Below are 282,937 nucleotides of genomic sequence, written 5' to 3' on the forward strand. Positions count from 1 at the left end.
GAAATGTTAACTCAGGTTTCCTTTCCACATCTGCTGCCTGACCTGTTGAGTGTTTCCAACATTTTCTGTTTTATTTTAAACTCCAGCATCTGCAGTTTTTTGATTTTCATTTAATGAGTATGCTGTTCACCTGCCAAATGAGATACTTGAAAGTACAGAGGCATTAACAGGGACCTATTCAAAATTGTTTTAAATAAGTAATTAATTTATTAAAAAAGGACCATTTACAATGAATAGTTGTATACTGTATCTTTCAAAAATCCCCGTTGTAAAATAAAATTTCTTATAGATGGTGTATAGTCAGTGATTAATTCATTTTCTTCTGTATTAACACTTTGATGAATACATTTTAAGGCAAGGCATTTTAAAGTAAAAACAATCAATGTTCTATTAATATTCCCAATTGTACTGGTTCATGGAAGATCATGCATTGGTGACTATGCAAGTCAATTTAATCAGAAGCTCAATTCAACACTTCAGTTTGAAAACCAGTGTATTTTATGTCCTGATTTTTGATTGCTTCAGTTTTCATCTTGAATGTAATGTATTTGCACTGAATAATTAGCTCTTTGTGATGTGTAAATTAAATGTTTTGAACACAATATATCATATTCTATTGAGCAAATAATTTTAAAGAATGGGCCATACTTGAAATAGAATGATAGGAAAAATATAAGATTCATCTAGGGGTTGATTACAAGTCAGTACTCATATTTGGAAGTATACATTGTACCACAACATTTTTTTTAAAAAATACATCGCTGAAATCCACTTTATTTCTCATGGCACCAGCATACAAAAAGAGTGGAATGGAGTGTTTGCATGAGCCATCACACCAGGGACATCCATATCACTGTGTTAAGTAACTTCACCACAAGCAGCAACATACAGGGATGCAGGCATGTAATTACTGCAAAAAAAATGAAAAGGGAATCTTGATCTGCAGTACCCACTAATCAATTGAGATCAGTGAATGCTGAATCAGACATGATGACTGGTATACGATTCACAACTCTGCTTGCTAATCGTTCAGGATTGTGAAATGTATATTGAAAAATTGAATCTCTAGTGTTTTGGAAAAATTTGCTCAGGTTTATAGGCACTGGAACCATGTGGAATGACACGTATTTAAAGCAGTATAAATGTTAGTGCTAATCATTTAATTATGAAGCACTAATACTAGTTAAAGAAATTGTTCATTCTTTAATTGCAATTGGTACACATAGTGCCTACACCCACTCCCACACACAATTTTCTTTCTCTATTAATTGAGGAAAACTGACATTCTTACAAGCCCAGCATTTATTGTCCATCAAAATTGTCCTTGAAGTCCCAAAGATACAATCTTCTTGATCCACAGCAGTCTGTGTGGTGTTGGTTTTCTCAGTGTTGTTACTTTCAGAAGTTTATGGGTTTTGATCTAGCAATGATAAGGTACAGCTAAATAATTTTGACAATGTTGAAGACTTGCAGGAGAACTTAGAGGTGGCAGTGTACCCTTGTGCCTTCTGATTTTTTTTTAACCCTCTAATTGTGAGAGGTAAAGGGGATGGGAGATGCTATCAAAGAAACCTTGTCAAGCTATAGAATCCATCAAATAGATGATATGCAAGTTAGTGAAGGTTTAAGAGAATGGGTGGGATGCCACTTAGAAGGATGCTTTGAACAGGACAACATTGAGCTTCCTGAATGATGGAGCTGCACTCATCTGAACAAGAGGGCTAAGTAGGCAGATAGCACAAAGGCAATCAGCTGCTTTATATGGTGTAGGATACTCAGCCTCATGTTTGTTCCTATAGCCATAGTGATGTGGTGGTCCAATTAAGTTCCGAGCCACAGATGACCCCGCTCCCCCCACCAATGATCTTGATAGCAAGGGCAAGTTTAAATGTAAAATGAGGGTGATTAGACTTTGAAGTTAGAGATTGTTATTGCTTGAAGTTTACATGACACATATTATTTGCCAGCTAATGGCCCAAGTCTTAATGTAGTTCAGGTCTTGATACATGTAGGCATGGACTGCTTCTTTGAGAAGTTGTGAATGGAAATGAACATTGTGCAATCATTAGCTAACACCCCACTTCTGACATCATTAAGGAGGGAAGGTAAACAGGGTTTAACCTTGACATTCAACTACGTTATGATAGGAACCTTTCTTTCCCCCATTCCCCACTTCCTCCATTTTAAATAGCCTTGGGTAGGATCACCAATAACCAGAAAGGTAAGTGGACCAGTCACAAATATTATACCTGCAAAAGCAAGTCAGAGGCTATTTATTTGGGCACGCGACTCACCTCCTCATTCTTCAGCTTTTCCATCAAATCAGGAGTGTGGTAGAATACTTGCCTGGATGAATGCAGCTCAACGACACTGTTCTACTCTACTTGCCTGGTTTGGAGGAAGTTAATGGTTAATGGGTGACTTTTGGGAGCTAAAACATCATAATTTTCAAGCTGATGTGGAAAGATCCAGATGCACATATTGCTGCCACTGACCAGTGACCTTGTTTGCACCACGTGGTACTTTTGCCAAAGTTAGGGAATGCACTCCAACTCCATTTCAAAGACTTGAACGGATAATCAAAGCTGTGATAGCAGTGATGAAGTAGAGCATTATTAGGCAAAGTGCCAGAGGAGTTCTCATGTTTTGATCAATATCTGACAATCAATAGCACTAAATTAAACATCTGATCAACTGTAATTTGTGGGACAGTGCTATGCAAATATTGATTAACATGTTTCCCAATATCATAAACTGAATTCAAGTGTAGTTTAATCACCGCAAGGTCCTTTCAAATGCTCTGGCGCTGTAGAAATCGCTATTCAAAAGAAAATCCTTATTTTTATTTTTGCTTAGTCCTGAGGAATGAAGGCGGATATCAACACTATTTAAACAGGCGCATACCTTGCTATATTCCCTTAAATATCATTAGGAGCACCTTGAATACCTGTATCTTGAATATTTGTGCATCTTCTCCTGAGTGTACTGGATAATGCATCATTCTTCATTCCAAAGAATGCTCTTTTTCTTTTCAATTCAGTTTATCCATGATCACTGATCTGGTTTAATGGAAGTGAATACTAGGTTGCGTGGAAAATACTTTGTCCTTGATTGGAAGATAAATGTCTGTCTTCTCAGTACATTTGAAAGCAGAGTGGAGATTTTAGCAAGGAAATGCCATTTCAGTGATGTTCAACAGGACAATACCTGAGAACAATAGATGAATTCCTTGGGGAAACAATTTAATTTGCTGGAGTATTCAGGAGTTCTCAGCTAAAGATCTTGCATTTTTGTAGTGTTTGCAAGTTACATAACCTAAGAGAAACTAGCAGGAGTACAAATATTAGAAGACTTCAGAAAAGTCAAGAGAACAAGTCTCATGGGCAATATTAGCAACATTTATCAAGTACTGATTTGGGACATTTTCTCTTCAACCACTGCTACTCTTCCCAACCTCAGTAAAACCAAAACAGAAATTTATGGGACAACAGGGGCCCATTCAGCCTCCCACATCCAATGGTTATACAAGAACTATACAAGCAAATCCCAATTCCTAGCTCTTGGTCCATTGCTCATTATAGCCTTCTGCTATGACTAGTAAATCATTCATCTACCGAATATATTTACAATCTGCACCTCCTAAGCCAACTTTACACACACTGTCATGGCACGCAGTTGCTTTCCAAAGAACTGAATATTTGTATGTGCCTCTTGTGTTTGTTACTGGTACAATTTCCCATTAAGGACACTTCTATTAGCAATTTAATCAGCTCCAGCCTTTTCAATGTGCTTCACAGCCCATTCTGAAATGTAGATACAGTTAAGATGCAAGGAAACTTGACAGCAAAATAAAAATCACCAAAGCAAGATCCCAGAAACAAGAATGAAATTCATGGTCAGATAATCTGTTTTACTGATACTAATTGACAGATAAGTAGCATCAGAGAGAATACTGCTATTCTTCAAATATTGCCATAGGAGATTGAAAAGGAACATTGGTTCAACATCTGATTCAAGTGGCAGTAATGCACTGATTGTCAGCCTAGACACCATAGACAAGTTTCTGCAGTGGGTCTTGTGCAATACACTCATGGACAAGATCATTGACACTAAGTCAAAGTTGATATCTTAATTATTCAGTTCTTCTGAGTGAATTCTCTATCAGCAGAGATTCGAATCCAGCTATCACTCAAAAAGTTTCGTGAAAATTAGGATCTTTCTGCATATCACACCTCCCTAAGCCCCAGCTATGACATTTCCAACTATGGGGTTTAAACTGTACTCTGTTGTTAGCCTCGCTCTTCCTGCTTTTGAGGAAGTAAAGGGTTAAGAAATTGTGACCGTACATATAACTAATGAAAAAATACCATGCACGCAAGCCCCTGACTCAAGACCAGATGGTAATTACTGTGTCCGGAATTTGATTGTAAGACAATTATACTAAACAATGAGTGTGAGGTTTGTCTTTGTATCTTAGGCTCCCCGATTGAAATTGGTGTAGCCGCATTGCTTAAGTGTGTGACAAGGACTGTATAAATTAATGTCTGCCCCTTTGTATTGTGGAGACCTCTGATAAAGACTCTGCATGAGAGTCAGAAGAGAATTCTCCCTGGCAGCATACTGCTAATAAACGCATTTTAACAGAATTAATCCATGGCACTGTGTGATTTTGCAGCAGGCAGGAGTGGGAACTTAAAATTGGGATAACACTTTCTGGTTCTCGTTCATCGTGGGAGATGGAATCAATGGGATCTGTGTGGTAGTGATGCTGTTCTGAAACACATTAGCATTAATTTTTGTTTGATGATGTTTCTATGAAGCACTTAGGGCATATTACTATAATAACTTGCATATTTATAGGATCTTTAACATGAAACATAGTAAGGTGCTTCAGAGGACTGAGTGCTGCCAAAAAAAGTTGACACCAAGCCAGATGAGTTCTTACATTAGATGATAAAAATCTTGGACAGAGATGGGTTTCATGAACATCTTAAATAGAGAGGTAGTGAGGAAACTGGTTAAGGGAAGGGATTCTAGAGCTCACACAGGAGCTTAAAACAGGGCTACCAGTGATGGTGGAATTAAAATTTGGAATGCCAGAATTGGAGTAGCAGAAATCCTGAAGGACTGTACAGTTGGATGATGTTAAAGAAATGAGGAAGCCCAAGGTCAAGGAGAGATCTGCAAATAAAGATAAGAATCTTAAAACTGAGGTTTTGCCTCTGTAGGTCAGTGAGCACAGTTATGGTGGTTGAATGACACTCAACACAAATTATGAGACAGGCATCAGCTACTTAGATTACATTAAGGTTATAAAACATGGAAGATCAATGTTCAGCCAGGAGAACACTGGAATAGTAAGGTCTCAAGATGACTCAAGCATGGACAAAGGTTTGACGAACTTTTGAGTAGAGATGAATCAGTTATATCAAACTATGGAAGTAGGCATTGGCAGTCTTGGCGATGGCAAGGTTGTACGGCAGAAGTTAATCTCGGATCAAATATAATGTCAAGATTGTCAATAGTTTACTTCAGCCTTATTTTAAAGGGAGTGGGATGCAGGTTAGCAGCTAAGGAACAGAGTTGGTGGTAGACACCAAAAGCAATAACATGTCTTCCCACTATTTAAATGACATTTCTGCTCATCCAGCACTGGATTTTGGGTCAGCATTGTCAACTTAATGTCTGTATAGGCTTAAGAGATGTGATAGAAAGATGGAACTGCATGTTGCCAGCATGCAGTTGGAATCTGACCTGTTTTTGATGTTGCTGAGGGCAGCATGCAGGTGAAAAATAGGAGGATGAGGAGATAACTGTTTAGGAGTGGGAGAACATAAAGCAGATACATTACTTACCCCTCAATCACATAACCATTTTAAAATAAAATGGTGAAGATATCCCCATGTCAGTCCTGATTCCATGGTAGCGCACTTTTTTCTGAATTAGAATGACGGGGGTTCAAATATCTCTTACTATCAGCTGCTTGTTCGCCATTTGACAACATAATCTGGCTGATCCAACAGTGGAATGCTGAGGGCATGTTACAGTTTCAGAGGAAGCATTTTAGATTAAAAATCAACAAGGCTATGAGCACTCACAAATGGATATAAACAATCCCAAGACACTATGTATTTTCATAGATACATAGACAGTATAAACAAATACCTAAAACAGAAATTCACCCTGCCTAATTTGTTGTTAACATAAACTTAGACATAAATCATAACTCAATGGCGAATCACTCAAGTCTGAATCTTCTGCAGAACTGGCAGCAGTGTCAGCCTTTACCTTGATTGATGATGTCCCCGATTGTGCTCCAAAACTGGACTCCTCGTGGAGTCCCATGCTAGATCGTGAACTTTTGCATATTTCACAGCACTTCAGCTGAGAAATATGCCCATGTTTTTGTGCCAGGTTAGATCCTTCATTTGAATGAAGTATGGCTGTAAAGGAAAAGTACAGGGTAATTAAATCTTTTAATTTAAATGTAGTCAATTTAACCTTTTTTTTTAATGTTGTAATTTTCATAAAAGTTTTTAAACTAATATATACAATTACTTGCATAGGTTGTCCAATACAGGCCATTCAGCCCAACCTGTTGATGCTGGCATTAGTGCTTCACTAAAGCCTCCTCCTGTCTTTCCTCATTTAACTCTACCGGTATAACTCTCAATGTTCTTCTTCATTAAACGTGTCCAGCTATATTTACATCAAACATTTCCTCTGATAGCAAGTTCCACATTCACACCATTCATGTGTAAAGAAGATACTTTATTCCTAATTGAATATAATGGTCACCAAGAAATCCAAGACTTCCAGTTACACTCTTTTGTACAAGTGGAAACATTCTGTGTTCCCTCTATCAAATGCTTTCATCATTACAGATACCTTTATTAGGTCATCGCTCAACCTTTTCTCAAGAAAAACAGAGACCCAGTCTGTTCATTCTTCTCTCATGTGTACTCTCCCTTTTCTGAATCACCCTTGTAATCTTTACATCCTTTGCAGAGTTTCTGTATCCCTTTGTTAAATGGTGACCAGAACTGTATGTGCAGTCAAACCAACATTCAATATAAATTTCATATAATCTCCTGAATTTTCAACTTTGACCCTCTCCTAATTAGTTTGAGTCCTGTTTGCTATTTTTCATGGCCTTGTAACATGCAGTACAACTTGTAATGGTTAGTGTAAATGCCTGTTTCTCTATCGCATCAAGACTTGCAAGTAATTATTTCCATATTCACCCATTTATGTCGTCCTGTAGTTTGTTGCAGTCCTCTTCAGTGTTGGCTATCCAAGCCACCTGCACTCAGTTTGATATCATCCACAAATTCATAATTTTTTTTGATTACAAAATCTTACTCACTAATGTAAACCCACCTTCTTCCAATACAAACTGCTATCCTTAAATCTCACTCTCTTTTGATCTTGAAGCCAGCCAGCAATCCATTCTCCTACTATCTCTTCACTACATTTTCTGATTTTATTCATTGGTCTATTATGAAGTATATTATCATTTTTGAAAATCTACTTCCATTAGTATTGTTTACTCTGTTACCTTCTCAAAAAATTCAACAAAGTAGGTATAAGCAAGATTTCCCTCCTTTTTGCAATCCATGCCAATTATTCATTATTATACCTTTTGATCCTAGTAGTATTTAAGTTATTAATAGTTTTTGAATATTTTTGAATGTTAATGTCAGAAATTCATAGATATTTGACACCTGATAAGGTTTGGGGCCATTGCTTAACTGGCTGTCAAAGCAGTTTTGTGGATGGATAGCCATTTACAATTGAAGAGGCCGTGTGCTGCACAAGATCTTAATCAACCTGGAGTCAGCATAAAAGAATAAGTATGTATGGGCATCTTTTCACCTGCACAAACATGTCATGGGATGTTTAATTTCTTGGCCCAGCCTTCATCTGTTGAAGTCCAACTGAGGATGAATGAGGGGGAAATATTTAAAATAATAATCTGATGGTATAAAATGGAAAAATAAAATAATAAGCAGTAATGTAAAACAAAATATAAAAAAATTAGAGGTTGGAACCTCCATGGCTAAGGTAATCAATCTACTTCAAGCAGGATAGTAATATGTCCCTCATAAAGTTAACTATGATAAACAAGTTGTTACTTAGAGTAGGTTCCAAAAAGCATTTGTATTTGGAATGTCTCCTATGTATGCCATCAAATTCATTCTAAGTAACATAAACATTTAATTAGCAGTGCTCTTCATTTAATGCATCAATCTATTTGCTAAGAGATGGTGGGCATAGGCTTACTTGGAGTTAAATTTCACACCAAATTCTCCATTTCAACCTCAACGAAGATTCATTTTACATCATTGAAAAAAGTTCTCAATTCTTCAGGTAAGTCAATAATCTGAAAAGAGCATTTGCCTTTTAGCCAATTAGAGTTGAGTGTTGCTGGACTAAAAAAATGTATAATGTAAATATAATTTTGGTACTGAAATGAATTCATATTAATAATTTCACCCTGGTGTCGTGACTAGTTTACTATTACCATAATTCATTACAGCGATATTACTCACATAAAATGAGTTATATATACAATTTTGAACACTTCGCAGAAAGAATTCAATTACTTCCCAAAGTGGCAGTGGTTTGGAATTTATTTTTTGTGGCAAGTATACAATCATATTTTAACCAGTATTGGTGAGGTTCTTCAGGATGATTGTTTAGTATCTCAAAATTCTTAATAAGTGCCAAGAAATGCTGAATTCCAAGAATTCTTTGGCAACATCAACCTAAAATGACCAGAGTTCATTCTCCCCAAACATTTACCATATTTTCTCTCTCCACAGATGCTACGTGAACTGCTGAGTACTTCAAGTATTTACTCTTTTATTCCAAATATTTAATTTGTACAAAGATCATAATTTGCCAGGTGCTGCATATCTGTCATTAATGTCAAAAAAAATTTCCAGTGGGTATTGCATTGATAATAAGGGTAAGGGAAGATTGATTAAAATCACATGAATTCCTAATCTTATGATCTCATGACCAGATTACGACACACAAGATGCTGGAGAAACTCAGCAGGTCAGGCAGCATCAATGGATCAGGCAGCATCTCGTGTGTTGCTCCATATTCTAGCATCTACAGTCTCCTTTGTCTCAACAAGATTATGACATTTGCCGGTGTGTATTTTGTTGTGGTTGTCAGGTGTCAGATCCCAGATATTTCGTTTTTAGTGATTTAGATTACATGATGGGACACCATCTCCTGAGTTTTCAGCGTTGGTTGAAAGACCCAGGACTTAAGAAATATGAAGGCGGCCTAAAAATAGCTTCAAGAAAAAGTTAGAAAATATTTACAAAAAATATTTATGTACTTATTTTTGTTATTTCATGTTAAAACACATGTCAAAATTGCTGCTTTCAACAGTATAAAAACCATACAAATATAAAAAGTAAAATATATTATAAAAAGGTCAAAATCCCCATGAAACAAATCTAGATAACATATAGAACAGCTCTATGATCCTACTTTCAGGTCATTTCTGAAGGGAAGCTCAATTCCATTAAGTATTACTTTGATAAACACAGCACTGGAGCATCTTGTACTTTCAGCCCCATAACCTGGCAGCTCATAACTCTGGTGAGCAGCAAAGTGGTTATTTCTAAATCAATTCCAGCTATATCTGCATGCAAGTAAAACAGTCATTTGAGACACAAGATAGTGTCTAGAATCTGCCTTCACAAAGAAGTTGAAAATGCTGGAAACACTTAGCAGGCTGTGTACCTCAATTTTAATTTGTTGCTTTTTTTCTTCGCCATCTCCAAATGCTTTTTTTTAAAAAAATTGTCACCTTGACAACTTCGGTCTGCACCCTTTCACAGATATTTCCTTTGTTTTCTCTCCACTCTACAACCTGTTTAATTAGTTTTCCAGTTCTGGTGAAGAGTCGACCCTAAATGTCAACTCTTTTTCTCCCCAAAGGTGACCTGAGTGCTTTCAATATTACCCGTTTTTGATTTCCATCTGTAGACATTTGCTTCAATTACTATTGTCTGTACAAATTGTTTAACAGAACATGTGGCACAAGACTTTAATCTAATATTTTTGTTATGCCTCAAAACCATGATGGTGTAGTACTTCCGTAATAACATATATGTCATTGTCATACAACAGCACTTGGGTTGATCAGAATTTTGGGCCAGATCTTGATGACCCATTCCTTCTGCGCTGGTTTTCACCATCTCTCTAATTGCCTGGCTTGAGGTGGAGGGCAAATCTCGCTGGCCATCTGCATTGAGGTCCATTGGCATGGCCCAAACAGCAGAAGGGCCACAAGTGGAAGTGAGAAAACCCTGACACTACGCCCAAATGATCTCTTAAACATCTGACTAAAGTCCCATTCCCCAGCTTTGCTAACTGTAAAAGCTGTGAATATTTTTTTACATACACCTGACATATAAAGACATTAAAAAAAACTTAAAAGTTGAAGCTAAGAATTAACACAATTAGAACACCCATATATACTTATTATTAACATTAAAGCAAAAAATTTTTTTTTAAAAAGCAAATTAATTTTTAAACAAGTAAACTGTATTTTTGTTTAACCTGCTCACGATCCAATAGGTAAGACTGGCCTTCCAAAACTAAGTGCTGGACTTCCACAACTCAACCTTCTGCAGTTTAAAAGGCTAAATGCTGGCATTCCAATTTCACTGGCATCTCCTCAGCAAGAAAAACCCCTTAGTAGGTAGCCCTTACAACTAACATTGCCTCCAAGAATGAGGTACTTCAATGTGTTTTCTTCTTCAATGAAATAGGAGTAGGACCCTTGACACTCAAATCTGTTCCCATTTAATAAGGCCATGGCAGATCCAATTGTAACCTCAACTTTTCATTCTTGTCTTCCTATGATAACCTTTCAGCCCCTTTCTTGTTAAGAATCTACCTATCTCCACCTTAAACAATGCTTAAATAAGATGACTTAGTTTAAAATAAACTATAATTCCCTACATCTTTTATCTATATAGATAAATGGAAATACTTGGATCTAATAAATCTGGAACATTGGAGGCATCTCATTGTTTTCAAATTGATACAATTAAATCTATTTTTGAATGTATTTTTACCTGTCAGAAAAACTGATTTCTGAATGTAGCATGAAATAAAGTAACACAAATATAAGAAAGTATTGGAGTGGCAGATTCCACGGAACTTGGTTGATCTAAGAAAATGGAGGTGGAATTCTTTTGAAAATTAAATATGCAACATTTGTGTCATTCTAGGTTTCATTTCTCAATGACTTTAAGCACTCATGTGAATTCCTTGATTATTAATGTTAAACAAGCTTTCTCACTTCATTTGATGTAAATTAGTTGTAAATTAGCATAGTTACAAGATTAGGGGCAGTCATTTAAAACTGAGGTGCAACAGAATAACTTCATCCAGAGGTGGTAAATTTCTGGAATTCTCTCTCCAGACTATTGTGGAGGCTAGATCACGGGGGTATTTAAAGATGAAGATACAGGGAATTGAGGGCTATGGGTAACTGGCATCGAAGAGGAGACAAGGACTAAAGCAAATTAGCCAAGATCACATTGAATGGCAAGTAGATCTGAGGGGCGAAGTGACTTCTTACCCCTCCTATTTTCTTATGTTCCAATGATCTTTTCATTAGTATTGGACTCTCAAGACATATAAAACCAGGAGTACTATGTATAAAAGATGCAAGAAATACCAGTGCAAGAAATCTACAACTCAAAAGATCTGAAGATAAAGACAGAAAGTCACACCCAAATGTCTTGATATGTTACTTTTCATATATATCATGCTTTTTTTAAAAAAAGAAACATTTGTTGTTTCTAAATTTTGTTAGTCTTTGTGGAATAAACGTTGCTTTTTGGAACAAGTACACAATCTTTGAAAAGCATTCTCAGCAAAGTAACATTTTAATTCTCACTGCATTAAGATGTGAGGTTATATACACAAATGTAAGATCATCAGATGCTGAAATCTGAAATGAAAACAAAATATGCTCAAGTCCAGGCAGCATCTACAGAGAAGGAAACAGAATTATCAATTTAATAACCTTCCATCAGAATGTTAAAATTATAGATGTAATAGGTTTTAAGAGGTGAGAAGGATGCAAGAACAAGAGGAAGTGATAGGCTAGAATGATTAAATGACCAAATCAACAATGATGCAAAGCAAAAGATGGTAATGGGACAAGTAAACAGAAGGGTTCAAACGAACTGTAAATGGCAACAGCAGAATCATTATCAGTGCCTTCTATTCAATTAAAAGAGACATTGAGTTCAATGATTTCAGATCATAATGTCATGTAAAAAAGACAATAAAGTGCTCAGAGCAATAAGGTGATGCTTCCCAAACTTCTTTTGAGTTGCATTAAAAATGCCAAAGTGGCTTAGGATGGAAAGGTCAGAGTGGGAGTGGAAAATTGTTATTACATCAAAACAAAAGCATTAGAAATACAAAACTGGGAGGACATGATAGTGCCCTATTTAATCAAGAGGGGGAGAAGTGTAAGCAAGTGAGCTGTGGAGTCAGCAGGTGTACAATATATATTGATTAGTAGCCTATCACCAGAAACAGATGGTGGCAGTGTTGATTTACAAATGCAGATCCACCTTGCTGAGGTTGAATGAGAAAATGAGCTAAGTGCCCCGGACCATGACCAAGCACCATCATTTGCCAGACTGTCACAATCCTCATTTCCTCTGGAGATCTTTCCTACGCTTCCTACTTCCAGCCTTCAACCTCACAGATCCCCACACACAGAGCCCACTTTTTCCTGTTTCCCAAATCTACAAGACTGCTCAGAGACCCATCATTTCAGCCTTTTCCCCCCCCACTGATAGGAGGTTTTTTTAATTCCCTTTTCATTCACTTCACATCAATATTCAGAACTCTTAAATCACCTTCCACAAAATTAATACATTGCCCTGTACATATGCTTTTCATCTTGGATAGCCAGTCCCTCTCTGCCTCCATCAGCATGTCTGACAGCCCTCAGCAGCTTCCTTAAACAGAGATCCAACCAGTACCACAACACTGTCTTCAACCCGAATATACTTTTCCTTCAACTCCATTCACCCCCTTCACATAAAAGATGCTGTGCAGGTCCGATATTTCCCCAGTTTGTGTGGATCTATGGATAATTATTTGCTCCAGTCCCATGCAATTCTCCTCCAATACTTATCGTCAGTATATTCATATTTTTTTGGTACCTCCAACTCTCACACCAAACTAAAAAAAAGTCAGCAATATTGCCTCCAATCTTCAATCGTCCTTTCCTGTCACATGACACATTGACAACAGATTGGAAAGGGAGAATTGGTAATTTCTGGAAATAGATTGTAAAGCGATTTAGCCCACTTGTTGTTTTGTTAGACACCATCTTCTATCCCCCTTTCTGTAAGGAATCGATTCCGCTTCCCAGTTTTATCACACTCCTGAAGTGGCCTTCAAATCACTTTCTGCACCAGCGCAATTAATAAGTCTTCTATTCCAGGTCCCCTTGCACCACGATCGAGAGCCATCATTGGTGTTTGCTCCACTTCATGCACTTTTGCCCTCAAACCTCATCATTTCCAAAACTTATGAAATGGCACTTAAGAGAAATTCTATCCACCCCAACATTTAGTGGATTATCCTACACCAATTTTAGAACAATTCAATCACCAAATACATCTTTCCCTTTCAGTGTTCTGCATACAGCATCCCTTCATGCTAATCTAGTGCACACTTCAATCACACCAGTACCAACCTCTTTTCACAGTGGCTTCCAGTGCAAGGATAAAGTATCTACTCTCATATCTTCCTTCCTGCTGATCTAGACCCCAAACATTCCTTCCAAGTGAAACAGCAGTTTACTTGTACTTTATTAACTGAAATAATGCTTACTGAAGCAGAAGGAACTAAGCTGCTAATGAAGCTGTCTCTTCTATACTTTTAAGACCAATGCAGATTTTGTGATTGCTTTACTGAAACTATTTCAAGTTAAACAATGTATCAATCAGCTGGCATATTTATTAAGGAGAGTATCATGCATGCCAAAGAAATGAGGGTCTTGAATCACATGCTTATTATGATGGAGGTATTTGCAGCCTTTAAGCACATTAAGGTGGGCAAATCCTCAGGACCTAACTAAGTGCACCCCTGGACCTTATGGGAGGCCAGGGAAGAAATCACGGAGGCCCTTGTAGAGATATTTGCCCCATTATTAGCCACTGGTGAAGTTCCAGAAGACTGGAGGTTGGCTAATGTTGTTCCTTTGTTCAAGGAGGGTAGCAAGGACAGGCCAGGGAACTACAGATCGGTAAGCCTGAGTTCAGTTGTAGGGAAGTTACTGGAGGGAATTCTGAGGGACAAGATCGACCATCATTTGGACAGTCAAGACCTGATCAAGAATAGTCAGCATGGTTTTGTGCGTGGGAGGTCATGTCTGATAAATCTTATGGAGTTTCTCGAAGAGGTAGCCAAGGGGATAGATGAAGGTAGGGCAGTGGATGTTGTCCATATGGACTTTAGTAAGGCCTTTGACAGGGTCCCACATGGCAGGCTGATCTGGAAGGTTAGGTTGCATGGGATTCAGGGGGAGCTAGCAAGGTGGACTCCGAATTGGCTCAATGATAGGAAGCTGAGGGTGATATTCTAAGGTCGATTCTCTGGCTGGAGGCCTTTGACTAGTGGGGTGCCCCAGGTGTCAGTGTTGGGACCTCTGTTATTCATTATGTATGTAAATGATTTGGATGCAAATATACTTAACACAATTAGCAATTTGCTGATACTAAATAAGGGGGTCTTATTGATAGTGCAGCAGGTTACAATGAATTGCAGAGATCTTGATCAGTTAGGGAGATGAGCTGAGGAATGGCAAATGGATTTCAATTTAGGCAAGTGTGACATGATGCATTCAAACCAGGGCAGAACTTATACAGTGAATGGCAGGGCACTGAGAGGGACCTGGGAGTACAAGAGCACAGTTCGCTGAAAGTGGCTGCACAAGTAGACAGGGTGGTGAAAGTGGCGTTTAGCATGCGGGCCTTCATCAGTGAGGGCATCGAGTTTAGGAGCAGGGACATTATGTTGCAGTTATACAAGTTGTTGGTGAGGTCACACTTGGAGTATTGTGTACAGTTTTGGTCACCCTGTTACAGGAAAGACATTGTCAAGCTGGAGAGGGTGCAGAAGAGATTTACGAGAATGCTACCTCGACTAGAAGGCCTGAGTTATAGGGGGAGGTTGGCCATACTGGATCTTTATTCCTTGGAGCTTAGGAGAATGAGGGGTGACCTCTTGGAAGGGGTATGGATAAGGTGGGTGGTCATAGTCTTTTCCCCAGAGTTGGGGAGTCCAAAACTAGAGGGCATAGATACAAGAGGGGAGAGATTTAAAAGGGACCGAAGAGATAACTTCTTTACACAGAAGGTAATGAGTACCTGGAATGAGTTGCCAGAGGAAGTGGTCAAGACGGGTACAATTGCAACATTTAATAGGCATTTGGCTACATGTAGGGGAGGGGCTTAGACGGTTATGGGCCAAACATGGGCAACTGGAACTAGCAGGGAGGATGCTGTGGTTGGCGTGGGCCACTTGGGCTAAAGGGCCTGTTTCTGTGCTGTATTACTCTATGAGACTCCGGTATTAATGACCACCTCAAGACAATGCATCTTGCTGGGAAGTGTCCCACTAATTTCATCAGTGCACATACACCAACTATTCAAGAGTTTTACAATGACCAAGAGCACACTTAGTCCAATTTGTCAAACCCACCAATGTAGTTGTCTTTTAATTGCCCTCGAGTTTAACGAGCCATTCAAGCAGTATTTTAAAAGATGGACAGGAAGTGCTGGCTTTATCATCACCAGTCACACCTCAACCATATACATTAAAAACACCAGCATTCAGATCCTGAGGATAGATAGAACGGTCCTCATTGTGATTTCAAAGCAGACTCTGACAGGCTTAATTAACCTACAGGGCACTAGTAAATATAACAGTAACAATCTAATTCTAAGAAATTACACAATCTTACTATTATCAACACAGCATTGTTTGCAGAATAAAAAACAGACTTCATGGAATCTTGCTCATTCTGAACACTAGCATCTGATTAACTATATCATTGTCAGGAGATCTAACATCCACTGAGCTGATTACAGCACAGATTCTAGTCAAATTCTTTCAAAATTCAATTTCCATGTCAAGCCAACCTGAAATTGAGAGGAAAAAAAATCAAATAGGCTGTCACAAAATACTTCTTGACAAGAATATTACTTTTTGCCAGTTGTCAAATCCCACTGGCTGGAGGCTAGCTCAACATTTGATGACATTGTGGGCACAATACCATGATGGTTAAATAACTCAGCTGGCATTGAGAAGCCTGACCTGTCCTGTCGATCCACAGACACAAGTTTGAGTTCCATCCTGGCAGATGGAGAATTTGCCTAATTAAATAAACCTGGAATAAAAATCTAGTGTCAGTCATGGATATCAGGAAACTACCATAAAAATCCATTCAAAAATATCCTTCAGGGAAAGGCCGTGACTCCAGACACATCAATGTGGTTGACTCAAGTGCCCTCTGGAATGGAATAGTAAACCAAGTCAATTGAAGGGCAAATTAAAGATGGGTAATAAATGCCAGCCACATGCATAATCACATGAATGAGTATAAGGTAAGTGAAGCAATGTAACAATTACATAGCATATCAATGAAGTACTCACTGTGATTATGAAAGCACTGGACTTGGTCAAAGGGCAAAACACAGTTTTAATGCAATCTCAACAGCAGTATACAAGATTGGTGGTACATGATGCTTGACAAACCAGTGCTAATTTGTGGACTGAAGGAAAAAGGTCCTTCAAGAACCCATCACTACAAGAGGGAAAGAAACTGGTCCATCCATAACAGTTTTGATGATAAGTCTTTGTTGATAATTGCTGGAAAGATGCTTGTCAAAATACACATTCTGCACAATACAAAGTAGAATAGTTCTAATCAAAGTCAAGGTAGCTTCACATTGAGCAGGAGGAACAAGACCTCCAAATGGTCCAAGGGAGATAGAAGAACATGTGGCAAGTACAAAAGCACTAAGGTAGCAACAGCAGAGGATTTTAATTATCTTTATCATTAATTGGTATGGTCAGTTTAAAAAGGTACAGAATTCTCAAATTGCATTGAGAACTTCTTTAGCCAGTATGTAGCAATCTCCAAATGAGGGAGTGCAATTCTTGATTTAATTTGAGGCAACTGAGTTGGGCAGATAAAATGAGTTATCAGCTGGAAAGCATTGTATTTGTGATCTTAGTTTCATTTAGCATAGTGATGGAGAAGAAAATGAATAAATGCTCTAAAATGTGGCAGGTTGATTTTAAGAACAAGCAGTGATTTAGTTATGGCTACTTAAAGGTAAGTCAATCTCAAAGCAATGCAAGGCATGTATTATTCAATGGGCTCAGGGTAAACAGTCCCACAAAAATGGGTGGGACTGCCAAATCTAGAGCCCTTGAATGCCAAGGCACATAAAGGTTAGGATAAGGCACCAAAAAAAGGGAAGTTTATACCTGACAGAGAACTTATGACAATGTATTGCCAATCAGTAACTAGTTGGATTCTAAGAGATCAATGCAGGGGCTTCAACTATTTATAGAGATGACCTGGTTGACTAACTGTGCTGTAGCCAGTTTTGCTAGTGCTAGAAAAGTAGGTGGATTAGCAGAGTGTGCAGAGGACACAAAAAGCTTGCAAAAGGATATAAGGTGATTGGACAAAAGGTTGGCAGATTTAGAGTGATGTGCGAAGTTATTCACTTTGGAAATTATAATGAAAAATTATGTAAATTGAGTGAGACTACAAAATATTGCAATACAGAGATCTAGGTGTCTCAGCTCACTAAACACCAAGTTAGCATGCAAGGACAGCAAGTAAACATGAAGGCTAATTAAATGTTGGCCTTTGTTGCTAGAGGTATTTAGTATAAAAGTAGGTTTTGATGCAACTTTACACAGCACTGTTGAGGCTGTACCTGGAGGGCTATGTACCATTTTGGTCTCTGTGTTTAAGGAAGAATGTGTTTGCATTGGAAGTAGTACAGAGAAGTTTCATGAGGTTGATTCCTTGGATAAAGGGATTGACACACAAAGAAAGGATGAGCAAGCTGGGCCTGAATTCATTGGATTATAGAAGAAATGAAACGCCCAAGATTCTGATAGTGTTCGACAGGGTGGGATGCCAAGAGGTTTCTCTTCTTGGAAACATCTAAAACTTGAGAGCATAGTTTCAGAATAAGGCACCACCCAGTTAATTTTTAGATCTTTAAAATCTTCCACTCGACTGAAGGCAGAATTAATTTTGTTTCTCTTCACATAGATGCGGCCTGATCTGCTGAGATTTCCAGCACTTTGTTTTTATTATAAAAAGGTAATTGTTGACTGGTGCTTTTGTAACTGAAAGGTTGTTACCAGCGAGGTTCCACAGGGCTGAGTCTTGCTTTTTGTGATATATATCAAGTAAACCTAAAATGCAGGGAGCACATCCAGAGGTTTGCATGTAATACAAAAATTTACAATAAAGAAAGCTTTTGTTGGTACAAAGATATATATAGTCTAAGATGGGCAAAAAAGTGGCAAGTTGAGTTTGAGTGCAAGGTAATGCATTTGAGGAGGTGTGACAAGGCAAGGGATTTTACAAGAAATAGAAGGATAGTAAGTGATGCAGAGCAATAACGGGGCCTTGGAGTCAATGTTCATAGATGCTTAAAAAAATTTTGGGATTCTCTCCTCTATTAGCTGAAGCATAGAATGTAAGAACAAGGATATTAAGTGAGAATTCTAACAACTCATTAGGCCATAGCTTAAGCACGTGTATGGTCAATGACCAAGCACGTGAAAGCCATGATTGCACTGCTGAGAAAACTTACAACCACGTTGCCCGGACTGGAAAATAGCAGTCAAGGTAAGAATGGATATGCTAGGGCAGTTTTAATTTGAAAGAGCAGACCGAGGGAGATTTAATTGAGAATAAAATTGTAAAGGGGCTACACAGAATAAATAGGAAAAAAAAATTCCTTTAGTACATGGGTTTAAAAACCAGGGGCATAGATTTAAAGTAATTGATAGGATTAGAGGAGAGGCAAGGGAAGATTTTTTTTCCACCGAGGAGCAAAGGGGTCTGGATCCCACTACTTAAGAATGTGGTAGAGGCAGAAACCATCTTCATATAGAAAGGTATGAGTCACTTCACATGGGATTAGGTTGAGTAGCTCCTTTTTGAATGGCACATACACAATGGGCTAAGTAGTTTCCTTGCGTCACCTCCTTGTCCAGTGATTCAGTGATAAAGAGACATGATCTTTGCAGCCAGACAACTGCAGATCCTGAGCAAAGGACGAAACAATGACATCCTTGTGTCTTTGGAGTCCTTACCCAAGGGTTGGATACAGTTAATAGGAATGACTTCAAGATGATTCTGGCAAAATTTTATCAAAATCTCCATCCAGAGCAAATGGAAGATGATGACCCTTTCAATTGCTTTCCCCGAGTCGAATACAGTTAAAAAGCTGCGTTCTCGATATCTACTTTGCATATATCACAATGCCTTCAAATATTAAACAGTAGTGAGTTTTAAAAGTCAGAGAAAACTACACAATCTTAAAAGTTTGGATGAATTGGTCCATGTTTGCAGATGATTGTGCCCAATTAGGTCACTCCCAAGAAGACATGCAACTGAACATAAATTATATTTCATGAGCTTGACTTACACTTATTATGGGGAGAGGGCTGGAGAAAGGGTGGGGGGGGGGGTGAAAACAAAAATCAGCCATGATTAATGGCGGAGCAGACTTGATGGGCCAAATGGCCTAATTCTGCTCCTATATCTTATGGTCTTATTAGTTCAAAAACAGAAGTTGTGTACCAACCAAATCACAAACAAATTTTATGTACCACCTGAACTATCCATTGATGCCCGTCCTCTATAAGCAGTGGAGTAAACTATTTATGTGGGATGCAGTGTTGAAAATGCAACCACTAACAAATTTTAACTCAGATAGCCAAAGCGAGTACAGTCTTTGTAAGATTCAGGGAATATCTGTAGTACTAAAGAGTTATCAGCTTAAAGACCATGCTAAATGTGTACCTACCTGCTCCCCTCACATCACTCTATGCACACTAGGCTTGCATACCATGTAATTACCCGAAGAAACTAGATTATTTGCAATCAACCTGTCTCAAACTAGTAAGCATAAGGTGCTTTTCCATACTTTAGAATGAAGTTCATCTCTCATTTTACTAATTAAAAGGTCATCAATATGAATTATTCACCCTCTCTCTCCACGGATTCTGCTTATTCTTCTGAGTATTTCCAGCATTGTTTTTATTGGCAATTATAAACTGCAGAACTATTTTTGAAGTATCATGCACAAACAGTATCAAATTTCATTTTACTTAAATATACCAAAAGTCACCCAACCCATGAATTTCACACCCATACCTGTAATTCCTTTCTTTTCAAGAATTTTTCCAAATAAACTATTTCAGTGAAAAGTGTCTTAATACATCTTATGTTTCCATTAGGAACTGTACTAGTATATGGTAGTGGCTTTTTAAAAGGAACACCCATTGCAAGGAAAATAGTCCCAGGTATTTCCTTGCACTAGATGCTCAACTTAATGCAAAATAAAACGTTCTCTCAAATTGTTAAAAGTTATTGAAATAGCTGTATCAACCAAAAGTTATTTGTTGTGACACTGAAATTTTAAAATGGTTTCCTGGTTATTGAAAATACCCTTGTCCACAAGAGACCAAGCAATTTGTAACCATTTACTATTCATTCAATATGCAGAAGCAAAGCCCTGGTGCTTAATAGCTTGAAGTTACAATTTAAAAATGTACAAATTCCATTCATACAGCTTTATTAATAATTTATGAATCTTTGGGTATCATTAGGCCTATACTTCAAAACATTCAACATTTTGTTACAAGTAGAATTACAAGTCCATCTGAAACATGGACTAAAAATGTTAACATATTTTGATATATGTGAAGGTAACGCATCACTCCTGCACAGAATCAATTAAGTTTTTTTTGTATTTAATTGACACAAAGTACCTTTACACACATTACACCCCTCCAAACTTTCACAGAAAATCTGGTAGTGGTCACGCATTAATTAAATGGACCCTATCTCACTATCAGTAGTGAACCAGTTTAAATCTACATACATTTTCAGTAAGAAACTTATATCAGGAAGGAAACAGAAAAACTGAAGCACCGACACAAATTAAAAGAAATAAAAGACAGTCATATAGTTGAAACAGAAAATATTGTGTATTTCACACAATATTTAAAACATTGGAAGGATTACTGAAATGTGAAAACCCAAGAAATAAAATGCAACGGATCTGCAAATACAGTACATGGCAAGGGGTTGTTAGCTCCATAGGCCTGCATAATTTCCATGAAGACCTGAAGGCAGGGGACCCCCTGCAACAAAAAGCTTTGTTCCAGAGGAGTCGTAACAATGTGTATAGACCGCATTCGGGAAGTGGTCGATGTCTGAAAAGTAATTCCTCCATGTTTCATCGTGATTCTGTAATAATATAAAATAAATCCATCAGAAGAGCCAAATTAAAAGGACAATGAAAATTTATCTATCATTTGATCAAAAGGTCATTTACTGAAAACTAATAGCAATATCCTAGTTAAATAAGAAACAAAGAGCAAATTGAAAAGGAAATGTTATTTTGATCCCTCCGTGGTTCTGAGAACCATCTCTGAACAAGGAAGGACCCAAGTTCAGATCTGATCCCAAATGAATTTTGTGACTACACCTAGCGAAACAGCAAGGCAAAAATGGACACAATATTCTTCATTTACAAGAGAAAACTATATTCAGCCAGGGTTCCCCCTGCTGTTCATTGTTCAAAATGTCTATGGACTGTATCTGACTCAGCAGTGATTCCCTTCACATTGAGGATCAGATTTATTATCATTAATTTATATGATGTGAAATTTGTTGTTTTGCAGCAGCTGAAGCTCACAAATGTACTATGTACTCTGATTTGACATCTGGTGACCACGAAACACCAATAAGAGGTAACCCTTACTAACAAAAGAACAACAGGGAGAAACGTTTAAACCAGAATGTATTGAGTGAAATTATCTTTGATAAAATGCATTTACTGCATGTCCAGATGTCCCTTTTACTGTGAAGTACAGCGTTCATTATATCAGACTAATATACTAAGGAACATTGGTATTACTAAGTCAGAATCAGTTAGGAAATTTGAACACGTTTAGAATGTTAAAATATTTTGCAGCACAAAACAAACATTAATACTTAAGAAAAAAATTATATATTGGGCAACATAATTTAACTACATCCAATTAGTCAACGCAAAACATTTAACTTTCGTCTTCAATACAAGGATTAGTCATTAAAAGGCAAATACTGACTGTATAGTTCAGAAGATTTATTTTTACCAGATGGAAGAATGAATTAACAACTGTCCATGAACGAAAAAACATTTTCCATCCATTAGTAACTATATACTCAATATCAGCAAGTTATTTTACATAAAACAGTTCACTATGATTTCACTAAATACTGAAAGAACCTAAAACCCTGAACAAATTCCAAAAGCAGTAGTCAACGGAAAGATTTGCTATCATCTAAAAACCAAGCTGTTCCAACATACTTATGATATCACCACTACTTGGGAGTACATTAAGGAAACATTGTACAGCCATTAATTTGTTTTTGAGTGCAATTAGACTTATTAGAAAAGTACATAGATGCATACATGCTTCAATGATGGGTTTGGACATAGTCACTGCAAGTAGACTTAACAGTATTACTAGTAACTTGTCCTGTTACAACTGCAGCAGCATTACTTCGGTACAACACCTCCCTTCTGCAAACCAACAAAGCGCCTTCAAACTCTGAACTGAGTAGGATATGCAGAATCCTTTACCCTGCTGGCTGTCCTCAGAAATTCATTATCATTGTACCTCTGCTATATGATGACTTGCAAGTGATCCTAACTAATGGGTCCACCATAGACAGACCCAATCTGAGTTCAGAGTGTATGCAAGGCTATATCATTGCGCCAAACCTCTTCTTAATCCTTCTCACTGCAATAGTACATCTTAGCACAAGCTTCCCACTAAAGTTCAGTTAACAGGAAACTTCAATCTTCATTACCTCTACCCCATAACCAAGGTAATCTCAATCAGCAAATAGTATTCAGATAACACTTGTGTAAAACCACATTCAGAAACCAAGCTTAAGGTCCTTGGTGATTCTTTCAATGACACTTATAAAAGGGTGGGACTTGCAAGAAGCACAAGATGATAAAGGTCCTTGACAATCTGCCCCACAGCACAATACCCCCAAGAATCAAGATCCAGAGCAAGACCCTGGAAATGTGTACTGCTACCTGCATCATGGGAGCCACCTCTCAAAGGCAGATACTGATGACAAAATTTACCACCACCTCCAGTGTTCCAGCACAGCCTTTGGCAAATGAGGAACAATATTTCAAACATGGTACCAAGTTCGTGGTCTACTAAGCAGTAGGTATCTCCATCTCTCTTTGTTTTAGAGATATGGACAACTTGCAGTAAGCACCTCAAAGCACTACACAAGAGCCACCAATGATGTCACCACAATATCTTCTAGAACTATTGACAGGATAGGTGAACCAACATCAGTGGCTTCTACAAGGCCAACATTCCCAGCAACAATGCTTTGATCATGCTTGACCAGCTCCTGTGGGCATTGACACCAGACTCCTTCAAGACACACTCTAACCTCCATCAAAGCAAGAGATTTCAAAGAGGGCAAAGAAGACACTTTAATGACATTCCTAAAACTTCCTTGGAAAAAGTGCAACATCCTAAATGTTCAAAATGGAGGAGAAGCATCCAAGAAGTCACTGCGCACCTTGAATCTCTACAATGAGCATGTGGAGGCCAAATGCAAACAAAAGGAGAGCACAATATTCCTAACTATCCAGCTCCACTCCACAAATACCACCTGCTCCACCTGTGGATGTCTCAAAGAACTCTTGAGCCTCCCAAGAGCCCAAAAAATTGAAGTCATCTTTGATCCCAAGGATTCTAAAAGCAGAGAAAGTTGCTAGAGAGAAAGTATATCAATGGGATTAGTTCTAGATTGCTCTAATAAAAAACTGGCATCCTGTTGACATGAAGAGCTTGTGCTTTTTATCCCCATAATGCCAAGCTCTTTGCCCCTTAACAATGTTTTGAACCTATTTATCTGTGTATCAATTATCTTTGACAAATACTTGTCATTACGTCTTTTGTGCTAAATTGTTAAAACTAGATTTCAAGATTCCGGTACTTTTCTCCATTCCCTCCTTGCCCGGGGGCAGGAAACTTTATAATCCTGTTGCAAGCTGGCACCGGAGCTTAGCGATTCTTTGTGAGCTATCCCCAGCTGGTTTACATTTACTATAATAGTTCTACTCTTTTAAATCTCAATTCTAACATTGTCAGAATTACTTACCTACATTGGATTTTCTCTGTAATTGCAACACCATATTTTGCATTCTGTTTACTTTTTACTACCTTGATGTACTTAATAATGGCATGATCTGCCTTGATGGCACGCAAACAAATTTTTTCATTGCATCTTGGTACACATGACAATAATAAACCATTACCAACCAATAATGGTAGTTTCAAGCATTATGAATTGCTTTCTAACTCCTCAACAATGCTCAGTTGGCATATGATTTCAGGACTTAAAGCTAGCTACTCCACTGTAAATCAACCTGATCTCACCCAACACACAACCCTGGTGAGCTTCACTGAAGAGCAATTACAATCATTTTTCCTCCTTACTCCAACAATTGTAATATCTCTAATAGCATCCCCCGCTGATTGAATAACTTAGCACTACATACCTGCAACTGAATGCAAGGCATTCCCATCTCAAAATGGTTACACAGATTGCTACTAGCAAATCAGCAAGAGTGAAAAGCTTAATTATGATTTAAAACAATGTTTCTCAACCTTTTGTTGCCGGAGACTGACTGACTACCTTCCTAAACCAACATGGACCTCAGTTAAACGTCCCAGCCTTTAACTATTTTTTTTCCCCCCAGCTAGGTTCATGTACAAGTATGAAATTAAATGAAGGTGCACACAGTGGAGTGTAAATACTTTGAATCATCAGAAACTCACCTTGCTTAGTACAGATAAGTAAAATGTTTTTCCTTCTATTGAACTGTAATATTTTAGAAGAAACCTCCTATGAAATAAGAATTTCCTTTTAAAATATAGGCCACATCACTGAAACAAATGTATTAAAAATAAAACAAAGTTTTATTCTGAAAGTAAACATATGATTTTTACATTCCATATCATGTATTTGCAATGGAACTGGGTGCAAAAATCCTTGCCCAATGCCATCCTCCGCACTTTCAGCTTCTCACCCACTCATGCTCCCAGCTATGCTTTACTCTCAGCTCCACACCAACCTTTCCTGTTAATTTGAAAATCTCTTCGCCAGACTTGAATTTCTCACTGTTATGATTTTCTGTACAAAACCTTTCAATAAACTTCTGAGCTCTGATGTCACGGAAAACTAGAGGTCATTATCCAGTTCCTACTATTACGATGTGTTCATCAAAGCCATAAGACCATAAGACATAGGAGCAGAATTAGGCCATTAGACCCATTGAGTCTGCTCTGCCATTCAATTATGACTGATTTATTTTTCCCTCTTAACCCCATTCTCCTGCGTTCTCCCTGTAACCTTTGATGCCCTTACTAATCAAGGACCTATCAACGTCTGCTTTAAATATACCCAATGACTTGGCCTCCAAAGCCGTCCGTGGCAATGAATTCCATAGATTCACCACCATCTGGCTAAAGAAATTCCTCCTCATCTCTGTTCCAAAGGGACATCCTTCTATTCTGAGGCTGTGAATTCCATTCTATTCTGAGGTCTTAGACTCTCCCACTACTGGAAACATCCTGTCCACATCCCTCCAGGCCTTTCAATATTCAGTAGGTTTCAATGAGATCCCCCCTCATCCCTTGAGACTCCAGTGAGTACAGGCCCAGAGTTATCAATGCTCTTCACATTAACCCATTCATACCCGGGATCATTCTCGTAAACCTTCTCTGGACCCTCTCCTACGCCAGCATATCCTTCTTAGATATGGGGCCCAAAACTGCTCACAACACTCCAAATGTGGTGTGACCAATGCCTTATAAAGCCTCAGCATTACATCTATGGAGGGAAATAAACAGTTGATGTTTTGGGTCGAGACCCTTCAAAAATTGCATCCGGTGCAGCCTTCTCTACATCAGTGAGATCCGACGCAGATTGGGTGACCACTTCATCGAGCACCTTCACTCTGTCCAGTTCAACAGCCAGGATCTCCCAGTAGCCAGCCACTTCAATTCCACTTCCCATTCCCATACTGACATATCTATCCAAGGCCTCCTCTACTGCCACTTTGAGGCCAGATGCAGTTTGGAGGAGCAACACCTCATATTCTGCCTTGGTTGTCTCCAACCTGACAGCATCAACATCGGTTTTTTAAACTTCCGGTAACCCCTTCCCTGTGTTTTCCCCTTCGCCCCCCCCCCCCCCCCCGTTTTTCCTCATTCCTGTGGCCCCTCACCCCTTCTCTTTCCCCTCCCCTGCCCTTACAACATGCCGATCACCTCATTCCCCAGGTCCTTCCCTTTATTCCATGATCTACTGTCCTCTCTTACCAGATTCCTCCTTCTTCAGCCCTTTGCCTCTTTCACTTATCAACTCTCAGCTTCTCACATCATTCCCTTTCAACCCCCCTCCCCCACCCGCCTACCTTCCCCCTCTCACCTGGACTCACCCATCACCTGCCAATTTATGCTCCTCCCCCTCCCTCTACCTTTTTATTCTGGCTTCTGCCCTCTTTCCAGTCCTGATGAAGGGTTCGACTCAAAACGCTGACTGTTTATTTTCCCTCTATGGAGGCTGCCTGACCTGCTGAATTCCTCCAGCATTTTGTGTTTTGCTTGTCCATGCCAACCATGGTACCCACCAAGCTAGTCCCATTTGCTGAAGTAGTTTGCACCTCAGTCATGATCCTAGTACTGCATTTGGTCTCAGCACTCTAAAAGCTTACCTTTTGGTTCCATTACCCTTGTTGTAGTCCCCCAATTAAAATACCTTACAGTTATACAATGTCTGCAACACATTATACATTTCACATTGGTATAATTCAACAAAATCTACTGGTTCAATCCACCATAAATCATACTTCCTTATGTTTAAGCATTTTCATGAGATAAACAGGTGTTGTTCAAACAAACAAAAAAGGCCCAATTTTAAAACACAGCATATTTCCTCACATCATGCAGCATTCAGTGGACGTGTGGTATTAAGAGAGACCAGACAGTCTGGGTTTACATTCCTTGGAGTTTAAAAGATCAAGGGGTAACCTTATTCAAACATACAAGATACTATGGCTGCTTGACAGGGGAGATGTTGAGATGTTTTCATTAGTGGGAGAGTCACCCACAAGGGGACATAACTACAAAGTAAAGAGGTGGTTATTTTAAACTGAGGTAGACAAACTTCTTCTCTCCAAGGGAGTGAATCTCTGGAATTCTCTGCCCCAGAGGATGATGGAGGCTCGATCATTGGATATATTTAAGCGGAGAGAGATAAATATTTGAAAGATAGAGGGATTGAGGGCTATGGGGAACTGGCATAGAAGAGGAGTTGAGGCCAGCATAGATCAGCCTTGTCCATATGGAATGGCAGGGCAGTTTTGAGGGGCCTGATGGCCAACTCCCGCTCTTATTTTCTTGAGTTCTCATGTTGCCTTAGAACCCAACAGTGTAAATGCAATAATAAAGTTCTTTTCAAAATTTTAAATAGGTATTTTATCTTTCTTGGCTTTTACATCCTCACCTGGGATTCAGCTTTTAATCTTCTATAAAACCTACTTTTTTGAGCTACATTCAGCCTACTTCCAATCACAGAATAAATGTTGTACATCTTACTTTCTTTTTGTTTTAAACAAATTAACAGAATCAATTATATCATCAGTTGCTGACAATGAGTTTAATCTGCCACTTTTGAACGATTTCCCCAACATCAATTCCCTTAGACTTAGGGAGAAACTAATCACAGTTCCCTTTTTTGCTAATCAATTTCAAGACTACTACTTCTAGGTTAATGTAATGATAATCATCATTAATATACACAAGCAGAAATGACCCCCAGAACTGAATCTGCCTGCACATCCCACCAACTCCCAGTTAAAATGAAAAGCTGCCTTATTTTCTCCCTTACAGTCATACAACTTCACAGCACAGAAAGTGGATATTTGAATCACTGTACCTGTGCCAGTTCCTCAAAACTACTATTCAATTAGTACAGCATGACCTGGGCTTTACAGTTGTATTAACAATACCTTTGCAATTTCGGTGCTTGTGCAGTTTAAAACTGACATTCTGTCAATGATTCAGCTCACTTTCACAGCCTGTGGTTTGCAGTCCTCTCCACTGAAATCAAGGTAACACAGCTGATTTGATGAGGACTCCAGATATGAACAGACATTTTGCCAAATACCTCAAGTGTTACTGCAGCACGAAGGATATGGAGATCCAGGGTAATGGGATTGCAGTTTGCATCAAGTACCACCAAGTGAAAAATATTTCTTTGAAATTCAGTTTTTCAAAAACAGTTTCTTCAATATATTTTCAAGTCTAACTAAAGCACCATTAAAGTTTTAAAAGAAATCAACAAGCTTTATTACTATGTCCTAATAAACAGCAGGCATGCTCATTCCATACTGTTTTACAAACAAATGCCAACTTACCCCAACTATTCTCGCACACGACTATACACTGCATAGAAAATATATCACTAGATCAAAGGTTTAACAAAAAAAAATTCAAGACTATTTTCAAGTTTTAACTTTTTGTTTATGGTTATGCAAATGCATAACATGGGAATTTGCCTAATAAGATGTTTTTTTTTACCAATTGTGAAGATAATGTACAAATCATACCATTGTTTATTTATGGATGATGTTGTTACTTTACACATGAAATAAACAAGTGTATGTAAAAATGAAAAAAAAATTCAGGATCTTAACTTCAGAACTAAAACCTACACGAATGAAAGTTAATTGGCCCTATTGAAAGATGACCACAATTATTGTAACATCAGTGGACTCAGTCAATACTTTGCACTTAACAAGCATAAAGGATTTTAAAAATATAGCGTTATAGTCTACTTCTGAAGATTCTAAACTACTTTGTGTTAAAGCAATCTGCATTAACAGATCATTTGAATAAAGTAACTATAAATTAAGAGAAATCTGTAAATTAGCTAAGACTGGATTCTATATTTAAATTCAACCATCTTTTCAATTGGATTCTAAAAGCTATCATTTCCCTCAAGCTTTACAAGCAATGCTAGCAAACAATAAATTCTCATCAAGAACTGCTCCAGTTTAACTGTTAAGTCCGAATAACTGATTACACACCAAATCCAAAACGTTCAATTTTTAATGAAAACACTAGAAAGCCATGTTATTTGGCCTTCCAAAACTTAATTCTGTTTAGGAATATTTGTCATCTAACTGTAATTTGAATAATCACAATCACCTTTGCCTTAACTAACTGGGTTGGCAAATTAAGAAAGTACTTATGATAAAGACTTAACTTATTTATGCCTTCAAGTCTAATTTCTTTGATGCAGCTTTAAGTAATAATCTGCATCTGATATCTTAGATTAATTCATAAATCAATTTCCTTAATTTCCACAATTTTCAGTGAGATGGCACTGCCAAAAACACCTTCCTGTCCCCTTTCAGCATTCCAAAGGAACTGCTTCCCTCTAAAATTCCCTAGTTCACATCAATCTGTATCTTTGGCCTCATACACTGTCCAAGAAATAGCATTATCTTCCAACCAAGCTCTTAGGACTCAACTTTTCAATCTATAATTTCAGAAGAGTCTTTTCAGTTTGTCTCAGTACTCACCAATTCTGATCAAAGTTTAATCACCTGTGAGGTCAAATCAGTTTTTTTCTCCCCACAGATGATGCCCAGCCTGCTAGGTATTTCCACCATTTTCTTTTACTTCAGATTTCCAAGAGCTGCAGTATCCTCTTACCTTTACTGTCCCAGCACTCTTGTATTTCTCATTCTCTCCATCCTCATTTATCTCTTTCTATTTACATCACCAGATAGACAGCTCCAATTAACTTGTCTTTTTTTTAAACTTATCCTTTTTCAGCCAGCATGGCTATAATTTATATCATTCAGTCTCGGTATCCATTCTAATTTGTCCTAGATCTGCTAGAAGGTCATCTACCTGAAATGTTAGCCTTGCAACTGTCTGCAAATACTGTCTGATCTGCTGAGTATTTCCAGCATTTTCTGCTTTCACATTTTCAACATCTGCACTTTCCTGCTTCTTGCTAGCTATTTCTTATTAAATTACTGCCATGTCTATTTCCCATTCTACCCATAGATTTAATTGCATCTGGAACCACGCTGACTATAAAATTTTCTGGGACAGTAGTTGTAGGAACGTGCACATTTTGCACTTTTTTTTTTAGGTGAAGACATAGAATTTCTCCCCAACTTACCAACCAACCCTTCCCTGTTGTTAATTTTAAAATCTCTTCAACAGACTTGGATTTCAGCTTCTCACTGTTGTAGTTTGCTGTAGAAAGCCCTTCCATAAACTTCTGAGCTCTGATGTCATAGAAAAGTAGAGAGCCTTGTCCCGTTCCTACTGTTATGATGTGTTCATAAAAGCTCACAGATCGAATACCTGTTTAAAAAAAAATTACTATTAAAAATCTCCCTTCAATGCAAAGTCCCAAAATTTCTTCATTCATATTCCATGGCAAATAGGAAGCAATAATTTTATTATTCTATACACAAAACTTATACCTTCCCTCACGCCATCAAAACTTCAATAGTAATTGCTCATGCAATAAGTGGATTGCGTATGCCACTCAGTTCTATCAAGTGGCATTGAACTCTGATAGGTAATACTGCAATTTAAAATTTTAAAATAAAGCCATTGACAAGATTCCAACATAGAAACTTCAACATTAATTGTCTGAAGTATAATATATAGAAACTACCATATTAAAGTGGTGTTGCACTTTAAATTCTACTTGTGTGATCTTCATACAATGAAAACAAGAAGGCTGAGATAAATCAATGATTGATTAAAAACCCCATAAGGCTTTGCGATGTGGTGCATCTGTAAGGAGAGTCCCAACAGCAAGGCAGCACATGGCATTTATAATTTCAGTCTCTGTTCAGGGCAAAAACTGAGTAATATAACTCTCACACTATGAAATACTCAAATCATAACAGCTCAGATATTGTAATACTGTATTTCTTGTGCCATCTAATGCATATTCAATAACCCAATGAATGCTACAGCGTTGGCATTGAGGGAGTATTGAGAAGCTGAAAAACCTTCATGAACAAGTCCAAAGACACCTGAAGGTGGCCAAACAGCTTGATAGCAAGGCTTATGGGATACTAGCCTTCATCAGCCAGGGGACAGAATATCAGGGAGGCTATGGTATAGTTTTATAAAACATTGGCAAGGCCACATCTGGAATGCTGTGTGCAGTTTTTGTCACCTCAGTATTGGAAGGACAATTCCTATGGAGAGAGTGCAGAGGAGATTCACCAAGATGCTGCCTGGGATGGAGTGTTTCAGTTATGAGGAAAGACTGGATAGGCTGAGTTTGTTTTCCTTGGAGCAAAGGTGGCTGAGGGGGGAGCTGATAGAGGTGTATAAAATTCTAAGAGACAGAAGAGACAATAGTAAACTATCCCACCCCCCAGCATAGGGCGTAAGAGATTTAGAGGGGATACAAGGAAGACAAAGTTGGCAGTAGGGCCCATTTCTGTGCTAAGACTAATACAGGTTAACATTGGATCAATAAAGCCTGAAGCAACCTACATATGATAGAAGGGTTTTGAAATACAATATCACCAACAAATCAGGACTTTGTACTGTACTTCCACGCTTAACTACATGAAGGGAGCTTGCACACATAACCTTCTAAATAAGTCATAGGATAAATGCATGCATTATTTCATTGTATGAATGCATTATTTTATTTAACAGGAAATATCTTCTCATATAGGTATGTAACCTCATACTTGGGTGGGCTAAATTTTGCTCTCCCTATTCTCACAACACAATAAAGAATTTTTTTAAAAAATTCTTTCATCTTGAGGCAGCACAGTGGCACAGCTGGTAGAACAGCTGGCACACAGCTCCAGCAACCCAGGTTCAATCCTAACCTCTGATACTCTGTGGAGTGTGCACATTCTTCCCGTAGCCCCGTGGGTTTCCTCTGGATGTTCCTGTTTCTTCCCACATCTGAAAGATGAGGGTTGATAGGTTAACTGGCCACTGTAAACTGTGTGGGTGAGTGGTAGGATTGGGGAAAAGTTGATGGGATTGTCGGGAGAAACTAGATTTCTGTAACTTGGGGCTCGATGGTCAGCATGGACTTAGTAGGTTGAAGGGCTTGTTTCTATCCTACGTGACTAAAACTATTAGTTGCCAAGGCCAGCAATTATTGCCAATAACCATTTGCTTGCAAAAAGGTGGTCATGAGTTAACTTTTCAAACCACTGTAGTCTATGCATTGAGGGAATGCTCACAAAGATGTATGATGCAGAGAACCTGGATATTGATCCAGCAAAAAAGGAGCAGTGAAAATATTTCCAAGAGTGCCTCGTAGCTAACTTGAAGAGGAACTTGCAGGTGCTGGTGCTTTAACGTGCCCTTCTACTAGTACAGATCATGTATTGGGAGAGCCTTGGTAATTTGCTATAACATATCTTGGAGATGGTATACAGTGCAATCACAGTGATGGATGAGTTTAATGATTTAGGCTGGTGGATTGGGTGATAAGCAACTACTGTGTTTCAAATATAGTTGAAACACAGCAACAGCAGCCTCATCCAGGCAGAAGAAAACTATCATACTTCCAATTTGCATCATAGATTTGATGGAAAGTCACCAGGGAGTCAGGAGAAGAGTCACTCAATGATGAATATCAAGCATCTGCCCACTCTTGCAGCCTCAGTATTTATTGGCTGATCTGGTCTCATTCAGCCTTATTGTAAAATGTAATACATGAGATGCAGGGATATTTCAAGTGGAGATTAAGGATGGTAAATTTATACCACAAGATATTTGGGACCCACAAGTGGTTTTTAATCATGTTTTTATCTATAAAGTTAAGAACTGTTTATACCAAAATCTTAACATCAGCCTTTTAGTTTCAATTTTCTTGGTTTAAACCCATCGCCTCTTGAAAAAATTGCATGTATGGGGAAAGAAATAGCACGATGCATTTATCAAACTAAGCCACTAGGATTTGACAAAACAGTTTCAATTTCTTGCAAAGGAAGCACCAACTTACCACTGCCCCGTTCCCTCGAACTGACTGATTTTACATAGCTTTGTGGTTGCCTTGGATCAAGGAAAGAAACATGTGCTTGGGACCCCACAGCATATACAGACCATTCTTGTCCATATGCTAAACAAACATTTTCTCGACAATGAGGTAACTTGGTAGACAGCAACTAGAACAGAAAACAATTTAATTTTATTTGGACTGAATTGTATACAAAATTTGGCATGTCCCCTTTGACCCTCACCAATTTTTATCGATACACCATAGAAATCATCCCATCCGGATGCATCACGGCTTGGTATGGCAACTGCTCTGCCCAAGACCACGAGAAACTGCAGAGAGCTGTTGACACAGCGCAGCACATCGCGGAAACCCAGCCTCCCCTCCATGGACTCTGTCTACGCTGTCTCAGTAAAATAGCCAACAAAATCAAAGACCCCACCCACCTCTCTCTTCTTCTCCCTCCCATTGGGCAGAAGATACAAAAGCCTGAAAGCACATACTGCCAGGCTCAAGGACAGCTGCTATCCCACTGTTATAAGACTAATGAACAGTCCCCAAGTACAATAAGATAGACTTTTGACCTCAGTCTATCTCATTATGACCTTGCACCTTATTGTCTGCCCTCACTACATTTTCTCTGTAACTATAACATTTTATTCTGCATTGTTATTGTTTTCCCTTGTACTACCTCGATGTACTTGATGTGCTGAAATGATCTGTATGGACGGCATGAAAAACAAAGTTTTTCACTGTACCTTAGTCCATATAACAATAAACCAATTTAGAATGTAAAATGCTGTGGGCAACAGGTAATTTCTAACCCAAACATCCTACATCAATTTCTTCCATGTTTTAATACATATTCAAATGTGTGTTCAACAGGTTTGAAGTTTACTTATGGAACAGTCCCAAGTAGTAGATGGTTGATGGCTTGTTTTGGACAAAAATCAATGCTTCTATAACTGGTTGCTATCTCACACTCTGCAGACTCCTCCCAATGCTTAATTGTTTGCATGGCAAATTTCTTATAACTACATATCTAGTTATTTTAATTTTCTACACTGCCTCTCTCTCCAGCCCATTGGCATCAACTTAAGTTTTATGCCCATGGAAAATTAATACCAAAAAAACAAAAAGGCTTTACCATGCCTGTAATCGGCTTATTTTTCCCCTCTTACCTACACACAACATCCAGATGAGAACTCCTAGTGTTTTTCAACAACATATATACAAACTGAACATGGTTTTATGATGATACCCAGCATTTTGAAAAATAACCATTTTATTGGAGATTTAAACAAGCCAACATTTTCAAGTGATACAATTTGGAAAAAGGAGGATCTAATTAATATTTTCTTTATACAAAATAAAATGGAGCCAGGTCAGCCGACTAGATTCAAGGATAAAATAATGCAATTGGCCTATCCTTCAAATTAAATTAATCTTCCTTATCTCTTCATCAGCTTTTATTGATGCAATGTCCTCTTGAATATACAAACCCTGCAAAATCAACCCACTTATAATCAATTCCTGACTAAGCTCAAATACATATCACGAAAACTTTCTCTCTCAGCTATTGATTTTTTGTTAATCCCACTCCACTTGCAACAGCATCCAAAATTCAATCTCAAAAGCAAACTGTAAACTTTAGTGCGTGTACTGCACATTTCAATATACAAAGAAAAACCTTTTGTTCTGCAATTAATTTATGCAAAAAAACTGAGAATAACGAATAACAATTAAGCAGTGAATCATGATGCACTGTTGTAGTACAGCAGTTGTTCATAGAAAGTTCATGTAACATTAAAACATGAATGCTTCATTCATTATTTTAGTTTTATTTCAGCTTTAATAGGAAATGTTACCTTTGTCAAGTTATCTTCTGCTTTCCATAAATGAAAGTAACCATCAAGAGACACTGCACCAAGCTCCTGAAAGTCAGTTAATAGAAGAGTTATTTAGTTAAGCTCACATTAAATTGCACAGAATAAGAGCTGAATTTTATATACAATTGATTGATATTTTTGAAAAATTGTTTAAACAAAGAAAATATGTCCTTGCTACTGTTATTGAATTGGAAGGGTATCCCAAATCTGCATGTGGAAGCCAAAAGATACACCACAGATATATTAAAAAAAAGAACATCTTTTTTCATTAAGTCCAGGCTGATCAAGGGACAAGATTTTTGTTTAGGTCTCTGAAGACCTCACCTACTCTGACAATAAGCAACGTATCCAAGTCAAAAACATTTTCTGGCAATCATCAAAATTCCCCATTCCATTAGATTTACCTTCCTGAGGCTTGTTGTTCTTTTGGACAACTCATTTCAAGAGTGTAATAAAAAGTCACAAAAAGAGAATGCAGTAACTTGAAATGTCAACAACCAGAACAGTAGGAAGTACGTTGGTTCTTTAATTTCATTTTTTTTCTATCATCCCTAAATAGTAGTAGGGAAAAGGGGGTAGTTTGGCGGAAAATTGAGGTACTACTGATTCTGAAACGAATTGCTGAAAAAAAGCAGTTCCTTCACATGCTCAGGAATTGCTTAAAAGAGGCAAAGGAAAATAATTACCATCTACAACCCAAAACAAGATTAAGGATATTGTTGAAAATTACCTTGCTGTTATCGTTAAAGGCCAAAGCTCTCACTTTGCAATTATAAGGATTTGTATATTCCTTGGGAATATCCTTCAAAGCTTTGTGTGTTATGTGAGTGTAACTTGGGACTCGTGTGGGATCCATACTCGTGTCAGTCTGGTTTAGTACTTCTTCAGTTACTTCCCAAAGGCCCATAGAACCATCCCTGGAACCTGCAGCACAACAATAAAGACTCATACTTATCACATTTTGGGACAAATGGTCATTTTTGAAAAGAGTAACTCAAGCAGAAGTTGTGCTTTAAAGCAGAATGAAGTTTAAAAAAAGACAGATTAAAAGAAAAATTAAGAAGATAAAACTGCTAATTTTTCCTGTTAAGGGCTGTTAAACAACTGATCAGCTTGTTTTAATATTAGTGGACGGATCACATGCAATGTGTCAGGAACCCTCTGCTGTCTGGTGGTTGGCAAGAGCTGTCTGACAAAAACTGCCCTCCGACTGTCAATAGAGAAATTGATGAAAACACAGGCTTTCAAATTTGTTTTTAAACATAGATGAAAAGTATTCTTTCTCCCTCCAAAGGATCAGGAGAAAGGTAGCAAGGAATCAGGAGCTATTTTGTTATATTGCTCAACTGTGCAGTTGTACTTCTTGGAGAAAGAACACTGAAGGAAGAATGTACTTTTTTCCAAGATAATGAAATAATGTAGTTTGAAAACAGCAGGAATATTTTTTTTTAAAAGTACACAGGTGCACCCAATATAAAAAGGAAGTAATACTAAATTTGTAAATGGCATTGGTTAAGTCACAATGCTGCAAAGAGTCCTGGCATTCCATGAAAGGATATTAGATGACAGGAAGGTTGACAGCAAAGATTTATAACTTTTTAGTCCAAGTGATTCAGTTAAGGATATTGAGTGTAAGGTTAAGCCACAAAATGGAAGGCATGATGGGAAAATATGCCAGAACTATACTAAAAGTTACATTCAAGGGTGAAAAAAGTATAACTGCACCAATAGACAGACAGATAGGAAACTTAGTGGAACAGAGATAAGGCAGACACAACAAATGAGCACATTTTATGAATGGAAACAAATGGACTATCAAAGAACATGGAGATGTAATGAAGATCAAGCTGTCAGGAATAAGGCTTTATTTCTCAGTAATTTGAAACAAAAAGCAGCCTTAAAAGGGAGATAGCTGCAAGCTAAAGCCTAGCCCCTTTGTTGGAGGCAAGAGAGGGATTGATGCTCAGTGCAGCATAATCTCTTCTTTTGGTCTCAAGGGAAATAAGTACCTACGAGGGTCAGCTGAAGTGCATTCACCTTGTACTCCACCTTGACAAACACTGATCGTGCTCCACCTAATACCGAGAGAGTTATTTAACTTATATACTTTCATGTTTTTACTTCATGTTGACAGATAAAACTAACTGCTCTTGGCGCAAGGTCAAATCATTAACTCCCAATTAAAACTTCATCAGAAATCTTAAAGTAAAAAAAATCTTTAAAATAGTATTTTTCTTACATTGGAGCAGAGAAAGTTAAATGCGGAAACTGAAGATCTCCGATTATTTTCAGATGATTTCCACTGGGTCATAAATCAATAACAAGACTCAATACTTATTTAAAAAAAACAAAACTGAGCAACTGCCATAAGTAAATCTAGGCAGACAACTAACTTGTGGCCATAAATTAGTTTCCTTCAACTCCCCAAAATTAAAACATCAAGCTTGAGTGAACACATTAGTCAGTTACTAAACAAAACAAGACTAAACAGAAATTCTGGAAGACTTCAGTCTCAAACTGTTCTCAAGTTCAACAATCACCTGGCCACCATCACATCATCTCACAAATAGGCTTCTCTAGATGGGCCCTGTACTATCAACTTTCCAGAAAACTGACTGTCAACCAATTGGAAATCATGCACTATCAACAAGGGTCTTATTCCATTACAACACAGGACATAATCTTCTATATACCCAAGGACCAGTCACTGCTCTTTCAAGCAATATCATAACTTATGAAGTAGTACAATGTCACAAAGGAACCCTATAGGCAAGCATTAACAAGACATCAAGGTCACACATTTCAAGTCAAATTCAAATGTTTTTGGTAAATGACACATTGGTCAAAGCAATGACGTTCTCAAACTCAAGCAGAATGCAGAATTCAAAACTGCTTGCTAATAAAATCACTTTTAAAAAATCATTTTGCAAGGATAAAATTCACATTTTGATCCACAGGCATTGAACTAGATTACAATATATGCGTCTGAGTAGTCCACTAGTTCCCCTTTTAGAAAATAAAGAAACAGGAGCAGGAGTAGGCCAACTGGCCTGTTGAGCCTGCTCTGCCATTCAATAAGATCATGGCTGATCTGGCCGTGGACTCAGATCCATCTACCTGCCTTTTTCCCCATAACCCTCAATTCCCCTATTGTGCAAAAATCTATCTACCCGTGTCTTAAATATATTTAATGAGGTAACCTCCACTGCTTCCCTGGGCAGAGAATTCCACAGATTCACTACTCTCTGGGAAAAGCAGTTCCTCCTCATCTCCATCCCAAATCTACTCCCCCAAATCTTGAGGCTTTGTCCCTCCCCCCAGTTCTAGCCTCACCTACCAGTGGAAACAACCTTCCTGCCTCTATCTTATCTGTCCCTTTCATAATTTTAAGTGTTTCTATAAGATCCCCTCTCATTCTTCTGAATTCCAGCTAGTACAGTCCCAGGTGACTCAATCTCTCCTCACAGGCTACCCCCTCATCTCTGGAATCAACCTGGTGAACCTCCTCAACACCACCTCCAAAGCCAGTATATCTTTCCTCAAGTAAGGAGACCAGAACTGCACGCAGCACCATGCGGCCTCACCAGTACCCTGTACAGTTGCAGCACAATCTCCCTGCTCTTAAGTTCAATCCCTCTAACAATGAAGGCCAGCACTCCATTGCCTTCTTGATAACCTGTTGCACCTGCAAACCAACCTTTTGAGAATCATGCACAAGCACTCCCAAGTCCCCCTGCACAACAGCATGCTGCAATCGTTCACCATTTCAATAATAATCTGATCTTCTATTTTTCCTTCCAAAGTGCATGACCTTGCATTTACCAGCATTGTCCTCCATCTGCCAGACCCTTGCCCACTCACTTAACCTATCTATATTTCTCTTCAGACTCTCTGTATCCTCTGCACAATTTGCTTTTCCACTCAATTTAGTATCATCAGCAAACTTAAATACACTACACTCAGTCCCCTTTTCCAAATTGTTAATGTATATTGTGAACAGTTGCAGGCCCAGCACCGACTGCTACAGCACTCCGCTCACCACTGATTGCCAGCCAGAGAAATACCCATTTAACCCAATTCTCTGCCTTCTATTGGTTAACCATGCCAATACATTCCCCCTAACTCCATCCTACCTTATCTTATAGATAAGTCTTTTATGTGGCACCTTTTCAAACACCTTCTGGAAATCCAGGTATACAACATCCATCGGTTCCTCTCTATCTATTGTGTTTGTTATATCCTCAAAGAACTCCAATTAGTTTGTCAAACAGCACGTGCCCTTCCTGAATCCATGCTGTGTCTGCCTGATGGAAGCACTTCTATCCAGATGTCTCGCTATTTCTTCCTTAATGATAGCTTCAGGCGTTTTCCTGACTACAGGCATTAAGCTAACCAGCCTATAGTTACCTGCCTTTTGCCTACATCCTTTTTATTTTCAAAACAGTGGCGTGACATTTGCTGTCTTCCAGTCTGCCAGGACCTGCCAAGGAATTTTGGTAAATTATCACAAACGCCTCTACCGTAACTTCCGCCATTTCCTTCAGTACCGTAGGATGCATCCCATCAGGACCAGGAGACATATCTACCTTTAGGGCCACTAGTTTGCTCGACACTACCTCTTTAGTGATAGTGATTGTATCAAGGTCCTCACCTCCCATCGCACCCATAACATCTCTCTTTGGCACATTAGACGTGTCCTCCACCATGAAGACCGACGCAAAAAAAAATTCAAAGCCTCAGCCATTTCCACATAACCCATTATTAAATCCCCCTTCTCATCTTCCAAGGGACCATTACCCACCCTTTCCAGCTTTATATAATTATAAAAATTTTTACTATCCATTTTTATATTTTGTGCTGGTTTACTTTCATAATCTATCTTCTCTCTATTGCTTGCTCAGTGGTTCTTTGTTGCCTTTTAAAGTTTTCCCAATCTTCCAGTGTCCCACTACTCTTGGCAACTTTGTATGCAGTTTCCAGAAAAAAAGTAAAATATTGACTAGAAAAACCCAAGAATGCATGGATAACTCATTTCCCCTCAAATATTGCCTACACAGAAGCACTTAGCTGATACCATAGAACCATACAGCACAAAACAGGCCCTTCGGCCCACCATGTTGTGCCGTCCATCAAACCACCCTCACAATACCTAACCCCTTCCTCCCACATATCCCTCCATCTCACATTCCTCCATATGCCTATCCAACAAGCTCTTGAACCTGTCCAATGTATCTGCCTCCACCACCACCCCAGGCAGTGCATTCCATGCACCAACCACTCTCTGGGTGAAAAACCTCCCCCTGACATCTCCCCTGAACCTCCCACCCATAACCTTAAAGCCATGCCCTCTCGTCTTGAGCATTGGTGCCCTGGGAAGGAGGTGCTGACTGTCTACTCTATCTATTCCTCTCAATATTTTATATACCTCTATCATGTCTCCTCTCATCCTCCTCCTTTCCAGTGAATAAAGACCTAACACCTTAAGCCTCTCCTCATATTCAATACTCTCTAATCCAGGTAGCATCCTGGTAAATCTCCTCTGCACCCTCTCCAACGCCTCCACATCCTTCCTATAATGAGGCAACCAGAACTGAACACAGTACTCTAAGTGTGGCCTAACTAGAGTTTTGTAAAGCTGCATCATCACCTCGCGGCTCTTAAACTCAATCCCGCGACTTATGAAAGCCAACATCCCGTTGGCCTTCTTAACTGCTCTTTCCACCTGTGAGGCAACTTTCAATGAACTGTGAATATGAACCCCCAGATCCCTCTGCTCCTCCACACTGCCAAGTACCTTGCCATTTACCCAGTACTCTGCCCTGGAGTTTGTCCTTCCAAAGTGTACCACCTCACACTTCTCAGGATTGAACTCCATCTGCCACTTGTCAGCCCAGCTCTGCATCCTATCAATATCCCTCTGTAAGCTCCGACAGCCCTCCACACTATCCACAACACCGCCGATCTTAGTGTCGTCTGCAAACTTACTAACCCAGCCCTCCACCCCCTCATCTAAGTCATCTATAAATATGACAAAAAGTAGAGGTCCCAGAACCGATCCCTGCTGGACACCACTAGTCACTGCCCTCCAATCCGAGGGCACTCCTTCCACCACAACCCTCTGCTTTCCACATGCAAGCCAATTCCTAATGCACACAGCCAAGCTTCCCTGGATCCCTTGGCCTCTGACCTTCTGAAGAAGCTTACCATGAGGAACCTTATCAAACGCCTTACTAAAATCCATGTAAACCACATCCACCGCACTGCCCTCATCAATCTTCCTGGTCACCTCCTCAAAGAACTCTATCAGGCTTGTGAGGCAAGATCTTCCCTTCACAAAGCCATGCTGGCTGTCTCTAATCAGTCCATGATTCTCTAGATGTTCATAAATCCTATCCATTACATCTGATGCACCATTACATTTGAGATCAAGAACTTGGCAGAGACCAAGTTGAAATCATCACCCACCACTGAACTCATATGATTTTTTTTGGAAGACAGAACTACAACAGATCTGTCAATTCATTGTAAAAGACACGAATGCCCTATATGCCACAGTAGTCTTCAGTAATTCAATGAGTGTATGAACATAACCCAATAATAATAAAGAGCAGAATAAACTGTTTGAATGCATAATTGCTACAGGACAATAGCTGGAATTTAGGCAATGACAATCACTTAAGACCAGTTCATTCAACAGTTCAGGCTGCATGCTGCTTTTCATGAATTATGTTGGACTCATTCAGTTTTAAAATGCTTAGTTTACAAAACCATCTTTTAAAATACTGCATTGAATCTCTTACCTCCTAACACTCCAAAACCCTTGCACCAACTACAAGGCACAAGCCAGGAGTGTGAAGGAATACCCTTGCCTGGATGACTACAGCACCAATTACATTTAAGTACTACCCAGGACAAAGCAGCCCACTTGACTGGCACTCCAATCGCCACATTAAACATTCATTCCCTCCACCAGCAGACACTGGTTACACCTACAAAATCCACTGCAGTTACTCATTGAGGATACTTCTAAATCTGCAACTTCAACCATTAAGGGTGGAGGCTTCAGGCACAAGAAAACATCATGTCCCCTATGTCGCTGTCAAGTTGCACACAATTCTGATTTGAAATGTACTGCTGTTCCTTCAATGTCACAGGGTATAATTCCTGGAACTCCTTCCCCAAAAGCACAGTGGAAACACTTTCACCAGAAGGACAGCAGTGGTTCAACAAGGCAACTCACCACAATCGTCAAGGGAAATAAATGCTGGTCGTCAGTGAAGTCCAGATCCCGATAAATGAATAAATAAAACAATAAGTTAGGAAGTATCCATGGCAAGGGAAATAAGAGTTAACATACCAGACTGATGAGCTATTATCAGAACTCTCACCAAAATCCGATGCAAGGCCATCAATTCACAATGTTAACTCTGATTCTCACTCTGAAGACATGGCTTGTTCTAGTGAGTATTCCCAGCATTATCTGCCATACTTTGTTTTGGGATGCCAAAGGCTATAGGCAGATAAATAGAAAATATATGGTATGACAAGGGATGGGGCCAATTAGGGGATGAAAATGGAATCTACTCATGAATAGAATGTATGGCTGAGGTACTAAATGAGCACTTTGTATCTGCCTGCCAAGGAAGATCCTACTGCCTTAATTGTGGTTAAAAGAGGGTAAAGAGATGCTGTGTAAAAACAGATGAAGGGAGTGACGACAAAAGCTGGTTTTACTTAAAGTAAATAAGCTGTCAGGTCTAAATTAAATGCATCGTAGGTGCCCAAGGGAAGCAAAGGTGGAAAGTGCAGAGGTACTGGTCACAATCTTCAATTATCCATAGGTATGAAATCACAGAAAGCCACATGGATAAAGGATAGGCAGTAATTTCAAGCCAATGAATTAAGTCCTAATTTATCAGTTTCTTTTAAAAATTGGATGAAGGGGCTGAGACTGCAGTGCCAAGTAGACAGGGGAAAAAAAAACATAATTAAGTTAACCACAATCTGTTCAGAGTTCTGGTACGAAGGATATGAAATCAGTGGGAAATATGAAGCGCAAATTTCTTCAGCCCTTATGAGAACAAGTTGGGAAAAAAAAGATGGACTTTTGTTTATCTACCTTTTAAAACTTTAGGAAGCACAAAGCACTTTACAGCCAGAGGAGGACAACCAATGTATGCACAGCAAAATTCCACAAACATAATAACTACATGATGTTTTGATGATATCAATTGAGAGATGAACAATGGCTAGCCCTCCAGGGAGAACTTCTCTGCTCCTCTTCCAAATAATGCTATGGGAACTTTCGCAAACATGAGCGCACATACAATGCCTCAGATTAACATCTTATCCCAAAAAAATGGTACCTCTGGCAGTGCACCTCTCCATCGGTTCTGCACAGGAGTATCCACCTATATTTTTGTGTTCTAGCCTTTAGTGAGATTTGAACGCACAGACAAGGATATTGCCATTTGAAACATCAAAATTACGATTAGGAAATAAACATTTCCTCAAACATATTGCATTTAAAATGTGAAACTGTAAGACTAAAATTTGCAGCTGGATACACTAATTCTCTTGAAACAGAATTAGTTATTTGAAAAAGTGAAATCACAAAATGATAGAAAGTACAGAGGAACAAGCGGACTAGGTAGCTCAAACAGGGAACAAATAAGCAATACTTGATATGCATGTGCTATATGAAGGCCTGAATAACCAGTAACATAGAATTAAACCCATTATTCATTTCAACTGTGTACAGGAAACAAATTACAGCACAATCCACAAGACAAGAAAAGACAAATCATGCTCCAACACTGATGCACAAATGAAGTTAAGTATGCTCAGTTAATTTCACTTGTGTGGAATTTTGGTTTATCAAAAAATCATGTGATGTCTTTTCTTTAAAAAAGAGTCAAACTTTTGAGTCTCAGATGAATATTCTTTACTTGGCAGGAATCAGGTGCAGAAATATGCACTTGTAGAGCAACATATAGTTCTTCATATCAACCTACTTTTAAAATAAAAAGACAAATGCACACAGTACATGGTAATCAGTGCATAGTTCTTGAAAGTTTAACATTTCATTACAACTATTTTAACTAAATTAATACTCTGTACAGTAAAACTCACCAGAAACAGCCATTGTGTCACTAACCCATGCAATTGAAAAAATCCAGTCTTTATGTCCATCCTAGAAAAAAAATCACAAATCAGTTCTGTAGCTAAGGAAACAATTTAGTTTCAAGTTTTAGACAATGATCAAAGTAAAATCAAATATATTTGTGTCCCTGTTGCATATTTATCCTTTTGAAATCAGGAGTTTTCAATTTAATCCATAATTCAAGCCTGGTAAAAAGATTAGTTGCACAGTTAATTAGGTGGCTACCTGAAGTTAATTACCTGGTATTTACTGCCAGCAAGGCCTGACTCAGGTTTTTGGAATTTTAGTAAAGTACAGAAGGCTCTACCAAAGCGCAGAACCTCATGCTATAAAGCACTGGTTGTATAGGGTACAAAACTCAAAATTTTGGTGAATGAGGGGCAGAGTTGCTAAGCTTGCATTTTAAAGAGAAAAAAAAATCAGTTTAATTAAGAATCAGCAGCCACCATCTAAAAGTGTTGAAACAGGGGTTATGAATCAAAGCTCAACATTATAGGAAGGTGGGAAAATAATTGGCTGGTGGTCACTGCCAATTCTATTTCTCTCACCTTAAGGGAGCTCACATTAAATTATACCCCAGTACAGAAAGTGGAAGTAAGATTGGTACCTTGAAATTAGTTTACCTAGATGAAACTATTATTAAAAATTGTAAGTTAACAGTTGGAAAAATTTGCAAGTTAATAGTTGCTAAGTAAATAAATAGTGGCAGTCATGGCAGGTACATGTATTGTGGGTATAGCATATGAATACTGAAGACCAGTGTGATTGATAGTAGTGACAACAGCAGGCAACAATCTACAACTCAAGCACAAGCAAATTGACTACAGGACCATGGTACAGGAGACTGAAAAGAATATAATTGGAATAAGGGACAGTACAGTTGGGAAGGGAGATAACATTCCCTACAGCTAAAAGTGAGGGTCCTAAAAGCTGTATGCCTGTTCAGTACCAGGGTTAAAGAATCTCCTCAGGGCTAAGAACTGGGAGGGAAGAGGGAGTGGAAAGTTCCACTGTCATGGTCTATATAGATATCAACAACATAGCTAGAGCTAAGAAAGAGATTCCGTTGGATGGTTGGGAAGGGGGTGCGAGGGGATAATGCACAGCTGGAGTCTAAATTAGAAAGCAGAATCACTACCCATCTTACACAAGTGCAAGCGTTAGGCGTGGTTTAAAGATCGGCAGAACATTGTGGGCCGAAAAGCCTGTATTGTACTGTACTGTTCTATGATTCTAAGTGCAAATTAGCATGTGATCAATAAGATGAAAGTTGAATTTGTGGTTCAGAGTTTCAATTCACGGGACACTGGCACTAGTTCTGGGGAATGAAGCGGATGTTCTGATGGGACTGGGTTTAATTGGATTGGGCTTGCACCATTTCCCCTATTGAAACAAAACTTGGGATACAAATTGGGTTTCAGACTAAATAATGTCAGTTGGAGGGGGGAGGGAATATTCTGGCAAGGGATAACTTACAAAGTTAAAGAGAAATGATAAAAGCAGTAGTTCAGGGTAGTGAAAAGGTATAAAGGGACAGGGTATACATACATAATAGTGCATCTGCAAATGGAGTCAGAAGTCTAAAATGGTAAAAGATAGAATTAAAAGCTCCTGATCTGAATGCATGCAGCTTTCATGGACAGATAGAAGAACTGATGCCATAAATAGATAATAATGGGAATGATTTGAAAGCCATTCCAGAGACATGTTTGCAAGATAGAGACTATATATCCTAGGGCACGATATTCCAAATGGATATGCTGAAAAGAAAAGGAGCCGAGGCAGTTCTGTAGTATGGAATGACTCTAATTCAAAAGATCAAGATATAAAATCAGTTTAGATGGAGCTATGACAAAGCAAAGGAAATAAGTTAGAAGTGAGAAAAGTCTATAGAAGCCCTAACAGTAGCTAGAAAGTAATAGAATACAAATCACTAAACAATAGGGTCTCACAAGAAAGGTAATGTAATAATCATAGATGGATTTAACCTTCATAAAGACTGGACAAATTAAATTAGCAAAGGTCGTCTTCAGGACAAGCTTAGAGTACATTTAGGACAATATATTGTGGAAACCATGAATCATACTATTTTAGGTTAAAAAAAAACATAAGAAATGGGAAGAGGCAATTTGGCCCCTCCAGCCTGCTCCACCATTCAAACAAAATCACAGCTGATATACTTCAGTGCCACTTTCCTGCACTAACTTCATTTTCATTGATCCTAATGTTTAAAAATCAATCTGTCTTGAAATGTGCTCAGCAATTGAGCATCTACAGCTCTCTTGGGTCAAAGATTCCAAAGATGAATTGCCTTCTTCCCTTCTGTCTTGAATGGCTGCACCTTTATTTTCAGATTGTGACCCAAGTTCTAGACATCCTAGCCATCCCCACATCCACCTTGTCCTTGAATTTTTGATGCCTTTATGAGATCACTTCTCATTCTTCTACACCCTGCAGAGTACAGGCCAATCTGTTTAATTTCGCTTCATATGACAAACCCTCCATCCCATGGATTGTTGTACACAATATTCCATGTGTGATCTCACCAAAGCCCTGTATAATTGGAGCAAAGCATCATTACTCTTGAACTGAAATGCTCTTGCAAGAAACAATGACATACAGTTTGTCTTGCCAATCATTTGCTGTACCTGCATGTGAACTTTCAATTACTTGTGCCAAGGGCTGCCCAAGTCCCTCTTAACATTAACACCTTTCAAAACTCTCACCATTTTTTTTTAGAAACAGGGTTAGTGGGTTTTTTTTTGAGGTTGTAACTGGCAGAACAACTAATGGGGAACCAGCTGATGTTGAATGTATGGACTTATAGAAAACCTTTTAGAAGATGCTACATGAGATTATTTAACAAAAATAGGGGGGATATTCATTGGAGGTAATTCATGAAAAGTTCATTAGGTTGAATGAAGAGGTTGCCTCATGAGAAATGGAGGTGGGGCTATGCTCATTGGATCTTATTGAAATACATAATTCTGAGGGGACCCAAGAAGGCAGAATGTGAGGGGATGTTTCCCCTTGTAAGGAAATCCAGAACAACGGGGTCATGGTTTCAAAGCAAGGGGTTGCCCATTTAAGATAGTGTGGAGGAAGAATTTCTTTTCCCATGGGGTGGTGAATCTTTGAAGTTTTGAGGTTGAGACCTGAGAGGGTTGAATCATTGAATATGTTCAAATCTAAGACAGACAAATATATACTATACAGAGAGTAAAGGGTTATGGGGAACAGGCAGGGAGCTGAGTTCAACGTCAGATCAGATAGGATCTTACTGCATGGCAGAGTAGGCTTGAGGGACAATACTGGTTAACTTTGCTCCTAATTGCTATGCTCATCTATCTCATTCAGTATAACCAACAAGTCCCTGGTGATACAGAACTTACATCTCCCACACAAACAGGATCCAGAGTTGGCAGTCGATAAACTGCAATGCTGTTTGGGTTGTCCCCTCCAGTTGCTAATAAGGTACGAGAAGGGTTCAGTTCGATGGCATGAATACCACAACCTTGTTGGTCCATGATGGCACTGGGCTGTTCTCGGTCCTTCAGCATGGGAATTTTTGTTATCTGCCCAGTCATAACATCCACCACCAACAGCTGAAATAATAACAGCAGAAATTATGACTCCCTACATTTTAACTTAGGTTCCGTTCTTTCAAAAAAAAATCAGCAGTTGAATAAAGTTCTATATAAAATCAGGTCTACTTATCTGTTTTATAGTATGTTTGGGAAAAATCTCAATTTCACACACACAGGTATATGATAAGCACAGCAGTTTAAGTTACTCAAATAGCAGCCAGAGTTCTGGACCACTGATCCAGAAACATGAGGTTGAATCCCATCATGACAGCTGGAGAATTTAAATTCAAGTAATTAAATAAACCTGGATTGTTTTTTTCCAAAAAAGGTACATCTCAGATGCATGACCATGAAATGATAAGATCGTCATTTAAAAAAAATCATCCAATTCATTTGCATCTTTCTGGGAAGGTATAGACCAGAATATTTGATTTCTCACCCATCAATCTGGTTGACTCTTAACTGCCCCATCAGTTTCATGAAAATGAGGGAAGGGATACTAACTGCCTGTATCATCAATGATATCTACAGCTGATTCGCAAAGAAAGCAAGCATTATGGAACTTGAGAAAAAACAGACTACATACTCAAGACAGATAAATTACATTTAAAGATTTATCTTTCACAATGACATCTTCTTGGAGTTGCAAAACAAAGTAGTAACTTAAACTATTTACAAAATATGATAGAGTAGGCACTCAGGATTAAATCTACAGCAAAAGGTTTCATTTCGGATACACTGCCAATTTACTTAACCAAACCTGGGAAGCAATATAGATGCCAATCTTAAAAAGCATTCTCAGTGCACAAATAAGATGCCAATGTTCCTCATAAACTTCCTCCACCCTTCATTATCTAATCCTATCACAATACCCTATTCCTTTCTCCCTCAGAATTGTTCTAGCTTCTCCCTGAATACACTAACACTAGCCACCATCTCTCCTCCAAATGATGGTGAATTCCACATTCTAATCACTCTAAAGAAGTTTCCCCTGAATTCACTATTAAAAACTCCAAAATAACTACTTTCAAGTCCAGGTATCTACTAATCCACATACAGTGGTCTCTCCCAAGTGGAATAATTTTTGTGTACCACATTAAACCCTTCCATAATCTTAAAGATCTCTATGATGAGGTCATCCATCATCACTGGGAAACAAGTAAATTTTTTTTAAATAATATAACCACTACAACTACTTTAAGTTTAACACAAATACTCTACTTTCCAATTCTTTGCTAAAAGCTATTTTTTCAAATGATGTCATTGGGCGTTTGTTAACTGAATCAAGGTTTCAACGAAACTTTTGGCCATCCTCCAAACTGCAATAGCTGCCTTACAATACTGTAGGATTCATGTTATTTGACTGTTCTTGAAATACTTATGTGGGAACAATATAATCTACAAGATCCTTTTCCTTTGAATTACTCCATGCAAATAAAAAAAATGCATTCTTCAAATCCATATAAGAATATCTAGCTGGTATTTAGTTGATGCAAACAAGTGCATATGAACAGAAAGGTGGCAATCAGAAAAGCAAACATGTAGCTTTCACAAATGCTTAAAGAAATGTTTATAGATCTGCTCTAAATGGAATTTTAGACACCGATGAGGATGAATCGGAAGGCTCGGATAGCTAATTTCCTGCAATAGATGCCTGCGTGAATCCTTCAAAGGAATGGAAGGAAACTTGCATCTCTGCTAGTTTTGGAGCCAATACCCAGTTGTGTATGCATTAACTAGCATTATAACGTGGTTTGTTCTTAGAACTCCTAGAGAAGTGACAGAATGAAGTTATGGCAATCATGACCTACAACAATCTTGCTACTCAACAAAAGCTGTGGGCTTCCACTATAGGAAGCCACCTTCTATTTGGTCCTTGGTGAGGGACAACTAACTGAGAAAAATACAATGGTATATCTAAGCAAATAGTTAGTTTTCTGCTGTACAAACTCAGCATAGAGGGTGCAGTGACAAATGTGGTCTGGTTACACTGGAGCTTTGATGATAATTTTGATAACTCTAGGAGGTACAATTAAATTTGTAATTGAGGGACACAAAAGGTTTGCCAAATCTCAATGGCTACTACCTTTTGAGAGTTGATATTTATGCTTATATTCACTGCCCAGTCTTGTGCAACATGGCAGAAAATAAACATTTTTGACTAATACGTATCCTGATATTAGCTTTCCTTGTGTGAAGAAACACTTGCTGTTAAGACTGTTTAGCATGACACAATGGTTACCACAATTGATTTTATATTGCACCACGATCAAGGAATGCCAAATACAAACATGATTTGAATAAATTTTTGATTGGCAGATTTTCCAAGTTTGACACTGATCCATGTCCCAGTTAGTAAGCATATCTCATCACATCATGTTCAAATTAATAGCCTGCTGGAAGTCCAAAGAAAAATACAGTCATGCATGGAGAGTGGGGGAAAAAAGAAATCCTACTCCAAAATATATACATAAAATCAGGGCTGTTTGTTCAATTTTCAATCAATTTCTATTCCCAAATTTGGTAATTGTGCTGTTGGACAGGATAAAAGGTACTTATTTAAGGATGGAAGATGGGTAACCACAAGCCTAAAATTTAATGTCAGTTGTTGGGAACATATCACTTTTTTTTTTATGAAATAAAGTGATTGAATGCTTCAATAAATTAAAGTGAACCAAACAGTTGCATTCTTTCAAGGATATAATATTAAGATAAGCAAGAGCATGTCTGTGAATGTTAAGCATCTGAACTTTCATAACGGGCAAAAATGAGATCATTTAAAAAAAAATCAGAATTTATTTTAAACTGTGAGAAATGGGGTTCAGTAGAGCACAACAACATTTAATAGTCTATGTACTCAAATCATTTAAATCCAAAGAGGTAGCAAAATCAATGAGACTCATGGAACATCATCATTTATCTCAAGGGGTGTGAGCATGGTGGGGCAGGAGCACTGCTGTAGCTACATAATGCCAAATCACATCCCATCTAGAATTCGGCATACAATTTTAGGTGCCACATCTCAGTAAGAATATGAAAAGATTCAACTGTAATAATGATACATAAATTTAGCAAGTATTCTCTTTTGTAAAGATTATGGTTTCAGCTTCTTATAAGAGATGTGAAATTCTAAGTGGCAGGAGAAGTCAACAGTGAAAGACACAAGTTAATCAACAAGAGTCAGCATGAATTTGTTAAGGGATGGTCATGTCTGGTTAACACATGAATTTTGAGGAGGCAACAAAGAATGTCATTGAGGGTAGGACATTTGATACAGTGTACATGGATTTTAATAAAGCATTTAATAAAGTCCTATGTGGTAAACTGATCAAGTAAAAGCCTGTGAGGTCCAAGGGAAAGTGGAAAATTGGATTAAAGATTGGCAGAAAGCAAAAACAATGATTTGTTGAGAATTTTATTAGCTGAGGGGCTATAAGCAGTGGGGTACAGAATGCTTAGTACTAGATCCTTATTGTTCGCGGCATACATAAATGATTTGGACAAATCTAAGGGCTACATCATGCTGGCAACTGGCAGTGTGGTTTAATAGGGAGGAAGAAAATTTGACAGGAAGATATTAATGGACAAATTGAATTTAATCCAGAGAAGTGTGAGATAATTCATTTGGAGAAGATAAACAAGGCAAGGAAATGCATGATAAATGGTAGAACATCAAGTAGTACGGAGGAACAGAAAGATATTGCAGCTGGATGAGCATTTGAAGACTCTTGTACTGCAGGCAATAGCCTTGAAGATGTCAGAAATGGTAAATACAGTGGGTAAGGCAGCATTTGGGATACTAGCCTTAATTGCCCCAGTAATAGAATAGACAAATAGGGAGGTCACGTTAGAACTGTAGAGAACATTAGTTAGGCTACAACTGTACTCCATTCTGGTTACTGCACGACAGGAAGGACATAACACCAGAGTAGATTTATGAAGATGTTGGTAGGACTGCATGATTACAGTTAGGAGAGAATGTCTCTCTGGAGTTACTTTCTTTGGAACCAAGGTGCTTTAGCAAAGATTTAACTAAAGTATCTACAACTATTCGAGATCTAGATAGTGTAAACAGAAAAAAACTATTTTCCTTAGCAAAGGGTGCATAGATTTAACTTAAATTGTCATAGGGGATTTGAGAGAAAATTATTTCACTCAATGGTTGGTGACATCTGGAACTCACTGCCTGGAAGGGCAGGTGAGGCAGAAACACTTACGATATTTAACATGTACGTGGGCTGAGGACGGGCAAGTGGCTTTCAATCCAAATAAATGTGAGGTATTGCATTTTGGGAGATCAAGCCAGGGTAGGACTTGTACAGTGAATGGTAGGGCCCTGGGGAGTGTTATGGAACAGAGGTATCTAGGAGTGCAAGTGCATAGTTCGCTGAAAGCAGCATCACAGGTAGATAGGATGGCGAAGGCGGAATTTGGCACACTGCCTTTCATCAGCCAGGGCATTGAGTATAGGAGTTGGGAAGTTAGGTTGCAGTTATACAAGATGTTGGTGAAGCCGCACTTGGATTATTGTGTGTGTTTTTGGTCACCCTGTTATAGGAAAGATGTTATGAAACTAGAAAGCGTGCATTAAAAATTTACTTGGGGGCCTGAGTTACAAGGAGAAGTTGCGTAGACTAGGACTTTATTCCCTGGAACATAGGAGATTGAGGAGTGACCTGATAGGTATAGAAGGTCATGAGGGTCATAGGCAAGGTGAAAGCAGAGTCTTTTTTTTCCCAGGGAGGGGGTGCTAAAAAGAAGACAGCATGGTTTAAGATCAGATCAACTCCTATACTCAATGCCCTGGCTGATGAGATTTAAAAGGGACATCAGGGGTAGCTTATTCACGCATAGGGTGGTGCATATTTGGAATGAGCTGCCAGAAATAGTGGTTGAGGCAGGCACATGAGCAACATTTAAAAGCCAGCTTATAGGAAATGGATAGGAAAGGTTTAGAGGGCTATGGGCCAAAGGCAGGCAAATGGAACTAGCTTGCTGGGCAACATAATCGGCATGGACAAGTTGGGACAAAGGGCCTGTTCCAACTCCAAACAAGCACTTGGAAGATCCATAAGCTGCAGGCTGTGGACCGAAGCTGGGAAGTGTGATTAACCCAAAATCTATTTTTGGCCTGCATCGGTGCAATAGGTCAAATGGCCTTCTTTTCATTTAAAAATGTTCTACTCACTGTGTTGCATTTTGTTCCACACACCACTTGCCGATGGTTCAGCCACTGGGATGCAAACACCTTGTTCAGGGTTCCTAAGTGGAATTCTTCCTCCTTCAAAAGGGCAGGTAGTCTGTGAGCCGCATAGCCACGCAGTGCTTGTTGGTAGCTCTGCTCATTCCGAAGCTTAATCTGTTGACCTGCGAGGTAACAGACAAAGGACTTCTTCACAAGCGGTAGCTTCTTCTTCTTACGGAGTGTTTGATCCTGGCTGCACTGTTGAAGGAACGTAATAATAAATTAGTTGACTTATTTATATAGTGAACTGTTTGGATGAAATCAGCAATTTTTTTGTTTTAAAAAGGTAACTTTTTCCCCTGATCACTAAAGACAGAAACCAAAGCTATCACTATTCTTTTAAAAGCCATTGTGACTACAAGACTGCACGGGGACAACCAAGTAGAGTGGTGCATGTTAACTTTCTAAAGACATACTGTCCCCTTAAGTCTTGGAAATAATTTGAACCACCTGTCCTTACATTTAAAAAAAAGCAAAGACCATTAAGCTTCACTTGAAAAGGCATTGTAGCATTTATGGAGGTGTCGACTCCACCTGCATATGACAAGAGATAACACTTCAAAAAGAATAGCGCACTAAGATACATCTCTCCTTACTCCTATTCTTCCATCAAAATACTGTTCATCTCAATTCATATTCAGGCAAACAACTACAAAAAATTAATGTCTATGATTTTCATCAGCATAAATATAGGGAGAATTATTCATAGTACTTTTAAGGAAAGTAACAATCTAAGTGGCAGTAATTTTTTTTAAAACCCTATTTTGGAGCAATGTTTACTTTAAAGTTACAGGATGCCTATGTAATCGCAGTAATGTTGAACCAAAATTTTCATCTGTTTAAATGGCATCATCACATCTGCAGGCATTTTATAGATCCTGCTTGCCTTTCTTCATTTATTCAAAGACTCCAAATCACAATTTCTTCTAAATCTATTCCACTTCATATCCTTGTCAGTGTAAGGTATCCAAGATTACAAATAATATTTTTAAAAAATCAAAACGTTAATTAAAAATGTTTCAGTTTATAAAAAACATTACAAGAGACCACTGAATTAAAAAAAAGAGCACAAGAATGTGCCATTTGGTCTTAAGTTAGAGATGCAATTGGTAGAATTATCTTTTATAAAAGTTATGCATTAATATCCATTTGCAGTCAGTAAGTGTAACTTTTGCTACAGGTTGCAGTTCATTCAAAAATTATCTTGACTTTTAAATTAGACACATGAAATGAAAGTACAGGAAATCATTGAGATTTGCGTGGTGTGATAACCATGGCTCCTCAACCACCAAAATGAGTAGTAGAAGAGAGACCTTATAACTGAAAGTAATTCTAAGCTTACTAGAATGTGCCAGTAATGAACAGATGAAAGATGGACAGTGAAAATGACTTGGTGGATGGTGGTATGGGGTTAAAATGCAGCACCTTTAAAACAAACCACTCAACATATCAATAACCAAGCAAACCTATGACAGCATCACAACACTAGTTAGAGATTCTGTACTCAGTTGTGTTCAGTAATCCTACAAGGTAAATATTGCTTCCAGAACACAAAGGGTGAAGGGCATTACGGAATGGGTGAAAATAACCAAAAGTCATGCTCCATAATATAACCAATAACACAAGGATTAGACAGAAAAACAACACCCAAAAGAATATTATCTCTGGATTGATTACCATGTCATATGCTGAACATGAGGGGATTTAGGACGTGTAACTAGTGCTACTTCACAGGGAAGAATTCAGAATAAAGGTTAATGGAGCAAGTTTTTCACAAGGGGAAAAAAATTAACTGAACAAAGTGGCACCTATGCCTATTTGAAGAAGTCAAAAGAAGCACTGAGGATTTAAACCATTACTATCACAGAGTGGACAAAATCTAATTTGATACCAGAGATTGAAACCAGGAAAACTAAAAGTCTTCAAATAGATGTATGAAGTAAAATTGACAGATGAGAAAATGAAAATAAGAAAAACAAAGTGCTGGAGACACTCAGCAAGTTGGGCAGCATCTGTGGACAGACAAAAAGTTAATGTTCCAAGTCCATAGCTTTCCCTCACAACAGAAAAAGGAAATCACAAGTGTTTTTTTTAAATAAAGCACCTTTGATAGAAAGAGCTCCAAAACACAACATGACAAAATTCAGCAAAAGTTCAAATTTACACAATAATTGAAGTCAGAGTTGAATTGATGAATTGAATGCTGAGTATTCAAACCAACACTGGAGTTCAAAGATCAGTCACGCAACACAGAACAGGCCCTTTGGCCCACCATGTCCATGCACACCAGCAAGTATCAATACTAATCCCAGTTAGTAGGACTTTGTCCGTAGTCTACCATGTCTTGGCAATTCAGATGCTCATCCAAATGCTTCTTAAATTTTGTGAGAGCACCAGCCCCCTCCACCTTCTCAGGCAATGTGTTCCAGACTTCAATCACCTTCTGGGTGAAAAAAATTCTTCCTCAGATCCTGTCTAAACTTCTTACACCACATCTTAAACCTATGCCCTCTAGCCTTAAGACACTTCTATGGGGAAGTCTGTCTTACTATCTACCATATCTATGCATCTCAAATTTGTGTACCTCTATCTGGTTCCCCCTCAACCTCCTCTGCTCCAAGAAAAATAAGCCCAGCCTATCCAGTCTCTCCTCACAGCAGAAACATTCCATCCCAAGCAATACTCCTCTACACCCACTCCAGTGCAATCACACCCTTCCTGTTGTATGGCAACTAGAATTGCACACAATATTCCAACTTTAGCTTAAACAAAGTCTTACAGAATTGTAGCAAGACCTCCCTGCTCTTATATTCTATGGCCTGGCTAATAAAGACAAGAATCCCGTATGGCTTCTTCAGCGCCCTATCAACCTGTGCTGATGCCTTCAGGAATCTTTGGACGTATACCAAGGTCCCTTTATTTCGTCTTCAATACTCCCTGAAACCTGCCATTCATGGTGCATTTTCTAACATTTAACCCCCTGAAAATGCATCACCTCAAATCTGTCAGAATTAAATTCCATTTGCCATTGCCCTGCCCACCTTATCCAAGACTATCCTCCTCAACATCAAAACAACCAATTTTTGTGTCATTTTCAAACAATCATAATTGCAACATTTATATCCAAGTTATTAATGTATATAACAAACAGCTAGGTTCCCAGCATTGATCCCTCCAAACACAAAAGCAGCCCTCCACCATCACCCTTGTCTCCTATTACTAAGCCAGTAGGATTGTATGGGTCTGCCTTGATCCAATGGGGTCTAACCTTTTCAACCTTGTCAAAGGTCTAACTGAATTTCATGAAAACCACATCAAATGCACTGCCCTCATCAATATATTTCATTACCTCTTTCAAAAACTCAATTCACTAAGTTGGACAGGATCTCCCACCAACAAACTCGTGCTGGATATCCCTGATCAAACTCTGCCATTTCAAGTGTAGATTAACCCATCCCTCAGAACCTTTTCCAATAACTTCCCTACCACTGACTTTAGATTTAGTGGCCTGTGAATACCTTTTTGAATAAAGCTATTACGTTTGCTGTCTTCCAGTCATCTGGCAGCACATTGTGGCCAATGAAGATTTAAATATCTATAAGCCGTGCTCCAACAATCTCCTCCCTTGCATTCCATTGCAGTCTGGGATACATCTCACCAGGCCCTGGGGAGTTATTATGCCTGTTAAGACATCTAATAACTTTTTTTTTTAATGTTAACATGCTCCAGAATTTCACAATTCCAACTAGAATCTCCAACTACAATGTCTTTCTCCTTGATGTATACAGATGAAAAATATTCATTTAAGGCCTTGACCATGTCCTCTGGCTTTCTGCAGGTTGCCCCTTTGCTCCCTAATGGGCCCCCTTACTCTTAATAAACTTCTAAGGTGCCTTGATATGTTCCTTAATCTTATCTGCTCATGATATGTCTTAGCCTCCCTTTGCCCTCTTAATTTTTTTTTAAAAAGCAGCCCCCTCCCACATAGGAGTAAGACACAGTCTTCACTCCTGAAGAGCCTCCCAAGTTTTCAGTGCTATGTACCAATCAAATGTTTTTTTTAAATCAATCCCTTGATATCCATTGAAATTCAGGTTTCCTTGACTTGCTATCTTTACCCTTCGTCAGAATGGGAACACATTGGTCGCGGTTAGCACAACGTTATTACAGCGCCAGCGATCGGGGTTCGATTCCCGTCGCTGTCTGTAAGGAGTTTGTGCGTTCTCCCGTGTCTGCGTGGGTTTCCTCCGGGTGCTCCGGTTTCCTCCCACATTCTAAAGATGTACGGGTAGGTTAATTTGGAGGTTTAAAATGGGCGGCGCAGACTCGTTGGGCTGGAAGGGCCTGTTACCACGCTGTAAATAAAAAAAAAAAATTTTCTTAAATTTAAACTCTCACTATTTCACTTTTAAAGACTCTCACTTCTCAAATATAGATGTACTACAGCTGTTCCCAGGCTTCATTTATCAGATTCTGTCTAATGATTTTGGAAGAAGCCTTCCCCCAATTCAGAGACTTGATTTCCAGACTTCCTATTCTCTTCCATAGCTACTTTGAGTTATGATCAATATTCCCAAAGTGCTTGCCCACTGACACTCCATTCACTTCTCCTGCTTCATTTTCTAGGATTAGGTCTAACACTGTGCCATTCCTAGTAGATCCACTTATAGCACAGAAAGTTCTCCAACATGCATTTTGAAAATTCCACCTCATCTAATCCTTTCACATTAAGGCACTCCTGGTTAATATTGGGGAAGCTGAAATCCCCTACTATAATCCTATTCCTTTTATATCTTTGTGATTTGTCTATGTTATCTGCTCCTTTAGCTCTGTTGAGAGATATCACTGTTTTCACTGTTGGCAGGTCTGTAGTATAATCCAAGCAAAGTGACTGCCCCTTAATTATTCCTAAACTCGATCCATATAAATTCATTTGAAAAGCCTTCCAAGATAAACTAGGTTGGCATGGAGGAGTTGGGCCAAAGGGGCTGTTTCTGCGCTGTACAACTTCCATGACATCCTCCCTCATTATTGCAGTGATGGTATCCTTGATCAATAATGCAATGCCCCCTCCTTCTGTTTACAACCGCACACCCCACCCCCAAATCACACAGCGATTGCAACAAGATCATATTCCCACGAGCAGATCAATACACTAAGTTCATTTGCCTTACCAGTCAGGCTTCTTGCATTAAAATAGATGTAATTAGCCTTCCAATTCTCCCATGTCCCTTATGTCCATGTCTACTCTGCCCACTGGACTGGCCTAGTTTATCTTCTATATCTGACTAAACAAAACCCCAATTGTACATTTATTAAGCCAGTATTAAGGCAGATTTTCTTGTCAGTGACAAGCTGCTTCTCACTAACCTAACATACTGATCTTCAGCAAATACTCCCGATGTTAACTTTCTGAAAAATGCTGTCCCCCATCCTCAGTGTCAAGGGCACTGGTCAATCCTTACACAAGTAACTGCTGTCATGAGGTGGGGAGGAGTTAGGGCACAGCAAGGTTATGAAAAAAAGCTTCAGCTGACTTAGCCATGCCACCTTTCTTAGTTGCCTATCAAAATCATCAGAAACAAAATATATCTGATAATAGTTTTTAAATGTTTCTGACAAAATACATTTAATGAGCTCAAAAATGCCAATTTGAAAATCTTGCAATGTTGTTGGATGAAACCCCCTACTGAAATCCTGAAGAAATGCCACAATTTTACATTCTTGTCATTAGATTCATGATGTCCAATGGAGTGCAGCTGGGTAAAAACTGGCAAAGAGTACCAACGTGTTTGGGGCTTCCATCTTAATGAACGTTCAGAGATCCAGAATTTGTTGACACTTAGGCAGAGAAATGGGAAATAGATAAAATGAAAGGTAGCTTTTAGTTGCAGTGAAGGTGGCAAGAGAGCTGTATAGGGCAAAGAAAATATCTGTGATAGGGCAAGGCATAGCTTGTCATGGGGTTGAGCCGAAGGGGTCCTCTGGTCAAATGGGTTAATAGGAGCAGTTAGAGGAAGATAATGCAGACAAAGAAGTGTAATGTGATGCTAATAGCAGGACATTGGAACATGCTCAGATCAGGCTGTACTAATAAAGAAAAGAACTGAACCAATATCACAGATGGATGAACAGAAAATCCTAGGAACACTAAGGTCAGGCAAAATCTGTCCAACAAGAAACAATTAACATTACGGGCTAAAGACCCTTTGTCAGAACTGGTTGGGGGGGGATGAAAAAAAGTAGAGAAGGTAATGTAAGGGATGGAGAGGGCTGAGGGAATACCTGTGATAGGGTGATGCCAGGGTTGTTCTAGGGATAAGTTGCAAAGATCTTCCAGTCAAATAGGGGTAGTTAGAGGGTGACTGCCCTCCAACTCCCCCAGGGAAGTTAATAGCAAGTCTGTGGGCCACATCCAGCAGGTCAATATCACTGAGTCAAATAACAAGTGGAATAACACAGAGGTTTTCAACCTGTGGTCGGCGGACCCCTGGGGGTCCACAGCGGGTTGCCAGGGGGTCCGCGAGCAAGCCAAGACAAAAATGGAAAAGCGACCTGTTACAAAGATGTAGTTTACTTGCTTTCTCCAGTTTTCCACTGTTCAGAAAAATCTGTTATAAGCAACAGTCTTAGAGACTTAGATGGTGTTCCCTTCTGGTAAACTGCTGCTTAATATTCAATTTGTGTAGTCAGTAGTGTTCACTACTCACTACTATTCTGTTGTGCACTGTAGTGTTAGCAAGACTGAGTGACGTTGTTGGTGTGCCTTAATAATATTGCTTACTTACCGTGCATTTACGCCACAGTGACGTCACTGTTAAACGAAAAGTGTGCAAGCGTGTAAATTTTAGATTAGTTTTGATAATTTTGTTTATCAGTAATAGTAATTAATCTGTCCAGTGTGTATTGCTGAGTATGGAGAAATTTCTGAAGAGAAAAGCTGACCAGAAACCAGAAGATTCTGATGACAAAGGGGATAAGGGTGACCGTAAGAGAAAATAACGCAAGTACGATCCAGAATACATTTCATATGGCTTCATCGCAGTGGGGACAAATGCGGACCAACCTCTGTGTTGTGTGTTTGCAAACACTGTCCAATGATGCAATGAAACCAGCGAAATTGAAGCGCCATCTAACAACAGTGCATCCAGATATTGCCAGTAAGCCAAAGGAGTATTTTGAGTGGCAAAAGGAGCTGTACCTCAAGCAGAAAGGCAAAATGACAGCCTGTGCCACTGTAAATGAGAAGGGTCTTCGTGCGTCATATTTAGTAGCATTACAAATAGCACGTTCCAGAAAGCCTCACACAATTGGAGAAGATCTTATACTGCCTACAGCAGTAGATATATGCCAAGTTGTACTGGGAAAAGAATCCAGTCAAAAACTGAAAGCCATTCCACTGTCTGATAACACAGTAAGCAGAAGAATTGGCGATATGGCGGAAGATATACAGAGCCAGCTGACAGCACGTCTTCAGCAAGTCAGATTTGCGATTCAGCTCGATGAAAGTACTGATGTTGCCAGTGCTGCACAGTTGTTGGTTTATGTTCGATATTGCTGGGAAGGAGAGGCTTTGGAAGACTTTTTGTTTTGCAAGGCACTCCCAGGGCATACAACCAGTGAAGAACTTTTCCGTGTGCTTGACACTTTTTTTGTACAATCGGCATTGGTGTGGACACTGTATTGGGAGTATGCACGGATGGTGCTGCCGCAATGATGGGATGGAAGTCGGATCTAGTCGCAGAGTGAAAGTAGCAGCTCCACATGTAGCAGCAACCCACTGCATGACTCACCGTGAGGCTTTGGCTGCAAAGGATATGGATGAAAATCTTGCAGATGTGTTTTCCACATGCATTAAAATCGTTAAATTTATCAAAGCCAGGCCACTCAATCATCGTTTGTTTGAAAACATATGCCGTGAAATGGAAGCCGAGCGTAAGCATTCGTTGCTACGTACAGAAGTCAGATGGCTGTCACAAGGTCACGTTGTGCAGCGTGTATATGAATTGCGAGACGAACTGCTCATTTTTCTAAATGAGCATAATGGATCATTGGCACAGTTCTTGACAGATGAGACGTGGGTTGCCAGATTAGCTTATCTTGCAGATATTTTCAACATTTTGCACAGCTTAAATCTATCATTGCAAGGACCTGGCTCAAATGTTCTGAAAACGCATGACAAAAATCAATGCCTTCCAGAAAAAACTCCGTATCTGGAAGGGAAGATGCGAGCAAGGCGTCTATGATACGTTTCCGTTGCTGGCTGACTTTCTGACAGTGAACGAGACTAAGACAGAGGCCATTGCGAGCACCGTTTTGAACCATATTCAATAGCTGTCACATTATTTCCATGAGTATTTCAGCGACGATGACACGAGCATGTTTGATTGGATTCGAAATCCATTTGAATGCATGCTTTCTGATTTAACTGGACGTGAACAAGAAGAATTGGCTGAACTGTCATCTGACAGGACTTTGCACTTGCAGTTCAACTGAATGTCACTGTTGTCGTTCTGGATAGCATGTTCCCAGGAGTATCCACTGCTGTCCGGCAAAGCCGTCAATGTTCTGTTACCATTTGCAACACTTACCTGTGCGAAATAGCATTTTCTGCAGTCATTGCCATGAAAACCAAATACAGATCAAGACTGAATATTGAGGATGACATACACGTATGTTTGTCGCACATACCACCACGTTTGGACAAACTCTGCAGTACAAAACAGGCACAACCTTCACATTGAACTGAACAATGAAAGACACCACTGGTAATTATCGGTGATTTCAATAGGGCTTATGTGCAGTAATTTAAGTGTTATATGCATGAATTATCGATTGTTTGATTTTGTGGGCTTTGGGAGTCCGCCATCTAACAAGGACATGCTCTGGGGGGCCGCAGCATGAAAAAGGTTGAAAACCACTGGATTAACATATGGTATAGAAGCTTAAATTTGGGCAGGATTACAAACTTAAAAGGCAGGCCACCTGTAACTTCTCTGCACATAGTGTTCGCAATAAATCCTACCACTTCTTGTGATGCCATGATCCTGAGAATTAATAGTTTTTCCAAGTCTTGCTTATAATTTCTTCAGGCTAGATGAGGCGAGTGAAAAAGATGAGTAGGGCAATAGTACTAGTCAAGAATTAAGACATTTGATATGGTTACAATCAAGGAATAGATACAAAAAGAAAAGCAGTACGTTTCAAATATGGCTGAATTTTGAAAATCAGAAGGAACTACAGATGCTAGAAGTCTGAAATCAAAACACAAAATTTTGGAAATAGATCACGCAGCATCTGTGGAAATAAAAATAGAGTTTACATTTCAGGTCAAAGATCTGATGTCAACCCAAACGTCATGTTTCTCTTTCCACGGGAGTTAAACTTTTCCTGTTTAAACCAAATTGAAGAATAACGCCCCTGAAGGCCTGCTTAGAAAACGTATTTCCCTTGCTGATAAAGTTCTTTTCTGGCACTAAGTCTTAACCATGCCAAATCACATTCCACATTTGGAATGCTGCATATGGCTTTCAAACATGCATATAAGGCTAGTGATGAATTATATTTCTTTGTGTAATGCATGGGACAGTGACCTGACAGAATGCAAGAGTAAAATCACATACAAATGGAACAGGACAGGAGACACTAATAGAAATCAAAATAACAAAGTATGAGGAAGGAAGTTACTGAAGGAAGTTAATTATTACGAATTTGTTTGCATATCATGTTGAATCAAACTAATGAAGCATGAACTCTGCAACACACAGGACCAGGTTTCTAATGAAGTGTTTGCTGGAGGTATTTTTTTGCAAAATAATTTATAATGCATTGCAAGGATGGTGAGCAACAACAACAAAAAAAATTTACCCTTGATTAAAGCCCTGAAATGCTCTTCAATTGAGGCATAAATATTCTCGTTCTCATTGCAGAATATAACAACTGGAAGAACATTGCAAAGGCCAATAGAGACCATGCATGCATGCCATTCCCTCTCTCTGGCAACATTATTTGGCAAAGTTCACAACAAACTGCACTTTGAGACTGAAAGTTGATGCATCTGTTTTTTTTTAAGAAAAGCCCAGTTATTTATTAAAAACAATGAGCACAAAACTACAAGACTGTCCTTTAGGAGAGGAATTCTGACATCCTTAACCAATTTGAAGTATATGCAACACTGGACCCGCTGATAAGGTCGATTCTTAAAGATCCAGCAAGCCACTCAGTTAAACATAACCGACTGGCATCAATCTAGGCACTGAAATTGTTCATGGTAAAGTCACTCTCTGCCAATTCAACCTCAAAAAGGTCCTCCTGCAAATATCTGGGAACTAGTATCCAAGTTGGGAAGGCTATCCAACAGACTGGCTGAGCATCATCCCTGTACAGTCATCCTTAAGTTCTATAATGATAACACGTCAGACTCCTGCATCTTAATCTCCAGGTATGTCCTGTCCTGTCCTACCAGCAGGACAGAATGACGTCTCCCACCCAGAGGACAGTGTCCATTGCTGAGTGGCTTCACAGCACCACCACTGACCAAGCTGGACACGTATTCCAGATTGGGTCTGCAACAGGTAGAGAGTGAACCAACACAAGGGATATATCTGGAAAACAAACAAGAATTGCAGGTGCTGGAATCCAAAACAAAAACAGAAATGCTGGAATAACTCTGCCAGTCAAGCAGCATCCATAGAAAGAGAAACCAGTTAATATTGCCAATGATCCTTCCTCAGAAATAGGGAAAGATGAGAGGTTTGGTTTTCAAAGCAGAGGTGGGGAGAGGAGTGAGATATCAGACAAAGATATATGGAGATAGGTTAAGACAGACCAGGTGATAAGGAGCACAAGCACTGACTTTTAGCAAGATATTTTAAAGAAAATAGATGAGAAAGAGACACAATAAATCGGTAACGATGAAAGCAGTTGACCTGAAGTTGGAAAACTACGGTCATTTGAGAAGGTTGCAAAGGGACCAGATGTTGTTCTTCTAGCTTACATTGCTCCTCACTATGGCAGTGGAGGCAGCTGCCCACAGACAGGACAGAATGGGATTCTTCTTCTGCCGCCTTCCAGCCCATTTCTTTGGCCAGGAATCCTCACCCCAGACCGATAATCATTTCTACTGTCTCCAATATTCCCAATCCACTGGGACCCCACCACACTCTGGCCTCTTACTCTCCCTTGATCTATTCATTGCAAAATGCTAACATGACATTGACCACCTTGATTTTTCTTCCCCCTCCCCCCCACACCTACTCCAACCTGTCCCCTTCTGTATGGGCAAACCAATTCAAATTTTATTAAACTCACGGACAAGAGTGGTGCTGCTGTAGTCAGGCAAATCAACCTCTTCATTGCAGAGGCCAAATGTCAACTTCAAGGCAAAACCTCACACCTCTCTCTGGACCACGATTCCATCAATCATCAGGCCACTCTTTCCCAGACTGTCACAGATCTCATTTTTTCAGATCTTCTCTTCACAGCCTCCAACCTGACAGTGCACCAACCCCATGCAGCCGCCTTCTGCTTCCTACACAAGATCCCTTGCCCTACCAAATTTATTTCTTCCCATCTTGACTCAATCCTGTCTCCTTACTATGACTATTTTAAAGGCCTCCACCATTTTGACACTTTCCAATTCCTGGTCCCAACCAGCTTATCTTCACCTTGGACGTTCAATCCATTTGCACATGCATCCCACAAAAGGTCTGAGAGCCTAATGTTTCTTCCTCAAATGAAGGTCACCCAGTTCCCCTGAACTTGTCCCTATGCTCAACACAGGGACACTCTGGTTGCACCCTCTAAACTCCCTTCACCCCTGAACAGGGTATCCTAGACATCTCCCCTCGGTTCCCACGAACCATTGGGCACAGCGGGGATTGAAAGAGTCATGAACCTTTGATTCCACTCACGTTCTCCAGATTAAAGGTGTAGTTATGGGAATTTGCATGGGCCTAAACTCCTTGTTCCAGGCTTATTTAGGGCTACTCGCCCAACTCTTCACTAATACATTGGTGACTGCATTGGTGTGTACCCACATAGAACTCAAAGTTCATCACTTTTGCTGCTCTCATATTTATGTAATCCACTTCTGTCACTTCCCTTCCTTTTCTGGATCTCCCTATTGCCATCTTAGGAGATAAGATATCTGTATTTATAAGATATCTTTATTAGTCACATGTACATCGTAACACACAGTGAAATGCATCTTTTTTTTTGCATAGAGTGTTTTGGGGGCAAGTGTCACCATGCTTCCAGCGCCAACATAGCACGCCCACAACTTCCTAACCCGTACATCTTTGGAATGAGAGAGGAAACCGGAGGAAACCCACGTAGACACACAGGGAGAACGTACAAACTCCTTACAGACAGCAGCAGGAATTAAACCCGGGTCGCTGGCACCGTAATAGTGTTATGCTAACCGCTACACTACTGTGCCTGCCCAAACATAGAGCAGCAACATTCTTTTTAAATAAGCCTACAGACTCCCACAGCTACTTAGAGTATGCATCTTCTCATCCTACCTCCTATACGAATGCCATTCTTTTTCCTCAGTATATTTCGTTCCCGTCACATTTGGTCCAATAATGAGGCTTTCCACTCTGTTGCTTTCAAAATGCCCACTTTATTCCCAAAATGCGGCTTCCCCATCATAGGGAATGAAGGTCTCAACTGCATTTCCTTTATTTCTCACATTTCTGCTCTCATCCCCTCTCCCCTGGGACAGAACAGAGTTCCCCTGATACTCATCTGTCATCCCACCAGCTTCTGCATTCAATGTATTATCCTTCACAATTTCAACCAGATCCAACATAACCCCACCACCAATCATACTGTCCCCTCTCTTCCCCTTTTTGCATTTCACAAGGACCGCTCAATTTGTACTTTCCTGATCCTCTCCTCCAACCCCACCCACCAGTTCCCATCCCATGACACCTTCCCATGCAACCTCTCTCTCCATTCACTCATGCACTTCCCACCATCCAGGAACCCAAATAATCATTCCAAGTGAAGCAGTAATTCACTTGCACTTCTTCCAATCTAGCCTACTGCATTTGATCTTCTCAGTGTAGACTCTATAAACCAAACACAGATTGGGCGATTGCTTTGCAGAGCAGCTGCGCTCAGTCCACAGGGTCGATCCTGAGCTTCCCGTTATATGCCACTAATTCTCAATCCCACTCTCATTCCAATCTGCCTGCCCCAGCCTCTTCCACTGCCACAGAGAGGCCCAATGTAAACTATAACAACATCTTCCATCAAGGCACTTTGCAACCTTTTGAGTGAACATCAAATTTTCCAACTGCACTCAGATCAGGCAGTCTCTGTTCAGAGAGAAATAGTTAATATTTACTAGACTCAGATTTTGTTTTTATTTCAGATTTCTAACATCTGGTATTTTTTCCTTTATGATTTTGCACAATGTTTCTCTATGTTAAAACTATGGGAGTGTTATTAAAGAGTAAAAGACATTTGTCTCTTTTGATACTAGAAAATGTTGGGGAAAAAACATATATAGAAATTGTCCTAAGTTATTACAGTAATAATTAGAATCTGACACGTGCATCAATGTCTTTGGATTGCAATGTTTAATATATATATATATATATATGAAACATTCATTCAGAGATGCAGGTAATATGTGGAAAGACTTCATGTGATAATTTCTTAAAATGATACAAAGTTTCTGAATTTGATATTAAATCTTGAGATGCAACTTAAATATCACTTCTCTTCACATGATAAAAGGTAGCAAAACATAGAAGCTCATAATATACTCTATTTTGCTTCAGATATAATGACCAGATCATTGTTAATTCCAGGTTCTGAAATGGAGCTCACCATCTTCCTCCAGTTGACTGACAGGCTACAATATTGTGGGAAAATTTAAGTTTTTGTAGCTTCTTGTCAATGTTGACAAGGAAAAACTTAGAACTTTTTCCACTTGGAAAATCTGCAGTTATTAATTGGTCAACAATGTTCTTCTGTAAAACCATTTAAGTATCAGCATCATCTTAATTAAATTTCAAACTTCTATTAAGTATGCATTATTTTTCAGTACATTTCTTATTATTTTAGATTTCTGAAAATAATTCAATTAAAAATTCTTTAATTGAAAAAAATAATCTAACAGTGCCGCCATGAGATGGGGATTTGGAGGGGGGTGGAGAAAGGGGGGAGGGAGGCTGGAGGATTTGCTGTCAAATTGTCTCCCCATTTATGCATCAGTTTGTATTCAATATTCAAGACAAAGAACAAATGGAAAACCTCAACAATTTTTTTTGGCTATTCAACATATCAAATTTTGTGGCCTCATTAATTGATGCAAATCAGAGTCACAAGTTACAGTTAAGAACCTGTTGCCATTTCCTTAACTACCCATATTGCTACCCAAGTATCCTGAAATCATCTGAAGCAATACAAAAGTTGGGTCACAGTTATTCTCAATAGCATTTATAAAGATTCTTATCTAGCTGCAACAAAAGCATCACTAAACTTTGAGAAATATTCTGCTTGAATTAAATTGTATTTCTATTGTGTAATCCACCTATTCTATTGTGCAATCCAGAAAGGGAAAGGAAATGACAGAGGTGGATTACATAATACAAATAGCAAGGCCCTGAATGCAGGGAATTTCTGGCAATATATATGTTACAAGTCACTCTGGCAAAAGCAGGAAATGAAGTAGGAAATAGAGGTGTAACTGACACTGGTTTGGGACATTCCAAACCAAATGTTGCAACACCAAAAGAAGCTAGTCATTTGGAGTCTGAGAAGGCTGTCAAAATCAAGTCTTCAACAATACAAATTACAGATAAAAACACTGTTGCCTTGAATTCATTCCAGCTGCCAAAAGACTCATGTCAAGTAGTCTGTAATTCACATTTGCCATAAATAGGTTGATTTTCTTCATTTCCTGGAATACAAACTTTCTAGTCTAACTGGCATAGAACAGGCTCTGGCGTACAAAGTCCTGGTATAACCATACTTAGAATTTTTTGAGCCATTCTGAACACCACATCATAGAATCGCAGAACGATCACAGCATGTAATGAAGCCATTTAGCCCAAGTCCAGTCAGCAATCCAGTTAGTCCCATGTCCCTGTCCAATCCCCACCACCTTAAAAATTCTTCCTTTTCACTTATCCAGCTACCAATCCAAGGTTCAATTGAATGTGCTTCTTTCCACTCCTTCCCAGGTATTCAATGCCAGACCCTAACCTCTTGCTGTGCAAAGAAGTTTTTCATTATATTAATTATGGTTCTTTGTCCAATCAACTTCATTCTATGCCCCAATTTCTTGGGAACAGTTTCTTTCTATTCAACCTATCTGTACCTTTCATGACTTTAATTATGTCTATCAAGATCTCCTCTCAACCTCCTCTGATCCAAGGAGAACAACCTCTGCTTCTCTTGGAAATGAAAATCAAAATATCTGCATATGTTGGAATTGAAATAAAGGGAGAATGCTGGACAGATCGGGTAGCAACGGTGGAGAGAGAAACAGTTAATAATTCAAGTCCGCGATCCTTCATCAGAATCTTCAGCATGATCTCAGACCCAAAAGTTTAACTCTGTTTCTCCTCCCACAGATGCAGCCTGACCCGCTTGAGTGTGTCCAGCATTTTCTATTTATATTTCAGATTTCCAACATAAGTAGATTTTTTTATCTTCAAGTTGAGGAATATAGGCCTTAGGAATTTGATCTAAATACCAAAGCCAGATTGTTTAGATGCGAAGTTAGGACACAGTTAAACAGGAATTTGGAACTCTCTCCCGTGTAAAATTGTGTACGTTTTCATGAGATCTCATTCTTCGACACTCATTATAGCATAGGCCTAGTCTGCTTAATCTCTCTAAATATGAAAAACCCATCACCCCGAGAATCAATCTTATGAACTTTTAATGCATTCACTCACTCATTCACAAGTACATCCTTCCTTAGGTTGAGAGACCAGACCCAAATACAACATTCCAGAAAGGCTCTATAAAATTAGTGTAAGATATCTCTCCTCTTGTATTAAATTTCTCTTGCAATAAAGGCCATTGTACTGTTTGCCTTTCCTTTGCTTGTTGTACTTGCATGTTAACTTTCAGTGATGTGTACGAGGAACACCAAACACCTTTCAACCTCTTACCATTTAAGACATACTCTGCCTTTATTTTGTCTACTAAAGTGGACAACTTCACATTTCTCCATACTGTATTCCAATCTTCTCACAGGCCACAGTACCATCTAACTTTGTGTCATCTGCATACTTGGACATATCATACTTGGATCTCCCGATTTAAATCAGAGACACTGAACAGCAGGGCCATGGCACTAATCCTTGCTGCACCACATAGGTCACGGCCTCCCAAGCTGGAAATAATCCATTTATTCTTGTTCTGTTTCCTGTCCATTAATCAATCCAGAGTCAACACCAGTATATTACCTGCAATGCTGTGCATGCCAATTTTGTTTAATAACACGTGGCACCTTATCCAAAGACTTCTGCAAGTCCAAATGTATGACAATAATTGGTTTGCTCTGTCTATTCTGCTAGTTACCACCTCAAAAAACAGATTTGTCAAACAGGATTTCCCCTTTGTTTTTAAAAAGACAGACAATGGGAAGATAATAAATCCATGTTAGCTCTGCCAAGTGCCCTGCTTCCTAATATATTCCAACCTTTCCCCTACTGCTGACATCAAGTTAACTGGATTTTTTCCTGTTTTCTCTGTCTTGCCTTTCTTAAAGGACAGGGTGAATTTCACTACTTTCTGGTCTGCAGGAAATATACTAGAATCTATGGAATTTTGAAAGCTGACAACTTGTACACTGACCATCCCTGCTGCCACTTCCTTCAAAACTTCCTTCAGATCATCAGGTCATGGGAATTTATTACCTTTCAGCCTGATTAATTTTCCACAATTTATTTGAGATCCTCATTCACTCTATATATGTAGTTCTCCACTATATCAGGAGGTTTTCTGTGCCTCCTCCCCGCCACCCCCCTCCCCCCAACACTTAGGCACAAAAAATTTGATTTTTCTGCAATTTCCTTATACTTCAATATAACTTTACCTGTCTTGGTCTGCAGGGAACCCACATTAACTTTTGTTAATCTTATCCTTTTTACACATCTAGAGAAGCTCTTACAATATGTTTTTATTTTTCTAGCCAGCCTACTCTCACATTGTACTTTCACTTTCCTTATCAGCACCTTGGCGCTCTTTTCCCAATATGTTCCCAGTTCTCAGGCTGACTGTATTTTTGGCAAAGTTATCAGACTTCTTCTTTGATCTAATACCATCTCCAACTTCTCTTGAGTGCCATGGTTAGACTAGATTTCCTGTTGGGTATTTCTTGTCTTATAATACTTGTAAATGATGTATGGAAATCTTTAAATGTTAGCCATTGCCGTTTTACTGTCATATATTTTAATGTCCTCTTATCTCCTATGAAGGAGCCATGCCTTACTCAGATTCAATACCCTGGTTTCAGATTTGATTAAAAACTTTCAGTCTCCAGGGGACCAGAAATGTCTGATGCAATTCTTTTTAAAAGAGATAAGAATTAATAATTGCAGAAATTAGCAACAGCAGATGAATGCAGTATAACACTCAACCAACTTCTAAAGAAAAATAGAAGATGCTCAACTAACCATGTTTGACATTCAGCATGCACAATTCCAAAGCTATGCGCACTATTTCTCCCATGGATGTTAATGGCCATCTCACCTATTGTACCTGGTTATCGTGTACTCTACGTTCCACTTTTAGTCAGCTTCCTCTTCAAAAAGTCCTAAATGAATAACTATTTGCCGAAAGGGTACTGAAGATCTGAGTGGCTGAGCACTGCGCACGTTGAGGGGAATAATACAAATGTGGCCAAGATGGAAAGCTGCTATGAATGGCAGTGACAGATATAGGTGCAATGAAATTTCTTGTTGCAATTGAGGAAGAAACATTGGAACAGATGAAGGAAGAATTATCGTGCTGGAAGTAAAGTAAATTGACAGATATAGGTGCAATGAAATATCTTGTTGCAATTGAGGAAGAAACATTGGAACAGATGAAGGAAGAATTATCGTGCTGGAAGTAAAGTAAATTGGCTCAGGGCTATGCTGCAAAAGATGTGAAAGGGAGTATTATTTTGGCAATCCTAGTGAGCTCACAATTCCTTCCTGCACTGTCACTAGATCTTGGGAAGTGTGCTGGTGACACTGATTTGCTTTATTACCTCAGTTGTTGCCAATGCATTTCACTAGGCAACCACTGGAGGGAAAGGGATCCTTTGTTCTACAAGTTCCCTTACAGTAACATCTAAATAAAGTAGGGAGGGGTCCTCTACAAACTCACATAACCTATTCCTTCAGAGACTCACTTTCAACTCACCTCATGAAAACTGCACCTCCCTTAAAAAGGGGCTGTAGGCTTTCAATAAGTAGCTATCACCTGGCTGCATTTCCTGCTCTTTCAATCACCAAAGGAAGACAGCTGCCCACCAATTCTAAATTAAACAAGATTTTCACAAACCACATCAGGATATCAAATTGTTCCATCCTACATGTGCCTCAAAATGCCCGTAGAGATTTTCTCGGATTTTTTTCTTTTCTAACTTGTGGAAAAAATCTTATTGAATGACCATCATTGATGAGATTGGAAACATGAAAATTTACAGCTGATAATTCATGGCCCATTCCTCCACAATAGCACCATGTCATCCACTAGAAAAAAACTGACTTGTATGTTGAATTCTCACATAGTAGGATAATTTCAACCATATATAGAAACTCCATACAGTTCTCAGTTCCAACAAGAGAAATTGCCTTAGGGAGACACAAGAGACTGCAGATGCTGGAATCTGGAGCAAAGAAAACAAACTGCTGGAGGAACTCAGTGTGTCGAGCAGCGCCTGTGGGAGGAAAGGAAATGTCAATGTTTCAGGTCGAGACCTTTCATCAGGACAGAGCAGAGGGGGAAGATAGCCAGTAAAAAGAGGAAAGGGGTGGGGAGGAGAGAGAAAATTGGTTTATTATTGTCACAAGTACCGAGGTACACTGAAAAACTTGTCTTGCTCACTATCCATACACATCAATTCATTACAATAGTGCATTGAGGTAGTGCAAGGTAAAAACAATAACAGAGTGCAGAATAAAGTGTTAATATACAGAGAAAGTGCAGTGCAGGTAGACAATAAGGTGCAAGGTCGCAATGAGGTAGATTGTGAGGTCAAGAGTACATTTTATCGAACTAGGGAACCTTTCAATAGTCTTATAACAGCAGGATAGAAGCTGTCCTTGAGCCTGGTGGCACAAGCTTTCAGGCTTTGTACCTTCTGCCCGATGGTGGTGTGGGAGGGTGGGAGAAGAGAGAATGAAATTGCTTCAGACTTGTCTGAATACTACAGTTTATCAGTAACAACTTAAATCCATGTGGAAACTATACTCATCACAACGTGAAGGTGGTGGTTGAACTGATACATCACAAAGATGATTGACATCACAAAGCTGAAAATTCTGAGGTTGTAAAACTACTTCCCCTATTCAGATAAAATCATTAAAGCTAAAAATGGGGCAATCACGTCTGTCTGTATACTATGTAAACTAGATCAACTAATGTGATGTCATCATTATTGCAGACAAATACCATTTTTGAATTATGGTTTTAACTGCTCTCTGCAAGAAGTCAATAAACAGGCATAGATTACACTATTGGTTTCTTCAATCTTTCCTTTACTGCTTCACGTTCTTCTTCAATTGCTTATCAACCATCAGGCAGTTGCCACTGTCACACAGCCTTCATTAACTCATACTTTCCCAATTCCAAAGCCAAATCAAGGTGACAAACTTGTTCCTCCAAAGAGTAATAGCGCACAGCATTATCCATCAATTTCATAGCATGTAACCAATCAGCTTATCGCCAAACTATAACAGGTGAACATCACTCACTTCCACTGCACATTTACTGATGCACGATCTTTCGGTTTTAAATCTTTGTCGCAGCAATCCAATACCTTTGCTCCACATTTACATTTGTGCAGGATTAACAATGTACATTTCTAATGAAGGCTGCAGCACAAAATTTGTTGGAAAATTGTTCTGCTTTCTATCACAGTAATCAATTCAACAAACATTCCAATGCTGATAATTTTATAACTCTTCTCAAACCAAACTGTTCAAGCAACTGAAATATTCCCATATGTAACCAGTATTACAACCATGTGAATGGACTATTCCTTATTGTTTGACTAAAACAAGTTGTGCAATTTACTAGCAAAATTTAAGCATAAATATTCAATTATGATGTTTATTACATTAAACAAGACCATCAAGTAATGAAACAAAATTGGTGATTGCTTAGTACAATTTTTCATGACTAGACATTCTGAGGATCATTTTATGAATTAAAAACTAGGAAAATAATACTCATTATCATTCTGATCCAACAGGACTCCTTAATGTTAATTTTTTTTATTAATTAAAACTTAGTCTCTCTTAAAACTTAAAGCTCCAGCTTTAATAGTTTATAGCATTTACTTTTCTCCCCAAATCAGATTCCTGACAAACTATTAGCAATCCCCATAAGAAATTTCAAACATCACAAAGTACATGGGTCTAGTGTGCTTAAATTTGTTAATGAGATATAATAAAATGGTCAATACACCACCAATTTTTCCAATATTTAACATTTTATTTTACAGTGTATAATTAATGGAGTGTTTCAATGTTTAAAATACTTTTCCTTTGGAAGTTTTTCATTAGGTTTTTTGCTAAGAGAACATCTTTAGTATCTAATATCTTATATCATTCACATTCTCTTCCCCCACAGCGCCCACCACCCCCCCCCCCCAAAATAACAAGTCCTGATAAATTACGCTGAAGTTTCTATACAAAATATTGTGATTGTTTGGTTTTCAGTTTTCTTTCATTTTGTAGCTATTAACTTCAACACTAAAAAAAACACTGGAGATACTTAGCAGTTAGGCAGCATCGGTGAAGAGAGAGAATTAACATTTCAGCTAGGTGACTTTCATTGGCAATTAACTTCTATGCAATAGCTGCTCTCCATCTTTCTAATTAATCAGACAAGATCAATGAACTGAAAATACAAATAAATGCAGAGACAAAGTTCCACTCACAATATCATATGCTAGCAAAACACTAAAGATGTCTTGCAAATGCAATGCCTTACACTGGAATATTCATAGAACATTGTTGTATAAAGACAAGCCGCTAAATCTAAGCACATGCCAGTTTTCCTTTTCCCCCCAAAAGAGTAGCATACTTAGAAAACAGTAAAGCATAGTGCCTCTATCATGCAATCCATCAGCACCTACTGCAACTTATACCAAAATAGTCTCCCTTGCACTTTACAGAAAGTACAATGAGAGTTGGATGGAATAACCAGAGGAATAAATCAGAAAATCAAAGGCAGAGAAGGATTTTGATAAACAATGGAATAAAAAAAGCCACCAATAATAGACAGGAGGCAATGGTGAAGAAGTTGACTCACATTTAACAGTGAATGCATGAACATATCACTAACAGACTGCAAATAGATGAATAAATGCTCATCTTACCGTTGAGATGCAAGAACACAGGACTCAAGTGCGGCCTGGTGCGAAAGGAAGGAATTCCTTTATGCAGGAGTTGTTACTGGTTGCGGAGTTCTTTATAGGTCGCAGTTGAATGATAAAGTGAAAGATCCAAAGATGAAATTGCATTTATTTGACACCTTTCTCAGTCTTAGAACCCAAAGCCTTCCACAGTCAATAAATTTTGAAGTGTAGTTACTATTGTAACATACAGAACCACAAAATTCCAAGACCTATACTAGTAATTGAGAACATGTTCAAATCCCACTGTGGGTTCAGAATGAGTTGTTTCAGAATACAAGTTCAATTTAAATTAAAAACTGATATTATATTCAAAAGCAGCATTAAAAAAAAACCCATCAACATCCTTTAAGGAAGGAAATCTGCTATTCTTACCCAATATGGCTTGATGCAACTCCAGTCCCATACAAATGGGACTGCCTCTGAACAGTCTTCTTAAGTGATCCACCAATCTGCAACTTTCAAGACAGGTTGGGGATAGGAAATAAAATTCCAGATTGGCTCACATCCAAAAAATGAATTAAAAACACATCAGCCAAATTGATAACTGCCAAGTGCCAACAAAAAGCAATGAGATAAATGACTAGACAATCTGTTTTAGTGAAGTTGGCAGAGGGGTAAATGTTGACTAAATCAAAGGGGAGCACTGGAGAAATTGAGCTTTTAGATGCACATCAACTTCATTGTAGCAAAAGAAAGAGGGGAATAAGGTTGTATTTCAGAGATGAAAAACATCCATCTTAGCCTCACATTCAATGCATAGAGAACTGAAGTTAAGTAGAACATCTGGCCCAGCCTCAAAATTGTACCCTCCAAGGATTCCATGGCAGAACCATGAAAGTGATGCCAGAAGTCAATAAAAATGAATTTCACAGATATTAAACTGCAGCAAAGTATAATTCATGAGCTGAATTCCAGAATCGATATTAAAATGACAGACTTCAAACTGATTTTTCCTTTCCTAAGCTAAAAGGTATCGCTGCCAGTTATAGACTTCCTACCACTGATCCCACTTAGAAATCTATAAATTCAGCATTCCTAATAAAATGCTTTTTTATTTTCCTGAAAGCCTTCCTGTTTGACATGAGTTAGACTTAACATCAGAACCATCTGTGAAGTTAGGAAATATTACAATTCATATATTGTTCTTCTATGATATACAAGAAGACAATTCTTCTGGAAAACCATGATAATATTACAAATTTTAATTTCAGTTTAGCATTAATTTTGTTGGGAAAGTTGCAGTTCACTGGCCAAATCCATCTCTGTAGGATATGATGATGATGCAGTGGTTAAATTATTTGATTTAATTAGAGACCAAAGTTCAAATCCCACCACGTCAGGTGTGGAATTTAAATTGCAGTTAATGATCTGGAAGTTTAAAAAACTAGTCATTACAGAATTCTGGATATCCTTCAGGGGAGGAAATCTACCATAATTACCCAGTCTGGCCTTTATGCAAACCCAGACCAAAGTGTCTGACTCTTAAGTGTCCTCTGAAATGGCTCAGCAAGCCACTCAGTTCAAGATGGAAATAAATGTTGCCCCCTTGCAGGAATGCTTTGATCGCACCCCCCCCCACCAAAATTAATAAATATCCAATTAGTTTGTGTTTTTAAAAAGGTAGGAAATCAAACTAAACCATACTGTGATTTTACATCCAATTAAAATAACTCATGAATTAGCAGGGACAAAGAAAAGCTGTCATGTGATATCTGAAATCAGACTGATACAGCCCTCCAATGACTATATCCCCACACCCCCCCCCCACCCGAAAATTTCACTTTTTCGTCTCCACTGAAATTCAATACCATTCCCACAGCATCTTCCCAGGCAACTGCAGGAGAAGAAACATCCTTGTACCTCATCTCTCCATAGCACAAAGGCCCAAGCACTCTTCCCACATGAAGCAGCATTTTACTTGTACTACTTTCAATTGACAATGATATGGTCTCCTTTTCACCAGGGAAACAAAATACAGATTGGAAGGTCACTTTGCATACCGTCTATGTTTAATCTACATGTGTGGTATCAATCTTCCAGACACCTGTCAATTTGATTCTCCATCTCACTCCCATGCTGACATCTACCTCCTACTTGGTTTCAAATAAAACTATTTGTTCAAGGACAGCATCACACTTGGCACACTTCAACTTCCTGGGCTTATTACGTAGTATTTCCATTTTCATTCATCCAAAAATTTTAAATAATTATTCTGCAGTAGCATCCTCTCCATAATGTGTTTATGTCCCATTGACGCCATCTTTCACCTTGGTCTATCATTTCTTTCCTACCTTCTACACGTCAGACTTTCTCGTGTTCCCCCCACCTTTTTTCCTGCCTCTTAAAACTTATCTTCAGCCATTCCAAGTTCCAATGAAATACGATTGACCCAAAACATTAAATTTTTTCCTGCCTGACCTGCTGAGTGCATCCAAAGTACTTTTTTAAAAATTCCAACAGCATATATAAACTTTTTTCTTAAGTCCGACATATTAGTTAAATTTAAGTCACTTCGCTACATGGTGGCAAGGGTGGAGAATTTGCTCTGGGAACTGAAGATGACAGCTTAAATCTTCCAAATAGTCACTTATATGTGACATATAAGGCTGGTAAGGACAACATGGAGGCAGCAGAGAGACTGAGTCAGTGAAATCGTGCTGGGTATTGGCAGCACACGTGTGGAAATGTCGGTGGCTAATGTTCCAAATATGTAGGGGAAGGGGTTATGGGAGCTGTGAGTGGTGGGCTCAGATAAATCCAAGAGGAAGGGAGAAGAATCAGTAAACAGTTCAGGATTGGAAGAGAAAATTTAATTTTTAAGTTGACTCAAAAGTACAGTATAGTCAGAGAAGCAGCCGATTTTATATCCACGAAAGCATGAACAAGATCACAGTTTAATATACAATTCATGCCAAAGATGGCACTTCCAACAATGTTGTACTCTTTCAGTACAGCACTGGACTTGTGAAGCCTCTAGAGTGGGACTTAAAACTACAGCTTTCTGACTCAGTGCCTCCAATTATTGGGAGAGAATGGTTGTCAGCTGTCAAAAGCTAAGGACAACTCAACATAGAGGGGTAGACATGGTGCCTCTTAAAAACCAGTAGTTGGAATAAAAACACAAAATGCAGAAACACTCAGCAGGTCAGGCAGCATCTGTGGCAGCAATGCATTTCAGCTTAGAAAAAGGGATAAAAAAGATCGAAGACCTATAACATAAACTCTGTTTTCTGCTTTTAATATCAGATTGCCAGCATCTGTCCTTTTCTGATTTTTAACCAGAGGTTGCAGTCTATAGAAGCAGTCCCTAGGTTACACATGGGTTCTGTTCCTGAGAATTATTCATAGGCCAATTTCTCCACAAGTCAGAAACATGTGTTATCGAGAGTGACCCATATTGTATCATTCTACATACATGCTATAATTCTTTCATTTCATCCCAACAATGGAATATATATTGTATCCAGTCACCATGAAACATTTTATTATGACAAGCTGAAAAATGCTTTAAAAATATGGAAGAATTTACATAAAATCGGATTTCCACAAGTCAGGTCACCCAGGAAGCTGTAATTTAGGGCAATTTCAAAGACATGAGCCAGATTAGAGATTCAAACAGTCGCAGGAAAGATGCCTGCAAATTTGACTGAAGACACGGGAGCAAAAAGGAGTGACAAAGACAGATCAGAGGTTTGCAAAGAGTTGAGGATATTTCCTGTAGAAGCTGGGCTATAATATGTTTTGAAAGGAAGGGTAGAACAGGAAACCATTTAGTGGTTGGTTACATGGGGCCAGGAACAAAGTATGGATGAGCAGCAGTTGAATAGAAATAAGATGAAGGGAGTAGAAGGTTGGCCTCTTGGACAAAAGCAGCTTAAAAAGATTACAAACTGCTGTTGTAAATGTGCAGGTTAAGGAGACCACTGCACAAAATAAGATATCACAATATCTGCAGTAGCTAAAAACATTAAGCACAATTTGAACTTCTGGACCAATAACTTCATATCCTTCCACATGCAAATACAAACTTTGCTATACAACTGTTGGCATTAACAGCTGGTTAATTCTGGTCTTGCACCCTTCAAAGATAGTAGCCTTCCAGATGTTCAAATCTAAAATGCATAGAAAAACTGGAGGGCTGGTTAACTTCTGTTGGATGGACAGCAGTACAAAACTTCCTGGTAAAAACAACTCAATCAGCATGGAGAAAAGAATTGCATTTGGACTTTCTCCCAAAATACCCATACCATTTCCACATTTCAACAGCTTGATCATAGGTTCCATGAGCCACATTACTACCGACAATGTATTAGGAAAAATATCACTAACATCATTTCCACAAAATCCTCAAAATTCATTCAGGCAAACCAACATCAACATCTGCTCGCAGGCCAACATCCCAATATTGAGGCTCTAGTTACACTTAGTGGGCCACGCTGGGCAGGCCACTTCTCTTGTATGTCTGATACAGACACTCTAAGATATGTCATGGGAAAAGATTATCAGGTGAATTGAGAAGATTCAAGGACATGCTCAAAGCCTCCTTGATGTAATGCAATATATCCACCAATTCCTGAAAACCTCTGGCCAGTGACCAAAGTGGAGAAGGAGCATTTGGGATAGCAAAGAACCTCAAGGACATGCATTGAGAGCAAAAAGAGACCCTCTGCAAGTGGTAGGAAGAGTGCACAACTTCATAAACTGCCCATCTACCCCTTCTGTCAGCCACCACCTGTAGAAGAGTGTGGTTCCCACGATGACCTCAGGAGCCACGTTAGAACCTACAAAACCAGGATGAAAGAAAGTCATTCTCTTTCCCAAGAGACTGCTTAGTAGATTAATGTGTCCAAAATTCCCTGCCAACAATTAATCCTGATCAAAGTACATTGTTTATTAAAGAAAGGGTTACCTACCACAATCTCTTAACAATTTGGGTCAATGGAGAAGATTTATGCCATTCAAGAACACAAGCAAAATTTTTTTCTCCATTTATTTATTGGTACAAAAATATACAGAAGTCACTGGATAAATTCTACACAGTTCAAAGATTAGATTTATAATGCATACAACTGGTTATCTTGGCAAATTCAGAAATGCATAGTTCCCTGGTGATGTTTGTTACACAAAAATTATAGCACATTTCCAAATACAAAAGTGTAGAGCATGTCTATTTCACAGCCAATCTATAAACTCTCCTTTTAACTATCACAATAAACAGGATGATATCCAAAGAATTTTGCACCCCTTCAGCTTCCTCATATGTGTTTTAAAATCAAGAGCCTTAAATATTCACCAGTAAGAACTGAAGTACCTTGACTAAGATCAAATGAATCCATACAAAACAGCCCAGTTGTGGAAAACTACATGAAAACATGTACAAAATACCATGGATGTGGAAATTTGAAAGAGGGTTGACAATTCTGTAAATAATCAGAGTCAGACAGCATCTGTGTAGAAAGAAAGTTAACTTCTGAACACAATGAGAAGTCATTAACTGAAACATTAATTCCTCTCTACAAACAACTAACCCATTTCAGGCAACCTTCTCCTCTTCAGAGTCTTTGAGTATGCTACAGCTTCCATAATACAAGCCAATCTAAACTGAAACTACTTATTCTTCCAAGCTTCCTGCCACTGTACCAAACCTATTCTTAACAACAATTCTATTATTATATCATGTAACTGATAAAGCCAATCATTCCCTCTTCTTCCTTGCAGAGTCGGGAGTTGGAGCGGGACCTTTGAAAAAAGCCAAGTCTCTGTGCGTGCGCTTGAGAGTTTCACCTTGCAAGAGTCTAAACGAGGCACATTTGTAAATTGTTACCAGTTGATTGCCTGATTAACAGCAGCAAATACAAGAAAGGTAGGTAGGTACAAGTGGAGTGGCCATTGTTGCAGTGGACGGGACTGAGGTTTTGGCGAGAGGAGGCAGAAGCCAGTCTCAAGTAAGTTTCCTTCTTTCTTGCTTTGGCTAGAGTAGTTTGAATGGCTCCAGGGTCAGTGATGTGTTCATCTTGTGAGATGTGAGTACTGGGAGACATCCAGTCTCCCTGATAACCACATCGGCACAAGGTGGATCCAGCTGCAGCTCCTTACAGACTATGTTAGGGAACTGGAGCTGCAGCTCGATGACCTTCAGCTCCAATGGGATAATTAGCAGTTCATAGATACAATGGCATGCAAAAGTTTGTGTACCCCTGGTCAAAATTTCTGTTACTGTGAATAGCTAAGCGAGTAAAAGATGACCTGATTTCCAAAATGCATAAAGTTAAAGATGACACGTTTCTTTAATATTTTAAGCAAGATTACTTTTTCATTTCCATCTTTTACAGTTTCAAAGTAACAAAAAAGGAAAAGGGCCCCAAGCAAAAGTTTGGGCACCCTGCATGGTCAGTACTTAGTAACACCCCCTATGGCAAGTATCGCAGCTCATAAACACTCTCTGTAGCCGGCTAAGAGTCTTTCAATTCTTGTTTGGGGGATTTTCGCCCATTCTTCCTTGCAAAAGGCTTCCAGTTCTGTGAGATTCTTGGGCCATCTTGCACGCACTGCTCTTCTGAGGTCTATCCACAGATTTTCGATGATGTTTAGGTCAGGGGACTGTGAGGGCCATGGCAAAACCTTCAGCTTGTGCCTCTTGAGGTAGTCCATTGTGGATTTTGAAGTGTGTTTAGGATCGCTACCCTGTTGTAGAAGCCATCCTCTTTTCATCTTCAGCTCTTTTGCAGACTGTATGACGTTTGCTTCCAGAATTTGCTGGTATTTACTTGAATTCATTCTTCCCTCTCCTAGTGAAATGTTCCCCGTGCCACTGGCTGCAACACAAGCCCAAAGCATAATCGATCCACCCCCGTGCTTAACAGTTGGAGAGGTGTTCTTTTCATGAAATTCTGCACCCTTTTTCCTCCAAACATACCTTTGCTCATTGCGGCCAAAAAGTTCTATTTTAACTTCATCAGTCCACAGGACTTGTTTCCAAAATGCATCAGGCTTGTTTAGATGTTCCTTTGCAAACTTCTGACGCTGAGTTTTGCAGTGAGGATGCAGGAAAGGTTTTCTTCTGATGACTCTTCCATGAAGGTCATATTTGTGCAGGTGTGGCTGCACAGTAGAACAGTACACCACCACTCCAGAGTCTGCTAAATCTTCCTGAAGGTCTTTTGCAGTCAAATGGGGGTTTTGATTTGCCTTTCTAGCAATCCTATGAGCAGTTCTCCCAAAGTTTTCTTGGTCTTCCAGACCTCAACTTGACTTCCACCGTTCCTGTTAACTGCCATTTCTTAATTACATTACGAACTGAGGAAATGGCTACCTGAAAACACTTTGCTATCTTCTTATAGCCTTCTGCTTTGTAGGCATCATTTATTTTAATTTTCAGAGTGCTAGGCAGCTGCTTAGAGGAGCCCATGGCTGCTGATTGTTGGGACAAGGTTTGAGGAGTCAGGGTATTTATAAAGCTTTGAAATTTGCACCACCTGGCCTTTCCTAACGATTACTGTGAACAAGCCATAGCCCTAACAAGCCTGACTTAACTTTTACCAAGTTATGAGAGCTCAAATCTCTTGGGGTGCCCAAACTTTTGCATCGTGTTCCTTTCCTTTTTTCAGTCTAAAATTGAACAAAACAAAAATAATACACTAATCTTGCATAAAATGTTGAAAAGAATGTTTCATCTTTAATTTTATGACTTTTGGAGATCAGTTCATCTTCTACTCACTTAACTATTCACAGTAACAGAAATTTTGACCAGGGGTGCCCAAACTTTTACATGCCACTGTAAGAGCTACAGGGAGGCAGTCACTCCTGAGCTGCAGGAGGTAGGTAGCTGGATGACTGTCAGGAGAAGGTCTGAGAATAGACAGATAGTGTAGAGTACCCCTGTGGCCACTCCCTTCAATAACTGGTATACTGCTTTGGATACTGTTTGGGGGGGGCGGAGGGGGAGGGACCTACCAGGGGAAGCCACAGTGACCAGGTCTCTGGCACTGAGCCTGGTCATGTGGTGCAGAAGGGAAGTGGGGAGAAGGGAGAGCAGTAGTGATAGGGGATTCTATAGACAGGAGATTCTGTGGACGTGAAAGAGACTCCTGGGTGGTATGTTGCCTCCCGGGTGCTAGAGTCAGGGACGTCTCGGATCGGGTCCGCAGCATTCTGAAGGGGGAGGGTGAACAACCAGAGGTCATAATACATATTGGTACCATCGACATAGGTAGGAAAAGAGATGAGGTCCTGAAGAGGGAATATAGGGAGCTAGGTAGGAAGCTGAAAAGCAGGACATCAAGGGTAGTAATCTCTGGATTGCTGCCTGTGCCACGCGCCAGTGAGGGTAAGAATAGGATGATTTGGCAGATGAATGTGTGGCTGAGGAGTTGGTGCAGGAGGCAGGGTTTCAGATTTGTTGATCATTGGGATCTCTTCTGGGGAAGGTACAACCTGTACAAAAGGGACGGGTTACACCTGAACTGGAGGGAAACCAATATTCTTGCGGGTAGGTTTGCTAGAACTGTTGGGGAGGGTTTAAACTAGTAACGGGGATAGGAACCAGAGTGATAGGTCAGAGGTTGGTGCATTTAGTGTACAAGTAGATGCAGACTGTAGAAAGACTGAGGAAGGATAAGCATTTGAAAGGGCAAAATTGCAGTCAGTTGGATGAGCTGACCTGTGTCTACTTTAATAAGAGAAGTATCAGGAACAAGGGTGATGAACTTGGAGCATAGGTAAGTAGATGGAACTATGACGTGGTGGCTAATACAGAGACTTGGCTGTCGCAAGGACAGGAATGGCTACTAGATGTTTCAAAAAGGACAGGAGTGGAGGTAAAAGAAGTGGGGGAGTGGCTTTGCTGATCTGGGACAGTGTCACAGCTGTAGAAAGGGAGGATGTCCTGGAGGAATCATCTACTGAGTTAGTGTGGGTGGAAGTCAGAAAGAGGATGGGATCGATCACTCTATTGGGAGTATTCTACAGACCCTCCCCCCCCCCCTCCCCCCACCAATAGCAGCAGAAACATTGAGCAGCAGATCGGGAGGCAGATTTTGGAGAGGTGCAAAAATAACAGGGTTATTCTAAGAGATAGGATCTATGAGCATTTAGAGAATCATGGACTGATTAGGGACAGCCAGCAAGGATTTGTGAAGGGAAGATCTTGCCTCACTAGCCTGATAGGGTTCTTTGAAGTGACCAGGAAGATTGATGAGGGTAGTGCAGTGGATGTGGTCTACATGGATTTTAGTAAGGAGTTTGACAAGGTTCCGCATGGTAGGCTTCTTCAGAAGGTCAGAGGCCAAGGGATCCAGGGAGGCTTGGCAGTGTGGATTCAGAACTGGCTTGCCTGTAGAAAGCAGAGGGTCATGGTAGAGGGAGTGCATTCGGATTGGAGGGCTGTGACTAGTGGTGTCCCACAAGGATCGGGTCTGGGACCTCTACTTTTTGTGATATTTATTAATGACTTAGATGAGGGGGTGGAAGGGTGGGTTAGCAAGTTTGCAGATGACACAAAGATTGGTGGTGTTGTGGATAGTGTAGAGGGCTGTCGAAGCTTACAGAAGGATATTGATAGGATGCAGAGCTGGGCTGAGAAGTGGCAGATGGAGTTCAATCCAGAGAAGTGTGAGGTAGTATACTTTGGAAGGACAAACTCCAAGGTAAATGGCAGGATTCTGGACAGTGTGGAGGAGCAGAGGGATCTGGGGGTTCATATCCACAGATCACTGAAAGTCACCTCACAGGTAGATAGGGTAGTTAAGAAAGCTTATGGGATGTTAGCTTTCATAAATCGTGGGATCGAGTTTAAGAGCCGCAAAGTAATGATGCAGCTTTACAAAACACTGGTTAGGCCACATTTAGCGAGTACTGTGTCCAGTTCTGGTTGCCTCATTATAGGAAGGATGTGGAGGTGGTGGAGAGGGTGCAGAGGAGATTTACCAGGATGCTGCCTGGATTAGAGAGTATGGATTATGAGGAGAGACTAAGGGAGCCAGGGCTTTACTCATTGGAGAGGAGGAGGAGGAGGAGGGAAGACATGATAGAGGTATACAAAATATTAGAGGAATAGATAGTGGACAACCAGCACCTCTTTCCCAGGGCACCAACAGTCAATACAAGAGGGCATGGCTTTAAGGTAATGGGAGGGGGGGGGCAGTGGAGTTCAAGGGAGACGTCAGAGGGAGGTTTTTCACCCAGAGAGTAGTTGGTGCATGGAATGCACTGCCTGGGGTGGTGGTGGAGGCTGATACATTGGTCAAGTTCAAGAGAGTGTTAGATAAGCATATGAAGGAATTTAAGATAGAGGGATATGTGGGAGGAAGGGTTAGATAGTCTTAGGAGTGGTTTGAAGGTCAGCACAACATGCAGGGCCAAAGGGCCTGTATTGTTCTATGGTTGTCATGGGTGATATCAACTTCCCTAGTGGAGTTTGTTAGGATTCCTGACATAGTATGTGGACAGGCCAACTGGAGGAGAAGCAATTCTGGACCTGGCACTAGGCAATGAGCCTGATTACGTTTCAGATCTCTCAGTGGGAGAGCATTTTGGAGATGGTGACCATAACTCCTTGAGCTTTACCATAGCCTTGGAGAAGGATAGGAGCAGACAATATGGGAAACTATTTAACTGGGGGGAGGGGGAATTATGATGTTATTAGGCAGGAACTTGGGAGCACAAATTGGGAACAGATGTTCTTGGAAGTGCACAGCAGAAATGTGGAGGCTGTTTAGGGAGTACTTGCATGGGGTTCTGGATAGGTTTGTCCTATTGAGGCAGGGTAAGGATGGTAGAGTGAAGGAACCGTGGTTGACAAGAGACGTAGAATTGTCAAGAGGGAAAAAGCTTACCCAAGGTTTAGAAAGCATGGATCAGACAGGGCTCTGGAGAGTTACAACGTAGCCAGGAGGGAGCTTGAGTGGACATCTGAGAGCTAGAAGGGGGCATGAGAAGGCCTTGAGTTGGATTAAGGAAAATCCCAAGGCATTCTGCACGTGAAGAATAGGAGGATGACTAGAGTGAGGGTAGGACCGATCAGGGATAAGAGGAAACGTGCCTACAGTTGAAAGAGGTAGGGAAGGTCCTTAATGAATACTTTGCTTCAGTATTCACCAGAGAGAGAGACGCTGACGATTGTGAGGATGTCTTATGACAGGCTGATACGCTAGGGCTTGTCGACGTGAGGAAAGAGTATGTGCTGGAACTTTTGAAAACTTTAGGATAGATAAGTCACCAGGGCCAGACAGGACATAAGCAAGCTTATTACGGGAAGTGAGGGAAGAGACTGCTGCGCCTTTGGCAATGATCTTTGCGTCCTCACTGCCACAGGAGTAGTGCCAGATGACTGGAGGGTGGCAAATGTTGCTCCTTTAAGAAAGGGAGTAGGGATAACCCTGGGAATTACAGACCAGTGAGTCTTTCTTCAGTGATGGGAAAATTACTGAAGGTTCTTGGAGATGGGATTTATGGGCATTTGGAGAAGCATAGGCTGATTAGGGACAGTCAGCATAGCTTTGTGAGGGGCAGGTCATGTCTCACCAGACTGATTGAGTTCTTTGAGGACATGACAAAGCACATTAATGAAGGTAGAGCAGTGGATGTAGTGCACATGGATTTTAGTAAGGCGTTTGGTAAGGTCCTTCATGGAAGGCTCATTCAGAAAGTCAGGAGGCATGGGATCAAGGGAAATTTAGATGTGTGGATTCAGAATTGGCTCACCCATAGAAGGCATAGGGTAGTGGTCGATGGAGCGTTTTCTGCCTGGAGGTCTATGACCAGTGGTGTTCCGCAGGGATCTGTTCTGGGACCCCTGCTCTGTGATTTTTATAAATGACTTGGATGAGGATGTGGAAGGGTGATTAAGTAAGTTTGCTGATGATAAAAGTTGGTGGTGTTGTGGATAGTGTAGAAGATTGCTGTAGATTACAACAGGATATTGATAGAATGCAGAGCTGGGCTGAGAAGTGGCAGATGGAGTTCAACCTGGAGAAGTGTGAAGTGATACACTTCAGGAGATTGAATTCGAAGGCAGAATACGAGGTTAATGGCAGGACTCTTAGCAGTATGGAAGAACAGTGGGATCTTGGGGTACACATCCATAGATCCCTCAAGGTTGCCTCGCAGGTCGATAGAGTTGTTAAGGCTCATGGTGTGTTGGCCTTCATTAGTCAGGGTATTGAGTTCAAGAGCCGCAAGGTAATGTTGCAGCTGTATAGAACTCTGGTTAGTCCACACTTGGAGTATTGTGTTCAGTTCTGGTTGCCTCATTATAGGAAGGATGTGGAAGCTTTAGTGAGGGTGCAGAGGAGATTTACCAGGATGCTGCCTGGATTGGAGAGCATGTCTTATGAGGATAGGTTGAGTGAGCTACGGCTTTTCCCTTTGGAGTGGAGGATGAGAGGTGACTTGATAGAGGTGTACAAGGTAATAAGAGGCATAGATTCAGTGGACAGTCAGACTTTTTCCCCAGGGTGAAAATGGCTAACATGAGGGGGCATAATTTTTAAGGTGATTGGGAGGAAGATAAGGGGGATGTCAGAGGTAAGTGTTTTTTTTTTTACACACAAAGTAGTGGGTGCGTGGAACACACTGCCAGCAGAGGTTGTGGGGACATTAAGGACATTTGAGACTCTTAGATAGCCACATGAATGATAAAGAAATGGAGGGGTACGTGGGAGGGAAGGCTTAGATCTTAGAGCAGGATGAAATGTCAGCACAACATTATGGGCTGAAGGGCCTGTACTGTGCTATAATGTTCTTTGTTCCTTCTCCACATCTACAGCCTTTGACATGCATAACATACCATTTTTTTGCAAAGAGCTTTCCACCACCATCCAAGTAAGTCAAATCGTACTTGTCAATGTCCATTCATACCTATCCAAGTGTGAGCCAGGGAATTGCCCACAATGCCTTCTTTTTCCCCCCCACAAATCTGCATCATCACCTGATCTCCCCCAGTCCTCATTTACACATTTGCTTCTGGTAGCATCATCCAAAAATGCAAGTTTCCTTGTGTACTTTGACAATGCCCAGCCTCTTCACTGTGTCTCTATCAAAACGCCTGGGCATAGACACACTTGGTGAAAACAACTGCCCAACTAAACGTCAGGAAGATTGAAGCCACAGTCTTTGATCCACATGACAAACTTGGTTCTCTAGAAACCAACTCCAATCTTCTTGCAAAATCCATCTCAAGCTAAACCAGACTGTTCACAAATTAGGGTATCACACTTGATCAGAACTCATGCACCAACCCAAGTGGCCTACTTTCACCTCTGTAATTGTCTGACCTTCGTTCACCTGCTGCCAAAGCTCATTGCACTCTTCTACCAGTGATACTAACCTTACTACTCTAATTCCCTGTTCTCTCTTGGTCTTTTAAGGCAGTGGAATTACATTTTCCACTTTCCAATCTGTATGAACTGCTACAGAATCCAAAGAATTTTGAAAGATGACCACTACTGCATCCACCATTTCCAGGGCCACTTCCTTTGGTACTCTAGGATGTGGATGTCAGCTTTAAGCCCCATTTCCATCGCGTTATTTCTTTGCTACTTATTTCTTCTAGCTTGCACCATTTTGTTTCATTAATTCTGTACTCTCTGACCCACAATGACCTGCCCATAACAGTAGTATGACTGAAAATAAGCAAGTCCCAAATTTTGCCTTCACTAAGATAACACCTTCCATCGTATTGTGTGACAGTAACACAGTGCTAAACAGGATTGATTCACAAAACTGTAAATACAAGCTATTATGAGCCATCAGCCACGGAACAGTATTTCAGCACAATCTGTAACATCATGGCCCCACACTATAACTACTATCAAGCCAGGAGACCAAGCCACATTCAGTAGAGTTGGCAATTTAAACCTGTAACACACTGCAGCATGTTAAACAGTAGAAGCACTCTGGTATGGGTAAAGTTCAGCTATCACACAATGGTTGTTAAAGCACTATCACATCCAGTCTTGAACAGTGGTGGAGAACAGGCAGGAAAAAAAAAGCACATACATCCTCAGCCATGGCAAGCTCAGCAGCAATTAAGTTCAACAAGTTAAAGAATCTGCAAACATTGGAAAAGTCATGTGGAAGGTCTTCCTCAGCTTCCCCCTTAAGAATCATCTTACAAGTAGCCAATCTTCATCCAAAATTATTCACTCTACACTGTTAAAAAAAATGTTCAAGTCCACTGAACAACACAAAAGCTATAAGCCCACACACACAGTGAGAAAACCAGCTCTGAAACTTAAGGCTTAAACTTAAATGAAGGCAATAACAGAAGTATGAAGGCAGCAGCAACTAAAGAGCACTGCAAAAATAGATTATAAGGTAAGCAGTGGCAGACATTTAGATATTTTACAATTGGCAACAGGTAGATTCAATGAGAAATAAAGGCTGAATGAGAAGATGATCAACAATGCGTAACTAAGGAAGCAAAGAATGGTATCAAATTAAAAGACATACTAGGTTCTGAAAATTAACAACAGACCAGAAGGAAGAGACTTAAAAAAAAAACAGCACAAGGGCAAAAATGGAAAAAATAGAAATGAAAGTCAGCAAGAGTGCATAAGAGGAAAGACAAACATTTCTCCCTTAGAGGATGAGATGGGAATTTGTAAGATTTAGTGTTGGTGCTTAGCTCCCTGGGGCCACACCAGGTATCCTACGACGTTGTGGGAAGCAAGAGAAGAAATTGCTGTGGACCTAGCAGATATTTTCGTAACTTTCTTAGCCATGGATGAGGTATCATAAACTGAAGGATGGCTAATGTTGTGCCTTCATTTAAGAAGGGCTGCAAGGACAGGCCAGGGAACTGCAGGTAGGTGAGCCCTGTAGCAGTGGTGGGAAAGGGATTCTGAGAGAGAGAATTTGTTTGCATTTGGAAAAGCAAAGACTCATTTGGGATAGTCAGCATAGCTTTGTGAGAGAAATCGTGTCTCAAGAATTTGATAGAGCTTTGAGTAAATGTCTACGTGGACTTTAGCAAGGCCTCTGACAAGGTCCTACATGGTAGGCTAATCTGGAAGGTTAGATCACATGGGATCAAGGCTGAGCTAGCCAACTGGATATAAAATTGGATTGGTGGTAAAAGGGTTGTAGTGGAGGGTTGTTTCTCAGATTGGAGGCCTGTGACCAGTGGTATGCTGCAGGAATTAGCACTGGGATCCCTATTGCTGGTTAATGATTTGGATGATAATGTAGCCAGCATGAATAGTAAGTTTGCAGATGATACCAAAATTGGTGGTAGAGTGGACAATGAAGAAAGTTGTCTCTGTTTACAACACAACATTGATCAACTGGGAAAGTAGGCAAAGGAATAGCGGATGGAATTTAACTCTGAAAAGTGCAAAGTGGTGCATTTTGGGAAGTTAAACAAGGCCAAGGTAGAGAAAAGCAGGACCTGGAGTGTTGTTAAGCAGAGACGTCAGGGTATAAGTACATCATTCCTTAAAAGTGGCAACAAAGGTAGACAGGTTGGTGAAGGTGGCATATGGCGTGCTTTCCTTTATTGGCCATGATTCCGAGTACAGGAATCGGGACAGTTGTACAAAACATTGAAACCACACTTGGAGTACTGTGTGCTATAGGATAGATGCGATTAAGTTAGAGAGGGCGCAGAAAAGATTCACAAGGATGTTGCCTAGACTGGAGGGCTTGAGTTATATGGAGCAGATAAGCTGTTAGTTTTCTCTGGAGCAAAGGAGGCAGAGGGTGACCTTCCAAAAGTTTATAAAATCATGAGGGATATAGATAAGGTGGATGGTCAGTCTTTTTCCCAGGATAGGGGAGCACAAAACTAAAGGGTGCAGGTTAATGGAGAGAAAGGAAAAATTTCAAGGAGATCTGAGGGGTAAGTTTTTCCAGAGAGAGGGAGGAATGAGCTGCTAGAGGAGGTAGTAGAGGCAGGTACAATTACATTTAAAAGACAGGTACATGCATAGGAAAGATTTAAAGGGATATGGGCCAAATGCAGGCAACTAAGAGCAACTTAGATAGAGATGAGATAAGATACAAGATAGGCAGTGTGGTTGGCATGAACAAGTTGGGCTGAAGGGCCCATTTCCCTGTTGTGCAACTCTGAATAAGTGGAAAATAAGGAAATAGTAGACAATTTGAACAATGATTCAGGCAGCACAAAAGCATTCCAATAATAGAAGAAAATCTGGGGTCAGAAGGGAGGGAAGAACAATACACATTTATAATTTTTTTTAAAAAGGCAAACTAGTGGAAAATAAGGCTGACAAGTTGGCCTGACCCATTTGCCTGCATCCAGGCATCTTGAAAGAAGTGACGACAAAGACTGAATACACTGGTTTTGATCTTCCAAAATTCCCTGGATTCTGAGAAGATACCAGTGTATTGGAAAACAGCAAATCTAAAGCCAATATTCCAAGAAAGGATTGAGAAGGAAAGTAGGAAACTATAACTCAGTTAAGCTAACATTTATCATTGAAAGAGTGCTGGCATCCACTACTAAGAAACTGGTCACAGAATATTTAGAAAAATCAAAACACAAACAAGTAGAGTCATGTTTTCATAAAAGGGAAATGTTTGACAAATTACTACTGGTCTTTGAAAATGTAACCAGCACAGTGGATAAAGGGAAACAATACACTCCTATAATCCTCTAATTGTTCAGAAATCCCAATATTTCAACATCTGGCTCACCCGGTTCTTTTAACTGTGTTCTCTTTAAACTCAGCAGAGCCCATTCTCCACAGTCATTTTAAACTCAGCAGGGCCCCACTTCCAACATCCCCTTTAAACACACTGGGACCCTACTAGGCCCAATTATCAGGAGTTTTACTGTAAATATAACATTTGGATTTCCAAAAGACATTGGATAAGGTGCCACATGAAAGGTGGTAGAGGCAGGTATGATCATAAAACGTAGAAAGACATTTAGACAAGTACATAGATAGGAAAGGTTAAGGGATATAAACCAAATGCAGGCAAATGAGATTAGCTTAGTTAGGCATCATGGTTGCCATGAATGAGTTGGGCTGAAGGGCCTGTTTCCCTATTGTACAACTCTATGAATAAGTGGAAGGAAATGGTAGAAAATTTAGACAAACATTTTATATCTGACTTCACAATGTGAATTAGACAGCAACACTAAATGCATTCTAATAATAGTATAAAATCTGAGGTCAGAAGGGAGGGAAGAATACATATTTATAATGAAGAAAAAAGCAAACTGGTGGGAAATGTGCCTGACAAATTGGCCTTGCCCAAATGCCTGCATCAAAACACCTTAGAAGTGACCACAAAGACTGAATGCATTGGCTGTGATCTTTCAAAATTCCCCAGATGTATTGCTCATTATGAGCAATACAGTAGGAAATGTACAAGATAAATGAGTCACTTTCAGACTGGCAGGTTGTAACTAGAAGGGTGGCGCAGGGATCAGCACTGGGACCTCTTATTTATAAATATACATTAACTTGGATGAAACAGCCAAGGGCACATTAGACAAATTCACTGAGCACACAAAGGTACATGGTGAAGTTATGAGGAGGATGCAATGAGTCTGCAAAGGGACATACAGTAAGACTCCTCAATGCAACTATTTAGAAATCCTGGTTTGGCAGCTGGCTCATCAGGGGCCTGTTCCCATTCTCCCTTTCCACTTGCCACAGCCCTGTTTGCCGCACTCCCTTTAAACGTAACGAGTTCAATTGAAAATTATAATACTGTGTAATATCTTTAAAAGACGAATTACAAGTGTTGTGGTATTAGTAATATCCAATAGTCCATAAAATCTGGCAGTCTCGTACCAAAATCCAAAACTTACTGGATTATCAGAGTTTTACTGTAAATAGGATAAGCAAGTGAGCAAACATTTAGCAGATTGAGAATACTAGGAAAAATATGGTTATTCATTTTGGAAGGGAGCATAGGAAATATTGGTAAAGTGGAGGGAGATCACAAAATGCTGTGGTACAGAGAGGGTCCTCAAATCTTCTCAAAATGTCCTCAGAAATTACTTTTGGATGTTGTCAGTATCATCTGGCTCAAGACCTCATTATTATCGTGATTGAAAAATGGACAAAAGAATACTGAAAGAGGAAAGGGACAGAAAAGAGATAGATGCAAGGGCAGAGGCCATGGCCGTGGATTGTCAGAAATGCATAAAGCAAGATGCAAATAGCAAGCCTCCATACAAGAAATATGATAATGACCAGATAATGTTTTTGTGATGTTAATTAAAAAATATTTATTGGCCTGGACTCCGAAACCACAAATTTCTCTCTCAACAATACCTCTAAAATTCTACCTTTGCACTAATCATGAGCCATCCTTGCGGTCCAGAGACAGTCTTTCCTAATGGAAACCAAGTGCTTCTCAGCATGCCATTTCCGTGTTTTTCCGGTATTTTTTTTATAGTTTAAATGCAACTATGAATGGGTACATAACCTTGCTCTATCCTGGAGATCTTTGATAGCTTTTGTCCCTGTGCCAATATGGACCCATATGGCACTATAAACTCCACAAACTGTTGTTTTCCTAAATGGGAGTTTGACAGACTATCTTCAGTAAGCTCCCCAATCTTCTGTTATTGTATCCCTAAAGTATATTCACTTCCTCAATTTAAAAATTCATTGAAAGCTCCCCAAGCCTTAATTAATATCCTACTTTAGTCATACTGGTCGACTAAACTTTGTCGCACAATGCAATTTAACTCTCTTGCATGAGTATTTAAGAACCAGCTGTTCATAGGTTTTTTTTTCACAAAAGTTCTTTGCCTTACTGCCTTAGGGAAAACAAGGATAAGGTCTACTAAGATTAAAAACTTATTGTGAGCTTTTCTGATGTTAAAACAGAAGATTTACAAAATTAAATACCTACACCCTTAGAATTACCACTCAAATCTCAATGGCCACATGCTTTTGGCTTCAGAAGACCAAGTTAATTCCTTATTGACTTATCTTTTTTCCCCGCTTTGGATTGTCTCTTTTCAAATTAAAGTTTATAAGAGCACTTGGTTCCTCACATAACATCAATTAACGTTGATTTACTCAATCTCTCACGGTTCGTAGGAGACCTGTTTGTGTCTTTGCTCTTTGTCCATTAGAGTACACCAAACCTTGCCTGGCTTTGCAGTTTTAATAAAACTTCAGGGATACATATTACAAATAGAAAACAAAACATCATGCACCCTTGTACACAAATCGTAATAGTTGAAGTTGATTATTTTTAATTTCACAAGTGCAAAGTCCTTCAAAGTTGATGGCTACATGTAGTTTTAAAGCAGTCTATTACAAAAAGGATGTTAAAACCAATGATAGCATGTAGCACAAATTAAACATAATGCTGCCAGAAACAAGAAACTGATGTTAAAGGAGAGATCCAAAGTAAAAGGACAAAGGGTTAAGATCAGATTTAATAGAGTTTTTAAAAAGTGTTTTTCTCCATCTATCATTTCCTTTGGCTTCGCAGTCATTTTGAGAGGCCATCAATTTAAAAGGATCACTCTGAAAATACAGAGACCAGAAAATAAAATATTTACTTTTCAGAATTAGTGGAGCAAGTTGCCAAAATAATTAAAAGAAAGTTGAAAAAAATACTTGGAACAGTTAATTATAGATTTTATGATTGCTTCAATTCCTTGTGCCTCCAAGTAGCATCCACAGGCATGATGGCTTCCTTCTATACTGTAAACTTTCAAGGATAGGACATAAATGAGCAAGTCTAGAGAAGCCTATATAAAAAATAATCCCGCTGTTCTCAGCTGAACCAAAAGGCTAAAGAAGAAATACTCTAATAAGAATAGGAAGGAAATGAGAATTGTAGTAGCAAGTCACATTGTAAAATTAACCAATCCCTGTGGGTATGCAGAAATATTTGACATGCAGTCAATCCATCTACTAGTTTAAGGAGATAGTAATTATCACTAACACTGGACCAGTAATTAAGAATACTGCAATTGTTCTGACAGTGGCAACTTGGTTCACATGTTGGCACTCAAGGATGGGTCAGAGGTTTGTGAGCATGATGTCAAGTACATGGGAATTGCCTGGTGGGGTTCAGCAGCCGCACTCCCTATCCAGCCCCCTTCCTCCCTTCTTCCCCCCAAAATATCCATCTTCCCCAGATATACAAAGTCAATCTTGCTCAGAATATTATTTCATTATATTATACTTACAAAGTAAAGTTTTCACTCAAGTAACATCACCAAACACAGACATTATTAGTCTTGTACATTAGTGTAACTTTGGAGAGGACAAAATGAGTGCTGCACTTAGAGGCATTACAATGATTGCAGTTCAAACAATCTTATGAAAAATATATTTGATGGACACGACATGTATAATATAAATGGGAGTTCTTATTTCCTTTCCCAATGTAGTAGAAATAATCTTCACAACTTTTATCAATTAAAAGATTCTTGAAGAACACTTGTTTCTACTGTAATGTCATTTTTCTCAATTGATCAACTGCAAGTTTTTCACCCAACAAGTACTTAGATAAATGTCAAAAAACTGCAGATGCTGAAAATCTGAATAAATACAAAAAAACTGGAAACACTCAACAGATCAGGCAGCATCTGTGGAATGAGAAACACTTACTATTTCAGGTTGGAAACTCATCATCACAACTGGAGGACAGAAAATGTGTTAATTTTAAGTTTGAGAGAGGGCAGTGGGGAGATGGATCGGACAAAGTTAAACTCTCTGATAGGGTGAGGCCAGGGCTGTCATGGGGATAAGTCGTAGATATCAAACAGTCAATGGGTTGGGGGGGGGGGGGGGGGGGGGTGGAGAGAGACAGTTGGAAAGATGGAAAATAACCAAGTTGTGAAATGAGGGTAGATGGAGATTGTGAATACCAAGGAATGTAAAAAGTTGTGAAATGCAGGGCTGCAGGTTATGCCCATCAAATCAAGCTACGTTAGAGAGAAAAACTGAATCAGTATTACAGGTGGCTTATAACCGAAATGGCCATTTTTGATACAGAGAAAGCAAGTTACCTGAAGTTGTACAATTCGATATGGAGTCTGGAAAGTTGCAACACATCCATACAGAAGACGTGGTGCTGTTCCTCAAGCTTATGTTGGGCCTCAGTGTAATAGTGCAGGAGGCCACAGACATGTCAGAGTGGGAGTAGGATGGAGAATTAAACTGGCAGTTAAGAGGGAACTCTGAGTCACTGCTGCAGACTGGTTCTCCAAAGTCCACTGCATTCCGTGTTTCCAATGCAGTCTCCTCTACACCGAAGAAACCAAACACAGATTTGGTAAACACTTTGTGGAATACCTGCATTCAGCTCGCAGGGGTGACTCAGAGTTCCCCGTTGCCTGCCAACAACTTTCATTCTCCATCCCACTCTGTCGGTGGCCTCCTGCACCATTATTATAACAAGGCCCAACAGTAAGCTCAAGAAGCAGCACCCATCTTCTGTATGGGTACATTGCAGCCTTCTGGGCTCAACTGAATTCCATAACTTCATGTAACTCACTTTCTCTCTCTGTAATAGAACTGACCATTTTTGCTGTAGGTCATCCATTTGTAATATGAGCTTTGCCTTTCCTCTCTTTTTTGTTCCTTAGTTTGAGTTCTAATTGCCTTCATCTCATAATTTATGTTCATTTTCTCTCTCACTGCTGCTAATTACCCATCAGCCAGGCAACCATGGAAACTTATCCCACAGCAACTCTCATCTCACATGATTCAAGATACTCCCTTTCTCCTATCCACTGCTTGCCACTTTTTCTGCAATTTCACACCAGTTTGTTTTCTCTCTTTTCCAGTTCTGATGAAACCTGGAATGCAAACACTGGCACTCTTCCCACAAATGCTGCCAGACCTGCTGGCTGTTTCAGCATTTTCTATTTTGTTACAATGCTAAGTATGATTAGAGGCTAGGGACAATATTCCAGGGTGCAGAATTAATAGTCCCCATTTTAAAGCTGCAGATTCTGTCCAAATTATATTATTATAAATTCCTACCAAAGTATTTATAATAGGAACTGCTGTATAAACTTGTCAAATTGCAATTAAACCTTCCTTCCAGCTATGATGCTACTCAAATGGGAAAAGGTAGACCTTCAACAAGTTTACATTAATGAGAGTTCCATAATCAATGACAATGCATCAGGGATAAACTTGATATGAAGCAACCCAGATGAAATATTTTAAAGATATCGTTAAGTTGCAAAATACAGGTTAATCTGGAAACTGAGAAGTCATTTTTATTAGGGTTAATCTCATTATTTCTGCTGCAGATGAAAAACCAAAATGCTAACATGCCACCATAATACTGCAAGCTTACATTTTTACAAAGGTACTTCCTTCTTAAAATAAAGATACCATTTTTGATGAAGTCAACCCAACAGAGGAACTAAACCACAGATGTTTACAGACAGGAAAGATTGGAGATTTTTTAAAAATCTACTGCACCTGATAAAGAACCTAAATAAATACCACATTCCCAGCAGTGTGACATCACAGTGACAAAATGACTTCACAAAGCTCTCAACTGATTTTCAAATTACAAACGTGATTGTCTTGTTAACAAATATTTTAAATAGTTTAAGTTATAACCAGTAATGCCAAACTTTGTGTACAGTGCAGTACAGATCCATTCAAGATAAAGCTTTACTTAAAACCAAGATTATTAATAGCAAAATGTACCTGTAATATAACTTAAAAAATGCTCCTATATTAATATTCATTGAGCATCAATTGAGCATCAAACACGTTTCCAGACTGTCAAATAACTGGATCTTTAAAATTCACAGCTCCAACAATGATCATTAGTTGTTTTTTTGGCTTCATAATGATATAAAAGATGGGAAGTTATAACAAGTTAGAACAAAGTTGTGTACGTTTAAAAGGGTTTAAATATTTCACATGCTTGCATTAGTAAACTAATTTTCACTATCGCCCGTACACCCTTTGCGCAAATGGAATTGAAACTGGGAAATTTTATTAAAAGAGAACGTCAGTACAATATTAAAATTCAATCTCCATTCTTTGATTTCCAACGTTAACGTACGCTAGGTTAACGTATATTAAAAAGCTGTAAGACATACACCAACCCTTATGCTCATCTCAAACATTCATTGTATAGAAAGTGTTTTGTTTTAGTCCATCTCGGTCAGACAAATAAGTAGAGCTGGCCTGAGCGGGAGGAGCTAAGTTCCGAGGTAATGACCGTATAACAACACAGTCCAACCCAGTCCGGCCACACCAACACATCACTTAAGATTAAAAAAAAGAGAATGAGTGGCCTTGCCATGTCCTACCTGCTCCGGCTCTAGTTCCGCAGCCTTTCTCTTTCTGCTAACTATTTTTCTCGCCATGATATGGGAGGGAAAGTCTTTGAATCCACATGGAGGTAGAGTTAATAAGCAGTTAAGTGGGCTAGGCCTCTGGGAGGGAGCGCGGTTGGAAATTATTTAACTGTTTTCTACATATAAAGCCCACCCCTTGCAGGCAGTTGCTGCTGTGATGATTTCAGAGCGGTAATTATCAAGCACCGTGTGCTGAAACAGTCAGCGCACCGACCGGGAAGCTGGGGTCAGACAGTCAGCGCACCGACCGACGCTCCCGGCACCGTGCGCACTCCTTAGTCTTCCGGCCGCCCAGCGGTCCCGTCACTGTGCGCGGTCGATAGTCTTCCGGCCGCCCAGCGGTCCCGTCACTGTGCGCGGTCGATAGTCTTCCGGCCGCCCAGCGGTCCCGTCACTGAGCGCGGTCGATTGCGTTCCGGCCGCCCAGCCGTCCCATCACTGTGCGCGGTCGGTAGTGTTCCGGCCGCCCTTCGCCGTCAGTTCCGCCGAGATTGTGCGAACTGGATGCCGCTCTGCTGTGCGTGTTGTGTTCCCCGCTGGGATTTGTTCCACTAGTTTGATGGGTTAGATACATGGCAGTGTTCTCTCTGCACTCATCCATCATACAACATCATAAGTCTTAAATTTGTCCCTCAAAATGAGAAGCAAAAAGATTATAAATGCTGGAAATCTGAAATAAAACAAAAAAAATCATTGGAAACATTCAACAACTCAGGCGACGTCTGTGACTAGAGAACTCGAGTTAGTGTAATCGGTTGATGGCTTGTGATCACAGCAAATATACAAATTAGGAAAGCTGGTTACTTCTCATTTTTCTTTTTTCACTTTTCCTTGGAGCAGACTCGATGGGCCGAATGGCCTACTTCTGCTCCCTTGTCTTGTGATCCTGTGAAATTGTTTAATGTTGGGCCCTGACGGCTGTAATGTGCTTGGTTCTAAGAAGACGTGTTGTTTCTGAAGCTTACGTATTGGAACATTTAAGTAGTCAAAGATATTTTATCACAGTTATGATGTAGATATAAAATGGAGATGAATTTCTGAATTGAAGGGGAATGCTCCACAGTCCCTCCCAGATTATACAGTTATTGGTATATTATTGTCACTTGTAGCCAAATAAGGCCAAGTTGGTGCTGCTTCCTGCATTTCTCTTTGAGTTGTTGTATGTGAAGATCTTGTCCACTATGTCTTAAGAGAGACCTGCTGAATATTTCCACCATTTTCTGTTTCTTTTTCAGATTTCCAGCATTTGCCATTTTTTGATTTTTCCTCTCTCTACTGATGCTGCCTGATTTGCTGAATTACAGCATTCACCGTCTAATTTCATATTTTCTCCATCTGCATTATTTTAGATCCCCCAGTTCACTGTTTTTTCGACACTCATCTTCTCTGTTCTCACTCACTTCCTTCTGTTTATATTTCCTTCAGACAAATCAGCTGTGACCAACAAACATTTGTTATCCTCTTTCAGTGAGCTCCACCATCATTTGTGTCATTGGTCTCCACCTTATCACAGATACTACTTTTTTTTTCTCAGTCCCTCCCTGTCCTCTGCAACATAAAATCTATTTGATTTCTAACTTTCCTACTGTGTCTTTCTTAAGAAATGTTGCATGACCTGCTGAGTATTTCTGATATTTTCTGTTTTAATCCCTCAATGAATCAAGGACATCTCCTCCTAACTGAGCCAGGATGTGAAACTCCTCCTCTGATCTGAAACAAATACAATGATGACAAATGGCCTTCGATTAGTTTGGGAAAGTTCTGATCCACAGAGATCAACTTTCAGCCCCTAGCTGAGTGAAAACGAGAGACACTTCCTTCTACCTGCTTCACATCTCATCCCAGCGTGCACAGAATCAATTAGCAACTTCCTCCAAATTTCAACTCTCAAGAAGCTTTGGACTTCATCTAGGCTGACCTGTCCACTTCAGTGAGCTGACCCACTTCCAGCTTCACTTAGAGCCAGTAAGCAATCATACTGTCCAGCTGAAAAGGACTATGATGCTGGAGGAACTCAGCAGGCCAGGTAACATCCATGGAGAAAAGCAGGCAGTCAACATTACAGCTAAGGACCCTTCTTCAGGACTGAAGATAGGAAAAGGGGAAGCCCAGTATATAGGAGGGAAAAGCAGAGTAGTGATAGGTGGACAAAGGAGGGGAGGGGAGGTGGGGTGGGCATAGGGTGGTGATAGGTAGATGCAGGTAAGAGATAGTGATAGGCAGGAGGAGGGGAGAGCAGATCCACCAAAGCAAGGAAGGTCACATGGCTGTGGAACTGAGTCTGAGTGAGCACATGGTTGAGGAGCCAGAGAGCAGAAGAGATCACAGAGGTGGAGCAGTGAGAGAGGGACTCACAAAGCTCCCGTCGAAGAGAGGAAGAAAACTTCTTCAAAGTGGGCAACTGTCCAGCTGGGCTGACTGATCGAAAAGCATTCTTAGGCAGTCTCTCATGATCAAGAAGAACTAACCAACTCCAGCTTGTGGGATCTGAAATGACTGTGCCAGAAATCGTCAGATTCTAGTGCTTGATGGAATGGGCAGGTGGATTGTTTGGGAAGTTGTGCACACCTTCTGCTGTTTGCACTTGGCCTTTCCATGCTCCATTTGTAGAGACAATGTGTTCATAACCTTCATGGATGCTTGTCCTCCATTTTTGCCTGTCAGGGACTTTGGATTCGTCCCTGAGGATGTAATGCTATACCGAGGATGTTCTTGAAGCCTTCTCTCTCTCTTGTGGAAACCTCTAGCCATCGTGGGATAGAGTGCCTGTTTCGGGAGTCTGACATCAGACGTGTAGACAATATGCCTACTGGAACTGGTTCAGCATGATCAGACTGTCAAATCTGGGGAGGTTGGCCTGTGAGTGGACAAAGGTATCCTGCCAATGAATATGAAGGATTTTGCAAAGATAATGAGTGTGGTACTTTTTTTTCAGTGTTTTGAGGTATCCACTGTAACTTGTCCATGAGTCAGAAGGGTATAGATCACTTCTGCTCCTTTGTGTTGGATTTAAGGTCATGGTTTTTGAACAATCTGGAGGCATGAGTCAATTTTGCCATTGAAATCTGTCCTTGCTGAGGGGCATCTCCAGAGATAATGGAAATTCATCCTTGTTTTCCAGGATTGTGTCATGGAATTTGATTGTTGGAGGTAATGCAGTGCAGTGCAGAGGTGAAGTGTCTCTAAGTTCACCTGCCATGATCTCTTCTTCCTAAATGAGGGACACCAGGCCGTGAATTTGAGATATTTTCCCACTATCTTTTAATGCATTGGTTGAGATTTTATCTGTTCATCATAATTCACATCTGTTCTGGTTTCTCCACCAGCAAATGCAGAGACTGGATTAATGAGATTGGTCAGGTGATACTAATTAATCAAGAACTCAAGGTGTGGATGCCGTGGCAAGGCAAAGGTTAAGACAAGGTACAAGCAGAGATGGTTTGCAGACAGAGAGTAGTCACCCCTGGTGAGCAAGATCCTTTAGAGCATAGCTCCTCTTTGCACAGCTTGGGACCCAAGGCCATCTGGCATACCAGGACAAGATAAGGATGCAAACGAAGGATGCAAGGCACACAATAACTATTGGGCAATTACTTTACTAACTCTAAGGTATTATCGGCCATTAACTTGTAGCTTGTATTGGTTACTAACACCTTTATTAGTGGAAGGTGATTGTTTTTTTAAGTATGCAAATGAAGGATTCTAAGGTGACTAAATATTTTAATTGGTCGACATCTTGGAAGGACACAATTGGAAGGATATGAGAAGGACATATAGGTAATATCCATTGGAAGCATTTACCAGTTAAATAGTCTGAAAAATGGTAGTCATAATGAAACACAGTTTCCACTTTTTCGGTTTATCAATGTAGGCATCTTATCATGAATCTAAATTTCCTCAAAGTTGGCAGCTCACATTACTTGGCATTAATTGTTACTCCTTCCTATATTAAAGATGGATGAGCTCAAGTCTGCACGCCTCAACAGTGCGCACGCCTGGAGCGGCGCCGGGTGACGTAACTGAGCGGGGCGGCGATTGGAGCTGGGCGCCGCTCACGTGACGTGCGCGATGACGTCAATCGCCAGCGGGTAAGATGGCGTCCTGCAATGAAGCAGGAAATAATGTCAAATTTGTCTAGTTTCAAAACAAAAAGTGGTTTGTGTTTGGGACATCGCAGCGAACGTTCCTGGGGATAGAAAACCCGCGGGTAAGCATCGGTCCATTTCGAGTGAGCTTTAGTCATTGGGTTCTGGGGGAGACCAGCCTTTAACCCTGTCGGTTAAAGGGACCCAGTCACTAGTGGAAGGGGAGAAGTAAACTTCAACCTGCAGACTGTAAACACTCGGACCAGGTCCTGAAACCCAGCGGCAGCCCGTTGCTCGGGCTTCTGACACCCTCTCAGCACGGCAGCGTCCCAGCACTGAGGCTGCTGCTGTTGTTGATTGGGATATGAGGCCCTTCGAATCGCCCCGTTGACACTTCGCGCATCATTTTATCAGTTAACACCAAAGAGATTAATGGGTTTAGGTTTAAATCTCGATCACTTTGGGTTATCATGTCCTAAATGTCACGTTTTATTTGTACACCCTGACCGTCTGGATTGCCTGAAATACGTAAGTTTTCTATTTTTTTTCATCTGGTTTTTAAATCAAGTATATTATTGTGGTCATTGGGAATGAAACAAATGATGAATCATAGTAGAATGAACGTTTCCAACAAAATAACACTTTTAGTTGCTAGAAAAAGTATTTCGATTGTCTTTTTAATGGTTTTCCATTCAAAGTTTTGTTTTGTAGATTACTGCAGTAGGAAAAGTTTTCTTTACTTTAATTATATCATGGTTATTCCATATACAACTGAATTTTAATTTTTTTTCCTGAGTCTTCCAGTTTCTTTGTAAATATTCTTTGAGTGGGAAATAAATGTTAATCTCACTGTAGGTCATAAATCTTTATCAGGTCTCTGCCAGGAAATACTGACAATTTGGATCTCTAACAGTTTGCCAGCTATTTGTGCCTGGATTTAAAAATCTCATATTAAGGTACTGTGAGCCACAGTTCCCTTTGCAACAGGATTTCACCATTAGTTTGTATCTTCAGAGGAAGGTGTTGAAAAGGGAGAGGAGGCTGTCTCTCTGCATGTGTTTCTTTGCCTTTTTCATCACATTTTAACCTCTTATTTACTTTTGTTTCCTCTTGGTTTTCAATTTTACTTGGATTTTTATTTATTCTTTACCTTTCTGTTTTTTCTTGGTTCTTTGGTACCAGCACAAAACATTTTCTTGTACTTTCATTGTGGTTCGGTCCCCATGCTGAAAGCTTAAAAATACCAGTGACGTTACATGAATTATAGGAGAGGACCACACAACAAGGCAGTGAAATCACCAGGTTCAGGAATTGGATGACTATTGACATTTTCAACATACCATGTTCATGCTGTTGTTGGCCTGTTATGATCTGTATAATGGAAAGTAGTTGAGGTGTAACATTGTCAATGAAACAGTTGTAACCATACACCAGTTTGAGTTTGCAGTTAGTTTGACGTCGCTGATTATTGAACTTATTACCTCAATAGGAAACACTTTAGAATTGAGGCAATTCATAGTGTAATTAATATTCTTTCCATTGTCAAGAATGTGAAGTAAGGAAATAAAGTTTTGATGGTGTGTGTTATCTAGGAACTCCATGCAAAAAAATGATATATGCATTGCAGATCTATGGTTTAAAACAATGACCGAAGTGAACAAAAGGGTTTGTAAGATGCCATAAAGTTTACAAACTCATAAGATGCATCTCAGTACTTTATGGAAGTGTCAATCAAAACTTTTTTCCTCCAAATAACTCGTTTGTTTCTTTTGTACCATACCACAAATGGAAAAAAGAATAATGATGTAAAATGCAAATTGTATAGTTTGTGAATTAATAGAGCATTTAAGGCAGAATGATCAAAGACAGAACAGATACAGAATTCATACTGTGAAATCAAAAGTGAAAGATAATTCACTTATGCTTGTTGGGGATATTAACCTTTTATGTAAATACTATTTCTCAAATATAAAAGTTGCATGAATCCAGAGGCTCAGTAATTTTATCAATGTGCAACAGAAATTGCCAGAACAATGCAAACACTTCAAAAGCATTAGCTGTAAAGCACTTGGGGATGTACATTGGTTTATTACTGTTACATGTACCACAGTACAGTGAAAAAACTTTGTTTTGCATGCTATCCATACAAATCATTTCATCACATCAGTGCATTGAGGTAGCACAAGGGGAAAAACAATAACAGAATGCAGAATAAAGTGTAACAGCTACAGAGAAAGTGTAGTACAGGCAGACATTAAGGTGCAAGGCCATGACGAAGTAGATTGTGAGATTAAGAGTTCATCTTATCATTACAAGGGGACTGTTCAGTAGTCTTAAAACAGTGGGATAGAAGCTATCCTTGAGCCTGGTGGTACATGCTTTCAGGCTTTTGTATCTTCTGCCCGATGGGAAAGGGGCAAAGAGAGAGTGTCTGTGGTGGGTGGGGTCTTTGATTATGTTGGCTGCTTTACTGAGGCAGCAAGAAGTGTAGAAAGGGATGCAAAATGTACTACACAGGCTAATCTATGTTTGAGTTAGAACTTTTCTTGGCATTGCTTTGCCCTTTTGAGAGGACTGATAGAGCATAGTTGTTTCTAAATTTATTTGTCTGGTTTTCTTGGAATGCAGTTAATTTAAGCACCTTCTGAATAGTTTCTGGAAAAAAAACAACTGCTTTAGATGAGATCTGAAAGCACCAAAATATGTCCATCTTGAAAAGTTGGCAGCTGAGTTGATGATTTGTATTTCAACATTTGGTTATTGGGGCCTTGGAAAGGCAATATAAACTTACAAGAATGGGTTTAGGAAAGAAAGAAAATGGAGAAGTTGGAATTATTCTCCCTGAAGCAGAAAAGATAGAGAAAATTTGATAAATTGTTCACAATTCTGACAGGTTTTCATGGACAAAATAGGGTGAAATTGTTTCCATTGCAAGAAGAACTGTAGCCAGAGGATGTACATTTAAGATATTCAACAAAACGTACTGTTAAGATTGGGAGAACTTTATGCAGTGATTATGATCTGCAGTGAACTGTCCAGAAGGGCAGTGGAAGTTAATTTGACAGGAACAAAGTTGGAAGTGGGAAACAAGCAGGGCTTGGGCATTGACTTGATGGGCCAAATTGTATCTTTAAGTGTTACAAGAGTCATTGATTTTTATGTAAGTGGAGTTTAGAAGAAATAACTTGAATTTCAGATGATAAATAGTTTTCGCCTGAGGGAGACTACTGGTCAGAATGCTGTTGGTATGTTTTGTATTTTAAAAATCTAATGACCTGAAAATGGGTGGGAAGGCAAGCTGTAGTGAAGATATTTGCACTCTATGTTAGGATATATAGATAGGATGGTTGAGGAGGCAAATACTCTGCAAACAGAGCTTAATGTAGGAAAGTGTGAGGTCATGCAGAAGTAGAATTCAAAAGGCAAACTATTACCTAAATGCTGCAAATGAATGGAGTACAGAGGGATCTAGATGTTCTTGTGAAAAGTGACCTTGCAGGTACAACATGTAATTAAGAAGACCAATGACATATTTCCCTTTATTGCTAAGGGGTGTAGTTTAAAATGGAGAAGTATTATTACAAATGTACAGCATGCAGCCTCACCTGGAGTACTATGTACATTTCTGGTCTGCTTATTTAAATTTGAATATAGTAGCATTGGAGGAAGTCCAGAAGAGATTCACTAGGCTAATCACTGGAATGAGAGGGTTGCCCTGTTAACTGATGGCTAAAATAGTGAGACCAGCACTCTGGAGTTTAGTGAAATGAGAAATTACTTTATCAAAACCTATAAGATCCAAAGGGGGAATGGTAAAGTTGAGGTTGGGATGTTTCCACTAGTGGAAAGTGTCAAACAAGATATGAGGGCAGTCATTTAAAACTGAGGTGCATTGGAATTTCTTCTCACAGATGATAGTGAGACTCTGGAATTCTGATTCCAGGGTTGTGGAGGCTAGGTCATTGAAGCATTTAAGGAGGAGGTAGGGGCCTTGGTGGCTTAATCCCATTCCTGCTCCTATTTTTTTTGGTGTGCAGTTTGTTTAGGTCTCCATTTTGCATTTGAAGTGTATTTTTGGAAAATCTGTTCAAACAATTGTCTTTGGAATATCAAGAAATCAGTATTACAACAAAGGTTACATTTGGGGAAAAAACTTTTTTTTTGTAGCTCTGTGCATCATTCTATTTAGTCAATATATCTATGTAAGGATAATTTTAGTTATAGGATTTGCATTCTGGATAGTTCTGACCAGAAGTGATGGTCTTCGTATGTTGTATGATCACCCCTCATTCTGCTAAGAATAACAAAATAGGGCTATTGTATGGAAGATGGGAAATACTTTGAAGGATATGAATCCTGCTGCAGCTGCCTTATTCCAATTTTTTTCCTGCAAAAAAAGTCTCTCAACAAAGATTTAGTATTTCAGTTTTTTTTATTGCTAGTAAAATTCCTTTGCAATATTTCTTCCAAAATATATTCTTCAAAAAATATGTTGAAGATGTCTCCAAAACTTTTGACCCTTTTAAGCCTTTTGGAAAAAAAGCAATTAGAACATAGAACAGTACAGGAACAGACTTTTCAGCCAATGATGTCTGTGGTGACTATGATGCCAAATTAAATTAATCCCTCTTGCCTGCACATGATCTATATCTCTGCATTCCCTGCTTGTTTATGTGCCTGCCTAAACACTTCTTGGTTGCTATTGTAACTGCTTCCACCACCTCCCCTGGCAGTATGTTCCAGGTACTTCAGTGTAAAAGAAACTTGCCTCCTAAATCTCCTCCTTTTAAACTTGCCACCATCTTTTCTTCCCCCCCCCCCCCCCCCCCCAACCCCACCTTAAAAAAAATGCCCTGTTGTATTTGACATTTCCACTGTAGGAAAAAGACTGACTATCTACCCTATCTTTGCTTCTCAATTATTTGGCTTTGTTTTAGTCATCCCTCAGATGTCATCTTTGCATGTTTCTTTGATTATGCTCCTTTGAAGTGGCCATTACTAAAAGTGAAGATACCTGAAATGTTGAAATATTCCTTTTTTTTCAAAGAAAGAGAGAAATTGCAGTTATATAAAACCATTCACAACATCAGGTCATTCAAAAGCACTATCCACCCAATGAAATACTTTTCAATTGCAGATAATGTTGTAATATACAAAGCATGGATACTATCTTGCTGTCTGTTTACAGAACTCTATTTGTTTTGGACTTCCAGCTGTAATTTGATTTTTGTCTACGTTAAAGAAACAGTAGAAAATCTAGCAACTTAATGTACGATAGCTAGACCAATAAATTTGTTTTGGTTATTTTGTTTACCTGCAATTTTTACACAAAATTTTAAGGGAAATCTGAACAGAGTGATGTGGGCCCTACGCATTACTTTTTGTTTCACTTTGTATTCATTCATTGCCAATATCAAGTTACACTTAGGGGGAAACATCAATACCATGTTTACTCCCAAACTTTGAAGAATCTCTTAAACATCCTCTACAAGCCATGATGATGGATTTTCCAATGGAGTGACAAATTATGGATTCTTTTGTATTGTGGAATCTACTTGGGAACTGGATTAAAATTGTTCAAACCCATTTCATGTGATCCTGTCAGTTCTGATGACAAATCATGGCCTGAAGCAAAAATAAATAGTATTGCATCACTGATCTTTTCTTTTAAAAAGAAGTGTCATATTAAGAATAAATTGTTTTTAAAATACTTATAATATGAAATCACCTTGAATGTTAATCAATGCACAGCATTGTTGCGATTCTGATTTTCCTACCAGCTCTTGTAGAAACGTGTAAGCAGGCAGTGTCTTTTATACCCTGATTTTTTTTATTCTTAACAATTTGGATTTGGTTAATAGAGGTGCGGAACTAATTAGATAATCCTCTCAAACAGTCGGTATAAGCAATTTGGGCTGAATGATCTTTGTGCCATATGATTCTATCATGTCTTCTCGGGAAGTCCCTCAGGATTGAAGACTATTTAATTCCATTCCAGTTTTGTGGAGACTAACGAGGCCAATGTGGGAACTGTAGACTCACTAAAGATGGGGCAGGTGGTGGCTGGATGGGTTGTCAGTTCCTTCGGCCACTTGCGCAATGCTTCTGCGCGCTCCTAATGCATGGCCTTGAGGTTCTCGATTCCATCTGATAGCTCCTCTGCTTTGAGCAGTTGTGGGCTAGAGGTTCCCAGGAGTCAGTTTTTCAAGGAGGCTCAGTGTAGGTCCTTTAATCTTTCATCTGTCTGCTTGGTGATCTCTTCCCTTGACAGTACTTGGAATAGAGAGTCTGGTAGCAGACATCTGAGCTACGTGGCCTACCCAATGTGGCCAACAGTGTTACTGTGGTTGCTATATTGGGTTGTTGGAAAAGGAGAGGACACTAATGTTGGTGCACTTATTTATCCAGTGAATTTGTAGCATTATGTGGAGCCTGTTAGACCATGAGTTTTGTGCCAGTTCTGAGGTCTTCATCCTCAAATTATCTTTCTCAACCAAAGATTGGCACACTGAAGTTGGTGGCCATCATTGATGTCTGTCTTTGCCAAGAGATGGTTCCTGAGCTATGAGAAGTGGTCCATGTTTTCCAGGGCATTGCATGAGTCTTAATTTTTGGAAGACTGTAGTGTAGCAGGGGCAGGTTGGTAGAGCACCTTCGTCTTGCAAACGTTGATTGTAAGTCTTATCCTCCCACATGTTTCAGTGAAAGCGTCAAAGATGGCCTGGAGCTCTGCCTCCAAGCATGCACAAACCCAAGTGTCACCTGCACACTGCAATTCATCTAGTGTGATTTAGGTCACCTTTGTTCTGGCGTGTAGTTGCTGTAGACTGAACAGCTTCCTGTTAGTTCTGAAGAGTACCTTCATTCGTGCAGGAAGTTTGTTGAAGGCGAGGTGCAACATTGAGGGAAAAACAGTCAAGGAAAGCGTTGGAGAAATTACGCTGCCTTATTCAACACCAGTTTACACTAAAAATGCTTCCACTGTTGTTGACCCATTGGTTAATATCATGGCTTGCATGCCATCAAAGAGCAAGTGTAAGATGGAGATAAATTTCTGTGGTAACCAAATTCGAGAAGGGTGTTCCACAGACCCTCCCAATTGATAGAGACAAAGGCTTTCGTGGGGTTGAAAGAGGCCATGTATAGAAGTTGGTATGTAGTGATATTCTGTAAATTACTTTTCTTGCATGATAAAATAACTAGAACATGACAAAAATAAACCGTCCTATTGTGAAAGATGATGAGAAATGTAGTTGAAATAATTGGATTCACTTCAGAAAAAATATTTTGACTGAGTTCTTTGTTAACTTTGCTGCTTACCTTTGGAGAGAACACCAGTTAAGGATTAATGTATAATAGTCTGAATAAAACTATTTACAAAATATTGCTAATATTTGTGAACATAGAATTCTGAAAAATAGTTTTGGAAGGCCAGTTTAGCCAGTTGCTTTAAAAATGATATAAAATAGTACAAGGAGAAACTTAGCAATGGCAGGGGGTGAGGGGGGTGCTGGGAGTGGTTTGGGGGTTCAGTGTTGTTTGACTCTCTCTGTTAATTGCCCAAGTCAATCAGCAGTGTGATCAACATTGTGGCTATGGCTGTAGGAAGAGTAGTGTGCATCCATTTTGTCTTGTTGCAAGATGGTTGGATTGTAGCTTCTGCTTTTACTTTTGAACTTGTGTAATATATATATTAGTATCAAACTATTTACTTGGATCTGCCTTGGAAGTGAAGTAATGAATTGAAGCACAAATCTGCTTTAACCGTCTTGCCAAATATGTGTCATTAGAGATAAAAATTTAACTTTGTCATAATGATCCCATTATGGTACAGACATAAGCATTAAAATCTTGCATTTGACACACTATATAACGTAGTGTGTTGGCTATGCCTCACTGTTGTTTCTAATGAACAGTACTTTGCTTTTTCTTTTCAGATTCTAAATGGCCTCTAGGAAATCAGGATCAGATTTTCAGAACTCTGGTATGTCTATAATTGCATTGTCTTTTAACAGGCAACTAGTTTTTTTTCCCCCAGCATTTAAGTAAACTAATAACTAACTGACAAAATGCTAATCATTTTTTCAACAAAATATTTTGCCAAATAGTTCCACAATTTAATGATCCCCTCTCTCTTTAATTTTGAATTCCTCAAGTATTTCTCAGTGTAACTTTTTTATTTATAATGTGCCATGTATGTCACTTACAGCACTGGAATCATCACATCTCCAAAGGATAAACAAATGCATGTAGTCTCAGGTCAACTACTTTGTAATCGAGGAGCAATCCAGTTATTCTCACTACTTTGCTGTTTCCTCTGAAATATTTCCTCTTTAAAATATTGATTCAATTCTCTTTAAGAGGCTACATTTCATTCAGTATCTACCATCTTATTTTGTTGAGCATTCCAAATCATAACCACACATTGTTTGAAAGTTTTTTTTTCTTTGTTGTCATGACTGACTAACTGAGCCACACGGAAGCTGTAGCTGGGAAATACAAGTCTTTAGTAACACGGCTGATCTAGCTCTCCTCACACTTTTTAAACACAAAGCCAACAATAAATGATCAACCACAGTTTCAGTGGCTATAATCACCTACTTAACTTTAACATTTTGAATATAGATAGGTAACTGTGCAGAATTGCATATTTACAGTGGGAGCACATCCTAACGAGCAGAACTTATTTGAATATTCAAATACTGGTCGATTCAAGTAGCTGATCCAAGAGCTTCTAAGCACAAACTCCAGACACCCAAGATATGGCTCTTTTGTTAGTGTTGAGGGATGGCTTCCTGAATATGTAACAAGCTCAAATATTAAGTGACAAAACAGACCTGTCCTGAACTGTGCATTAACTTGCAGTGATATGCCTTTAACGAAATGTTAATACAGGAGATGGCCACTTAGTCCCTTCCCCAATCTCATCCTGAAGTTTTCAATGAGCACCAGTTAACGTGAATGTTCATCTATTGTCTTCCCCTGCATAGTTTCAATGCTACAGAATCTATGTCCTAAACCTAATGATTGGTTTCAAAAGCCTTAATGTATCAGTTGAAGTTAAATTGTGAACGGGTTTTATTTCCTGAAGACTGGTTGTGCAGTCTCTTGTGTCTTCATTTTAATTAGTATCTGCTATCCATAATTTCACAACTCCAGATTAATCAGTAACAGTGTTGCCTCTGGATCTTCTGTGAATCTCAATTTAAATCTGTGGCCTTTGGTTATGGACCTTTGAGCCACAATTTGAAAAGCCAATGATTCCATATTCATTTCTAAATGCATTTGTTAATCTGTCCTGCTACCTTCAAAGATTTGTGCATAAACATCCCACATCTCTGCCTCTACCTTTGAAACTGCAATTTTTATTTTAGGAGAACTGTTGCTGTAGCATCTTTTATACCATGGGCTTTAATTTTACTGACAACATTAAAATGTAGTACTTCACCAAATTCCTTTCTGAAAATTCAAAACTACATCTTGTGTATCTGTTACCTCATGAAAAAAGCATCATTTTTTTCCTTAATAAATTTATGCTGGCTCTTCTGTATTGGTCCATGCTTGTGCAAATGGCTGCTAATTTTCTCCCTAATTATTGCCCTAGACTTTGCTCTTTACCTTGTGTGTAGCTGTCTACAGATTTTGGTGACCTGACCAGCAAAAAAAAATTTCAATCATCCAGCTTCTATTTGAATTAATCAGCCCTTTCAAAGGATCTATAGCATCCATAAACATTCTCAACCAATCATCTTGAAGACCTCTCACAGAAATGCAGAATACAAAGTGGAAAGTTTTTTTTTGACTAATTGACTAGCTGATCTTAGCTTCATTTCTTAAAGCACTTTTAGATGAATTTAAGTACTGGCAATCACATCTATTTTTGGTCTTATTGTATACAAGACTACCTGTGCATACACTTTGCTGCTTTCTACTTATGAATCAACTCAGAATTGTCCTTAATGGGCTGATGTGAATTGGTCTGCTTACATTACCTCAGTGGTATATTTCAAAATTACTGCATTAAAGCTACCATAATACATTTTGGTTCTTTTATATCTCAACATCTGCTGGCTTGAATCCTTTAAAGTGAAAGAGATTGAAGATTATGGCCATTCTTGCAGTCACCTTTTCAAAACTCATCAAGATATTTTCTTAAGTAACTCTACTGATAAAAGTTAGCTTTGTTCCTGGAAGTGCAATCTCTCAATGGTGGTCTAAATTTGGCATTTCTAATGGTTGTAATTGTTCTGTCAAAACCCCTAGCTCCTCCTATGTCTTGCTAAACGAATGGAACAGTCTGTGTCTTCATTATACTTGTATTATGAAATAAAATAGCCACTGGTAGCAGCATGGTGACATATGGGACAAGCTTATTAATTCCCAGGTCCAGAAATAATATATTTGAAATGAAATTCCTGAGGGCAGTTCAGTGAATTAGAACAATGGGCCAGATTGTTTAGTGGCTAGCCAGCAAGTATATAGAAAACTGCTGGCTACCTACTTGTGTGCACCAGCACTTTCTGGGTTTCTGCTCCTGTACAGTGCAGTGTGGAAGTATGAAATGCTGGAGATCAGCACGTCTAATTACTCACTCTGAATCCAGGAGCACACTAATGACCTGAGCTAAGTGCTGAATACACTTAAAATCTGAAAGCAAAAAACTGCAGATGAGATATAAACAAGAAACAGCATTTGTGGAGAGAAAAATAGGGGTACTGCTTCAGGTCAAAGACCTTTCATGAAAACAGTCATTTCCTATCTGGTGCATGTAGCATAGCTCCATTCATGTGAATCATGTCACTGACCTTCATTAAGAAGGAAGTAGTTTGCTTTTAATTTAGTTAATTTACATCAGTTAATTTTAATTACTTTTCAATTGTTTCTAAATGTCTATGATTGTCATCAACATTTGGATTAGATTAATTTATTGTCATAAACACCAGGGTGCAGTGAAATTCTGTATTCATGTGAAGCTCAGAGTAAACAGTTATACATGGTAATAATAAATACAACGGTAAGTGCAAAAACAGCAGAATGGTACAAAGATTGTAGTTCTATCCAAAGTAGTGCAACAAAAAATTACTGAAATGACAATAGTGGAATAACTGAGAGAAGTAGAGTTAAGAGTATGAGAACATGGTAGCACTACTGGGGTGGGGTGTGAAGGAGATGGTTGGTTCAAAGAGTGTTAAAGAGGTGGTTTGGAAACAGCAAATGAGCCTTACGATAGTTGTCAAAACACCATAAGAGCTGCCTGTGGGTGTGTCTCTATTTCCACAGACTGAGGTCCAGTTGTTGCTCACGACCCACTCTACCTCATGGACTGAGTGCACCAGTTAGGTTTTGAGACTTGCACATCTCCTAAAGATTCATTCAGCTGCTGGGCTAGACCAGGGAGTAACTGTGAGGTGCAGGCTGGGTACATTGCATTCTATCACAATATTTTGTGTTTCTATTGAACATGAAGCTCAAGACTGTATCTTAACAATTTCCTTCCAAGTACAAAGACAAATGGCAATACAGGTGACACACACACACACACACACACACACACACACACACACACACACACACACACACGCACTTATGGAAATTTGTCCTTGCAGATCACTACCCAAAAAGTTGAGATGCAGAATAAAATCACTCATGGAATTTGTGTCGGGGGGAAGGTAAACAAATCAACAATTTTTTTTTCAACTCTACTTTCTTGATGCATTGTAGAAGGTGTGCCTTTGTATACAGAAAATCGTGACACAACCTGTTTTCTAGGAATGCAGCCCTCCCTCCCGCCCCCTCTCCCATATTGTGGGGGGTCGCCTGTACAATGCTATGAATTGAAACTCATTTTAACTTAACTACCCACTATCCAATATACAAAGTGAAGAGGTCTAAAAGGGAACTAGTGGAATTGTTAAGTATTTGAATAGCTTAAGGCCAATGGATATGCTGGAGGGAATAAAGAATACAATTAAATTAGTGATGTGTGACAAAATGGTCAGATTGATGTGTATTTTAAGACATTCTTCCATTTTAAAACTTAAATTTATGACCTCCTGTCAATGATGAGATAAAAAATACCAGGACAAAATATTCCAGTCAGGTTTGAGAAAGAATAAATCTTATCAGTTTGGAAGCTTTATAAACACACGTTTACTTACAGGAGCAGGCTTTAGTTATTTGGATGATGTCGCATTTAAGATTGGTGATAAATTCAAGATTCCAACCAAAGTGGGATTTCCTGTTGGACTTTGTGTATCAGACTACTCTACACGACTTAGAGAGTTGCATGTGAGTATGAATAACAAATCTTAAATTGTTTTAAATATGTGTGATTTTTTTTGAACCTAAGTGCAATATTTATATTCTAAAGAAGTCATTCTTTAGAAATGGCATTGTTTATCACTTTTGAAACTCGTATGGATTTGAATGTTCTACACAGTTTTCTATTTTAAAAGACCCTGCACTAATGCTGCTTCTTAAGGATGGAAACATTTTTCTTTTATTGCCTGTTTTTGTACGGTTTTATTCTGGTATTAAATGTCAGTTTTTTTTTCCTGTTCTCAAGTTTTAATGTCTTGTGTGTCACTGTAGCCAAAATGCGACTTCAAGCACGGTTTACTTGTAATGTAAGATTGTCATATGAATCTGTAAGTCCCTGTCCTAACTGCATTGTTCAGCATTCTATTTGGTTATGTCACAGTTGACCTTTAAATCTATTAAAATCTGTTATTCTACATCACTTAGCTGTTTGACCCTAAATGCAGTATTTATTTAAAAATTTAATGCTTTGAACAGGCTACTTACATATTTTGTTTAATGTTTCTGTATTTCACCACTACCACTGCAGATTTAATTATCCTTTCCCATTTGTCATTGTCTCTATATTTGACCAGTTTACATCGAACTGCTGAAACTAAACTATTTAAATCAGAAATCTTAGGGCATGACAAACTATTTCTGGGGCACCTTATTGAACAATTGCCTCAGCATAATTCTTCTAATTTGTACAATGTTTCATTCATTGATCAATTTCTTATCCATTCTCATATCTTTGAACCCCTTTCATATTAAGTGGGGATTAAGTAGAGGAAGTCCAATTCTTAAACGTTTTTGACAGGTTACACAATAACTTGTATATCCCCTATTATTCCCCTATACTTAGGGGAACAACTTGCATATGTATTTGAAAATTAAAAATTTGCAAGGTACTTGGTAAACGTAGGAACAGGATTAACCAGTCAAGGCCATAATGGTCAATATTTTCCTTCCTGTACTGGAAAATGTTAAGACCAGTTTATAATGCAAATGTTATTATTCATCTGAAGAAAATTATTCTAACTTTTGTTTTGTCTTGAAGACACCAGAAACAAAATGATCTTGGTGAGATTTTTGTCCATAAGCTTCCCCTACACCAGAACAAATGGGATGAAGTCTATTAAGTCGAAATGGAGTAATTAAAGTGACTGATCAAACATTTTAAGGAAACAAAACATCAGTAGTAAATGAGTGCATGAAATAATGAAGGTGTGCTTTTTCAAAAGGAGTGAGGGGAAAATCTAAAGGTCAGGCACCATCTGCAGAAGGAGAAACAGTTAACATTTCAGGTTGAAGATAATTGTTCTTCAGATACTGCCTGACCTACTGAGTGATTCTAACATAGTCTGTTTTAATTTCAACTTTCTAGCAGTTTTTCTTTATTTTGAGTGGGGGGCAGATCTAGTAGGTACACTTCATATTAAGAAGTTATAAATGCTGTCAGCTCCATGTCTAGAAAGTGGAGAAGATAGGATAGAAAATACTGGATGTTCCTCAGAAAATCTTGCTCTGGCATATTTCTCAAACCTAATTAAATAAATCAAATATCCGCAAACCTCTTCAAAAGGGTTTTGTCCTTCCTCTGCAGGAGCAATAGAGTGAATGGTGTTCAGGGGAGATGAAAAAGGTTGAGATTCTTACCAAAGGAAATGTTTTTTAACTTAATTTCCATTTGCGTGGTTGTAAGTATGGGGAATTTTGCTACCTCTACTGCAGCTTGTGAAACTAGTTTGAACCTGTATGTGTTGAAGAAGTGATTTCAAATAAACTCATCCTGAAACTTGAAAATATCATATTACATAAATCCCCAAAAGTAGCAGAACAATAAAACATCGTTTGCCTTCAATGTAATACAAGAGGTTGGGGTCATCTGCGAGGAAACTTCGGCTGCCTCACTTGATACTTGGTACAGTACATTTGATACAGTGAAATATGTGATTATTCTTACTATGACAACTAACTTTGAAAACAAAAATTTGTACTAATATTTTCGGGGGGCACATTCCAGTCAGTAACTGATGACCTCTAAAATGATAGATTAAAATGCAATTGGAATATGTTGCATGAGCCATGTCTACCTTGTCTAAGCTACTTTATCACTAACAAATATCTTGGTTTCCCTGTCTGTTCCTACAACAGCACCTCTTGTTCAATCACTTGCATCTTCAATATCACTGTTCTATACTCCAACCTACCCTGAATTTCTTGGTGAAATCTTCCTTCACTGAGCAGTCTTTCATCCTTGATGAGTTGAGATTGCAATTGAAGTCACCTTTCCCCACTTCCACACCCACTCCCCCACCTAATTTTTATTATAATGTTCTTCCTACAGCATCATGTTAAGGTTAAGCTTTCAACCCTTAGTCATAGCTGCCTGCTCAGTTTTGTTCTCTCTCACATACTTCCATCACTTGGCCACAGGTAAGTTCATTTCCAATCATTATTTTATCTCTTACCCACAACTCTCTACTCTTCCATCAGTTCTGGTTGTTTCACATTAAGCATTATTGAGCTTTGTTCTTCAAGCATTCTGAAGAATGGCACCCTCAGGTTTAATTTCAAGGGCAGCTTCTCCCTTAACTCCCTTTCAAGCTCCAAGTTCAAGGAACTCTTAGACCTGAAAGATTGGAACCATTCAATCAACTGACTCTGCTGCATTCCAACACCCCTTCATCCCTACCCCTCCCTTTTTGTCCACCAAACTAAATCTCTCCCCTAGTCTTGCTATGTGCTGATCATGCAAATGAGATATGCCTTCTATCCTCTTGACCTAAATGCCACCAAACAATTACAATGAAAGAGAAAATATTGGAAATATCATAGATCAAGCAACATCTATGCAGAAAAAAACATCATCATTTCTTGTAAGAACCAAGAAAGATGAAAAATCAAACATCCAAGTTGTAGAGAAGCAGTGTGGTGGACAGAATGAAAAGAATATCTGTGATAGGATGGAGACGAAAAGAAAATGGATGTCACAGATCAGTGTTGCTTGAGAGACGGTGGTGAAGGAGGGGATGTGAATGAAATAGAGAAAATAAACAATGGAAAAATGAGGTATAGAACATAGTAGTTGCTGGAAATCTGAAATAAAAGAGTGCTAGTGAAATCTAGCAGGTAAGGTAGCATCTACCTCTGGACAAAAGCTGAACTAATGTTACAGGATGATGATCTTGCATCAGAATTGGCCAGTTCTGACACACAGTGGAATGGATGATTAACTGAAATTGTTGAATTAGTTACTGAGGGCTGCAGCATTCCCAGATGAGATGTGCCTTAGAGTCATCGAGTCATACAGCACAGAAACTGGCCTAAGTGGTCCAAGCTGACCAAGATGTCCATCTGAGTCAGTCCACTTGCCCATGTTTGGCAGCCCACCTTCTGTCCTCTTAACATCATTCCCACTAAACAGCGGTATAAAATCATTGGACTTCATTGTAACAGTGTAAGAAGCCAAAGACTGAAGTCAAGAGCAAAACTAGGATGGAGAATTAAATCAACAAGCAACTGGAAATTTGGGAACATCCTTGCAGACTGAACAGAGATGTTTTGCAATTTGATTGCTCTCGTATGAGGACTGAATGCAGTGCACATAATTGGAAGAAGTGCAAGTGAATCTTTGCTTTACCTGGAGGGATTGCTTAGGTCTGTAAATGGTGGGTCTTATTTGTTTTTCATCTGTGAAATAGTCGATCAAATTTTCTACCTTTTCTTTCATGTTAACTGATAGTATTGGTTTATTATTGTCACATGTACCGAGATACAGTGGACTTGCTGAGAACTTCCAGCATTTTTTGTTTTAATTTCTGATTTGACCATGCTGGTAGTATAGGCCAGCTTGGTCAGACTGCTTTACAGGGAGTTGAAAAGTGAAAGTGAAATTTAATAACGAAACAGCAAACAGAGTGCTATGCCCTCAATAAGGCTATCATAAGGGAAATTCCATTCCTTGTAAAGTAACTTTTGAAAAAAACATACTTTATTCTTGGATGTGTGATTACTTTTTTGAAAATAACTTTTATTTTTAAATTCAGTGATTCATTTACTTTTCCAGTGTAATGCTTTTATTTTACTTGGGGAATTTTCTTGGCTGTTTTAGTGACAAGTTTGTTGGCTGTGTTTCCTTTTAAATCATTTATGGATTTTTTAATAGTGCTGTTTCTCTTTTTTTTGTAGTACGATTTCTCTTTAGAGAAGCGAACAATAAAATGGGCTGAAGAGATAAAACAAATTAAAGCTGCACAAAAAGCAGCAAGTTTAAGTAGGGAAGCTACTTCAATGACTGCTGAAACTGAGGTATTCATGGGGAGAAAAAGTGGAATCCAATCCACTGATGGACCACATTCTTCAACATTTCCACTGGATTTTAATCCCTTATTTGCTGGTTTAAGGCACAGCAAGATTCTAACTCCATTGCCAGCTAACAGCAATACAGTGAAGCAAAAAGATCCCAGTCCCCCCTACACAACTAAATTCAATCTTGCAGACTTTGAAAGTGAAGAAGATCCTTTTGATAAACTGGAATTGAAAACACTCAATGATAAAGAAGAACTCAAAAATATTCTTGCAGTTCAGGCAAGTTCACGACCGATGATCATTCCACAATTGAATAATGGCCTGAACGTGCAGATTGTGAGATCCACAGATGCATTACCAAGCCCAGAAGTGCAGGCCTCAACAGAGGAGGCTACCTCAGATTTCAAATCTCTTCATAAGCCAAATGGCCTCATAAATTTGCCACAGTTGGAGAGCTGTGAAAAAGTGCCCTTTTCTGCCAAAGTATCTCTCCCACCTGCTTCATCTGTCAGCAATATCAAATCTCTGTCCTTTCCTAAACTGGATTCTGATGAGAGTGAGCAGAAGACTGCTAAGCTTGCTGGCACTTTCCACAGCACAAGTCTACCCAATGGCACTTTGTTTAGTTCAGTAAAGAACTGTGAGCAGTACAAAGGTAGTGGTTTGAATGGACATAACCTCCCTGTTGTATCCATGCGTTCCTCATCAAGTTTTGACCTCGGGATCGATAACAACATAGCAGCGTCGTCTTCCAAGTGCGAGATTCCGCCAGTTATCTCAACAACTGGAACAGAGCAATCCTCTCAAAATGTAGCAAAAATGGTAAGATACTGTTTTGAAGTTGACCTTTAATTCTGCTTGTTGGTTCCTCAAACTATTCCTTAGTTATTAAAATCTTTGATTCAAATTAAAGAACAGTTTAAAAAATATCTTCATTGTTTCCTGTTGTACAATTCATTGCAATGAAGTTGGTTGAATCAACTTAATTTTTGAATCTAACTTAGTTAGCTCTTTCAGAACAGTTGCACTATATTGTCCATTTACTGTTGCTGCCTTTTGCTTGTCAGAAGATACTATTCATACAATCAGCATTGCACCAGAAAGTTGATATTTTGTACCACTTTCTTCCTTGCATCATAATCCAGAAGTTTATTTTAATTTGGTAGTGTATGTTGAAACAACTTATGTTGTCAATGATTGCTTTGTTTCAGTGTTGCAATCCTACTGTTGTTCATGTACTTGTTTACATTAATTCACTTCAGTGCAGTAAATTATTTTTCAGCCTGGTTCATCTGTGTTAATTTTATGGATATATTTCATATTCATTTGTGAGGTGTAGCATCACTGCAAAGGCCAGCTGTTATTGCCCATTCCCAATTGCCCTTTAAGGTGGTTCCAGGCCACCACCTTGAACTATGTTGGACCTTGTAGTGAGGGTCCTCTCACAGTTCCTTTTGGATAAGGAGTTCCAATGTTTTCATAGAGCCACAGTGAAGGATTGACAATGCATTTCCAAATCAGTTGATGGGGAGTGTCTTCAGTATGAAAATGCCCTCATGTTGTGTGCCCATACTCTTTCTTAAGTGAATAAAACGTAGCTGTCAGCTAGAAACTGCACTTATGAGGCATTGTGGCAGCAGAAGAAACTAACATGATCACAAATGGCAGCCATGTGGCCTGGCATGTACTTCATTCTACCTGTTACAGTCAGCACTGGTTCAATGAAGAGTGCAGAAGGGAATGCTAGGAATAGCACTGCCATACCTACAAATGAGGTGCCAGCTGTCTTCTGACAAGGAGGGCTTGATAGCACCACCAGCAACTGAGCTGGCTGAATGACACAGCAGGCAGTGAGCACACCAACACAAGGGATAATTTGTCTTTGTCCTTAACAATTCACCTGTCCCAGTTGCATCTGTCCATGATAATATTTGTAGAAGTGACAGTTCATTGGGTGACAAAATACCATCTTCATACTGAAAACACACTCCAGAATGTTGTGTGGGTCTACTATCTTGCTTAAATGAGTAAAGCAGAACTCAGCTTTTAAAAACTGGGTTCTCGTGAAGCACTGTGGCAGCAGAAGAAATGAACATGACAGCAATTGGCAACCATGTGGCCTGGCTTATCTTTCATTCTACCATTACTGTCAACACTGGTTCAATGAAGAGTGCAGAAGGGAATGCTGGGAGCAGCATCTGGCATACCTGCAAAATGAAATGCCAACCTGATGAAGCTGCAACACAAGACCACATGTACTCTAAACAGCATTGCAATGAACAGAACTAAATCCTGCAACTAGGCTTTTGGATCAAAGCTCAATGTTTTTCCCATATCTAGTTGTGAATGATCATAAACAATTAACAGGAGGAGGAGGTGCCAAGAGTTTCCCTATTCTTTATGATGGCTGGGTCCAGCATGTGAATGCTCGAGGGATGAAGCTTTCACAGCCATGAATAGCCAGAAGTGTGATGAGCCATCTTAGTTTCTTCCTGAAACCCCACTATCACACTGCCCCAAACAGTCGACTCTCAATCATCACAAAGCAATGGAAGATGTTGTTGATAGTGCTATTTTATCAAGTAGCACTAACTCACCAATAACCTGTTCATTGATACAGTTTGTGTTTTGTCAGGACTGCATGGCTATAGACCTTATCACAATATTGGTCCAAAATAGGCCAAAGAGCTGAATTCTAGAAGTGAGATGAGAGTGAATGCCTCTGATATCAAGGTAGCATTTGACTGAGTGTGGCAGCAAGGACCCTGATAAAGCTGGTCTTTGGGCATCAAGGGAAAAGTATTCCAATGTTGGGATCACACTTGCATAAAAAAGATGGTGGTAGTGGTTGTTAGATGTCAGTCATCCCTGTCCCAGAACATCACACCTTCAGCTGCTTTGTCAATAATCTTTCTTCCCATGTCAGATTTGGGAATGTTTACTGTTGGTTATACAGTGTTTGATTCCACTCAGTTTCTCAGCAAATGCAGCAGTCCAATCATTCATTGACCAAGACCTAGACAATACTTAGGCATAGGCTGGTAGGTGACAAGTAACATTCCCTATAACAAAAGTACCTGTCCATGACCATCTCCAATGAGAAAGTAGAATGTAGAAACTCGAATAACGTTACTGTCGCTGGGCTCCCCACCAAGAACATCCTGGGAGTGAGTAGTCATTAACTATAGACCCGGTTAGTACCAGCCACATAAAAAACTGAGTATACTGCAGTAAGTAACTTGCCTCCTGAAACCCCAAACCCTATCCTACATCCACAAGGCAGAAATCAGGACCATGATAGAATATTCTTCATTTTCCTGGATGACTGCAACTTTAACAACAATTGACATCATCCAGGACTAAGCAGCCAACTTGATTGGTACTCCATCTACCATTCTAAACATTCATTCCCACCATTCTCATAATTCCATCACTAGCTCACAGTGGTTGCAGTGTGTACCATCTATAAATGCACTTGCCTTGACTGCTTCACCATTGCTTCACCATCACTTCCCAAACCTGTGACCTCAGCTATCAAAACAAAAATGAGAACACAACCACTTGCATTTTCCCTTTCCGGTTGTACAGCATTTTGACTAGGAATTGCAACACTGTTCCTTCATCTTGGAACTCCCTACCCAACATTGTTTTGGGAGTACTTCATAAGGACTGCAGCAGTTCAAAAAAGATTGCTTACTACCACCTACTCAAGGGCATTTGGGGATGGGGAAGACCTAGACAGCATTAGGGTGTGGGCTGATAAGTAATAAGTAACATTCACCCCAAAAAAGTGCCATGCAATAATCTCCTACAATAAAAGAGGGTCCAACCACCTATTCTTGACATTCAGCACCAGTGGCACCCACATACTAAAAATACAAGTGTCCCTGTCCTTCTCGGTGATAGTGAGATGCTGTTAAAGAAGCCTTGGTGAATCGCTGCACACCCCTTGAAGCATACACATTGAAGCAATGGTCTGACAGTATTGGAGGGATGAAGACTTAAGTTGCTGGATGGATCCTAATCAAACTGGCTGCTGTGTTCTGGATAGCAATGGGCTTCTTGGTGTTTTTTGGAACTTCAGTCATCCAGGCAAATGGAGAAAATTCCGTCACATTCCTTACTTGTGCCTTGCAGTCAGGTGGAATGGCAGAGAGAAGTCAAGAGGCAAGTCACTTACAATAGGACATAAGGTCTTTGACAGGTTCTTGGAGCCACTATGTCTATGCGACTGGTCCGGTTAAGGGCTTTGGTGAGGAACTTGGCAATGGTTAGACTCTTACTCAAGTTATTGCCCCATAATTGCTTGCTGCTCTGCAGCCCAGCCTAATCCTTGTTTAGTTCTTGCTGCATGTAGGTGTTCATTGCTTCATTTGCTGAGGAGTTGTGAATAAAACAGAACGGTGATTATCATTGAACTTGCCCGCCTCTGATCTTTTGGACAGGGAAGGCTTTGATCGTAAAATCATTTTGTGGCACAGAAGTAGGCCATTCCATCCATTGTGTCTGTGTGGTCTCAAAAGGGCTACCCTAATCTCACCTGCCAGCACTTGATCTGTAGCCCTGCAGGTCACAGGTCTTCAAGTACACATGTGACAAGAGTTTCTGTTTCTACCACTCCCTGTCAATGAGTTCCAGACCTCCACCACTCCCTATATGAAAAGGTTTTCTTAATCAAGACTTCCTCACCCCCAAATCCTCCTATCAATTACTAACCTCCTTGCTTTTGCTGCATCTACTAATGGAAACAAGTCATTCCTGTTTACTCTGTCTGGGTCTCTTGTAATTTTCTATGCCTTATTTGAGTCTCCCCCAACCCAGCCTCCTCTGTTTCAAAGATGACAACCCCAGCCTGTACAATCTTTCCTCATAGATACAGCTTTAAAGCCCTGGCACCATCTTTGTAAATCTGTGCACCTTCTCCAGTGTAATCACATCTTTTGTATAATGTACTAAAGGAACGGCACGGTAGCGTAGTGGTTAGCATAACGCTATTACAGCACCAGCAATCAGTGTTCAATTCCCACCACTGTCTGTAAGGAATTTGTATGTTCTCCCCGTGTCTGCGTGGGTTTCCTCCCAGTGCTCCGGTTTCTTCCCATGTTCCAAAGACGTATGGGTTAGTAGGTTAACATGGGTACAATTGGGAGGTGTGGGCTCATTGGGTTGGAAGGGCCTGTTACCATGCTGTATAAATAAATTTGTTTTTAAATATTGACCAGAAATGTATGCAGTACTCCAACTGTAGTTAGTATAACCTCCCTTCTCCCTATTCTATGACTTGGCCGATAACAAAAGCTTGTATGCCTTTTTAACAACTATATCGGCCTCTCCTGCTACCTTTTAAGTAGTTGTGGAAGTAGACCAGAAGATTCCTTTGTCCTGCCATCTATTGTACATACCCTTGTCTGTTGCACCTCCCCAAATGTATTATCTCACACTTCTTTGGGCCAATGTCATTTGCCACATTCTCCAGATCTTCCTCAGTCAAAAGCTTCTTTCCTCACTGGTAAGCACATGGCCAAGTTTTGTAACATCAGCAAACTTCTTTATCCTGCCTCCTACATCCGCATATAGGTCCAATTCATTAATATGCATTATAGAAAGCAATGGATCAATTACTGAGCTCAGTTTTTACTCTTCCTTGGATCTAATGGATAGTTAGGTCAAGCACACTGCCCTATGCCACTCCTGCAGTGATTTCCTGAAGCTGGGATAATTCGCCTCCACTAACCACAATCATCATGTAACCCAAGTCATGGATTCTGGATGTGTCTCGACAAATTTCGGTGTAAAGCTGAAACCAAGCTACAGTGTATTTTGGCAGTCTTTTCAGTATCTTTTAATGCTGCTAATTGCTTTCCAAAATTGAGCTCTCCATAAATGGTAATGTGTTTGCCTTATTGATGTCCAAAAATTCTGATTGCAGAAATCTGAGACTTGCTGTTCACTGATGACTGTTTTCTGATGCAGTCATAGATATAAAAGGTCCACAGGATTTTTACGCTGGAGCTAAACTAAGTTTGGGTTGACAATCAGTTAGGGGGGAAAAACATCAAAATAATGTTTTAATCTGAAATAAAGACAGTAAATGCTGGCAATACTCAGCAAGTCAGGCTGCATCTGTGGGAAGAGAAGCAGAATTAACATAGAAACATAGAAAATCTACAGCACAATACAGGCCCTTCGTCCCACAAAGTTGTGCTGAACATGTCCCTACCTTAGAAATTGCTAGGCTTGCCCATAGCCCTCTATTTTTCTAAGCTCCATGTACCTATCCAAAAGTCTCTCAAAAGACCCTATCGTATCCACCTCCACCACCGTTGCCAGCAGCCCATTCCAAGCACTCCCTACTCTGAGTAAAAAAAAAACTTACCCCTGACATCTCCTCTGTACCTACTCCCCAGCACCTTATACCTGTGTCCTCTTGTGGCAACCATTTCAGCCCTGGGGAAAAAGCCTCTGACTATCCACACAATCAGTGCCTCTTATCTTGTACACTTCTATCAGGTCATCTCTCATCTTCTGTCGCTCCAAGGAGAATAGGCCGAGTTCACTCAACCTGTTTTCACAAGGCATGCTTCCCAATCCAGGCAACATCCTTGTAAATCTCTTCTGCACCCTTTCCATGGCTTCCACATTCTTCCTGTAGTGAGGTAACCAGAACTGAGCACAGTACTCCAAGTGGGGTTGAATGTTGAAGATCCTTTGTCAGAATTGAGAAGGAAAGAAGCTCGTTAAGCTGCAGGGTTGGTGGGGGAGGAGGGTGTCGCTGATGGGGTAAAACTGGGTGCCCACAGGGATGAGCTGTAAGCAGGTTATCTGGCCAATGAGTGAATGGGAGCAGTTAAAGAGTACACACGTTGACAAAAAGATTGTAGGAATGTGCGAAATGCAGAGCAGAAAGGCATGCCCGGCAGGTCAGAATGGACATGTCCTCCACTCAGAGGGGAACAAAGGGAGGGGGAGTGGGGGAATACAAAAAAGCTGAGCCAACGTCACAGATGAGCAATTATGCAGACAGAGGAATCGAGTTACCTGAAGTTGTGGAATTCTGTATTGAATCGAGAAGGCTGTAATATGTCCAGATGGAAGATGAGGTGCTGTTCCTCAAGTTTATGTTGGGCCTCGTTGTAACATTACAGGAGGCCACAGACCAATAAGCCAGAGTGGGATGGTGAATTAAAGTGGCAGACAACGGGAAGCTCGGGATCACCTCTGTGGACTTAATGCAGGTGCTTCGCAAGGTGATCACGCAATATGCATTTGGTGAATACCAAATGTAGTACATCAGATTGGAAGAAGTGCAAGTGAATCACTGCTTCCCCTCGAAACACTGTTTGGGTCTCTGGATGGTGGGGAGGGAAGAAGTGAAAGGGTAAGTGTTGCATTGACTGCTGCTGCAAGGGAACGTGCTGAAAGAATGGTGGTGGTTGGTGGGAATGATAGAGGGGACCAGGGAGTCATGAAGGGAACAGTCCCTGCAAAACGCTGAAAGGGGAGGAGAGGGGGAAAGCCTATGGTGGAATCTCTTTGAGGGTCATGGGAATTGTGGAGAATGATCTGTTGAATGCAGAGGTTGGTAGGGTAGAAGGTTAGGATCAGGGGAATTCTATCCTCATTCTGTCTCAGAGGAGATGGGGGTGGAGAGCAGAGGCACAGGAAATGGATGATCTGATCCACCTTAAGTTTAGATACAACCAACTTTCAGAGTTAATGACCATTGTACTTTTAATAGTTGACAAGATTTCAATATGACCAACACTATGCAGCTGTGCTGAAATATTTGCAGTTTTGTCATTAATATTAATGCTTGCTTTTCCAAAGCCATGTTCTTTTTAGGCTTTTAACCAAATGTCTATAGATTGACCATGGCATGCTTCTAAAGGCCAAGGTAGATCTATGCAAGGTTTTTGCAATGTCTAGGCTGTTTATGACAGCAAAATTTAGACTATCATCAGGACATTTCACAGATGCCACTTTTCATCTGTGCGAGCTTCAAAAATAGCACCTCTAGCAAATACTGCCCTTGATTTGTGTAGCAGTACACGTATTAAAGTAATGCTTATTTCAGCACAGCTACACAGGGCTGGTCATATTGAATGTATGCAGGATTCATCCATTTTGTATCGATGACAGGACACAGCGAACAGCTGCAGCGAACAAAGTTACAGTCTGCAAGATCATAGTTCATAGTAAAGTGAGAGTCATCAAAATGAAGCGTTGGTATACGACGTGTATTTTCGACACAAACCTCTAATGTGCTAGATCACAGATCATCTGTCAGTGGATTGATCTTGCTTGCATTGCACAAAATTATCAATGCAGAATGAGATCCATTGTGTCAGTGGTTCATTCGTGAGCTAGACTGGAAGAGTTTGTCTGGAACTGCAAACAAATCTTTTAAGCATGTCTTTAAAAGTATTGCCATAATGTTGGGACTCACAGGAAGCCAATGTGGCTCATCCACTTGGCACCTCTGGATAATGTTATAAAAACCCTGTTTTTTTCCATTTGTGTGCTAGACTCTGCAAACGTTAAGGATGAATATGCACAAGAGTCCACCTACTCATCTTAGCTGTTTAATTATCCACTTGCAATTACGACTGGATATTTCAGGGCTGACTGTTGATATGATTCAATGGCTGTGGCATTGCTTAAGCTCTGCTTATAGTTAGCTCCTAATGCTGTTGAGCATGCATGTAGTTATGTTGTAGCTTCACTAGATTAGTACCTCTTTTTATATCTGATTCTGTACCTTTTAAAGCAGGATGGGCCTGCTGGCTTGAGGGAGACTAAGTGAATGGACAAGATAGAACAAAATTCAGGAGAACAAGGAAGGGTGGAGGGAGTTTAGCAGAGGTTAACTGGGTTGATTCCTGGGATGGAGGCAATTAAGCAGAAAAGACCTATATTCTTTGGAAGAATGAGAGATGATCTCATTGCAACATTCAGCAGAGATTTAACACGGTGAATGTGATGTTTTCCTACTGGGCTGTCAAGATGTGGGTCCAGCCAATCAAGAGAAATTGAAGAAATTTCTTCACCTAACAGATGGTGAATTTTTGGAATTTTCTATTCAAGAGGATAATGAATATTCAAGATGGATGGATAAGTTATTAGATGTCAAGGATTATGAAGTTAATGCTGAAAAGTGTGCTTAGATAAAAAATCAACCATGATCTTATTGCATGGTGGTGTAGCCACAAGGCCCAAATGGTCTGTGCTTGCTTCTATTTCTTATGTTCTTTATAATATTTAACTCTGTTTTATATAAAGCTTAGACAATCTTGAATTTGACAGAAATAACAGCTGTAATGATCTTGTATTAAATTAGTTTGGGTTCAGAGTATGCTTATGGCACAAAATTGCTGATAATTTGAAAAGCAAACTGACAATTTCATTTATAATGGTGAAAAAGAAATGTACAATTAATTTAATTGGACTGTTCTTTTCAGGCTGCAGTAAGGCATAGTATTTAAGTAACTTTATCCTGTGTCTCATATGAACAAAATGAATATTTTATTAGGTTTACAGGTCTTGAATTTAATTTGGTAATAATTTCTCTTCAGATTGTTATATAAAGTAAAAATGCTTTATTCTGTGCTATCTGTCAATATTTTTTCTTAAGTTTCAATTTTGGAGATGTCTTTAGAAAGTTATCCAAATAATTTATAATTCAACTGTATCAAACTGTATTTAGGGTTATCTTTCTGTTTGTTGTCTTCTAAATAGGTTAATTCTCAAAACCATCCTGCTACAGAATTTTTCACCACAATTATTGGAGATGCATCAAAGAGATTGGAGTGTCTTGATCCACTTCAAGCATTAACTCCAAGTGAGAGGCAGTGTGCAGAAACTATAGTTAGCATGGGATACTCCTGTGAGAATGTAATAAAAGCCATGCAGAAAAGAGGAGAAAACCTAGAACAAGTAAGAATGTGCATTTTTCTTAAGGTTCTTTGCAGGACAACTTTGTTCTCTTTTCAACTAATAGCTGGATCATTTTGTTGAATTAACTAATATCAGACGTTTGTAGTTTCAAATGAACTAGCTTATCACTCTACAGAGTGAATTTGTTCTGAAGGAAGTGGGTAGAGAGGATCTACTGTCCTGACAAAGGTACAAGTGGGTTTTCAGAGACATGAAAAACAATAACTCATGGGTCTTTAGATTCTGTTTATAACATGTGTTTAAAAAAATTTGTTAACATACTATGTAAAGAAGAAAATAGCTCGTTTATGACTACTGTATCCCATTTGTAGTGATTGCAACACAAATTCTAATTGACCTTTTGTGTGAGATGCAGGTGTATTCATGACTTGAATTTCCATAAGAAATTTATTCAAATAACTAGAGCATGTTATTACATTATTGCTCAATTAATTGAAACTGATCACCTCCTTAGTACTGAAGAATTCCCTTTTACCTCATCAAATTGATAAAATTTCTCAAATAAGCCAGCCTGTGTTTGTCCTGTAACACATCACTTGTGATAAAATAGAAATGTTCAAAGGTTCTGATGGAAGGTCATTTGCCTGCCTGAAATGTTAACAATGTTTCTCTCTTTGCAAATGCTGCTTGTCCTTTGAGTATTTCATATTTCCAGCATCTGCAGCAGTAACTTGCTGTACTTTAACTTCATGTGAGCTTCAACTGAAAGTCTAATTGATTGCCGTTTAGCACAAAGGGTGCTGTTTAACAGCCCCATATTGAAGTTAGTCTCTTTAGAGAGAGGCCGAATTGGTAGAGACTACAAATTTCGTCTGAATAATGATTATTTAAATATTGAAGAGCCAAAAGCATTTTAGTTATTTGCCAGAATTGATGGTCATAGAGTCATACAGTGCAGAAACAGGCCCTTTGGGCAACTGCACACATGCCAACCATCGTACTCATCCATAATAATTCTCTTCTAGTATTTGCCTAGATATTTACATGGAACGTAGAACAGTACAGCACAGGAATAGGCCCTTCAGCCCACGGTGACTTTGCCAAAACACACTAATCCTATCTGCCTGCACATGATCCATATCCCTCCATTTCCTGCATGTCCATATCCCTGTCTTAAATGCCCTTTAAATGGCCCTATCATATTTATTCCCCCCACCCCACCCCCTGCAACACATTCCAGGCACCTACCACTCTCTGTGTAAAAACACAACTTGCCTTGCATATCTCATTTGGACTTTCCCCCTCTCACCTTTAAAGCTATGCCCTCTGGTATTCAACATTTTCATCCTGGGGACGCCGACTACCTATCCTTTCCATGCCTCTCATAATTTTGTATACTTTTGTCAGGTCAGCCCTTAGCCTCTGTTAGTTCAGAGAAAACAATTCAAGTTTGTCCAACCTCTCCTTGTAGCTGATGCTCTCTAATCCAGGCAACATCCTGGTGAACCTCTTCTGCACCCTCTCCAAAGCCTCCACATCCTTTCCATAACGTGGTGACCAGAACTGCACACAATACTCCAACTGTGGCCTATCCAAGGTTTACACCACTGTAACATGACTTCCCGACTGTTATACCCAGTGGGCCGACTGATGAAGGCAAGCATACTGTATGCCTTCTCTACCACCCTATCTGCTTGAGTTGTCACTTTCAGGAAGCTATGGATTTGCACCCCAAGGTCCAATGCTCCTAAGGGTCATGCCACTTTATACTTTCACCTTACGTTTGACCTCCCAAAGTGCAACACCTCACATCCTTGGACTTTACACCAAGTTCACTCTGTTGCTCAATACTCACTAGGACTCTGCCATTCATTGTGTATGCCCTGCCCTTATTATTCCTCCCAAAGTGCATCACCTACCACATATCAGGATTAAGCTCCATCTGCCATTGCTCCTGATGCAGGGTCTCGACCCAAAATGTTGACAATTCCTTCCCCCACCCCACCCCCCCAAACATGTACCCGCACAGATGCTACTAGACCCACTGAGTTTCTCCAACAGTTAGTTTCTTGCTCCAGATTCCAGCATCTGCAGTCTCTTGTGTCACCATCGTCCTCTGCTTTGTATTACCAAGCCAATTTGGAATTCAATTTGCCAACTTGCCTTGAATCTCATGGCTTTAACCTTTTTTGACCTGTTTCCTAGGTGGAACCTTGTCAAAGGCCTTACTGAATTCCACGTAAACTACATGAACTGTACTGCGCTCGTCAATAAATTTTGTTACCTAGTTAAGTGTTTTAATTTGGTTTAATTGTGAGAATTTTTGAAATCTACTTTGATAACTCAAAAACTTTTTTCATTAAAGTGGTCTTCCACTGTTTGTTTGGCCTGGCTCACTTAACTACAGAATTTTATCATTCTCTTTGTGTCAAACTCCCATGTATAAAGCCAAATGTAAGTGACGGTGCAAGAAGTTAATTTGATGCAAGGGTTCAGAGAGAATAATACTGTGGGGACACGAGACTGCAGATGCTGGAATTTGAAGCGCAAAAGCAAACTGTTCAAGGAACTTAGTAGGTCAGGCAGTATCCTTGGAGGGAAATGGACAGCCAACGTTTCAGGTTGAGACCCCCTCATCTAGGCTGGACACAATAATACTGTATTTGAAACTGTTATTCTACTGCTGCAAAATTGTGATCACTATTTCACCAATATCACAACCTGCCTGCTACATTCATTTTCATATCTTCCTTGGCAGACCCATTCCTGTCTGTTGCAGCTTTTAAGTCTCTACATCATCTTTCTTCAGAAGACAAACTGTTGGAGAACAGCAGGAATGATTACAGCCTAACTTGCTTGACATGTTCCACAGCCCTGCAATTAGTGACACAAAACACAGAGGTGTAATCACCCCTCTAAATGCCTCCATTAATCAATTTGACCTGGCCTCTCCCTAACACAGATATAGCCTTTGTCCTATCCATCCTTCCTGCCACCTTCTTTGCCATTTGAAACTATCATTTCCCAGTTCTGTCAAGGGCTGCTGACTTGAAATATTAACTCTGTTTCTCTTTCCACAATTGCTGTCTGGCCTACTGAGTTTTTCCAGCAGTTTCGGTTTTTATTTCAGATTGCCAGCATCTGTAGATTTTTGATATTTCAATTAATAAAAATACTTTGGGTAAGATAATATTGTTGAAGAGTATTTCATGAAAAGTCAAAAATCGCATACCTACAACATTATAGGCAACATCTATGGTATGGAAAAATCATTGGTTCTATTTACCTAATGGAGCTGACTTTCTGTGGGGGCCATACCTTCAAACTGAAAGAATTAAACTTAGTAGATAAATGTTCTTCCAATGTGGGGCAAAGATTGACAAAGCTGATATTATGTTGAAATGTTTTCTAATTTTTAGACTTTTTATGTCAGGAAATTCTGATTAGACATCTTAAAATTTGTATCATTTTCTAGAAAATCTTTAACTGTGTCATCTTTATCATTTAACATAAGAATTTGTATATGTTGCCCTTTTTATCACTTCAAAAATCACTGTTGAAAAGAAGTTCAGCTCTGAGTTTTTAACCAGTTGCCTCTTAAAATTATGTCATTTTTAGAGGATGTGATAGCCAGTGAAGATTTTTTAAAAATAATTTAAGATATTAACAGAGTCAATAAAATTCCTTTTATTGGTTTTAATGTAAAACTCATTGTGCTTACAAAACTTTCTGCGATAATGGATTTTGATTAGTGTTTTTGAAAACTTCATTTTAACCTTTCCAGGTGCTTGATTACTTGTTCATTCATGGACGACTCTGTGAGCGAGGCTTTGAACCGACACTCGTAGAGGAAGGCCTAGAAATCAATCAGTGTTCAGAGCCAAAGGTCAGTTGAGCCTCAGTGTGTGGTCTTAAAACTTAACTCTCTGACTATGGTCATAATCATCTGCTTTAACTTGACCTAGGCAGTAGTGGGTTCAAATCCCACTGCAGGGTCTTGAGTACAAAAATCTAGGATAATATTTCAGTACAGTACTGAAGGAGTATTACACTGTTGAATGTGTCAACCTATGGCTGAAACATTAAACCAAGACCCTCCCTGTTTACTGTGTTCAGTGGATGTAAAAGATCCCAGAAACTGTTTTGAATAGCAGTAGAGGTTTCCATGGAGATTTAAACAAAACTTATCCCTAAATCAACTTCACTGAAGCAAATTACTTGGCTATGTCTCACATTGTTGTTTAAGAGAGCATGCTGAGTAGAGATTGGTTGATGAGTTTCCTGCATCACAACAACTGTACTTTAAGAAATACTTCACCGCTTGCAAATGCTGGATAGGTGAGGATAGTTATTGAAGCTCAGCATGAAGATTTTGGAATCCATGTGTTGAAGGAGAGAAGTATTAGGTGTGCACTGTTTTATATGAGCAGTGTAAATTTGGCTGAGTTGAGATAAAATAGAATTTGGGATCTGGGTTAAGTCTAGAAAGATGTGGATTAGATTTTCAGCAGCATTTGGAGTGATGCTTTGAGATAAACCACAAGAGCAGCTGGAAGCTTAATTTAACATTGAACAGACTGTAAGGTACATATTTACAAGACTGAACTGGAAAAAGCACCCAACTGGGTATGGGGGTGGGGGGAGAATGCAGAGGTGGTGTAAAGGCTGAACTGGATAAATTTCAACTTGGCAGTGTTGAGCTGCAATTAGTTGTGGTACTAATAGAGTAGAAGTGATGAAAGAGGCTGGTATCTTTGCCTAGGATGGCCTTGATGCTCTGAGCAGAACAAAAATCAGACTGAAGGGATATAGTTGCAACAATGAAAACTGTAGGCATGGAGTTGGGTACTGTTGACAATCCAGAAGTGAGAGATGGCACAAGAGTTAAAGGGATTGGAACGGTTTTATATAGAAGTTAGAGCATGGTGGTAATTTTAAGTAGGATAACAACAGGTGAGGGAGAGGAAAAATTAACCGTCCAAGTTGCTTCACCAGCAACCCAGTGGGATCTCCTGTTGAGTAGTGGTGGTCTCTAGGAGCTGAAGAGTTTAAGTACAGCAGAAGTAGAGATAAGAAAGTTTGAGCTGGGAATGGTCACTGACATACCAGAAGATAGTGAAGTCATTGAATGAGTGGCTTGTGCTTTGGAGATAATAAAATCCATGAGTGCCTTGCAGAAAGTTCCATTAGTTGTGAGGTGGAAATGGGTTTAGGGAAATTGTTTGCAATGGAAATAATCATGATCAACGACTTAAAATAATGTAAGACTTCCATTTATTTAGTGCCTTTATTGGGAACAATGTTAAAAGTGTAAAAATGTGTTAGCTGATTAAATGGCAAAAGAGATGAGAGTTCAAGATGAAAGACAACCTCACTATTATTAAATTCCCAACTAATGAAATCTTTTTCCTTCTACTCTTATTCCCCCTGCCTCCCGGTTCTCTGCATTTCAATACCTGTTTATCTTTAACTTTTCCTCGTTTTGATGAAAGGTCATTGACCTGAAACATTAACTTGTCTCCCTATGCACAGATGCTGCTTGACCTGCTAAGCATTTCAAGCATTTTATTTCAGATTTCTGCAGTATTTTGCTTCCATACAACTACAAGTTGTTTGAAATTAAGAATTCATTCAACAATTTATAAATTACCCGAGTAATGAAAATTTACTTAGTCTTTCAAGCTCTGGTCTTGGCAATGCACTTTTCATAGCCTTAAATAATGAGTTTCATTAAGGCTGCTTGTCAGTTTCAGAGTAACTTTGATTAAGCAGGAGTGGACTACCAGCACTGAGTTATTCACAGCAGTGCAGAGATAGTTGACTTAGTTACTTTTTGTGAGTGTAACCAAAAAAGTCAGGGGAAAATAATACAAGATGAGACTGAGCTGTTAAAAATAAAACATGAAACTCACCAGTGTTGAAAGCACACTTTACATCCAGCCTTTATCTAATAAATATGTGTAGCAGAGAAGCAAAGGACCACAGATTCTGGAAATTGAAGTAAAATCAGAAATTACCAGATGCTTTGACATTACTTTCAATTTTATGCTCAATTAATTGTCTAGAGTGAAACTCATTCCATCACTTTTCACTTGCCTTGCATCTTCTCTTTCAGACCCTGGAGTTTCTTCACCTCATGTCTAAATTCAGAGAAATGGGCTTTGAGCAGGGCGTTATTAAAGAAGTTCTTGTTGTTCACAAAAATGACCAGGAGAAAGCTCTGGAAGACTTAATGACCCGTGCAGGAGCCAGCTGAAAACATCTCTTCTATCTCAACTTGATTGAGGGTGTAGAGAGGGAAGAAATTCATCCCGCATATGATTCATTTTCCAGCTCTGTTTATACACATGGCTGTGTATTTCTTTATTTTTATTTGGAAGGGGTGGGTTGGGGATGGGGAGTAAACTCTGCTTTATAAGGAAGTCTAAGTTGAAGGCATAAGTCCATGATGTCTGTGGTAGCACTCTTAATATTTTTACAGTTTACCCAGATCAAAGGAACCTGAAATAATATGGCTGAAGTATTTTCACTCATCTTTCTCAACATAAGAGATCAATATATTCAATGTTAAGTTTTTCTGAGCTCTCCACCCCATCCCTGTTCCCCTTCCAACAACAATACTAAAAAAAAATGTGCATCTGCCATTCTTGCAGTGGACTTTGGTTTGGTTTGTGGAAAAGCTGGATAATAATTTTCCAAGGTTAAAGCTGCTTTTTTTGTCCTCTATCAAAGGATACATTTACTGGACTGTAGGCTATTTTAAAGTTGTTTATGATTAAGTACCCTATAGTGCAATAGGAATTATTAGACTGGGACTAGTCTGTCATCTGTCACTGGCTGGGTGTAATGTTACCACCTATGCATTATGTTTGAAAAACAATAAATGGGCAGAGAGAGCAAAACTCTAATTCTCAACAGACAAACAAAAAGAAATAAGCAAACCCAGCACTGATTTGCGCTCCATCCCTGTGTGGGTCGATTTCATATAGATTCCCTTATAGGAAATCTATTCATAGACTCTTAAAAGAATTGCAGTGTGAGGTAAAATTTACATCTACTTAAGCACTTTCTTTAAATTGTCTTGTTGCCGCTGCACTTGTTTCATTTACACTGTTGTCAAATGTTACATTATGTCTTCCTCACTGCTGTAGTTCTGGAGTGTTTCTTTACTATTAATCTTCATTATTAACAGCAACAGATTATTTTTCTTTTCATATTAGAACAGAAATTGCATTGTTCTGTATTGTAACATTTCACAAAACTTCAAACATCGAAGCATTTCTGAATCTTAAATGCTAAAAAGTTTGATTCTGCAAAAACAGGTACTAATAAAACTTCAAAAATGTGTTTCACTTTTTCGATTAAAATTTTAAATATGATTATTCTAACTTCAAATGATTGAAGCAACTGGTATAAGAAATTAAGTTTTGGGCATTCTTCAAACTGAACTTTAGGGAAGGATTTTGTCTCACAGGTTGGTTGAGTATTTTTCTGCTGTTGGTCCAATCCACTTGTGGAATATAATTCCAAATTCAAGTTCTTATCGTATGTTTGTAAATAGCCTGTCAGGATCCACAAATGGAAGCAATGATATCTTTCGAGTAAAATGGGATAGGACATTAAGGGATATTTGGAGTAGACTGTGTAAATGAATTTTGGTCCTCCTTTTAATCTATCCTTATTTTTATATTTCCAGACAAAACTCTTTAATGACTTGTATAAACTGGTCATGCTGTAATTAAATTCTTCTGTCAGTAGTTCTGCTGCTCTCTTTCAACTAGCAGAGATATGTAATGTCAATTTAACCTACTTAATTTTAATTATTTCTGATGGAAATAGTTGCTAGAGTAAATGCATATGAGTAGAATATATAGGAAAAAGCTGTTATTATTTTAGGCTCTTGGTAGATTGCAGTTTTATGGAAATTGCAATTCTACAATATTAGATTTCTGCTGCAATTTTTTTGACCAAGGTCGTGGTTGCCAAGTTCTGCTCCACTCATCCCCTCCACACGGAATATAACCCACTCTCTATCTCCATTTCTCTTCCCTCCCACTGCATCCCACATCCCCCCACCCCATCCCACATCTGTCGGCTATCTCGCCTCACAGCTGTGGGCGCACGCACACTCTCTGGATGCCCTGTAAGGAAAGGGGGGGAAAGGTGGAAGAAAGTGGTTCTATGGTCACATGAGGAGAGATCACTGATTGGCACATCCAGGCCGGGGACAGTGACCTTCAGGGAGCGTGAAACAAGGTGGAACTGTTGAGGGTGTATGAGCAAGTCACCCGCCTCCATTATTGAGTAATAGTCGGCAGATTGTTTGAACCTGCACACAGGGCTCGATTGGGCCAGGTCTTGGGGCCTTGGTATGAAATGGAATGAAGTAGTCCCATCCTCTGGGCCATCGGTACCAAGTGCCACTCACTCCCTAGTCCCTGCTAAAGAATGATAGCAATCAGCAGAGGAAGCATAGCAGCAGGTTCTCAACAAAAGCCACAAGATACCAATGTTATCAGGTGTTAGATGTTTGTAACAAAGTTTTACATGGTTTCTCACTCCAAGTGATATGCCTAATGATGTTTGCAAATTACTACAATGAACAGAAAATCAATTTTAGATTTTTTGAAATTTCCTCAGTCTCGTCCACAACCCAGCTACAGTTTTTTTTAATATACAAGTTCATCTGCTTTATTTATACTCCGTTAACAATTAGTATTCGTGGTAAGAGTTCAAATTAAGTTAAAATGTTAATATTAGGTAAGTTGGGTTCTATTGCAGGAGAAGGTGTATGTTTGTACTTTTGAAATGATCTTCAAAGGACAATCATTTTTATAATTAGATCTGCTCAGTTCTTCATTTTTTTAATGGTCTCTGATCCCAGATTCCTTCTGAATCAAACCACGGCTTATCCAAAAGTCTGTTGTTTCTTTCCTGCCCTACATTACATTTTATTGACCCATAGCCTTTGCCTTGCTAGCCTCTTAACTCAAATGCAGAGAAAACCTAGTCCTAATTTACAAATTATTCCATTCACTACAACTAATTTCCCTTCTAGTAACAATAATGTATTTACATGGCACCTTGCTCATAAAGTATTGTAAGACATTCCACAGCCCTATCAAAAACATTGAGACCCATAGGAAGTATTTCCAGCATTTTCTGTTTTAATTCTACAAAATTGGTAGGACCATGCCATCTAAAGCCATTGGTACCAATGAGGAAAAATTAAACTTTGGGGTGCTCAAAAAGCTCATTGAATCATAAATTTACTTTACTGGATGCCACTTTGTGCACTTGACACTTAAACGAGAATAGCCATGACTAATCCCATCTTCCAGCACTAGCTCTATAACCTGTAGCTTACAGCTCTTCAAGTACATGTGCAAATACTTAAATATTTTGAAGCTTTCTGCCTTGACCACATTTTCAGTGTATTTCAGGTCTCTAACACTCACCTTAAGTACTTGTGAATAATGCATTTAATGGCGTCAAAAGCTGCTAACCTTTTCAAATAATATCATTGTGACTTTGAAAGAAGTTATTTTGGTTTTAAGGTCTGAAAGTTTTCTGACTGAGCTCCTTTGTGACCTTGGAATTCCTCTTTGGTGGATTAGCCTTATGACACTGGTCCATCTATGGAAAAAACCAAAAGCTTCTTGCCTTGCTACTTCCCTCTGTTCTAAAAGAACTCTTCAAACTCCATCTTTTCTCAGTTCTGCTGTCTTGCACCTTGCCTATATCATTTGCTGCATGATCCATAACTCTCTATCATCCTTGGAACGTTTAATATTGTCAGCAAACAAACATGAATTATTAGTAAAATGGAATTTCATATGCATGAAACATGACTTTTGGAAGCAAATTGTGGATGAAGCAACATTAATAACTTATTTTTTCCCTCCAAAATTAATCATTGAATTTTGCAAATCAGCTTGTGGTAAACTGGATATTTCAATCTAATATCAAAAGGCTGATTTTAAAATAACTTTTTAATTGAATTTACTAATTCTTTAGGAAAATCTGCTTGACAATTCAGTTGGGTAAAATATTCTAATGTTGCTACATATATGTAGTATACTGGCACTGGTGGTGGATATCAATCAAAGGTTCTGGGTTTGAATCTCATCCTCCATTGTTAAAGTTACTGATATATTTTGTTGACTTTCTGCATGAATAAATGAATTAACTCAACCATGACCACTCAACTGGAGAGTTCTCCCAGAGTTGGATCATTAACATTTTTTTTCAATGTTTTCTAAGTTGACAGTCAAAGTTGACAGTAAAATCTCTCCACTGATGTCATCATAATTTTTGGTTGTTGGTACAGTTTTGGTTGTATTTTTCAATTCTGTTCTTTAACTTTGGTTGAAATAAAACAAGACATTCTTACCCACCCAATACATCTTCTGCTTCTGAAAAGTGGGGAAATATTTGGCAAATAGCCTCATATTTTCCCTCATTGTACTCTATTGCTTTGATAGTAAGTTATTAGTACTGTGTTATTTAGATAGAGACTACAGACGTCTCACTTCATGAGGCTTTGTAAGGCTAGGGGTAGGGTAGAAGAAGAGGGTATAGTTTTGAATTAAGGGCTTCTCATTTTAAGGTGAGGAGAATTTCTTCTCAAAGAATAGTGAATTTTTGGAATTCTGTACCTCTGAGAGCCACAGAGAGTGAAACATGGAATGTATTTGAGGCGGAAATGAACAGACTATTGAACTACAGAGGAATTGAGGGTTATGTGTAATAGGTGGCAAAGAAGCTAAGGCCAAGTTCACAGAAGCCACAACCTGAATGAAAGTTGGAGCAGGCCTGAGAGGTCATCTGGCCTATTCCTGCACCTATGTGTTCAGAATCAGTTATTTGGCCCATATCCCACAAAACCTTTCCCATCCATATACCCGTTCAAATGTCTTTTAAACATTGTACCTGCCTCCACCATCCTCTGTGTGGAAAAGCTTGCCCCTCAACTCCCCTTTAAATCTTTCCCTCACCTTAAACATATACCCTAAACATAGACTCCCCTACCCTGGTAAAAAGACAGTGACCATCCACCTTACCTATGCCCCTCATGATTTTATAAACCTCAATAAGGTCATCCCTCAGCCTTCACTCCAGCGAAAGCAGTCCCAGCAACTCTCCTTGTAACTCCAGTCCTGGCAATATGCTTATGAATCTTTTCTGCACCCTCTCTAGCTTAATCACATTAGTATGGTGACCAGAACTACACACACTATTCCAGGTGGCCTTGCTAATGGTCTTGTAGAGGTATAATATCATGTCCCAACTGTTGTGTTCTGTGCCCTATCTGATGAAGATGAGCATGCTATACACCTTCTTCACCACCTTGCCTATCTGTGTCACTACTTTCAGGGAACTCTGTTTTTACGTCACTCCCCAGGGCCCTGTTATGCTCTGCGTACATTCTACCCTGGTTTAATTTCCCAAAATGCATCACTTCACACTTGTCCAAGTTAACTTCCAGCTGCCATTCCTTTGCCAACTTTTCCAGTAGATCTAGATCCTGTTGTAACCTTAGATAACCTTTTTCACCAATTCTGCTGTCATCTGCAAACTTACCATGCCAACTACATTCTCATCTGAATCATTAATATAGATGATGAACAACAGTGGACCCAGCACCAATCTCTGCAACACTACTGGGCACAGATCTCCAATCTGAAAAAATAGTCCTCCATTTCCACCCAGTAACTTTCCACCAAGCTGATTTTGTACCCCTTTGGCTGACTCATACTGGATCACATGTGATCTAACCTCCCAGATCAGTCTACTATGTCGGACCTTGCTAAAGACAACATAGACAATGGGACTGATGAAGGGTCTCAGCCCGAAACGTCAACTGTCCATTTCCCTCCATAGATGCTGCTTGACCTGCTGAATTTCTCCAGCTTTTTGTGTGATGCGACAGGGTTAATGTTTCAGGTTAGTGACTTTTCATCTGAGTTAGAAAAAGCTAAAAATCAAATATGCTTGATGTTGCAGATGAAGGGGAGGGGTGGAACGAACAAAGGGAATTCTGTAATAGAGTGGAGACTGTGACAAAATGGATAATATGGACTGGCGTTGATTGAGAAAGGGTGGTGGAGGCCTGTTAAGGGCAGACAATCTGGAGGATATGTGACTAGAGTGAAGAGGAAACAATACTGAGAATGTATGGGAATTTATGGATATCCATCCTGGGTGCTTCATTTATTCTTGAATATACAGCCTCTGCTGGGAGAAAAGTACAACATTCTACTGCCCTCTTAATGGGTATCCTCTTAACTGGCCTCGATAAAACTTTAATACTATATCCTCTAGAACTTGAATTCCCCTCCTCTCCCAGAGGAAATAATTTCTCCATCTAATTCTTCTAATATTTTAAACAATTTGATCAGATTGTTACTTATTTATTAATACTTGTGGCAAAGCAGAGCAGCCTGTGAGCTATAATAATATATACTAAAATATAATAAATACCTCAACCTATACTTGTGGAATATTTGCCAACTTCATGCAACTTTTTTCTTGATTCGTAAAAAAACATGAATACAACACAGTAAAATTGGGAAGGTGAGAGACCTGCCGGGGTATTTATTTATATGTATTTTTTATTCAAAGTCGTCATTGTAAATACCAGAAACTAGATGAGCCACACATTCCTGGATTATCTGCATTCCCTGGAGTGTTCTTTCATTCTCCAACCTGGGATAGTGCCTAATTCTGGTGCATATTTCTTGTGATTTCAGTTGATTATCAGTTTGTTGTGCTTCCAAGGTTATTAGTACTTCAAGTCTTGTCCCATTAAGGGAGGGATCTTTGAAAATGCAAACTTGCACAAAGCAGGATTGCTGCTCTAAAATCAGAATCTTGACTAATCCCAATGACCCAAACTATCCTTGCCCTTTGCTGGCAGTTTGGGTCAATGAGTTGCTCTTTGCTAGTCTGTGTTTTTCTTTATTTTACTTAACCTTAATGTTTTTAATTAACTTTTATCACTTAATTGTGCTTTCAAGTAATGTCTTACTTTTTAAAATTTTATTAGCTTTTAATTTTTAGTTACGTAAATCCCTTCTTATGATTTAAGTATCTCCATTCATCAGAAATATTCAGGTGCTGCTCAGAGGCATTTGACAGCAGAGAGCTGCTTTGGAATGATTCCTTCCAAGTATCCAATCGGATGCACACCGCCAGATTCCCTTCTGATATTTGGGCTAGGTAGAGCTCTCCATTAGTTAAAACTTGCATTTTTTAATTACTGGTACCACATATTCAAGCCAAGAAGCTAGACCCATTGGCACTATTTTTCATGCACAAGTTGTGTGTGTTTTTTTGTACATTCAGCATTTAATTGCCTATACCTAGCTGCCCTTGAGAAGGTGAGCTGCCTTTTTGAACTGCTGCAGAACTTGAGGTGTAACAATGTCGGTAGGGAAAGAGTTCCAGGATTTCGACCCAGCAATGGTGCAAGAACAGTGATATACAGTATGTCTTGGAGGGCAACTTGCAGGTGGTGCTGTTCTAGCTGGCATAAGTTGTGGGTTTGGAAAGTACTGTCGAAGGACTTTCCAAAATAAACACAATTTAATAAGACTCATGATCGTTTCTTGGTGAAAATACGGTTCGCAGGAGAATGACTCACATTGTTCTTGAAAAGAATCATACAAGTTCCATTCAGTGTACAATTATGCATGCAAATGCTATAAAAGCTTTGTCTAATGTATTTTTGGCCAATTTAACAATCATTTGCAAGAGATCAAATTGGGTATTAGTACTGTACACAGTATGTGTTTAACATATCAAAAGGGTGAACCCCACTTTCTAGGCACTAGTGTTTTCAATCATAAATGAATTTCTGGTACATAAGCATGGAAACAGGCTATTCGGCCCACTACATCCATGCCAACCAGTGGGCACTTATCTGTATTAAGCCCATCTTCCAGGCCTTGGTCCGTAACCTTCAATGCCTAGACGATTTGAGTGCTGGTCTAATATGTAGATGTCTATTTTCCTGCAAGGTATTTGAGACTGTTGGCAAATAGACATTTTTGGAAGTGTTCTTTGTGCAGGTTTTACCAGTTTTTTTTAAAACTGATATTTGCTCAAAACTGAAATGTGCTCCAGGTAGAGGTTGATCAAGGTGCTGTATTACTGAAGCATAACTTTCCTTTCTAATCCATCTCCCTTGCAAAAGTGGAATTTTGACCTATAACCTATTAGTTTTTCATGATTTATGCACTGAAGACTCCCAAATATTTTTGTTCCTCTACAGTTTTTACTCCCATCTTTTAGAATAGACCTTCATGCTAGGCTCTAAAGTATATAATCCCAAAGGTGTCCACATTAAACACCATTTGCTCACTTACACAATTCAACTTCCTACTCCCATCTATAATTATTTACTGACACTCGTAATTATTTTAAATTGAACTACCGAATTTAGTTTCTTGGTCCAACAAATTTTATAACATTTGGTAACTATTCCTATATAACTAGTCCTCATTTCATGATTGATACTGGCAAATGTTGAATTAGAATTTTGATAATTTGGCATTTATTCAGATATGACCAGTCTACTTTTAATGGAAGAAGCAAACTTTAGACAGATACATAACAAAGTTAAGTTTATCAAAAGTTGTGCCTTCCAAAATGAGTAACATCATCAGGAAAAAAACTCCTCTCTTCCGATCCAGTCGCCTGTCATTTTAAATTGAATGTCAAAGAATTATTGTTTGCCATGTTTCTGGTGGAGTTTAAACAAATTTAAAAGAAATATGTTTGAGATGGGTGCAAATTGAGGAATTTTGTTGATTTTGATGGTCTTTGTAACACAAAATACTGCAGTTATGCATGGTAGTTCAGATTCTTCACATTGATAAATTTATCAATGCTCCAAGTTAAAATGCCCTCAAGTTATTTAGTACTCAAGACATTTTTAAAAAGCTAAACCTTGATATTTTTAAAGTTTTGAAACTGATACTGAATCTCATTTATCTGCAATCAATTTTAAATAAGGCAAACTTACAAAAAGTGTACACTTTAATAGATTTTATTTAAAATACAAATGATTAAAATAATCAACATTTTTGTTAAAATGTCCATTACAAATTTCAAACTGCAAAATATATACAACAAATACAGAGAAATTGCAAATGGAGGTGGAAAAAAAATTTTAAATGGAATTGCCTGGTTTCGAATGTGCAATAAAATATAGTAAAATAAATGGTACTTCCTTCACCGCTCAGTGTATGCCCATATACAACGTGATAAAGTAGTGCATTCTTGAAATAGCAAGACTTGGTCTAATCTATTATTGCCTACTAACGATTCTTGCTTATGGGAGAGTGATTCCTAAATGTAGGAGATGAAAATTTTGCAATTCTCAAATGGAACAAATCTGAACTGCACTGAGGAAAATCAGATTGCAGTGATTTATGCCAACGTTTTGTCCAAGCCTTCTTTTAACATCTGTCTGTACTGGTGTGTTTCCCTACAGAGCCGGACAAAGCTTTAAATTTGTTTTGACATTTAGGATCTTAATATTAGCAGTGTTTCAACAGTATATTAACTTAGATTTATTAATAAAAATAAAGTGCAAAAATAAAGTTGAAAAGAGTGAAATAACTCCTCTAAAAAGTTCAAAGGTTATTCACTGACTAGATCGGAGGACAGGCTTTATTTGTTTGACATTCTTTTTTCCAGACAAGGTATGATGAGGACTTTGAACTAGTGACATTTATTGCTAAGGTTCCATTGTTGGTAAGGTTTCTGAAATGAGTAGAATCACTTCCTTGTGTTCAGTAGTCCTCAATACACTGCAAAATAAATCCAAGCAAAGCTTATGTTTCCCTAATGTGGAGCGTGCATACACACAGTCCATTATAGTGATGTACTTAAACATGTCTCTGCACAATCTAGCTACTGATTGATTAGCAACAACCAGGCAGGTACAGAAACATTTATTTATTCCAAAGATATTATTGTATTTGCAGCTAATTGAAACATTTCTATTTCCAGGAGAAAATATTAGTTTGTCTTGTAATGTGTAGTCTGTCTGCTGGGTACCAACTCGGAGCATTCACTACAGTGAAAAGGAAGGATCCTTGACCGAATTACAAAGCTGTCCACCTCCCAACCAGTGCAGAGTCCTCTATAAATGGCATGGAATACAATTAACCTACCCAAATCAAAGATCAACAACTGATTCAATTCCAATTTTCTTCAGATAGATAATGAGCATGGCTATTCAACCTCTCCACAATTGCAGGACCTAAAAACCACTTCAGCTGGGTTTATTTCACATGTTTAATCTGAAGCAAAATTTTAAGAAGTCAATTCTAAATTTGTCCTATTCTCAGTTCACGTTTAACCAAAATTTTCTTATTTAATTTTGCATACTGTTAATTATCTTGTCTACCACTATAATATAATCTCAATGTTTTGTTTCTTTCCATATGTGTAAGCTATAACTTGTTTACCTACTCTAATACTGGGACTCAACCTCTTTTCAGTACTTGAATTATCCCCTCTGTCTCCAACCAGAATTGGACAGGATACACAAGTTTGGTCTGATTCTGTTAACTTCTGACAAAGTATACTCTTTGTACGTTCTCCCCGTGACTGCGTGGCTTTCCTCCGGGTGCTCCTGTTTCCTCCCACATTCCAAAGACATACAGGTTAGAAGGTTGTTGGCACCAGAAGCGTGGCGACACTTGTGGGCTGCCCCCAGAACACACGCAAAAGATGCATTTCACTGTGTGTTTCAATGTACACGTGACTAATAAAGATATCATCTGGTTTTCATCCTCAGTCTCAATGGCAGAACAGCCTCTCAAGGTTGATTTGCCTCCACTTGTGCTTAATCCACCGGTTTGTTTACGACTGTGGAGTAACGGTTGGAAATATGAGTCGAATCTGTTATATGCTATGACCCTGAAGTGTGTCGTGTACTTCTCCCGCCACAAAAACGATCCACTTTGGTTGGTGAATGCATGAATAACGAGCACTTGAGTAGGATCCACGGGGAAGCAAAGATGGGAGGGGAAATTGTAATCTTCAATTTATATTGGACCATACCCACATAAAAAGTTAAAAATTAGATCGCAGAATAAAGATATGTAGATTTATTTTTGTATCTTGTATTTAAATAAGAATAAATCGCTCTGAAAATTGTAGAAAGGTCAAATGCATACACCGCTCTTGCTTTGCCACTATAATTTACACTAAAGCTAAGATTCAGGATCATTAGATTGTCACTTTGTCTCAGGATAAATTTGATACTTATGGATCTCGCCTTGCAAGCGCTGGATGCTTTTAGCTTTTAGCATCAGGATATCTTCTAGCTGTGTTACATAATCATCGAAGTCCTGCCAAGAAAGACAATTCTTTGTTCAGGCAATTTTAACCATGCTGAAAATAGTTATTCGTAATATTCAAACGTTTAATATATACTAATGCATTTAAGCATTTCAGTGTGGTAAGCAGTGTTAATAAATTATCTATAGACATCACTTAAAAGATCCTTATAAAAAACAGTTAATCTACCTGACATTATCGATTTTCCCAAGGAACTATAAAGGAATCAATGCTATTCATCTACTCATTACTGATTTTCTGTAGGCTTCTCCAATATCCAATATAAGAAATTAAGGCCATTGTCTGTGACTTAAGTTCACATGTGGTGTACTCCAAATTGATTCAGAGTTACACAGCACAGAAACAGGCTCTTCAGCCCACTGAGGTTTGCACTAACAGGCACCCATTTACACTAATGCTACACAAATCCCATTTTATTCTCCCTAATCTGCCATCAAATCCCCCCCAGATTTTACCATTCACTCACACTAGGGGCAATTTACAATAAGAAGAATAATAGAAATTAATGCTAAACTTTTAAATCTGCTTACATCTGCTGAAATAAAAGATCCTCAAAAGAAAACTTTTAAATTGCTTGTGTAAACTAAAATGCAGATGTGCTGAAAGGATTTAGAGGTAAACGAGCACAGGACTGTTAACAGGATGATAAAACAATGGTGAATGCAGAAACCAGTGGTGAGCATCTGAACACAATTAGTGCAGTCCACTAAGTTTATTATCAACCTACCAATGATTGATCAAATGAAAGACATGGACATGTGATGATGTGCACAAGTCTGACAGTGACTCAACTTTCCCAAACATTGGTTGGATAAGAGCCAAAATAAAAGAGACCCTTCTTCTGGGATCTGGTTCAGTGAAGAACCAGGAACAGGAGCTCATGAGACTTAGGAGGGAAAGAATCTGGTCCAGAGTTTATAAGAGGTGCTCTTTCCTTCCAGGACTAATACAGGAAATATATATCCCATGTTAGACTGTAAATCACTAAGCAAGTTTAATGCCTAGATTAAGTAAATAATAAACCTTTTCTAACTTTGTTTCAATAAAGGAGCTTTATAACTGAATTTTCCAAACCCCACCCTCCCCAATCAGAGTGACCCGATATCTCTCTTCACGTCCCACACTCTCCAAAATGACAATGTATGTTCCTCAGTATGCCTCCTCCTCTCCCCCAGTCAGCTTTCTGACAGCAGGGGCTCCATATCTCTCTCCCAAATTCATCCCCCACCCCATTTTAGTGATATGAACAATGTCTCGCCACCCCTATGTTCCCAACCCTCTCCACACCGACAGCACAGGCTCGCCATACCTCCATCCCCAACCCTCCCCACACCATGCTGAAAGTGCAAGCTCCCAACATCTCACCCCCATTGGCGAAAACTAGGTTCTCCCCATCACAAAGAGGACAGCCACCCACGTTTCTTCTACAACAGTTCTTTTAAAGATCCACTTTGTTCCCAGCTGAACTTTTTGCTTGCATAATGAAAAATCCTGTAAATTTCACGATTTAAGATTGCTGCTCACATGAGATTAAACAGATTTGCCTTTTTAAGAAAATCTTAGCTCTCCCTCAATTTATAAATGTTCATTAACGTAATTGATTCTTCAGGGTACTTCTACTCACAAAGCTGTTTTGCAATGATGAACAATACTCGATGTTAACAATAAACTACAATTTAGTGGAAAGTGATCTCATTTGACACAGCTGACTCGCAACTGTGCAAGAGTGGGGGGGGGGCAGGAGGGACAGAAAGAGTGGCTGGTGTGCAGGATCAGCAGGGAAAAAGAGATAGTGAGAGGTGGCGGAGAGAAATTATCATGGATAGAGAGGGATGGTTAGAGAGTTACATTCTGCCTCTTTTTATCATCTCATTTTGAGATCTAATTGTTTATCAAGTGATATTTTGTTATGTCAGGTACTTGCAAGTGTTTATGTGTTTTTGATCAAAATTCTTGAGCTCTAGAATACAACATGTGTTTCCATATTCAAAGTAAAGGAAATGCTTTTTCACTTAACCCAATATTTTTCTGGAAGGTGACCCTTTTGTAAATCAATGTTATCCATAATTAAAGAATATATTTGTATAAACAACAAAAACTTCCTCCACACTACCTTGTTTTTGGATTATTAGGAAAACTCTTACCAATATCGTTAGTTTGTTGAGCAAACATTCTTCCTTTTCAAAGAGAGCTAACATTTCTTCTAGCTGCTCACAGTGGGCTTGGACAACAAGTTTCCTGAGTACAAAGAACAAAATAGTTTGAAATTTACTACAAACCTCCATAAAAGCTTGAGAAATAGGAACTCATCTTTTAAAGATGCACATTACAGCCTTCAGAACTCAATGAATTCAACAACTTTAGATAACGATCTTTAAGTTTGTGTGGGAACTGGCCAGTTCTGAAGAAAGGTTTTTAGGCAGAGTGTTCCAGACTCCCACAACCTCAACAGGCTTCTTCATCTCCCTTCTAATCCTTCTGCCAATTACTTTAAATCTGTATCTCCTGATTTTTGAACACTCCATCAAGAGAAGTAGTCCTTGCTCTTTATACCACCTTGACCCTGATAAATTTTATATACCTCAATTAAATTTCCCTTCAGCCCCCTCTGTTCCATAGCTACAAGTTTCCAGTTGTGGCATATCTTCATTAAACACTTGTGTACCCTCACTGACACAATCACGTATTCCCTTTCACGTCATGACTAGAACAGTACACAATGCTCACGATATTGCCCAACATATGTTACAGCATAACCTTCTTACTCCAATAAAGGCAGACTCCTTCTGTGCCTGATCTACCTGTCCTGCTACAGTTAAGGACCTGCTGAAGTACACTCTAAGATACCTTTGTTCATATTTTTCATACCTTCTCCTTTGATCCTCCACACCTCTCAATATCCTGCCATTTACTGTACTTACCTTGCCTTGTTGCACCTCCTCAAATGCATTACCTCAAACCTCTCTGGATTAAATTCCATTTTCCACCCAAATGACCATGCCATCCAAATCTTCCTGCAGTCGTATGCTTTTGTCTTGTCAACCACACAGCCAATGTTTGTATTGGCTATGAACTTATTGATCATGATCCCAATATCTAGATCTAGATCATTAATTTATATTACAAGAACTGTATTAAGCCCTGTGGAACTCCACTGGTAACAGCCTTTTGGTCACAAAATCACCCATTACTCTCTGCTTCCTGCCACTGAGCCAATTTTGGGTGTAATGTTCCATTTTTTTCTTTGATCCCATAGGCTTTCCAAGTGGGACCTTGCCAAAGGACTTGCTAAGCTAATATCCATCCAGACTACATCAATGCACTATCCCCACCAATACTCTTTCCCTGTCCACCTGGTAACCTCTTCCCGCGCTGGAACTCCACAACATCAGCATCATCCTCTGTGAAGACCACTGCAAAATATTCAAGAACTATACCCAAATGCTCCACATCCATGCACAGGTTATCTTTTTGGTCTCTGAAAAACTGTACATTTACCTCTTATCTTCTTGCTCATTATATACTAATATAAAACACCTTTGGACTTTCTTTGATTTTACTTGCCATCTTTTTCATATCTTTACCTGGTCATCAAGGGGGCTCCAGGTTTGGCAGTCTTTATGGGAATGTTTAATCTGAAGCCCTCATCAAAAGCCTTCCATTGCTCCGAGACTGCTTAATTCTCAGGCAGCTGTTTCCAGTCCATCCATGCCCTCAACTCATTGCCTTTTCACTACTCCTTGGATTTAGTTATATCCCATTAGGCACAGCTGGACTCCATTTTTGTCTATTTTGTTATCCTTTTTCTCCACCTTCAATACTCCCTCATCAATTTTCTGGCTCAGGTTCTGCATTTCTCCTTTCCAAATCTTCATTCAATGTGCCATACCCTTCAATGGTCTTCGTTCTACCATATAGTCAGAAGCGCTGATATTTGCTGATGATTGCACAATGTTCAATTCCATTCCCAACTTCTCGGCAAATGAAGCAACCCACGCCTGCATGCAACAAAACCTAGAGAACATTCACAAGTGGGCTGCTAAGTAGCAAGTAACATTTGTACCACGAAAGTGGCAGTCTATGACCATCACCAACAAGAGAAGCTAACCCAACCACCAATGAGATCCAATGTAATTACCACCGCTGAGACCCCACCATCCTGGGGTCGCTATTGACCAGACACTCAGCCCCACCAGCCATATAAATAGTGTGGACACAAGTCAGAGTCTGGGGATCCTGTGGTGAGTAACTCACCACCTGACACTCCATGGCCTTTCCACAATCTACAAGGGTCAAGTCAAGAAAGTGACAGAATACTCTCTCCATCTGCTTTTGAGTGAGTGCAGTGCCAACAACTTTCAACAAGCTTAATACCATCCAGGACAAAGCAGCCCACTTGAATGGCACCCATCCTCCATGCTAAACATTCATGCCCCCTACCTGTGGCTCACAGTGGCTACAGTATGGACTATCTACAAAATGCACTGCAGGTACCTGGGCTAATTAGACACACCCCCAATCCCACAACCTCTACCACAAGGAGGACATAGGCAGAAGGCTCATGGGACCACCACCACCTGCAGTTTCCCCTCCAAGTCATACAACATTGCGATATAGAAATACATCACCACCCTTCATTGCTGCTGGGTCTGAAGCTTGGAACTCCAACAGCACTGTCAGTACCCAACCAGGAGAAACAGTGTGGTTCAAGGCTCACCACCACCTTCACAAGGGAAATTAGGAATGAGCAAATAAAATGCTGGCCTTGTCAGCAATACTCAAGATTCTAAAAACAAATAAGAAGAAACCCTGCCAAGCACCTGAATGAATAGCAAAATCGCTCCAAGGATAGGATTCCTCACCATGCTAAGGAACAGCAATTCTGGCCTGTGCAGGTTCCACCCTCCCCAGAATTAGCCCCAATGTCCCAGGAAAAAGGAGCATGAGTTTGAGAGAGTGGAGACACAGGGTTGGTTAAGAAAGAGAAAGAGTCTGGGAAAAGAGAGAGACACCGGCTCAGTGAGGAAAGAGGGGAGTCTGGGAGGACACAGAGACAGCCTTAGTGAGGGAGAGTGAGACTCTGGAAGAATAGTGAGATAGGCTTGGTGAGGAAAGATCTGGGGATAATGGGCATCAGGATAGACAGGAGCACAGGAAAGGGAGAGGAAAGACCACTGGTTTAAATTGCATTTATTTCAATGCAAAAGGCTTGACAGGTAAGGTGGATGAACTCGGGCATAGACTGACTCTGGGGACTGGGATATCATTGCCATAACAGAAACATGGCTGCGGGAAGGGCAGGACTGGCAGCTCAATGTTCCAGGATTCAGGTGCTACAGGCATGACAGAGGTGCCGGTAAGAGAGGAGGGGGAGTTGCCTTCTTGATGAAAGAGGACATAAAAACAGTGGATATTCTTGGGGGATCATCCAGTGATACCATAAGGGTAGAACTCAGAAACAAGAAGGGGATGGTCACTCTGATGTGATTGTATTATAGGCCCCCCAAAAGTCAACAGGAATTGGAGAAGCAGATATATAGAGAGATTGCAGCAGGTTGTAAACATAAAAGGGTAGTACTAATGGGAGATTTTAACTTCCCTAATATTGACTGGGTCACCCATAGTGTAAAAGGCTTGGAGAGTGGAATTTGTGAAATGTGCCCAAGAAAACTTCGCTCATCAATATATAGAGGGACCTACTAAAGAGGGTGCGACCCTGGACTCTTGGGAATGAGGTAGGGCAAGTGGCAGAAGTGTGTCGGTGAGCACTTTGGGTCTAGTGACCATAATTCTATTAGTTTTTAAATAGTTATAGAGAAGGATACTACCGGTTCCCAGGTTAAGGTTCTGAACTGGGGCAGGGCAAAGTTTGGTTAGGTGGGATCTTGCAGTGATCAATTGGGCAAGATTTTTTCCACAGGGAAAGGAGTGTCTACCAAGTGGGAGGCCTTTAAAAGTGTGGTGTCAAGAGTTCAGGGCCTGTATGTTCCTGTTAGGGCGAAGGGCCAGGCTGGTAGGTTTAGGGAACCCTGGTTGATGAGAGATATTGAGGCTCTGGTTAAGAAAAAGAGGGAGGCATACACTGTTTGGTATTGGTATATTATTGTCACTTGTACTGAGGTATAGTGAAAAACTTGTCTTGCATACCGATTGTACAGGTCAATTTATTACACAGTGCAGTTACATTGGGTTAGCTCAGAGTGCATTGATGTAAAAGTGTAGAACAATTATAGTAAGGGTAATGAGTAGATATGTGGAGAGCAGCTTGCAACGAGTCGCCACGCAAAAAGAGGACACGAGAAGGATCTAGCAGGCAAGGTGAAGCAAAATCCCAAGAGATTTTACATGTACAGTATATTAAAAGAGTGGCTAGAGAGAGAATAGATCCCCTTAAAAATCAGCAAGGCCATCTGTGTCTGGAACCAAAAGAAGTGGGAGAGATTTTTAATGAATATTTCTCTTCAGTTTTTACTGTTGAGAAAATGATGGAGGCTAAGGAAATGGGGGAAATGATGTTGATGTTTTGGACCACATATGAATTCACAGGGAGGAGGTATTGGAGGCCTTGAGTGCATTAAAGTGGATAAATCCCCAGGGCCTGACCTAGTGCATTCTCAGACCTTGTGGGAAGCTAGAGAAGAAATTGCAGAGACCCTTGTAGAGATTTATGCTCCATTTCTGGCCACAGGTGAGGTTCCAATGGACTGGAGAATTGCTAATGTGGTACCATTGTTTAAAAAGGATAGCAAAAACAAGCCAGGAAACTACAAGCTGGTGAGTTTGACATCAGTGGTGGGTAATTCTGGAGGGGATTCCGAGGGACAGGATCTACCAACATTTGGAGAGACAGGCTCTGATTCGGGACAGTCAGCACGGCTTTGTGCACGGCAAGTCATGTCTGACAAATTTCTTGGAGTTCTTTGAGGAGGTAACCAAGAGGGTAGGGCAGTGGATGTTGTCTATATGGACTTTAGCAAAGCCTTTGACAAGGTCCCTCATAGCAGGCTAGTCTGGAAGGTTAGATTGTGTGGGATCCACAGGAAGCTAGCGGATTGGATTCATAATTGGCTCAGTGGTAGGAAGCAAAGGGCTGTTAAGGGACTGGTTGGTTGAGGGTTATTTCTCAGACTGGAAGCCTGTGTCTAGTGGTGTGCCACAGGGGTCGGTGCTGGGACCTTTATTGTTTGTAATTTATATAAACAATTTGGATGTAAACGTACAAGGCATGGTTAGTAAGCTTGCAGATAGTGCTGTAGATAGTTTAGAAGGTTATGAAAAATTACAGGGGGATTTTGATCAGCTGGGTATGTGGGCTGAGGATTGGCAAATGGCTTTCGATCAGATAAGTGCGAGGTATTACATTTTGGGAGATCAAATCAGGGTAAGACATGTACAGTGAATGGTAGGTCCCTGGGGAATGTTATGGAACAGAGGGACCTGGGAGTGCAAGTGCATAGTTCGCTGAAAGTGGCATCACAAGTAGATAGGGCTGTGAAGAAGGCATTTGGCACGCTGCCCTTCATCAGTCAGGGCATTGAGCATAGGAGTTGGGAAGCTATGTTGCAGTTATATGAGACAGTGGTGAGGCTGCACTTGGACTATTGTGCACAGTTTTGGTCACCCTGTTAAAGGAAATACATTATTAAACTAGAAAAAGGGTGCAGAAAAGATCTACCAGGGTGTTGCCTGGACTTGGGGGTCTGAGTTACAAAGAGAGGTTGCGTAGACTAGAACTTTATTTCCTAGAACATAGGAGATTGAGGGGTGACCGGAGGTATACAAGATCATGAGGGCATAAGTTTAAGATCAGAGGCGAGAGATTTAAAAAGTGACATGAGGGGCAGCTTCTTCACACAAAGGGTGGTGCATATTTGGAATGAGCTGCCAGAAATAGTGGTAGATGTGGGCACATTTAGAAGTCATCTAGATGAGTACATAGTAGGAGAAGCTTAGAGGGCCAAACACGGGCAAATGGGACTAGTACAGCATGGACGAGTTAGGCCGAAGGGCCTGTTTCCATGCTGTATGACTCTAATATACAACAAAGACATTTCACATTGATAGTTTATTACCTCTCCTTCTCTCCACCCCACCCCTCCACCCCCCACAGACTAGACACCTTAACTTTCTAAAAAAAATTAGGTTAGGACTTTATTTCTTAGAGCGCAGGAGAATGAAGGGAGTATTTGTATAGAGGTATACAAAATTATGAGGGGTATAGATCGGGTGAATGCATGCAGGCTTGTTCCCCTCAGGTTGGGTGAGACTAGAACTAGAGGTCATAGGTTTAAGGTGAAAGGTGGAATATTTAAAGGGAATCTGAAGGGGAACTATTTCACTCAGAGGGTGGTGCAAGTGTGGAACGAGCTCCCAGCAGAAGTGGTGGATGCAGGTTCGATTATAACATTTGAGAAGTTTGGATGGATGCATGGATGAGAGAGGTATGGAGGGCTATGGTCCGGGTGCAGGTTGATGGGACTAGGTAGAAAACCAGGCCGGCATGGACTAGATGGGCCAAAGGGCCTGTTTCCATGCTATAATGCTGTATGATTCTAAATATCAAGGATTGTCATGAAGAATGTTACAAGAATGTGGGATAAAACTTGGTGTCTTCAAACAGTTTTAAATACCGTATTTTGCAGTGATAAATTCTACCCACTTTTGTCTCACAAACAGCAAAAAAAATACTTTGGACTCAATTCGAAGCGAAGGAATTATTTCAGTTATAAATATTGATGAGATTAAAGATTTTTACAGGGTAGTACAATTTTTACATGAGAAAAGTCTTTAGAATTTGCTGCTTTCATACTTACTTTGCTTTTTCCATTGCCTCCAGCTGCTGGGCAATTAAATGTTTAGATTGGCTACCATCTGCCTGAAGTCCACATGCTTCATTATTGTTTTTATTTTGGTTGACAAACACTTCAATAGGAATTGAATTGTCCTCTGTATTAAAATGGTTAAATGGAACTGAAGTATTTTGTAGTAACTTTTCTTTAATCATGTCAATTAAACCCTTATCAATGGACTTGACACAAGGCTGAAAACCATCTTTATTATGGTGGTTATCAAGCATCTCTTCAGTACAGCTTCCAGCCACCAAAACTTCTGTTTCTTCTTGTGATTCTTTAATTTCAGAGCTATTAATTGGTTCTGTTGTCTTGCTGGATGCAATTACAGGAGTAGAAATGCCTTCCTGTCTACTCACTTGGTTAAGATGTAGATCTGTAAAGGTCTGGTTTCCAGCATCTGAAAAATATTTATTTGTCACAGCTTCAATAGTGGAAGCTACACCATGATGCAAGTGTAAAATTGAAGAATTAATTACACTTTCTTCAGCATCAGCATCATAAAGTTCACTTCTAAAACATTTAATTGCTTGTTTGTAATTGTGACATTTACTTGTCTGGCTGATGTCTTTAGAGGATAGACTTCCACACAGTAAGGCACCAAGTGATTCTTCCTGCCCCAAGTCATGCTTTGGCGGAATTAGAAAACCTGTACAATCATTAGTTGACATATCAGGTAAACTGGTTGCTAAAATGTTTATATCCTTATCAGTAGTCTCTACATGGTTAATATTTGAACAATGGTCATTTTCATCTTTTGCAACTATCTGCATTTCAATTCCATCATTCAAAATAAGGTGCTGATCGTGACTAGCATTTTTCAAATTGAGAATTGGATCTGAAAAGATATTCTGATTTTTATCAAGACAGTTATGTGTTGGAGTCATCCAGTTTTCAAAATGATTGGTCTGTGCTGATAAAATATCAGAATTGGTTGGCAATTCCTCCATTTCAGCAAAGCGCTGGTTACACGAGATTGTCATTCCTTGATCTGCAGGATCTGTATTCTGAGACAGTGGCCTCTCCACGGAATGATGATCAAAAACATTCATTAAATCTTCAGAAATACAGTCAGTGGATGGAATTATACTACTGGTACTGTTACACGCCTGTTCGTCCTTTGCTACTTCTATTACTGAATTCAAATGGAAATCGATATTTCTGCTAGACTGAAACGAAGCAGTGGCTCCAGTGTTCATACTTTTCAAATCTGCGGCAACAAGGAAACTACTGTCCATTTGTGAAATCTTTGAAATAGGAAAGTTATCACCTTGATGATCAGTTGAAAAATTCTGCAAACTGTTTTTTGAATCAAATGATAAGTATCTTGGCTTCATTTGACCAACATCAATATTATTTTGATTGCACAACATTTCTGTGGCATTATCTCCCGATGAGCACTGGACTGCACACTCTTCTTCTGTACTCCACTGCGAGCCACATACACTGTTGTCTTCTATCCTTGGGTTACAGCTTTGATCTTGAAAACGGCAGAAAACTTGTACATTGTTTCCTCCACTCTCTTTCGCTCCTTCTATTTCATAGAAGGAATTTTGATTACAGGTGTGATTCTGTCTGTCATTCATGCTTTGGCAGTCAGAATACGTATCACAACTACTACTGCATTCAATCTGAACATCTGACTTTTGGACAGTAGATTCCACTGAGGAAGTGTATTCATTTTCCTCATTGCTCATTTCTATTTTATGTTGATAAAACTGGCTGAGAAGCTCCTTCAAAGGTTGATAAGTCAGCTTCTTTTGCAGTAATGGTGGCTGCTGAAGTTGTTGAAGCTGCTGATGATAAAGACGCAAGTGCTTTTCCCGTTCCTTTTGCAGAAAAAGTTCATTCTCTGGTGACTTAGGCCTCTTTTGATATTCACTTTCAAAATTTTTAGTATTATTTTCTTTATTGGGAGAGTAATTTTTTACCTGTCCTGTAAAGTGAAGTCCATTTCTTGGAATTACTTCTTTTTGAATGGGATGAACTGCTTGAACCTTCACATTTCTATTTGTACCAAGATAATTCCGTTGTCCACATTGCATTCTTCTGGATGTTCCAGATTTGGGGTTATTCAGAAAAGCCTCTTTTGAAACAATGCCCTTCTCAGCTAGCCTTTCATCCTTTGTGTTGTTGCTGACATCCGAGGAATTTTTCTTAAACATACCCTTAAGGGGAGTAGAATGACTTTGCCACATGAGCTTTGAGGTAGCTGGGGAACAGACATTTTTATCTGATATTCTTGGTGTGGAACAGAGAAGGGCATTAGGTGGATGCAAAACAGCTGATGATAATTTAGGCTGCATTGCATTTTTATCTGAATAATGGGATTGTTCAATTCTTGGTTTCACTTTCTTTGGTACAGATTTGTCCCCACATGTTTTGGCTTGTTTTGGAGATGGACTTCTACCTCCTTGACATCTTGAAAAGATTGTGCTTGATGCTTTGGATCCTCTCTTTATTTCTTTTACCCTGAGGATAATAACAGTCAGATTAGCTGAAAAGATACGACCCTAATTTTAAAAATCATTTGATTCAATACATTTATCCAATTTTAATAGCTGTCAAAGTGGAAATATAATAACATAGAAGAAAACGATTTTATTTATTCATGGGTTGTGGGGATCATTGGCAAGGCCAGCATTTATTGCTAAACCCTGTCCAGCTGCAAGAAAATGGTTCAGGGCTACCTTCTTAAACTGCTGCATTTGTACAGACAGATAGCTGCTATAGTGCTTACAGACAGGGATTCCATAACTTTGACCCAGGAATGATGAAAGAACAACAGTGCATTTGCAGATCTTGATAGTGTATAAATGGTAGAATAGTAACAACACAAAAGATGGTCACTTAACTCCTCTACTTCAATTCTATGTAGGAGGAGTGCAGTTAGTCCCACTGTGACTTGGAGGGAAATTGCAAGTAGTGAAGATTTAGTTTATTGCTCAATTAGAATGTTTCCTTTCTTTACTGAACTGACGGACTTCCACACCCTAACCCAAAACCAGCCAATTCAGTCAGCTGTCAGCAGGGATCAACTGGTAGGACCGTCACATTCAAGACAGAAGGCAGTAGAATTATAATCTATTTCAGAGATTGGAGGAAAAAACCTTGGGACCCTCTTCAGGCGAGTACTGAGGGAATGCTGCACTGTTAGAGTTGCATCCCAATCAACTGCAGCTCAGTCAGTCAGGATCTGAAATATTAACAACCGTCACTGGATAGAGATGAGAAATATCTCTAAATATTCTTTCTTTCTCCTCTAATGCCTCAAGGACAATTGTAGTGTCCCACTTGGTCCAAAGCAACTGACTCAAAGACTGGGGAACTATCAGTTAATGCAACTGATAGTTCTAGATGCAAGAAATTAAGTTCAAGAACTATAAGGTGATGTGCTACAAAGAATATGGCTTCATTGGCTATGGTCATGTACTGTTACTGTGGAGTGTTACTAATTTCACTAGCAGGAGAGTACTAATTACAAAGGTTTGATTACAACAGAGTAAGGTTTTGCATTAACTTAACATTCAAGGGGATCTCTGGATTGTGGCTAAGTATAACAGCAGAAAGATTTTGTGGTTAGGACTGATATTTACTTTTTCTTCACAGGAAGGGATGAGATATTGAACCAGGGCCCTATCAGATCTCTTTGATAATCATAACAGATCTATGACACCCTTTCAACAACAAAAAACAGGAGCGTTGTTGTCAGTATCCTGGACAACACCCCTTTATTTCTTGAAAGGCATTGTATAAATCCAGCACTTAATTTCTTTCAGCATTGCTCTGCAAGGCCTGCAAATGCACTGGAGTTTGCACTTAACTTTTCAGCTCTCCAACTTAAATTGAAAACCTGCCCATATTTTTTTTTAAACAAAGTCCTATAATTGGATGTTATAATTAGAAACATAGAAAACCTACAGCACAGTTCAGGCCCTTCGGCCCACAAAGCTGTGCCGAACATGTCCCTACCTTAGAAATTACTAGGCTTACCCATAGCCCTCTATCTTTCTCAGCTCCATGTACCTATCCAGAAGTCTCTTAAAAGACCCTATCGTATCCGCTTCCACCACCGTTGCCGGCAGACCATTCCATGCACTCACCACTCTGAGTAAAAAACTTACCCTTGACATCTCCTCTATACCTACTCCCCAGCACTTTAAACCTATGTCCTCTTGTGGCAACCATTTCAGCCCTGGGGACAAGCCTCTATCTACCTGATCAATGCCTCTCATCATCTTATAAACCTCTATCAGCTCCCCCCTCATCCTCCGTCGCTCCAAGGAGAAAAGGCAGTGTTCCCTCAACCTGCTTTCATAAGGCATGCTCCACAATCCAGGCAGCATCCTTGTAAATCTCCTTTGCACCCTTTCTATGGCTTCCACATCCTTCCTGTAGTGAGGCGACCAGAACTGAGCACAGTACTCCAAGTGGGGTCTCACCAGGGTCCTATATAGCTGCAACAATACCTCTCGGCTCCTAAATTCAATTCCCCGATTGATGAAGGACAATACACCATATGTCTTCTTAACCACAGAGTCAAACTGTGCAGCCGCTTTGAGCGTCCTATGGACTCGGACCCCAAGATCCCTCTGATCCTCCACACTGCCAAGAGCCCTACCATTAATACCGTACTCTGCCATCATATTTGACCTACCAAAATGAACCACTCCACACTTAACTGGGTTGAACTGCATCTGCCACTTCTCAGCCCAACTTTGCATCCTATCTATGTCCCACTGTAACCTCTGACAGCCCTCTATACTATCCACAGCACATTCAACCTTTGTGTCATCTGCAAACTTACTAACTCATCCCTCCACTTCCTCATCCAGGTTGTTTATAAAAATCACAAAGAGTAAGGGTCACAGAACAGATCCCCGAGGTACACCACTGGTCACCGACCTCCATGCAGAATACGACCCTTCAACAACCACTCTTTGCCTTCTGTGAGCCAGCCAGTTCTGGATCCACATTGCAATGTCCTCTTGGATCCCATGTCTCCTTACTTTCTCAATAAGCCTTGCATGGGGTACCTTATCAAATGCCTTGCTGAAATCCATATACACTGCATCCACTGCTCTCCCTTCATCGATGTGTTTAGTCAATAATAATTAGGAAATTATTTCACAAACTATTCCAAGATCGTTACTTCTACTACGAAACCTGGAAGTCAATTACAATCCCTGTAAGAAGAAAAAGTAAACATCAATTCTAACCTCAGAAAAATCTTTTTCATAGAAGCAGAGAAACGTACAGCACAGAAACAGGCCATTAAAGCCCACCTCATCCATGCCGGCTGTGATACCTATCTACGCTAATCCCATTTACCCACATTAGGCCCATATCATTCTACTCCTTTCCTATCCCAAGTACCTGTCCAAATGCCTTTTAAACACTGTAAAAGTATCTGCCTCCACTACCTCCTCTGGCAGCTCTTTGCAAATATTCACCACCCTCTGAAATATTTACTCCTTAGATCTGCTTTAAATTTCTCCTTTTTCACATGAAACCCATGTCCTCTAGTTCTGCCCTGGGAGAAAGATTCTGACTATGCCCTTGATAACTTTGTCAACCTCTAAACGTCACCCCTCAGCTTCCTATGATCCAGTGAGAACAAACCCAGTCTATCCAATCTCTCCTTATAACTACAGCCCTCCATTCCAGGCAACATCCTGGCTTCTGCACTCTCTCTGTTGCTACCACATCCTTCCTGTAGTATGCCGACCAGAACTGTACCCAATATTCCAAGTGTGGTCTAACCAATGTTTAGTGCAAATCCAACATGACGTCCCAACTCTTATACTCAACCCCTCGGCTATGAAAGCAAATGCCTTTTTCACTACCCTATCCACCTATGTTACCACTTTCAGAGAGCTATGAACTTGAACCCAAGGGCCTCTCTTTACATCAGTACTCCTAAGGTCTCTGCCATTTATTCTATATGTCCTAGTAGAGCCTTCCAATGTACTTTACCTTGCACTTGTCTAGATTAAATTCTATCTGCTTAACTTTCCAGTCGATCCATGTCCTGCTGGCTAGAACTGCTGTACAGCAGAGGAACAGGACTTTTGGCCCACAATGTCTGTGCCAACCATGATGCCAAATTAAACTAATCCATCTACTTGCACATGATCAATATCTCTCCATTTGCTGCATGTTCACATGCCTGTCGAACATTGCTATCGTATCTGCTTCCACCACTTCCCCTGGCAGAGCATTCCAGGCACCTACCACTAACTTGCCTTGTAAATCTCCATTAAACTTTCTCCCTCTCACCTTAAAGCTATGCTCTCTAGTATTTTGACTTTGGGAAAAAAAGGACTCTGACCATCTACCCTATCTATGCCTCTCATAATTTTAAATATTTCCATTAGGTCACCCCTCAGCCTCCAACGATCCAGAGAAAACAATCCAAGTTTGTCTATCTTCTACTTATAGCTAATACTCTAATTCAGACAACATCCTGGTGTACCTCTTCTGCACCCTCTCCAAAGCCACCACATCCTTCTTGTAACATGGTGACCAGAACCGCACACAATCTTTCAAATGTGGCCTAACCAAAGTTTTATACAGCTGCAATATGACTTCTCTACTTTTATGCTCAACACCCTGACTGATGAAGGCAAGCGTACCAAACACCTTCTTTATCACTCTATCCACTTGCATCGCTGCTTTCAGGAAGCTATAGACTTGCACCCCAAGATCCTTCTGTACATTAATGTTCCTAAGAGTCCTGCCATTTATTGAATACTTTTCTCTTACATTTGACCTCCCAAAATACAACACCTCACACTTGTCCAGATTAAACTCCATCTGCCATTTCTCCACCCACATTTCCAATTGATCTGTCCTTTGACAACCTTCCTCACAATCCACAACTCTGCCAATTTCTGTACCGTCTGCAAAATTACTAACCAACTGACCTACGTTTTCATCCAAATAGTTTCTAATACATACCACAAACAAAGGTCCCAGCATTGATCCCTGCGGAACAACACTGTCACAGACCTCCAGTCAGAATAACACCTCTCCACCACTACCCTCTTTTCTTTCTTGAATCCAATCTACCAAGTCACCTTGGACTCCATGCTCCTGGATCAGCCTACCACGAGGGACCTTGTCAAATGCTTTGCTAAAGTCCTTATAGACAACATCCACTGCCCTACCCTCAACAATCATCTATAAACAACCTTTGTTGTTATACTTGGCTACAATTCCATAGATCCTGTGGTTCAAATTTCCCCATCATCTTAATATAACAATTACAAAAAAAGAAGCAATTTGTTGCTCACCGGTCTGCATAGCGCAAGGTGTTCAGTGTGTGCTCTGTGGCCATGTGGCTAGGTGAAATATTAGCAATCATACAGGTCTTAGAATTCCCAATAAAAGAGTCTTTCAATACCTCAAAAAAAAATATAAATTTTACACATATATACAAAAAAAATACATTTAAGGACAATAAAAAGTGTGCACTTATTATTAGAAAATAAACATTCTGCCACTAACAATGAAAAGGAGAGAATGCACACGAGTCCAGAGTCAGAAAATTGAAGGCTATGGTAGTCTGTAGAAGTAGGATGAAGCAATGCTTTGCAGGTATTTAGAGATAAAAATCCAAGGATTTTTTTTTAAAAAAGGGGACAGGCAGCCAATGTAGGTCAATTAAGATGGGGCACGGAGTAACAGTACAAGACATGATGTTAGCAACAGTGTTCTGGACTTTATAGAGGGCTGATATCATAAAATTTTCAAAATATTACAGAATTCTTGAGGTTATGTAATAAAGGTTTTACTAAGGTAGACTTGGTAGCAGACAATGTTGGAAAGAAGAAATCTCAGTGATACATTGTCAATGGAGTTTGCAGCAGAGCTCTGAGTTAAAGACAATGCTGAAATTGACAAGTAGACAGATGAAAAAATTGTCAAGTAGCCAGAGGAAGGAATTGTCCGCAGTAAATGTAGAGATGTTGCCTGTGGCTGAAAACTACAGTTTTGGTTTTCACAATGTTTAATCAAAGGAAATTTTGGATCATCTACAATCTCATGTCAAACATGATAGCAAAATGCCAGCTGTGGTGTTTAGGTGATGGGGACAGGTGGTCGTAGGTGTGATCATGCTTTAGAGAGCTGATCTTATGCTATGAAAGAAGTGAGAGAAAACATAGATGAAGAGTAGGAAGGAGGTGTAGATTAATCCCTATTGAACTACAGAAGTGATCATGCAAGAGTGGAAGAAAAATACAATGTTAAAAATGTATTGCGTGCATTAGGACAAGGACCATCAGAAAGGCAAGGGCTGTCCCCACAGAGATGGGTCACTGAGGCTGCTAGAGAGGAGGACAGTACAGTCAAAGACTAAGAACGGAAATCATGGCAAATTCTCTTATTGTGATTGACATTTTGAAAAGCGGAAATTTTGTGGTGCAAACACAATTATTTTTCAAAAAGACTTGCTTGGTTGATATGTTCTCTGGAAGTCATAATACAATCTGTATTTCTCATTGTTATGGTAACAAATCAGCATTCTTTACATCCAACAAGGGCAAAATATTTATATACTTTGTTGCCATTACAAGTGGTTATAGCCTACCAAAGCTAACATCACAACATTCAGACAAGAAACAGTAAATGAAATGAAAAAAATCAGAAGGGGTTAAATACTTTCTATATAAAGCACGTTATAATTGTATAGATTGTAATATACAATGAAAAAAGTGATCCTTGCTGTTTTATTCCCAAGGTAGTCCTGAACAGGAAATTTATACTTTTATTCATTACTAAATACAGAGTAGATACATAAATTCATTGTAGAATTCAGGAGAAACAGCTTTACCCAAACTGTTGACATCATTTGGAACCTGCTACCACAAGTCACAGTTGAGAAGAATAATAGAAACATGTTTAACAGAAAACTAGCTATACGAGAGAAAAAGCTATAGGAAACTATGCTGATAAAAATGAAGGATAGATAGGAAGAGATATCTTTTAACGTAAACATTGACAAAGACCAAATGGGTCAAATGCCAACAGTAAACAACATGGCTGTTATCACATTTCATTCCAAAGGGAAAAAAATAATTTTCACTGCACTACACTTAAAAAAATGGTATTGTACAATTAACTTTCCCACAAACACATTATCTAGAGACACTAAGATTGTATTTGTCACCTTTCTTGAGCTTGTCTGATTATGCATATTGAAGAAACTAAATTAATTACTTTTCTTTGATCACATGGCTAGGCAGAAAGAAATTGTATGTTGACACTTGATAAGTCACATTACAACATGTGGACAGGCTAAGTGTATTCCTTCAGTTCTTCTTTGATAAAACAGGAGGGGTTCATTTTCCATCTCACGCTGCTCATGCAGTTTTGTAAGTACATGAAGTCCTACTTATTCTATAAATAAGCACACTTTCCATGTCAATTACAAATACCATTCAATATTTACATTACAAGTAAAAAAACATGGTGGCACAATAGTGCAGTTGGTAGGGCTGCTGCCACACAGCTCCAGTGCCACGGGTTCAATCCTGACCTCAGGTGCTCTTTGTATGGAGTTTGCACATCTGCCCCGTGACTATATGGGGTTCTTCTGGGTGCTTTGGTTTCCTCCCACATCTGAAAAAATGTGCAAACGGCCAGGTTAATTGGCCACTATAGATTGCCTCTAGTGTGCAGGTAGATTCTGGGGGTGTGAGGGAGTGGGGAGAGTAGCTGATGGGATTAGCTAAGAGTAGCTGATGGGGGTAAAAGGGTAGGTTGGCAACTTTGCAGATGACACAAAGGTTGGTGGTGTTGTGGATAGTGTGCAGATTAAAGATTGCAGAGGGACATTGATAGGATGCAGAGCTGGGCTGAGAAGTGGCAGATGGAGTTCAATCTGAAGAAGTGTGAGGTGGTACACTTTGGAAGGACAAACTCCAAGGCAGAGTACAAATTTAATGGCAGGATTCTGGATAGTGTGGAGGAGCAGAGGGATCTGGGGGTCCATATCCATAGATCCCTGAAAGTTGCCTCACAGGTGGATAGGGTAGTTAAGAAAGCTTATGGGATGTTAACTTTCATAAGTCGAGGGATCGAATTTAAGAGCAGCGAGGTAAAGATGCAGCTCTATAAAACTCTGGTTAGGCCACAGTTAGAGTACTGTGTCCAGTTCTGGTCGCCTCATTATAGGAAGGATGTGGAAGCATTGGAAAGGGTGCAGAGGAGATTTACCAGGATGCTGCCTGGTTTAGAGAGTATGCATTAGAAGGAGAGACTAAGGGAGCTAGGGCTTTACTCTTTGGAGAGAAGGAGGATGAGAGGAGACATGATAGAGGTGTACAAAATATTAAGAGGAAATAGATAGAATGGACAGCCAGCATCTCTTTCCCAGGGCACCAATGCTCAATACAAGAGGGCATGGCTTTAAAGTAATGGGTGGGAAGTTCAAGGGAGATATCAGAGGAAGGTTTTTTACCCAGAAAGTGGTTGGGGCACGGAATGCACGGAATGTACATTGGTCAAATTCAAGAGATTACTAGATAGGCATATAGAGGAATTTAAAATAGAGGGACAAGTGGGAGGAAGGGGTTAGATAGTCTTAGGCAGGGTTTAAAGGTCGGCACAACATTGTGGGCTGAAGGGCCTGTATTGTGCTGTACTGTTCTGTGTCCCATGATTGTGGGGAAGACAGAATGGGTTAGGATATGAATAATGTAAATGTGGGTGCTTGACGGTCAATGCAGACTCAGTGGACCAAAGCACCCATTTCCATGCTCCATGACCTCAATATTCAAACAAACTTTTTGTTGGGCATCAATATTCTACATCATTGGCTCTCAGCAAACAGACTGACAAAAGATGGAGCACATGTAAACAGAAATCTTTCCTCGACTTCAGGTGACTTCTTGGAGCATGGATGATAATTTCAAGTTAAACTAATTCAGTATAGACTACTTGATACCCAAATTAAATGACACTTTTCTACATGTTTAAAAGGTACATATATTGAGAGATGTCACTGTTACAAATAGTTACCTTCCAGGTTACTTATGAAGTCTGTTTTGTTCTACTGCACAATTTGATTGGGTAAATCACATGAACATTAAAGGAGCATGTTTTAGGCTTGCACTGAAGTTTTATGTAATAAGATAATCATCATGCAAGATTCTACCCCTAGAACTGTTTTTACCCTCCTACAATAGAATTTATAAATTCAAACTAGTTTTCAGACTTTTTTTTATATACACACACATCAAGTTCTCAAATGAGGACTGCTGTCTCTACATGGAATCATGCAAGAACTGTACATGTGAGGAAGTTGTGAAAGTTTCTGAAAACACAAGGTTGGTCTAGTACAAGTTTTGGGTCTTCTTAAAAAATCTCACTGTGTGCATGGCTAAGTTTTACAAAGAAAAAAAAAGTATAAAATCTTGTAAGAAAATAAAAAAAAACTTACCAGCGTAAGCTTGCTTTGTCTGAAGGGTGTATGAGCATGTTCCTGGTCCAAAGCACGAATACATTCTTTAAGCTAAAATGGAAAGAAAATAAGAATAATTTTATTGAAGAATATCAAATATACATTTGATATGCGAAGTATCATGGTTATTGTAACAGAAACCACTTCTTCATAGGCAAATTAATGGTGCCAGCTTAACAATTCTTCACCGTAAATTCTATTTATAAACAGCTACAAAAATTACATTCCTTTCTGCCAATTTTGTCTTAATAATGGCAATTACTCTACAGGTAGTTATGTCAGGAGGGGAGGGGGAAAAAAATCACAATTTCCATCACAATATCACTAAATGTTGATATTTAATAACCTTATTGGCTCTAAATCTTCCAAGATCCACAAATAAACTCCATTGTCCAGTTCATTTACCTTGCTCACATTCAGTTTCTATTCACAATATGGCTCCATTTCTTTTCAAACCTATGATTATCTTGGTGCAGATGGACAGCCTACAGGCTTTGCAATTTTGGCTGGCCCAAAGAAAGATAGCTGGCTGAAGAAGTGCAAATGAACCACTAGTTAAAACCAGCACAGTTCCTAGAGATTTTCAGGCACAAAGCCAGTCATCATTCTTTGGCTTCCTTTCTGCGAATATCATCCCCTTCATTACACCATTCAATAGTGTAGAAGCTTTAGAGTGTTTCTTCTGCCCAAATATATATCATATGTTTAAAAACAAAACTTATTTTGTATTCATTAGAAAAGACCTCTGTAAAAAAAAAACTTACAGCCAAAAGACTCTGATTTATTTCTGCTCCTTCTAATTTAGCTTGCTTGTCGGAATCCCTGGCATCAGCAGCCCTCTCACTCCCAGCGAGGTCAATAAAAGAAATCCTGGGCAGAGAATCATAATCAAACATTGGAGTAACATTTGTAAACACGATTTTGATTTCTGATTTACAAGACCAAAATACCTTGAAAACTTTTCATGTTTGTTCTTGGGATATGGACAGCAATTTTTCTCTCCTCCTGTCTTCCTGCCCCCAGACTCAAAAAAGCAACTGTCCATTTCCCTCCACAGATGCTGCCTGACCTGCTCAGTTCCTTCAGCATTTTGTTTTTGCTCCAGATTCCAGCATCTGCAGTCTCTTGTGTCTCAATCAAGAATAAACATTTGTGTGTGTGAATGAAGCTTTGGTGCCCAAAGTCCACTTACCTCAAGGAAAAGTTTTCAAACAAATGAAATGTAAATTTTCATGTTTCTTTAAAATAAATGATGCCAAGTCATAAACTGCAGGATTTGTTGAATTTGATTGTACAATTGAGGGATTTGGTCTAATCCTCTGGATACTAGTCCAAACTAACTGCATTATCATACCAGTAGCAAATCTTCATAGCTTTATAATATTCCCAATTTTCAACTCTATTAAATTTGCTCAGTTCACAATACAGTACTCTCATTATTCTAATAGCATTCACATAATGCCAAATATTGCAATATTGTTAATGTTCACAACAATATGATTCAAAGAAACATTTGTCCACTAGAATTAAAATACAAAATCAATGTGCTTACTGTAGCTTATTAGTTAAACTCAGTTTTGTTTTTTTTAAGTATTATGAATGCAATAAGAAATATTTTACCTTCCAACAATTGTTTCAGCTGGATCCTTAAGCTGGATTTGAATAACAGCATGTGAACGTGAGGAATCTGTATTTATCCCTGAAGCACCTGTACTCCTTGCTTTACTGCCCCAAGAAATCACCTGGAAGGAAATCAGAAAGGTTGAAGTCATCAAGAAATTTGCTTTTTGTTAATATTCAAGCCAAAAATATGCAGGAATAAGCTTCATATAGATATTACCTTATGGCTAATGTGAGTATTAAGTTAGTGTGAATATTTAGCATTGGTTAAAGTCTTAGCTGAACGGTTTAATAGTCTTATAAATCAAAAGCTATTTTGAATAAATGTTAGTGAATAACATGTTATATATAGAAATGACCTGGACTTTGGTATAAGGTAAACAATTGATGCCTACAGAGGAGAGAATACTTGGAAAATAAAATGCGATTAGGAATTATGGATTGAGATTGAGGAAAAAAAAATGAGAATTTAGGAAAGGAGGATGAAGACTTTAATAATGAAAGGGAAAGTAGAATACAAGAGTAGATTAGCAAGTAACATAAAAATGGACATTAAGAATTTCTATAACTATATAAAAAGTTAATATGGGTCCCTAGAATGAAATAAGATAAATATTGGAATGTATTAAAGATGCAGAGAAATTAACCAAATATTTTGTGTCCGTCTTAAAGGACTTAAAAAAATGTTTGAAATAGTCAAGAACTGCAGGTCTAAAGTAAATAAGCTCAAAGAAACTAACAGTTTAAGTAACAAAGAAAAAACTGAGTTTAACTAATAATTAGAAAATTAATGGGACCAAATAGATTATAGGATCTTGAAGATGGTAGCCATGGAGATAGTGGATGGATTTGTTATCATCTTCCAAAGATCCTCCTTTCCAGAACAGTTCCCACAGTCTGGGAGGCGGCAAACATAACCATATATTTAAGAAGCAAGCAAGGAAACAGGGAATTATAGATCAGTTAACTTAACATCAATGGCAGGGAATCCAAGGACTGCAGATGCTGGAATCTAGATGAAAAACACTATGATGCTGGAGGAACTCAGCAGGCCAGGCACCATCCTTCCTCGTCCAGCCCCAATTCTAACCCCTGCTGGGTTTTTATCATCCCCCTGACCTCAGCAAAGGCCTCACCTTCATAACTCTATGCCCCCACCTCAACGAATCATCCCCTGGTGGATCTGCTCTCCGCTCTTTCCCCGCACTGCCTATCAATATCTCTTAGCTGCATTTACCCATCACCAGCGTGTGCCCACTCCGTTTCCCCTCTTTGATCCACATCACTATCTGCTTTTCCCTCCAATATATTGGCCTTCCCCTTTTCCTATCTTCAGTCCTGAAGAATGGTCCTGACCCAAAATGTTGACCACCTGCTTTTCTCCACAGATGCTGCCTGGCCTGCTGAGTTCCTCCAGCATCATAGTGTTTTTCATCGATAGTAGGGAAAATGCTGGAATTTATTTTTTAAAAAAGTGGTTACAGGGCACATAAAATAATAGTAAGATGGAAGAGTTAAAATGGACTTATGGAAGGGAAATCATGTATGATTAATTCCATTGGAATTTTAAGATCAGGACTTCAGAGCAGTTAAGCTTTTTTTTTAAGTAGGGTTTTTATTATAAGGTTTTGTTTTTATAAGGTTCTTTTTTTAATAAGTTGTTATACAAGTTTTAATCGGGAATAGTGGGGGCGGGACTGTGCAGGCGCATGATGTCAGCAGGTAAGGCGTGGGCAGTTTAAAAAGCAAACCGCCATATCCAGCGGGCAGCGCGGAGTGGGCAGCTGAGTGAGAGGGAGCAGAGTGGTTGGGCTTTGGTTTAAGGGGCTTAGGTGTAAAGGGGCAAGGCAGGTGAGTTGCTGGTAAGTAGGTAAAGGTAAGGTTTTACCTGTTATCTGTTTATAAATTTTTAAATAGGAAAAACTAGGGGGAAAAAAAAAGAATTAGTTTAGATGGAGGACATGGTGGTGTGCTGCAGCTGCTTGATGTGGGACCCCGTGGACCTTGCTGTGGTCCACGATGGCCAAGTCTGTAGTAAGTGCTTGAGGCTGGAGGAATTTTGGCTCAGAATTGATGAGCTGCAGTTGCAGCTACAAACACCATCCACAGGATTCTAGAGCAGGAGGGAGAACAGCCAGAAGTCGTGGTTCATGTTGGTACCAACGACATAGGTAGGAAGAGGGATGAGGTCCTGAAAAGTGAGTTTAGCAAGCTAGGCAGAAGGCTGAAGAACAGGACCTCAAGGGTAGCAATCTCGGGATTGCTGCCAGTGCCACGCGATAGTGAAGGTAGGAATAGGAGGAGATGGCAAATAAATGTGTGGCTGAGAAGTTGGTGAAGGAGGGAGGGTTTTAAATTTTTGGATCATTGGGATCTCTTCAGGGGAAGGTGGGACCTGTGCAGAGAGGACAGGTTACACCCAAACCTGACCCAATGATCCAAATAGCCAGGTTTGCTAGGGTGGTTCAGGAGGGTTTAAACTAGATTGCGAGGGGGAAGGGAACTGGAGGAGTAGGTCAGAGGAAGACGGGGATGGGGAAAAGTCAGATCTGACAGTTAGAGAGGCTTTGAGGAAGGAGAAGCAGAGTACAGGCTATAAAAGTAGTAAGGTGGATGGGCTAAAGTGCATTTACTTAAATGCAAGAAGCATCAGGAATAAGGGAGATGAACTGAGAGCTTGGATAAGTACATGGGACTATGATATTGTGGCTATTACAGAGACATGGCTGACATCAGGGCAGTAATAGATATTGAATATTCCTGGTTTTGTGTTTTAAAAGGGATGGTGGGGGGTGGGGGGAGGGTAGAAGAGGAGGACGGGTGGCGATACTGGTCAGGGACACTGTTACTGCTGCAGAAAGGGTAAATAATGTAGAAGGATCCCCTCCAGAGTCAATATGGGTGGAAGTTAGGAACAAGAAAGGAGCAGTTACCCTCCTGGGAGTATTCTAATAGGCCCCCCTGGTAGCAGTAGAGATACTGAGGAGCAAATTGGGAGGCAGTTTTTGGAAAGATGTGAAAATAACAGGGTTATTATAATGGGAGACTTCAACTTTCCAAATATTGATTGGCACCTACTTAGCGCCAAAGGTTTAGACAGGGCGCAGTTTGTTGAGTGTGTCCAGGACAGATTCCTGTCACAGTATGTTGACAGGCCGACTAGACGGAAGGCATATTAGATCTAGTTTTAGGTAATGAACCAGGACAGGTGACAGATCTATCAGTGGGTGAACATTTGGGGGACAGTGACCATTGCTCCATAACCTTTAGAATTGTCATGAACAGGGATAGGAGCAAAGAGGACAGGAAGATATTTAATTGGGGAAAGGCGAATTATGAGGCTATAAGGCGAGAACTTGGGAGTGTAAATTGGGATGACATTTTCAAAGGGAAATGTACTATGGAGATGTGGTTGATGTTCAGGGATCTTTTGCAGGATGTTAGGGATAAATTTGTCCCGGCGAGGCAGAGAAGGAATGGCAGGGTGAAGGAACTGTGGGTGACGAGAGAGGTGGAACAACTAGTTAGGAAGAAGAAAGCAGCATACATAAGGTGTAAGCAGCAAGGATCAGACAGGGCTCGTGAGGAATATAGAGTAGCAAGGAAGGAACTTAAGAAAGGGCTGAGGAGAGCAAGAAGGGGACATGAAAAGGCTTTGGCGAGTAGGGTTAAAGAGAATCCCAAGGCTTTTTTCTCGTACGTGAAGAGCAGAAGGATGGCCAGAGTAAAGGTGGGTCTGATTAAGGACAAAGGTGGGAGGATGTACCTGGAAGCTGTGGAAGTGGGTGAGGTTCTCAATGAATACTTCTCTTCAGTATTCACCAAGGAGAGGGGTCTTGATGATGCTGAGGACAGTGTTGGTAAGAGTAATGTTCTAGAGTGTGTAGATATCAAGAGAGAGGATGTGTTGGAGTTGTTAGAAAATATTAGGACAGATAAGTCCCTGGGGACTGATGGAATATTCCCCAGGCTGCTTCCTGAGGCAAGGGAGGAGATTGCTGAACCATTGGTTAGGATCTGTGAGTCCTCGTTGTCCCTGGGGGTGGTACCGGAGGATTGGAGGGTGGCAAATGTTGTCCTCTTATTCAAAAAAGGTAGTAGGGATAGTCCAGGGAATTACAGACCAGTGAGGCTTACGTCTGTAGTGGGTAAGCTGTTAGAAAGGATTCTAAGAGATAGGATCTATGAGCATTTAGAGAATCATGGACTGATTAGGGACAGCCAGCATGGCTTTGTGAAGGGAAGATACTGCCCCACAAGCCTGATAGGGTTCTTTGAGGAGGTGATCAGGAAGATTGATGAGGGTAGTGCAGTGGATGTGGTCTACGTGGATTTTAGTAAGGCGTTTGATAAGGTTCCGCATGGTAGGCTTCTTCAGAAGGTCAGAGGCCAAGGGATCCAGGGAGGCTTGGCAGTGTGGAGTCAGAATTGGCTTGCCTGTAGAAAGCAGAGGGTTGTGGTGGAGGGGGTGTAGTCGGATTGGAGGGCTGTGACTAGTGATGTCCCACAAGGATCAGTTCTGGGACCTCTACTTTTTGTGATATTTATTAATGACTTAGATGAGGGGGTGGGTTAGCAAGTTTGCAGAGGACACAAAGATCGGTGGTGTTGTGGATAGTGTGGAGGGCTGTCAAAGCTTACAGAGGGATATTGATAGGATGCAGAGCTGGGCTGACAAGTGGCAGATGGAGTTCAACCCAGAGAAGTGTGAGGTAGTACACTTTGGAAGGACAAACTCCAAGGCAGAGTACAAATTTAATGGCAGGATTCTGGGCAGTGTGGAGGAGCAGAAGGATCTGGGGGTTCATATCCACAGATCACTGAAAGTCACCTCACAGGTAGATAGGGTAGTTAAGAAAGCTTGTGGGATGTTAACTTTCATAAGTCGTGGGGTCAACTTTAAGAGCCGCGGAGTAACGATGCAGCTTTACAAAACTCTGGTTAGGCCACAGTTAGAGTACTGTGTCCAGTTCTGGTCGCCTCATTATAGGAAGGATGTGGAGGCGTTGGAAAGGGTGCAGAGGAGATTTACCAGGGTGCTGCCTGGATTAGAGAGTATGCATTATGAGGAGAGACTAAAGGAGCTAGGGCTTTACTCATTGGAGAGAAGGAGGATGAGGGGAGACATGATAGAGGTATACAAGATATTGAGAGGAATAGATAGAGTGGACAGCCAGCGCCTCTTTCCCAGGGCACCAATGCTCAAAACAAGAGGACACGGCTTTAAGGTAATGGGTGGCAAGTTCAAGGGGGACACCAGAGGGAGGTTTTTCACCCAGAGAGTGGTTGGTGCATGGAATGCGCTGCCTGGGATGGTGGTGGAGGCTGATACATTGGTCAAGTTCAAGAGATTGTTAGATAAGCATATGGAGGAATTTAAGATAGAGGGATATGTGGGAGGAAGGGGTTAGATAGTTTTAGGTGTGGTTTGAAGGGCGGCAAAACATGGTGGGCCGAAGGGCCTGTATTGTTCTATGGTTCTAAGATTGTATCTTGCAGAACAGACAAGGGCAAAGGGGATCACGTGGGGCGTTTGAACTTTCAAAAGGCCTTCGATCAGGTGCCACGAGACATTATTAAACAAAATTAGAGTGCATGATGTTAAGGATAAGATACTGACTTGGATCAAGGACCGATTAGCAGATAGAAAACAGCAGGAATAAACTGGTTGTTTTCATGTTAGGAGGCTGTGACCAGTGAGGTGGCTCAAGAATTGTTGCTGGTGCCCCAGCAATTCACAATCTATATTAAAGATTTTGGTGAAGAGAATCAAATGTGATATATCCGAGGTTGCTATCGATTCAAAACTAAAAGCTGTGAGGGAGATGCAAAGAGACTTTTAAAGGGTTATACACAGGTTATATGAATGGACAAGGACATGGCAGATGGAATATAGTAATGGAAAACGTGAGGCTGTTTACTTTGATAGAAAATAGACAGGCAACATTTTTTTATGAAATACTTGAAATTCAAAGCATTTTTGTTCACAGGGATCGGTGTATCCTTGTACACTAATAACAACATGGAGACTCGGCAAGCAGTTAGAAAGGCAAATGTATGTTGGCCTTTGCTGCCAAAGAATTTGAGTAGAACAGTGACATCTTCTTCCAATTACACAGGAGGCTATGGTGAAACCACATTTGTATAATTCTGTACATGCAGGGACTCCCTGCTCTAGAAGAATGTACTTGCAATAGAGGGGATGCAGTGAAGATTCAACAGATTGACGCCTGGGATGACAGGTTTGTCAGATAAATGCTCTTCTGGAGCTATACTCTCATGAGTTTAGAAAAATGAGAGGCAATCTCACTGAAACGTACAAAATTCTTATGAGATTTAACACGGTACATGCCAGAATGTTGTTTCCTCTGACAGAGCTATCTAGAACCAAGAGATACAGAATCAAAATAGGGGTCACCACTCAGCACAGGTTAAGAAGAAACTTCTTCACCCAGAGGGCAGTGAACCTTCAGAATTCTCTAGCCAGTCGGAATGTGGAGACTCACTTTGTGAATATATTCAAGACAAGAACTTTTGACAAGGTCCAACATGGGAGACAGGTCCAAAGATTTGAGCGCATGAGATCCAGGGCAAGATGACAAATTGGATCCAAAATTAGCTTAGTGACAGGAGGCAGACAGTGATGTTGAATGGTTTTCGTTGATTGGAAGCCTGTATCCAGGGATCAGTGCTTGAACACTTAGTTTTATTTTAATATATACATTAAGATTTGGATATGAAAATGTAGGAAGCATGATTAGAAAGTTTGCAGACTAGACAAAAATTGGTGGTAGTATTGATAGTAGGTTGCTTAGTCCCAAATGGTGTCAAGCTTTCTCACAATTGTTGAAACTGCCCACATCCAAGCAAGTGCATGGTCTTCTATTATGTTCCTAACATATGCACAGCAGATAGTGGAAAGGCTTTAGAGTGTTGAGAGTGTTAAGTGCAACTCCAGCTATTGGAGTGTTTTCCTCTTTGTGCTTAATGACCAGTTTTACAAGGGCTCCTTGCATTTGGTCAAATACCTTCTTGATGTAAAGGGCAGTCACCCTCAGTCTCACCTCAGGTATACATTTCTTCTGTAGATGTTTGGACTGAGGTTGTGATGAGGAATGGAATCGAGTGGTCCAAGCAAAAACCAATCCATAAAGCAAATTATTGGTGAACAGATGTCACTTGGTTGCACTGTTAATGTTACCTTCTTTCACCACGACCTCTACTACTCAAGGGTAGCAGGCATATGAGAACATTATTAGTTACAGGCTCCCTCCTAATCGTACTTTGAAATATATCACTGTTCATCACTGAAATTCCCTATCGACCAAAGTATCTTTGCAAGAAAGTCAACAGTGGTTCAAAGTGGCTTATCACCACATCCTCACGGTCAATTTGGGATATAATTGTTCCTTGCCAAAACAATTAAATCCCAAAATAAAACAAATGAATACATAAAAATGACTGGGTTGCAATTGGCTAGATTGGATTTGTCCATTCTATGGTTAGGACATACCCAGGTGACTTTTCACATTGTTGTCTAGATTCCAATGTTGTTACTGTGCTGGAATTGCTGGGCTTAAGGTGCAGCTAATTCTTGAGCTCACGTCTTCAGTGCCACAGCTGAGGTGTTGTCTGGTCCCATAATCTTTACTGTATCCCAGTGCTCTCGGCCATTTCTTGATATCACTTGGAATGAGTCAATTTGGCAGAAGATTGGCTTTTTTTTTGATGTGGGTATATCAGGAGGAAGCAGAGATAGATCATTCACTTAGCAATCGTGGTTGAAAGTGGTTGCAAATGCTTTAGTCTTGTCATTGGCAATTACCTGTTGGGCTCTCTCGCTGTGAAACCAGTTTGGCTTAATGGTGGTACCACACAACATGATGGCAACGATCATGAAACTGCCTACTCTTATTAGCTGTCCACCATCATTCACGAGTACATGTAGCAGGACTGCAGAGCTTTGATCTGATCCATTTATCAAACGAGCACTTAGCACCGACTCTTGCATGCTGATTTTTGCTGTTTAGGATGCAGGTAACCCTGCAATGCAACTTCCCCAGGTTGACTACTGCTAGCACACGATTTTACATTCTTTATTGAATCAGGGTTGATCCCTGGCTTGACCGTCATGGTATGGTGAGGGATACGTCAAGCCATGGTGTTAAAACTGTGAGGGTATACATTTCTGCTGTTGCTGATAATTCTGCCCTATGAGTGCCCAGTTTTGCACTGGCAAATATGTTCCAGATTTTCAGTAGTACTTCTGGCTTACTTTCCTACATTACAACAGTGTCTACACTTCAAAAGTACTTTATTATATGAAAGCCCTTCAAAGTTGTGAAAGCTGCTACATAAAATGGAAGGCTTTATTTTTGCACGTCGTAATTTTGTTTCACTACCATTACTGCCGCATGGTAGCATAGCAATTAGCACAATGCTATTACAGCGCCAGCAATCGGGGTTCAATTCCCACCGCTGTTTGTATGTTCTCCCCGTGGTTGCGTGATACCTCCGGGTGATCCGGTTTCCTCCCACATTCCAAAGACGTACGGGTTAGTAGGTTAACGTGGGTGTAATTGGGCAGTGCAGGCTCATTGGTCTGGACTGTGCTGTATAAATACAGCTGTGTAACACATGATATTAAATAAAGCTTGGGAGGCAAGAGTAAAACATTGTAAAGATGGTGCCAAACCACAGTTTGTAATATCCAAAAGAAAATGATGTCTTAAAATGGCATAAAATACAGTTAAATTAAATATGCTTAATACTTTATTACTTTTAAATTACCTCCAATAAAGACTGAACTCCTTCTACCCGAATTTCACGCAGCCCCACAATTTGCACTACGTGATTGCCATCTTCTCTGGCAAACAGTCTGGAAATGAAAATATGAAAAGGCATGAACACACTTAAAGAAAAACAGTCTCTGAAGCAAAACAGAAGCTGAAGGTAAGGAAAATGAGTGTACTGCTCAGATTAAAAGACCCAAGGCCAAGAATAGGAATTGAGAACTATTCAAACACTGAAGACATGAAAAGAATCAAAGGATGAACAGATCCAAGGTAAAGATTTAAATATCATGTGCAGTAAACAACACTCACATATAGATCCTGAAGGACACCAGATCTCTCGTCAGCCTCAAAAGTGTCTCTTCACCTAAACCAGTTTTGTACCCATTTTTCAACCAAATTCACTTGGTGCACCTTAGCTTTGTGGTACCTTATCGAAAGACCTACAACACATCCACTACTTTGGTCTTGGCTTTCACATTAAGGAAGTGTTTTTAAGCAGCAGGTGATGATGATCTAGAATGCACTGATCAGAGATGCAGTGGACGCAGATTCAACTGTGGCTTTAAAATAGGAATTTAATACATTTTTGAAGCACCTTTATCTCCAAAACAACACAGTTATCCATAATGATTGTGCACTTCTCTGGAAATCCATTGGAAAAATGTTAGCCAAAAAAAATGTTATTTTTAATGTTCATGTGAGAAAACACCATAAAAAAAACACTAAATTGAATCAGAAATACTGAAAACACCAAATACCTTTCTCTAAAATTGTAAGTTTTTTCACAATTGTATCTTCACTAAATATTGCAGATTACAAATATTTTCATTGTCTTCCAAATCTAACTTTGTATTTTTGCAACTTTACCTTTTTCGACCATTGAGCAGATCATACAGTTGGCCACAATATATCTCATAGAAGCTTATCCAGGTGAAAAGTGCTCTGCCTGGTTCTGATGTTTCAAGATGTATGAAGATGTCCTCAGCAGCAAGTGCATATAACCCTGGATTTCGATAAGTTCCAATCATGGTATGAGTTTTTCCAGCTCCAGTCTGCCCATATGCAAAACAAGTTGCCTTTCCACTTAGGAGTTAAAATTAGCATAAATAAAAAAAGAAAAAAATATATAAATTCACACAAATAGTTTATCTCCCCCTCACCCCCACTGTGGACCATACACTCTCCCCATATGGCCACCCAACTTACCTGCATCCATATCACTCTTAATCCAACTCAATCTTAAAGATGTTGATGTTCTTTTCCATTTCTTCCACAAGGAAGACAATAAATTTACAGAGGAATTGAAATGCGACTTGCACTGATGATTGGAACCAAAAACTGGTGTTATCACTTGGTGTGATAATACAGATAAACTTCGCTCTCAAAAAAACATGGCTATACATTTCAACAACGAGGATTTCTGTGGCCACAATACTTTCAGTAAAATCTTTCCAATGGTGAAAATCATCAACAATTTTGAAAAATTTACTTTTAGAGGCACATTTAACTATTGTATATTTTGTACTAGTTTAAAAATTATATCAAGTATATGATTGAAGTTCTCATCTGTTCAGCTGTTAGCTAAACCTTCAATATCCGACTGCTCCTCAATGCATATCACATCTGTCTATTCTTTGATGGTACGGTTTCCTTCCATTCTGTAACCGCTACATCAAAATTTGCATCAGTACCAATACTGACTCTCAAGGTCACCACTGGTGTTTGGGAGTATGAGGGAACATGCATATGCAGAATCAGGTTAGATGTCAAGAAGTTGTTTCTCTCGCAGAGAATCATAACACAAGAAATAGGAATAAGAACAGCTACAAGGATATTTGAGGCTGCTCCACCATTCAAAAAGATCATGGTGATCCAATCTTTTCCTCAAAACCATTTTCTTGCCTATTCCCATAACTCTCAACCCCTATATTGACCAAACTTGTGTATATTTTGATCTTGAATGCACTCTATGATTAAGTTTCCATAGCTCTCGCGCAGAGAATTCCAAAGATTCACAACGCTCAAAAGAAATTCCTTCTCATGTATTTCTGAAGTGGACAACTCCTGATTCTGAAACTATACCACCACCACCCTCCCCCATTCTGAGTTCTGTATTCTCCCACAAGGAGAAACATCCCCTTACCATCTACCCTGTAAAGTTCCCACAGGATCTTATGTTACAATAAAATTATCTTTCATTCTTCTAAACTCAAAGCTTCCAAATGATAGTCACAACATTAAGGATCCTGTGGTTAATAGATTCCTAGAATATATACCGACTGCATTCAAAGGATGGTGAGGAATTTTCCACATTACTTTCTTTTTCTTTCTTCAGTTTGCTGCCTCTCCCAGATCCTCTAGTCACTAGTCAAGCAGGGATTCAATGGTAGTCATGGGTTTTTGGTGCACCATGCAAAAAAAAGAGTCAGGCCATAAAGGCCAGCTCCTCATTACCTCATGCCCAAAGTTTTGCGGTTGCCAATTGCTTATTAATTGACGCAATTCAGTCTATTTCCATAAAATCACTTTTCCCCATACCACCAGCAAGGATCAAAGCTCCCACTGCTGCCTTCCCCTTTGCCATTTGTTAGTTTCTCCCCAGCCTAGATAGAAAACAGTTTTTAATATGCAAATACTGTATTCTCTTCAATTATACCCCTTGAACCCCTCAACACTTTCTATTGGGTATTGCTCCATCTTCCTGTTCTCAGTATGAAAAACATTCTTCCGTTCACTGCCATTTTTACCTTAACTCTGCTATGATCAACATTCGTATTGTTCTTTAAACTACAGTTTGAACATTTACTATGATGCACTACTCCCACGAACTACAGTCCTGGTGCTCAATGTTCATAAATTTCAATTTGTCCATTCAAATGCTTCCACAACCCTCCCAGAACCACCTCATTTCAGCAGTGAGGTAGTATCCCAACTATTTTCTATAGCTCTAATACCTGGTATCTCATTTCCCCATACTCTAAGGTCCGAGTTAGTCTTCATGTTCTTCTCTCCCTGCACAAGTTTCCCACTTCGTCAAACCCTTACATCCACAACCTTTGTACAAACACTGCCATTCCAGTTATTCCCAATGTTACCCATCTACATACAACATGAACCATCTTCCCTCTGTTTCCTGTTCTTAAAAAATGGAAAACATGGGATTTAATATACAGCTTGACTGATACATAACAATAAAAACCTTAAATATAACATTTCAATGAAAATGTATTCATAATTTCATAAATGAATCAAAAATAGTACTTACAACTTCATATTAGTATAATAATAATAATCAAATTCAGAAAAAAAACATTTAGCCTGGTACTTCAGTGTGAAATAGAAGAATGTTTGACGTAGTATGAATAATGTCATCACAAACAGAATTCATATGACAATAGTGATGAAATAAAAGTAACGTACCCACTGAAAACATGCTGGATGAGGGGATAAGCAGTCTTCAAATACACATCATGATTGGTACAAGCCTCCTCAAATACTTCATCAAAATAAAAAACATGCTGCAAAACATGCAGAAAATTTTTTTTTAAATAATAAAAATTAAGAATGGTGAATGAATGGTTATACACTATTTCAATTTCAGAATGGTAACTACTACAAGGGATTAGTATTTTTGTAGATGTCTGATAATGAGACCAAATTGATATTACAATAAGACAAAATAAGACTTGGGAAAAGGCCTTTTTTCATTACAAGGTAATTCTGAATTAAATAAACATTATCCCATACGTCAATGGATATTATCAAGTATTTTACTGAAAAAGCAAAATGTGCTGATTTTAACTGAGGACGAGCAGAGCATTCTCCAGAACCTCAGAATACCCCATGGACAGCAGTAATGGGCCATTCCTGGGCTTTAGATCTGATGGGCACTGTCTTTCCAATTCTGTGCAGAATGAGACCACTCATCAACTTTGTCAGCATAAAGCCCTAGAGCCAAATTGAGCAGAAGCGCACTTTTTATACTTACTCATTTTTCCGGGATCTGAGTATCGCTGACATGGCTAACATTTATTGCCCATTTCTCATTGCCCTTAGAATGAAATTGCAAGTTGCCTTCTTGAAGTGCTTAGGCCTTCTTGTGAAGGTACTCCCACAGTGCTATTAGAAAGGGAGTTGCAGGATTTAGACCTAGCAATGAAGAAGGACCAGCAATACATTTCCAAATCAGGATGGTGTATGACTAGGAAGGAAACCTGCAGGTACTGGGGTTCCCACGTGCCTTTTACCCTGTCCTTCTAAGTGATGAGGGTCATGAATTTGGGAAATGCTAATGGAGGAGCCTGCTGAGTAACTCCAGTGCTTTTTATGGATGATGTACATGACAGCCATTGTGCACCAGTGATGAAGCAGATTGCCTTTTTTTAAAAATGGATGGCACAGAGGTTGTTGAGAATTGTTAGCAAGAGTATATCATTGCAATGCTGACTTATTTCTTGTAGATGGTGGAGAGGCTTTGGGTTGTGAGGAGGCAAGTCACTCACTACAGCATACCCAACTCTGACCTGCTCTTGAAGGCACAATACTAATGTGGCCGATCCAGTGAGGTTTATGGTCAATTGTGACTCCAGAATATCGATGGTGGGAAAAATGAGCAATAGTAATTTTTTTAAAAATTACATTTCATCTTTGTATATTTCATTGGAAAAACTCTGGAAGACCAAGTTTATTGCTATGGGCATATGTATCTAGAGTATAAGTGCTATAAAAATTTGATTTTTTGCAGCAGCAGCAGCATAGTGCATTACAAACATGACAAACATAAATTACACACAACTTACTCAACAAAACACCAAAAACAGACATAACAATATTCATGCAAGGTAGTCCAAGGTAGAATTAGGGTTTCTCAGGTTGGTTCAAGAACTTGATGGCAGTGGGGAAGAAGCTGTTTATGAACCTTGAGGTGTGGGTCTTCAGGCTCCTGTACATCCTACCCGATGGCAGCAGCGAGAAGAGGATGTGGCCCAGATGGTGGGGTCCTTAATGATGGATGTTGGCTTTCCGAGACATCACTTCTTGTGGACGTCCTTGATGGTGGGGAGGGCTGTACCCATGATGGAACTGGCTGAATCCACCACTCTCTGTAGCCTCTCATGTTCCCCTCCATTGCAGCTTCCATACCAGGCCATGATGCAACCAATCAGAATGCTTTCCATACTTGTAGAAGTTTGTCAGAGTATTCAATGACATACCAAATCTCCTTAAACTTCTAAGAAAGTAGAGACGTTGGCGCCCCTTCTTCATGGTTGCATCTATGTGCTGGGTCCAGGATGGATCCTCCAAGATGTTGACACCCAGGAATTTGAAGCTGCTCCATCTTTTCCACCACAGACCCTTCAATGAGGACTGGTGCTCATTCACCTGACTTGCCCCTCCCAAAGTCCACAATCAGTTCCTTGGTTTGGTTGCTATTGAGCACAAGGTTGTTGTTGTTATGACACCATGCAACCAGCTGATCCATCTCACTCCTGTATGCCTCCTTATCACCATCTGTAATTCTGCCAACAACAGCAGTGTCATCAGCAAACTTGTAGATGGCATTGGAACTAATGCTTAGCCGCACAGTTCTAGGTATAGAGGGAGTATAGCAGGGGGTTAAGCATGCAGGTGGCACCACTAAAGCACTCTTTAGTCTCTACCTGTAAACAGTAAGTAGAAGCACGGCCAAATGATCAGATTTCCCAAAGTGTGGGCGCAGGATGGCTTGGTAGGCACACTTAATGGTGGTGTAACAGTGGTCAAGCATTTTGGGTCCTCTGGTGGCATGCTGGTAGTAGTTCGGCAGAGGCTTCAAGCTAGACTGGTTGAAGTCTCCCGCAACAATAGGGAAGACATCAGGGTGCGCAATTTCATGCCTGTTAATCATGGCGCTCAAATCCTCCAGTGCCAGCTTGGTGTCTGTCTGGGGAGAGATGTATACAGCAACCAGGATAACAGTAGAGAAATCCCTCAGCAGATAGTGCAGAGGACACTTGACTGCCAGATGTTCTAGGTCAGGGGAGCAGGACAGAGACACAAGAGACTGCATATGCTGGAATCTGGAGTAACAAACAAATGTGTCCTGATGCAGGGCTTCGACCCAAAATGTCAACAATTTCTTTCCTCCCACAGATGCTGCCCAACCCGCTGAGTTGCTCCAGCAGATTGTGTGAGACAGAACCACCACAAGTTGATCAAGAAGCAAACACTGCCACCTCTCCCTTTACCCAACACCGGTGTCTGATCCATGCAGTGGATGGCGAAACCCTTGGCTGGAGCACTGTGTCCAGAGAGTAGGGAGTGAGCCATGTCTCTGTGAAATAGAGTACACAGTAGTTTCTCATGTCTCTCTGATACAACAGTCTTGTTCTGAGGTCATATATCTTGTTTTCTAATGAGTGCACATTAGCCAGGAGGATGTTCTCAAGCCCCAACACTTCAGTCTTTCCTGAAGTCCTCCCCGGCATCCACGTTTTCAGGTACAATGGAGGCCTCCCCGACACTTTCAGATGGCGAACTCGTCTTCCAGGTGGTCTGTTCTGCTGAGTCCATCAGGTTTGTCTAACATTCCTAAGATTGCTAATGCATTTAAGTGGCTTAGAACAGAGTCCTAGAGCACTACAGCACAGAAACAGGTCCTTCAGCCCATCTAGTCCATGCCAGCCTGGTTTTCTGCCTAGTCCCATCTACCTGCACTTGGACCATACCCTCCATACCTCTCTCATCCACGCACCCGTCCAGACTTTGCTTAAATGTTACGATTGAACCCACATCCACCACTTCTGCTGGCAGCTCATTCCACACTTGCACCATGCTCTGAGTGAAGTAGCTCCCCCCTCAGATTCCCCTTAAATATTTCATCTTTCACCCTAAACAAGTTCTAGTCTCACCCTACCCGAGGGGAGAAAGCCTGTATGCATTCACCCTATCTATACCCCTCATAATTTTGTATACTTCTATAAGATCTCCCCTCATTCTCCTGCACTCCAGGGAATAAAGTCCTGACCTATTCACCCTTTCCCTATAGTTCAAGTCCTCAAGTCCCAGCAACATCTGTGTAAATCTTCTCTGCACTCATTCAAGCTTATTGATATCTTTCCTGTAGGTAAGTGACCAGAACTGCACACAATACTCTAAATTTGGCCTCACCAACATCTTGCACAACTTCAATATAACATCCCAACTCCTGTACTCAATGCTCTGATTTATGAAGGTCAATGTGCCAAAAGCTCCCTTTACAACCTTATCTACCTGCGATGCCACTTTCAAGGAATTATGGACCTGCATTCCCAGGTCCCCTTTTCTACCACACACCTCAGTGCCCTACCATTCACTGTGCAAGTCTTACCCTGGTTTGTCTTCCCAAAGTGCATCACCTCACAATTGTCTGCATTAAATTCCATCTACCTTTTTCAGCCCATTTCCCTAGCTGGTCCAGATCACTTTGTAAGCTTTGATTGCCTTCCTCACTGTCCACTACGCCGCCAATCTTGGCGTCATCCACAAATTTGCTGATCCAGTTTACCACATCATCATCTAAATTGTTGATATAGATGATAAACAACAACGGACCCAGCACCAATCCCTGCAGCACACCACTAGTCACAGGCCTCCAATCAGAGAGACAACCATCTACCACCTCTCTCTGGCTTTTCCTGCTAAGCCAATGTTGAATCCAATTGACTACTTCATCCTGAACACCTAGTGACTTAACCTTCTGGACCAGCCTCCCATGCGGGACTTTGTCAAGGGCCTTGCTAAAGTCCATGTAGACAACATCCACCACCTTCTCTTAATCAACCTTCCTGGTAACCTCCTCGAAAAACTCTACAAGATTGGGTAGACATGACCTACCACACACAAAGCCATGCTGACTATCCCTAATCAGGCCCTATCTATCCAAATACTTATATACCCTGTCCCACAAAATACCTTCCAATAATTTACCTATGACTGACGTCAGGCTTACTGGCCTATAATTTCCCGGCTTATTCTTAGAGCCTTTCTTAAATAATGGAACAACATTAGCTATCCTCCAGCACCTCACCTGTGGCTGTGGTGAAAGAGGATCCCAAGGGTTTCTATAGCTATATTAAGAGCAAAAGGATACTAAGGGACAAAATTGGTCCTCTTGAATATCAGCATGCCATACAACATATCTTTTCACCATTAACTTTACCCATTACAAGCAGAGCTACATGGCAGGCAAGGAAGAAGATTGCTGGGCTCTGATGGAGATATTTAAATCTTCACTGGCCACATGCAAAGTGCCAGATGACTGGAAGACAGCAAATGTGATACTTCTATACAAGGAGAGCAGGGATAAGTCAGGTAATTGCTGACCAGTTAGTCTCAAGTCAGCAGTAGGGCAATAATTGGAAAAGATTCTGAGGTATATGATTAATCTACACTGGAAAGGCAGGGATTTATCAGAAATAGTCAGCATAGATTGGTTGGTGGGAGATCTCATTGGACTAATTTGGTGTAAGGAGTTGTTCCAGGTTTTTAAACAATTTCCATATTTCACAACAATTGAACGGCCTAAGTGAGACCATCATCTACTTGTGAAATAAACTGTCAAATCCTGTTTTTATACTTACATCAATGATAAGTATTAGGTACCAACATAACGTTGTATTGAAACAAAAGTTCTAAGGAAGGGTCATTGACTCGAAATGTTGACTGGTTTCTCTTTCCACTGACACTGCTTAACTGGCTGAGTTCATCCAGCATTTCTGTTTGTTTCACATTCCAGCGTCCACAGTACCATGTTAAACAAATTACTAACTCACTTTTGTGGGAGCCAATTAATAATGACTGTTTGAAAAGTTAACATCACGATCAAAGATCATATTGGTATTAAATAAGTTATTTCTTTTAGACAGAACCATTAGCCAGTACAATATGATGAAATATTTTCATTTGTTGTTCCATAACAAAACTATTTTTCCTTGAACCTCAGTAACCATGTAACCACAAGAGGGAAAACAAAGCATCAAAGTGACACAATGGAGACCTTTGGGAGAAAATTCCCCTTGAACAAGGTTGCCATGGCCAAAGAAATATGTGATACAGAGAAGAGAGGAATATACAGTAGATATATAAATATTTGATCAAGTGAAAATATAGCTTATCTTACTGATAGTAACATAAAAAGGAGACAAGGCACATGAAAGGCAAAACAATTCAAATGCCTTATCGTCCAACTCTTCAATGTTTACTGCCTTCTAAAGCACATTACCCACAAATAATCCCTTAGACATTTGTTTTTAAATAAAGTGAACTAATGATGTTTCAATTTGATAAAAATATTTTCACTGTATATGTAATGGTCAACATTTAAAGATGAAAGAAGGTTAAGAGAAATAAAAAAAATCCTACTTGTTGGAGATAATGTGTCAAATCAACTGCTTCCTTTTTTTCACAAACAAGGATAGATTTTCCTTCTTCTACTTTTGCAATATCAACTTCACCACGTCGTACTTCCCGTACTCTGAGAGGTCGCTTTCTTACACACACATGGATTTTCTCAATCTCAGTCCAAGTCTGTTCTTTCACATGATTGGTATGCCTAGGAATAAAAATGTGGAAAGAAAATGACATTACTAGAGAAAGAAAATTAATTACAACAGTGACTATACTTTAAAAAGCATTTTATTATCTGTAAACAAAGTCATAAAAGGCAGTCTTTTGTTCTAAACTAGATAACTCAGCTAGTCAGGTAGCATTAATTAAGAAAGAAAAACAGACCAAATACTTCAGTTCGATGAACTTTCTTCAGAAAGACTCTGAGAAGTTGTTGATCTGCAAAGTTAACTCTGGGTTATTTTCCCACAGATTCTAGACGACCTATTGAGTTTTTCTAATATTTTCTTTTTTCCAGATTTCCAAATTACCTTAAGAATTATGAGCTATATAGGGGAACCACTGCCAGCACGTCAGGCAAGAAAGAATGGTAATAATTGCACTCACATTTCAAGAACATATTAAAATAACATTCCAACAAGCACTTGTCACTTCTTCTCACACAGAAATTTATAGCTTTGGACATCAGAGTGATTTACCAGTCAAAGAAGGTAGTTCATATGTAACAAGGTGCTGTTTGTTTAAAAAAAAAGCCTCACTGCAAAACACGCACTATTTGCTGACTTCAATGACCACACTGGGAGAATGGAAATTCTGCCCTTCAAGCTCGTGAGTGCATCTGGATCCCAAATGATTTCCTGCTCCCTCTGTTCCTTACTAAGCAGAGTTCTCTCTTAATTAAAATACTCAAATGGAGAGAAGCTAATTTCTGTGGATTATAAGGTGATCTCACCCAAATGAACTCGAATCAAGGACTGCAGGTGAAATAACAAATAAGAAGTGACGATTTCAAAGAGGTTAGCACATTCCCACAAGTGGAAAACAAGAGTGTACCTAAAGATAAAATACCTTAATAGCTAAACAGAGAAATCAAAGTGAAATAGAAAAGTGAAAGCTTATTACCCTCCAGCAGGGTAATCAAGTGCCACTGGCTCTACCCCCCTCCCCTCCCTGGTGCAACCCACCCATAGTCTTTCACCCCTCTTCAGTCCACCAATCCTCTTGGGCTCCCATCACACCCACACCCCCACTCCTCTTTATACTGGCCATCCCCCTTCACTCTCAGTCTTGATGCAGGGTTTCAACTCAAAGCATCAACAACTCTTCTGCCTCCCCCCACAGATTCTGCTCGACATATGCATTCCAGGAATTCATCTCCTACATTGTTAGTATCAAGTTGATTTACCCAGTCTACATATAGATAAAAGTCCTTCATGATATATTACTGGTTACACGCATGCCTAAATTCTACCTTTGCACTGTGCCCTTCATCACAACTAATACAGCTCCCATCAATATTTTCTGCCTCCTGCTGTTCCTCAGCTCCACCCAAAACTGATGCAATTCTATACAATAACCTGCCATGCCAAGATCCTTTCTAAGTGCTCCACTGATGTCATTCTTTATTAAAAGGCAACATCCCATCTCCTTTTCCTTTTTTTGTTTGTACTTCCCATGTCCTGGAATATTTAGATGAAAAACACAGTGATGCTGGAGGACCTCAGCAGGCCGAGCAGCATCCGTGGATAAAAGCAGGCGGTCAATGTTTCCGGTCAGGACCCTTAGAGTTCCTCTAGCACCATCATGTTTTTCATCTAGATTCCAGCATCTGCAATCCTTTGTTTCTCTAATCCTGGAATATTTAGTTCTCAGCTTTGGTCACCACAAACTAGATTGGCAGGTGGGTGGGATCCAAAGCAACAGTGAGGCAGATGGGAAGCTGGGAGTTGATTAGAATTCAATGACAGCAAAGTTCAGTAGACAAGGCAAACAGCAGTATGGCAAGGAGCAAGGAAAGACTTCTGGATTTAATTGCATTTATTTCAATGCAAGAGGCCTGACAGGTAAGGCAGATGAACTCAGGGCATGGATAGCTATGTGGGACTGGGATATTACAGCCATTACGGGAACCTGGCTTAGGGAGGAACAGGACCAGCAGCTAAATATTCCAGGGTACAGGTGCTACAGACAGAGGAAAGGGGGAGGGGGCTGCATTTCTGATTAAGGAGAATATTACTGGGAGATCATCCAGTGAGGCTTTATGGGTGGAGCTGAGAAATAAGAAAGGGATAATCACCTTGTTGGGATTGTACTATAGGCCCCCTAATAGTCAATGGGAATTAGAGGAACAAATATGCAGGAAGATTGCAGAAAGCTGCAAGAATAATAAGGTTGTCATAGCAGCAGATTTTAACTTTCCTAATATCGATTGGGAATGCCAATAGAGCTAAAGGCTTGGATGGGGTAGAATTTGTTTAGTGAGTTCAGGGAAGTTTTCTTAGGCAATATATAGAAGGCTCTACTATGGAGAGAGCAAAGGTTGCCCTACTCTTGGGAAATAGGGCAGGACAAGTGACTGAGGTGTCACTGGGGGAGCACTTTGGCACCAGTGACCACAGTTCTATTAGTTTTAAATTAGTTATGAAAATGGACAGACCTTGTCTAAAGATTAAGGTTCTAAATTGGGGCAAGGTAAATTTTGATTGTATTAGACAGGAACTTACTAAAGTTGATTGGTGCAGGTTGTTTGCAGGCAAAGTGATGTCTGGCAAGTGGTTGGCTTTAAAAGTGAGATAATGAGAGCTCAAGATCTGCATGTTCCTGTTGGAGTGAAGGGCAAGGCTGGCAGGAATAGAGAACCCTGGATGATGATAGATATTGAGGCTCTGGTCAGGAAAAAGGAAGCATAGCTCAGGTCCAGGCAGCTGGGTTCATGAATCCCTGGAGGAAGAGAGGGGATGCAGGAGTATAGTTAAGAAGGAAATTAGAAGGGCAAAAAAGGTGGGCATGAGATAGTTTTAGCAGAGAAGATCAAGGAGAATCCAAAGAGATTTTATGTTAAGAGAAAATAGTAACTAGGGAGAGAATAGGACCCCTCAAAGACCAAAGTGGACATCTATGTGTTGAGCTGCAGGAGATGGGCAAGGTTCTCAGTATTTCTCCTGTTTTTACTATGCAGAAAGACATGAAGACTTCCGAACTTGAGACAGTTGATAGGGATATCTTAGGGATAGTCTACATTACAACAGAGGAAATGGACATCTGAAAACGGTATGAAGATAGATAAATCTTTAGGGCCTCACCAGTTATATCCAAGAACATGGTGAGAAGCTGGAGAAGAAATTGCAGGAGCCCTGGCTGAGATATATGCATCATGGTTAGCCACAGATGAGGTGCCAGAGGACTGGAGGGTGACTAATTGTGCCTTTATTTAAGAAGGGCTGCAAAGAAAAACCTGGGAACTTTAGACCAGTATCCCTAACATCTATGGTAAGCAAGTTACTGGAGGGAATTCTGAGGGATGAGATGTACATACACTAAGACAGACAGGGGTTGATTAGAGATAGACATCATGGCTTTGTGCATGGGAGATCATGTCTCACAAATTTGATTGAGTTTTTTTGAAGAAATAACTAAGAAGGTTAATGAAGTCAGGGCAGTTGATTTAGTCTATATGGACTTCATTAAGGACTTTGATAAAGTTCTGCATGGTAGGCTACTACGGAAAGTTAGATGGCACGGGATCCAGCAAGAGCTAGCTAATTGGATACACAATTGCCTTGATAGTAGCAAACAAAGGGTGACGGTGGAAAGTTGTTTTTGGGACTGGAGGCCCATGACTAATGGTGCTCCCCAGGGGTCAGTGCTAGGCCCAATTATTTGTCAGTGCTAGGCCCAATTATTTGTCATCTATATCAACAATTTGGATGAGAATATACAAGGCATGGTTAGTGAATTTGCAGATGACACCGAAATAGGTGGTATCATACAGTGAAGATGGTCATCAAGGACTACAGTGAGATCTTGATCATCTGGGTAAGTAAGCCAGGGAATAACAAATGAAGTTTAATTCAAATGTGCAAGGTGTTACATTTTGGGAAGACATATTAGGATAGGACTCTCATAATGAAAGATAGGGCCCTGGGGAGTGTTGTAGAACAGAGGGACCTAAGAGTACAAGTAAATGGTTCCCTGAAAGTGGTGCCACAGGTAGACCGGGTGGTAAAGGTGACTTTTGGCACACTGGTCTTCATCAGTCAGGGCACCAAGTATAGAAGTTGGGATGTTATGTTGCAGTTGTACAAGACATTGGTGAGGCCACATTTGGAATAGTGTGTTCAGTTTTGGTCACACTGCTATATGAAAGAAGCCATTAAGCTGGAAAGAGTGCAGAAAATATTTAGGAGAATGTTGCCAGGACTCAAGTAACTGAGTATAGAGAGAGGTTGAGCAGGCTAGAACTTTATTAGAATGTAAGAAAATTACAGATAATCTTAGCTGGTGTTTAAAATCCAAAAGTGCTATAGTCTTTTTCCCAGGAATTGGAGAATCAAGAACTAGGGGGCATAGGTTTCAGGTGAGAAGAGAGAGATTTAATTGGAACCCATGGGGCAAAATTTCTGCAGCCCCCCCCCCCCACACAGAGGGTGGTTCTTATAATGGAATGAGCTGCCAGAGGAAGTGGTTGAGGCAGGTACATTAACAACACTCAAAAGGCACTTGGACAGGTACATAGATAGGAAAAGATTAAAAGGGATATGGTCCAAATGCAGGACTAGCTTAGACGGGAGTCTTGGTTGGCGTGAACCAGTTGGGCCGAAGGGTATGTTTCCATGCGGTATGACTAATGACTCTAAGCCACACTTCTGCAATGGCAATTAGATCACCATGTCACAGTTACAGCATCCACTTAGACACAGTACGTTAAACTTGGCCCTTTAATTTTTCCTATATTTCAGCCCTATTTTCTGCTTGACATTATTTTAACTGTCAATCCATTTTGCTTAATACATTTCCAAGTTCCTCATCCAGCTTTGTTTCTTTCCTTCCTAACTCTCCTCTTCAGTTCCCATTCCCTTCCTCCCCAGGCTCACTAACAAATCCCACTGCAAGAATATCAGTCCCGGTCCTGTTGACACATAATCCACTGATTTGTATAGGTCCCATGCATCCAGAAAGTGATCCCAATGTTTCAGAAATCTAAAAACTACCACCTCCAATGCATTAATTCATTTATTTTCTCTATCCTCCCCTTTCTGTACTCATGAGCATGTAGCACTGGTAGTAAATACCGATATTACACTCAGAGGTTGTGCTTTTTAACCCTTTTACAAGATCCCCAAAAACCTGCTTAGAAAACCTCCCTCCTTCCATCCATGTCATTGGTACCAACTTGCTGGACAAGTGCAGCTTCAACAACACTTAAGAAGTCCAACACCATAAAGAACATAGCAGCCTGCTTGATAGGCACTGCATTCATTCACTCACTCCACCATGCAGTGGCAGCAGTTTGTAGCATCTACAGGATGCACTGCAGCAACTCACCAAGACTCCTTTGACAGCACCTTCCAAACCTAAGACCTTGACCAGCTGGAACAACAGGGGCTGCAAAAGCATGGAGACACCATCACCTGAAATTTGCTCTCCAAGCGCCATACCACCCTGACTTGGAAATATATCGCCATTCCTTCATTTTTTTTTTAACTGGGTCTAAATCCTGGAACTCACTCCCTACAGCACTGTGGGTATCCCCACACCTCAAGGATTGCAGTGGTTCAAGAAGGCAGCTCACCACCATCTTCAAGGGCAACTAGGGATGGGTAATTAAATGCTGGCTTTGCCTGCAAAGCCCACACCCTTTGAATGAATATTAAAAAACATGGACCACAGCTTCTGGTTGTTTGGGACACTCCTTGGCTGTTCAAGGTCATCCTTGATCCTGGCACAGAGGAGAGGCAACGTGCTAGCCTGCACTCACATCTATGACAGGAGTCACTATCCATCTGGAGTCGCATCACAGAAACACCCATCTCCTAACTACTGAATCCCTTAGAACTACTACACTCTCATTTTTCTCCTCCTGTGCAGCTAAGCCACTCAGTACCACATTCACAGCTCCAGCCATCACCCTCAGTGGTATCCAAAAAGGGGAGGGGAAAAAAATCTGTTACTGAACAAAATCAACACAGTGCATTCTTACTCTGATCCTCTGTCGCCACATACTCGAGCTGCAATGTGTCTCCTTAAATGAGCTATCCACAAGGTCCTGAGGCTTATGGATATGCTACAGTGACTCAAATCAGCTGTTCATGCACTAAACCCCAACATTCAAGCAACTGCAGCTGGAGACATTTACTGTACATGTGGTTGTCTAGGTCATTGGAAGTGTCTACAACTTTCCACATGGCACAGAAAGTGTAATCCACTCAACTGTGCCACCCTGGCTCACCTTTACAGACAAGTTATCAAGTAGAAACTTAACAGAAAATACTCTCCAATCAGCTACATGCCTTCTACTGATATCATTTTTGAACTATGCCATCACATTTTCAAGTCAATGCCAGTGTTACATGGGTCATTACTCTACTATGTCTGTACACTCAAAAGACCGATGTGCTCCAGGAGGCCACGTTTATACACTCAAGCACCACTAGCCAAATCACTGACAGTAACGGGCTTACCAAATAGATGCCCTCTCTCCCCTGCACCACAGGCACCTCAACTGAAAACTACAAAGATAAAAGAATGAAGTAGATTAACTAGATTTAACTAATGAATTTAAAATAAACTGGTCATCTTACTTAAAGTACACACTCTTTGAGGAGCATACACTCAGAACCAGTGATCAACCATATTCAAACTTATTTCACACAGTACCAACAGTCTGCAGATATCCATCACACTTAGAATTAATGAAAAGTATTGTATGTTGATCCATTGTATTTTAATACATCAAAATTAATTTTTTCCACAATATTCCATATTTATGTTTGCATTTTGATTTCACTATAAAGTTATTTTGTGAAAGTTCTTTTAAAAAAAACTTTTAAAAATGCATTATCTAAAGTTCAACCATTAAAATACCTTATGGCAGCATGTGGCAGTCCATAATTATATCCTGAGATGTGCAAAATCATTCGTGCGTTTTGGATCTCATCAGTACTACAATCCCTTGCATTGTTTGGCAAAAATATTGTTGGATGTCCAGTTTCTCTCCCAGGAAGTGATTGCGTATCCTTGAGACACACTCTGGTAGACAGTTGGTCAACTGGCAGAGGAGATTTTAATAATCCAGAAGCTGTATTTTTTTGCTGATTTGCACAGGAAGATAACTTTGGATAACCACTGGAGTAAGAGGCCCCATTGATACCAGACAAGGAATCAAAGTCCAAATGTCGTCGAGGACCAGGCTTAACTTTCTCCACAAATAAGTTAAGAGAGTCTGCTTGAGTATGTTCCATATTTGCACTATGATCACGTTCCTCTTCCTGTACAGCTTTAATGATTTGAATAAGCTGGAACAAACGTTTTTGATCATGCATGTTGCGAACCCCCAGCAAAGAATAATCATTCATGGTTAGTTTAACAAGCTCCTGAGACTTCAAGAAACCCATTGCAGTAAAATGAGTGTAGTACTGTTCCAGTCTTGCTTCACACAGACATTCGTAGAGACATGACGACATCCTAGCAAGTTTATATGACCACTGGAAAAATAAAAACTTATTAGATCAATGAACTTAATCTTCAATCACTTGGCATAAACAACTAGAATATCCAGAAAACAATAAAAAGAGACATTTTTCATATTTTCTAATTGCTGTTCTTTAGAATTCTCATTAATTGTCAGGATTAAGGATATAATAATCTTTTAGTGATTTGAACATTCCAATGAAAGGCACAGCAACTGAAAATGTTAAACTTTCTAATCCAATGTTTACTTTTAAACTCAATTCTTTACTGAAACCATGCAAATTTTACCACTCTCTTAACTGAAAAAAAACACCAATAACTTAAGCACTTTAGAGTCATACAGCAATGGAAACAGACCCTTTGGCTCAATTTGTCCATGCCGACCAAGATTCCATCCAATATAACTTTAGCTGTTTCTTCAGGTCAATTCTTATATCTTAGATAAAAAAGTGTTATTGTTGTTATTTGTAATACCTTTCTCTATCCTTACATTATCTGCCTATCCCATTTGAACACTTAAAGCATAATACATTGCCAAAAACCACCTTCTTTTATGCCACTTTTATCTAGTCCATTTCTGAATAATTCAAGTATCATTACGGCCCTATTATTTCAGAATACCCCTTTAACTATATTTACATATTTTATTATTTCCAATATATATCAGTTACAACAAAAACCAATAAAATAACATCTCCCATCCTCCTCCTTGACTAAAACAAATAGTATTTACAACTGTTATTCTATCTGTATGTTTTTTTATCATACAGTAATTTAATCTTTTATTTTATGCCATCACCGTTCTTTATTTTCCAGCTGCACTCTTCAATAATGTATAACCAAGAGCACTTAACACTGCTCCTGAATTTGTAGAAAATGATTTTATTGTTTTAGGATGAAGTTTCTTAATTTACAGTTTAGCTTTCAAATAACAATCAAGAAAGAAGATTGAGTATTTAATACTGTTTTATATATCAACTTTATTCAATGCACATTTTAATTTGAAATTGTAGAACTAATTTGTTCACATTAATTTGAGTAAATTGCAATATAAATAACCAGGATTAAAAGATAACATTGATACTTCTAACATTCCTACAGGTATAACCTGTGATCATTTCGACCACTAGATTTTACATAACATCATAGCCAGCACATAAAATATCAGTTGATGCTTAATCCGTCTCTGTAGTGAGAAGCAACATACCGGCCTTACAGCCTTCGCTCATCCTGACCGCTCCTGCTGCAGCCACAGCGCTACTGAAATCCATGGCAACGCCACAGGCCGTTTCAAAGTCACGCACCAAAAACCCGCGCTACCTGCCCGCGCCCTGATCCACCAATTAGGTAGAGGGAAAAGTGGGCCTGCACCCTCATTGTGACCAATCAATGTGCAGGGATTGGCATACGTCCGATTTTGGCCAATGAAAATGCCCAGAAGCGCCGGCCAATCAGAAGACCCGGGACTTTATAGGCTCGATGTCTGTTTAAGAAAGACTGAAGACAGTTCGGAAACGTGAGCTAATGACACATGAACGAGAAAAGAAATAACAGTAAACCGGATGCATTATAGTCAAAACCCGTGGTAATCTTACGCGTGAGTAGTGCTCTGAGAGGCTAAATTCTAGGCCAATCATTTCGGTCTCATCCAAATTGTGCCTCTCATTGGTGGATGGACTCGGCGTTCATTGGTCGCTGCGACTGCTAATCATCGCAGTGCTTCCTGTGTGCTGGGGAGCTTGCATCAGACATGACTCTCAGGGCCTGTGGATTGATCATTTTCAGGAGACTGAACGTGGGAGAAGCTTCCAAATCTGAAGCAATCGAGTTCCTACTTCTGCAGGCTTCTTACGGGCAGCATCACTGGACGCCTCCTAAAGGTGGGGCTGGGCCCGTGTTCCTCCTTAAACAGTACGATGTGGTCGGGATTGAAGTGACAGGTGTGAGGTCAACGTGGGGCTGGCCGATTCCGCCCAGGTGGGGGTAGGTGGTGCTTGACCGGGCGGGTGGGCTGTTTAAGATGGCAAAGGGGACTGCAGGTGCTGGAATCTGGAACAAAAGTTCAACCGTGGAAGAACTTAGCGGGATAAGCAGCAGCTGTGGAGAGAAAAGGTGTGTTTTGGGTCGAGACCTCGTATCAGGACTGAGAGAGAAGATTGCAGTACGAGAGAAGGGTGGGATAGAGGCTGGTAGGTGATGGGTTGAGGAGGTTAATGATGGACAGGTCAAACTGGGGGGGAGATAGGGGAGCAGGGATGGCAAAGGTGAACAAAGGGAGAAGGCACAAACCTCCCCACCATCGAGGATATCTTCAGGAGGCAGTGCCTCAAGAAGGCGGCATCCATCACTAAGGACCCACACCATCTGGGACATGCCCTCTTCTTGTTATTACCATCACGGAAGAGGTACAGGAGCTTGAAGACCCAACGATTTAGGAACAGCTTCTGCCTCTCCACCATCAGATTTCTTAATGGTCCATGAACACTACTTCACCATTCCTGTTTTTTGCACTATTTATTTATTTTGTAATTTATAGTATTTTATGTCTTTGCATTGTACTGCTGCTGCAAAGCAACAAATTTCACAACGTAAGTCAGTGGTAATAAACCTGATTCTGATTCTGAAACCAAGGTGGACAGGTGAGTGTGTGAGGGAGAGGAACACTGGGTGTGTGGGTTACCTGAAGTTGGAAAATTCAGTGTTCATACCATTAGGTTGTAAGCCACTCAAGCAGAATATGAGATGTTATGTTCTTCCAATTTGCATTTGGCCTCAATGTAGGGAGGCCACATCATGACCAATGAATGCACTAGTCCAGTTGGAAGAAGTACAGGTGAGTCTGCCTCACTTGGGAGGGCTGTTTAGTTCCCTGGATGATGGTGAGGGAGGAGGTGAAGAGACAGGTGTTGCACCTCCAGTGGTGTTTATGTGCTAACATTGTTGTTTGTCCATGGCCTCTGCATGTTCCTGTTGTGGAGACCTGAGATACTCAATGCCTTCCCGAATGATCCTTCCCCATTTCAAGTAGTTACAGTCTAAGGATTTGTAGAAATTAGTGAGAATTTTATCTTTTCAAGGAGACTTGAACATTCTTTAAGCATTTTCTTTGTCCTGGAAATCTCTTGCTATGATGGAGCTCTGAGTACAGTGTTTATTTCAGGAGTCTGACATCAGGCAGAATGATGCAACCTGTCCACTAGAGCTGGTTGAGTGATCAGATCCTCTGTGTTGACCTGAGATGATGACGTTGGTTTTGCCTCTTCTGCTGATGGATTTGGAGAGTTTTGCAGAGATCACCTTCATGGTAATCCTCTGGTGATTTGAGGAGCCCACTGTAGATTGTCCATTGTTGCTTGGTACACTGCTGCTTGGTAGACTATGAACTTGATTCCTGGTTTGAAGACTATCTCTTTGTTAATCAGGAATCAAACCCTTCAGTTTTTAATAAATCTTTACAAAGTGCAAAATGAAATGGTAATTAAAAACGAGGTTATCACAGAAGTTGAAATACTATTAAGTTTCAAGAAAATGTATTTATTATTTTAAAGACCTTTATAACTTTAGAAGAGATTTAACTCTCAATTGTAAAATTTGTTTACTAGGGCCAGAAAGTTTAAATGGCAATTGTGGCTTTGCATGATGTTTAAAAATGCAGCTTTATGTAATTCAACAGGACTCAATGCTTTCAAAGGGTTTTACTGGCAGAATGATTTATAAATGGTTGAAGTGCTTGTCAATTCACTGATTAAGGTTTAATAGTGCAATCTGTCAAGGTGCAGAGAATTGCCACTGACAGAAACTTAGGACTTTGGTGTTAAATTGGCCATACACATATTCCAGAAATTGTCTTTATTTTTTTTCATTATAACAATGAGCAATGATAAATTCCAGACAATAGCACTGACGAGCAAAAATATTCTTGTTCGCTGAACTCCCTCCAGTGGTATTATGGGAACCTGAACTGGACGCAGTATTCCAGGTGTAGTCTCACCAGCCCCCTTTCAAGTTGCATCAGGACATCTGTACCTTTTGTACTACACCAACTTTGTGATGAAGGCCATTTGTCTTCCTAATTATTTGCTGTACTGGCATGCTAACCGGTGTTTCATGTACGGGGACACCCAGAAACCTATGTATTGCTAGCATTCCAATTAAACAGAATTCAGTTTTTCTTTTCCTCCTACAAAAGTTGATAAGCTTGTGTTTCTCAACATTGTACTCCATCTGCTAAATTTTTACCCACTTTGTATCTTTACAACTTGCTTCCCACCAATCTTTGTATTGTCAGCAAAGTTAGCAACAATACAGTCAGTCCCTTCATCTAAATTATTAATATAGATTGTACATAGTTGTAGCCCCAGCTTAAGTCCTTGTCACACCTCACTAGATACAGCTTGCCAATCTGAAAATTATCCATTTATTATTATTGATTTGAAGAGCCTCCCTGTTCTTGTCCATGGACACCAATGATCCCCTGTAGATGGCATCAAATTCAAACATATCAGATGATGGAAGTCTCTTAACAAACTTGAAGGAAGTCTGAGGGCAGGTAAGTGTGACATCACTTTCTTCTCCACTCATGAAAAATCTGGGCTATTGTTTCCATCACTTGAAAGTGAACTCCACAGCTCTGTAAACAACGTGCAGAGAAATCTTCAGTGCTCACTCCTCTGTTCATTTACATTTATGTTCTCTCATTCTTGGTTATTCAAACAACCTAATATTTGTGTTGCCTTTTTGCTATCATAACTATGTCTTGAGCTGATTCACAAGCGTTATTACTTCAAGTTTGATGCTTATGATTCGGCTACAGTACAAACCTCAGGACTCAACATTAAACTCAGCAATTTCAAATAACCAGCTTGTACCAGAACTGTCTGGTTCTGATCAAAGGTATCAACTTATAACACTAACTTTGTTTCTCTTGCCACAGATGCTGTTTGACCTGCTGAGTATTTTGTGAATTGTCTCTTCTAATTTAAAAATAAAATAAAGATGTTTTGAATAACAATTTAGTGAGCAGTGAGGATAAAGTCTAATATACCTGTACCTTACCTAGGGCATGTCGATCTGGGTGAGGATGACCTTCAAACGGCACTTCGTGAAACTGAAGAAGAAGCAGGACTAAAGAGCAAAGATTTCAATGTGCTTGAAGGGTACAGAAAAGAATTGAAATATAATGTGAAGAATGTACCCAAAACTGTTATCTATTGGTTAGCAGAACTAAAGGACAATAATCTGGAAATAAAACTTTCAAATGAACACCAGAAGTTCCTCTGGTTAAATGTAGCTGAGGCTTGTAAACTTGCTTATCATCAAGGACTGCAGGAAGCTCTGAGAGAAGCTCACCAGTTCATCTGTACCAAGACCATTGAAAATAAATAAAAGGGCTTCAGATATTTTATTGCTTCTTTGCATGCATTTCTTTCTAATTTGTTTTTTTGAAATCTCGAGGCACTAGTACAATTTCACAGGTACCCCTAAACCTACAATATGTTGCTCAAGTCATTCTTCAAATCTTGGCATACAACAAAGATGGCAGCGAGAACCAACCTTGCCAAATTCCCACGAGCATTTTTCAACATGACTTGATGGTAACTGTCGACAGGAACCTAGCTGGTGAATGGATGAAGGAGTTTGCATTAACAAAATATAATTCCTGAATCTGACAATGAGAGGCAAAGGAGGAGATTGTTGGGGCTCTGACAGATTTTTAAATCTTTGTTGGCCATAAGTGAAGTGCCAGATGACTGAAGAACAGCAAATACGGTACCTTTATTTAAGAAGGCCAGCAGGGTAATTACAATAGTAGGGAATTTATTGGAAAAAAAATTTCTGAGGGACTGGTTGAATCCAGGCAAATCTGAGGTGTTGCACTTTGGGGGATCAAACATAAAGGGAAAGTACATAATTATGGAGGACCCTTAACAGCGCTGATTAGAGGAATCTTGGGGTCCAAGTCCATAACTCCCTGAAAGTGGCCACACGTCGATAGGGTGATAAAGGAGGTGTATGGCATGCTTATACAGTATTTATTAGTCAAGGCATGCCATACACCTTCTTTATCACCCTATAAGGGGAGGCTGGACAAACTAGGGTTGTTTTCACTGGAGCGATGGAGGCTGAGGGTAGACCTGATAGAAGTTTATAAAATTATGAGAGGCATAGATTTCTCCCAGGGTCGAAATGTCTAATACTAGAGGTCAGGCATTTAAGATGAGAGGGGGAAAGTTTAAAAGGGATGTTCGGGGCAAGCATTTTACACAGAGAGTGTGGGTGTCTGGAATGCACTGCCACGGTGGTGGTGGAGGCAGCAGATATGATAGAGGCATTTAAGAGGCTCTTAGATAGGCACGTGAATATGCAGAGAATGGAGGGATATGGAGCATGTGTAGGCAGAAATGATTAGGTGTCATTAGCTAAATTAGTTCTGCACAACATCATGGGCCAAAGAGCCTGTTCCTGTGCTGTACTGTTCGGTGTCTTATCTACATTTGGAAAGGCAGGGATTAATCAAAGATGAAGATAAAACAAATGCAGATGCTGAAATAAAAAATGAAAATGATGGAAACACGACAGATCCAGCAGTAACTGTGGAAAACGAAGTAGTTAATGTTTTAGGTCTGGAACACTTCACCAGACCTGGGAAAGAGCGAAAACAAGTTAGGTAGTTGAAAAGGCAGGGAAGGGAATAGATAGAACAAAAGGAATATCTGATCGAGTGAGACCAGATGATATAACGTGGCAGTTACGTAGCAGTTAAGACTAAACTTCTTGCTCTGTGTAATGCATTGCTAATGGTAAGGCTGTGGGATATGTCCAGCATTCCAGACTATACAAAAAAAAGAGTCAAAATGATGTCAGGCCAGTTTTCATACAGACAGAAAAAGAGTTACTTAAAACTGGAGAATTTGATATTGAGTCCTGCAAGTTGCAACACGCAATTAATCAAAGATGTCGAACATGGCTTTCTCAGGGGGATATTATGTCTGACCAATACATTTTTCGAAGAAGTAACTATCTATTGATGAGGGCAGTGCTGTTGAAGGGGTTTACATGGATTTCAGTAAGGTCAAGGTCCCATGTGGGAAACTGGTCCAAAAGGCTATGTGATCCAGGGCAAGTTGGCAAATTGGATCCAAAATTTATTTGGTGACAGGAGGCAGAGTGTGAAAGTGAGGAGTTGCTTTTGTGATTGGAAGCCTATAACCAGAGGTGTTTTGCAGGAATTAATGCTGGGACCATTATATGCATTTGTTATATACATTGATGATTTGGATATGAATGTAGGAGATATGATTGATAAATTTGCTGATGACACAAAAATAGGTAGTGGTGTTGATAGTGAAGAGAAAATTCATAAGCTGCAGGATGATATTGATCAGCTGGGATGATGGAAGGAGCAGTGGCAGGGTGATGCACTTTGGGATAGGGTCACTATGACAACCATAATTGAACTATTATAAGGAAAGTAGATGCTAGATGTCCACTGAGTCAAATTTTCTGAATACATTTTCCTCGGAGAGAGCTTAATACTCTCAGAATGATTGTCATTTCTGATATCTTGGTCTTTGCCTGTGGTTAAGGAGGGACAAAAGGGAATGTAACTCTCAAAACCATGCCTTTCTTACCCACCCTGAATGCCTTGTACTATTGAAATCTATAAAGTTTCTTGCATTTTCTTTTTCTGTGTTGAGCTGAAGGCTGGTCTGACCAGTTCTTATTAATCATACCATAACTATTTTAGCCGAGATATCTCAATAGATGCAGGTAGCCCAACGTGCATCCCTTTACCAGTATCCCATTATGATTCAGGATCTGCCTAGCTATGCTCATGATTGTGTCCTTTTATCTTCTTGACTAATTGGCTAGCTAATTGGAAAAGCTTTACCCGGTTAAAACTATCTGATTATTACATGTTTGTGATTAGAATTTTGGCCTTTTGCTATACATCCTTATGGGAAAGTCATAGAGTCATAGACCACAGAAACATATCCTTTGGACCATGCCGACTATAAAGTATCTATCTATACTAATTGCATTTACCATCACTTGGTCTGTAGTCTTCTGTATCTTGGCAATTCAAATGCTTGTCAAGATACTTACTAAATATCATGAGACACTTCTGAAATGTTGTGAGATACTTCTTTAATGATGATTTAAGTACTTCATTCCATCTAGCATACTGTTGATTCAGTTCTTTAAAATTTCCCATTTGGGAGCACGCTACCCAAGCAATTTCCCTACCCCTACAGAATATCTTTAGCTATTTTAGCTATCCTTGATGTGGTGGCCAACTTACATAGAAAAGCTTCTACTCTTCTGTTGAAACTATCCACCAATAATAAAGAATATTTACTTCCCTTCTTTGTAGCAGGCAGGGGAGCAATACAATCAAAGTGAAAACATTGCCATGCCCTCCAAGTCTCCAGGTTATTTCCCTGCAGGTCAGGATAGTTAATCATACTTACCAAGCTACTTTTACAATAATGCCGAAAATCTTCTTTCAATGAGGGTTACAATGCCATTTCTTATACCCACTGGTCCAGTAGAAATGGTCTGTGAGCAAGCTACATAAATTTTTCTTGACATCCGTTGGGCACAAGCATCTTACCTATTTAAACAGTTTGCCTACCTTCACCCTGCATCCCTAGCATCATAAGGTTTCTTTGTGGGTATATCTTTCAGCACATCTTGTCATGCTGCTGCTTTAAGGTCTGGAGGAAGTGGGATGGTAACAGCCACCATTTCATATTTCTTTACGATCTAGAAGGAGGCCATTCTGGCCCGTCAAGTTTCTGCTGATTCACATAACAATCTCACTGCCCCACTAATTTCCCTGTAACAATTCTCCCCAAGTTGCCATCAACTCCTCCCAGATTCTCCCATCCACCAGCCCACCAAGGGAAATTTACAATGGCCAAATAATCTCTAACCTGCACATCTTTGGAATGTGGGAGGAAACCAATGTACCCAGGGAATATTCCATATGGTCACATATCCCACATGATCACAGGGAGAATATGTAAGGTCAGGATTGAACCTGGGTTGCTGAGCTATGAGGTAGCAGCTCTACTAGCTATGCCATTGTGTTACCCATTATAGATTTGTGTGAACCCCACAGAATTTTCATTTCCATCCCAGTCCCAGCTAGTTAATCTGCTTTCCTGTTTCCTTCACACCAAATTTCATCCTTTGAATGGGCTTTAACCTGATACATACAGTCTTCTTCGCCTCTCATCTTGACAGCCTCTGCTGTAGTAACTGCACTCACGTTGGCCACTAATTGTGTACGGCCTGACAATCTAAAACCTCTTCCTGCCAGATATTTCATAGAAGAATTGCATACTACCTTTGACTATTTTTCTCTCTCTCAACTTGCACTAGTATCATCATGTTTATTTTGTTATTTAAGTTGTGTATGATTGATGCTATTTTAAGTTTATGTTCTTCCGTTTGTCATGTTTGTAATGTACTGTGCTGCAGCTGCAAAAAGCTAATTTTAATGGTATGAAAATTGTCTCAACCAATGGGTGACAGCCACCAGTTCAGCTTGCTGAGCACTAAAAGTGGTGGGTAATGAAAACATCGGCTCTATCCCTTTCTGTGGATCAAGAAACCTGTATCTCATTTTCTGTTCCACTTTCTCTACAAAACTAGACCCATCCAGAAGGATATCTCTCTGTTCATATTTCTTCCACTGTACAGGTTTGGAGATTTACCCTTACTATTGAGGTTAGCTGTTAGCTTTTGGTCACTGAGTACTTTTACTGGGCATCCATTCCATCTTAAAGCAATGTTCATTTACTATATAAATTGGCTGGGCTGTTTAAACACTGACAAGCAAGGCCCCCTTAACATTCAGTATTATATCTTGATATCCTTTAGGGATATCATCATGTATTGTTCCAGAAATCTGGTCATATCTTATAAAAGTGAAAAACAATTTCAGTTTTTCATCTCAGTAATATGCTTAAAAGAATGTTAATTTCTAATTCTGGATTACTGGTTGACAGCATTCCTTATAACATCTTTGCACAAGTCACCTAAAGCATATCAGAGTCCAGCGGCACAGCTCTTCTTATTTAGAAGATAATTTTTTCTATTTCAAAGTATTTTTTTAACTTGATTAGCATTTCAAATGTGTCTTTTTCTTTCATGTTAAATATGTAAAACATTTTCTAATCTCTTAAGTAAACTCAACCTGTGTTATTGAGCCATATACTGGGGGAATTCTTGGTTTAGCCATGCTCTGTGCGGTTATCTGAAGTGTTCCAAGGGGTTTATTCCAAAACTGTAGGTGCTTCCCATTCCTAGAGATTATCACGTAACCCTTGTTGAAAAAAATGACTAGATACAGGGCAGAACTGAGTTCAGCTGTAATTTCCTTTCTTTCATACCAGTGTTCACACATGAATTACCACTTATGTATATTATACCCATTATTATAATAATCTCTCAATATGTTCTTCCTCAGCAGAGGAGATAGGAAATAAAACTAGCAGAAGCAGTTGCATGTCTTGATTACTAGTTGAAAAAGATAGCAAAATAATTTGCTTTCCCCAAGTTCAAAAGGTACAAAAGTTGATGGAAGGATATTGGAGAAAAATTCAGGAATGTAGAACAATGGGCCATTTATGAGCTGAAACTAAGCATCCAAAATTCTGATTCCTGCTCTATCTGGCAAAGAGTGCAGTGGAAGGTTAGTAACTGGAGCAGTATCTAAATAGGCAGGGTCCTTTGTTCTCTGCAGATAAGGCCAGCATGTTTGGGAGTAACCAAACATGCTGGCAGTAGCAGTTTGCAGTAAAACCACAAAAAACCACATTTTGCCTGAGAACATTTACATAGTTTAGGTGGAGCTTCCATGACGCTCTACACAGAATCAGATTTTACTTTTTAGGCTTCAGGTCACTACCTCTCACCGCAGCCCTCATTCCAAAATAGTGAAGCACCAACCGGTACATCTATATTTCAAATCATCTATATCTCCCCGAGACCTGCAATACTAAGTAATAAAGTGCAAAAAAAAACATGAAAACAGTGCTCAGGATAGATATACACTGGATCAGGCAGAAAATCTAGTTCTGCACAAGCACAAAGGCCCAGTAACAGTCCAACAAAGAATGAGCTAATGATTTAGCTTTCTTGGTGAACTTCAGAGGTGCCAGCAAATAGCTGCTCACAAAACTAAGTGGCTTCTTGTACATTAAATAATTGAGGTTATATATATCAGAAGGGAATCTTTGTCAATTTCATATCTTGGTGCAGGCTTGGTTTATTTCAAATCATTCAAATGTGCATGTGATCTAGGTATTAAGAACATTTTATAGATGAAATACAATATTAGCTAGAATGTAATATTTATCTACTGTATTTAACAGAAAAGGTTTGCCTGTAAGTTATTTCTTAAAATCAAGGTTGAAAATTCATTTTCTGCAAAAAGACAAATGGAAGAGTAAACTACTGCAGTGGTTATGATACTGGTCCATCAAACAACCGAACCTACTAACGTGTACATTTGCTCCAGTGAAAATAAATTGAAAACTTGGATGGACATTAAAAGCCAAACAATTCATTAACATTCTTCAGGGAAGGGGATGCACCATGATGCCAGGTCTGAGTTATGACTTAGTTCCACACTGCTTTAAGACATTGTACATTTGAAACTTCAGTAAGCTTTTGGTAAGGTGCCATATAATAGATTATTTAATTAGGTAGAATCCTGTGACAGAGGTTTGGATACATTCAGCTCTCAAAGTCAGAGAGCTGTTATTAATAAAAAAAGTTTCTGCAGAAGACCAATTATTTGCAGTCTCAAAAAGGATCCATGTTAGGACCTTTGTTATTCAAGATCGACGTAATGATGTAGTAAGTACTATTCACAATTCAGCAATCAACACAAAGATTCATGTCATGTTAATGGAAGGAAAGATGATGGGTTTGCATCTGAAAGATATAATTTAACATGTGCTGTCAATGTCATAAGGAGAGCTAAAGCCAAGCACTTATATTAAAAAGGTATCTTGGAATTACAGTAGAATTTTATGTGGATGTATGATTGGTGCAGAGGCTATTCCAAATACAAGTAGATTACTCGAATGTACAGTGAGAAAGTTCCAATATAAAACAAGAACTAATGTTCTTGCACAAGATCCTGACACCTGAAAGCACATGCTGCCAAGGGCAATAATGTAAGCTAATTGAATTTGTTAATTTCAGTAAGGTCTATTGGAAGCAGTCAGGGGGATAGGTCTTGTGAATCTGGCTAGTTACGCTGACATTGTCTCCAGTTGCTTATGACCTTTATCATCAGGAACCGGCAGTATTATTATCCTCAGCGTAAATCAATGATTTTAAAATGTTACTTAAAACTTGTGCTTTATTATATTCTTCCACTATATTCTTTAACTCCATCACTCCTATCCTAACCCACTGAAAGACAAGGACAACTTCCTGCAGCTCCAAGACCACTGGTGGAATGCATCTTTTGGTGCTTCACTCAAATGGTCCTTGTTCACATGTGAGCCTTGGTGGTGAATGCTAGCAAATATAGATAAGTATTATGATGAAACGCAATCTTGTCCTCAAATTATGAATTGCTGAAAAATGATCTGTTGCAGGAACTGTGGATAACTATAACCTCCTTAAAACTGAAACAAATGGAACCGTTAACACTCAAATGACTCCATCGAATGAAACTTGGCAACTTTTTAGTCTCAGGTGCTCATTCTGTAATTCACTGGGATTTTGTATATTCTTAATGTGTGATTTATCACTGATGATTTCACTAATACTGGGGTTAATAGTTCTCCCACCCTTCAGGCTGGGCACAACAGTAGCAGTAGCACAGTTAAAATGGCCCGTACTTACTGCTCTTTTCCTTTCAACAATCTCACCTCTGCAAGGGTTATTTTCTAAAGAGTTAAAAATCATTGACAATAGTCAGGTAGACTTGAAGAATCTATTTCAATTTTTTTTTTGTCCGTAACCCATCCCCTCATCACAAAAATGAAATAATGGACTCATTCTGCAGTGTCTATCAGACATTAAGGGCAGGAAACATTTGCACACAATATAGATTCTGTAGTTTAAGGCATTACTCCACCAATAGTTGACAGTTTCATCCAAAAGTATACAACAATTTTCTCTAATTCTAATTAAACCAGCAGTTACTATCTCAGTTGTCATCGAAAAGGGATGTTATCTTGCCGTCTTTCCATTCAATCAGTATTTCTCCATGTCTTAAAGATGGGGAACGAGAAGCATCATGGCGGAGTTTGTGTCCTGTTGTCAAAGATGTTTTCTCATCTGGGTCAGCAACAATTCCAGCCTTTAACTTTTTGCTGTTCGAAGAAGTCAAGAAATGCATGTTTAAAAGTATCAATGAAATATATGGATTGTGTTACTAAAGTTAGGTTCTACCACAGGTCTTAAAATCTCTAATTAAACTGATTGAAATTATAAAGTTAAAATCAGGTTACCATCTTAATATTTAAAATAGCAAATTATATAATAGTCTATTTATTAACGTGAAAATAAACCATTAGTCTGCAAATAAATGTTATTGTTTTTGGGGTTTCCTTCATTAAGAATGAAATCTGCAAGGATATAGGCTGGAATCTCAGGAAAACACCTTGTTCTTCTTTAGATAATGCCAAAGGAACAAGAATGTCTGCTCTGCTCTGCCACTCAGTTAGATCATGGCTGGTCTATACGTTAACTCCATTACTTGCCTTAGCTCCGTATCCATTGATACCATTATCTAACGAAGATCTATTGATTTCAATTTTGATGGTTGTTCCGGCATCTCTCCTCTTCGGAGAGAGAATTCCAAACTTTTACTACCCCTTGTGTGAAAGTATGCTTCCTGATTTCCCTCCTATGTGGCCTATGCTGTATTGATTCCACAATCAGAGGAAGGATTTCTCTGTATCTACACGACCAAATCCTACTAACTTTTGAATACTACAGTTTGATCATCCCACAGTTTTCAAACACAAGAAGACTCAACTATGTGCCAACTGTCCTCATAATCTTAACCTTCAAGCCCTGGTATCATTCTTCTTAGTTCCTAATTTCTCCACTATTTAGAAAACGTTCAGCTTATCTTTGAGGATCCCCCACATCAAACTGCAATTGTTTGCCTGCTCATTTCACCTGTCAATGTCTTTAAGCAGTACCCTGTTCCTACCTGCTCTATTTACAGGCCCTCTCAATATATATATACAACTCTCTACTTGTTAAATCATTCACAGATATTGTAAAAAAGTTAAGGCTCTAGAAAAGGTTCCTGCAAAACACCACTTGACAGATCCTGTCAAACTGAGTGTATATTCTTTACCATTCTCCTTAATATACTTCTAATTAATTTTAACTAAAGTGTAAGCTGATATCCACTCCTTTGTCAGGGATGCTGTCTCATCCAGATGACACTAAACTGAAGCCCCGTTTGCAGCTTCGAGAGGATATAAAGCAGCGTGACATTATTTCAAAGAAGAGCAGGAGAGCAAACCACAGTGACATAGCCATTTCTGTAACCTTCCTTTCCTGAAGTAAAATTAATTATCGTCAAAAAAATCTGCTTATTATAATACTGCTGTTTAACGAATCTTGCTGTGTTGTCACCATCTCTACATTACTGTAAAAGGCTTTGGGACACTGAAGATATAAATGGACGTCTGCTTTGTCAGCCATTCTGATCCCTCTGATTCTATGCATTCTCACATTTGCTAATTTTATTTTGCTTAGAAACTTATTGAATGTTTTTTCCAAGTTCCATTGAGATGACATTCTCAAGAATCCCTTATTTACTTTATGACTGACCTCTTCAAAAAATTCAACTAGGTTAGTCAGATATGACCTACCTTTAACACAATTACATTAACCATCTGTCAGTTCATATCTCCTTGCGTTCAGTTGCTTTATCTTTAGTGACAGCAGCATTCCCACAACTGATATTAAATGGAATGGTCTGTTGTACTTGGTTTAAGATATCTTTATTAGTCACATGTACATTGAAACACACAGTGAAATGCACCTTTTGTGTAGAGTGTTCTGGGGGGCAGCCTGCAAGTGTCGCCATGCTTCTGGCGCCAACATAGCATGCCCACAACTTCCTAACCCGTACGTCTTTGGAATGTGGGGGGAAACCAGAGCACCTGGAGGAAACCCACGCAGACACGGGGAGAATGTACAAACTCCTTAGAGACAGCGGCCAGAATTGAACCTGGGTTGCTAGCGCTGTAATAGCATGCCCATCATAAACACTGAAGTGAAGTGAATACATTTCTAAACTAACATTTCTGAAATAAGGGACTTTTGCAGGATTATAGATAAGACTGCAATTTCCTTACTAATTATTTTAAGGTAGCAGTAAAGAAACAAATCTCCAGAATCTATCTCAAGTTAAAATATTTTCTCCATAACATTTTTTAAGTTAATATTAAACACAATCAGCTCCACAATTTCATTTAATTTTAGCTTCACTTCTGTCACTGGAATTTTATCCTCATTCTCAACTGTGAAAACAGATACATAGAATTTGTTTATCTGCCATCACTTGTTTTCTACAACTACATCATCTTTTATCATTCTAAAATGGGCCTACAACCTCCTTAGCCACTTTTTTACATACAAACATATGAATAAGAAACAAGAGTGGGGCACTTGGCTGATGCAATTGTAACCTCAACTCAATGCTGCCTTCCCGTCAACTTGTGGTAACCTTTTATCCCCTTGCTATCTATTTCTGCTTTAAAAATATAATGACTCTGGTACCAATACCTTTTGAGGAAGAGAGATCCAAAGATTCACAACTTTCCAGAGAAAAGAAATTTGCTTAACTCTGTTGTAAATTGATGACTCTTGTCCTACGTTCTCTCAAACGAGGAAATATCTTCTCCACAACTATCCTGCCAAAATCCTCAGGATCTTGTGTTTCAGTCAAGGGCATGGTAGTGTAGTGGTTAGCGTAACACTATTAAAGTGCCAGCGACCCGGGTTCAATTCCGCCACTGTCTGTAAGGAGTTTGTACGTTCTCCCTGTGTCTGTGTGGGTTTCCCCCGGGTGCTCCGGTTTCCTCCCACATTCCAAAGACGTACAGGTTAGGAGCTATGGGCATGCTATGTTGGCACCGGAAGAATGGTGACACTTGCAGGCTGCCCCTCAGCACATTCTCAGTAATGCAAAAAAACGCATTTCACTGTGTGTTTTGATGTACATTTGACTAATAAATAAATATCTTATCTTATTTTCTAAATTCCAGCTGATACAAGCCCAGTGTGACCAACGTTTCCACCTACCATAGAACAATACAGCACAATACAGGCCTTTCGGGCTAAGCTACAACCAGCCTTTTCCAGGTATTGATCTGGTAAATCTTCTCCGACCTGCTGCCAATGCACTAACATTCTTCTTTCAAAGAGAAGATCAATATTGTACTACTAATTGCTCAGTACCGCTTAGTAGTCTTTAGTCATTTTCCAAAATTCCTCCCTCCCTTCGAATTCACAACTACTTTTGGGATGTTATGTGTATCCTCTTTAATATACTTAAAAAAATTGATATCTGTTTAAAAACTTTCACTATTAGCATTTATCTTACTTGCAAGCTTTATCGTGTCAGTAGCTTGTTAATATTTTCTTTGTGTTCTATTGCTGCTTTCTATGTTTCTCACAGTTCATTAGATTGCCACTTTCCTTGGCTTTTGTATATCATTTGCTTCAGATTTATGTAGTGTTTTACCTCATTGGATTATTTATAACTACCTGGAGTGTGGGTCTGAAAAATGGTTCAATATTTTATCTGAAAGATACATTAGTAGATAATCCTGCATGAACTCAGTACTGCACTGAAGCACCAGTTTAAATTATGTAGTGGAACTTGAAGGCAAAATCTGCCTGGATGGACCTGAGGTAGTTCTAACTGAACTATCTGTGTAATGTAAGGCCTCTAACATGTGCTAGGATTGTAGATATAAAGGAGCAAAAATATTTTTGGTTACGAAGGCTAGTTGTTTGGGGATTATGGTGGTTTTTGCAACTGACATGGGATGGGATAACCCTCTGCAGCTATTTAAATGCTGTACTGGCAAATTTTCATCATATAGCCAGGATTAAAATTTTATCCAAAATCTTCTGGTCCATTATGTTCACTACTAATCACATCCATTTAAGCAACATGATTTGTTTTTACACAAAAATTAAAAAAAAGTAAATAAAAATATAATTTTATTCACCAAAAATATGTAGTAACTTCATTTTGTTAGTAATCAAGATGTTATCTGTTAGCATTAATCTGAGGAATAAATGGAGACAGAATAATATAATTCAGCCCAAGTGCAGAATTTTAAAATGCTTTAAATTCATTTCATTTCATTTTCATTTAACTAATGATTAACAGTAGTTTGTGCCAGATTTCTCAACAACTACAGCAGTAACAGACCTTTGACTTTGCATTTTACTTTCACAGGAGGAGAGAACTCCTTATTTTTGTTCAGTTATAAAGTAGGCAGCAAGAATAAATATTGAGTAAACAATGCTACATGTGAAACATCGCCACACAGAGTCACATGACCTCCCCACACAGCTTGGCAGACTGCTGACTGAGCCATTTCTTTGCCCCCTTCATCTATTCTGTTTGTAGAGAACTGTATTTTATTCTGTACCAGTGGCAGATTTCCAGTCCTCAGTTGGAGTGATTGGAATAGAAATAATTTGTTTCTTTGTGCAAAGTCCTTCAGAAGCCAAAATGTACCCTGTGCCATTACAAAAACCTTTTAAGTTAGGAATCCTGTATAATTCTTAGCGTTGGAGGACAGTAGGCTTTATAAATCCATATTCCTGGTACAGATTTCTAGGGGTAGCAAAACAAAAGAGCTGGTCAATGACTTCAGGAAGCAGGGCAGAGTACCCCTGTCTGTATCAATGGTACTGAGGTGGAGATGGTTGAGAGCTTCAAGTTCTTGATGTAAATATCACCAACTATTTATTCTGATCCAGCCACATAGACCCTATGGCCAAGGAAGCACACCAGTGCCTTTACTTCCTCAGAGGGCTAATGAAATTCAGCAATGTCTCCAATGACTCTCACCAATTTTTACAGATGCACCACAGAAAGCATCCTTTCTGTCATCACTTGGTATGGCAACTGCTCCGCCCAAGATCACAAGAAATTGCAGAGAGTTGTGAATGCAGCCCAGACCATCCCCTCCACTGACTCTGTCTACACTTTCTGCTGCCTTGGGAAAGAAGCCAACATTAACATGGACCCCTCCCACCCCAGTCTTCTCCCTCTCCCAGCAGGCAGAAGATACAAAAGCTTAAGAATATGTACCACCAGGTTCAAGGACAGCTTCTATTCTGGTTGTGAGACCCTTGAACAGACCTCTTACATGCTAATGATGAACTTTTGATCTCTCGATCTACCCTGTCATGGCCCATGCACTTTATTTGTCTACTTGCAGTGTAGCTGTAACACTATATTCTGCATTCTATTTTTCCTTTGTGTGCTACCTGAATGTACTTATCTATGGAATGATCTGTCTGGATGGCATGCAGAGCAAAAGCTTTTCACTGTATCTCGGTACATGTGACAATAATAAACCAATTACCAATTAATGGTTGGGTTCTACCAATTGGACATGCAACCTCTTGCTCTTCTGCAATCTAGTTCTATGGAGGGTAGTGCAAACTGTTACATAATGTCATAATCTGAGATCAGTTCCTTTAGTAAATAAGCCTTTAATCTATAATTGAGCTGTCCGATCAATTTTGACCATTTCTGCCCAGAAATGCATGCATTCATTATTTTAAAATGTAGTCTTTTAAGCTGTGCAAACAATATCATCGTTTTGAGAGGTAACTATTAGGAGGACTAGCTCAAAATTTGGCGATCATGTTGCTCAGTAAACAAAAATAGCTGGAGAGAGACTGCATCCACTTCTTCTTCAGAGGTTCAAGTATTGTGAACACACGGAATTATTTAACTGGTAGTCACACTAGTGGCACGCTTGATTTGTTGTTAATTCAAATCAACTATTCACACAATGCAATGAATACTCATCAATATTTTCACACTTACTTGTCATGAGTGATATTTAGAATCAGTACAATTATTCCTAGAGTCAGCGTTATCCCACCCAGGATCACCATGACAATTTTCCAAGTAGTTCCTTAAAGGATAGAGATACATTATGTTAACCAGACTTGTGTCACCTACAGAAAATAACATGCGTAGAATGAGACAATCTCTATCGAGCAGAGTCTTCAAATACATTTAAGGCAGAAGTAGAATAATTTTTGACAAGCTCGGGGATGGAAAATTACTGCATATAAATGGCAATGCAGAGTTGAGGTTATAATCAGCCATGCTCTCATTCAGTAGTGGAACAAGCTGCTCAAGGGACTGAATAGCCTGCTTCTCTCCCTATCCATCCTGCATATACACAAGTGCAAAAGCGAGAGTTCTGAAAAATTCCTAATACAGTTTTCTATTTAAAACTAAAATACCACGAGAAGCAAAAAAATGTAACATTGAATATTCAATTTAAACATCGATGATCAAGCCATTATCATGATCAGTAGGACACTCTGTGCTAACGAAGAGATAAGTTGTGCCAATATCAGAGATGGATAATGGACATGACTGACAAACCTGCATTTCACACTCCTTTGTTTGTCATATCACTCTCGAACTGCCTCACTTAAACCATTGGCCACAATTTATCCCCACTGCAATCCTTGCCTCACTCTATCACAGATATTCCCTTAGTCCTTTCCATCCCATAACCACCCACCCCTGCCCCCCCCCACCTACACACACTTCTCCATAACTTAAAACTAACTCGCTTTTCTAGTTCTGATGAAGAGTCTTCAACCTGAAGTATTAACTTTGTTTCCCTTTCCACAGATGCCGCCCGACCTGCTGAGTGTTTTCAGTATTTTCAGATTTCCAGCATCTGCAGTTTTCTTTGATTTCCAGGAAGCAAGAGAACATTGGATGTCGGGCTTCTGATTTGGAGCATTAGTAACCTTAAAATTATTGAAAGAAATCCTGTTTCTACAATTATATAGACACAGTTTTTCAAAAGCCATAAATGTACTGCCATGGCTTCCTGTGAATGGTAGAGTGGAATGGACAGTGGTAACTTCTGTTGCTGACCTCTATCTAGGATGAGGGATAGTTACCTCATCAATGAGACAGGACTGAGAATGCTACCACTACAGGCTCAGAGGGCCTGACAGATTTGTAGGTAAGGAAAATGGATCTGAGCAAGCTGGGTGCAATCATCAATCTCCATGACTACAACTGAACCATCCCACACATGTTTATACGATGGTCAATCTGATAGGCAAAAATCCAGTTTCTCGGCTTTTTCACTCAAGCCTGCAGATCTTGCTTGGCAATACATTTATCATTGACCCGATTTGTACAGCAGGTACAAATGGCTCAACATTAGAGAGATACAGGGTGAGGAAATTCCCAGCCCAAGCCCAAACGTACCTACCTCATGCATTTGAGGTAAAAAATAGTTTAAGCCAAATTGGTCTTGACTGAAATTTGTTACCTCCAAAGGTTCAGGTCACAGCTGATTTTTAAACACTCTTAGGTAATGTGCAGCAGAATTATTCCATCTAGGCCACAGATTTTCAGAGCCATTATATCTAAACATTAAGAGGTTTCCTGAAAGCACATATTTTTTGAAACCAAAATCATCTGTCTTACCATCAGTGTATTTAAATGTCACTGTTTTATCATTTTCTTTAGGGTACGTGAAGTTTTCAAACATAGAATAGAAAGACTCTGACGCATAATTAGTCATAGGGATGTTTGTTGATTTTTCAACATTTTCTGTCTGGGCTTCCGAAACTTGAATACGATTACCTGAAAAGAAGATAGTAAACATCAGTTTCCATTAAAAGTGAGAAAAGGCAGAAAGTTTAGTCTTTATTCCCTCGCATAAAGACCTGCTTGCTTGAATCACACAAATCAAAACGAGCTAGGGAACAGGTTTTTCACAGACAATCGGGCCGGTTATGTTACTACAATGCGATCCCACCTGCCCAATTTTACTTACTGCACTGAGACTAGGGGCTTATTTTCACTGTTCATGAAAGGTAAAAAAAAATTCTGTAGTCTTTCCGAAGAATAATTACTTCTCACAGAGTTGGAGCATTTTTTGATTCAGGTTAACTATTGATCGATGAGAAGCTGGATGGACATAAAAGCATTGAAGGTACTATTGGGGTACATCTTACTAGCCCACCTACTGAAATCACCACTTGCAGTCTCCGCACATGAGTCCTTACCTATTCAGCATCAGAGGATCGATCTTGCTGGCCCAGAGCATCCCGGACTCGAGCGGCATGGCCTGAGTGTAGTAAAGCCTTCAATGGCACACTGAAGAAGTCCCGCCCCAAAACATACTCAATGCTCTGTGAGCTGGCTATGCTCAACCCCAGCTCTGCCAACTGTCAAAGATGTGAGGGATTTTTAATATCCATTAAATGTCTCTGATGTTCAGAAACAGCTAACCTATTATATTTTAAAGTAAATAATTAAAACATCTTAAAAAATGAGAAAATAACCTAAAGAGCACAATTGTAAACATTAGAATAAATCAAAATAAGTTTCAAAAAGTAACTCACTTTCCCCTTTGCCATACAATCAAATCCCCACTAAAATCAATGGGGCCTCAAATCCCAAGTATAGGATCTGAAGGACAATTGTTCTGCATAAATGCTGGGGAATCTGTGCAAGATGCAGCTGCACTGCCACACACCATGTGGAATCCAGTGATGAAAGTATTGACAGATATAGTTCTATCTGGATATACGACTGTTTAAACAAATAAATGCTGATGGTTCCATTCAGAACTGCCAGCACTTGGTAGTGGGATCCAGCCCAATGTTTTAAGATCATCGTTATCTTTTCTCATTGGCACTATGGATAAATAGAGATTTTTAATCCGCATTCATGCTGCTCATTGATCACAGATGCAACTGCCAATAAGGCAGACTGGTTTTGGTGATGGCCTTCATTATAATAAAATGGTAAGCAGCTGACAGATTTTTCCTTCAAACTTTATTCATAAAATTTGCAAACATATAATCATTCATACACCATCATTCACAGCACAAGTTATATCATTCAAATGCTTACATTGTACCAGACTAACAGAAATTTATTTTCTATGTGCATTCTATCAGAAATTAAGTCCAAAGATTTTTTACATGTTTCAGCCCCTCAGTTTGCAGTGGCGGGGGGGGGGGGGGTTCTAGATTGTGGCCTTGCCCCCTTAGAGCCTAAGTGGTGGATGTACTGAACTTTATTGAGTCCCTTAGCGCATAATTCTGCACTGTGAAATGTGGCAGCCTGCAACATTCAGTTGTGGACAACTTCTAGCACTGAAAGTCCAGCAAATTTTGGGCAGACCGAAGTGTGTCTGTGAATGAGTTGATAATCTTCCAGCACCAATCAATGTTTGTCTCAGTGTTCCTGGGAACAGCACATTGAGCACAGAGAACTGTGTTTTAAAGCCATTCATGGATTGCTAAATGAACAGGCAGTGGCACTGGTGGAGGGAATGAAATCCAAGGCGAAAACAGAAAATGCAAGAAAAACTAAGCAAACTGTTCTCACAAAGGGTTGCATTCCCAAATATTCATTGTTTCTCTTTTTACAGATGCTGCCTGACCTGCAAGTTTTCCCAGCATTTTCTGTTTCTGTTTCAGATTTCCAGCATCTGCAGTTGTTTTTTTTTATTTTTCTGGGGTGAAGTCCAATGGTTCTTCCTTGAATCCCAGCGTGTAGACACACTAAAGGGGATGTAGAACAACTGGTTAAAGGGAACAATAATTCTAGTGGGGACAGCAAACAGTCACAATCCTTCTCGGCACCAAAATAATTTGAAAGCTTTATCTTTAATACTCCCAAAGCATTTAATGGCCACTGATTAGATCAGTCTATACTCAGTTCACTCAGCATGTGCAGTGTGGACTCTACCGAGGGAAGATCAATTATCGCTCAGAATGCTGCTGATTATATGTATTAACAAGACCATCACTGTTTTGGGTAGAAGTACTCCCAGATCATCATGATGGAAATATATTGGTTTTCCTTCATTATCATTGGGTCTGAATCCTGGAACTCCCTACCCAGACTGTAGTAGTGCCTTCTACCAGAAGAACTATAATGAATCAAGGCGGCAACTCACCACCACCTTCTCAATGATAATTAGTGACAGACAATAAATGCTGGCCTTGTTACTGACATCCACATTCCATAAGTGAATAAAGAAAAACCTCATATTTCATGTGCCCCAATGGGGTAAATATCACAACTGAAGTCTCTGGGCCCAAGTACTTATATGAGGTGCGTGCATGAAAATTATGTATTGCCAGCCCTGGTCTTCTGTGCAGTGCTATTTCAGTGCCTTTTTTAAGCGGGCAAATAAACTTTCAGCCAAATGTAACTCACTTTGACTATAAAATTGACACTACTAACTTTAAGGCAGTTATACAGCAGAAAAGAAGACAATTTACTCTGCAATTGAACACAAAATGCACTCAATCTGACTGATGGTGATCCTCAGTCAAAAACTGATGTCACTTACCATGATGAGCATGAAAATTAACCAAAAATAACATTTAAATAAAAAGTAACAACAAAAATGAAGTGGATTGATTAATGTCAGGGGATTTTTGGTGTAGAAATTCAAGTTAAGATCAGGTCACAAATAGATAAGGTTAAAATATCAAGTGCTGCTGGCAAATCATCAACTCAGTGACAAATCATCAATTCAATGAAAGACACACTTTGGTCTGCCTGAAGCCTCTATCAGGAACACAACCCTACCCACCATCGAGGTTATCTTCAAGAGGCTGTGCCTTCTGAAGGTGACATCCATCATTAAGTACCCTCACCATCCGGGACATGCCCTCTTCTCCTTACTACCATCAGGGAGGAGGAACAGGAGCCTGAACACTCACACTCAATGTTTCAGGAACAGCTTCTTCCCCTCTGCCATCAGATTTCTGAGCGGTCCATGAACTCATGAACACTTCCTCATTATTCCTTTTTTTTACACTATTTATTTATTTTTGTGATTTATATATGTTTATGTCTTTGCGCTGTATTGCTGCCACAATACAACAAATTTCAGGTAATATATCAGCGATAATAAATCTGGTTAATCTGATTCTGATTCTAAATCTGTTGGACTTCCTAAACAATGAGATGTCTGTAAGAGAATGCTGCTGCCTGGCACATTCCAGGCTGCAGGGTTACATGCTGGGAGATACACTGAAGTTCAGTGCAGCTAATGCATAGGTTTTGTGGGGAAGGACTGCAGTCTAAGTTCCTTCTGCAAGGAGACATTGAGGGGCTAAGCCCTGTGTAAAAGCCTCTCAGACATTAGAAGTCCTGTATCACCCAAACAGATCCACATAGGTGGCAATAGTGCTCCATATGCAGAACATGCTCACACTACAAGTGTATTAGAACTCATTATACTAAGAATGCATAGACTGAATGATACCACAAACATGAAGAGTGTTTTTTTTGTATTCCTTGTATATATTATTATGAACATAGAACAGTACAGCACAGGAACAGGCCCTTCGGCCCACTATGTTGTGCCAGACTAATTGAATTAGTAATCAAATGCCCAACTAAACTAATCCCTTCTGCCTACACAATGTCTATATCCTTAGATTTCCCACACATTCGTGTGCCTATCTAAGAGCCCCTTGAACGCCCCTATTGTATTTGCCTCCACTACCACCCCTGGCAGCACATTCCAGGCACCCACCATTCTCTGTGTAAAAAACTTGCCCTGCACATCTCCTTTGAACTTACCCCCTACCACCTTAAATGCATATCCTCTGGTATTGGATATTTCAACCCTGGGAAAAAGATACCAGCTGTCTACACTATCTATGCCTGTTGTAATCTTATCAACCTCTATCAGATCTCCCCTCAGCCTCCGCCGCTCCAGAGAAAACAACCCAAGTTTGCCCAACCTCTCCTTATAACACATGCCCTCTAATCCAGGCAGCATCCTGGTAAACTGCTTCTGTACCCTCTCCAAAGCCTCCACATCCTTCCTATAAAGGAGCGACCAGAACTGAATGCAGTACTCCAGATGCGGCCTAACTAGAGTTTCATAAAGCTGCAGCATAACTTTGTGACTCTTGAACTCAATGCCTTGACTAATAAAGGCAAGCATGCCATATGCCGCCTTTACCACCCTATCAACCTGTGTAGCCACTTTCAGACAGCTATGAACTTGGATCCCAAGATCCCTCTGCTCACCAACACTGTTAAAAGTCTTGCCATTAACAGTGTACTCTCTCTTTATATTTGATCTTCCAAGGTGCAACTTTTCACATTTAGCCAGGTTAAACTCCATCTGCCATTTCTCTGCCCATAGCTGCAACTGATCTATGTCCCACTGTATCTTTTGCCAGTCTTCTATGCTGTCCACAACACCACCAATCTTCGTATCATCTGCAAACTTACTAACCCACCCATCTACATTTTCATCCAGGTCATTCAAAACAGCAGAGATCCCAGTACAAATCCCTACAGAACACCTCTAGTCACAGACCTCCAGCCAGAATAAGTCCCATCGACCACTACCCTCTGTCTTTTATGGGTAAGCCAATTCTGAATCCAAATGGCCAATTCACCATGGATCCTATGCTTCTTAATCTTCTGGACAAGCATCCATGACGGACTTTGTCAAACGCCTCAATAAAATCCACGTAGACAACATCCACAGCTTTACCCTCATGAATCACCCTCGTCACCTCCTCAAAAAACTCAATCAAGTTAGTAAGACATGACTTGCCCCACACAAAGCCATGTTGACTGTCCCTAATTAGAACATAGAACATTACAGCACAGTACAGGACCTTCGGCCCACGATGTTGTGCCGACATTTTAACCTGCTCTAATATCTATCTAACCCTTCCCTCCCACATAGCCCTCCATTTCTCTATCATTCACGTGGCTATCTCAGAGTCTCTTAAATATCCCTAATGTATCTGCCTCCACAGCCTCTGCAAGCAGTGCATTCCACACACCCACCACTCTCTGTGTAAAAAACTTACCTCTGACATCCCCTGTATACCTTCCTCCAATCACCTTATAATTATGCCCCCTCGTATTAGGCCATGGTTTTCCAGATGCTCATAAATCCTATCCCTAAGAATCCTCTCCAGTAACTTCCCTACCACTGACATGAGACTCATCGGTCTATAGTTTCAAGGATTACCCCTATTTCCCTTCTTGAATAATGGAACAACATTAGCTACTCGCCAGTCCTCCAGGACCTCTGAATAAAGTTTATTTTGAACTAAAAAAAGGAAGAGTAAAATATTTTAGAAATAACTGGGCAGATGCAATATCTCCTTGAGACTTGCCAATTCACCAATCTGGAATTCACTTTAAAAGACTATCGCTAAAATTGTCTTTTTTTTCTCCCAGAAAGTGTATTGATGGTTGGAGCACACACAAAACTGGCCTATGAATCTTAGCAAAGGGAGCACATTTAGGCCTAACGGTCTTTTTTCAACCCAGATACATTAACTCATTAAAAGATCCCAGCTGTTCCTCCATACTTGAAAATGTACTACTTTGAAAATTTGGATCTCACTTTCAAAGATGATTCTAAGATAAAGAAACTGAAAATGTACAGCAGATGAGTCTGCATTTACAGTATTCGATTTTTCATACCCCTGAAAAGTCTGCTGGTGTGATGTGGAAATAATTTCATCATGTATATCTTTTAATCAGTTTCCCCAATTCCAGATCATTTTAGTTCTTGGCATGGGATGAGTTTTGCATTGCTAATTTGAAAACAAATACTTGCTGTGAATTGTTAATCTTGGCTGAACTATCCTGGAAACACAATTTGAAAAGAAACTTTGTTTTTGAGGGAGGATTAACTTAAAATCTTGGGAAATAACTGTTAGATTTAGAAACAAACCTCATTTATCGAACACTACAGTTAAAAAGTTGAAATTGCATTAAATTAATATCAGTTTACATAAAATATTGTGAAAACTATATGATACGAAAGTCATTCAGCAAACTATTGCCACATATGCAAAACTAATTTCAGAACTGGAGGAAATTTTGGACATTCTCCCTGTGACTATGTCTGTTTCCTTAGGGTGCTCCGGTTTCCTTCCATATTCCAAAGACATGGAAGGTTAATTTTCCACTGTAATTTGCCCTAAATGTGTAGGTGAATGGTAGAATGTGGGGAGGATGGGATTAACGTAGGATTAGTGTCAGTGGTGTTTAATGGTTGGGATGGATTCAGTGGGCTGAAGGGCCTGTTTCCCTGCTGTACCTCTCTGTGACTCTATGAAATAGCAGCCAGTTACATTTAACTCCAAGTAATATCTTAAACAGTAATTAACCTAACACTATAAATCAGGCATGATTTCTGTTGAAAATATGAATAATTTTTACAGAGTTTTTCTATTGGTTGTAATATCAAAAATTTAAACTGCAGTTCACATTTTGCAAATATTAAAAAGTGGATGTTATTCAAAATGAGATAACATAAGAATTCTCTTCATTTGAAAAACATTGGTGAAACCATTATAGAGTTAAAGAAAACATTGCTGTTAATCACCAGAAGGTGGTCATTTGAGAAATGCTTCATGAGAATGTGCTTTCTCCATAGCAACAAGCAGAACAAAGAGAATGGGTCTAATAAAGCAGCAGAGGCTTCAATAGCCACCAAATAATGATCAAATGAGAAACATCTACAGAGCTTTTGTTCTTCATCTTGACGAGATTGGTTGTAGTAGTCACAAATTGTAACCATGAAGAAATCACAACTTACAAAAATAGAAAACATAACACAAGTCAATGATGACATGAAAATAATCTACTTCTCTTGGAATCAACAATGCAGAATCTACCTAAAACAGACCCAATTCTGCTCTAAGTAAATACTGAGGCTAATAGTGTTCAATGATCTATGCAGAAATGATCCACCAACTTCAGAAGAGTAGGTGTACAGTTAAAACAGAAACATCCTGTGCAAGAGCACCACTGTGCCAAAATGACATCGTGCCATGCACGTCAGCGTTGGAAGTCACTGAATGGCATGAAGTTGCGGTATTTCTGATGTAGCTACAGACCAGATACTACATAGAAAGTCAAGTCTTATTATATCCAGCTCAATGTGATAAATGTTAATCAGTGCCCATCAACCACCAAGACACTGAAAATTAACAAATGTGGTTTCATTCCTCAATTATTAGTTATTCAATGTTTTAAAATGTGAAATTTAAAATGTTTTCTTTCCAGCCCTTAGCTTTTTATTTTTCTTTCTGCACCCAACTAGACAAGGGATTCATCAACTAACTTACACACCTTCTCACTTCTTGTGTCATCTATTTCACAATTTGATTGGCAAAAGAATGAAACAAGCCACTTTTAATGAACATTACAGTTAAAAAGTTGAAACTGTATTAAATTAATATCAGTCCACATAAAATATTGTGAAAACTATATATTGCCTTATTTGCTCAGGTCCTAGATGTCACTGCCCTTGCAGTAGTGTCATTAGTTCACCCTTTCAGTAAAGCCCCACACAAAAAAAAACATCTTAGAGGCAAGGACAAACCTAACTACATGCATACACAGTTATTACCTGTTGCTTTTAATCTGTACCGTCCTGAAGGAGGGATTAATTCAAATGTTGAAACAGTAGCATCTTCAATGCTCTCTATATGTTAACTTTAAAGCTATGAGACTATGTAACCTTGAGACACAAGAAGTTTAACACAAATGCAAAATACTGGGGGTGCTGAAGATAATAAATAAGAAATAAGAACAGCAGATGTTAGAAATTCTCAGCATCTTTCAACTTGTTTCTCAATTACTTTTCCTAGTTTTGATGATAGTTAATGTTTCAAGGCAATGACATCAGTCGCTGCTTGACTTCCTGAGCACTTTGAACATCTTTTTGTTTCATTTCTTGTTTCCAGCATCCCAGTACTTTTGCCCTTGTGATAAGGGGAGGAGAGAACAAGGTAATACAAGAATGTTCTTCATTTGAAAAACACTGGTGCAACCCTCAGAAAATTAAAGAAAACTTTGTTGTTAATCAGCAGTGTGTGACCAATGATAAGGAAGACTGCGGGAGAAAACCTATCATGGACCTTTCCTTTGTTGTTCTCTTCCCTTCTCTGCATCTTCAAGCTTGTTAGTCATTATCTTTTACCAATTCTGATTATAGGTCTTTGACCCAAAACATTCATTGTGTTTCTCCCTCCTCAAATGCATCAGGCCTGCTAAGCATTTTCAAACATTTCCTGTTTTTATTACAGACAGTTATCACTGCTAGATGTAAAAGGTGCAGCACCACACAACAGAAACTCCCAATGGACTGTACTTGTGTAAATCACAAACCACCTAGCTGGTATGCCCAGGGCAAAAGCCATGAAAATCCTTTCCTCAAGGAGACTGCAGTGATTCCTTCTTTAGTCCACAACTGATGCAGCAACTGTCATAAATTAGTTAGGTGTTGATTGCTGTAGTGTCATTGCATGTGGTTCCAGAAGTTGTAGGCATATTGCCCATGAGGCTTTAAGCTCTTATCAGACATGTAGGACTTTATGATGAAGATGAGAGCACTGACATTCTGGAAATGCTTTAAACTCTTAAGTTCCCTCAAGAAACTTACGATCCTGAATAGGACTTAGTACTTCATCACCAATGGCTCTCAGAGCCCTTCTGGAGGGTCATCACACTGTCTGCTCTTTTACCTTCAGAAAGCACGGTTGCCTTTCCTCCCCAAACCCATTTTCAGCTCAACCCCGTCTACCTTCCAGAAATGATTTTAAAATGAACTGGATTTTCAGGCAATCTACACCCCCATGTCCCTTTCCCACTCCTACAAGTTCACCTAGGCTCTCTCTCCTTTTGTTCACCTTTCCTCATTTCCGTCTGCACATCACCCACACACCTATCCATCTGTGTTTCTTCTCCCCTGGCCTACTCTTCCTATCCCCTCCCCCATCTGGTTCCATCTGCCGTCACCCCTTCCTTATCTGGTTCCAAATATCACCCTGCAGCCTCTGTCTCTACCTTCCCTTTCCCCTACCCCCACCTGGCTCCATCTGCCCATTTTTTTTTCCCATATCTGTTTCCACCAATCACCTACCAGTCCCTGCCTCACCCCTCCCTCTCACCTCTTTATACTGGCTGTCTTCTATCTACACTGTCAGTCCCAATGCAGGGTCATAAACATCGACCATCTATTTACGTCCACAAGAGCTGCTTGACCCACTGAGTTCCTCCTGCAGTTTGTGATTTACAAGGAAGCTCCTTTTAGCTAAAAAAAACTCTTCCTTTGAGGTCCAATCTACAATCTTTCTGTACCATGGAAATTATCAAGAGTAGTTTGTACACATAGAAATGCATCTGTACATAATGCCTAAAGGCTCACATAAAATGAGTATGTGCGTATATGAAAATAGATTTAAAATGTAATACATTTTTGAAGCAATTTTGCTTATAACTCTGTTTCCAGATCCCCAGAGTTGAAATAGCATGACTCCAACATAGCTCCAGGTCCTACTGAGGGTCTAGGGAGTATGAAATTCCAATATGGGGAATATCCAGGAAATAGACCAGCTGGGTGGGTTGTGGTCCAAGCCCAAAAGGCTATCTGGAAGCCACATATTGGTATTAAACTTCCAAGTTGTTGCAACAAGAATACTCAGGAAAGGTCATGATATATTTATTTCTTCTCCTCCGGTCAATTATAAAAAATAAAGGAGGCATTTTTTTGTTGGGATAATGAATATGAAACTAAATTATGGCTAAAGAGTGGGACTAGGGTGGGAAACTCCTATTTGACTGGCATGAATATGATGGGCTGAGTGGCCTTATAGCTTGCAAATTTTCTACGATTCTATAAATCTTTAACCTGGGCAATTTTGTTTATCTGAAATAAATAAGCTTTGCTAAGGCAAAGTTCAGAAATGTATCTACATCTGTAAATCCCATACCAGAAACATACAAAATTTACTGACAGAATCCTTATCCACTAATTTAAATCACATTTTAATCCCAGTTAAAATTCTTTGAAAATGTAATGAAACAACAACTGATATCAATACATAAGAAATCAAGATTTTTCCAAAGAACAGAAAACAATTTGTATGTCATGAGGTCTAGTAGTTAGATGGTAATTCATGTTTATTTAAAATCAAACTTTGATTTGAACACATAGCAGAGATCTGCAGGAGGATGGATGAGATATGGTTTTCTATTATACTCTTATGATTGAGCTCAATGCTACCAACATCTAAATTTTATTTGTCACTATAATTGATTGTAAGGCCAAAATATTTGAAGTACCTTCATGCTGTGAAACTTGATTGATCTCTGTACAGATGATTTCATCTTTCAACGTACGCCACTTGTTTAATTTGCCTTTTTCACGTGAAACATGGATTTTGTTTGTCTTGTGCTTTACATTAAGATGCAAGCTGTAGCCCTCAAGAGTTAAATGACCCCGTTTGCTGCATTTCCATGCCTGAGGTTGATGACCACCACAAGGCTCCAATTTCACAGCTCCAAATTCATTGGGTTTATGAACAGTCAGACATTGGTTGGTTTTAAGGCTGACAATGTAGTTTAGGCGGGAATCCCATCTCCAATGCTGCTGTTTGGAATCTTGATTACACTCAGTGAGAGATACTCGATTGTTCTCACTATTTGCATGGATACATTTGTCCAGACGGACATTCTTGATGTTGAAGCCTGGAATCTCTAATAAGAAGAATTTAAAAAGGCACAAGATAGTAATGTGACAAAATCCACATGCAAATTTATTGTTGCAACTTGGACAAAAATCATAAGATGTTCATGGTTAACCATCCATTGTTCCTTACCTGAAGTGTTTTTGTACAATTTTCACTTTGGTTTAATAACAATATACATCTATGTCCATATTTAATGTACCAACAATGTACCTACATTTTGAAAGACATGATAAACCAAATAGCTTTTTCAAATTTTGTGTTTTATGATCATCTCAAATTTACCAATTATTTTTGTAAAAATCTGTTTGTTCAGCCGTTATTAAATAATCATGCCCAGATGAACCAGTTTATAATTCTATAGATTTATAAAAAAACATATGAACAAAGTATAATTTGATTTTAATAACTTACATTTGGCCTACCACTCTGCCACCTTTAACCTCATTTGTTCTATTTTTTGTGGGACAAATAGGCACACATTGCTCATAAAGGCAGGTTGCCGGCACCACCAAGATTTCTGTACGGCAGCAATGAAGATGGGATTCTCATCCATACTTCATTGTCAGCCATCATCAGACTCTGCATTTCCTGCAAAGAGGAGGCTATCAAACCAATGAGCACTCAGTCAATGAGAGTCGAAGGAGATAACAAAGAGATAGAGATTGGGAATGGAATGTAAAAATATAAGAAAATGCAGGAGTTTATTCAGCCCCTCATACTTCCTCAGCCATTCAAGAAAGTCACCACTGATCTTTGACCTCAATGCCACTTTCTTGCACTAACTCCTTATCCCTGGATTGTCAAAATTTAAAAATCTATCAGTCTCTGTCTTGAAAATTCAGCATTGAGTGAGTGACCTCTTAGGTAGTTCTGGATAAGGAAATTTCTTCTTATCTCCACTCTGTATAGCCAACTATGTGAACCCCATAGTGCTGTAGACCCCAGGCAGGGGAAACACCAACTCCACATCATCATTTTCATTATATCACTTATATTCCTTCTAAATGCAAGAGACCATAGCCCTAATCTGCTAAGTTTCTCCTCATGTGAGGAAACCACAATCTCAGCAATCCATCTGGTGAACTTTTCCCACACTCCTTTATATCACAGGTATATTCTTTTTTAGGTAGGGAGATCATAAGTGTATACAATATTCCAGATGCATCTTTCCTGAACCCTATATAATTGGAGCAAAACTTCTCTCCTCTTGTACTCAAAGCTTCTTGTAATAAAGGCCAAGGCATCATTTGTTTTCCTTATGGATTACTGTATTTCTACATTAAGTTTCAGTGATGCATGCGCATGTAATTAAGTTCCTCTAAATACCAACACCCTTTCAAATTCCCACCATTTAAAAAGTACTCTGCCCTTCAATTTATTTCTACTTAAGGGGATGACCTCATTTTTCTACTTTATATTCCTTGTACCAAATCCTTTCCACAGATACTGCCTGATCTCTGCTGAGTGTTTCCAGCATTTTCTGTTCGTTATTTATTTCAGACTTCCACCAATTGCAGTTTTATGATTTTTGGTTTATAAATGGCATTTGATTAAGTATTACATAATGGAGATTTATCGATGTTGAAGCCTATAGGATTACACTGGGGACGTGGAAGTGAAACTGTCTCAGAATGCAGAAAACAGTTAACTTGATTGGAGGGAAATGAACATAGGTATTCCCAAAATATTAGTATTAGGATCATCGCCTACTCGGACTTGGATATTTGTATTGAGATTAAAATTTCAAAGTGTGCAGATGAAACGAAACCTAGAAGGATAGTAAACCTTGAGGGGCATAATAGCAGAATCTCGGTAGCTAATGAGTGGCAGATTGAGCTGGTACATGGCTGATGAAATTTCACAGAGAAAAGCGTGATTTAGTTTGGAAAATAGAAAAAAAGATGCATGAAGTATCACAATTTTAAATAAGTGCCAATCAGTGCATTTAAAGCAGTTCTGTGGCAGGAATCCCATCTCCAATACTACTGTTTGGAATCTTGATTACACTCAGTGAGAGACATTCGATTGTTCTGACTATTTGCTTGGATACATTGGTCTAACAAGTATTATTAACGGATTTTTACAGTCTGCATCCCAAACACATTACTTTCTCTCAACTGGTTACTTTTCAAGCTTTTGCCTTCCCGGTCACCTTGGCTCCATTACACTCAACTATGGTTTATTTTTGACTCAATTCAAGATTGCAGATATGAACCATGTTGCTTGAGACAACATTTAAGTCTCGCATCCTGCATGAAGTTAAATATTAACGGAGAAGTTAACCTTACCTTCAAACAACGTTACTTGAAGAAAACAGAGGACAAACAGCACCGGAGTGACAAGCCTCATCTCAGCTCCTGTCGGCCCTTCTGAGCAACGTCTGCGGGTTGGGAAACTCTTTCCGTTCTTGCGATTATGCCGCAGAAAGAACACTCAAATGTTTTGCGCCGACCTGAATCTTTCTTTCGCTTGGCTGATAAAGTAATGTCAGTAATTAAAACAGGTCTAACATGCTTCTCCCCATAATTTTGTCTAAGCAAAACATTATATATCAAATCAGGCCACGAATTCCCGTCTCAAGGTTGGGAAATAATTTTGTAAAGTTCTGCTTTCTTGCGGATAAATCGGACCGACTGCTGGAACTTGCATGGTAAAGTAACGTGGACAGAATTGTTGAATAGGTTGGTTGAGTCAATTCCGGAGTAGGGGTGGACAAACTCGATGGACCCTTTTATTGTGATCGGATTATTTTAGATCAAATAGGTTTAATGGTCAGTAGGATGATATTCTTATTTAAAATAACGCTCTGCAGGAATGAAATGAGGACCGTGCAAAATTAATCGTTACAAACGATTGCTCACTAACACATAAAAATGAAAAGTTTTGGAAATATACGTAATATGTGGAGAGGGAGACAGCGAGTTAACTTTTCAGATTGGTGATCTTTCATCAACCCTGAGAAAAGTTAGGAATTCATACATCCCTCATCGCCCGTGAGAAGGTGATGATGAGCTGCCTTGTTGAACTGGTGCAGTCTTTCTGGTATTTAATAACTGCCCTCAGATAGAACTGGAAATGTGTATAACCAGATAATTAACAATGCAACAATAAACACTACTATTAACATACTAGGGAGAAAGGCGCTAATGAAGGGAAGATGTGCAGTTTAAAGGATGTCAAATGGTATGAAAATGAAGATGAGCAAGGACTGTATTCAATGAACACTTCCCTGCGTTGCCAGAAATAATTCACAGTTGGCACAGAATAATTAAAGATTCTTTTAAGCATTTGGGAAAGCTCCAAAGCATGACTGAGTGGTTCGGAAGCAGCAGTCCTGAGAGTGCACAGCCCCTCAAAATGGAGGCTGTGGTGACGAAGAGGTGAGAATATTTCCTTCTAAATATATTGGTTAACCCTAATTACTTTTACAATTACATCTTTTCAACTTTCAGCTGGGGTGAGTAAACAAGTCGCCACATTATGATTGGGAAGCCTGCTACTAAGGAAGACCTGTCAATTGAAATCACTTAAAGTGGAGCGATTCTCCTCGCTTAAAAAGTTAGGCTTAGAGAGCCTAAATGGTTTGTAAGCAGAGGTTTTTGGTGAAGTGGAGGTGATGGTGACTATAGTCAGTAAGAGGTACTCCACATTGGCATTTGGATTTATTGGTTTATAACAGAATGTAGCTGGTAATGTTTGAGAGATGCAATGAGAGAAATGTACAGTGTGATATCACAGGCAAGGCATGAATTACTTGGCAGTGATTGTGGATTAAGTTTTAGATAACATAAAGTAACTAAATCTTAACAACCAAGCTTTAGCTTAGTAAACTGAGGTAAATAATTTGATTAACATTCAAGAGGTGATACTACTGCAATATGTGGAAGTTTGTGGACACTTTGTCCAAAGCAACTGCAAGTACCTCTATGGCTTGAGGAAGTTTGGTATTGAACTGAGGAGTTGGAGTCTGAGCTGCAAATGTTACAAGACCATCTGATGACAGAAAAGGTTACCAAGACTTTTACGCCAGAAGACAGATATTCTCCTTAGAATAACTACATTAGAATTGGCATGTGGTCACCTACAGGAGGGTGTGACTGAGTGAGGCAGGCACAGAGATCCAAGCAGTTGTGGTTATGTCAGGATCAACATCAAACAGGAAATTAGAAAGGTTTGTAACAAGAAGTAATCTAGTAATGTGTGATTTCAATCTACATTGACTGAAAAATTATCAGTATTATTAAAATGATTTGGATGAGGGAACAATGTATTTTTTCTAAATTTGCCAATGACACAAAACTGGGTGGAACTGAGTTTTGAGGATGCAAGGCGATTTGGACAAATTGAGTTATTGGATAAACACATGCCAGATGTAGTTTGTTAGGAAACCAGAAAGGCACTGTACTATTTAAATATTGACAGATTGGGAAATATTCCTGTACAAAGGGATCCCAGTGTCCTTGTATATCACCCACTGAAAGCAAACATGCAAGTGCAACAAGCAATAAAAAAGACAAATGGTATATTGGCCTTCATGGAAAGATGGTTAGGGCAAAAATGTCCTGCTACAATTATACAAGGCCTTAGTGAGACTAGACTCAGACTACTGTATGCTGTTTTGGTCTCCTTATGAAACAAATGATATAGAGAAACGCAGTGAAGGTGCACTGGACTGTTTCTTGGTAATGGTAAGACTCTTGTGTAAGGAGAAATTATGTTAGCTAGATTTGTATTGCCTAGAATTTAGAAAAATGAAAATGGGGGGGGGGGGGGGTTCACATTGAAACCCACAAGGCTGCTTCCTCAGCCCTCTACTCTACTCCCTATACACTCATGACTGTGTGGCCAGATTCTGCTCTAACTCCATCTACAAGTTTGCAGATGATACCACTGTTGTAGGCTGTATCACAAACAGCGATGAGTCGGAGTACAAGAAGGAGATAGAGAGCTTAGTGGAATGGTGTCATGACAACAACCTTTCCCCTAATGTCAATAAAACAAAAGAGCTGGTCATTGACTTCAGGAAAGGGGGCGGTGTACATGCACCTGTCTACATCAGCGATGCTGAGGTCGAGAAGGATGAGTGCTTCAAGTTCCGAGCAGTGAACATCACCGGCAGCCTGTCCTGGTCAAATCACATAGATGCCACGGCCAAGAAAGCTCACTAGCGCCTCTACTTCCTCAGGAGGCTAAAGAAATTTGGTTTGTCCCCTTTGACTCTCAGCAACCTTTATTGATGCACCATGGAAAGCATCCTATCTTGATGCATCACCACTTGGTATGGCAACTGCTCCGCCCAGGACCGCAAGAAACTGCAGAGAGTTGTGGACACAGCTCAGCACGTCATGGACACCAGCCTCCCCTCCTTGGACTCTGTCTTTACCTCTCGCTGCCTTGGTGAAGCAGCCAGCATAATCAAAGACCCCACCCACCTGGGTCATTCTCTCTTCTCTCCTCTTCCATCAGGCAGAAGATACAGGAGCCTGAGAGCATGTACCACCAGACTTAAGGACAGCTTCTACCCCACTGTGATAAGACTATTGACCTTGTTGTGACCTTGCACCTTATTGCACTGCACTTTGTTGCTGTGACACTTTACTTTGTACTGTTGTTGTTTTTACCTGTACTACCTCAATGCACTCTGTACTAACTCAATGTAATGAATTGACCTGTACGATCGGTGTGCAAGACAAGTTTTTCACTGTACCTCAGTACAAGTGACAATAATAAACCAAAACTTTGATAGGGCTAGGCAGACTGGCTACAGTATGTTTTCCTTGGTTGGGGAAGAGTTGGGGAATTGAACAAGGGGCCTCGTCTCAGGATATGGGCTAAAACATGAGACAAGGAGAAATTTGTTCACTAGATGTGCGGTGAACTTGTGGCATTTTCTAGAGTCAGAGAGTTATACAGCAAGGAAACAGGCCCTTCAGCCCAACTTGACCATGCCAACTAAGATGTCAATATAAGCTGGACCCTTTTTCCTGGGTTTGGTCCATACGCCTCTAAACCTTTTCTATCCATGTACCTGCCCAAGTGTCTTTTAAACATTGTGATAGTACCTGCCTCTACAGCTTCCTCCGGCAACTCGTCCTACGTACCCATCACCCTCTCTGTGAAAAGCATTACTCTTTAGGTCCCTTTCTTTCCATTCTCACCTTAAATGTTGTTTTAGACTCCTGTTGGATTCGACTGGTTTAAGTAGTTTTTTTAACATGTATAGTGTTTAATACACCTCAAGTGGCTGTACAAGGAATGGCCGCTTCCTAGCTTGTTGGTTCGTCCATTAGGTGAATATGTGTTTTCTCATTGGCTGGTTTTGCCACAGGTATCTAATAGATTTTCTGATGGACTATTGTTAGCTGAGGAGTACCTCTTATCTTATATAAAAGGTGTCGTTTTTTATTAATCTTGTCTCTTGCTCTCTCCACCCCCCACCACCCCCCCACCCCGGCCCTAGCTCATTTTAGTTCCTTTTGTCTCAGCTCATCTCCTAGTAGTAAAGCTAGTGCCATGTGCTCTGTGACTGTTTCTTTGTTTTAAACTTTTCCAATGAAACTTTGTGAAGCACCAAGTTGTTTTCAACTCATTCTTGGACTCCCGAAAGAAGCTGTGGATTTGAAAATAATCGGATCCGACACTCCCCTACCCTGGGAAACCCTGCATCTTATCTACAACCCTATTTACTACTAATTGTGGTGGAAGCCAATTTACTGAATATATTAATCAAGGAAACAGATAGATTTCTGGTTACGAAAAGCATCAAGGATTATGGGAAAGAGCAGGAATGTGGAGATACAGGATCAGCCATTATTATTTTGAATGGTGGTGCAAAGGGCCAAATGGAATCCTCCTATTTTCTGTGAGGACAAGGCTCAGGAGAGGCAGGCAAAGATGATGTTTAAGGGCCTCTGAAATTCTATTAAGGGTCATTTGGAACCAAAGATCCACCATGAACTAGTTCCACCTTTTTTTTGGGTAGCCACATGGAGGACATTGGCACCACTTGCAACATAGGTGGCATGCCCATTTTGCGGAAGAGAAGAAATTGGCTGTTAAGTTGTGGCACAGCTTAAAGGAAATGGCTAATGCAACCAGAGATTTATTTTTGAAACCTCAGAGGAGGCCATTTTCCAAATTGTTGGTTTTCCTGTGACAGTGAATTGTTCTAATTAGAGGTTATGGAAACCCTCATTAAATATTAAGTCATGGAGTAGCTAGAAATAAAGAAGCAAGTACAGTCAACATTGGTTCATTGGGAAGTCTTGCCAACCTAACATTAGATTTCTTTTGTGTGACAAAAGAGCTTAGAACCATAGAACACTAGAACTATAGAACACTACAGCACAGAAAACAGGCCATTCGACCCTTCTAGTCTGTGCCGAAACTTTATTCTGCTAGTCACATTGACCTGCGCCCAGTCCATAACCCTCCAGACCTCTCCCGTCCATGTATCTATCCAACTTATTCTTAAAACTTAAGAGTGAGCCTGCATTTGCCACGTCAGATGGCAGCCCGTTCCACACTCCCACCACTCTCTGAGTGAAGAAGTTCCCCCGAAACCTTTCCCCTTTCACCGTAAAGCCATGTCCTCTTGTACTTATCTCTCCTAATCTAGGTAGAAAGAGCCTACTCGCATTTACTCTGTCTATACCCCTCATAATTTTGCAAACCTCTATCAAATCTCCCCTCATTCTTCTACGCTCCAAGGAATAACCTGTTCAATCTTTCCCTGTAACTCAATCTTTCCCTGTAACTCAACTCCTGAACACCTGGCAACATTCGAGTAAATCTTCTCTGAACTCTTTCAATCTTACTGATATCCTTCCTGTAGTTAGGTGACCAGAACTGCACACAATACTCCAAATTTGGCCTCACCAATGTTATATACAACCTCACCAAAACATCCCAACTCCAATGCTTAATACTTTGATTTATGAATGCCAGGTTGCCAAAGCCTTCTTTACAACCCTGTCTACCTATGACACCACTTTCAGAGAATTATGTATCTGAACTCCCAGATCCCTTTGTTCCTCTGCACTCCTCAGTGCCCTACCATTTACTGTGTATGTCCTACCTTGATTTGTCCTTCCAAAATGCAACACCTCACACTTGTCTGCATTAAATTCCATTTGCCATTTTCTGGCCCATTTTTTCAGTTGGTTCAGATCCCTCTGCAAACTTTGAAAGCCTTCCTCACTGTCCACAACACCTCCAATCTTAGTGTCATCAGCAAACTTGCTGATCCAATTTACCACATTATGTAGCAATCAATAGAAATATTTTACAATGGATGCATAATTTGTTCATCAGTAGAATCTACAAGATGGTACAGCAATTGTTGTCAACCTACTAGCAGCAGTGGAGTCCCACAGAGGTCTTTTGCTCATTATCTTAATGCATGAAGCTTGGAGATAGGAATCATAAACACAATTACTAAATTTACAGATGATGCAAAGCTAATAAACACAGTGGATACCAAAAAATAGGATGAGCAATAGTAGGGAATTCTTCAGACAAATGGCAGGTGAAGTTTATTTATTCACTTTTAAGGATTTGGCAAAGCCTGTGGTTATTGTTCATCTCAAATTGCCCCTGAAGCAGCAGTGCCGTTCAGAAGGTGGTGACATGCTTCCTTCTGAAGACCACTGATGCCTCAAAGCTCCAGCAATGCAAGTTTTAACCTGACCTTGAGCTGTGAGGATTTTTTGCAAATCCTCTCTGTGACTACATGGGTCTCTGCTGGGTATTCGTTTCCTTCCACATCCCAAAGATGTGTTATTAGGTTAATTGGCTACTATAATTTCCCTTCAGTGTCGGTAGGTGGTAAAAGAGTCAAAGGGGCATTGATGAGCATGCAAAACTGAATAAGTTTTAAGGCTTTGAGAAATAAGGGGAATGGGATTGATGGACTTGCTCTGCTGGGAGCCAGCATGAACACAATGGTCTCCTGCACCGTAATAAATAACTAATAGTGCATGGGTTTGAAATGGTAAACAAGAAACATTTATGGAATTTTTGGCTTTCATCTCAGATAGGTTGGAACATGGAAATATTTCATTTGTATAGAACCTCTTATTGGAGATTAACTAGAGAATGCAGATCCTAGAATATGGAACAGCAAACTGTATGCTGTCCTGATGCAGGGTTTCAACCCGACATGTTGACAATTTCTTTCCTCCCACAGATGCTGCTCAATCTGCTGAGTTCTTCCAGCAGATTGTTTGCTGACCCATTTATTGCTTTCACTTTTGGGCAGTAGACCTATAACAATATACTGGCCTTCTTGAGAACTGCAGATTCATTCAAATAATAGAGCACAAAAGATTAAGTTGCGAGTAATAGTAAAGCCAGTTATTTATCCATTTAGACAGTTGAAATGTTATTCAACAAATTAAAAGGGTGTTTAAAAATTTATATTCACCAGTGTGAGAATTCTAAATATAGAGATAACTTTTTTTAAGTGGATTAGAATCATTGAGGATTTAAATCAGGAAGCAGAACACCATAAACCTTGAACTTTCTCCCCAAATGCTTTACATGGGCTAAGTGAATTGATTTAATAAAAAGCTGACATAAGTTCAATGGACTCAATAGCTTCATTCTGTCCTTGATTTCCTAAAGAGGAGAAAAATATATGATGGAATGCAGTACACGAGATAGGATTGTCCAAGACTCATTTCAAAGACATGCACGACTCCTACCTTTGAGCCCTTTTAAAAGAATGGGAATTTATTAAAATTAGTTTATTAAAAAAATTAGTTAAGTGATACCTTGTATGAAGCTGGCTCCTCCAATGCAATCTTACCCAAGTATCACAGCACCAGTTATGGGAAGATGACAAGCAAGCTGCTGACTCTGGCCCAGAGCTAATTCTGTAACTTTTTTTTTTGGAAATACTAAGGATTCCCATTAGTCACTAGTCTGGTCTCACAAACCCTGGTAATTTCCTAATTCTGATTTGCAAGGATGACAAATTGCCCCCTATCTCATTCAGCTAGTTTTGTAATTCACTCTTGTCTTGATGTCACCAAGCCACTGGGAGACACAAAAATCAGTAGTTTGCCATCAAGCAAAACTGGCACAGTGTTGCACAGAAAAATGCACAGTAAAGTTCCCTCTATTTATTGTCATTTTAAAATATTTAAGTATTTGTAAATTTTGCAGATCTTTTGTTTTCTGTTGAACTGGTTTTACCCAATTGGATGCAACACAACACTCCAAGCAACCAACACTGCATTTATTAGTAAAGGAATGGGATAACAAAAATATATAATTTACCAGAAATAAAATTACAATGAAGACTAATGATGCAAAACCCAGTACCCTCACGTCCAAAGCTTTTTCTTCCTCCAGCTGTGTCCCACATAAGAGTTTTGCTCATGATATATCAATAAAAAAAATTGCTTTCACTGATTGTGCTCGTTCTACACAAAATATTAGGTATAGGTTTTCTACTATGACTCCACTTATTTTACTTGACATTTCCTTTTTTATGTAACCAAACAAAATTCTCAATGTTTTCAGGTTTTTCTCATAGCCATGGATACAGTAATTTGATAAGAAATAACTAACTCTTAGTGGCATAAAATGTCACATCTGGTTATAGTGTAGCCCAGCAAGTTCACTTTTAATCCTTAGCTATGCTGACTTCTAAATGTTAAAAAGTGTGAAACACTCATTGTTCTGCAGTCTGGGATAGACTGCTAGTGCTTGAACCACATCAAATAATAGATAAATAACTTTGCTGGAACTGTGGAGACAAGTTGATGGAAGTTTTCACAACCAATTTAATAATTCCACCAACATACATTATATTTTGAAAACGTTATTAACAATGAAATTAGTTTAGGAATGATATAATAATTCAATGCTTCCATTAGATGATTTAAATAAATGGCAATGATTAGACTTTAACAACTTAATCCGACCACATTTACAATGAACTGAAGATTTGTTTATGTGGAATATTGCACCAGGCCAAGACCATAAATGATAAATTTGCACTAACGATTTTAAATGCTTTCTTTACTTTGGAAATGTAATTCCTGCTTTGTGTGTTCCTTGTGCTGTGAGAAGCTGTGTCTTGATTATCCCATACTTACTGAATTATGATTTACATTATCAATAGACAAATTAAAGTATTTTGAACATATTAGTAGATACAAATTTGGACAAATGTAAAAATTCTATAAAGTTTCACTTAAACTAAACTTTATTTTTTTTATATATACACATCAGTGAAAAATTCATAAACACAAACTAGCACTTTAAACTAGTGATCCATCTGTAACAACACAGTTGCCTGGAGTTTGCGATCCGTATGGAGGGAGAGTATGTCTTTGAGTTTGAAGAAAGCTGCCCATGAAGATTTCAAGTCTCTGGTGTTGATTTCCCCATGTCCAATGTGACTTTCAGTCTGATGTAATAAATCGGGAATCTGTAGCATCCAGGATCAGTGATATCAGGCTGGCTGAGCAGCCAATTTAAAGAATCCTCAGACCACAAACCAGAAAGTAACTACTACAGATTTATAATTAATTAAAAAAAATAAGCTTGGGATGTTTACATGGGATTAAGAGGGAAGCTGAACCATTTTATTACAGAATCAAATATCTTGTGTTCTTAAAAATGTATGGAATGAAGGAATGATAGCCCACAAAAATATTTCCAGGGCCAGAGCATTTGCGCAGCAATAACTAACTTAAACACTATTAAAACATTAAACCTTGTTGAATGAAATGGAATCAACTTTGTTAGTGATTTTTACATTTACTGTGGTGCTTAAAAATAATCAAAAGTCATTGATGGCATCCACAAAGTCTGGAGAAATGAAATAGATCTGACAGAATTTAGTATTTAACTACATGCTATGGATTCTAGAGTTTTCTTTCAGTTTTGCAGAAATGATGGCAACTGCTGACAAATTTTTCCATCATTAATGCTACCAATTCCAGATGAGTGTGTGTGATGAGTTTATTTGTAAAAGGCAATTGCCCAGCATGTGCCTGACAAGTCACTCTTTGGCCATCAAAAACTAGACCAGCAAATCAAAGGCTCTTATTTACATTTGTAATGAACAACATCTAGTTTAGGTGGTTGACCAGATTTTTGGATTAGGTATTTATGACATAGCGTGAATGACAAATCTTATAAAATGGACACCAATGAGGCATAATTTTTTTTGTTGTTCCTAGATTACAGCCACAAATCATGTTAATCAAATAGGGTGAGCTTTCCGATCACAGGAAGATCTCAAATGTTCTTGCAATTAAAATTATATATACATTTAGAATACATTCAGAATTGTGCTTTTTATTACAAGTTACTTAAAGTATCTTTGCTCTTAAGGCATTTAAGTGCTAGTCTTCAGCTTGTGTTGTCTTTTCAATCAAATTCCCAACAAGAAAACAAAAACAAGTTTCATTGGTCATTGCAGTGCAATGAATGTTCAGTACTACAGTAATACTACCTTCAAATGACTATGAGAAACAGTACATTTAAGCAACCATCTTTTGTTCTTTACACTCTTGTCCATGCAGTTTCAGAGAAACAATATATTCAAACACAAACAATATTGGAATCCAAAATCAGGCAGAATTGGGAGATAATTCCATAACTATTCACATATACAAATCACAATAGACCTCTTATAAAATAGTTACAAGTAAAAACACCAGAACAGTTTATACAACATTTGACTGAGACTTTGTCAATCAGGGAACTAAAAGTAGCTTAATCCAAATCAAATACAAATCCATTTTAGAGAGTCAACATAACCAGAAGTTTTGTGTTCTCTAATTTATTTAAACTCAAGTGAAACATTACTTAACTCATCACTCAAGTTTGTCTAACAAAGTTGTAACTAATATACACCACTGCTTTTCTAAATGGGAAAATGGATGTCTATGATATCAATTTATAAATACAGAACCTTCCTAGTTCATGAATGAAGCTACAAGTAGGCTAATAAAAGTAATTATTTAACTTCCAAACTGGAACAAATTCTAAATGTCATATGTTGTGCCTACGTCAGCATAGAGTGATCATAAACTTCCTGCAGACCATCAGGCACAGCGCAGACCACAGTGCAACACTCCTGATGCAAGGAAGTCCCCAGCACAGGAATATCAAGAATGATCTGAAGCAAGCAAAAGAACTCTTCCATGCAACCAATGACCTGGATTTCAGAGTAGTTTGCTCGAGAGCATCACAGAACAAGTGATAGATTATAATGGAGGCAAATCAAAGATCACTGAAAGGGAGGATACACAAAATAAAATATGATACCCATCAAAGGAAGCCACATACAAAACAATTCTATTTCTAGGAAACAAACAGGAAAAGGTTGGCATTTTAAATAATAAGGGTCTCAGATATGGCTAAGTGCCCCTTATCCACAGAATAAATACAGAAAGCGCCAAACACAGCCGATAACAAAGCAAAATAGATGGCATGATATAGAGAACATATGGAACAGAGCAAGCTGACAAAAAGCCATTGATAAGGAAGAGGATGAATGGCTTCCCAAAGGATTGAAAGAGGTAAATGGTACAGGGCAAGATGATACAAAAGTCAATGACTTGAAGCTGTTGATCTGCAAGGATGAGACTCTTCCTGAGATACTTCACTCTGTAGTTCACTTGAATGAATATCCCAACAGTGGAATCAGAACTCTAAGGAACCTTTGAAGGATATCGAAAAGTATATGATAACTCCCATTGGGCCCATACTGTTATATCTGTTTTATTAATTTCATGGTAAAGAGACCAGGTGGAATAATAAACCTCAACCCCTAAAAAGAAAGGCTTCATTGCAGCCACACCAGGGCACAATAAAATCACGATGGGGGCCAAACATAAGTTCATGAAGTGGGCAATGGTCTTTGTCGATTTAGCCAATGCATTAAGTTCAGGTGGTCATAAACTTCTCACAAAAGCTCTCAATGGGAGGAGGAAGATATCAGAGGCTTACGTAACTTCGTTTAGAACTTTTACACAAATACAATTGTAAGAGGGTGATAAGAGTCAAGATGATTCTATCTAAGATGCTCAAAGAAAGATCAAGAAAGATAAACTACTCCCTCCAATATTACCACAGATCCTCTAAAGCAGGCATGGGTGTGAAACTTCAGATCAGGTAGAACTAACATGAACTGTCCTATACATGTTTTTGCTGGACTTCAGTTAACATTTGGAAAACCAGATCGCCATGATCAAACACCAGATGTACATGTACAATCACCACACCAAATTGCCAATTAACCAAACTCCTATCAACCATATTTCCGAGGGGATCTGGAAATGCATCTGGGAGCTTGCATCAAATGTACAGCCATAGTTACTGTGTACAATCAGTAAGGAATAACTAATGAATGGTTTATTAGTTTCAAAGCAACCAAACTGAAACCCATAAAGAGGAAATATTGAAAACTGTGTCATCCTTGGATGTACTTCCATGTGATCCCAAGAGGGATCCTAATAGGGATATCACAAAGCAATCTGGTTGAATTGGACAAATTAGGAAAGAAAACTGAAGGAAATGCTTCATCTCCAAAAAGGTGCAACAGATGGTTTGCTTTATATCTGAAACGGAAACGGAAACAGAGGATTTGGGCTAACAACAGTGGAGGGCCAAATTCCATCAGCAGTAATCTAGAAACCTGATCTCCTTGAACATCCAGGCTTTCTGCAACTCAATGGAAGTAACAGAAATGACATTGAAATGCTGAGGAAACTGAAAGTGCTTAGAGAAACTGAAGAGTTCCAAAATTCCAAAAGTGACCAATATGTTGATAATTGACAGCCACAGCACGATTGACACACCGGAAGAAAATGGTTATCCATCGCAAATCAGCTTAGAGAGGAAGACGAAACATGGTAAACATGTACAGAGACTGGTGACCATGGGAGTTCAAAAATATTCACAAATCTCAAAACTCTGGAAACAAATACCACCCCAACACAATTTCAAAATCCTGATTAAATATGCAAAATGACTGGAACTCCATCCACCTTATCAAATATTAACAACATTCACAACACATAGCAATTTGGCCCCACAATTTTCACAATGTATATATAATTGCTTTCATGACAGTTTTTCCTTAAAAAAAAACTTGAGACTTTTTAGATGTACAAACTGATCTTTGGTTTACTGTAACACTGGATTTCACATAACAGATTATTTTCACAGCTGTTAATCGCTTGACATTTTAATACAAGTCAGTGTAACAGGTTTATTCCTAAGGTTGACTCCATAATCGACAGTAGGAAAAGACATTAATTATAGCCTTTGAGTGACACCAAAATCCTATTCCAGACACTTTACAGTATGCATTCCTTATAATTCTAAGCAACAAGCAAAATGCTGGAGGAACTCAGTGGGTCAGGCAGCATCCATGGAGGAAAATGAACCTGAAGGGTCTCGACCCAAGATGTCGACTGTTCATTTCCCTCCATAGATGCTGCCTGACCTGCCGAGTTCCTCCAGCACTGTGTTGCTCCAGATTTCCAGCATCTGCAGTCTCTCATGTCTCCTTATATTTCAATGTTGTTCAATTTGTATTAATGTACTAAAAAAGTTTATTGCTTAGATCAAATCAAAGTTTTAAAAAACAATAAAACTCAGTTACCACAGTTAATTCAACCCCCCAGCCAAAAATGAATCCTGAACCATCAAATCTTTACTAATTAATTCAAATTAAACACCATGGGTGGTTTGTTTCCCTGAATCACGATCCCTTTATGACTTATAATTAACCTCTTTGATTGACCTTTTCGGTCATTGATCCTGCATGAAAGGGAGTCAAATTAGTTTGAGTGTGCACTAGAGAAACGTACTAGGATTTATTTTTATTAAATTAAAGGCACTGTATGAAGGCAAGTTGTACCTGAACTATTTTGATGAAAGCCAATATTTTGCTCAAGCGCAGCCAGGAAGAGATAACAAAAATTTTCAAACTCCACAAGCATGCTGCAAAACTCATGGAATTCTGCTGGCATAATTTTGTAGTGAAACTATTACTGGGGTGTTTAGTATCAGGGATCACAGTCTCAAAATCAGGGGTCAGGCATTCAGGACAGAGATGAAGAGGAGAAGGAATTTCTTTACTAAGAGGGTAGTGAAGCTGTACCATTCTCTACCCAAGAGAGCTGTGGAGACTCCATTGGTGAGTATTTTCAAGACAGAGGTTGACAAATTTTTAGATGTTATGGAATCAATGGATATGGGGTGAAGGCAGTAAAGTGTGGCTGAGGTAAAAGATCAGGTGTGATCTTAATGAATGGCAGAGTAAGCATGAGCAGCTGAATGACCTATTTCTTATGTTCTTATTGAAAATCCAGGGAGGCCATTCAATCCACTGTAAATATTTTCCATTAGTTTTGTGTAAAAATAATTCCTCTAACTTCCATTTCTTATTCTGAAACCACATATACTTCTGTTACTGATTTAGCAACCAACATGTATAATTTTTCATTTATTCTTAAACCTTCCAGGATTTAACACATGGAATGGATTCCTCTATAAATGCTTTATATCAGTGAATAAAGATCTAGTTTTTCTATACTTGCAATTATACCCTTCCTATCATCCCAATGAAGTTTAGATCAGAATCCAAGAATTTTAGAGTACCTCCATTTAGACAACCAACGTTTTGCTTAGATTCACTTGTTTTCAATTTCCAAATTTACAACCCAGAATTTCATGTCAACTTTCTCTCCCCCACTTTTACAATAAGATCTTTTGAAAGTGAATTTACAAGATATCTTTCAACACAGAAAGTTTTACCAATCTTTCCCTAAGAGTATTGCTTTAAATATAAATACATTGAACTACATTTGCCACACATTTTACCATTTCACAAATCTTTCTATTTCTGTAACTCCTGCATATTCCTTCATAACTTACCTTGATTCTATTCTGTGCCAAATTTTGACTTAACTGCCTCTAACCTTGTTCAACTTATTTAAATACATAATATTTGATCCTTTGTTCTTTTTTTTAAAAAAGTGAAGATTCAGGATTCCTTGCAATAAATCAATAGAATAAGAACCCTAGTTTCTTTTAAAAATTCGCATTATCACACTAGCAGCCATATGATTCTTAACAGTATATGGATGCCAGTTTTAGTTTTAAAATGACCCATTATGCTACTTTCTTTATGAAGTGTTCTGCTAAAAAAAATTGGTTCAGTTAGGGAAAAAATATTAAAAACGCCAAGTACTAGGGTTATCAGATATATATAACTTCACAGTTAAGATAGACCAAGCAAAATATTAGCACATGGTTGTGAATAACCCTGAAGTTACATATTATCTGAACACAGATGCAAGCAGTGGATCTAAAATGCATTTGCTAGAAAAAAACATTGTAACTGAATATCTAAATTAGCCCAAATTAAACAGAAAATTTAAATCATTCTGGTAAAATAGGCCACTTCGTCAAGACTAACCGGATAATCTGCTAAGAGTCTTGGTGTATTATCAAAAATGTTTCCATTGAAGCTTTGCCATTTTCCATCTGGAAGAAAGATATCTCTTGCTTGTTTACCTTTTTCTAGAATGGGGGCTACCATAAGATCATCTCCTATCATAAACTGTGTATCTATCTTGTGTGCCATTTTGTTATCAGGAGCTATCCACCATAGGGGCCTGATGATCGGATTACCTGTTTTAGTGGCTTCCTCTGCTAGTCGGAATATAAGAGGCCCAACTACTCTCTCTCGGAGCTGGGTAAATTTAGATGCAATCTTCAAAACCTCAGCATCATATTGCCAAGGAGGGATGGAAAATTGCATGGCTGGAAGAAAAGCTGATAATTCAAGCCAGCGTATATAAAGCTCTCTGTCTGGAATCTCATCAGACCCATCAGTTTTATTTGGATAAACATTTCCTCCTATCATATCAGGTAATATGAAAGGGTATCCCAAAATGCTCATGGTGAGGGCTGTAGGAATCAGAGACTTCAAACCAAGCTCATAACCCCAAACAGAATCACGGTCAATCATACGAACAAAACAAGGAAGCATCTGGGTCCTATATCCTATCCTCACTTCACCCAGTTTGCAGTGTGAAGCTGCAACTTCTGCATACAGTTTACTATATATGCTAGGATCAGACAAAGGTTTCTGAGTGCTAAAGTCTACAGGAAGATAACTGGTCTCTCCTGCATCAAATTTAAAAGACACAATCCCATACTTTGATCTCAAGTGCTCCAATCTTTTCTGAAACCAATTTTTCGTCTCAGGATTGGTGAAGTCCAAAACTGCTGCAATCCCATTCCACCATTCCACGAGACCAGGAAGTCTCCCACTGCGATCCATCACGAAATAGGAACTTTCTATGCCCTTGACAAAACTTGATGAATTGTAGTTAACAAAGGGATGGACCCACAACGTCACCTGGAATCCATCTTCCCTTAGCTTCTGCACCAGTTCCAAAGCATTGGGAAACTTCACCGAATCAAATTCAAATTCACCATAACTACTGGAGTATCGGTCATCTATTTCAATATGACTGCAGTTGAATTGATATTTCTTAATTTTTTCTGTATAATGCAACACCTTATCCTGGTTAACTTCGGTTTTGTACAAGGCCCAGGTAGACCAGATAGGATACATGAACATACTTTCTGAAGGTGTAATTTCTGGCTTTTTGAAATGTTTTTTGGCCATGTATCGGTGGACAATTTTCAAATCAGAACCAACACAGACTTGATAACTTAGCTCTACAAATGGTTGTTGTCCTTTTGGTGGTTTAAATTGAGAATTTTTGTATGTGGCATGCAAACAAAATGCTTCTCTATTTGAGCTGTTCCAACCAACGTGCAGAGGGACTGAATCATTAACCCGAATGGCTACGGATTTATCCGAGACCCAGTATCTTTCTAGAATTCCACCAAAGCCTTCACGCAATGAATGCGCATCACCTGTTACATATGGCTTCGGATCTACTACACCTGAGAGCTTAATAGGCCAGTGTTGTGAACTAGTCTCGGCTCCTCCATACCAATATCCACCTGCCCAATACATGCAGTGTTCAACAGCAGAGTCCAGTACCACTGTACTCCACTTGATGTTGTAGCAAGTTATTGCATCTTTGGGCTTAAAGGTTTCAATAAATAAATCCACTTCTTCTTTATCAGACTGTGTGCAATTTAGCCAAACTCCAGTCTCATCTTGAAAACACGACTCAAGGTCAATAGGAGCAGATTTGAAGCCCATTTCAAATAAAACCAAACTGCCAGTCTTCTTGATGACAAATCCATCCTTATAGAGCTCCAATTCTTCTACTTTAAAAGAATTTAATTTTTTCAGTGATGCTGAATAATAGCACCATGCAACTACAGCTGCAACTATCAGCAATACACCAAGCAAAACAGAACAGATTAATGGTTTGGCTTCTTTGGATTTTTTTCCCCGAGCAGCAGGCAGACTTCCTGGCACGACCTGGTACATTGCATCAATTCGTGAATTTTCTCCTCTACCTGCCCGGTGTTGCAGCTGATGATTGTAGGTATGAGGCATAAGGTTGTCATTGGGTGTTCCTGAGACTTCAGATCGTTGTAGCTGTTCCACAAGTCGATTATCGTTGAATCACCATGCGAAGCCAGAGAGCAATGTGTAAGAATTCTAGATGACAAAAAGGGAAGGAAAATCTTGAATCCTTAGCTTGCCAAATATTTGACATGCAAATTCAGACAAATTTTCAGCAATTTAAAAGATTAAATTCAATTCCTAGATTTTTTTTTGTGTAGTTAAGAAAATATCCATATAAGGAAGCATCTTTTGGTTAACAGAATTATTGACATGTTTCATCCAGTGCTTACAGAATTTTAGCTAATGCATACACACATACCCAGGAATCCAGGATTCAGTGCTTATAAGTTTGTCATATTTACATAATACTTCAGTAATTGAACCATCAGATTTAAATTTACTGAAAGTAATTGTGCATATTTACCAAAAATATAAAAACCTGCATTCCAGACAATCAAATCGTCCAGTAATAAAATGAAAATAGCATTCACATTTGGTTCAATAAGCCTATAAAAAGGTCCGATAAAAAGTAACTACAGATAATCATCAAGTTAATCAATATTACATGGAACTGCACAATAAAGCTAAAATTATTGGCATCATATATACAACTTTTAGAGAGAATAAAAAAAAATCAAGCAAAAAGTAATTGTGAAGAGGTATATCATCTAAATCAACAGAGACATGATACCAATCCAGAATATGCATCTCGGATCAATTAAAAAAGACAAATGAGGTTGCAAAGGAGTCAAATGAAAGAGGTGGGGAAGCTGGAAGTGAAGATAATAAGAGCGGCAAGAACAATTTTTGTTCTCAAACTGTTGGAAAGAGAGAGGACTCAAAATCTAGATAAATAATAATTACACCAGCAAACAAGACACAACCTTTAGTTGAGAGGAGAGTTTAAAAATTCAATAGTGACAAGCAGTTATTATTTCAGATATTTTCTACTCCAGGCTGATAATCATCAATATATTTACCAGATTCAAGATAGGAAAAAAATGACAACCCATTGTGCTTAGTGTAAAAAAGCCAATTCTGTTTGGAAAGAACTACAAAATTAAATTTACAAAATAATTTAAGAGTAACCTCAGGATGATTTATTTTCCCACATATTAAATAGAGGTGGTCAATAATATTAGTTAAAGGTTAAAAAAAAATAACATTAAGTTGGACAAATTTGGTGGGAGAGGTGATGTGTGGAAAGGAACGTCTGTGATGAGGTAGAGACCAAGAGAAAATTGATGACACAGACTGGCATCAGCTGAGAGTGGGTGACAAGGTTTTGTTAAGAGCGGTTCATCTATCTGGAGGGAGATGACTAGGAATAAAGAAAAGTCAGATAACCAGCTTTTCTAATTTGTGTCAGAACTGCAGTTCTGGTGTGATTGCAAAGAGTCCTCAGGTTGCCCCATAGGTCAGACAGTGGCTTTGGGGCAGGAGGCAAGGTTGATAAAATGAAGGGAGGTGGAGTGCGCAATGGCACAGTTTCCCCTTCTATGTATGCTACCAGGCTTGATGAGTGTATCTGGGATTTTGTTTCATATTTGCAGCACCTGCAGTTGTTTAAAAAAATATTTTCGGTCTACAGCCAATTTGACACAAATGTTAACTCAGTTTTTCCATTTCTTCACAAATGGTAACTAATCTGATGGAATTTTCCAACATTTTATTTAAAAAATATTTCCAGCATCTGCTATGTTCTGTATATCATATTTCCAGCACTCTTTTGTTCCCCTCTCCACTATTTACACCTCTTCCAGACAGGTGAAATGTCATTGACAAGCCTCTCCACTCTCTCTCAACCAAACTATGTCACCATGCATGTTAATATTGTTAAACTCTGCACAGATGACACCTGAACTGATTATTTTCTGACATTTTATGAATTTATTTCAGATTTACAGCATCTGCAGTTTTTTTGGAAAATCTTTTCTGTTAGACATTGTTAACAAATGTGGGTTAAGTGGAAACAAGAATAACACTAACAAGACAGTCAAATGGGGAAGCGTTTAAGGCTCAAATTGGAAAATTATAGGAATCTCAATCTTAAATTAGCTCAATTAGAGAGAGGCTATTAGGATTTAAATGTAGACAAAGTGCACCCTTTTTAAATGGTGTACTCTTCAGCCATTCTCCTTCTCTTATCCTTCTTATCTTCATTGCCAAAGTCTATTTGAAGATAATTCCTTACAAATTGGCATTTGTTAGACTGTTTTGCTCTATGAACCTCACCCTTTTTCATAGAAATTGCCCAAGCTCATTGCACTTACACAATGTTAGCCAGGAGAGCAGCTCATCCAAGAAATCGAGAGGTTAAAACCAAGACGCAAAGATGAAAGAAAGTATAATTTTTGCAAAATGCAGTGTTATTTTCTGTTCAAGGCATCATTCAAAGACAAAGTTTAATTTCAACATTTTTTTGTAATTTTCCTCACAAAACTGGAGGCATTGAAAGCCATTCAGCCAAATGAATCTATGCCATCTCAGTGCAATCCCATCAGTCCCATTACCCACTTAGTTTCCCTGTAACCCATTCTCTCTCACATGCCCTTCTAGTCCTCCAATTCCTCTGCCACCGACATATACCTAGAGTAAATTAGAGTAGCCAATTAACCTACCAACCAGCAAGACTTTGGGATGTGGGAGGAAACAGGGTAACAAGGAACAAATACAAACTCAACACAGATAGTAACAGAAGTCAGACTCAAACGTGGATTGCTGGAGCTATGTAACAGCAACATTCACTGTTGCAATGCACTGTGCCAGACCTTTGCCATTCTCAAAGACAGCTCCATCAAACCCACGTTCAATTTGGCCTTGAGTGTCATGTGACATTTGTACATTCTCCCTGCGACCACATTGGTTTCCTTCATGTGCTCCGTTTCCTCCCACATCCAAAACCACCACAGATTGCTCCGTGTGCAAGATAAGTGATAGAATGGGGGGGGGGGGGGGGGGGGGGGGGGGGGGGGGGGGGGGAGGGGAGAAGGGGGAAGGAAACTGTGGTGAATGGGAGAAATATGGTAAATGGGTGCTTGATGCATGGTGTTGATTCAATAAGCCAGAGGGCCTTTTTCTGTGCTATATGACTATGACTTAGACTGTTTAGAACTTTCAGTGCACGTGTTTATAGGAGATTTGCAATGCAGGAGGTCAACATTCAGTACAACTCGTGCACTGGTCAAAACAAAAGAGCTACCCACCTAATCCCACCTTCCAGCCCTAGGCCCAAAATCCTCCAGGTCATGACTCCATGTACAGATCCAAGTACTCTTTATATGCAATGACAGTTTCTCTGTCTCCACCTTATTTTCAGGCAGCGAGTTCCAAAGCCTCACCAGGTTCTGGTTGAAAAACAATTCCCATATCACCCCTCTAATTTTGCTTTCAATTACATTAAATTTATGCCCAATAATCTTTGGCCTCTCTGCTAACAGAATTAGGCCTTTTCTATTGCATCTCCCCAGGCTCCTCAGAATTAAAAAAAACACACACATTATATCTCCCTTCAGCTTCTTCAGTTCCAAAGAAAACCATTGCCTATATCATCTGGGCCATGCGATCTTCTCAAAGCTACCATTGGGCAGGAGGTACAGAGATCTGAAGTCCCACACCACCAACTTCAAGAACAGCTACTTCCCTTCAACCATTCAGTTCTTGAACCAACTGGCACAACCCTAATCACGACTGTTTAGCAACACTATGACCACTTTGCACTAAAGTGACTTTTTGTTCTAATTGTTCTTTCTTGTAAAAAATTGTACACATTTATGTTTAATTTTCTTTTCTCGATGCTATGTACCTGTGATGCTGCTGCAAGTAAGTTTCACATTGCACTCATACATACATGCACCCGAGCACATGATAATAAACTCAACTGACTTTTTACCTCAGCTAATATTTTTACCCCCTAATCTCCTCTGCAACCTCTCCAGTTCAATCACATGTTTCCTGTAAAGTGGCCAGAACTGAACATGATATGCAAGCTGTGGTCTGACTAGAGTCATTTATAGTTCTAGCCTGATGAGGTGCTCTTCTGGCTAAAACTAAGTGCAAGGAGCTTGGGCAATTTCCATGAAAATGGGCAAGGTTCATGGAGCAAAACAGTCTATCAAGTACCTTTGAAGCTCTTTTGTTTTGACCAGCGCACAAGTTGTGTTGATTGTCTTGCTGCATTGCAAATTTCCTATGAACATGTGCTCTGAAAGTTCTAAAGTCTAAGTCAAAGTCATATAGCATGGAAAAAGGCCCTTTGGCCTCTTGAATCAACACAATGCATCAAGCACCCATTTACCATATTTCTCCCATTCACCACAGTTTCCTTCCCCCACCCCCGTCCCCCATTCTATCACTAATCTTGCACACGGAGTAATTTGTGGTGGTTTCAGATGTGGGAGGAAACTGAGCACATCAAGGAAACCCATGTGGTTGCAGGGAGAATGTACAAATTTCCTTCCCCCCACCCCTTCTATCACTTATCTTGCATACGAAGACACAAAACAATACATGAATGCCACCTGTGCTGCTCTTTAACACAATCCACTACTTCCTGCACAAGACACTGGAGTTTTTGCCTAGCATTCCTCTGCAGAAGTGCAACTCCAATCAGAAACTAAATTTGCATTGGATGATTTAATAATTGGGTATTCTAGCCACCCCTGCTGGCTATTCATCCACAGCAGCATATCCTCCTGTTGAAAGTGTTGCCTGAAGTCCATTGCCAATTGGGAAAATATTTGACTGGCTAACAAAATGATGAAAGGTTACAAAAAGGTACCTGCAGACTAGCTTACAGGGGGAAAAAAAAAATCAACCAGATTGCTTAAACGTTTCAAGAAATTTTCCTCATTTCAAAAAACATTCTTCCCTTGATGAAAGCAGAGTTTACCTGTCCTTTCAATTTAGGATACTGTATTCACTACTCGTATTGCTTCCCCCTACAAAAGGGAGAATAAATACACACCAAGTCACCACAGTGCCCTCTATTTGGTCCACAAGTGTGTTCATGACTTCACAGGACACCTCAATACAAAACTTAGTCAAGTGTTGCCTTGTCAAGAGCAGCCATTCTCACCTCGCCTCTTGAATTCAGCTCTTAACATGTGTGTTTCAATCAAGGCTGTGATGAAGTCTGCATACAAGTGGTCTTGGCTAAACTCAAACTGAGCATTGGCTAAGTTATTCGTGAGTTATGTACTACTTGAAAGCCCTGTTAACAACAGTTTCCATTACTCTGTTAATGATTGAGTGTACATTAATTGAATTTACCTTGCTTATGATGACAAATTTTCCACACTGTAACAATTGTATCTTTACTGGAACACCTTGGTTAGAGGCATAGCTAGTTCTGGAATGCAGGACCTCAGTACCACAACTTAGGATGTTGTTTTGTAATTATAGCATTTGCAAAATCCAGTGCTCTCAGTTGATTAATTCCACATATCAAGAAACAAAGCTGGAGACTGGCTTCTGTGATGGCAAGATCTCAGGAGAATGACAAGATGGCTGATCCATTCAGCACTTCTAACGGAACATGGTCATGAATGCTTCAGCTTTTTCTTTAGCATTCATGCTGGATCCTGTCATCATTAAGGGGGGAAATGTACCTCATCCTTCTCTTAGCTCTTTGATTGACAAAAGCTATTCACAACTAGATGTTATGGGACTGAATAGCTTCGATCTTACAACCAACTGCTCAGGTTGCTGTTTAGCATGCAGAGTTCTGAATCACAGCTTCACTAGGGTGGCACCTCATTTTTAGATATGCCTGGTACTGCTCCCAGCATGTCCTTCTGCATTCTGCGTCGAACCAGGATAAAGGTGCAGGGTGGCATAGACCAGGCCCTCAACTGAATGCGTGGTGTACTTTGGCCCACAATGCCTCAGATGCCAAGTTTTGAGCTGCCATCTCCGCTTGGGATGTTGTGAGGGTGTCCTCAGTAGTGATAGGTTCTTCTCTCCACAATCACTGTGGTGGTCACTTCCACCAATATATTGCAAAGAGATCCATCTGCCACTGATAGGTTGGTGATGAGGTTGTCAGGTCACTCAATAGCTGACACAGTCAGGTGAGAGGGGGCAAGTTCAAAGGAGATGGGTTGGACAAATTTTTCTTTAAAAAAGTGGTGGGTGCCTGGAATGCACTGCCAGGGGTGGTAGTGGAAGTAAATACGATGGAGGACAAAATTAAAAAAAAATACACACAACAGGTCAGGCAGCATCTGTGGAGAAAGAAACAGAGTTACTGCTTCAAGTCAAAAAGCCTTGGTCAGACCTGGGAAAGTGGAAGCAAATTAATTTTAAGTTGCAGAGAAGAAAGGAGGGAGAGATAGATATAGATAGATAGAAAGAAAGAAAGAGGATAGGACAAAAGAGAATATTTCTGAAGGATGAGACCAGGGTTGCCCTGGAAACGACTTGTAGATGAGGTCATATGATCAGTGATTAACAGGGGAAGTTAGAGAACGAGAAGACAAAGGGGTGTTAAAAGTTGCCATATGCAGGGCTATAGGACTTAGCTAACAGGCTAGGCCCAGTTAATGGACGGTGAAAAACTGAACCAATCTAGGTTGTATGACTTACAGCAGAAATGGCCACACACAGATAGAGATTCTGCAGATACTGGAATCTGGAGCAATACACACAAAATGCTGAAGGAACTCAGCAGGTCAGGCAGCATCTATGGAGGGAAATAAACAGTCAATGTTTTGGGTCAAGACCCTTCATCAGGAGTGGAAGAGAAGAGGGCAGAAGCCAGAATAAGGAGGTCAGGGGAGGAGCATAGATTGGTGGGTGGTAAGTGAATCCAGGTGAGAAGGGGAAGGTAGGTGGGTGGGGGGGAAAGGAGGGAAGAAAGGGAGTGATGCAAGAGGCTGAGAGGTGATTGGTAGAAGAGTCAAAGGTCTGGAGGAGGAATCCAGTAGAAGAGGACAGTAGACCATGAAATAAAAAGGGAAGGAGGTAGGGAATAGATGGGCAGGTCATGAGGGCAGGGGAGGGGAAAAGAGAAGGGGGGAGGGGGGGCCACAGGAATGAGGGTAAGGGGGGGAGGGGGTTACTGGAAGTTAGAAAAATCAATGTTGAGGCCGTCAGGTTGGAGACTACCAAAGCGAAATAAGAGATGTCATTCCTCCAACCTGCATCTGGCCTCAATGTGGCAGTAGTGGAGGCCGTGGACAAACACGTTGGTATGGAAGTGGGATATGGAATTGAAGTGGATGGCCACCAGGATATCCTTGCTTTTATGGCAGATGGAGCGAATGTGCTCAACAAAGCAGTCATCCAATATGCATCAGGCCTCACCTATGTACAGGAAGCCACACCAGGAGCACCGGATGCGATAAATGACACCCTCTGATTCACAAGTGAAGCAGTGCCTCACCTGGAAGGACTGTCTAGGGCCCCGAATGGTGATGAGGGAGGAGGTGCAGGGACAGGTGTAGCACTTTGCACGGTTGCAGGGATAAGTGCCAGGAGAGTCATTGGTGGGGAGGGACAAGTGGACAAGAGAGTCGCAGAGAGAGCGATCCCTGTGGAAAACAGAGAGATGGGGAGAGGAAGATGTGCCTGGCAATGGGATCCTGTTGGAGATGGTGGAAGTAGTGGAAAACGATGTGTTGGATGCGGAAGCTCGTGGGGTGGTAGGTGACGACAAGGGGAACCCTGTCCCTTTATGTTGGGGGTGGGGGTAAAAATGGGGTGAGGGCAAAACTGGGATGAGGGCAGACATACAGGAAATGGAGGAAATGCAGGTGAGGGCTGCATTGATGGTGGTGGAAGAGAAACCCCGTTTACTGAAAAAAGGATCTGATGTCCTCAAATGGAAAGCCTCATCATGGGAGCAGATGCAGTGGAGGCAGGGGAACTGGGAGAAAGGGATAGCACCCTTGCAAGTGGTAGGGTGGAAAGAGGTGTAGTCAAGGTCATAACTGGTCAGAAATGGCCAGTTATAACATAAGCAGCAAACTTGTTGGATTTGAAATAGAATCTGGAATGTTAACTCAGTTTCTCTTTCCAAAGATGCTAGCTAATCTGCTGAGTGCTTTTTGGATTTTCTATTGTGATAAAGGAGTTTGACACATTGGTGAAAGGATTTGATTCTATATGCAAAACTACATAAGGCTATGACATAAGTAATCTGTTGGACAGCTCTCCCAATTTATATGCAGTTCACTTATCAAAAATGAGGAGGACTTTGTTGAGTCAAGTGGGCTGGAAGTGACTTTTCCATGTCTCCATATGGTGCCTACGTGGATGCCAGGTTGTCTGTTGCATTTTACTGTTTAAACGTAGTGGTGGTACACCCAAGTGGTTTGCAGAGGGAATTTGATATTCAATGACTGGCCTAAAGTCATTTGTAAGCAGATACTTGCATTTTAAATATTGCCAATGACCAGTTTATCCATTGGTCTTTTAAGCTGCTTCATCCTCAGTCATGACCTCTCCCATTTTTCCACTGCATTTATTTCAGTTTTCTCAAAATGCAATAAGAAGTCTCGCAACTGCTGGCATGAGTCACTGAAGCAAAAAGGAAGAAAACAGGCCAATGTTTAGTTAGGCACAAATATAAACATTACTCAACTACAGTCTTTACCACCAAGCATAAAATAAATTACACTTCCATATATATGAACTGTTTTTTCAAAGTAATATATTTAAACACTATAAAAAACACCCAAGACTACATTATAGCATGAGTTGGGAAATGAACTGTGGTGATGACTGCCTTGTAGCTAAAGCCTTGCCCTATGCACTGATTCATCATCATTCTGCTCATTTCATCCAAATCAGAGGCAGGATTCACGATAGTCAATGATCAATTCATTTTTATTTGACTAGATTCACCTTGTAGTTGGTTTCTTGTGAAGTGCATTTCCATATCTTTTGATATCTCCCTCAGGTAGTCACTCCTCTTGGTAAGCCCAGAGAAAAAATGCCAGCTTTCAATAACTAGACATTGATATCCACCATCAGAAGTCATTGGATAGCAGAATTCCCCTTAACTGAAGGGGAAAAAGTGCTGCAGTAGTAAATTATAGCTCAAGATTTAAAGCCCTTCAAAATATTGTTGCTTCTACTAATGATCAGATTTTAAAAACAAGATAATTCTTCAATGAAAAATAATCAATAAAATTCTATTCTAATCTCTCTTGCCATCCCCTAGGATTACTGCAAGTGGTGGGGTGGAGGAGCAAGGTAGAGGGAGGGCAGGCATGGTGGGATCCCCCTCTGCCAGCTTCCCACCTTCTCCACTTACCCAATTCCCTAGCTCTCTTCCCCACCCTGGTTGTATGACTTACAGCAGAAATGGCCAGTTATGACATAGACAGTATGTCACAACTGGCCACTTCTCTGCAGTTTCTGGTTGATCAGCCCAGATCAGGAAACTCTTCAGCCAGCTACATGCGCAGAATTATAGGATTTCAACAGACTGCAATCTCCCAGTGCCGTGAGAAGGTTGGTGTCCCTACACACGATTCCCCAGTCAGAAACAGACTCATCCTTAGGTAGCAGGAGCACCTCACTTGGCCACCATCCTTCACTATAGAAGTCTCCAATTCCTATACGTTGGGAGTCATCTCTCAAGGAAAGCAGATCTCAATAATGACATACACTGGTATGCCAACACAACATTTGGCCATCCAAGGGAAAAAGTGTGTTTGAAGATCAAGACCTCAAACCCATCGCAGATCTGGGACCATGATCCCTGCCATCTCTACATGGTCACGGTCTACCTATAGCAGACATCTCAAAGCACTGCAGATATGCCACCAACATCACCTCTACCAAACCTCCAAATCTGTTGGCAGGATAAGAAAACCAACAATAGTAGGCTTTGCCAGACCAACATCACCAATAGCCAGGCACTCATTCAGCTCCCAAGGGAAGGCCACATCACTGACATGACCAACACCAGTCTCCCAAAACAAATTCTGTTCTGATCTCTCTTGCCAGTTATTACCAGGTAGACAGGATATTCAAGAATATATTTCAAAGCTTCCTCAAAGACCTGCAACAGTCTAATTGGTTCATGACCTCTCAAAATAGAGGAGCATTTAGGGTGTTATTAAGAACCTAGATTGGAGGGCAAAACAATGTAAACAAAGGAAGAAACACACTGCAATGACCCAGCCATCCATGCAGAAAGGTGCTTACTCTGGCAGATTCTGCAGTTCCCACATTGGCCTCAACTCCAGGTAGCGACAAAGGGACAAGTAAAGAACTTGTCAGGGCATCCCTGGAGCACAAGCTGAAACCTTAAACAATTTCTTCACCTGGTATCATGCAGGATTAAAGGTAAAAGCATGTCTCACATTGCACAGATAAGCACCTCTCAGATTTAAAACTGCATTTATCTATTTTGCAAGAGGGACTGCTAGCAAAAGCTGCATTTAATGCTCATTCCTTTTTGCCAATTTCTTGAACTGCTGCAGTCATTTTGGTGAAGGCTCTCTCACTGTTCTGTAGGGTAGAAAGTTCCAGGATTATGACTGAATGATGATACATTTCAAAGTCAAGGTAGCAGACAGCTTGGATGGGAACCAGCAGCTGGTGGTGTCACTTCCACCTCACCTCTGGAATTCAGCCCTTTGTCCACATTTGGATCGAGGCTGTGTAGAAGTCTGGAGCCAAGAGCCAACTCATCTGAGCAAACCCCAAATTGGGCAGCACGACCAGATTACTACTGGGGTAAATGCCACATCATAACACTGTTGATGATACAATGATACCTACAATCACTTCACTAATTATTGAGAGCAGACCAACTTAGTGTGGAGGAGGGAGGAAATTAGTTACATTGTTTTGTCCTGCTTTTTCTGAACAGGATAAACATGGACAACTTTCCATATGGTCAGGTCGATGCAGTCTTGAAAATGCACTGGAAAAGCTTGGCTAACGTTAAACAATTTGAAATAAATTGGAGAGCATTCTTCCTCATACCAAACAAGCTTGAAGACGCATCTGTCACCAATGCCAAATTCCATACCAATCTGGCACACTACATCCTACTTTTTGGTCAGCTGCTAAAACTGAGTAAGTAAATTCATGACAAGATGCAAACATAGTAAAATTTTAATACGTATAAGAGGTTAAGAGCTTTTCACTCTTACTGGCCTTGCAGATCAAAATGATTATCACTGCAGAAAGTTCAAATTTTTAAATTTGCCTTACAGCCTCATTGTCATGGGGGCATGGGAAGAGAAACCAACCAACCAACTAAGCAGAAAACAGTTTAATGACACAACATACAAACATAACTAACCCATCAAGAATCAAAATAAGGAACCAAAGCAAGATTTTTCCCCAAAATATTGAAGCTAAATCAATTTAAAAATTGACAAAGAATAATGTTAAATGAATCAAATTTCAGTACCCGACCTACACTCAACTGGAATTAAGTGCACAATGATTTCTCGACCAGGTTTTTTTTTTACAGCAATTATTAAGAGAAATCTTGTGGTCAATGTGGTCAGATTTGATGATCTGAAACTGCGAGGGGCAGCTAAATCAGAGCAGCTCTGAAAATAATGACAACTGAAATTAATGCAGACAAATATAAAACTTAACATACACAGAAAAGTTACATGACTTACTCACTTCAGAAATGCTTTCTACGTAGCTAGAAGTGTTTGTAAACTTGAGATTAAAAATATCCAGATATGCAGGTCAGTCAAACCAAATCTTGGAATGCACAGCCAAAAATGTTACTGGTGGAAGTATGAGCTAACTGTAAAGTGCTTTGGTCAGACAAATGGTTTATTTTGCCCATTTCTGTTTTCTGACTAAGGAATAGTTCATAAAGCTGATCCTTAGAGTTAAGGAACAGAGTTAAAGAACTGCCAGAAAAATAATTCAGAGACTTAGAATCATGAGAAAGATAAAACTACTGTTCAACTGAGGCAGGACTGTTCCATTGAGTTTCTAACTTTATTATGCATTAGAGCAAAGCAACACAATTCAAAAATCATAAGAGGAAGATACGAGGGTATGATGTTCTTCACACCCTGATTACCCAAGTAATAGGCTTCCAGACAATGCAGTGCCTGCAAAAACCCTAGAATCAATTAGATAGCACAACTGAGGGAGCTGGATGGAGGAACAAAGGGGGTCCTATAGCCTTCCTCAAATCTTATTTATTTTCTATTTCTATCTTTCTCTCTCAATACCACGAGACCATTACTCGCAGAACAATTTGTGTAGTTTTAAGTATAAAAATCATTCCAAGGCTGAACACATTCAAACAATCAAGTGCCATGACAACAATATCTGTAAGAGTGGCCAAATGAGATTTACACTCAAGACATTCTTAACTCAGTTACTGCCAATTTATAGTCAGTTCTGAGGTGCAGTGCTTACTGTAATGTAATACAGCAACCAATTCTTCAAAGCCAACTTACAGGATAATGAGTAGGTAATCAGTTTCTGTTCAACTTGACTTATGGCAAAACATGCATGGATTTTTTTTTAAATATCCACTAGGGAGGGGAAAAAAAACAGGACATCAGTCCAGTGTCTCATACAATAGAGCGCTTTGACTGATCAGCACTCCCTCCCCATTGTCAAATTAAATTACCAGATCGGCATGTTCGAGTCTCAGACTTGAATCCACAGCCTTCTCACTCAGAAACCAGAATACTACCAAATGGAAATAAAATGCAGGTGCCGGAAATCTGAAATAACAAAAGAACCACATTTGACCCTGGAATTTGAAGGTGGTCAGGAAGAGAGTTTTAAATTAAATAAATTTTTTTCAAGGTGAGTAACTAGACCATTTTAAATGGTCAAGATTAGACTGACAAGTAAGGATGAGGGTATCTGTTGCAGATGAGTAGGTGGGTTAACTGGAGGAAGGCAACGTTACAGTGATGGAAAGGAAATGAATCAGAAGCTCCTGGGCTCCAGATGAAATCAAACAAGATAAGGCAACTACAAATAAGCAGAGATAAAGCACGGGTTGGCAGTGATGCGGAGGAATCCAAATTGTGAGTACAAGTACAGGCTTGGGAATAAGAGGGGCATGAGGACCAAGATAATGGTTCTCATGGAATCAAACAACAGCAGCCCCACAGAACTGTATAACAAAAGAAGATTTGGAAGGGATTAACTGTGACAAATTTGGGACAAAGAGGGACCATGATCTACAGTCACAGTTATAAGGAATTTTTCTATTTCTAATTAATAATGATGCCATTTGTAGTTTATTTGTATATTTTGCTTCCCAATTTTTCTCCAGTACAACATCATGGTACTCAACATAGTTCTACTTGGTTACAGATATTTCTGTTTTATTTTTCAGGATCTAAGAATCATTGCCAATGCCAGCATTTATTCCCATCCCTAACAGCACTTGAGAAAGCAGCAAGTCTCAATCCTTCTGAAGCTGGTACTCCCAGAGTACAGTTGGGCAAGGAGTGCCAAGATTTAGATACCATGACAGTGGACCAGCAGTACATTTCCAAATCAAAATACTGTGTGACACAGAGAAAAACCTGCAACTGGTAGAGTTCCAATATGCTGCCTGCCCACATCCTCCATTTGGTCCAAGTCAAGTTTGGAAAGCTTGGCAAGGAGCTGCAGACGTGTATGCATGTGTGGCTGGTCCAGTTGAGTTTCCGAGGTATCATTGGTTGACCACTGTTGGTGATGCTATTGAATCAACCCTAACCCTAACCCAACCAACATCTTGAGCTATATTTCTCTCTTGTTGAAGATGGTCATTGGCAGGCACTTTTAAAGTAACACAGGCATAGAGTTTGTAAACAGGCCACTATTCAGCTCACCACATCCAAGCCAACTCATGAGCACTAGGCCTGTAGCTTTCTATGCCTGGGTGATACAAGTGCTTGTCGAGACATTTCTTAAATGCTGTCAGTGACTCTGCTTCCACCACTCTCTCATCACTGTACACAGCACATGCCCAGCCAACATTCAGAAGGCTATTTGAATACTGGGGGAAATCACCACATCACAGTGTATGGGTGGCAGAAACAACAGCAACCTTCATTACTTTGTGGCACAAATTTTACCTGGCAATTACCAGTCCATGGACAATGTCATCGAGGTCTTGCTGCAGACAGGCATGGACTGCTTCATTTGCTGAGAAGTTGAAAATGGAATTGAACATTGTATAATCACGAGTAAACATCCCAACTTCTCAACTTATGGTGGAAGGAAGGTCATTAATATAGCAGCTATAGGTGGTTGCGTGTAGGATACAGCCCCTTGGAACTCCTGCAATGACATCTGGGGCAGGGAATATTGACCTTCTACAACCACTACTATATTCCATTGTGCGAGGTAGGATTCCAACCACGGGAGTGTTTTCCCTCTGATGCCCAGTTTTAATAGGGCGCTTTGAGGCCACACTGGGTCAGAAGCGACCTTGAATGTGGTTTGAAGCAGAGCGGTCCTGGCAAAATCTAAACTGGACCTCAGTGAGCAGGGGTCATGTGAAAGCACCATCACTTCCATCACTTTACTGATGATTGTGATGGTATTAGCCAACTTGGATTTGTCTCGTCTTTTGTGAACAGGACACTTTGAGCAATTTTTCCACATTGTCTGGGAGATGCCAGTATTGTAACCACACTGGAAGAGCTTGGATAGAGTTGCAATTTGTTCTGGAACACAAGAAATTAATCCTATGGCCAGGATGTTTTCTGGTCCCACAGCTTTACTGTATCCTCAGATCTGATCCATTGCTCTCAGCCTTTTCTCAACTTCTCAGATCAAACTGAAATGGTTTTTGTGCTGGTGGGGATCTCAGCACTTTCAGCTGAACAGAGATTAAAGGATGCTTCAGCTTCCAGAATTACTGAGGATGGGAATATTCTTGGAGCTTCCTCCTCCTGATAGCTATTTAATTGTCTACCACCATTCATGTCCAGATGTGATCAGATTGCAGAGCTATGATCTGAACCATTGCTTGTGAGATCACTTATCTGCCCATTGCATGCAATTTTCACTGTTTAGCATACATGTAGTCCTGTACCGAAACTCACTCAAATGGCATATGATTTTTAGTTATGCCTGGTACTGCTTTATGCAATGCCCTTCTACATTTCACATTGAACCAGGGTTGATCCCTGGCCTGGCAATCATGAGAGAGGGAAAGATATACTGGGCCATAAAACTACAGATGAAAGTGGTGTACATTTCTTCTGCTGTTGATGGCCTACAGTGCCTCATGAATATTCAGTTTTAAACTACCAGAACTGCTCCAAATCCCTCACTTACCACATTTGTGGTGTACAGAACATCTTGGAGGGTGCAAAGATAAGAACTTGACTCCACAAAGTCCATGCGGTGATCACTTCTACCAAAGCTTTTGCAAATTGATGCATCTACTACAGGTAGATTGGCGAGAACAAGATCAAGGAGGTTTATCTCTTGTGTTGCTTCACTCATTACCTGCCAGAGACTCAGTCTAACAACTATTTCTTCCACAGTTCAACCAGCTAGATAGTGATGGTACTACCAAGCCACTCTCTGTGATAGACATCCTTGTTCAAAATGAAGCACCACCGATTCATCAGCTGATGGATGATGATCAGTGGTAATCAGGTGGTGATTTCCTGACCATGTTAGATCTTGGAGTCCTCAATATTCAATCCAGACCCATGAACTCCTCTCTTCCACCTGTATACCACTGTACCACCACCTCAGACGAGTGCCTAGCCAGTGGGACAGGGCAAACCTAGGAAATGTGATCTAGAACATTGCCTGCACTGTCTGTTATATTCTGAATGCAGCTATGTCAGTCTATTGCCCGATTATCCCACAGAACAAAACTCCCAATTTAGACAACAGCCCCCAGATTTCATTTAAGATCAGAAATGGCCATTTGGCCCATCAAGTCTATGCTGGGTCACAGAGCATTCCTTTCTGTCCTATTCCCCTACTTATTTCCCTGTAACCCATTCTCTGTCACTCAGCTCCCCTCCTCCGCGATTCTCCTCCCCAATTTACGAAGGACAATTCAGGGTAGCCAACTAATTTATCAGCACATCACCGGACGAAGGAAGAAACAGATTTATCCAGGGGAAACCGGGGAGCGTGCAAAATCCACACAAACGGCACCCGAGGTCAGGATCGAGCCCAGGTTGCTGGAGCTGTGCGGCAGCAGCACTCACTGCCAACTGGAAGACTGGAAAAGTTCACATTCTCATGAAACCGTTCAGAAGAAAGGTACCTCGGACAAGTTAGAACTAGATACATGATTAGCAAGACCTGAACACCATTTTCTGAAATGGCGAGATACAGGAAACGTCCCAGTTGTCTAAGCAGACGGCAACTGATCTCAGTTAACCGGATCCCGAATTGTGCATTATTACTCCCCTCGCAAAAATATAATCACATTTTAAGAATAATAAACTTCCTCGCTTCCTGAAACATTGAACAATTAATAAACCCCAACTTTCTTTTTTAAGCTTCAGAACCACTCAAACTATTTTAACTGCAAGGAGACGAATGGGGATTAATAAAAACAAGCTTTCTGCATCCGTAAACAGTTGAAATTTAAAATGGGCCTCCCCAGCCAGAGGGAAATTTGAAAACAAAAGAGTAAGAACTCACCAGAGACAACAGCACTCTGCGGCCGCAATTCATCTGATTAAATGCCCCTCTGGCAGCACGACGACAACGTGAGGGAGGACGGAACAGTTATTTACTGTTTATCATATTAAATCTTCTTCCTGCGCAACCATCCCCCTCCCACCTGCATCCGCAGGTCCAGTCTCCTCACTTACAACCGCGACCTCCAACAGGCTGCGGTGAACCGATAGAAAAGTAGGGCTGGACTTCCGACCAAACTCTAAAGTATATCCGCCAACCAAGTCCAATGCAAACTGGGATTCGTAGTTTACACGAATCTACTTTATTTACATATTTAAAGCTCCAGCGCTCTTGGCATCTGAAAACCGTGACACAACCTCTATTTTCTTTTCTCTCCCTTTCCTTTCGTCTTTGTTTAGAGAGAAAGCGAAGGGATGGGTTGATTGCTTATCACCATCTGCGAGGGTAACAAAATCTGGCATTTACTTGTTTTCATTAAGCTAAACATCTTGTTAGCACAGATACTGGTTCTAAATCTGGAAAGAGAGTGTGTCCTTCTCCCCTTTTGAGAAGTATGTGGTGAAGTGTGTAGTGATTTCTGAACTCAATATTATTTAAAGAAAACAATTATTTTGCTGGATATTTGTTTCTTGTCATTTATAATAGGTTAGGGTTAGGGCAGGCACGGTACTGTAGCAGTTAGCGTAACGCTTTACAGCGCCAGTGACTCGGGTTCAATTCCGGCCGCTGTCTGTAAGGAGTTTGTACGTTCTCCCCGTGTCTGCGTGGGTTTCCTCTGTGTGCTCTGGTTTCCTTCCACATTCCAAAGACATACAGGTTAGGAAGATGTTGGCGTGCTATGTTGGCATCAGAAATGTGGCGACACTTGCAGGCTGCCCCCAGAACACTACGCATAAGATGCATTTCACTGTGTGTTTCGATGTACATGTGACTAATAACTTAATATCTTAAATATCTTAAACCTGATACATAAATGCCAATTACGACTGAAGCACACTCTTGATCAAAGAGCAGAGTGACAATATTTTTTAAACTGAATCCAGGACACATAAAGTGGGAGGCAAATGTAGTTTCCATAGTTTATCAAATCTAATACCTTAAGCACCCTTTTTTCAGTTCCATATATACATTACAGAAGTAAAACTTTTATTAGCATAGATGTAACAATACACTATTGAAATATTATTTATAAAAATTATATAACGTGATTCAGGCTTGCTCTACCACTGCCATAGACTTCAGTGCATGAGGAAGTTTTTTTTAATGGGTATAGAAGCAGCACAGTAGTGAAAAAATCCTGAGTTCAAATCCCACCAAAGGCAGCTGTATAATTTAAATTGTTAATAATCTGGAATTTAAAAAAAAATGATAATGATGACCACAAAACTACTGGGTATTTATTTAAAAAATCCAGTGCTCTATTATCTTTCGAGTGAGAAAACCTGCAATGCTTACATGGTTTGGTCTGTATGTGATCCTAGACCAACCAGTGTGGTTGATTTTAAAATGCCTATCTGAAATGGCAAAGTAAACCACTCAAAGGTCAATAAAATCAACAGGTAAATCTGCAAATTTTGGAAATGCTGGGAATACTCAGCAGGTCAGGCAGCATCTGTAGAGGGTTAAAAATATTTAATGTATCAGATTGATGACCTTTCGTCAGAACAATCAAAAGTTAGAAAACAAGCATACTTTGAGTTGTAGAGAAAGGAGGGAGATGGATCTTTCCATCATTCTCTTTTATTTCCTTCTGCATTTCAGTTTTTCTCTTTCTCTTTCATTCATGTCCTTCTAGTTACATATCCACTAGGCATTTAACTGTGATTAACAATCCTTCACCACTTTCACCAATGTCATTTTCATGCAGTCCCTCTTTGTCTCTATCCCATCAGAGACATTCCTTTTGTTCTCTCCATCTCTCTCCCTTCTTTGCAACCTAAAACATGCTTATGTTCCAGCTTTTCCTAGTTCTGCCAAAAGATCATGGATGTGAAACATTAATTCTGTTTCTTCCTCCAGGAGCACAAGCAGGTCATTTGGCTCCTTGCACCTGCTCCATTATTCAATGGGACTTTACCTCAGTGCCACTTTCTTAGAGGAATCATCTCAAATCTGAAACATTAACTTTGTTTCTATTTCCACAGATGCTGCCTGACCTATTGAATGTTTCCAGCATTTTCTGATTTTATTTCAGATTTCCAGCATCTGCAATTTTTTGATTTTCCCTGCACTTCCCTGTACTTTACTCATATCCCTTGTTTACTATTGACCTCTTGGATATGTTCAAGGCTGTGATAGACGGAGCTTTGGACTAAAGGGAAGTCAATGGTTACTGTAAATGGGCAGAGCAATTGTGTTGATACCAAGATCAGACAAAACATAATCTTATTGAATGACAAGAGGGCTCAAGGGCCAAGCATCTTTGCTCCATCTGCTGTGGGTGCCTGGATCTCTTGGTGGTCAGCCATCTTAATTCTCCTTCCTATTCCCACACCAACATGTCTGTCCTCAGCCTCCTCTACTGCCAATTCAAGGCTAAACACAAATTAGGGAACAGAGCTTCATATTCCACTGAGGTAGTCTCCAGCCTGGTGGCATGAACACTGAATTCACAAACTTCTGGTAACAGCTCCTCCTCTGTCCTTTTTGCCTTTTCTCTTTTCTTTCTCCTCCTAATCCACCTGGCCCCCATCATCCTATCTCTTTCCCCTCTCCATCTGCCCATCACCCTCCCACTGGTTCCCCTCCCTACCTCCCTCCCTTTATTGCATGCTCCACCTTCTTCTCCTATCAGATTCCATCATCTTCAGCCCTTTGTCACTTCCAATAATCACCTTCCAGCCACACACTCCTCCTACTCTCTCCCCTCCCTTATCTGCCTATCACCCCCTCACCTGGATCCACCTATCATCTGCCAGCTCTTGGTCCACACCTTCCCTCCACCTTATTATACTGGCTATCTCACATCTATCTTTCAGTCCAGTGAAGGGGACTGAACCATCAGCTGTCCATTTCCCTCTATAGATACTGCATGACCTGCTGAGTTCTTCCTGTGCTTTGTGTGTTGGAACTTGAGGAAGAATTTCCTCTCTTAGAGGGTTGTGAGTCTTTAGAACTCCTTGCCAAAGGAGCTGTATCAAGAAGATAAATTGATTTCTATACAGTAAGATAATCAAGGATTATTGGGAAAGGGCAGGAAAGTGGACAATGAATGACAGATCAAACATGGCCAAGCAGGATTGAGGGGCTAAATGGCCAACTTCTATTTCTACATCTTATAGTCTTATAATCATTCCTCTGTCCTCACCACCAATTCACAAAGAAAATGAGAGAAAAGTTTGAGAACATAAGACCATAAGATATAGGAGTAGAATTAGGCCATCTGACCCATTGAGTCTTCTCTGCCATTCAATCATGGTTGATTTTTTTTTCAACCCCATTCTCCCACCTTCTCCCTGTAACCCTTAAACCCTTTACCAATCAATAACCTATCAATCTCTGCCTTAAATACACCCAATGACTTGGCATCCACCACTATCTGTGGCAACAAATTCCACAGATTCACCACCCTCTGGCTGAAGAAATTCTTCCTCATCTCAGTTATAAAGGGATGTCCCTTTATTCTGAGGCTCTGCCTTTGGATCCTAGACTTTCCTACTAATGGAAACATCCTCTCCACATCTACTCTATCCAGGCCTTTCAGTATCCAGTAGGTTTTTAATGAGATTCCCCCCTCATCCTTCTGAACTCCATCGAGTACAGGCCCAGAGCCATCAAACGCTCCTCATATGTTAAGCCATTCATTCCTGGGATCATTCTTGTGAACCTCCTCTGGACCTTCTCCAGGGCCAGCATATCTTTCCTCAGATACAGGGCCCAAAATTGCTCACAATATTCCAAATGCAGTTTGACCAGCACCTTACAAAGCCTCAGCAGTACACCCTTGCTTTTATACTCTAGTCCTCTCGAAATGAATGCTAACATTGTATTTGCCTTCCTTACCACCAACTCAGCCTGCAAGTTAACCTTAAGGGAATCCTGAACTAGGACTCCCAAGTCCCCTTGCACCTCTGATTTCTGAATTCTGTGAGTGGGGCTATCTAGGTTGACATGGGGTGAGAGAGATAAGCCTGTGGCAGAAATATAAACGTAACTAAAACATGCATTTGCCATAAGCTCATAGCCTATCTGATTTAAACCAAGGTCATTCTCAGATACAACTATTCAAAACTGTTTTCTACACGTATCTTCTGGTAACCATAGAAAAAAAATCAACAAAAATGAGAGGACTGAACAGATTTCTATGAATATCTTTGAGCACACATGCTGAGAGCTCTGACTTGCCTGATATTACAATGATGGAAGAATGTAGTGAAAACTGCTTTTCAAGGAAGGAAAACTAAACAGCTACATATTGCTGTAAAAACAGTGCATCATTTAGTGTGTTGCAATAAAGGCAATTGTTTGTGCTTCATCTATTTGAGCATTTACCTTTTCTATTTAATTCTATTTATTTTCTTTCCTTTTTTATCCCGTTTCTTTTTAATTTCCTATCTATCTATGAGATTTGTTCATATCCTTTTGCATTTCTACAGTCTGTAATGTAGAAGAAAGGTCAAAGAGTTGAGGTTGCCTATAAAAGTTCTGCATCTATGTAGCACCTTGTTATGTATTTCAGAAACACATCAAAGCAGTTAGCATTCAAGGAATGAGTTCAATGAAATAACAATTTATAAGCTTGCAAACATGCTAGGTATTTTAAACATGACAAAATTCATCAAAATCAATGAGATGAATAAATTAAAAATCAAAAAACTACAAACACTGGAAGTCTGAATCAAAAACAGAAAATGCTGAAAACATTCAGTGGGTTAAGCAACATCCACGGAAAGAGAAACAGAACCAATGCCTCAAGTTGAAGACACTTCATTGGTGAATGAATTGTTAGTCTGATTTTGTTGTTTAAAAGAAGAAAATATGTTCCCTTATTTTCTGCTTTGTTGTGCTCAGATCACACTAACTTACTTTTCAGTCAATGAAGCATTCTTAAAGAGCAGTCACTATTGTAATATAGAAAACAAAGGTAGCAATTTTGTGCACAGCAAGGTCCATAAAGACCAATTTGATAATAAATAAGTAATCTTTTTTTAATGATGTTGATTCAACAATAAATATTAGCCAGGGCATTGAGGATAATTGCTTTAATCTTTAAGATAATGCTGTGAGATATTTTATTTTCACCTGAGACATGATGATACAGGACTTACCACCTTCAGTATTAACATCTACAATCTGTCCACTCGTGCTTCACTCAACCACTACATAGTGCAAGCGGTCTCTCAGGGCTGCTCATACTCCTGCTGTAATACCACAGAAGTGATACTCAATTTTACCAGGGAGGTGTGTATATATTTGGCCAAAATGTGATACACCAGCTGGTCTTGGAAAGATAAAATATAAGCAATTCATTTAAGGGCTAAGGAAACATGTTGCAAACATTCATTCAAATCTGATTATTGAGGGTTCTGCTCATTGTTTAAAACATAAACCATTAAAATTCTATTGTACGTAATAAAGATTTTCCAGGGCACTGAACAAAATTACAGTGTTATAGTTTTATAGAAGACATTTTGACATGAAGACTGGAAAATCGTGCCACCATCAAGTTGAGGACCATTATCTGGAGGATTGGGTGCACACATAAATACATTCTGAGGAAGATCAGAGAAGTGTCATTAAGAATTAGTAGTTGACAGCTTTCTCTGGGGAACATTGTGTCCTTGCCTTTGAGAGTACAAAGCTTGATTCCTGGGATGGCAGGCTTGTTATGCAAGAAGAGATTAAGCAGACTTGGCCTATACTCTAGGGTTTAGAGAAATGAGAAGTGATTTCATAGAAACATACCAAATTCTTAAGGGAAAGTCAAAAAAACTGCAGATGCTGGAAATCTGAAGTAAAAAGAGAAAATGCTGGACAGATGACAGAGGTCAGGGAGCATCTGTGGAAAGTGAGAACTAATATGTCAAGCCTGAGACCCTTTGTCAGGTCAGTTCTAACAAAGAGTTGCAGACCTGAAATGTTAATGCTATTTTTCTTTCCACAGATACTGCCTAACCTGCTGAGTATTTCCAGCATTTTCTCTTTTTATTTCAAAATTCTTAAGGGGTTTGAAAATGTAAATGCAGAGTTGATGTTGCAGATTACTGGGGTGTCTAGATCCAGGAGTCATATTCTCAAAATAAAGGGTTGGCCATTCAGGACAGAGATGAGAAAAAAAATCCTTCACTTACTGGTGAAGTTTTGGAATTCTCTTCCCTAGAGGACAGTGTAGTTCAATTGCTAAGTACATTCAAGACATAGATTGATCGATTCTAAGAAATCAAAGCATATAACATGAGTGCAGGAAAGTGGCATTGAGGTAAAAAATCAGCCAGGATCTTATTGAATGGCAGAGCCACTGAATGACCTTCCCCTGCTTCTTGTGTTCTAAGAAACATATTAATTATAAGAGAATTGTATTTGATAACCTGTCTACTCCTGACCAAGGAGGCAAATTAAGCCAAGATCTACAATATCAAGCTAGAAGCAGAAGAATGACTTGCAGCTAGCAACGTGTGTAGCCTGCTAATGAAATAGCAGGGTTTGCTCAAATATGATTGGTTATATATGAGGTAATTAGTATGTGGTAATACATCATGAGTTGCACTGACGAACAGGTCTTGGATGTGGCACAGTGACTTGTAAACAACACAATGAGGAAGAGTTAATGTGACTTGAAGTACTTGAAATTATCAAGCCTCTGACATGCTCTATAAAGAAAATAACCTTATTGTTCTGGATTTAAATGAAAGGAGAGCTCAATCTTAGATTTACAATTGAAGGCTGAAGGGATATAATAGTGAGTAATAATTATCCATTCAATTAAAAGGGATCAATGAAGGAATTTACGACTGCTATTGGGATTGCTTGTTGAATTGTAGCATTCTGCAAGTTGCAAATTTTAATTTCTATTTGTGTTTCAAAATACATTGTAACTTCTGGAGTAGCATCTCATGTAACCTTTTGAAGATGCATTTGCTTTAGCCACAGTAATGTGACGTCGGTCTTGGGTAGACACTTGTGAGATAAAATTTTTAACACAAAAATCAGTTCTCACTAAGATAAAGGAGATCAAATATAGTTCCACTGAAACTGGATTTCTGAACAGTCAGATCCCAGGAGCCAAGGTATTGGTGGGATATCTCCTTGGTGAGAAAAGAGGCAGTTGTGTCTCCACTCTCTCTGGCAGTGTATTGGCCTCTTGGGCATGCACTCCAGTTGAACTATTTAATGAATCCTCTATTGGAACCATTTATCAAAAAATTACAATCTCATTCGGTCTAAAATGGCCCCCCGCCTCACCCGCCTTTACTGTGGAAGTGAATTGGACAGGTAAGTTCAAAGATAAATTATGTAAGCCTGTGATTGGTCCAAACAACTGCCAGTGTAAGAAAAGTATTGAAAGAGAGAGAAAGTGTTGTAGAAGATGTGGGTATTGTACTTATATCCATTACTGGGTTGCTGGTTTTCCAGTGCATGGAGCTGCCACTGCTGGGGTATGTGTAAAATCCTCTTGGACTTATTATTCACAGAATGTCTGTAAAAAAAAAGATACCATGTTGATATAATGAAAATCTTCTAAGCAACTGGGAGGATACGTTTTGTACTGTGAATAGCAACATAAGAATGTACTATATTATATAGTTTCAAATTTTACTAATAAATTATGTCTTTTGGAAAAATCCATTACTGAAATGGTATTAATTGGAATACAGAATGTGATCAGTTGCAAGGTCGCTAGACTTTAAAGAAGGATCACTGAGCACTTGATCTGGACTTGCTTGTTACTGCAGTTGGGAGGAAACTGATAACTTGATCAGTCAGGCCCAACGGACCTATAACCAACCTAGAATGTCCAACCAAGGGAGGATGTAATCATTAACACCTTTTGGGAATATGTATTGCAACCTATTGTGCATAATTACAGCCATCTCTTGAGGTATATTTATTGCCTTATTGAACATAGCTTGTAGCATTTTTGAGCATATTTAGGCAAAATTATTGCCACCTTTATTGAAGAGCTTTACCAGATGAAAAATACATAGAACTGTCCTGATTTCTATTGACACCCTTTATAGGTTTCATTCATCAGCCACCCAGGAACAGTCACAAGAACAACCTTTGCCATCAACATTGCAAGCTCCATCAGGCTCACATTCACTACCATCACCATTGTGCCAACACCAGTTAGAACACTACTTCTCACCTCCTCACCACTGCCACTACTAAATACATGTGAAGATACAAATTAGAAGCAGGAGTAAACTACTCAGCCCCCCAGCTTTCAATAAGACCACAGCTGATCTGATTGTAAACTCAAATCTGCATCCCTGCCTATCAACAGTAGGCCGAGTTCCAAGCCATTTTCGACTTGTTCATTGAAGCATATCAGAGTATGGGACTTGAAACTCAATATCAAACAGACCAGAAAGTGTCAAGTGTAGCTCCCAGTCATTGATGAATTAACTGATTCCAGGCAGAACATACTTGGATTCAAAAAGCAAAATTCCTGAGTTCCTGTTCCTGGTTATTAACCATTGATCACTATTAGAAATGTGTAAATCAGAAAAAAAACTGCAGATGCTGTAAGTTTGAAATAAAGACAGAAAGTGCTGAAAATATTCAACAGGTCAGGCTGCATCTGTGAGAAGTTCTCACGAATGGTCTTCAACCTGAAATGTTAGCTCTGTTTCTCTTCCCACAATGTGGCCTGACCTGCTGAGTGTTTCCAGCACTTTCTGTTTTTATATTAAAAATGTGCAGTTGTTACAAGAAATTTCTGATTTTATGTTTTCCGTGATTCATACTTATCAGCTCCATATATGAAGTATCAGAGCACCACACACAAAATGCTGGAGGAAGTCAGCAGGTCAGGCAGCATCTATGAAGGGAAATAAACAGTCTTGTGTATCTATGAAGTATTAGAGGACAATTATGAAATTGCACTCACCATAAATGAAAACTTTTGGAGGAAATGGTTAAAAATAAAGAACCCATAAAAATATAGTCTCATTATACCCCTAATATCAAAAAGGCAAATTAGCAACATTGCCGCAGGACTAATATCCTATCCCCTCCAAAAAATCACAAATTACATCTTAAAAAATATTGTCCATTGAATTGCTTGTTAATCAAATTCAAATGATTTTCATAAAATTGCAACAATTATTTATTTTCAAATGGGCAATGACAGATGTATTTTGCAAAACAATATTCTCTGATAATAAAAGCAACTTATATACCAAAAAAAACTGTTACTTATGGAAACAGGATTCAGATGAGAATTATAAATCATTGAAGGAAAACTAGAAGATCAGATAATTATTTAAATGGTGAAAGATTGCAGCATGCCTTTATCCAGAAGGACTTGGGAGTGCTTGTGCATGAATCGCAAAAGGTTGGTTTGCAGGTGCAACAGGTTATCAAGAAGGCAAATGGAATGTTGGCTTTCATTGCTGGATGGATTGAATTTAAGAGCGGGGGGGGGTTATGCCACAACTGTACAGGGTACTGTTGAGGCTGCAACTGGAGTACTGCATGCAGTTCCGGTCTCCTTACTTGAGGAAAGATATACTGGCTTTAGAGGCGGTGCAGAGGAGGTTCACCAGGTTGATTCCAGAGATGAGGGGGTTAGCCTATGAGGAGAGATTGAATCGCCTGGGACTATACTCTCTGGAATTCATAAGAATGAGAGGGGATCTTATAGAAACATATAAAATTATGAAAGAGATAGATAAGATAGAGGCAGGAAGGTTGTTTCCACTGGTAGATGAGACAAGAACTAGGGCACATAGCCTCAAGATTTGGGGGAATAGATTTAGAACATAGATGAGGAGGAACTGCTTTTCCCAGAGAGTAGCGAATCTGTGGAATTCTCTGCCCAGGGAAGCAGTAGAGGCTACTTCATTAAATATATTTAAGACACAGTTAGGTTTTTACATAGTGGGGGAATTAAGGGTTATGGGGAAAAGGCAGGCAGATCTGAGTCCACGGCCAGATCAGCCATGATTTTCTTGAATGGCGGAGCAGGTTCGATGGGCCAGATGGCCTACTCCTGCTCCTATTTCTTATGTTCTTATTTGTGCTTTGTACTTGCAGTTTATCTGTCAGCTGAACTTCTTGATTAAATGACTACACTATCTTGTAATCATTCTCAGGTATTCATTACTTAACAGATGGAACACGCATCAAATACCTAGTACATGACACCATTTCATTTTTTATTAACCCATTTCATTTAATCAGTAAGCAAATACTACGTTCTGAAGACAAATACATTAAAACATTGAAATTTCGTATAATTGCATTGACTGTATGGTCTCTCAATGACTCCTCACACAAAATAGAATTACTCTTCTGATAAGGAGAAAGAACATTACCTAAGAGCATAAAAAATGTCACTCACTTGAAAAACCGTCTCTGTTCTCAGATCATTTGCATTTCATCATAGATTCCTGCTGCTCGTCACATTTAAATCTGTAAGGGAATATTCTGTTTAAATATTGATAGATCTCAAAGGTAACTAAAACTACAGAATATTTACGCAGTTCAACATCATTGCTAACCTGCTGCTGTTTGTGACAAATGAAAAATCCTGTTTATATATACCCTCATAAGTTCTACAGGATTCTCCTAGTCTTAAGAAAAAAAACATGCTTTCTTCTTGAAGGAATATTTTATTACCCTTATCACAAAGTTATAAGTTAGTAATGGTGACAATCACAAAGGAGATAAATAAATGGTAACAACAGATACGCAGTTCAGAGTTGGCCAAAATTTGCTATCAAAATAGTGACAAGGCTATTTTTTCTGTTTGGCACAAAAGCTTCAAACAAGATAAAGCATGGAAGTCCAAAAGTTGCTGTTTTAGATGCATGTTCCACCATTGCTTTGTGAAAATGAGTCTTTCTCTACTTTTTCATTAAAATACCTTGACGAATGTTAAGTTCCTGTATCTGTCTTGTATACATGAAATAAATTTGCTACAGTTGTTGAATCATTTCACTTCTTAAATATCATTTATAAAGTTATGATGAAGTGAACCTCCCTGACACTGAAAATAAATCATTACAAGTGTAGAGTCTCATTCCCTTGGAATTTAAAAAACCCTGTATCATTTTACAGTGTTCCTTTCTCTATTTTCTATCTCTTTTAATCCAACCTTTCTATACCTCTGACTTTTCTCCTTCTGTGCCAGATTGGTCATTCGAATTTAAACTTTCTTATCAGTGCTTGCACTGTTAATGCCGCAATTAGTTAATTGATTAAGGAAATACATGGTTGCTTGACCTGCTTAGTTAGCTCACAGGCGCTGTTTCCATTTCACACTTCCAGCACAATGAAAACCACATGTTGGCAAACTGAGTTATCAAACTGGATCCAAAATTGTCTTGGTGATAGGAGGCAGAACGTAGTGGTGAATGGATGTTTTTCTGACTGGAAGTCTTCGACAAGTGATGTACCACATGGAATGGTGCTGGGGCCTTTGTTGTTTGTAATAAATGTAAATGACTTGGATTAGAATTTAGGTGATATAATTAATAGGTTTGCAAATGACATGAAAATTGGTGAGGTCATAGATAACAACAAAGGTTGTCTAAGGATATAAGTCAAAGAAAATAAGAAATCTAAGAATTGGGCAGAGCAGTGGCAGATGGAATCTAATCCACACAAGTATGAGGTAATGCACTTTAGGAAGTCAAATTCTGATGGGACATATGGAGTAAATGGCAGAGACCTAAGGAGTGTTGATGTACAGAGAGACCTTGGGGTACAGATCCATAGCTCTCCGAAAGTGGTGACACAGATGGACAGTGAAAGCATTTACTATGCTTGCTTTTATAAGCTGAGACATTGAGTAAAAGAGTTAGGGCATCATGTTGCAGTTGTGCAAGACATTGGTCAGACTGCACTTAGACTATTGCGTACAGATGTGGTCACCACACTTCAGGAAGGATGTGATAACAATAGAGACAGTGCAGAAGACATTCACCAGGATGGAATGGAGGACTGTAGTTATAAGGAGACATTAAACAGGCTGGGTTTATATGAACTGGAATGTAGGAGGCTGAAGGGTAACCTTACAGAGATTTACAAAATTATGTTTTTTGTGAAATTTTGTTAAAATGATATAACATTATGAGAGGCTCAGATAGGATAGATAGTCAGAACCTTTTTTTCCCAAGACAGGGAGTCTAGAACTAAAGGGAACAGTTTTAGGGTGAGATGGGAGAAATTTAAAGGAGATCTGAAACATAAATTTTTCACATAGAGGGTGGTGAATATTTGGAATAAGCTGCTGGAGAAGGAGATGGAGGCAGATACAATTACAATGTTTATAAGGAATTTGCACAGGTACCTGGATAGGAAAAGCACAGAGGGATATGGGCATAATGAGGCCAAATGGAATAGCATAAATAGGCATCACAGTTGGCATGCACGAGATGGGCCTAGAGGGCCCATTTCTGTGCTATATGTCTCTCTCTCTCTCTCTCTCTCTCTCTCTCTCTCTCTCTCTCTCTATCTATCTATCTATCTATCTATCTATCTATCTATCTATCTATCTATCTATGATTCTATTGACTTCAGGAAAGGAGGTGGTGTAGTACATGCATCTGTCTACATCAACGGTGCTGAGGTCGGCAGGGTTGAGAGCTTCAAGTTCCTGGGAGTGAACATCACCAACAGCCTGTCCTGGTCAAATCATGTAGATGCCACGGCCTAGAAAGATCACCAGCACCTCTACTTCCTCAGGAGGCTAAAGAAATTCGGTATGTCCCCTTTGACACTCACCAACTTTTATCAATGCACCATAGAAAGCATCCTATCTGGATGCATCACGGCTTGGTATGGCAACTGCTCTGCCCAGGACTGCAAGAAACTGCAGAGAGTTGTGGACACAGATCAGCGCGTCATGGAAACCAGCCTCCCCTCTTGCTGCCTTGGTGAAGCAGCCAGCATAATCAAAGACCCAACCCAGGTCATCCTCTCTGCCTTCCTCTTCCATCGGGTAGAAGATACAGGAGCCTGAGGGCACGTACCACCTGGCTTAAGGACAGCTTCTATCCCACTGTGATAAGACTATTGAACGGTTCCCTTATACAATGAGATGGACTATGACCTCACAATCTACCTTGTTGTGACCTTGCACCTTATTGTCTACCTGCACTGCACTTTCTCTGTAACTGTGACACTTTACTCTGTACTGTTTTTACCTGTACTACCTCATGCACTTTGTATTAACTCAATGTAACTGCACTGTGTAATGAATTGACCTGTATGAATGGTATGCAAGACAAGTTTTTCACTGTACCTCGGTATAAGTGACAATAATAAACCAATACCAATACTAGTGGCAGCATTAAATGGGGAGAGGAGAGGCCTATGAACTGTGAATGCTCTTTGCTCCCTTCAAATTTTGGGCCATTACCAAACTAATGCACTAGGACAGCAAATGAAATATTCCCACCAGCTCTATTAACCAATTATCTTTTAACTGATTATCTTTTACTTTGTGGTTGGTTGGAGCTCATTTTCCCAATCCTCTTCAACTAAATCCTACTGAACTTTGTATCTTCTAATAGCACTTACCATTAGTTACACCATTCATGCTTATCACAGATAACTCCCTATGTCAAGCTTAATTATGAAACTAACCATTTTACATCATGTCAAACACGCCACTTATATTGTGCTAAACGTGTCCATTGATTCATGTGACTTCAGGGTGATGACTTAATAGGAGAGTGTGAGGAAAATAGAAAAGGATAAGGCAGGGGAAGTTTTTGTGCAGGTTGAAATAAAAGATTGAGATGAAAGTAGTTCCTCCTCTAAATTTGAGAGATGTCTCTAAGGGGTGCAGGGTGACCAGGACTGAGTGCTCAATATTCCAGGTTACTCAATGTTCCAAAAGAACAACCAAAAGGGAAAGGAGGTGGGGTAGCATTGTTAATAAAGGAGGGTATCAGACCAGTGTTGAGTTGTGATATAGAGGCAGTGGATAGTAATGTAGAATCAGTTTGGGCTGAAATCATGAATAGCAGGAGAAAGAAGACGTAGGTAGGAGTAGTCAGTAGGCCCCAAAATGTGACCTCTCGATAGGGTGGAGCAAAAATGTGGAAGTATCTCTGACATGTTTGAAGGGAACTGCAATTGTCATGGGAGATTTTAATCTACATATTGAACGGATGAACCAAACTGGCAAGGGTATCTTAGAAGATGAATCTGTGGAGCGCATCAGGGATTGCTTCTGAGAACAGTATGTTATGAAACCTACCCAGAAACAGGCTATTTTAGATTTGGTTATGAATAATGAGGAAGGATTAATAAGAGGTCTTGTAGTTAAAAATTCCCTAGGAGGCAGTGACTAAAATAAGTTAGAATTTTAGATGCAGCTTGAAAGTGAACACCACAGGAACGAAACCACAGTCTTCGACTTAAACGATAATGGTATGAAGGTGGAGTTGTCTAAGGTGTACTGGGAAAATAAACTGAGAGGTCAGTAGATGAACAGTGGCAGATAATCAAAGACCCCACCCACCACAGACATTCTTTCTTCTCCCCCTTCCATCAGGCAGAAGATACAAAAGCCTGAAAGCACGTACCACCAGGCTCAAGGACAGCTTCTATCCTGCTGTTATAAGACTATTGAACAGTTCCCTAGTATGATAAAATGGACTCTTGACCTCACAATCTACCTCGTTATGATCTTGCACGTTATTATCTACCTGCACTGCACCTTTTCTGTAGCTGTGACACTTTACTCTGCATTCTGTATTGTTTTACCTTGTACTACTTCAATGCACTGTGTAATCAATTGATCTGTATGAATGGTATGCATGACAAGTTTTTCACTGTACCTCAGTACAAGTGACAATAATAAACCAATTCCAATTCCAAAACGCTCAGTGACCATAATGCTCAGCAGGATTTTATTCCAATTAGAAAGAGGGATTCCATGAGAAAGAGGTATAATCTGTGGTTAATAAAGGAGGTCAAGGATAATGTTAAATTGAAAAGTAGGACATATGAAGCAGCTGCGAAGTTTTTAGGATCCAGCAGCGAAAGACTAAAAAGCTCAAGAAGTGAGAAAATATATTTTGAGAAAATACTTGCATGTAATATCAAAACAAACAGTAAGAGTTTCTACAGATATATAAATAGCTAGAAGATAGCTGAAGTAGATGTGGGACCTCTGGAGAATGAAGCTGGTGAATTAATAACAGAAAACAAAGAAATGTCAGATACGTTAAATAAATTTTTTGCATCAATCTTCACTGTGAAGGACACTGCAGATAACAGATGGGCTAATTGCAAATAACAGTAAGGAAATAGTAAAAATCCCAATCACAAGGGATAAATTATGAGAGAAACTCACAGGGCTTGAGGCAGACAAATCACCAGGACTTCATAGACCACGCTCAAGGATTTTAATGGAAGCATCGGCAGAGACAGTGGACCCATTGTTTGAAATTTTTTGAATCTAACTTCCAGAAGGGCACCAGAAGGTTGGAAAACAGCCAATGTGACTCACTTGTTCAAAAAGGGAGGAAGACAGAAGATGGGAAACAACAGGCCAGAGAGTTGCTAGAGGGGAGCCCGTTGATATAGTGTAGATTTCCAAATGGCATTTGACAAGGTGAAACATGAGAGGCTGAGCACAAACTAAGAGCCCAAGGTAGTGGAGGAAGTGTGTTAGAATGGATTGAAAACTGGCTGTCACATAGAAAACAAAGATCTGGAATAAATGGATCCCTTTCAGGCTGGAGGGATGTAACTAGTGGAGTACCCCAGGGATCATTCCTTGGCCCTCAATTGTTTACTATTTACATTAATAACATGGAGGAGGGAATGAAATATAAAGTTTTCGTGTTTGCTGATGAAATAATAATAAGTGGAAGGGCATGTTGTGATAAGGGTATGATTCTGTAACAGGATATAGATAGATTGAGTGATTGGGCAAAAATCTGGAGTTTGATATGGGGAAGTGTGACAACATAAACTTCGGTCGGAGGAATCAAAAGGCAGATTTTTATCTGAATGGAGAGAGATTGCGAATAAGTGAAGTTCAGAGGGATCTAGGTATTCTAGTGCATGAATCACAATAAGTAGTTGAGAAGATAAATGGCATTTTGACCTTTATTGTGAAGGTTTTGGAGTTTAAGAATAGGGAGGTTTTGTTTCAGTGGTACAGGGTGTTGGTGGGGCCACACCTGGAAATCTGTGCACAAACAAGGGGACATAGCTACAAAATAAGGGGCCAGTCATTTAAAACTGAAGTGTGTAGAAACTTCTTCTCTCAGAGGGTAGTGAACCTCTGGGATTCACTTCCCCCAAGGGTGCTGGAGGCCAGATCATTAGATATACTTAAGGTGGAGATAGATACATATTTGAAATATTGGGGAACTGGCATAGAAGAGGAGCTGAGGTCAGCACAGATCAGCCATGATCATATTGAGTGGCTTGGTGGCTTACTCCTGTTCCTATTTTCTTGCTACAGACAGGAGATAATCTCCAGAGGTGGAGTAAAGGAAGTTGAGGAACGAAGCTGTTGATAAGAATTGGAAAAAAGAGACCGCAGATGCTAGAATCTCGAGCAATAAACAATTTGCTGGAGGAACTCAGTGGGTCGAGCAGCATCTGTGGGAAGAAGGGTATTGGTATATTATTGTCACTTGTACTGAGGTACAGTGAAAAACCTATCTTGCATACCATTCGTACAGATCAATTCATTACACAGTGCAGATACACTGAGTTAGTACAGAGTGCATTGAGGTAGTACAGGTAAAAACAATAACAGAGTACGGAGTAAAGTGTCATAGCTACAGGGTAGTGCATTGCAGGTAGACGATAAGGTGCAAGGTCATAACAGGGTAGATTGTGAAGTCAAGAGTCCATCTCATCGTATAAGGGAACCGTTCAATAGTCTTATCACAGTGGGATAGAAGCTGTCCTAGAGCCTGGTGGTATGTGCCCTCAGGTTCCTGTATCTTCTGCCTGATGGGAGAGGAGGGAAGAGAGAATGACCCAGGCAGGTGGGGTCTTTGATTATGCTGGCTGCTTCACCAAGGCAGCGAGAGGTGTAGACAGAGTCCATGGACGGGAGGCTGGTTTCCATGATGCGCTGGCTGTGTCCACAACCCTCTGCAGTTTCTTCTGGTCCTGGGCAGAGCAGTTGCCATACCAAGCCATAATGCATCCAGATAGGATGCTTTCTGTGGTGCATCGATAAAAATTGGTGAGTGTCAAAGGGGACATGCCAAATTTCTTTAGTCTCCTGAGGAAGCAGAGGCGCTGGTGAGCTTTCTTGGCCGTGGCGTCACATTGCCGACATTTCGGGTCAAAACCCTGCATCAGGAAATTTTCATAACTGGTCGTCAATGTTCAATTTATTGACAAAACTTTAACTTTTTCTCAGCATACATAATTAACTATGCCAGAGTTACAATAATACACATTTACTTTCTTGAAGAACACAGTGCAAATTGAAATCATGTAAAAAGATACCAAGGGTCTACAGCAAAGCAGGGTTAGATCCCAGGCTGAATTGAAGACACTAATTTATCAGATGGTGATATTTAGTAAAGTTTTAAAATAAAGTTTAAACTTGCTACTAACCTTTATTTAAGTAGGGGATGAACTTAACAAAATAATGATGTTGATGTTGTCGACATTGGAACTCCATTGGATGGCTGGGAGGCTGGCAAATGTGAAATGGAGCTGGTGGTGGTAGCAAAGGTTGGAGATGTGCAAAAAAAACTGGTGACATTCAGTTGTTTGGCTTGATTCTGCGTGATTTTGTAACCTTCTTTGTAATGAGCTAGCAGAACCTAGAGCCCTCTCTTGAATTTCAAGTTAAGTTCCATGAATGAATCCTCAGTTAATAAAATGGCCAATCAAAATCCTTATCAATGCTCTTCATTGTCAGCTGTAGCTTCCCTTTCATCTACACTGCCTGCTCACTGTCCTCATCACTGAGCTTCACTGAATCAGTTCCTAGTTCAGACCAATAATTCCTCTATTTCCATTGCCGGAGATCATCAAATACCTCCCTCCAAAACAATGACCCAGTTCTGCATTGTTCTCCATCTCATGCCTTCACTGGCTTTTGCCACAAATCTTTCCAACATGCATTGAAAGGTTTGATTTTATTGCACTCTGCTATATTGCAATGCTTCCTCAGACCTAGCACAAAATTCACGGCAGCAGTGATCTCTGCCTTCTTATATATTTCTGAGACCTGGACTATCTGTTGCAGGCACCAATACTGTTTCTGCAAAACACTCCAAATTCACTGGCAGGATAACTGTGCCAAAGTTAATGTCTTCCCTCAGACCCAGACCCACATCCTCAGCACTGAAACTCCAATTATACTCAGTCAACTTGTTGAACCGGCTGCATTGTTCATGTCCAATAATAGACTCCCAAAACATCCACTCCATTCCATGTCATGGGAGGAGAATAACAGGTGGACAGGGGAAAAGACTTAAGGATGTGCTCAAAGCCTTCTTGAAATAATGCAACATCCCCACCCACTCTTGGGAATTCCTGTTCCACGATCATAAAATTCCCATTGGATAGATCACAAAGGACAGTCAGTCTGTTGCAGCCTTGAAACCCAGAACAGATTTCTCATCTTTTTAAGGAAATATTCTCTTTGGCATCTATTTTTCAAAATAAACCAGTCTCATCTGTGTTTAGAACTTACTCCGGTTTGTAACCATTGTCCTCCATGAATCTGGTCAGCTTGAGTGGAAAGAGTGGAAAGCTTGGTGCTGCTTCTTGGTCTGCACATGCAGTCACAGCCTCCAGTTTAACCTTATGCAGCCCATACCTCCTTTTGAATTTCTCACACCAACTGGCTATAAAAGTAGTTTCCTCGATGGCATTGCTCTCTCCTAGGTTGACACAGCTTCCTACTTTCAGTGATCATGCAGCCAGTTTGCACTTTCTTGAATCACTGGTCCTTTCAATTGAATTATTTATGTGTTCAGTTCACCTGTTCAGATATTTCTCCATCTTTTTTATGGCAATCTTATGAGTATTTTTAGATATTAAGGGAATCAAAGTGATAAAGGGTAAGTGCAGGAAAGTGGCACTGAAGTAAAAGATCAGCCAGGATCTTCTTGAATGGCAGAGCTTATCTGAGAAACTGAGTAGCCTACTCTAGCTTCTATTTCTTCTGAACAGAATGACACTTTTGGTCTTTTTTTCCCCATCTCTCTTCACAGAATAGAGGCACCAAGAATGTGAAGGCAGCGGGACTTGGCAGAGGTTTGAAAGTGTGTCATCAGGGTTCAGAAGTGACAACGGTAGAAGGTGGGTAGCTGATTGGCTCACAGCTGCAGTTTACTACTGCATAATTTCTGCTTTATAAATTACCAGCTGTAAAGTTAAGGAATTGACAGGGTGGAGTAGTAATTCTTTCTCCGTTATACAAAACAAAAAAGAATAAAGTTAACCCCAGCCATCTCTAACATTTCCCTTCCATTTCTGGATCTCTCTGTCTCCATCTAAGGAAATAAGCTGGCCACAAGCATCCATTACAAACCTACCTACTCCACGGCTATCTTGATTACACTTCTTTTCACCCTGTCTTCAGTAAGAAGAAATTCAGAAGAAATGGGAATTCAGAAGAATTCAGAAGAAATTCCATTCTCCCATTTCTTCTGGCTCTGTTATATTTGCTCTGATAATGAGACCAATTGCACAGGTGTCTGAAACGTCTTCCTTCTTTTTGGACAGTGGCTTCCTCTCTGCCATACAGGACAGAGCCCTTGACAGCATCTCATTATTTCCCATACCTTTGCTCTCATCCCCTTTCCTCCTGGACAGAGCAAGAACAGAGCAATGCCCATTTCTTTGGCCAGGAATCCTTACCCAGACCAATGACCCTTTCTCCTGTCTCCAGTATTCCTGATTCACCTGGACCCTCCCCCAGCTTCCTAAAAAGTTCCAGTGAAGAGGCCTTCTGCTTTGGTGTCTCTGAAATGTCCTCTTTCTTCCTGAAACATAGCTTCTCCTCTACCACAGAGGAAGGGAGCTCTCAACCATATTTCCTCTATTTCCCACACATTTGCTTCACTTGCTCTCCCCTGTACAGAACAAAGGTAGAGTTCCCCTAAGACTTCATATTCAGCGTATTAGCCTTCACAATTTCTGCCAACTCCAACATGATCCCACCACCAGTCACATCTTCCCCCCCCTTCCCCTTTCTGCATTACAAAGGGACCACTCATTTTGTGACTCCCTGGTCTGCTCTTCTGTCCCCAACCACTATCCCCTCCATCCCATGCCACCTTTTTATGCAACCAGAGGAGATGCAATACCTGTCCATTCACCTCTTCCTTTCCCACTGTACAGAGGTTCAAACAATCATTTCAGGTAAAGCAGCAAATTAAGTGGTGGCTAGCAGTGTGATGTGTGTGGAATTTCAGAAGGCTTTCAAATAAAGTGCCACGTAATCAGTTTATCAGCAGAATTGAAGCTCATACCATGAAAAGGAAACTTATAGCACAGTATGATACAAAGTTGACTAAAAAACAGACAACAGAGGTGAATGGTTTTTTTTTTGGAGTGAACGAAGGTGAAGAGTGGCTTTCCCCAAGTATCAGTGTTCAGGTCATTTTTTAAAGTCTGCATTAATGACCTAGATTTGGGGGTGCAAGGCACAATTTCTGAGTATATGGATGACACAAAAATTAGCAACACGTGCTTGTGGAGTGTGCAGATGCATTGCAGATGAAGTTTAGTGTGGAGAAATGAAAAGTGATGCATTTTGATAGGAAGAATGAGGAGAAGCAAGAAAGAGTAAAGGATGCTTTTTTAAAAGGGTCAGAAGCGGAAGACCTAAGAATGTCACTAAAAGTGACGAGGCAAGGTGAGAAGGCAGAAAATAAGGCGTACACAGAATTAAAGAGTCCCAATTTTTT

At 39.6% G+C, this 282,937-nt stretch overlaps 6 protein-coding genes across 11 annotated transcripts; 2 read left to right on the top strand and 4 right to left on the bottom strand.

Moving 5' to 3' along the window:
- Positions 1-20,898: 20,898 nt before the first annotated feature.
- Positions 20,899-98,748, bottom strand: dcaf12 (DDB1 and CUL4 associated factor 12). The gene is made up of 9 exons (XM_052041662.1): positions 98,182-98,748; positions 53,285-53,539; positions 47,902-48,114; positions 44,479-44,539; positions 36,077-36,270; positions 35,326-35,391; positions 33,464-33,626; positions 30,638-30,825; positions 20,899-21,592 (listed from the first exon to the last, which is right to left on the bottom strand). Exons 1-9 carry the CDS (start codon positions 98,236-98,238, stop codon positions 21,434-21,436), a joined length of 1,356 nt encoding a protein of 451 aa, XP_051897622.1. The 5' UTR covers positions 98,239-98,748; the 3' UTR covers positions 20,899-21,433.
- A 2,891-nt stretch (positions 98,749-101,639) lies between these two features.
- On the top strand, positions 101,640-136,166 carry ubap1 (ubiquitin associated protein 1). Of its 3 annotated transcripts, XM_052041640.1 has the most exons (8): positions 101,640-101,695; positions 102,184-102,317; positions 110,252-110,298; positions 114,475-114,602; positions 118,806-119,747; positions 128,661-128,858; positions 132,604-132,705; positions 134,935-136,166. In XM_052041640.1, exons 3-8 carry the CDS (start codon positions 110,259-110,261, stop codon positions 135,073-135,075), a joined length of 1,551 nt encoding a protein of 516 aa, XP_051897600.1. In that variant the 5' UTR covers positions 101,640-101,695; positions 102,184-102,317; positions 110,252-110,258; the 3' UTR covers positions 135,076-136,166. The 3 variants fall into 3 exon arrangements, with proteins under 3 accessions (XP_051897600.1, XP_051897591.1, XP_051897609.1); XM_052041631.1 differs by lacking the exon at positions 101,640-101,695 and having other exon boundaries at positions 102,305-102,436; XM_052041649.1 differs by lacking the exons at positions 101,640-101,695; positions 128,661-128,858 and having other exon boundaries at positions 102,305-102,436.
- Positions 136,167-145,452: 9,286 nt separating this feature from the next.
- On the bottom strand, positions 145,453-195,282 carry LOC127586672 (kinesin-like protein KIF24). The gene is made up of 13 exons (XM_052044793.1): positions 195,192-195,282; positions 193,379-193,998; positions 186,311-186,500; positions 180,350-180,447; positions 177,797-178,012; positions 176,925-177,012; positions 168,135-168,256; positions 167,279-167,384; positions 166,494-166,565; positions 162,343-162,452; positions 155,012-157,519; positions 148,343-148,436; positions 145,453-146,188 (listed from the first exon to the last, which is right to left on the bottom strand). The coding sequence occupies exons 2-13, from the start codon at positions 193,975-193,977 to the stop codon at positions 146,075-146,077; spliced, it is 4,317 nt and encodes a 1,438-aa protein (XP_051900753.1). The 5' UTR covers positions 193,978-193,998; positions 195,192-195,282; the 3' UTR covers positions 145,453-146,074.
- Positions 195,283-195,684: 402 nt separating this feature from the next.
- On the top strand, positions 195,685-199,386 carry nudt2 (nudix (nucleoside diphosphate linked moiety X)-type motif 2). The gene is made up of 2 exons (XM_052045034.1): positions 195,685-195,864; positions 199,044-199,386. The coding sequence occupies exons 1-2, from the start codon at positions 195,735-195,737 to the stop codon at positions 199,367-199,369; spliced, it is 456 nt and encodes a 151-aa protein (XP_051900994.1). The 5' UTR covers positions 195,685-195,734; the 3' UTR covers positions 199,370-199,386.
- Positions 199,387-204,415: 5,029 nt separating this feature from the next.
- Positions 204,416-228,494, bottom strand: LOC127585918 (uncharacterized). Its single transcript, XM_052043669.1, has 5 exons — positions 228,079-228,494; positions 225,384-225,797; positions 214,713-214,871; positions 213,069-213,159; positions 204,416-207,330 (listed from the first exon to the last, which is right to left on the bottom strand). Exons 1-5 carry the CDS (start codon positions 228,137-228,139, stop codon positions 207,165-207,167), a joined length of 891 nt encoding a protein of 296 aa, XP_051899629.1. The 5' UTR covers positions 228,140-228,494; the 3' UTR covers positions 204,416-207,164.
- Positions 228,495-236,987: 8,493 nt separating this feature from the next.
- On the bottom strand, positions 236,988-262,098 carry myorg (myogenesis regulating glycosidase (putative)). Of its 4 annotated transcripts, none has more exons than XM_052044004.1 (2): positions 261,909-262,098; positions 236,988-245,423 (listed from the first exon to the last, which is right to left on the bottom strand). In XM_052044004.1, exon 2 carries the CDS (start codon positions 245,316-245,318, stop codon positions 243,204-243,206), a length of 2,115 nt encoding a protein of 704 aa, XP_051899964.1. In that variant the 5' UTR covers positions 245,319-245,423; positions 261,909-262,098; the 3' UTR covers positions 236,988-243,203. The 4 variants fall into 4 exon arrangements, 3 of the variants coding, with proteins under 3 accessions (XP_051899964.1, XP_051899965.1, XP_051899966.1); XM_052044005.1 differs by lacking the exon at positions 261,909-262,098 and adding an exon at positions 251,916-252,178; XM_052044006.1 differs by lacking the exon at positions 261,909-262,098 and adding an exon at positions 250,602-251,836.
- Between the last annotated feature and the right edge of the window lie 20,839 nt (positions 262,099-282,937).

This window comes from Pristis pectinata, chromosome 2 (assembly GCF_009764475.1).
Source record: "Pristis pectinata isolate sPriPec2 chromosome 2, sPriPec2.1.pri, whole genome shotgun sequence".
In the NCBI taxonomy this organism is placed as follows: Eukaryota; Metazoa; Chordata; class Chondrichthyes; order Rhinopristiformes; family Pristidae; genus Pristis; species Pristis pectinata.

Coding starts and splice junctions, on each gene's coding strand:
- dcaf12 (XM_052041662.1), bottom strand. CDS start 98,238: ATGGCGAGAAAAATAGTTAGCAGAAAGAGAAAGGCTGCGGAACTAGAG. Junction 44,540..47,901: donor ATCCTGTTTGTGTGGGAGAT/GTAAGTTCTGTA, acceptor TTTTTTTTCTAG/GATGGACATAAAGACTGGAT. Junction 30,826..33,463: donor TTCGAGGGAACGGGGCAGTG/GTAAGTTGGTGC, acceptor TTTTTTAAACAG/GTATTCGATCTGTGAGCTTT.
- ubap1 (XM_052041640.1), top strand. CDS start 110,259: ATGGCCTCTAGGAAATCAGGATCAGATTTTCAGAACTCTG. Junction 119,748..128,660: donor CTCAAAATGTAGCAAAAATG/GTAAGATACTGT, acceptor TCTTCTAAATAG/GTTAATTCTCAAAACCATCC. Junction 132,706..134,934: donor ATCAGTGTTCAGAGCCAAAG/GTCAGTTGAGCC, acceptor CTTCTCTTTCAG/ACCCTGGAGTTTCTTCACCT.
- LOC127586672 (XM_052044793.1), bottom strand. CDS start 193,977: ATGTCGTCATGTCTCTACGAATGTCTGTGTGAAGCAAGACTGGAACAG. Junction 168,257..176,924: donor GAGTTCAGTCTTTATTGGAG/GTAATTTAAAAG, acceptor ATTTCCTTCCAG/GTGATTTCTTGGGGCAGTAA. Junction 148,437..155,011: donor GAGGCAATGGAAAAAGCAAA/GTAAGTATGAAA, acceptor CTTTGTACTCAG/GAAACTTGTTGTCCAAGCCC.
- nudt2 (XM_052045034.1), top strand. CDS start 195,735: ATGACTCTCAGGGCCTGTGGATTGATCATTTTCAGGAGACTGAACGTG. Junction 195,865..199,043: donor TCACTGGACGCCTCCTAAAG/GTGGGGCTGGGC, acceptor TACCTTACCTAG/GGCATGTCGATCTGGGTGAG.
- LOC127585918 (XM_052043669.1), bottom strand. CDS start 228,139: ATGAGGCTTGTCACTCCGGTGCTGTTTGTCCTCTGTTTTCTTCAAGTA. Junction 214,872..225,383: donor TCAAGTTTCACAGCATGAAG/GTACTTCAAATA, acceptor TCTTCTTTTCAG/GTAATCGTATTCAAGTTTCG. Junction 207,331..213,068: donor CTAAATATCACTCATGACAA/GTAAGTGTGAAA, acceptor TTCTTCGAACAG/CAAAAAGTTAAAGGCTGGAA.
- myorg (XM_052044004.1), bottom strand. CDS start 245,318: ATGCCTCATACCTACAATCATCAGCTGCAACACCGGGCAGGTAGAGGA.